Source organism: Euprymna scolopes, chromosome 11, assembly GCF_053919585.1.
Source record: "Euprymna scolopes isolate OS-2025 chromosome 11, ASM5391958v1, whole genome shotgun sequence".
Lineage (NCBI taxonomy): Eukaryota > Metazoa > Mollusca > Cephalopoda > Sepiida > Sepiolidae > Euprymna > Euprymna scolopes.
In genome coordinates, this window is record NC_136492.1 from 107,248,344 (window position 1) to 107,536,701 (window position 288,358).

The 288,358-nt window shown below is 32.1% G+C and overlaps 3 protein-coding genes across 17 annotated transcripts in view; 2 read left to right on the top strand and 1 right to left on the bottom strand.

Annotated features, from left to right (window-relative positions):
* The window catches only part of LOC145288049 (uncharacterized), a 21,096-nt gene extending 17,716 nt beyond the window's left edge, over positions 1-3,380 (top strand). Inside the window, exon 4 of the mRNA XM_080136080.1 lies at positions 3,094-3,380. Coding sequence (XP_079992206.1) covers positions 3,094-3,293 — 200 coding nt within the window. The 3' untranslated portion in view covers positions 3,294-3,380. The remainder of the gene's footprint in view (positions 1-3,093) is intronic.
* A 1,628-nt stretch (positions 3,381-5,008) lies between these two features.
* On the bottom strand, positions 5,009-25,550 carry LOC145288050 (proteasome assembly chaperone 3-like). Its single transcript, XM_080136081.1, has 4 exons — positions 25,413-25,550; positions 12,230-12,331; positions 7,242-7,322; positions 5,009-5,446 (listed from the first exon to the last, which is right to left on the bottom strand). Exons 1-4 carry the CDS (start codon positions 25,458-25,460, stop codon positions 5,300-5,302), a joined length of 378 nt encoding a protein of 125 aa, XP_079992207.1. The 5' UTR covers positions 25,461-25,550; the 3' UTR covers positions 5,009-5,299.
* On the top strand, positions 13,271-218,982 carry LOC145288046 (CAP-Gly domain-containing linker protein 4-like). Of its 15 annotated transcripts, none has more exons than XM_080136065.1 (16): positions 13,310-13,596; positions 103,478-103,504; positions 153,744-154,014; positions 161,446-161,701; positions 165,068-165,211; positions 166,036-166,235; positions 166,400-166,535; positions 169,056-169,187; positions 174,061-174,078; positions 190,381-190,407; positions 191,999-192,124; positions 194,684-194,807; positions 197,554-197,642; positions 202,762-202,798; positions 208,570-208,667; positions 217,427-218,982. In XM_080136065.1, the coding sequence occupies exons 1-16, from the start codon at positions 13,451-13,453 to the stop codon at positions 217,666-217,668; spliced, it is 2,073 nt and encodes a 690-aa protein (XP_079992191.1). In that variant the 5' UTR covers positions 13,310-13,450; the 3' UTR covers positions 217,669-218,982. The 15 variants fall into 15 exon arrangements, with proteins under 15 accessions (XP_079992194.1, XP_079992203.1, XP_079992191.1 ...); XM_080136069.1 differs by lacking the exon at positions 13,310-13,596 and adding an exon at positions 56,606-56,813; XM_080136077.1 differs by lacking the exons at positions 174,061-174,078; positions 190,381-190,407 and adding an exon at positions 56,606-56,813 and having other exon boundaries at positions 13,305-13,596.
* The last annotated feature ends 69,376 nt before the right edge of the window (positions 218,983-288,358 follow it).

The following is a 288,358-nucleotide window of genomic DNA, read 5'->3' on the forward strand; positions in this document are numbered from 1 at the left end:
AAAGTATTATGGTTCAACTGTACTTTAAAGAGAAACGTTCATTTCAAAACCCACCGTCTGTCTTATCAAGAACTTACTGTTGATTTTATATGCCAGGCCCTTCTGCTTGTGCAGTGATAAAACTTCTTAAATGCACTTGTGATGTTAGGTTGTATAAGGATGTTAATGTTGATCAAAGTTGGACTGTTCCTTCTTTAATTATCTATTTTTGATACTTATCTGAAGTACCCCAACACAAAACCTATCTAAGCATACTCCCAAATTTCAAAACAATCGTGCTAGCCGTTTCGAAGTTCATAGTGAACAAACACACACGCAGTGACTTTTATATATAAGTAGAGATAGATATTTGGAGAAAATCAAATTCTTGATTAAATCTTAGTAATTAATGGCAAAATGTGTTGCTGTTTCATATTTTAGTTCTTTTCAAATATAAATTGAACATTTTGAACATGTTTCTACCCTATGCGACGAAGGCCATCAACTCCCCATATTTCCACCTATAACAGACAATGCACTATGCAACATACAAATATCTGTGCGTCAGGTCGCCAAGCTAATCAAGAACCTTGATTCCAGTAAAGCAACTGGCCCAGGTGGCATTCCAATTATAGTGCTGAAAAAGAACTTGCCCCCATACTTACAAAAACAGTTTATGCGTTTCTTTAAGAAAAAGTGCTTCCCAACACCCTGGAAAACCTCATCAGTATGCCCTGTATTTAAGAATTCAGGTGATAGGTCATCTCCCTCTCAGTACAGACCAATAAGTCTCCTGTGTGTCATGAGTAAGCTGTTGGAATCCATATTAAATAAAGAAGTAGTCACCCACCTCAGCAGAAATAACCTTCTTAGTGACATGCAATACGGTTTCCATTCTGCTAGATCTACAGATATGCTAACGGTTATATCTCATAGGATTAGTGAATCTCTCGACAAAGGCTTCCTTTCTAGGGCAATTACTCTTGACATATCAAAGGCCTTTGATAAGTTATGGCATAAAGGCCTACGTCACAAGATTTCCAGCTACGGTATAACTGGAAATGTTTTCTCAATCATTAAATCATTTCTCTCTGATAGGCTCATAAGAGTAGTGGTTGATGGGCAGAAATCAGAAGCCCTCAGTATTAATGCTGGAGTCTCTCAGTGGTCCATTCTGGGCCCAACTCTCTTCCTGATCTACATCAATGATCTCCCAAAACACATACTTAAATCATTCGTTGACATCTATGCTGATGACACGACCATCTATGGCAACACATCAAAGGCCATAAATGACAAAGTTCACTTTGACTCTCTCTCTCCTCTGATCTTGAGCGTTTTGTAGTGGGGAAGAGGTGGCTGGTTATTTTTAATGCATCTAAAACCAAGCTCCTATCTTTACATCATCAACGCTCTGATCCCCCATTTGGCATCAATTGAAATCGATGGCTCTCGTCTTGGGGAGGCTCCATGCTTTGACAAGCTTCTGGGTTTGACTCCCCTGATCTGAAATGGAACACGTACATCAGGTCTGTTGCCCAGATCACTGGGAAAATGGTAGGATCCCTCTACCGCTTCAGAAGATATCTCACTACTGATGCAATTCTCTATCTATATAAAAGCCAAGTACGTCCAAGGATGGAGTACTGCTGCCACATCTGGGCTAGAGCTGCTAAAAACAGCCTACCCTGCCTTGACAGAGTACAAAATAGACTTCGTGGCTAAGGCCTTTTTCTCTTCCCTGCAACCTCTCTCCCACAGAAGAGATGTTGCGAGTCTGTCTTTGTTTTATCGTTATTTCCATGGCAAGTGCTCATCCAAGCTCCAGTCTCTGCTCCCCCCTCACCAATCTTTCACAAAAAACATGCGTCTAGCTGAAACCATTGTCAGTAATTTTCCCCACGTTTTATCTGTGCCTAAATCAAAACGTAGATTCCATGAACAAAGCTTCTGTCTTAGAAGTGCACGCCTGTGGAACTCTCTTCCGTTTGCCTGTTTCCCACCTGACTACAACTTGGATGTCTTCAAGTCCACCATAAACAAATTCCTGATGAATTGCCCCCTTAAGTAAGATACTTTATCAAATCTCCAATACTAACGATTACTACGATACTATCCCATTGATTACTGTACACGCAATAACCCTTATCCCGGGTGGCTTCGGGTCACGAAAAAAAAAAAAAAAATGTTTCAGTTTTATCACAGAATTAATTTTTAATGCAAATTTCTTTGCGATAAAAATGTTTCATGTTCAATTTTCAAATGAAGAAGAAAGAAACAAAAAAATTATTATGAAGATGGATATTAAAATAAAAGTGCATTATATAACTATTCTGTGCTTTCACCTAATAAGTTAATAAACAAAATATACTGTAAAAATTGAATTTTGCTTAACAATCGTATCTAAAGTACAACACGGTCTGCATAAGTATAAAATAAAGAATTAGAAACTTTTGTAGAAAAAGTGTAGGTACTTAGGCATTTTTACAGGCAACTATGAACAGCTTGAAAATTTAATATTGTCTTGAAGGAAGCCAGTTCAACCCACCTAGAGTGAATGCTGTACATCACACAAAACAAAAAACTTGTGCATTTTAATTTGAGGACTTTTTTTTTTTTTTTTTTTTTTTTTTTTTTAGTTTTTGGAAACTTCCACTTGGAGAAACAATTTAAGTTCATAATTTTGTATTTAAAAAAAAAAAAAAAAAATTTTTTTGTTATACATTTTCATATAATGAATTTTTTTTCCTTTAGAGAGACTGTTCATTAAAAAGTTTGTTTGGGAAAAAGAAGAAAAAAATAATTCATTTTCATATAATGACAACTTTCAGAAAAATACAAAAAAAAAAATGTCTGTTATTTAGTTTAAATTTTTTATTTTATAAAACCTAAAAACATTTTAATTCAATAAATGCACAGATAATTAATATTTTGTGTTACTTTAGTGTTTTGTTTTTACTAAATAGTGGTGCAAAACTTAAACATTTTCAGAGAAACTTATTGAATTGTCTCCCCCTGTTCCGAGTGGAAGTTGTCAAAAATGAAAAAATTGTAATGTATATTCAGAAATGTTTTTATAATACTGTTTTTTTTTTTGTTTTTTGTTTTCTACAGATCGAAAAACTTGGGTTGCTTATCTTGCTGCTTTCTCTTTTGGAGCCTTTTGTGCTGTCAATAAATATTTCCATATGAAAGGTTATAAGTTTTACCCAGATGAACTCCACAATCTTCCCAGTTACAGTAGCCAGTTTGCACATTATGAGAGAAGCTTTCTGGCAACGAGAGGCCCGATTCTTGGAAAGCAAAATGACTAAAGCTATAAACCTAGTTCTGAAAAGTTGGAATGTAGTCCTCTTCATGTGGCATATACAAAGAGAATAAAGTTGGCGTTTTTACATTCACGTTTGCGTATGTTTTCTTTGTTTTTGACAATTACTTTTCAATTCAACAAATTTTAAAGTTTGATATATAGATTTTCCCCTAATTATACCTATAAAACTGAAAATGTGTGTTAGTGAGAACACTTTTCAACCTATATACTCAATGAATTTTAAATCTACAGATTTGGAATTTGGTATATAGGCTATTCAGACAGGTGGAAAACTTTAATCTGTTATTACATAGAAAAAAAAAGGGCTGCTAAGGGTTAAAAATTGATACTGGGGAGGGGGGAGTCATAGGATTTTTATCTGTTCATTGTTTTACGACTGTGCATGCATGGTCATGAAACATGACAACTTCCTATGTTAAGAATAAGTAGGTCTGAAAACACTGTTTAAAGATCATGACAAGCTGGTCTAATTGTTATCAAACTCGACTCACTGTCTTCAGGTTTTAGTTTCGATCTCAGCTCTAGTATTCTTTTGTTTGTTTTTTTTACTTACAAGAAATGAACTGTTTAGAAAAAACATACTCGCATGCACATGTCTCAGTTTTTTTTTTGGTGTGGGTGTTTTTTTTTTTTTTTTTTTTTTTTTAAAGGAATTGAATGTTATGTTTATTACCTTTGGTATTTCTGTTTATGATAAATAAAAAATCTGCATTAATCAAAATATAATATTTATGTGTAGTTTATGACCGGACGGCCTGCTAGTTGAATATAAGCTTGCAAGCCATGTTAAAATAATTTAAGATACAACAAAGAAAAAAATCATAAGTGACTAGATGATCGTTGGTATTTGTTGGACGGTTTTTAGAAATTGACTTTCAAACTAACTTATCACTGGCCAGGTTTTTTTATTTATCCTATTTTCTCTTAAGTCCATTCTTATCATTTTCTCCGCTTTCTCTTGGCCTTCCCCCAGTGAACTGGACCCGTTACCTCGAGCTCTCAGCAATTCTTTCAACATGTCAATACCCTCAAAATTCATTGTTTTGCACACATCTTTCTATACTATCCAGGTTTAACCCTTCTTTAAGGTCAGATCTAAGTATGTTTTTAAACTGTTATTACACATCCATCATATCATTTTAATGTCATTTCTCTCCATGCAACGCATGTCCTCAACTCTCACTAGACAGTTTGCACTTCACACTTCCTTGGTCAACAATGGTAATGCTCTGCTGGTTACTAACTTCTTACACTAGCATCTCCCTTTGCTCCAATGGTACCAGCAAAGTAATAAAACTTGTTAACACCTTCCAATAGCCTCATCATCCAAATATACCCTTTTCACATCTGTTGTTATCGAGAGAACGTTGAGCAGGAAATAAGTCAGATAAGCATAGATGAAATGCAGTTTAGTTTTATGGATGCACAAAGTAGCACTAATGCTATATTTAGCTCGAGACAAATATCTTGGTAAGAAGAAACTGTATTTTGCCTTTGTGTATATGGACAAGATCTTTGACGGAGTGCACGATATGTTGTCTCGTGGGCTTTGTTTAAACTAGGGGTAAGCGAGTGATTGATGAGGTTTTCTGGTTTCACATTATCATTCAATGAAAATGATGAAACATTTGAGTCGTGTGTATTTTGGTTTTGTTAATTTTTAAAAAATTACTTTTACAAATAAAAAAAACAAAAAACTTTTCTCTTTTTTAAATAATGTAAATTTAAAATTCTTACATTTTTATTAACATCTGAAAAAGGTGATGGAATTTAAGACACAAAAAATGAGTGAAGAAATTGAAAAGGAAGTGCTGATGGTATTGATTTTTCCGTTCCCGGTATGGAGCAGAGATTATATCAATATTTTTTTGTAAGAACATTTATTAAATATTCTTTGGAAATTTTTGGAATATTTTATTTTAAAGATTTTTTTGGTTGAGTGTATCACCAGTCAGAGTTCTTGCCACAAACAATTTGATCAGAAATTCTCTATCGCCACACTTTACATTTCTGGACAAGTTTATTGATTTCAAAAATGGTTTCCTTTGATTTATCTTTCAAGGCAATCGACATCATCACAGGTTTTGTTGTCGACATGTCATGGTGAATCGTTTTTGCTAGCACATGTGTCATTGGCTGGAAAAAAAAAAAAAAAAAGTCTTTCAGAATATGGAAAAGGGTGATTTCAAAATACTTTTCTCATTCGTTAATTTTAAAACTATTCACGTATCAAGTTAGAGAGTGAGCAAAGTACTTGCATCACATTTAAACAAAATAATAGCACATTGAAATAGTTGAATCCTAGCGAATGTCATAGAGCCATGTGCAACCTTCTGGTAGTGTTCAGTAATTGCTAGACTCCACATTAAGGTCAATTTTGTGTCACATTCACCTCCTCCCCCTCCTCATGGTGCAAGTAAATAGAAAACAGTCCCATCAGTTATGGAGAAAAATAGGGCTTACATAATTTTCTGTGGACTATGGATAAAATAATAGAGCAAGACTAGAAGATCAAAAAATAAGAATCTACACTTATGCTAGACAATATTGATTGAATATAGAAAGGAGTACAATATGGAAACCAATAATTAAGAAAAGTACTGATCTATTTATCCATACACCTACCTCTTTAAGTATTCAGGATAGCTAAAAAAATAGCAAAGACAATGAATATTGTTGGAGAGAAATGTGTTGTACCATCATATATATACTACATATTCCCTCTGTTCTCTCTGGAGTATATGATCTGCTTGGATTAGATCTGCTGTCTACTCGCCGGAATGTAACAGTTGCTTCTGTTGTCTACAGGTTACTTCATGGTTCTTACCCCACCACAATGCTTAAATACTGCCCTACGTTGCAGCTGAATAGACTAAATCTGCGACGATATACATTCACAATAAACCCTCTGCATAACCCTAACACCCGTATTTGCTGAAGGATGTACTAGTGATCTCATTTCGCATTGTGTTCTGCAGTCCTGAACATGCTGCCTCGGAATTGTGTGAATGAACACGTTTAACTGTCACATTTTCAGAGTTCTGTATTGGCTATCATGATGTCCCTAAGTTTTATGCATTCTCTAATTAACTTAGTAGCCTCTGTATATTGCTCTTTTATACCATGCCTTAAGAAAATTTTTTTTTTTTTTTCAAAATAGTGGTATATTAGCAACAGATGAACAGGACAAGAGGGATGGTAAGGAATGGCACCATGAAAAATAGTTGAATACTGAGTTTTCATGGAACCATGAAAATCTAGAAGTTGTAGAAGCAATATCTTGTCCAACTATAAGAATCGACAAAGAAATAGCGAAAGTTATAAGTGTTGAGAAACGAGATTCTAAATCGTTCACATCATAATCTTCCAAAAGTGATAGAGATCCTAAACGCAATCATCTGAGATAATGACAAACAATACAATATACACACTAACATATATACAACACTCCTTGATAATTAGGGAGCAATGAAATTAGTGACTGCAAACTCTGCTATGCATGACGTCAGAAATACTGATGGGCAAACCTTTGAATCAAGCAACGAAATGTATGTTTGATGTCCTTAGGGAAGATTATACCATATCCTTACATAAAAACGCTACTTATTTATTTTGTTTTGTTAGAATCAGACGTTATTGAAATTCATGGCTTAAAAATTATTGCTCAACCGAGTTTGAAGCAACTGCACACAGAAAACTAATTCTAATATTTTGAAGGAGAAATTAATAGGATTCATAATTTGATGTTTCATTTTTTGATGAATCATGAAATTTATTTGAATACTGACGAGTCAAATATGAATGCCAGTTCAAAATTTTATCAGTTTTGTTTCGGTAAATGAAGACTACATTAGCAAATTTTTTTTTTTTTTTTTAAATATTCTTAATCAAAACTTCACATATTATTGCCAGTTTAATTACAAATATTTACTTCATCGTTTCCAAATATAACTCTGGTTGATACGAGAATGTTTTTCTGGTCTTCAACAGTGTTTTCAGGATAAACTTGTATCTGAAATTAAGAAAAGAAAATTAAAGTTATTACATTGAAACAGTTAATTTAAAAACAAAATACAGGAAAAGTAATTAGAAAAACAAAAAAGCATTAAATCTCAATTTTGTTGATTTTTGGTTTGAAAAATGTCCAATGAGTGAGAATTTTTTGTGTATTCTTTACAAATTATATTGGAAGAAACTCTGAAAAATAGCAGAGAAGTTATTTATCCACCCACCCAGGGTAGAATGATGTGACACGAGGGTTGGAAAGTGGGATTTGAAAAGTCAACGCCCTGGAAGAAGATCACTGATCTACAAAAAATAAAATAATAATGCCTGGTCAGTCCTGTCAGCATTCCCTGGGAGAAGCACTTCAAGCAATTAGCAATAACCCATTCTTAAAGGAAAGCAAAGCATGGGAGGCTGGACCTCCTAGAACTGCACAGAACTAAAGACATACCTCATCTAACAGGGAACAATAATGGCCTCGATTCTGTTGTTTTTTTGTGTCACGGGGAAAACTAACATTAAAATTTGGCAGTTCCAAAACTAAGTATTGCATGATTGAATGAATGGAGAGGCCAAGTGAGAAACTCTGCATTAAGGTTAAGATTCATACTGTATAAAGCTTATTCTAGAATGAACTGGAGAAATCAATGTGAACAACAGAATCAAGCCAGTCAAAAGTTGTACTATGCCGATTCATACAAATTTATGTTTTCAATCTTTATTCTGTTGATGTCATCAACTCATTTTCCAATGTTTTATTATACAAGCACCCATGTTTGCCCAGCTGGGCAAACTTGAGTCCTTGTACCAGAAAAATATCCAGTAAATAAAACGTTGTTTAGTAAATCGTTATTTTGTTGCATTTCCATACATTTTGTATAGGCTCATCTATAAATTCACTAATAATCACCACATGGTAAAAATTTGGAGGATATTTTTGACAGCATCAAAACTGATTTTAAGAGTACCAAATTTAGATCTACAAACTTTTATCACAATTCCTTTTACAAAGAAAGTGCCTGTTTTTCTCTTTGATCATCTATCTGACTACAGTTTGTTTTTATTTTACATTTTTCCCTAATGTACGGCTTGATGGATTTTAGATGTAATAAGTATAAAATACAAGTCATGTACATTTCTGATTGGATCGGTATGTCCAGAGTTATTTGCCCTTCAATTTGCAATTTACCTTGATCTTGCATTAATAGTTTCTTTTTTCTTCAAGTTTTTTGAAATTTTAAAAAACTTATTCACCCCAAACAAGGCACTGAGATGTAAGAGACTACTGAATAATAAGGGACCAGATTTATAAGGGGTATCCTACAAGGGGAGTTGTGCAGCAAGATGTTTGTTCACATTATATTTACTTTCTCTAGCTCAGTATCTTCTATGTGTTTGCTCCAAATCATGGTAGCCGTGAGTGTTAGGCTAAAACGTTTTGACTGTTGGATTCCCGAGAAGGGTGCTATCATCCATGGCAACCGATGAGTGGAAAGTTGTTTTTTATAATTGTTAAAAGAAAATAGCACTAGATGTAACCCTTTATTCCATTGCAAACTGGAAATCGTTTTCTGAAGATTCAGCTATTGTCTTCTGTATGTGCACATTTCTTTTATCCAATAGAGCTGAGTCATCAGTAAAAATATCCATCTCCGATGCAATTGCATCAAGAAGACTAAAGGCCCAAGAATTGTTACATGTTGTTTGCATGTATGGCCATTAAGAACAACTAACTTAGAATGGTCAGTACAAAGTAATTTTCTTGAAAATTCATGACAGAACTTGTCAAAATCTCTGGATATATCAAGCACTATTATCCTAGCCTCATTTTTCTTATCCAGTTCTCCCATATTTCATCATCATATTTGGTTTAATGTCCGTTTCATATGCGGGCATGTGTTGGACGGCTTTTAAGAAACTAAAGTAATCTATGGCTGGCCAGGTATTTATTTATCTCTTGGCAAATGTGTATTTCAGCAGCATAAATTATTTGACGGACAAAAGTTTATAAAATTATCTATTTTTATATAAAACATCATTAGATCCTAAGGCAGAAATAAAACCTGAAAAAAGTTCATTTTTATTATTTTTTCAACAGTTTTTTTATTAGACTAAATGTACAACAATCGAGGCCGCCATCTTGTTTTGAAAATTTGGCATTTCTAAAGATTGCAAGATTGACCTTTTTGAGGCCAAATTTGGCCTTTTAACGCTCTTGCATGGACCGTGGTTCCACACAAGAGTGTATAAAAATGCCACATTTGTACTCAAAAAGGCCAATCTGGCAAGCCAAATTTTCAAAACAAGATGGCGGCCTCGATTGTTGTACATTTAGTCTAATAAAAAATGTTGAAAAAATAATAAAAAATGTTTTCGGGTTTATTTCTGCCTTAGGATCTAATAATTTTTATAATTTTTTGTTTGTCAAATAATTTACGCCGCTGAAATACACATTTGCCTATTTCTTTTTCCCAAGGTTCATTTTATCACTTTCTCTCATGTTTTCTGTTATTAACTGAATCTGTGCGACCTCTGATCTCGTCCAAGTCACTTTCCTGGTCAACCATGACCAGATGTGACCTTTTTATACAGCAGGACCCCGTTAGTCGCACTGGTAAGTCTTCAATTGCAGCCGGGTGTTTGTCAGTTCTCCTTGCGTCAGGGTTGATATGCTGTCACCCCACCGGTCAGTCGTACGCTAGGAAAAAGAAACAGTAACTCACAATTCATCCTCCCAGCAGTAAGATAATTCAATTCACAAGGAAAAAGAACTCATTTTCTTTCTAGTCTACTGATTAAATTTAAAAAATATATATATATATATATATATATATGTACAAATGTTCTTTACAGTACAATGGTTAATGAGTCTGTACAAGTCACAACTTCAATAAATCGATAATTAAATCTTTATGCTTTCTTTCTTTTCAGCAGTGTGGTGTCGGCGAAACGGGGCATTGCGGAGAGGGGCAGGGTGATAATTCGGCTCGCAAGGTGTCTCAAGCTCAATCAATCTCAAATCTCAAAAAAATATCTGCCGTTTTTCGGCTGTGCACTCGTTTATATATTCCAGGGTGGGGTGAAGCAACCAATCATTCACAAAAGTGTCAACCTCCGGCAGGTTTCAATTGGTCCTCTCAGAAAGCGAGGATTCCCCCACGAGTTACACCTGCAAGTTTGCAAGCGGGTTCTCATGACTCTGGGGGCCCCATCCATGATCTCGGGTAGAGACGAGCTGTACCTAAGGTGTAAACATCTCTTCTCCAAAACCTGAGTCATCACCTATTTACACCGGCTCACAGAATATGTTTTTGTTCAAAATGACATTGTTGATGGATTTAAACAAAATCATATATTATATTCTTTTTTCTCAGCAGAGATTTTTGCTGTCGCCCAGGCACACCAATATTTAATAAAGAGTCATGTCTGCCCGTTTTCTCTTCAGTAAATTTAAAGCCCCCACCCCTTTTGGGGGAGCTCAGCCGCTACCTGGGACAGTAATGTCACACCTGCTACGTCAACTATTCAACATCTACTAACCCAAGAACTCTCATCCACTCTTTCAATATGACTATACCACCAAAGTCTCCTGTCCTGCACACATTTCACTATACTGTTCAGATTTAATCTTCCTCCGAGACCATCAGATCTAAGACTAAGATTACACATCCATCATATCATTCTCATGAAATGTCCTTAATCTTTATTAACTAGGTTTCACTTCCATACATCATCATACCATGCACACATACCCAACAGACTCTTCCCTTAGTTGACAGTGGTAACGCTACTGGTTAGTAATTGCAGAAACTCCCTGAACTAACACCACTATCTTCTAATTCTTATAACAATACCAGTACCTGCTCTACTTAACATGTGACTGCATGTTATTTAGAGTTAAACAGTTTGTCTCATCCCAATTTCTTTGGCATTTAATATCTTTGGCTCTTTATCATGGCAGTCAGTGTATCAACAACAATTTTCTCACTTACTCCTGTCAGCACTGGATCACAGCAATGAGAAATGCCATAATACTGGTTGGCATTTGCACATGAACACTTTATTATTATGCTAAGATTGTTTACGTCAATAATTGTGTGTGATCATGAAACAAACGCAGAAATCCAAAATGTTGGACAATTTAAAATTAATTTTTCAGTAAACAGGTTCATTAGTAGAAACATATTAACAAATGGATTTCCAAGGGTAATTTTTTTTTTAATTTTTTTATTACATTTTCACCCCAAACAATGCACAGTGCCACTTTGGTGTAGGGGGCTACTATCAGGGGCAACAACTACTGGGGCACTATGTAGGGATTTGGGCAGCAAGATGTCTGTTCACGTTGCACTTGAACTTCTGCACGTCAGTACAGTTGGGGAAGCAGGGACCTGGAATGGAATTCCAAAGTCTAGTGGTTCTGGGGAAGAAACTACTGGAGTAGAAAGATCTTTTACATCTAGGGATCTCTACAGTGTGGGAGTGGGATTTTGCAGCTTGTCGGGTCTGTCGAGGGTGTTCACGTCGTGGGGCACAAGTGCTTGCAGTTCGTTAGAGCATTCACCATTAAAATACTTGTAGAACAGGCAGAGGGATGCAACGTTTCATCGATGTGACAGAGGCTGAAGCTTAGATGCCAGTTCAGGGCCTATTAGATTTGCGACTCTCTTTTGAATCTTATCAAGGAGCGAGAGACTAGTAGCCGATACACCAGCCCAAATATGACAGCAATACTCCATACATGGGCGAATGGTTGCCTTGAAATAATATGATAGAAAATGACAAAACAATTAGAATTCAATCTCAAAAGAATTTACTGAGTAGAGACATGGTTAACATACAATCTGTAGAAAACAATCATGAATCAATGTGACAACTGCCGAAACGCAAATTGCAAATGTCATCATTACTCACCAAAGAGCCTATTTTCAGGTATTGCGTAACGATCAATAAAATGTAATCCTCAAAAGCACTGCAAACAACTTCCGTTTTGTTATTGTTGATGACGGCACAAAACTGAAATGAAAAGGGGGAAAATATGTTAAAGTCATAAAAAAATATTTGGATGTGTATTCAAATCAACAAATGTATCATACTTCCGTCACACAGTTTTCCTGTGAACGTTGCTGTTCAGCAAATCTCTAAAATTATCAAGAAGACCAAAGGCATGTTAAATCCTGGCAATCAGTTTGTCCTTAGTGTTCCACGCATTGAGAAGCCATGTTCCCTATCTTGACAACTGCCAACCCAACACTGTTTGCTGTGGTTTTCTATTAGTTTTCATGCTTTCTTCTAGTTCTTGATCTGTCATCATCTCTCACATTGGTGATTGTTGAGGGTGCAAACTCTGGTTTACAAGTATAAAAAAAGTAGAACAACAAACTCACAAGAGAAAACACATAATCTGCCAACTCGGGATATTTTATTTATTTGTTTGTCCATTTGCGATGTAACGGCTATATTACACCATGAATGATGACAAGGCATTTTATTACATTCGAATAATGATATACAAGAAAAATAAAAAACTAGAGTAATCTAACATCTAGTGTCACCTATTAATTCAATCCATTCATATTAAAAAAAAAAAAAAAAAAGGTGTATCACCCTTATACAAAACAGGAAAAGAAGAGGAAGTAAAAATCAGCCAAACCTTGATCTGAGAGGAGCCCTGCCATCGGATAATAGAAACATTAACAGATAGGTAGAAATAATAAATTTGATCAGTTAAGCTAAATACCGTATATATATATATATAACACTTGGTAACATGAATTCTATGTGTTTTAATCTTAAGATTCCCTACCAATATGAAATAAAGAATCTTAATTGCCATATATTTTCATAACTTACTGATGTGTATATGTACATTAGTTGTTTAAGTGTTTTAATTCACACCTAAAAACTAAACGTTGAAGGAAATCCTTCAACAGCTGAAAAGAAAGATAACAATTTAGAAACATCCTGAATGCACTTAATAAACTCAACCATTGAGGAGATATTTTTCAGCAGGAAATCACACACAATACAAAAAAAGATTTTAGTAGTTTTATTTCAAATGAATAATTAAACTTTTTTGTTTTCATTCTTCTTTAATTACTGAATCAAACAAAAAAAAAAATTTTTTTTAATTGAATGAACAAATCATGGATTAGCAGAAAAAAGAAAATTAAATCACAGAGGCACACATTTTATGTGGTCCCTTTTACAAGAAATTTTGCTAAAATGTTGACAACCATGTTAGCAATCAGACTCGAAAAGGAACGAGAAAAAATCTTAAGGTTTGAATTTTACTTTTTTTATCTAACTTTTTCATGAAACTTTCTTAATTATATAAGCAACATTTAATTCTTTTTATAATTTTTTCATCCTATCTTCAAACATTTCATGTTTAATTACAAAGTTAAATTATCCAAGTTGGGAATTAAACAACTTTTTTTTAATTTACTTTTTGGAAATGTTTGTTATATCAAATAAAATACAGCAGAAGACGATGTTTGGGTTTACTTTTGGCGGCCTCGTAACTCTTGCTTTCCTTATTTTGTCTTTTATTCCTCACATTCCAGGAGTGACGTGTTTTGATAAAGAGGAAGAATCGCTTTTTCTGAATAAGAATCTATTCATATAACATTTATTGTTGGTTAGATTTTAACCTTGAAATGTTATGTTTTCTTTTTCTATCATAATTAACTCTTTACATCAAGTGGCTCCATACCTTGTCTGGAGCGATTTCCATAAAAAAAAAAAAAAAAGAAAGTAAAATCAAAAGAGAGGTGGTCATGTTTCCGCATTGTATAAAGTTATTTACATTATCTGGCACAAGAGATCACTTTGGTGATCTGACGAGAACTGATGTATCAATGTGATTGTGTTATACACAGGGTGAGTGAAAAATCTTGTAATTCACTTTTGAATCATATTTTGTTTTTACAAAAAATAAATATGAGGACAATAGATATAAGGCGCGTGTTTATTTAAAATATAACCACCATGATTCGCCTTTATTTTCTCAATCTGCTTGGAAATCATATCAATCGATCTTTCTAGAAATTCTTGTGTTCATTCAGCCATTCACTTTCCTCAGAGATGGTTAAGTCAACGTTATCCACATGAATGACCGTCTCTTTTTAGTTGGTTAATGGAATAGCGACTTTAGAAGAACTTGAAGGATGGCTAGAAGATGTCATTTTTGCCATTCCACAAGAGTTTCCAAAATCAATCTTTCTAGAAAGACTAAGCATGGGTGCCCGGCGTTGCTTGGGTTTTTGAAGGTGTGTGTTACGCAAAAAAAAAAAAAAAAAGTGGTAGTAGGAAGGTACGCTCGAACCCGTACTGCAAAGGAGGAAAAGAACGGGAAAAAAACGTGATGTCTTTCCTGTTACGACCACCACCAAACCGGAAGTGATGTAGGTTTAAATTAAGGCTAGACAATCGAAAAAAAAGAGGAAGACTCAAAAATATCGGTGAAAAAAGCGACCCCTCCCTATAGAAAAGTGCCCAGTTGAAGGTGAAAAAATTAATGTTTTTAGCCAATTTTTCGGTATTTGTCGTCTGAAGGGTTGAGCTTCAAAATGATACTGATCTTGTAAAAATCAGTCACCTCTGTTGAAAGTTTTAGGCAGACATGCAAACATACATTTATATATTGATAGCTCAAATTTTTTACCCAAACCAATTAAAAAGCTTGTCCTATCTCTGAATACCCTTTATGTAAAATTTCAAATGTTTAGACCAGAAATTGTCTGAGTAATTTAGTAGAGACCGCAGAGGTCAAATCTTTTTACCATTATTATGACCCCTTAACATTTGTTTTGGGCTCAAATCAAGTTAGATCAATGTCCAAGGAACCTATATCTAAAATTTCAATTGTTTATACCCAAAATTGGCAGAGGAGTTTGGTAGAGTTCTCAAGGGTCAAATCGTTGAACTTTGACCCCTTACCAGCCAAATTTCTGGTTGAAAACGGATTACAAAGATTTTCCCAAATCTCAATACCCTGTATATCAAATTTCGAGTCTGTAGACTGAAAATTGACAGAGTTATTGTGTAGGGAAATGTACACAGACAGACACACACACTTTCACTTTTATAGATATATAGATTGGATAAAGAAACAAAACAAACAGTCTATTATTTTCTTGCAATAAACTTGGAGAAACTTGAACAGAAATTAGTTTTTTAAATTTTCAAACTCGAGTAAAAGTTTCCAAGAACATCAATTGATGTGATTCACAAACGACTTGAACAAAATAAAGGCGAATAGTGATGGACACATTGAAGTTTTAATAAAATCTTACATCATCCATGTTCTGATATTTATTTTATTTTTTGTTGCAAAAAATATGATTCATAAATTACAAGATATTTTAAATAAGCAACGACTTTTCAATCATGCTGTAGTTTTATGTATCAGGACTCAAATTCTCATCAAGCATGTGTTAGATAACTTTTTGAAATTCACTTCCAAAGTAACATATCTCTGGCCAGGCCTTTATTGCTGATCGCCTGAGGCAATTCTACCAGGGAATGCTGATGAGTCTGCCCAAGCACTTTTTGCAAGTCAGAGTGCCCCTCCTTAGGGGGCGCTGACTTCTTACTCCTACTTTACAACCCTGGTGTCACAGTTCTTGCAGTGGGAGAGGGCTAAATACCCTTTATTTATTTTCCTTTTTTTTTCAAAATCTATTTTTATCACTTTTGCCCATGTTTTCCATGGCGTCTCCTGCAAACTGAGCCTGCTACTGCAACTATTCTACAGTTTCATAAAAAATAAATAAAATCTTATCTTTAATTCGTTAGTTGTTTTTAAATAATCATTTAAATTCTAACATGTGCAGAATTATAATAGGTACGATGACAGACGCACACCATAGACTTTATCATGTATGTATGACGTGTAGTAAGCATTAAAAAAAATAACAAATTTCTATTTATTTGCCTCCTCATGAGAGCAGAGCGAGTCACGGTCAGTTTTAATGTGGAGAAGGATATGTTTTCCAATCCATACACATTCGAAACAATAGTCAAAAATTTAAATATATAACAAATAAATGTTATCAAAGACAAGTTACTCTTCTACCTAGCTGGGAAAGTTATTAGTGCTTTTACTCACTTTAAAACATTTATTCAGTTTGAAAAATATGTAGTGTTGGGCATTAGGTGAGAACATGAAAATGACTGTGAATTGGCACCTAAATATTTAAAGTTTTAATAAGGACTTAAAAATAAAAAAATTACAAAATATTGTTAGAAACACACTCAATAAATCCAGCTCATCAAAAAGAAGCACTCTGGATTGGAACAAAAAAAATTTAATTGCCTTAGTCTAGAAGGAAAAGAAATGAAATGAAAACACACAAAAAAATTTATTAACATAAAAGTGTTTTTTTTTTTATTTTGTAGAAAGAAATGTGAAACTAATTATTCAATATTCCACTAGTGACTTGTTGAATTCGACAAAACAAGGGGTTTAAAGAAATTTGTGTATCATTAAAAATAATATAATATTTATATATGATACATAAAAATAATTCTGAAATTATTCTCTATATAAAACTTAATGATATATGCTGGTACCTTAGCAATATCTAAAATATTCTTAATTAACTTTGATTTTAGTGGTCATAAAAATATAAATCATACACCAATAGAATTAGTCATCTGGGTTTAAATAGCCTGTGAAATTTCAAGAATATCCAATCAAATTTGATCTCATGCATTTTAATTGGAATTTACGACATGAAATAAATTTTTTTTAAATGTTTCTGTTTCTGGTTCGTCTGTTTTGAACGTTTTTTATTGTTTTTTTTTTTTAAGTATTATATCCATAATTACTATATGATTCCATACTTTTAATCTTAGCCTATGATTCTTGTATCAATTTAACCCCTTGATTATCCTAATTAAAACAATCATTAATCTATAATTTATATTCTTAAATGCTGTCTAATATTATTTTATAAACGTATATTTCACCTTTCACTGAATAAAATGACTTTAGCTATTTCTATAGATCAATATCGTTCTTTATTTTAACACTGGCCTTTTGCTTTATTTTATGTTATTTAATGTTCGAAACAACTTATCAAGAGTTATTTCCCTTGGATAAGTCCTTGCAAAATTTAAATCCTATAATTGCGTTAACAATTTGTCCACAAATAAGAGAAATATCACTTATTTAAGCATATTAGGTGTGAAATTTTGCTGATGTTTAAATGAAAAGATGTCATCAGCTTTTAACATTAGTTAATTTTAATAAAAATTAAAAATAAACAAAAAGAAAAAAATGGGCACTTCGTATTGAAACAAATATAAGAATTGGCATAGTCTAGAGGATTTCTTCTTCAATGACCAATGAGAAAAAAGACAAACTAATATCCACCGGGGCACAATTTTAAGATATTTTTCATGCAAAATATAATGAGCGAGAAATAACTTAGGGTGTCAAATTAAAGGTTAGATAGAATTAGTGCTGGGTAATCCATGGGATAAAGAATTCAGAGCTGTCCACTAATAGTATTGAAAGTAAATTTAATTGAGGCACAACAGGTAAGCTTAGTTTTAATCGTAAATTTACTCAAAATTAATTCTGTAGCTGATGTATTTATATATTTGACTAGCAGGGGTACCCGGAGTTGTCCGAATGTTTGTAGGTGTGTGTGGTGTTAAATAAAAAAAAACCCGGGGGGAGGGAGGGGTATGATCGAACCCGAAGCCCCGAGGCGAAGTTTGAAAATAAAATCAGCCATCAAGAATGAGTTAGTGAAAGATGTTTGAATTTATTTAAGTAAGAACAAAATTGACAGGTGCCCGCCCGGAAGTCGTCGAGCGTTACGACGACGACGTCAATGACCAGGTTTGTTTGTTATAAGCGAAGTAAAAAAAGAAAACAACGGTAACACTTAAGCGGGGGGGGGGGGTACAAAAAAAAAAAAATAAATAACGATGAAAACAGAAAAACGAACACGTGAATACGCCTGTTTCGATATTAAAATTTAAAAAATCGGTGGGTACCCGGGTGTTTTTGGGTGTGTGGTCGGGGGTGGATAAGCGAAGTAAAAAAAAAAAATAATAAAAAAAAAAACAGAAAAACGAACGTTACGTGAAAAATGGCTAAATGGCTGGTTTAATATTTAAATTTAAAAAAAAAAAAAGACATCTCGCACCACGATTCGAACCCAAAACGTTCACATAATGAACCAACGTGCTAATCAACTGACCTAAACACGACGTACATGAAATTTGTTCAGTTTTTAAACTATTTAAAGTAAATCAGGTTATGACGTCATCTGGCGCATACGTAGAACCAGTCGAGAGGGCCGTTTTTGTTGACCCCCCCCCCCGTTTGTCGAAAATTGTCGATTTCAGGGTGAAAAAATGAACATTTTTGGCCAATTTTTCGATATTTTTTGAGTGAAGGATGGAGCTTCAATACGATACCGAGTTTGTGAATTTTTGTTGTGTCTGTTGAAAGTTTTTAGCAGACACACAAACATACATACATACATTTTCGCTTTTATATATATACTAGCGGGGGGGGGGGGGGGGTACCCGGCGTTGCCCGGGTGTGTGTATGGAGGGGGGGGGAATTAATAATCCTGCTTAAATATTATAAAAAAGACGATGTAAAAAAAAAATCTAAAACCAAAACGGAAAAAAAATGGCATAAATAAATCTGTGTACGGGGTGGGGGGTGGACTAAAGAATAAGCGAAGTAATAAAAAAAAACGTTTGGTCGGGAGGAGGGATTGAACCTGGAACCTTTGACGCGGAAACCAATGCCAAGTACTTAACGGTCTCGACCACGAGTGAGAGTAATTGATTAGCGTGTTAAGTTAAAGCTTATAAAGCTAAAAGAGGTTTGATTGACAGGACGACGCTAAATGAGGTCATCGCACGATCGTTATTTTTAGTTTTCACTTCACCCCAGATGATGGTGGGAAGGGGGGAAAGCAGAGCAAATAACGAGAAGCCAACGTTTTTCACTGTATTTATACTATAATGCAGGACGAACCGGGCACAAAGCGAAATAGCACGAATCTCATAAAAATCGACGTAAATAAATCTATACGCTACACGCTTTTCTAATTCCTAGATATTATAATATAGGAACCATATACAGAGTTTTAAGCGATAGTAACGACCCTGGGAACGCGTGCGAAAGAAGCCTTTTGAAGACATACACGAAATGTTCACACACATTTTGCCTTTTATATATATAGATAGACTAGCGGGAGGTACCCGGCGATGCCCGAGTGTCTTGAGGTAAATCAAAACTCGGGGGGGGGGGGGGGTTAAATAATAAAAAAAAAAAATGTTTTGGTAGGTGAGTATGAGAATCGAACCTGTACCCTTGAGTTGGAAATTAATGTGTGAAAAAAAAAAAAAAAAGTGCTACGTTAACCATTGAGCCACGGCGACAGACAATGTTAAACAGGTTTGAAATTATTTATTTAGCTATAAAAACAGGCGTGCGCAATAAAAGTCAACTTTGCTGCTTCCATTTGACCTAATTAAGAAGGTCAAGTAGAGTCACAATGCCAAGAATGTCCGTTTGAGTTTAGTTTCAGTTTATTTATACTAAAAAGCCCAATCAACACGCGAGAAGCCAAAATAGCAATAATTTTGTAAAAGTCAACGTAAATAAATCCATAAGCTACATGCGTTCCAAAATCGTACATATTATTATCTAGGACCTATATACACAGTTGTAAGCGATAGTAACGACCCCAGGAGCGTGTGCGAGAAAAGCCTTTTGAAGACATACACGAAATGGTCACACACATTTTGCCTTTTATATATATAGATTAGTATGACACTTCTAGCACATGAAATGGTGAGCAAGTCAAATATTTAAAAAAAGAGGACTGCAGGTTTCCACTCACAGTCTTACGTTCATATAAAAACAAACTACAGAAAATTGCACGACAAAGGTTTGATTAGTAGCCAACTATCAAACGCGTGACTTCTGACAACCCCAAGTGCTGGTTGAAATGTATTGACTATACCAAAGTGGCACTCATTCTAGGCGGGTTAAACTGACAGAAAGTATTATTAATTACAAAAAGAAATTCTTATGTTGAACAATTCTGATTATATATGCGGCGATTGATGTTATTGTTTACAATTTGGTGTACAAAATAAAAATGCTTAAACTCGTTTCCACACAGTCAGATTCACGTAGGCAGTCACTTGAATTAATAAAAAGAAATAATTTGAAGTCAATTTGGAAATATCTCTTGTGCATATATGCATCTGAACTCATTTTGTTTATCGTATAACATGTCTCTCGTTTTCTCACATTTAATTATAAACCTAAAAACATTTCTCACTGAAAATATTTCTCTAAAATCGGCTCATCCTGAAAATATCTTGCTCAAATCAAAACCTTTAAATGTAACACACCAAAACTAGTGACTCTTCAAATAAGGAATCCCCAAATATATATATAACGACAATAATGCATATTAACTTATTCAAACCATTGCTCTGTCACACTTTACAAGTAGTAGACAGTGACAGACGATTTCGCATTCCTGCTGAAAAAAGTTCCACAAGTTGTTTGTTTCATTTCAATATTTACTTTAAATATAATAAATAAGAATATCCATAAATTATTTTTTTTTGTTATAAATATGTTTATTTACTTTTATGAATGTATCGTATGTATATTTTTTTCAAATAAATGTGTTAGATATTTGAAATGAATGAATGATAATTTAATTGTTCCAGTTTAAGTTTCAACAATATTAATATTTCACACATATTAAAATTAAATTTAAACTACAGAATAAATACAAAGGTGCTTGTTAAGATAAGAGTCGACAGATCGATTTTTTAAACCATGTCATTGTAAGCAAAAAAAATATTATGTACTTAATTATCATGTCGAAAATAGTAATATATCCAAAAATTATCAAAATTTATTGTTCATTCAAAGTTATTTATAGTTAAAAGTAATTTTTACAGAAAATTAGGTAAAATTGCAGTTTTCTGATATGTTATAAAGTAGATAGTGAAAGACTACACACAAAAAATTTGGGCTTAAAAGTTCAATAACTCAGAAACATTTTCAGAGGTTTTAAAACATGATTTTTGGATTCCTCATGTGGAAAACCTTGTCCATGCAAAGTTTCAAAGTTCTACCTAGTTTAGAAATTGATTTATGCCCAAAAACGTAATTTCATAATTTTGCGATTTTTTGCCTCGACACGATATACGTAAAATACCAAAATTGCGATATTTCTGGAACAACTTGGAGTTAAAAAGTTCAAATTTTCAAGATTCCCTAGTTTTTATGATACCAACATATGGTGAAAGTTTGGAAAAAATCTGAGAGGTAAGGGTGTCAAAGATGTGTTTTTCTGGATGATTTGAGATGGAATTACCCATCAGCATCTCCCTCTTGCCACACGAATAGAGACATCAAAGCTCTCCCCTTTAAATCGGGGGAATGCAAATGCAAAATTGACCCCCTGTCTGTTGGCACGGACCTCCCGTCCAGCAGAGAAGAAATTTGAAGCCGTTGCTGGACTACCGGCAGATTGAGGGGGGGGGGGCTAGGCAAAGACATTGAATCCTCCAACAACTTCCTAGATGCCACCATCATAACAACCTCCATCAAGTCACTCGCTGACTGCAAAACCCAAAACCCAAGTTTGGTTAATGGTGGCGGTTGCAAGGGAGGTAATTCCAGAAACGGAATTAGTTAACTACAACAACCCTTCCTTAGAGGAACTTTCGACCCAATGCAAGGAAAGGGTCACAATCCTGGTGCACCTGTCACTGTACCCGGCACTTAAACTAACCTACCCCCTGGACATCAGCAGCATTGCACACAGCAGACAATACAAGGGAGCTGATGACGACACTAAGCATGGTGCATTGCATCGGCATCCTCTCACCAGAGGACTTTGGAACCGTTGGCGACACTGAATAGGTGAGTAAACAACCATGGCTCCTAACTTGGCAAGTATGAGGTCCTCAGACCAGGCGGCTCGTGTCCGTAGAAACCTCCTGTCTCTGGGAGTGGATGTGGTCGCCCTACAGGAGACGCACTTTGTTTCATCTGTGGATTCTCAGATGCCATCAAGAGACTACGAGGTCTTTTCAGCATATGGAAACCCATGGGGGAAGGGTGTCTCCCTGCTGGTAAAATGCACCCTGTTTGTGACGGTAAACGTTGTCCATAGGAACAACGCGGACAGGCTGGTCGTTGCCGTCAAAAAGTGCGTGTTTCGGGTCATTGCGGTTCATGCACCTAGCACTGCTTAAGAGAGATTCTCCTTCCACAATCTCTACGCTTTTATCGCAGTTCCAGGAAAAGAATTTGATGGAAGTGAAGCCGAGAGCCGAAGCCACGATCGACTTGTGGGTTTGAAGGAAACTATCCTTGAAGAGTAGAGCGGAGGCATGTGCTACCTACGTTTTTCCGCTCATCTTTTAGCGACTGGCTGTACTTCCCCTGTCTGAGAACTATCTAAAATCTCTAGAGAGCAAGTTGTCCTCGTTTCTTTGGGACAAAGGGAAACATGGGTTCACAGACAGGTCTGTGTTCAACGTTCGTGTGAAAGAGGTTTGGGAATGCCAAACTTGAGGTGTCATCAACACGCTGAGAGGCTGGCCTTCCTGAGCTGAATCTTGACAGAAGTATCTGCGTGGAACCCTAGAGTCGAGGCCGCTATTCTTGACCACAAGGTCAAGGCGCGTCAAAAACTGAAGCAACACGCAGTTCTTGAGAGTGTAGGGCCACGCTAAGGAATCCCCAAGGTCCAGCGACCTTTCATGGCTGACTAGAAAGGAACTAGATAAGTAACTAGTGAGGAGGGCCGCCAACGACCTACTTGTCATGCATCTAGGGCTGTTGAAGGAAAAGATCTGTTCCCGATGGAATTCCAGGTTCGAGTCATCTTAACAACTCTGAGTTTTCCTTGACCTGGCGATTGGCCCGAAACGTGTTGCCCTTTAACGCCGTACTGAAAAGAGCCGGACTAGTGAGGTTGCGAAGGTGTCCCCATTGCAGGATCCCAGCCGAGGAAATGCCGGAACACGCGTCCTTCGATTGCAGCTGACTCAGATGGTACTGGGCATATGTCAACGAGATGACAGCTTGCATCGATCCCAAGCAGCCTTGCCCGCTGGACATGTCCTACGTCATCCACAGCGCCGAGCCACAATGGGACAGGGAGAGACAAATGGTGTTTCTTGTGATCTTGGCCGTGGCCAGAATGATGATATGGAGTTCAAGAGAAGCGTGAGTTGTTCAACTCCTGCTCATCAGGATTTGGTCCCCTTCTTCAAGCACCAGCTGAAGGTACTCCAAGGCTTTTGACTGAATACAGATAAAAATATTGGGTCTGTGCATGCGTAGAGGTGTCAAGTTGGAGTTCCTGTTCCCACTTAAGCATGGCGTACACAGTTCCAGATCCTGCTGGACTCCAGACCCCTAAAACAAGCGTTTAGACTAGGTTCCTAGCTAGCAGAGTGAATGGCCACCTCCATACTAGATAGGAAACCTCCAAGATACCCACACCTGATCCTTTCTTTTTCGTCCCCGGTCTTAGAGAAACTTCACATACTCCCACCAACCCTAGTTTCTTGGATTCTACCTAGAATTTCAGCCCCCTATAGAGAGTGACTTGCTTGTTTTCGGCAAACACCAAGACGGAAAACAGTGGGCATTCTACCACCTAGAGAGGGTTGGGAGGGTCTTACTAACATTTTGATTGTATTACTGTACACATAGATTCGAAAAAACAAATATATAACAAATAAATGTTATCAAAGGCAAGATAAGTTACTTTTCTACCAAACTGGATATATTTTTCGTGTTTTTATTCAATGTAACATATTTATTCAGCTCGAAAAACATACAGTGTTTACCGATGTATTGAAAATTCAAGATGGCGTCTGATTCTCTCTTTAACACGGTAAGTTTGGGAAAAGGTGTTATAAATAAAAACCCAGATAAAATACTGTTAAAAACTCGCTCAATATATGTTACCGTGACATAGGTTGACATATATTCGGCGGGTTTTTAATAATATTTTGTATAGTTTTTTATTTATAACACCTTTTCCCAAACTTACCGTGTTAAAGAGAAAATCAGACGCCATCTTGAATTTTCCAATCGGTAAACACTGTATGTTTTTCGAGCTGAATAAACATGTTACATTGAATAAACACGAAAAATATATCCAGTTTGGTAGAAAAGTAACTTATCTTGCCTTTGATAACATTTATTTGTTATATATTTGTTTTTTGACAACTTTTTCGAATCTATGTGTACAGTAATACAAACCCCAAATATTTTTTCGTAATCTCGTTAATTCGTGTCCAATCAATAATAATCCAGTGAAAAAATTAAAAAAAAAAACTATCAATATAGAAATTACACATGGGGGTGTGTAGAATCAATGTAGAACTCCGCCAAACTTGGAAATACGATTTAAAAAATAGCGCGGATCATCAGTAAGTGCACTAGTACCCTTTTTTTTTTTTATTAACTTTAATAATTTTTATTTTTATTTTAAAACTAATAATTCGTAATTTGGCGGTGTAAAATACTGATGTGACCCTTCGAGTTGTCGAACTTTGCCGGGACTTAACTGCAAGACTGCCTTCACTTTTTAAGTTTTTTTTTTTTAAAACTTGATAAACACAAGTATTTTCAATTAAAATAAAAAAAATGTTTAGTCGTCTAAGTTCTGAGAAACCTTTTTAGCCAGACGAAAACTTCTTAATTACTGTTTATTAAACAGTGTTTAAGAAATCACGGAACTGAAAAGCAAAATGAAGTTATAACAAACATAATAGCCGATAATTTAATAACAGTCGTCCAGACGTCTATATTTCTTTTTTTAAGTGTTGACTAAAATTTTTAATTTCAAACTCTAAAACGCAAAATAAAATTTAATTTACAGACAAACAAAATAATAAGAGACTTTAACAGCAATAGCAACAGTCAACACTCAATTTGATCGGAAATGATGCGCAAAAAGGAGGTCGAAACGAGCGTGATTATTCAACGGTGACCCTATTCTACAATTGAACCGAAATGCTAATATAATAAAGACAAAATAACTTTCTCTTCACAGACCTGTTTCGTTTTCACTGGGAATGTTGTCGAAACCTCTGTTCCCTCCATTCTCGACAATTGCTGCCGGTCTTACTCAACAGTAAATGAACCACTTCCGCTTAGAAAACTATGGAAGACCAACTTGGAAATATTTAGTTGAAAACAAGAGATTATTGCTATCCATTTCATTTACAAGCCCATGCACAAAAACAGTATTTCATTTTTAATGTAATCGCAATTGTTTACAATTAAAATGCATTTTGTGCTTTCTGTACAATATGCATTATAATTTTTTTTTTTTGTAAAAAAAATTAAAAAATCATATATATATAAAGGGGGTTAGAACAGTAGTCTAAAGAGCAGATTGTATTATAATGTGATAGTAAAATTACTAATTTAATTAAAATACAATAAGAAAAAATTGCTCGTTGTAATGCAGATATGTAATAAAATATCTTAGAGCTACTTAAATATTTAGTAATGTGATTGATAATTTAAAATTAAAATTAAAAATCTGTTTCATAAAAAGGAACACAACAAAGTCAATAATTTGTACGATCATTTCGGAAACAATGTTTTTATTGCGATAGACATAGTGGGAGCCTTTTCTAGTCTCACACAAACACGCATCCACATCTCAAGCTATATTACTTGTCATATACATACACGCACACAAACATACGTGCACATGTACACACACATAGATATATTCACGTTCACGTGTATACACACACACGCTAACGTACGCACATGTACGCACAGATGGACGACGTCATTCCCCTTTCAAAGGAAATGCGCAAAAGACCACTGGAAACAATTATAAAAGCAAGAGACAAGTTGTTTCCAGCCCTTTTTCGAACCAGCTCTTGAGCTGAGAGGTTCGACTAACCAGCCACCCCCCTTTCAGGAGGCTCACACTCGTGCGCATCACATCCCCTGCGACTATGTAGGGGTCACGAGCTAATAGACAGTATGTACACTTTATATGCTTTCTCTCTCCATAGCCTGGATTGACTTTTTCTCATTTTCTCTCTCTATATATACTACAACAGACTTTCCTCCTCACCAGTAAACAGCCAGAGACGAACGCGGACATGAACACGTGTTGTACCCTTTTCTTTCACTTGTTTCTTCACAAAATAAATCCTAGTTCGTTTAATTCAAGTAAACGCGTTGTTTGTTCCTTCCTCAAAGCAATTCATTTTTCCTTTCCCAATTCAAATCATTTCTCCTATTTTGTACGACTGGGGGATATGTGTAATATATCTACCAGTCCACTACAACATTAAGTCATGGACAATAATTTTGACATATAGTTTTTTTTGATACAAAGTCTCCTCATCAGCAAAAGTATTGGATGGGTTTTTTTATATATAAGACACTATAAATCAACCTAGCATATTTTTAAGTAAGGCAGATGTATCTTTTAATTGTCCGCCGAATATACACCGAATATATATATATATGTATATATATATATATATATATATATATATATATATATATATATATATATATATATATATATAAAGCAGTAGCGTTCGTGTGTCTGTGTGTACAACTCTTCTACAGCCCACACCACACCACTGGACGGATCATAAACAAACCTGGTGTGATGATGGTCCCCCCACTTAAGGATGGTGCACTCTATTTTCCAAGGTCAAGGTCATAGCCTATGTATATATAGTCTCCTACAACCCACAACACTTGATCGATCATGACTAAACCTGACATAATGATGGTCTCTGGCCTGGGGATAGAGCACACTATTTTTCAAGGTCAAGGTCAAAGGTTAAGGTCGGGACTTTGCTGTATGCTTGTGTACCCAAGCATACAGCAACCGCGCAACCCGTGCTAGTATAATATATTATGCTAGTATAATATATTATGCTAGTATAATATATTATGCCAGTATTAAATTAAGACTACCATTCGGTTCAGAGATAATTAAGTATGATGGAGTTATTTACTATTGTCGTCTGGTCCTTCCATTTTTTTTTTTTACATTTGGTTTCATTTGTGTTTTATGTATGCTTGAGAATAAAGTTCTCTCACACCTCCAAACGGTTTCGCATAATATATCTTTATTTACCAGGGTGGTGACAGCATTTTTTTTACCCTATTCATTATTCTGAAGGATTAAAATTATAATGTATATATATATATATATATATATATATATATATATATATATATATATATATATATATATATATATATATATATATATATATGTATATATATATATGTATATATATATATATATATATATATATATATATATATATATATATACATATAATTATTTTTTTTACTATAATAATTAATTTAAATCCTTATATATATATATTGAATAAGAATTATATTACCCGCCAACTAATTGAATGACTGCCTGGAGATATTATTGTAAAGGGACTAGACTATCAACACGTCTCTTATTCATATATACCAGTTGCTCAAGTATATCTTGCTATATCTGCACATACACCGAAGTAGTGGTAACTTGGAAAGAATCAGACTATCTCTTCCTTGAGAAGAGGTGAGGAGAAATAACGTTGTGTATTGTTTCTTGATAGCAAATATGGCTCATTCTTTGTGACGAACTGGGAGAAGAAGTCACGTGCACACTCACATCAGGGCTTTACAAATATGGAGGTACCTGACGTCAACAGACTCTCTGCTGTCCAAAAAATAATATTGTGGAGATGATGTTGGGACAGGTGGCAAATTACTGCCCCAACATATCACGGAGGGCCATTATTAAGATTTTAACATCATTAACAAGTGTTTGGTGGACCATAAGTGTTTGGTAAGACAGCATTATGGCTTCCAGACTAGTAACTCTCACTTTGTGGACTTTGATTCCATAAGGCTCAAACAAAACAAATATTGAGAAGGGTTATTTCAGAGACTAGTAGTCTTCATTGATGACTCCCTACTAAACACTGACACCAATATGAGACATCATGACAGTGTTCCCACAGAGGATTAAGAAGTTACCGCTGCACTAGAGAATCTAATAGTTTTCACATGATTGTACTTGCTTCATCCAGTCTTTCCTAAATTAGTCAAGTAACCTCATGCACCAGAATGGAGCATCAATCAAATTTGAGATCTTGGAATTGTATTCTCTACTTGAGAAGTCGGGATAGGAGGTGTCTGTGAGTTGGACATTTACTACCCCACTTCATCATGCTAAGAAACCTCAACTGAGGAAGACTTGCCCACTATGTAGTTAGGCAAAGAGATCCAATACAAACTATTTGTTGATTGAATTCACCTACCTTCCTGAATCAGACCAGCGATATATCAACAAGGCTTGCCAGATCCTTCACATCTTTATGTCCAAAACCTTGAATGAATTACACATAGAAGATGAAAATGGGATCTCATAGAGAGTGAAAAGTGAACAATCCCTCACATTGGAATGTTCACTATCTGGTGAGGATTCCATAGAGAAGGATTCAACATTCAACGGCCGAACACCTGGGTGTTAAAATCATGAAAACCTCCCAGTTTACCAGTTCACAGAAACGTTCTGGGGTTGGTTGAGAACTGGTCTCAGCAAAGCTTTACATAGATCTGAACACAGTGAGAACTGTGGGATGGTGTTTTGCCTGATTCAGGTCTAGGCCAAAATGCTTGATCGCTGCAGCAATAGCCAATGTCCCGATTTCACATGGTAGTCAGGTGGGTTGATGACCATTTTATCTTGCAGAAAAATTACCATGAAGCAGTAGCTTCCCTCCTCTGTCTGCATTCATCAGAGCGCCAATGCTATATTGTTTGTTAGAACCATGAGTCATTATCCACAACTGGTCAGCAGGATGTGATAAGTGAATATAAAGTACAGATCATCCCCACTCAATGTGGTTGGGAAAACCAGCCTCAGCCTGAAGAGAGAGGACACAATGTGCTATTTTGAGGGGCTGGTTATTGAAGATCTCAGTATCAAGATACTTAGTGGTGTTCTGTTCATGTGCAGAAATGACCTGTTAGTGAGACCTGCTCGGTCTGAGATATGGATTGATGACACCCAGTTCATGTATAGCTCAACTATATCACTACTCAACATGAGACAGGTCAGGCATGCTCATGTTTTTTTGTGCTGCAACCCAACAAAACACAGTTTAGCCTGACGATGAAGATGACGAATTTGCCCTTAAACCTTGTTGGGATTCAGGTTGCATAGTATCAGTCAACTCTTAGCCACTACCTATAATCACAAGGGGTGTAGGGAGTGGAGTGCAGCTTGCCAACACTATCAGTGAACCATAACAAATATGAAAATCACAACACATTTGTCAAGCTATATCCACATTCACTCCAACGTACGTCTTCTGGCATGCCAAGTACTTATCCAATCTGAAACAAACATCAAGACAACATCGCTTCCTGCATGGTTATTGACCTGGATGGCATGTTATCCTCTTCAGAAAAGTTTAAATTTCAACAGAACAATTCAGTGTTTTACGATGTGTTTGAAGAGGATCTACCTGGGTATAACGGCTCATTTGGTCACCTTTCCCATTACATGGGTCCTACACAACCACCCTAACATCGGGGCCAACTACAAACTTAAAAAACTACAACTTAAGTTTGATGAGTTGGAATACATTGGTCTATTTTCTTGTACCGAAGATATCAGAGTAGCAGTGGAGTATGTGAACCTCTCCTTCCTAGTTAACAAGGTAAATGGTGGACATTGCCTGTTTACTGCATTTTTCAGCATTGCTTGATATGGGAAGCCCCGTTCATTTATTATGGCAAACGTCGACTCTACTCCGAGGAAGATAAGCCAGTGGCGATGGATTATCAAAACTGACCTCATTAATGCCTTCTATCAAATCGCATTGAAATTTGTTGTATTGTGACCCCTTTCAGAGGCATGCATATTTGCATAAGGTGTGCAATGGGCATGTCAGGATCATAAACAGATCTGGAGGAACAGATGTGTTGAGTACTCGGCGGCCTACTGGTACTGGTGTATGTAGCAGAACTTGTTGATAATCTGTACTGTGGTAGGAGCAGCATTGAAAACTTATCCTCAGTTTGGTGCAGAGTCCTCATGACTCTGTCTCTGGGCAATTTAAGATGATCAACTTGCAAGACTATAACATGTCCTAAGCAAACAACCGTCCGTGGGTGAATATGGTCTGAGGAATCTTTGTCATCTGGATCCCACCATATTGTTACACTTAGCTCCTTTCAACCTCCCAAGACTGTGAGGAATCTACAGTCGTTCATTAGAGTCTATAAGGTCTTAAACAGTGTCATTTCTAACTGTTTCCATTTCCTTAGCCCTTTAGATCAAGCCACTGCAGGAAAAGAGTCACAGGATGCAATAAACTGGTCTGAAAACTTGCGAGAAATCTTCATTGCAGCTCAGAAGCATCTGACATCAATAAAAATTATTCACTTATACCGTCCCGCTAACCAGTTGTGGATCATGGCTGATGGTTCTAACAAACAATATAGCATTTATGCTCTGATGTATGCAGACAGAGGAGGGAAGCTACTGCTTCATGGTAATTTTTCTGCAAGATAAAATGGTCATTAACCCACCTGACTACCATGTGAAATCGGGACATTGGCTATTGCTGCAGCGATCAAGCATTATGGCCTAGACCTGATTCAGGCAAAATACCATCCCACAGTCCTTGCTGATAACAAGCCCGGTGTTCAGGTCTATGAAAAGCTCTGCTGAGGCTAGTCCTCAACCAGCTCCAGATCTTTCTTGTCAACTGTCTGCTGTTTCAGGCTTCTGTCCAACATCTTGCTGGCAGAACAAACATACCTGCTGATTTTGTCAGCCATACTCCTCCTGAATGCAGGCACTAGTTTGCTTCTTCTTGTGGGTGCAGGATCTGGCTGCTGTGTTTAAGACTTGATTTGAAGAGATAATCACTGCATCTTTAAATCTCCTTTATACCAGTTGTCCTGCATGGAAAGAAATCCAAAATGAGTGCTCAGGCCTCAGGCAGACAGGATGCAGTGACTCTCCCTTCAAAGCAGCTTAACAGCATTAAGGATGTGAAGAGATATCTTCAAACTGCCACATAAGCCTGGGATGACTTTGTAGTTGTTTGCAGAAAAGATTCTCTTCTCCCACACTGAGATGCAATTATTGTCCCATGACATGCCCGCCATACTTTAGTGATGACACTGCATATAAAGCTGGGACACCCTACCAAACACAAGATGCAGCAGACAGTGAGCTGTTACTTTTATGTCTTGGACCTGGCTGAAGCTTTGAACAAAATTGTATCTTCATGTCACCAATGTGCTTCCTTGAACAGTTTTTTTTATTTGTAGTTTTGCCTCAATCCTGTGAAAACCCTTTGAATACCCTCAGACTTTGGTTCGCTGCTGATATCATCAAGAGGAAGAGACAACTGATTTTTGTCTTATAGGAGTATGTCAGTTCATATACTGTTGCACTCCTTATACTGGATGAGCAAATGAACACATTGTTGGAAAACCAGTCTAAAGACCTGCTTGTCCATCAGACCCATCAATAATCCGGATCTAGATCATCAGTGTCCTGATTATTAGTGCTCTACGTCTTAAGTGTCCTAGGTTATAAGTGTCCTAGGTCTTTAGTGCATCTTTTTATTTGTGTACCAGTAACATAAAGAGAAAATATCCACAAGGATTCATGAAAATTCAAAGGTTCCTAGTGCTTTTGATTTATTCTCAATCGACCTTATTAGAGTGCATGGAATAAAAGTGGACAATGCAGCTTATTATGATTAAAATATAATTGATCATGCTAAAATTGATGGTCGTTGGTATGAACTTTTTATTTCCAGCTAGGGTGTCAATGTTCTATCCTAAGACATTACCAGTACACAAATGAAAAGGTACACTAAAGGTACACTAAAGACCTAGGATACTTATGACCTGGACACTAATAACCAGGACACTAATGACTGGTCACCCAATAATCCACCTACGGATTCTGTCCCACTTTCGTCCCTTGAAAACGATGGATTTCTGCTTACTCACCATATCTTAATAAAGACAGATAACCCTAAAAACTCCAACGGTAATCCTGTTGCTGAAAATACCGTCCAAGACATTTAACGAAAGCTCCTTAAGTTGGACCCAACGGGATTTCAGATCTCTACAACCTCGCTCTCTGTAGCATGTTGCATATTGAACAGTAGGATTGGATCACTCAGATTGTCCCCCAGAGAGATCTTGTATGATCAGAACCAATTTACCAATGAACGTATTCACTTCAATAACATCAATCTGATAGAGCATAGATTTTGGAGACATTGTGTACCTTGACAGTGATTTTTTTTTTACATAGGCATCACCACTTATCAAGGACAAGAGTCCACTCAAGGATAAGGGTTAAAGAGTGTACAGTAGAAATTGGACAATATAGTAATCGTTAATAATGGAAATTCGGTAAATTTGTTAACTTATATGGAACGGTTCATCAAAAACTTGTTTATGTTAGACTTGAAGACAACCATATTGTAGTCAGCTGGAAAGCAGGAAAACGGAAGATAATTCCACAGTAGGGCAGTTCTAAGAAAGAAGCTTTGTTCATGGAATCTATGTTTAGGTTTAGGCATAGATAAAGAGTGGGAGAAATTAGTGACAGTGTTTTCTGTTAGACAGGTGTTTCTTGTGAAAGTCTGGCGAGGGGGAACCATAGATTGGAGCTCAGTCGAGCACTTTCCATGAAAATAACGATAAAGCAGAGACAAACTCGCAACATCTCTTCTATGAGAAAGAGATTGCAGGGAAGAGAAAAGGAAATCCCCCTACGAGGCTACGAAGTCTATTTTGAACTCTATGAGGGCAGGATAAGTCCTTTCTAGCAGCTCCTGCCCAGATGTGGCAACAGTACTCCATCCTTGGACGTACCTGGCTCTTATATAGATAGAGAATTATATTAGCAGTGAGATATCTACTGGATCGATAGAAGGATCCCACCATTTTTTCAGAAGCCTTGGCAACGGATTTAATGTATGTGTTCGATTTAAGATTAGGAGTAAAGATCAAGCCCAGAAGCTTGTCAAAACATGAGGCCTCCCCAAGACGAGAGCCATTCATTTCAATTGATGCCAGATGGGGATCAGAGCGTTTATGATGTAAAGATAGAAGCTTGGTTTTAGATGCATTAAAAGTAACAAGCCACCTCTTTCCCCATTGTACCACTTGCTCAAGATCAGAAGAAAGAGAATCAGAGAGAACTTAGATGTGCTACCATAGATAGTAGTGTCATCAGCATAAATGTCTATGAATGATGTAAGGATGTGATTTGGAAGATCATTGATGTAGATCAGGAAGAGAGTTGGGCCTAGGATGGACTCCTGAGGGACTCCAGCATTAATACTGAGAGGTTTTGATTTCTGCCCATCAACTACTACTCTTATGAACCTATCAGAGAGAAATGATTTAATAATTGAGAAAATATTTCCAGTCATACCGTAGCTGGAGATCTTGTGAAATAAACCTTTATGCCATACTTCATCCAAGGCCTGTGATATGTCAAGAGCAATTGCCCTAGAAAGGTTGCCTCCGTCGAGAGATTCGCTAATCCTATGAGATATAACTGTAAAAACATCTGCTATAGATCTAGTAGAACGGAAACCATATTGCGTGTCACTAAGAAGGTTATTTTTGGTGAGATGGTTGATTACTTCTCTATTTAACACAGATTCCAGCAACTTACTCATGACGCACAGGAAACGTATTGGCCTGTACTGAGAGGGAGATGAGCGATCACCTGAATTCTTAAATATGGGGCATACTGATGAGATTTTCCAGGGTGACGGGAAACAATTCTCCTTAAGACAACGTTTAAATAGTTTTGTAAGTATGGGCGCTAGTTCAGGTTGAAGTTTTTTGAGTACTATAATTGGAATCAAGATTTGTGATTAGCTTGGCAACATCACGTACATTTGTATATCACATAGCATGTTGTCAATACAGAAGGAAATATTGGAGGTTGGTGGCCTTGGTCGCAAAGGGTAGAATTAGCTGCAAAGTTCTTGGCAAAGAGTTTGGCTTTGTCTGATGCCGACGAGATGACCTCAGGTCCATTTATGAGAGTTGGGATAGAGCACACGCTTCTGTTCAGGATTCTGTTTGCTATTTGCCAAAACTGGTGGGAACCAAGCCGCTGCTCAGCTACTTTTGACTTGACAGACTGAGCATACAACTCTCTTGAACGTATATACTGCTCACTGGACAAAACAGAGGAGGGTAGAATGGTAGCCCTTGATATATCTAAGGCTTTTGACAGGGTATTCTAAGGAAAATTAGATCATAGGGTATCGCTGGAAAAATACACAATCTTAAATGGAACACGTATATCAAATCTGTTGCCAAGGCCGCTGGAAAAATGGTGGGATCTTTCTATCGATCCAGTAGATATCTCACTGCTGATGCTATTCTCTATCTATATAAGAGCCAGGTACGTCCAAGGATGGTGTTATAAAATAACACGAGCGTATGGAAGCAAGGAGAACAAACGAAGTAATTTGGTTTCAACCTTTATTGAGGGTCAAAGCGAATAAGCATATATATCCCCAATCAAAGCCGGAACGGTCAGCTGGGCGTCAGGAAGGCCGGAATAAGGATTAGAGAGGTAGGGATCCTGGCCTGATCAGGTTCGGGCAGGTACAGGGGCCTAGATGCTGGTACGGTCTAGGGATGACGTCCGGGACTGGAACAAGCGGTGATATGGTGACTAGGCGCTTTGAATCAAACTGCTGTCGCTGAGGTGCCGCTGCTACTGCTGGATGGAGCTGAAGGGAACGGCTGTTGCTGCTGCCGCTGCTGCTGCTAGAAAGTTGAGGGGAACGGCTGTCGCTGAGCTGCTGCTGCTGGATGGAGCTGAAGGGGATGGCTACTGCTGCTGCTAGAAAGTTGAGGGGAACGGCTGTCGCTGAGCTGCTGCTGCTTGAAGGTTGAGGGGAACGGCTGTCGCTGAGCTGCTGCTGCTGCTGGATGGAGCTGAAGGAGATGGCTATTGCTGCTGCCGCTGCTGCTAGAAGTTGAGGGGGACGGCTGTCGCTGAGCTGCTGCTGCTGGATGGAGCTGAAGGGGATGGCTACTGCTGCTGCCGCTGCTGCTAGAAAGTTGAGGGGAACGGCTGTCGCTGAGCTGCTGCTGCTTGAAGGTTGAGGGGAACGGCTGTCGCTGAGCTGCTGTTGCTGCTGGATGGAGCTGAAGGAGATGGCTATTGCTGCTGCCGCTGCTGCTAGAAGTTGAGGGGGACGGCTGTCGCTGAGCTGCTGCTGCTGGATGGAGCTGAAGGAACGGCTGTCGCTGGTATGGTGCAAGGGGTTGAGGGGAACAGCTGTATCTGCTTCTAACTGGTAGCGAGGCGACCTGCTCTGGTCAGCGATCTGCTGGAAGACTGACCTTTTCTCTGACGGCCGGCTTATTTATACGGCACGTGCGGACGTAGTAAAAGGCACATCGGCTCCGGCGTCAAAATGGCCGTCGTATTTTTTATTTGTGTTTGTTTCTCGTGCTTTAATGGATTGTAGAGAATTATCTGTTTGGTGTGTGTATGCATGTGTTATATCGATTTAAAGCTGAGAAAGTTGTGAATGTAACCTAGTCGGTGTCGTATTGTTGGGGTGTTTTGTGGAATCATTATTTGCGTTTTTATGCTATCTGAGTTGCGTTTACGGTAGTGTCTGTGATTTTTTATTTAGGTTTTTTCTTTTGCTGTGCAACTTTCTCTGGAGGTTTTCTATGTTGAAGTAAGGTGCGAGTTATTTTAATGATGTGTGTATTTAAAGAGATGGGATTTGAAATTGTCCTGTGTATTTATTGTGTTTGACTACGTTGTAACGGCGAACAGATTTGTCTTAGGGTCGCCATTGTTGCTGCCGTCATTGCCTTGCTGATTTCCGGTTTATTCATGGAAATGTGGAGAGATATGCGAATATAACAATGCTCCCCCAGATCTCGATCATATTTACATGATAAAGTCTCTGAAGCGTGTAGGGAGTTGTCCTCTTGTTGTTCTGGCTGGTAATCTCCTGGGTTGGCCGGCTTGTGAGGATGGCGTCCGATTCTCGTCCGGATTGCATGTGGGGCCGTTCGTGGAATGCTGTTCGTCGGTGATGCTGGGTGGGGGTGGGAGGTTTGTGATAGACAGGTGCGGCGGACGTGGTGCTATTCGTCGGATGTGCGCCCGGTGCACCCAGGTTGTGATGCCGCTCTCATCTTGTACTTGGTACATCAAGCTGTTGGTTTTGGTGATAGTGAAGCTTCCTATCCATTGCATGTGTGTTGATTTGGCCGTGGCTGATTGAGGACGGTGAAGTAGGACCTTGTCTCCTACTTGTAGCGGGTTCTTGTGGGAGAAGTGCTTTTCGCGGTTCTCCATTTTATGATCTGCTTCATCATTGGCCAGGGCGACACGGTGATGAACCTGTCTTAGCAGGGCGTTGATTTGCATGCCATATGCACCTGGGTCATCGCTCCTGGCTTCCCTTCTGTGGGGTGTTGGCAAGCCGATGCTAGGGTGGCGGCCCGTGACTGTGAAATGCGGGGAGACACCGGTGGCGTTGTTGATTGTGGCGTTCATGGAAGACACAACAGATTCGAGAACATCTGTCCACTCGCAATTCCTGTCTTCACACAGCATGTAGATGGCGTTCTTCATTGTTCGATGTTGTCTCTCTATGTTCCCTGAGCTTTGTGGGCGCCACGGGCAATGCAGTTCCTGTGTGATGGCCATTTGTTCGCAGAACTGTCGATAGACTTCCCCTGTGAAGTGTGTACCTCGGTCGGAGGACACTATGCGTGGGATTTCTCTGTGTCGGAGGAAGAACTGGTATAAACCACGGGCGGCGTCGATGGCACGGTCTCTTGCACATGGTATAGCTGTGAGATGCCGGCTGAAGCTGTCCAGTATCGTAAGTATATATCTTTTCCCCTTTGAGTTGGACATTGTGACAAAGTCAACAAAGACGAGTTCGAATGGTCTCTTACCCCGCTTGCAGTGGCCCATGGGCCAGCGGGTGCGTCTGCCATAATTTCCCTTGCATTTCGCACATGTGATGCAGGAATCAGCATAAGCCTTGATGTCGTTGTTCTTGGACTCCCACCAGTAACCGGAGAGGAGTTCCTGCATCCGTGTTATGCCTGAGTGGTTGTTGGCGTCGTGTGCTTGATGCAGGTATTTGGGTCTGAGCTTGTATGGTACGACCAGCCTAGGGGTATGTTTGTGGTCTCTTATCATTAGGACCGTGGTTCCTGGTTCTAAGAAGAATTGATGTAGCTTTCTCTTGAATAACTTAGCTCGGTGGTCATCGGGGTCAATTTGTGGGCCGTCCGGGTATGATGTTTGGAGTGCGTGTATGATTCCGGCCAGGGTCTCATCCTTCTGTTGTTCGGTTGCAATATCCAGGTGTTCACAGATTTGTTCAGCAGGAATGGAGGAGTTGGTGTGGTATGCGAAAAACGCGTCGCTGATGCGTCTTTGCGTGTGGGCGTTCCGTGGTGTGTGCGTCTTGGGAATAAGTTTCAGACTGTCGATGTCATTGATGCACCATGATGGGACGTAGATGCGTAAGCTTGAGCCATCCAGTATGAATGTCCTTCCTGCTGGATTAGGGTCGCTGGGAGTCTTGATCTTCTTCTGTCCACAGCCTCTGCTGAGCATATCAGCCCAAACGTTAGATTCGCCCTCCACGTATTCTAATACGAATTTGTAGCATGATATCTCATCCTGCCATCTTCGTATTTTTGCATTGTTGAATTCCCGTTGGTCAAGATATGTCAGAGATCTGTGGTCAGTGAACACCACGAAGGGACGGTTACGTAGAAAGTAGTCAAATTTCAGTATCGCCCACTTCACTGCATATGCCTCGCGTTCCGTTGTAGACCAGTTTTGCTCTGTTGTATTGAAGGAGTGGGACGCGACTCCGACAATGTTCTTCTTCCCGTTGCTGGACTCTTGCATCAGGATTGCTCCGCATGCGACATCACTGGCATCAGTAGTGAGCGTGAAGGGCATGGAGAAGTCTGGAAACGAGATAACCGGCGGGGAGGATAATCGGTCCTTGATCTTCCTGAATGCTCTGTCTGCATTCTCGGTCCAGTGGAATGGCTTGTTGACCTTGTTGAGTTCGTGTATAGGGGCCATGAGTTTTGAGAACATGCTTGATCTGATCTGTTCATGAAGGCGCGTCTCAAGGAATTGTCTGATCCAGACCAAGCGGCCGATGAGACTTTGGAGTTCCTTTCTTGAGGTTGGGGGTTTCATTTCTCCTATGGCACGAACATATTCGGGGTCGGCCTTGAACCCTTCGCTGTTTATTATGCGGCCGAGAAATTTGGCCTCAGGTGCGAGGAAGGAGCATTTGTCTGGGTTCAGCTTAAGTCCAAACTTTTGGAGGGCCATGAACAGTTGTTCTAGCGCGATGATGTACTCCTTGAATGTCTTAGCATGCACCAGGTTGTCGTCGATGTAAGATGATATGTTGCTGCGAGATGTGACCGTGGCTAAGGCCTCTGCTACGCAACGGGAAAAGATTTGTCCGGCCGAAGTGAGACCAAAGGCCAGGCGTGTGTACTGGTAGCATTTGTCCTTCCATGTGAAGGCTGTTTTGTGCCGGTCCTGCTCATCTATTTCAATCTGCCAATATCCACTACGCAGATCCAGGGATGCAAAATACCTGTTGCCCTTGCCGATTTTGTTGAGCAGGTGATCCATCCTGGGTATTGGGTAGGGGTCCAGATAGACTAGCACTTTGTTTAGCGTTCTTTTAAAGTTTGCAACAACGCGAATTGACCCATTTTTCTTACGTACGGCGAATACTGGACTGTTGAAACCTTTGGGGTCGCTGCAGGCTTCAATGATGCCTTTGCTTGCCATGCGGCCAATCTCGGCATTGACCTCCTCTTCCAGGGCTTGAGCAATCGGATGTTGTTTTTGGCTGCGTGATTGGCCGTTGGTTGGTATCCGAATGGGACGGATGAATGTGCCCTTGTCGCCATTCTCAGTACCGATGATGTCGGCATAGCGGATTAGTAGGTTGGTGGTGGCCTCTAGTTCATCACGGTTGGGATGGTTTGGTAGTGTGAGTCCTGTGTTGTGTTTTAGCCATGTAAGCTTTTCATCCAAGGTGTGGAGTTCGGGATGGGGTCCGATAGCTAGGTAGTCCTGGATGACCTTGGTCTGGGAGTCGTCTGTGGGACTGTTTGGTGACGATGTCTGCCGTGCGATGTTAGCTGTGTGTGTGGAGCCCCCTTGGGCAAGTGTGCGTTTGAACTCCACTTTCGCTTTTTCGTTGTCGACCGTGTACGAGATGAGGGTATCATGGCATAGGATGTTTTGGCCGATCAGGATTGGTGTAGATTGTGCCGTTATTAGGGCGTTTATGCCACAGAATGCGGGTGTGTTCTGGTTGCCGATTACAATGTCGCATGTTAGTTGGCCAAGCGCGGTAATGCTGCCATTTATGCCCCTCACTTTGACGTCCGAGCGTTTTATGTGCTTCTTGGCTTCGTCTGGTAGTTGTGATGCTGGTATGATGCAGGTCGAGCATCCTGAGTCGAGCATCGCGATGTCTGAGAACTTTGTGTCGCCAATGTAAAAGGTGGAGTAGACAAGTGGTGAATAGTTAGATTGCTCTTGAAAGTTGAAGACGTGATGGCTGATATTGGAGCGGGTCGGGCGGGGCATCACATCTCGTCCTGACCGAAGTGAAAATCCTGGTCCTCTGTCTCCGGCATGTTGTTGCCTGTTGTTGCGACAAGGGCTTGTGTTTGGGTGCGGGGTGGGTGACGGTATCTGCAATTTTGCCTAAAGCAGGATAGGCCTCTGAGGTATCTCTGGCATACAGGGAAACTTACTGTTTGCCTGCGAGCTTCTTGCTGCTGATGTTGACGTTGATCAGTTTTCTTGTGTGCGTCTGTCAAGTTCGAGCGCTTGCGTCCACTAGAGTGGGTGTGCATGTTTGTTATATGGTAAGGTTTTCTTTGTCTCAAGTGGTGCTCTTGAGAGAGGAGTGCGGAGTCTTGGGAATTGGTGACATCGGATTTTATGCCGCGATCCAGGTATCGCTGTGCTTCAGCCGCTATACCAGTTGCCGTATAGTGGTTGTCCATTGTTCTGACGAGGTGCGGGTAGATATTTGTGTTCCATGCTTTCACCTTTTCACTCATAAGCATTGCACCTATTATTGCTATGAGTCCGTCAACGGATAGTTCATTGTTTCTGTCCTTTCTGTGTTTTGCCTTGATGTGGACGGCCGCTTCCCTGAGTGTGGTTTCGAGTCGACCGGCAAAATCGGTTAGTTTTTCGCCGTCATGTCGTTCTAAGTCCCAGGCCTTGCTTAGATGTTGGAAGGTGGTCATTTGGCTGCCGTGTGTTGTCAGTAGATACTCCTTCAGGTTGTTGAAGGTGGATGTATCTTGTGCAGAATCCAGCATTTGCTGAAATATACCCTGGTCCAGCATGTCTTTCGCGGCCTTGACAAATTCGCCCTCCAGGCTTGGGTATGTTGCTCCCTCCGGTAAGACGTGTATTGCGTATATTTTGGTGAGCGCTGATAAGAACTGGTTTACGTCCTGTCCAGGGCGGAAGGGCTTCTGTTGTCTCATGGCGTCCCGAATTGTTTGCTGGCGCATTAGCATACTGTAGTCGCTGCTTGTGTGGGGGTTGGTGGCTGTTGTTATTGCTGTTGATCTCAGGGCGGTTGTCATGGCATCTATGTCATTTCGGATCTCCTGAAGTGCCTCTTCCGATGGTTGTGTTGAGCTTGTCCTCAAGTTGAACAGCAGATGCTTCTGTTCTTTGATCAGTGTGAATAGTTCTGACCGCGTGAAACCCTCGTAGCTGTCTGTACTCATCTTGCTGAACGCTCTGACACCAGTTGTTATAAAATAACACGAGCGTATGGAAGCAAGGAGAACAAACGAAGTAATTTGGTTTCAACCTTTATTGAGGGTCAAAGTGAATAAGCATATATATCCCCAATCAAAGCCGGAACGGTCAGCTGGGCGTCAGGAAGGCCGGAATAAGGATTAGAGAGGTAGGGATCCTGGCCTGATCAGGTTCGGGCAGGTACAGGGGCCTAGATGCTGGTACGGTCTAGGGATGACGTCCGGGACTGGAACAAGCGGTGATATGGTGACTAGGCGCTTTGAATCAAACTGCTGTCGCTGAGGTGCCGCTGCTACTGCTGGATGGAGCTGAAGGGAACGGCTGTTGCTGCTGCCGCTGCTGCTGCTAGAAAGTTGAGGGGAACGGCTGTCGCTGAGCTGCTGCTGCTGGATGGAGCTGAAGGGGATGGCTACTGCTGCTGCTAGAAAGTTGAGGGGAACGGCTGTCGCTGAGCTGCTGCTGCTTGAAGGTTGAGGGGAACGGCTGTCGCTGAGCTGCTGCTGCTGCTGGATGGAGCTGAAGGAGATGGCTATTGCTGCTGCCGCTGCTGCTAGAAGTTGAGGGGGACGGCTGTCGCTGAGCTGCTGCTGCTGGATGGAGCTGAAGGGGATGGCTACTGCTGCTGCCGCTGCTGCTAGAAAGTTGAGGGGAACGGCTGTCGCTGAGCTGCTGCTGCTTGAAGGTTGAGGGGAACGGCTGTCGCTGAGCTGCTGTTGCTGCTGGATGGAGCTGAAGGAGATGGCTATTGCTGCTGCCGCTGCTGCTAGAAGTTGAGGGGGACGGCTGTCGCTGAGCTGCTGCTGCTGGATGGAGCTGAAGGAACGGCTGTCGCTGGTATGGTGCAAGGGGTTGAGGGGAACAGCTGTATCTGCTTCTAACTGGTAGCGAGGCGACCTGCTCTGGTCAGCGATCTGCTGGAAGACTGACCTTTTCTCTGACGGCCGGCTTATTTATACGGCACGTGCGGACGTAGTAAAAGGCACATCGGCTCCGGCGTCAAAATGGCCGTCGTATTTTTTATTTGTGTTTGTTTCTCGTGCTTTAATGGATTGTAGAGAATTATCTGTTTGGTGTGTGTATGCATGTGTTATATCGATTTAAAGCTGAGAAAGTTGTGAATGTAACCTAGTCGGTGTCGTATTGTTGGGGTGTTTTGTGGAATCATTATTTGCGTTTTTATGCTATCTGAGTTGCGTTTACGGTAGTGTCTGTGATTTTTTATTTAGGTTTTTTCTTTTGCTGTGCAACTTTCTCTGGAGGTTTTCTATGTTGAAGTAAGGTGCGAGTTATTTTAATGATGTGTGTATTTAAAGAGATGGGATTTGAAATTGTCCTGTGTATTTATTGTGTTTGACTACGTTGTAACGGCGAACAGATTTGTCTTAGGGTCGCCATTGTTGCTGCCGTCATTGCCTTGCTGATTTCCGGTTTATTCATGGAAATGTGGAGAGATATGCGAATATAACAATGCTCCCCCAGATCTCGATCATATTTACATGATAAAGTCTCTGAAGCGTGTAGGGAGTTGTCCTCTTGTTGTTCTGGCTGGTAATCTCCTGGGTTGGCCGGCTTGTGAGGATGGCGTCCGATTCTCGTCCGGATTGCATGTGGGGCCGTTCGTGGAATGCTGTTCGTCGGTGATGCTGGGTGGGGGTGGGAGGTTTGTGATAGACAGGTGCGGCGGACGTGGTGCTATTCGTCGGATGTGCGCCCGGTGCACCCAGGTTGTGATGCCGCTCTCATCTTGTACTTGGTACATCAAGCTGTTGGTTTTGGTGATAGTGAAGCTTCCTATCCATTGCATGTGTGTTGATTTGGCCGTGGCTGATTGAGGACGGTGAAGTAGGACCTTGTCTCCTACTTGTAGCGGGTTCTTGTGGGAGAAGTGCTTTTCGCGGTTCTCCATTTTATGATCTGCTTCATCATTGGCCAGGGCGACACGGTGATGAACCTGTCTTAGCAGGGCGTTGATTTGCATGCCATATGCACCTGGGTCATCGCTCCTGGCTTCCCTTCTGTGGGGTGTTGGCAAGCCGATGCTAGGGTGGCGGCCCGTGACTGTGAAATGCGGGGAGACACCGGTGGCGTTGTTGATTGTGGCGTTCATGGAAGACACAACAGATTCGAGAACATCTGTCCACTCGCAATTCCTGTCTTCACACAGCATGTAGATGGCGTTCTTCATTGTTCGATGTTGTCTCTCTATGTTCCCTGAGCTTTGTGGGCGCCACGGGCAATGCAGTTCCTGTGTGATGGCCATTTGTTCGCAGAACTGTCGATAGACTTCCCCTGTGAAGTGTGTACCTCGGTCGGAGGACACTATGCGTGGGATTTCTCTGTGTCGGAGGAAGAACTGGTATAAACCACGGGCGGCGTCGATGGCACGGTCTCTTGCACATGGTATAGCTGTGAGATGCCGGCTGAAGCTGTCCAGTATCGTAAGTATATATCTTTTCCCCTTTGAGTTGGACATTGTGACAAAGTCAACAAAGACGAGTTCGAATGGTCTCTTACCCCGCTTGCAGTGGCCCATGGGCCAGCGGGTGCGTCTGCCATAATTTCCCTTGCATTTCGCACATGTGATGCAGGAATCAGCATAAGCCTTGATGTCGTTGTTCTTGGACTCCCACCAGTAACCGGAGAGGAGTTCCTGCATCCGTGTTATGCCTGAGTGGTTGTTGGCGTCGTGTGCTTGATGCAGGTATTTGGGTCTGAGCTTGTATGGTACGACCAGCCTAGGGGTATGTTTGTGGTCTCTTATCATTAGGACCGTGGTTCCTGGTTCTAAGAAGAATTGATGTAGCTTTCTCTTGAATAACTTAGCTCGGTGGTCATCGGGGTCAATTTGTGGGCCGTCCGGGTATGATGTTTGGAGTGCGTGTATGATTCCGGCCAGGGTCTCATCCTTCTGTTGTTCGGTTGCAATATCCAGGTGTTCACAGATTTGTTCAGCAGGAATGGAGGAGTTGGTGTGGTATGCGAAAAACGCGTCGCTGATGCGTCTTTGCGTGTGGGCGTTCCGTGGTGTGTGCGTCTTGGGAATAAGTTTCAGACTGTCGATGTCATTGATGCACCATGATGGGACGTAGATGCGTAAGCTTGAGCCATCCAGTATGAATGTCCTTCCTGCTGGATTAGGGTCGCTGGGAGTCTTGATCTTCTTCTGTCCACAGCCTCTGCTGAGCATATCAGCCCAAACGTTAGATTCGCCCTCCACGTATTCTAATACGAATTTGTAGCATGATATCTCATCCTGCCATCTTCGTATTTTTGCATTGTTGAATTCCCGTTGGTCAAGATATGTCAGAGATCTGTGGTCAGTGAACACCACGAAGGGACGGTTACGTAGAAAGTAGTCAAATTTCAGTATCGCCCACTTCACTGCATATGCCTCGCGTTCCGTTGTAGACCAGTTTTGCTCTGTTGTATTGAAGGAGTGGGACGCGACTCCGACAATGTTCTTCTTCCCGTTGCTGGACTCTTGCATCAGGATTGCTCCGCATGCGACATCACTGGCATCAGTAGTGAGCGTGAAGGGCATGGAGAAGTCTGGAAACGAGATAACCGGCGGGGAGGATAATCGGTCCTTGATCTTCCTGAATGCTCTGTCTGCATTCTCGGTCCAGTGGAATGGCTTGTTGACCTTGTTGAGTTCGTGTATAGGGGCCATGAGTTTTGAGAACATGCTTGATCTGATCTGTTCATGAAGGCGCGTCTCAAGGAATTGTCTGATCCAGACCAAGCGGCCGATGAGACTTTGGAGTTCCTTTCTTGAGGTTGGGGGTTTCATTTCTCCTATGGCACGAACATATTCGGGGTCGGCCTTGAACCCTTCGCTGTTTATTATGCGGCCGAGAAATTTGGCCTCAGGTGCGAGGAAGGAGCATTTGTCTGGGTTCAGCTTAAGTCCAAACTTTTGGAGGGCCATGAACAGTTGTTCTAGCGCGATGATGTACTCCTTGAATGTCTTAGCATGCACCAGGTTGTCGTCGATGTAAGATGATATGTTGCTGCGAGATGTGACCGTGGCTAAGGCCTCTGCTACGCAACGGGAAAAGATTTGTCCGGCCGAAGTGAGACCAAAGGCCAGGCGTGTGTACTGGTAGCATTTGTCCTTCCATGTGAAGGCTGTTTTGTGCCGGTCCTGCTCATCTATTTCAATCTGCCAATATCCACTACGCAGATCCAGGGATGCAAAATACCTGTTGCCCTTGCCGATTTTGTTGAGCAGGTGATCCATCCTGGGTATTGGGTAGGGGTCCAGATAGACTAGCACTTTGTTTAGCGTTCTTTTAAAGTTTGCAACAACGCGAATTGACCCATTTTTCTTACGTACGGCGAATACTGGACTGTTGAAACCTTTGGGGTCGCTGCAGGCTTCAATGATGCCTTTGCTTGCCATGCGGCCAATCTCGGCATTGACCTCCTCTTCCAGGGCTTGAGCAATCGGATGTTGTTTTTGGCTGCGTGATTGGCCGTTGGTTGGTATCCGAATGGGACGGATGAATGTGCCCTTGTCGCCATTCTCAGTACCGATGATGTCGGCATAGCGGATTAGTAGGTTGGTGGTGGCCTCTAGTTCATCACGGTTGGGATGGTTTGGTAGTGTGAGTCCTGTGTTGTGTTTTAGCCATGTAAGCTTTTCATCCAAGGTGTGGAGTTCGGGATGGGGTCCGATAGCTAGGTAGTCCTGGATGACCTTGGTCTGGGAGTCGTCTGTGGGACTGTTTGGTGACGATGTCTGCCGTGCGATGTTAGCTGTGTGTGTGGAGCCCCCTTGGGCAAGTGTGCGTTTGAACTCCACTTTCGCTTTTTCGTTGTCGACCGTGTACGAGATGAGGGTATCATGGCATAGGATGTTTTGGCCGATCAGGATTGGTGTAGATTGTGCCGTTATTAGGGCGTTTATGCCACAGAATGCGGGTGTGTTCTGGTTGCCGATTACAATGTCGCATGTTAGTTGGCCAAGCGCGGTAATGCTGCCATTTATGCCCCTCACTTTGACGTCCGAGCGTTTTATGTGCTTCTTGGCTTCGTCTGGTAGTTGTGATGCTGGTATGATGCAGGTCGAGCATCCTGAGTCGAGCATCGCGATGTCTGAGAACTTTGTGTCGCCAATGTAAAAGGTGGAGTAGACAAGTGGTGAATAGTTAGATTGCTCTTGAAAGTTGAAGACGTGATGGCTGATATTGGAGCGGGTCGGGCGGGGCATCACATCTCGTCCTGACCGAAGTGAAAATCCTGGTCCTCTGTCTCCGGCATGTTGTTGCCTGTTGTTGCGACAAGGGCTTGTGTTTGGGTGCGGGGTGGGTGACGGTATCTGCAATTTTGCCTAAAGCAGGATAGGCCTCTGAGGTATCTCTGGCATACAGGGAAACTTACTGTTTGCCTGCGAGCTTCTTGCTGCTGATGTTGACGTTGATCAGTTTTCTTGTGTGCGTCTGTCAAGTTCGAGCGCTTGCGTCCACTAGAGTGGGTGTGCATGTTTGTTATATGGTAAGGTTTTCTTTGTCTCAAGTGGTGCTCTTGAGAGAGGAGTGCGGAGTCTTGGGAATTGGTGACATCGGATTTTATGCCGCGATCCAGGTATCGCTGTGCTTCAGCCGCTATACCAGTTGCCGTATAGTGGTTGTCCATTGTTCTGACGAGGTGCGGGTAGATATTTGTGTTCCATGCTTTCACCTTTTCACTCATAAGCATTGCACCTATTATTGCTATGAGTCCGTCAACGGATAGTTCATTGTTTCTGTCCTTTCTGTGTTTTGCCTTGATGTGGACGGCCGCTTCCCTGAGTGTGGTTTCGAGTCGACCGGCAAAATCGGTTAGTTTTTCGCCGTCATGTCGTTCTAAGTCCCAGGCCTTGCTTAGATGTTGGAAGGTGGTCATTTGGCTGCCGTGTGTTGTCAGTAGATACTCCTTCAGGTTGTTGAAGGTGGATGTATCTTGTGCAGAATCCAGCATTTGCTGAAATATACCCTGGTCCAGCATGTCTTTCGCGGCCTTGACAAATTCGCCCTCCAGGCTTGGGTATGTTGCTCCCTCCGGTAAGACGTGTATTGCGTATATTTTGGTGAGCGCTGATAAGAACTGGTTTACGTCCTGTCCAGGGCGGAAGGGCTTCTGTTGTCTCATGGCGTCCCGAATTGTTTGCTGGCGCATTAGCATACTGTAGTCGCTGCTTGTGTGGGGGTTGGTGGCTGTTGTTATTGCTGTTGATCTCAGGGCGGTTGTCATGGCATCTATGTCATTTCGGATCTCCTGAAGTGCCTCTTCCGATGGTTGTGTTGAGCTTGTCCTCAAGTTGAACAGCAGATGCTTCTGTTCTTTGATCAGTGTGAATAGTTCTGACCGCGTGAAACCCTCGTAGCTGTCTGTACTCATCTTGCTGAACGCTCTGACACCAGTTGTTATAAAATAACACGAGCGTATGGAAGCAAGGAGAACAAACGAAGTAATTTGGTTTCAACCTTTATTGAGGGTCAAAGTGAATAAGCATATATATCCCCAATCAAAGCCGGAACGGTCAGCTGGGCGTCAGGAAGGCCGGAATAAGGATTAGAGAGGTAGGGATCCTGGCCTGATCAGGTTCGGGCAGGTACAGGGGCCTAGATGCTGGTACGGTCTAGGGATGACGTCCGGGACTGGAACAAGCGGTGATATGGTGACTAGGCGCTTTGAATCAAACTGCTGTCGCTGAGGTGCCGCTGCTACTGCTGGATGGAGCTGAAGGGAACGGCTGTTGCTGCTGCCGCTGCTGCTGCTAGAAAGTTGAGGGGAACGGCTGTCGCTGAGCTGCTGCTGCTGGATGGAGCTGAAGGGGATGGCTACTGCTGCTGCTAGAAAGTTGAGGGGAACGGCTGTCGCTGAGCTGCTGCTGCTTGAAGGTTGAGGGGAACGGCTGTCGCTGAGCTGCTGCTGCTGCTGGATGGAGCTGAAGGAGATGGCTATTGCTGCTGCCGCTGCTGCTAGAAGTTGAGGGGGACGGCTGTCGCTGAGCTGCTGCTGCTGGATGGAGCTGAAGGGGATGGCTACTGCTGCTGCCGCTGCTGCTAGAAAGTTGAGGGGAACGGCTGTCGCTGAGCTGCTGCTGCTTGAAGGTTGAGGGGAACGGCTGTCGCTGAGCTGCTGTTGCTGCTGGATGGAGCTGAAGGAGATGGCTATTGCTGCTGCCGCTGCTGCTAGAAGTTGAGGGGGACGGCTGTCGCTGAGCTGCTGCTGCTGGATGGAGCTGAAGGAACGGCTGTCGCTGGTATGGTGCAAGGGGTTGAGGGGAACAGCTGTATCTGCTTCTAACTGGTAGCGAGGCGACCTGCTCTGGTCAGCGATCTGCTGGAAGACTGACCTTTTCTCTGACGGCCGGCTTATTTATACGGCACGTGCGGACGTAGTAAAAGGCACATCGGCTCCGGCGTCAAAATGGCCGTCGTATTTTTTATTTGTGTTTGTTTCTCGTGCTTTAATGGATTGTAGAGAATTATCTGTTTGGTGTGTGTATGCATGTGTTATATCGATTTAAAGCTGAGAAAGTTGTGAATGTAACCTAGTCGGTGTCGTATTGTTGGGGTGTTTTGTGGAATCATTATTTGCGTTTTTATGCTATCTGAGTTGCGTTTACGGTAGTGTCTGTGATTTTTTATTTAGGTTTTTTCTTTTGCTGTGCAACTTTCTCTGGAGGTTTTCTATGTTGAAGTAAGGTGCGAGTTATTTTAATGATGTGTGTATTTAAAGAGATGGGATTTGAAATTGTCCTGTGTATTTATTGTGTTTGACTACGTTGTAACGGCGAACAGATTTGTCTTAGGGTCGCCATTGTTGCTGCCGTCATTGCCTTGCTGATTTCCGGTTTATTCATGGAAATGTGGAGAGATATGCGAATATAACAATGGAATACTGTTGCCACATCTGGGCAGGAGCTGCTAGAAAGAACTTGTCCTGCCTTGATAGAGTTCAAAATAGACTTCGTAGCCTCGTAGGAGATGTCCTTTTCTCCTCCTTGCAACCTCTATCTCACAGAAGAGATGTTGCGAGTTTGTCTCTGATGTATCGTTATTTTCATGGAAAGTGTTCAACTGAGCTTCAATCTATGGTCCCCCCTCGCCAAACTTTCACAAGAAACACTCGTCTAGCTGTAAACACTATCAATAATTTCCCCCACTCTTTATCTGTGCCTAAACCTAAACGTAGATTCCATGAACAAAGCTTCTTTCTTAGAACTGCACGCCTGTGGAATTGTCTTCCGTTTTCCTGCTTTCCGGCTGACTACAATATGGTTTTGTTCAAGTCTAAAGTAAATAAGTTCTTGATGAGCCGTTCCATATAAGTTATTAAATTTACCAAATTTTCATTACTAATGATTACTATATTGACCAACTTCTACTGTACACTCTTTAACCCTTATCCTTGAGTGGCCTCTGGGCCTTGATAATGTGGTGATGCCTTTGTAAAAAAAAAAAAAAAAATTAAATCCTTCTTAAGTAAGAGAAAAATCCAAGTTGTTCTCGACAGTCGTACATCTAAACAATATGATATAAATGCGGGAGTATCCCAGGGGTCTATCCTTGGACCTTTATTGTTCCTGATATTCATAAATGACCTCCCTGATAAAATTGTTTTGGAGATGGGTATATTTGCCCATGACACCACTCTATAACAGGCATGAGGGGAAAACAAATTAACACATATCTAAGGAAATGGCAGAATCACTAGAGGATGACCTTCAATTTATAGTGGAATGGGTACAAAAATAGATGGTCACATTCAATGCTGCCAAGACTAAGCTTGTTTCCTTCAATAACTACAAGAAATCTTTTCTACCACCAATAGCAATGGCTAAGAATACACTGTCTGAAAGTACTTCCTTTAAACTCCTCGGCCTAACGTTTACAGGGAATATGAACTGGAATATATACATTGAGAGCATTGCCAAGGCTGCTGCAAAGAAGGTGGGCTCCCTCTACCGTACCAGAAAATTACTTATGCCTGAAAGTATCCTGTACCTCTATTAGGCCACCATTCGCCCATGTATGGAGTATTGATGTCACATTTGGGTTGGTGCATCTGCTGCTTGTCTCTCACTGCTGGACAGGGTTCAAAAGAGAGTCGCCAACCTGATAGGTCCTGAACTGTCATCTAAGCTACAACCTCTGTCCCATCAACGAAATGTTGCATCCCTTTGCTTGTTATACAAATACTTTAATGGTGGCTGCTCTGCCGAACTGCAAGGACTTGTACCTCCTCGACGTCACTACCCCCGACAAACCTGACAAGTCCCACCCCTTTACAGTAGAGATCCCTATGTGTAAGAAAGCCTTTTACTCCAATAGTTTCTTCCCCAGAACTGCAAGTCTTTGGAACTCCCTTCCGGGATACTGCTTTCCCAACTGTACTGATATGCAAAAGTTCAAGTGTATGTGAACAAACATCTTTCTACTCATCTCCCTTCATAATGCCCCCGCAAATTGTCCCCGGTAGTAGCCCCCTACTTCCAAGTGGCACTTGCTTTGTTTGGGGTGAAGATTGAATAAAAAAAATAAAAATAATGTGATTTATGTGTGCAATAGCAGCAGCACATTCTGGAGAGAACCATGGCTGGCTGTTAGGTTTTTGCTGGAATCTTTTCGAGGGTATGAAACGGTCTATACCTACAATTAATCATTCCATCAGGTCTGATACTATAGAGGACACATCCTTTTTAAACATGGAACGCAAAGGTAGATCTTATATAAATGTACGGAAGCTATCCCAGTCAGCCATAGAGTATCGATATACTGTATAATGGAGAGGTACATCTGAGGACTTATTACATTTCATTTTTATCTTAACTGATTCAACAGAGTGATTGGAAGATCCAAGTGGAGACAGAGCGGAAGCTGAACACAGTTCGGGGCAAGTTGTGAGAAAAAGGTCTAGGAGACTTGCATACTGGCCATCAGTATTGGGCACATGGGTGGGTTTGTGAACAATCTGAGTGAGGTCATAAGCAATGGAGAAATCATGACAGAACATCTCCTCATCATCGGTCTTGTTTGAGTGCATTAACCATTCCACATTGTGAATATTGAAGTCTCCACAGACATGAATATTAGCTGAAGGATAAGGACGTGGTCAATTTTCTCAGATATGCTTTTAAAGATAGTAACTGCGCTGTTGTGGGGGGGGGGGGCGATAGAGAGCAAATATAAATGCCTTAGTTTGAGCAAGTGCAATCCGGAAGCACATATAGGGTAAGTTAGGATCTTCTCTGGAGATGTCCCTACCACATGGAAAGCCATCTTTTATATAGGCACATGGCGATCTTGGGGTCAGATTTCAAAGTTAAATTAGAGTATCCTTTAATTACAAACTCATCTAGGGAAATGGTCTGTCCAATGCCAGTTTCGCTTAGAAATAATATGTCTGGTTTAGTCTCCTGTAATTGGGTTTCAACCTCTGGAAGGTTAGAACATAGACCCCTGATGTTCGAGAAGGAGACATGGTAGTGGAGGTCTATGTTAGAAGTTGGAGATCCGGGTTGAAAAATAAAGAAGGTCAGCAGTACTTGCTTTCATTCAAGCCAAATGATTGAATTTACATTAAAAAATTTACTGACTAAGGGTCAACACATATAATGTCCACAAAGATAATTGCTTCAGGGTCCTTGCTCATCCAAGTCACAGCCTAGAGATCAATCTTTGACATATAGATTGACAGTGACGAGAATGATAGTGACCTGGCCTTGCATACTAACCTGTCATTCCAGGGATGATTAGCAATGCCAACAGTCAACCAATCAGCAACCCTCTATTGTGACTGAGGAGAAGGTTCCAGTTGACTCCTCTCACAGAGTAGTGACAACATCCCCCTCGCCCTGTCTCATTGTTTGTCACTCCCGGCTTAGAGTAAAACCATCATATCTGAACGACTATTTTACTTTAGTAACAGTCTCTATTATACCTTATTTTAATAAAAAAAAAAAGAAAAAAAAGAAAAGGACGTCACGCCAATATTAAATTAAGACTACTTATCAGTCAAGGGAGTTAACTAAGTATGATGGAGTTATTTACTCTTGTTATCTAGTCCTTCCAGTTTTTTTTATGTTTGCTTTCGTTTGTGTTTTTGTATGCTTAAGAATAAAGTCTGTTCGTACCGTTTTGCATAATATATCTTTATTTACTGGCATTGCTTATATATATCTTTTCAGTATTTTCTTAAACAATGTTGAATACGTGAGTAAAGCTTAGTAATTGTGCAAAAAATATATTTATTGTTCATGGTCGTGTTTCATTCCCAAAGGAAATCATCAGGTTAAAAGTATGGCTGTATGGTTTGTAATTGCTTTTATATCTTTTTAGTCTAGTTTGTCATGCTGACCCTGTTTATGATTTGGCACTCCTAACAAAACTGGACGTGTAATCCTTGAACACTTTAGGCAGTGAGACAGAAACCGATGCAGGTTTTTTCTTTTTGCACATATCATCACTCAAGTCGACCAATCAAATCTCATCAAAGTATTGTATCAGCAGCAATTTGAAAGGCAGTATAAAAAGGTGTGTCTCTTTACTTAGCTACTGTGGTCTCAAAATATAATTTGCATACGAGAGGAGTGGCTGCAATAAGAATGAAAAGTGTGGAGAAGAAAGGGCAGTGAAGAAAATACATTGGTAGTGTAGGGAAAATTATGGAAAACACAAAAATGGCTTACCTTTAAAGTGTCTGCATGTCATGTGGAATCAAGTTGTCGGGGAGAAAAAAGAAAGAATCAAGATGAAGGGATAGTCTGGATAGCTACTGTAGGTGTCGTCTGGGGTGAGATTAACGATGGCTGGATGCTGCTGGTGCTGTAGGAGTGTCAGAATTCGCCATTAAAAAAGGAGTGATTATGTAGACTCGCTATTTTTCGAAGCTTATAACAATATGAATAATGTAATTTAAACCCTAATTTTTTTTTCAATAAAAGGAGCAAAGACCAAACTTTAAAATAATGAAAGGTTTTATAGAAAAATATACAATATTGTTTTAAAAATCGGTTTTCTTTAAAAAAGATTTCACAAAATTCAATGAATTTTAACTTTATCTAAATATAATAAATATATATAAATTAAAAAAAATCACTTACCTATATAAAATACTAATCAATAGATGCTTCCATTCTTCATTTATGAGAATTTGTCCAGATTTATATTTTATATTCCATGTATTTTTTAAATAAAATAATTTTTTTAAACAACTATTTGAAAAGACCGCCATTACGTAAACATTAGCCAGTGTTAGCAAGCTGGCATTTTCTTGTGTTTCTTCCTGTTTTGAAATACGGAGGGATAAAAGGGCTATAAAATGTAAAAACACAACATATACACGTGAGTGAAGAAATATGTGTCACCATAGGTAAAAAATAATCACATTTTACTTATCAGTTTTTGCCTTAAAAAAAAAACACTCAACGAAATTTTGATTTTTTTTCTTCTCTCAAAGAAATACATGAGTTTTTGATTTAATGTATTTTATTTCTTCTTTATGGAGTAAATTTTTTTTTAAATATCTAAAAAAAAAAACATTGAATGAAATAGAAAAATTGTTGTAATTCTATGAAATTTTCTGGAAAATATAACAAGATTATAAGGTTTCACTTAAAAAGGCAAAACAAAAACAAATCAACATGGTTTAAAAAAAAGGTTTTAAACTTTGGACTTTACAGATAAATTTGCAAATAACTGTTCTTTTTTTTGTTTTAAATTAGCTTATTTTATTTATTGATCTTTTACCTTCAATTTGTGATATATAAATTTGAGGTGAGAAATTATTTTCATTTGAATAGACATTTAAAAATGGGGGAGGGGGTGTAAATAAAAAAAAAGCTTGTCTAGAATATTATATTCAGTTTATTGGAAAGAGCATAAAATTTCACATTGAACCTGAAAATATCGTAAAAATTGAACCATTAGAATAATTTTGATAGATTTTTAAAGTTTAAAAATTGAAAAAATTTAACTTGTAAAATTCAATTGATTTCATTACGTAAAAAACATGGCTGCATGAGGTACTTTGTAAACACTGTATTTTAAAAAATAAAAAATAATATTTCTATTATTTTTTAAACAACTTTAATAGTTTATTTTAGAAGTATATGTCATAAAGAAAATAAACAACCCACTTTAAAAAGAGAAATTACGAGTTTTTTATATTTTATTCGCAGTTTTGTGTTAGGGGTGTCAAAAATTCCCCCCAAATTCTGACACACCTACTGATGCTGTGGCTAAGGCTGCTGCTGATGTTTTAGGTGAGGTTGACGATAGCTGGCTGCTGCTAATGCACTGGCTTGGGCTGCTGCTAGGATGGCACTATCGGTATTCTACTCGGTAAATGACAGTGCGCTACTTATGGAAAAATGGCTAATTAAACTGCAGAAGCACCTGTTAAATTACACAAGTTCTATAATTAAATATCCCCCCCAAAAAGAACGAAATTCACCACAAAATTCACCACAGAATATATATGTAACATGATGTAACTTTCAGTATAACTTTTGTACTATTTAAAAGAAAAGGGCAGAATAAACCAGTAATAATTTTTCAAATTTTTTTTCATCGAACAAAAATAATGAAATTGTGAGACAAAAATCGTGTTTACATAATTGGTGCTTTAAAATAACATTCCCATGTAGTAGACATTCCGAACGTGAAAACATACCCGTATTTAATAAATCTAGCAAAAATCAACTAATGGTCAGATTTTTGTGAAATTTTTTATACTTATCCATTTTAGAATAAAATTACATATAAAATGCAGTTTTCGTAAAATATACAAAGGGAAATATTTTTTTAGTGCATGTCTCCCCCCCCTATTTATTTTTTCAAAATTCAAACAAAATATATTTAAATCTATCGAAATTTCTATTTATTATCAAACATAAGAATTCAAATAAGTAAAATGTATATATATTTTTAAAAATTTAAATACACATATTGAACAAAAATTTACCTGGAAGTTGCAATTAAAAAATTGATATAAACTTAATATTATTATGTTTTTTGTTTTTTTAATAGCGTTTTTTCAAATTAATATATACTATAATTAGTTGAATTGCCAAGAAAAAGAAACTTCGTAAACATTAATTAGTTTTTAAAAGATTAAAACGATTAAAATTCCATTATTTCAAAATGTTCCGTTACAACATAGATTTTTAATTAATTGTGTTTAATTTTTTTTTAAATATTAAGTTTTAATATAAACATGACTCTTGTCAGCTATTTTATCGCCAGATTAAAACCAATTTGAAAATATTATTGCACAAATATTAAGCATTTTGTAGCCCTCCCTCATATTTTGTTTGTCTCTTTTTACCGAACAAAATATGGAACCCCGTAGGTAACCAAATGAACATTCAGTAAAACCATATTTTATATTTAATATACAAATGTTTATAATATTATTAATCTTTAAACTGTGTAAATCTTAAAACCTAACAAAATTATAACAAAGATTAATTATTAATTGCAGTTTGAAGAAGATAAACAAAGGTTTTAAAAAATCATGAAGTCACTTCTGCTTTTCCATAGTTCGTATAGTTAACACAAGTCTGATGTCACGGAAACATGCGGTCCATTTTTCACAATCGTTTGGCAGACCCTAAAGAACGAAAAACATAAAAATGTTTTTGTAAACCACTCGTGAAAATTTACTGACAGCATTATTTTTACTATTAAATGAAGTGAAAACTTTTTTATTTTATTTTATAAAAAGTATTCGTTGAGGTGAAAACTTTTTATTTTATGAAAAATATTTCTTGTCATTTAAAATGTCCGCCATGTATTCATGCGCCTTGTGAAACGTCAAGTGACTACAGGCGTGCGCGCACGAACGTACATTTCAGTAAGAAACCGATCGCGCTTAGCGTAAACGAATGCCATGAAATGGCGCAAAGTAGTCCCAGGGTCCAGGGGTTCATACCATGCAAAAGGTAAATTTGCAACGAGTTTGATTATCAGATTCGTTCTCAACAACCTCGAATACTCTTAGAAAACCAAATTAGAGTGCTCGGTGTTCTGTTGTAGCATACGGTAATATTTACCGAAAGAATTAAATGTGAAACTTTAATATATTAAATTTATTTAAAAAAAAATTTTTTAAGTCCGTTTTAAGTCTTTTGGTGTTCCCCAATTAAGTATATAACCACAATGTTTGAAATTATTTGATCGCCAAGGAAAAAAATGAAAACAAGTAAAGATTTACCGATAAATATAAACAAATAAATAAATAAAAACATTAACGTATCATTCGAAATCTGCTTTCAGAAAAATGAAATTTTTATTATACCAACGGGCCTTCGTAGTTCATCGATTTTTTTCTTTCTTTTTAGTTAGAGCATCATGTGGAAGGATTCTTGTTACAAAACCACTTTTCATTCCTTTTCTAACTGGGCCGTTTCGAAGTGTTAAGTCATCCAGTTATCTTTTGAATTCCTGTTCGAAACGAAATGTGAATTGTTTTACATTCCAAAAAATAAAATCCAAAACAAAAAGGAAGGATATTGTCATCATACGCTTAAATTAACTTTTAAAAAAATGGTAAGTTTTTTTTTTCTTTTTAAGTTTCAACTTCGAAGAATTTTTTTAAAAGTTAGATGTTAAAGTAATGAAAAATAATACCGAGACCAAAATGACAAAGTCGACGAAAAGTCAAAAGATAAAAATCAGGTTGTAAATTAAAATATTTATTACAATAAATAGACGGTGTTCGATGCAGAAGGACACTAGCATATCGAAAATTCCAAATGTCGTAATGTTTACAATTTTTACTCATTTCGAGTTTATACACAACTATTCATGGCGGGTATCAGATAATTTAAAATTCTATCTCCATTAAAAAAATAATCTTTTGGTAAAAGTCTATCCTTAGAATATTTGCTATCCTCCCTTCCCCGTTCACGAAATCCTACTTTTTAAGGCGATTACATGTGAACGGTGGGCGTCATAATGGCACAGATAAAATGGCACAAACCCAGGCATAGAAATGGACAAGTATAATAAATATGTGTCCTTTGTAGAAGATGAATTAGTTCAGCTGTTGGTGGTTTTGTTGTCAGTGATTCAATTATTAAACAGCACTCATCTAGAATTGGTTAGTTAGACATATTTGTCCTTTCTGGAAGACGATCGCCAACTTTTCGATCAGATAGCCTTTGAATGACATGTTGCCGTTTTAGTTAAATCTTAAACTGTATTTTTTAAAATTCTTTTTTTTTTTTTCAGGGAAGTAGACTTTTTTGTGTGTATTATATCTCCAACCCTAACAAGATTCGACTTTTTTTTAGGCGCGTATTGCACGAACACTCTAGAAAACTTGGCGGAATAAATAAATAAACAATGTAGGAATTAGAACGAGGGATCAATTTCACAGATGACTTTAATTGTAAAACGATCTCGCATTTTCAGGCCATTCTTCAACTGGATAGCGTTTTAGAGCAGTTCCTATTTATTTGCCTCATCACGATGGCAGTGTTAGACACAAAGTCGGTTTTTAATGTGGGGAAATCCCCCCCCCCCCCCAAAAAAAAGGGGCACTCTGGATAGGAACAAAAATAAAAATTGTCTCAGTCATGAAGGATTTCTCCTCCACTGAACGAGGACAGAAAAGGTGAAATGTAGCATCAGAACAAATACTACACTGTGATCTTGTCCCGGCAACTCGGATTTAGGGTAAGTGGTAGGATTAAGGGATTTTTTTTTGCACCCCCCCCCATATACATTTTATCTCTCCTAACAACAAAACGCTATCCAGTTGGACAATGTCCTGGTAAATGGGTTGGCGATCGTTTTGAGTTAAACTTACATTGCGAAACTGATCTCCCACTCTAAATTCTAAAATATTTTCACACGTTTTTCAAGGTGAAATCTTATTTTTCTCGTGGGGGCAGGATTAACTGAAGGAAGGGATCTCGTTTACAAATTGCCTTACTTTTAAATGTAGATATAATTTTAATTTTAATTTGAAAAACTTTTTAATGTTTTCTGTTTATGTCGTCTATCCTATAGTTTTGATAAAGCCATCGTGAGATTTTCATTTATATTTTTCTCATGTACTATTTTTTCCTCTTTAAATTTTGTGCCATTTGCATTAGTGTCATTATTATCTAAATTTCATGTAAAGAGCCTGAAAAACTTAGAGTGGAAGATTAGTCTTACAAATAAACTTAATAGTCGTTCATTTTCGGACAGCCCGGAGGCGATAATAATCCACATTTTTAAGAACATATAAGCAATTCTGGTGAACCCCTGTATTAACTTTCCTTAGCCTTTTCCTGTTTTGAAAGTCATTACACGTCATAGGAAGTAGACGGTGTTAGTTTTTTTTTTTTTTTTTTTCGACCCCACTCATCTATATTCCACGCTTTCTTGTTTGTATCATTTCATTTTCACACACACACACACACACACACACACACACACACACACACACACACACACACACACACATAAAATAAATTTTTTTTGCCCTATATTTTTCGCACCTTTTAACGTCATTTTGTCTGGGTCATTTTGACATTTGCTTTTCTATTTTATATTTAATTCTATCACCTTTTAATTTTTTTTCTCTTCTTCTTCACTGCTTATTTTCTCTCTTCTTCATTGATTTTTCTTAATTACATTTTGTCTCGGCAGCCGTGTTAAATGCATACCTTATTCTTCTTTTATTAATATTATTGGAATTTCCCCCCCTTTTCCTTGTACATATTTGTGAATTATTCCATGGATTTCGGCCTTTTATATTAAATTGGACCATCTTCCAATTGCGTGATTTCCTTGGATTTTACTTGTGCGAATGGAAATTCATTAACTTTCTTGGATTTATATTTTTGGATTTTACTGTCATTGGATAATTTACCTTTCACCAGACTATCCATTCACGTGTAATCACCTTTTTCTTCACCATATTCCCTCTGCTTCACTTTTTGTTATCAAGTAAGATCTTTAACTTACTTGTAGTTTCATCAAATACTTTTGTATGCAAAATCCGATCCCGCATTTTGCTAATTCCTACCCTCTGATGAGAAGGAAAGTATTTCTTCTTCGCAGATTAAGGACTATCCACTTATTAAGTGTTTCCTTTTCAGATTAAATATGTTTTTTTTTTAACTCTTTTTCAAAGTGTTTTTAACATGTTTTATTAACTATTTGCTCATATATATATATATATATATATATATATATATATATATATAATTGTTTTTAAATATAAGAATATTCGTAAACTGTTTGTTTTTCTTCAAATATATATTTAAAAATATGGGTACTTGTTGAGATAGTCGCCAGATCGGTTTTTAAATATGTCATTTTAAACAGAAACAATATTACGTACTTAATTGTCATGTCGAAAACAGTAACATATCCCCAAATTATGAGAATTCATCGAGAAGAACAACTGCTGTTGTGTTTTAGTAAAAAAAAAAAAAAAAAAAATCTATTGCTACAAATATTGGTGTAATTTAAATTTTGCGTTTCGAGTTATGTCCCCTGTATGTCAACTCTTCATTGTTCACTTAAGAATGGCGACGACCACTGAAATTCATTAATACATTGGAAAAAAAATGTCAGCAGCCAAGAAAAATGTAATTTTACCCAATTTTCTGTTAAAATTACTTTTAATTATTGTTAGAGAAATTATTCTCACACGTTTTAACCTCAAGACAGTGGCAAAATAAAACAAAATACAACAATGGTCTTCCTTGAAATTAAATACAAATTTTATTAGTTCCTCAGTTGCAAAAAAGGAATGCCCGTTTTGCCTCTGAAAAAGAGCTGTTAACAACCTCGAAAGGTGATAGTCTTTATTTTCAACAGGAACTGGATGCAGGTTCATCTGTCTTCGAAGATCTGTAAATACAGCCGTTTGAAGAGGGTTGGTATGATTCCTTTTGATAAAAGGATTTAATTCTCATCTCGATTTGATCTTACAGGAGTTCATATTTAATGTTCATCCTGAAGGAAATGTCCTTAATGACAGGTCGACAATTCAGCTTAAAATTTCTGAGAGAACACAATATGACTGAGCCTAATCATTTAGGCTTAAAATTGAAGTCTCAAGGAGACGAAGGTTTTAGCACCAAAAATACCACATGTGGTGGGTGAGTTCCATATATTATTCTCTCACGGCTGCTTAAGTGTGGACTGGAAAAGAACGCATGCAAAAAAAAAAAAAAATGCCAAGGCGAATTACCCCGCAGCAAATACAACTGACCAAATTTGATTGGTCTCAAACAAAGACAATGGGAGGTATGATGTAATTGTCAAATTTCTACCACTATAAATAACTTTCTACTCGATGAATTTTTGTAATTTTTGGATATATTACTATTTTCGACAAGACAATTAAGTACGTAATATTGTTTTTGCTTAAAACAATATTTAAAAAATTGATCTGTCGACTCTATCTTAAAAAGTACCAAAATGTTTATTCACAAACACATTGTTACATAAAATTTTTACATGTAATTAATAAAATAAAATATGGAAAAGATGAATGGTTAGATAGTTCCAAAAATATAAATATTTCACATGTAATATTTTTCCAAATAATTGTTTATTTACATTTTTTTTAAATATGTTTTTTACATGCACGTTTTCACAGAAGTAATGACTAGTAAAAAATCGGTTTATGAATATTCTTATTTATTATATTTAAAAACAATATTTAAAAAAAAAAATTGTATGAATATGAAATGAAAAAAAGAGGAGAGCGTGGAACATAATTGGGCGGGGTCGCTAAATTAACTAACACCGTCTACTTCATATGACGTGTAATGACTTTTAAAACAAGAAATTCCCAGGACAGTTAATATACAGGCGCAACCTTCATAATAATATATATTACGAAGCTATGATACAGTTCACGGCAATTCTTTTTTTTAAATAGAAATAACTTGTGGATTTCTAGAATGGGAGAGCAAATTATTCATCTATAATATAAATCTTACCTGTCTGTTTAAATGTATGTATGTTTGTATATCTGCCTAAAACTTTTGACAGAAGCAACGGATTTTCACGAGATCAGTATCGTTTTGAAGCTCGACCCTTCAGACGACAAATATAAAAAAAATTAGCTAAAAACTTTCATTCCTTCACCCTCAACTGAGCACTTTTTTACAGGGAGGGGTCGCTTTTTTCGCCGATATTTTCAAAAGTCATTCCCTCTTTTAGATTGACTAGTCTTAATTTAAATCTTCGCCACTTCTGCTTCTGTGATGGATGGAACGGAAAAGACATCATGTTTTTTTTTTTACGTTCTTTTCCTCCTTTGCAGTATGGGTTCAAGCCTGCCTGCCTACTACCACTTTTTTTTTTTCCTGTTTTGCTCAACACACACCTCCAAACACCTGGGCAATGCCGGGCACTCAGGCTTCCACAGCCAAACAACGCCGCAGCTCACAAGAGCCATGACAGTCAACAAACCGGAAGTTCAAGACTTGAGTTTCGCCCTAATTTGGGCTCATCAGAAATTCTTGTGTGCGGGGCGTTTGCTCAGTTGGTAGAGTGCTTGCCTCGCATGCAAGAGGCTCGGGTTTCGAATCCTGAGTTCGGATGTGTCTAACTGATGAGCCCAAATGAGGGCGAAACACGAGTCTTGGACTTCCGGTTCGTTGACTGTCATGGCTCTTGTGAGCTGCGGCGTTGTTTGGCTGTGGAATTTATTATATACAATCTCTCACATTCTGAAAATCCTATTATAAGTTGCTCGTTGGGTTAGCATTGCTGGACGGCGTCATCCCTTTGAGTTAAAATCCTACTTGTGAGACATCGGCAAGGGTTATTGACTGGTTGGATGGCCGTCTCCCTTGTCGAGACGAAGTAGGTTCATTTCACAGTCGGATTTCGACGCGGTTTGCTTGATCTGTGTTGGTTAATAGAAATTCTTGTGTGCAGGGCGTTTGCTCAGTTGGTAGAGTGCTTGCCTCGCATGCAAGAGGCTTGGGTTTCGAATCCTGAGTTCGGATGTGTCCTACTGATGAGCCCAAATGAGGGCGAAACTCGAGTCTTGGACTTCCGGTTCGTTGACTGTCATGGCTCTTGTGAGCTGCGGCGTTGTTTGACTGTGGAATTTATTATATACAATCTCTCACATTCTGAAAATCATATATATATATATATATATATATATATGTATTTCTTTGGAAATATGTTTTTCAGTTATATTTCATCTTTTATTTATACCAACCATAAATTTATGAAGCTCAGTGTAATTACAGAGCATATAACAAACAAATGACAAAAGTCTATATTCTAAATTTCAAGATGTTGACCATTTGACAGTTTATTACTTTTAGTACATTGACATTCACAATTCTTGACAGCACCCGTTTCATAGTGCAAAATCATTCATTTAATTATTAAACCTATTCTGCCCATAACTCAGAAGAAATAGCAACTATCACTATTAAAAGAAAAAATGCATATGGACATGATTACAAAATCCAAAAGTTGGGAAAAGAGTTGCAATTATCTTTTATTTTTTGTTTTATTACGCCATTTTTCGCAATTTTCAGATTTTGTAATCTTGCCTGTATGCATTTTATTGTCTTTTAATGAATACATAGTTGCTATTTCTTCTGAGGAGTTAAGGGCAGAATAGATTCATTGATTGATATAATAATTAAATGAACGATTTTGCACTAAGAAACAGGTGCTGTCAAAAATTTGGTATATATATATATATATATATATATATATATATATATATATATAGTTGTGTATTTTTTTTTTATTCATTATTAAAGCACGTCTGATTGAACACAACTGAGTTTTTCTTTTTTCCGATTTTGTTGGATAACTTTTCAATTCGACGAGTGGTCTTTTTTTATTTTGGCTGGGATGTTGTTACTAACAATAAATAAATAAACTAAATAAATAAAATATAAAATCAGAATTAAAAATTAATAATTCGTCCCTACCCATCCTGCACCCACCTTTATAACCAATAAAAACTAACCAAGCCTCAGTAAAGAAAATGAAACCAACAATCACTCCTGCCGATGATTGTATGTACCAATTGAAAGCGCTTGAGAAGAATATGGCCAAACAACAACAACTAGGACACCATAATATACAACATGCCAACCAAAATAAAAAGACCGCTTGGCAAATTGAAAAATTATCCAACAAAATCGGAAAAAAGAAGAACTCAGTCATGTTCAATCAGATGTGATTGAATATATAAAGAACAAGTAGCTAATAAAACCTGTTAAAAACACTTTGAAAAAGAGTTAAAAACATGTTTGATTTTAAAAAGGAAGCACAAACTAAGTAGATAGTCCTTAATCCGCAGAGTTTCGAAGAAATACTTTCCTTCTCATCAGAGGGTAGGGATTAGCAAAATGCGGGATCGGATTTTGCTTGCAAAAGTATTTAATGAAACTACAAGTAAGTCATAGATCTTACTTGGTAAAAAATAGTGAAGCAGAGGGAATAGTGGGAAGAAAAAGGCGATTTCATGTGAATGGATATTCTGGTCAAGGGTAAAATATCCAATAACGGTAAAATCCAAAAAATTTGGTTAAATTTCCATTTCCACAAGTAAAATCCAAAGGAATCGCGTTAATGGAAGATGGTTCAAAGTAATCCAAAAGGCAGAATTCCGTGGAATAATTCACAAATGGGTACAAGGAAAAAGGAATGAGTTCAAATAATATTATTAAAAGAAATCAGCCTTGACAGCCGTGTTTTAAAATCTTTCCATTTCTTCTTTCTATGCAAAATTTATTTTTCTTTGTTTCCTCACTCCCAGTTTCTCTTTCTCTCAAACTAAGCAAGCTAGGAACACTTACTTGCGACTTATGTTAAGGTGACTAGTCTGGGTTGCTCTTGTCCGACAAGTTGAGGGTACAGGTTTGACAGTTTATCTGGCTACTGTTTCTGACCGACTGTACAGGAACCCTAGCTCTTAGGTAGTGCTAAGAGCGGCTGCTCTATCATCAATTGTATAATATCGAGATGGCTGTAGTGTGATGTTATGCATAGAAAGGGACTCTGCACTTATCTCTGATGAGCTTTCCCAAAACTACAACCTTATTGATCAAGATGGCTAATAGTTCACGTATATGTGCATATTTGGGATCAAGCAAGCACACCTACTTAGCCCAACTCCTTCTACCTAAAACTGAAACAATTAAATAAAAGAAGATGCGAAACAAAAAGCACAATCAAACCATACATCCATTCAAAGACAACCAAACTCTCACTTCTTCCTTTGAGGCTCTCATTTACAAATAGCTGTGGGCTTAGAACTAATCTAAACACTATAGAATCATTTCTTTTAGTAAATTCCAATTGCTTTAACATAACTAGATACCTCTCACTCTTCCGCAAGGACACAGACAGATATATGCACACACTTGGAGTCTATATTCATAACATCCCCCCCCCCTTGACTAAGCACAATCTAGAATCAAATTATCAGATCTTCATGTGCTCTATTTTCTCAAGCATTCTTTCTAACTCAGGACTCTAGCCTGATTAACGATGTGCCTGACAGTATAGATGCACCACTTTCTTTAGATGCTAGTGCCCAAGTATATATTTGGTGACTTTAATGTCTACCACAGTAATTGGCTCAGTTCCAACACACAGTTTTTCTATATCTTATTCCTTTACACTGTCATGTTCCCAACCTGCTTCTCAGATCATGGGAATCAGCAAAACTCTTGATCTATTCCTGACTACAATACTCAGGCATTGTTTGGCAAATGCTTATAGCCTACTCGAGAACACCAACGACCTTGTGATATTGGTATTACCCTTGATTCTCGATCTTAAGCTGATACTTTGAAAAGGCTGATTGAAAAGCTATCAGAAATCACATCAAAGGTGTAGCATGGAGTAATATGTTTTCTCTTCCTGTTGGTCAGTGTGCGAATAAGACCACTGAATGGTGCAAAGCAGGCATGAAGCATATGTTCCCGCGTGGAAGTTCTATAGTAAATCACACTCTCCTTTATAGTTCACTTTAAGGGTGTAGCTACCATTGTACAAAGGCAGTATGCATTCCACTGATTCATTCAACATAAGTCAAGTACAAATAGGCAAAAATTTATAGATGCTAGAAATCATTGTATGAGTGAGATAGTCACAACTAAAATGAAGAAAATAGAAACTTGCGATTTCTGTAAAATTGTTAATAGTGCGTTAAATAATGGCCAATTAATCTTTTCTCCACTATCCATCAGCGATGAGGTTGCTTGCATGGTAATCAAGAAAGATGGCCTTCTTTAGACCCCACAAACTACTCCCTCCTAAATTTCTCTTTATGGATTGAAGCCACACTTGATGATCTGAAAATTACCCCTTTCTTATGTCCATGATATCATAAAAACTTTAAGGCATATTGGACTGATCTCATCCTTGCTATACCAATAAAGAAATGCTCTGCTGAGCTAGCTGCTATTCTTTTCAAACTCTACAACAAATGCATTGCCAAATCTTATTTCCCTGAAAGCTGGAAAATTTGGAAAATTACTCCTGTGGTACCAGTATTCAAGAATTCTGGTGAAAGATAAAACATGCCCAATTATCATCCAATCAGTCTTCTCTTTCCCTTTCTTTGTTAAAATATTTGAGTTATTAATCAACCAAGCACTAATCCACCATCATGTAAATGCTAAACTTGTTTCTGATTAACAGTATGGATTTACGTAAGTCCATTCTACTACAGATATTTTAACAGTAATCTCTGAACGCATGCATTGTACAAGACAAAGGAAGCTAAGGCAGTAACTCTTGATATATTCAAAGCCTTTGATAAAGTCTGGCATGAAGCATTACTGAATAAGCATTTAATATAATCGGATCCTTCTTAAGAGAAAAATTCAGGTTGTTCTTGATGGACATGCAAGATATTAATGCAGGTATGGCTCAGTGGTTGATCCTTGGATTTTTATTATTCCTGATATTCATAAATGATCTCGCTGATAAAATTGCGTCTGAGATGGGTATATTTGATGACACTATGATCTACAATAGGCATGAGGGGGGAAAAAACCCGAATACACACATATCCAAGGCAATGGCAAAAATCTTAGAAAATTACCTTCAGTCTATAATGAATAGGGCCATAAATGGATGATAACATTTAATGCTACTAAGACTAAGCTTCTTTCTTTTAACAGAATAAACCTCAATTCCAATTGTCCAATTGTAACCATTAGTATTTTTCTAGCACGATGCAGGGAGCCTACCTTATTTGCAGCAGACTTGGCAATATCCTCAATGTCTTTGTTCTGATTCAAGTTGGTTATTAATGTTAACCTGGGAGTTTGAATGATGAGCGCTCAGATGGTGTTATTAGTCATGTCAATCTTTGGGTGAGAATTGTTTTCAATTAAAAAAAAGAACTATGATTTTTATATTTAGATTTGACAAACCGGTTATGTTTTAAGTAAAATTTAAAACACTTTTTCGTTCAAATGAATGACCTACATTTTTGGTCCTTCTTTTTTTTTTTTTTACTTACGAATGAATCTTTATTTTAAATTGTGGACTTCTTCCACAATTCAGAAGTGAGTCACTACATATGACACTCAAATTGCAAGTTTTTGATAAAGAACAGTATGTTATAATCAGTTTTTCAGGCAGAGTCAAAAGTTTAGAAATCTGACGAGTCGGTCAAACCTTATACCATTCAGATTACAAAACTTTGATGCCAACTTGAGACTAACACAGTCAAATCAAAACGGTTAAGGTAATATTGGTATCTATCACGATAGCTTTGTCCACTTGAGAGAGTATTAAAAAAATAAGCAATCTATATTCTTCTTTGCAGTTTAATTGAAACAGATTTATTTTCTCCATTTTACCTGACATCACTTAATTTATATAACATTGACTTTTTGCCTGTTTGCATTAATAACCCAAACCTACTTATGCTAATCTATCTTGCCATCCAATTAGGCTAAGCCTTCGTGCATGTTTCCAGAATTTTTGCCTTTATTTTATCTTCTTTCTTTGTCCAGCTTATCAGAATCTTCCAAATAAATCTTCCAAAGAGAAGGTGACATCCAGTTTTATTTACTAATATTTATCTACTCTCACCACCATCAAATTCACTGTGTGCTAAATTTTCATAGAATAAAAAAAACAAACACCGATTATTCCTACTTAAAACTAGAGAGAGGGTATAAGCCCATCCATAGCAAGCCCCACTCTCCCCAATGATTTACTTCCACATGTGCAGCTGCCATCACGTAAAGGCAGCAGCAAGCGTACCACAACGTAAATCCAGTTCAAACAGACAGAAGTATATAGAAGCCAGAAGTAACTGTAAGAAAGAAATAGCGACAGCTAAGAGAGAATTTACTGAAACCACCCAAAAACGCATTGAAGTTCAGAAATTAGGAACCCGTTACTTCTGGAAAATCTACAACAGTGTAGTAAATAATGGGCAATCAACAATTCCCACACTATCCAACAATCATGAAGTTGTTTGCTCAGCAACCGAGAAGGCTAACATGCTTGCCAGTCGGTTTGCCTTCAACTCCACACTAGACCCTGCTAACCATCCTCTCCCAGACTTTCCTTTGCGGACAGATGCCACACTTGACAATCTGAAAATCACCCCTTCTCAGGTGCATGCTATTATAAAAAATCTTGGCACTGCAAAAGCATGTGGACCTGATCTCCTCCCAGCTGTGCTATTAAAAAAGTGCTCCGCCAAAGTAGCTCCAATCCTCTCCAAACTTTACAACAAATGCCTTAATAAATCTTGCTTTCCTGCCTGCTGGAAAACTGCTTCTGTGGTACCAGTTTTCAAGAATTCTAGTGAAAGAACTGACCCAGCAAATTACCGCCCCATTAGCCTCTTCCCACTTTTTGCCAAAATATTTGAGTCCATAATTAACCAAGCTCTAGTCCATCACCTTACAGATGATAAACTTCTTACCGACCAACAATATGGATTTAGGCAAGCCCGTTCCACAGCAGACATTCTAGCTGTAATCTCCGAGCGTATATACCATTCACTTTACAAAGCAGGGGAGGGTAGAGCGGTAGCTCTAGATATATCTAAGGCTTTTGACAGGGTATGGCACAAAGGTCTTCTCAGGAAAATCAGATCATACGGTATCACTGGAAGAATACTTAACATAATTAAATCCTTCCTAGATAAGAGAAAAATCCAGGGTGTCCTCGATGGCCGTACATCTAAACAATATGATATGTCCCTCAGTCCTCATTTCCAATGAGTGATGTTTCTGACAAAGGGTGAAGAAAAAGCTGCTTCCCAGGTCGGTAGTACTTTGTGAACAGTAGTCTGAGATGCCAGAAATTTTCTGTCTCTGTGTCTATTCTTGCGGCCATGTCACTAGTAAGGGTGCTGGAGGTAAATGTTTTCATCTGGGCTGACGTTAACCGCCTGATAGTCAGGGACCCGAACCTTGGATTAACCACTAAGGAGGCTGTCCTATCAGCAGGTGCAAAGTGCTGGGGCTGCTGTATTGCCATTTGGTGAATGGATTCTAGACCATGCAGTAGTCTCTGGTGGGGCCTATCGATACCATACTAGTGGGTAATTGTTACGGCTTTACCTTATCATGTGCTACAAAAAAAAAAAAAAAATTTCCCGTCTTTTCTCTCTTACTTTCCCTCTCTGTACTGCTCTAACTAAGTATGCTAACCTGTTCCACAAATCTCAAAATCGTCAACATGAAATATCCCCCCCAAAAAACACGAATAAACCTAGAACCCCATCCTCCAACATAGACCCCTACTACCATGTCTCCTTCTCCAACGTCAGGTGTCTACGTTCCAACCTTCCAGAGGTTGAAACCCAATTACAGGAGACGAAACCGGACATATTCTTTCTAAGTGAAACTGGAATAGGGCCGACCACCTCCCTACATGAGTTCATAATTAAAGGATATTCTAACTTAACATCTAAATCTGACCCCCAAGACCGCCATGGGCATGGAATATGTGCCTACATTAAAGATGGCTTCTCATGTGGCAGGGATATCTCCAGAGAATACCCTAATTTACCTTATATGTGCTTCCGGGTTGCACTTGCTTACACCACTGCATTTATATTTGCCCTCTATCGCCCCCACAACAGCGGAGTTACTATCTTTAAGAGTATATCGGAGAAAATTGACCACATCCTGTCTGCTCATCCCGTGGCTAACCTTCACATTTGCGGTGACTTCAATGTCCATAATGTGGAATGGCTTACCCACTCAAATAAGACTGATGATGAGGAGAGGTTCTGTCATGATTTTGCCATTGCCTATGACCTCACTCAGATTGTTCGCGAGCCCAACCATGTGCCCGATACTACCGGTCAGTATGCAAGCCTTCTAGACCTTTTTCTCTCCACTTCCCCTGAGCTATGCTCATGTGCCGTTCTATCTCCTCTGGGATCCTCCGACCACTCCGTTGTATCAGTTAAGATAAAAATGAAACATAATAAGTCTTCAGACGTACCTCTCCACCGTACTGTATACTGATACTCTATGGCTGACTGGGATAGCTTCTGTACGTTCATATCTGATCTACCTCTCCATTCCATGTTTAAAAAGGATGTGTCCTCTATAGTATCAGACCTGACCGAATGGTTACTTGTAGGCATAGACCAATTTATACCATCCAAAAAATTCCAACAAAAATCTAACAGCCAGCCATGGTTCTCCCCCAAATGTGCTGCTGTCATCGGGCACAGAAATCACTTTTTCCATAACTACCAACGTAATAGATGTACTGAGACTAAAGCTGCTTTCAGGACTGCCAGTAACCACTGTAAAAGAGTAATAAAAAATACAAGAGAGCTATATGCTCTATACGTTAAATCCAAAGTAGCTGAGCAGTGGCTTTGTTCCCACCAGTTCTGGCAAATAGCAAATAGGATCCTGAACAGAAGCGTACATTCTATCCCAAGCATTATCAATGGATCCAGAGGTCATCTCGTCAGCATCCGACAAGACCAAACTATTTGCCAAGAACTTTGCAGCAAATTCTACCCTATGCGACGAAGCCATCAACTCCCCGTATTTCCTCCTACAACACACAACACATTAGATAACATACAAATATCTGTGCGTGAGGTCGCCAAGCTAATCAAGAACCTTCATTCCAGTAAAGCAACTGGCCCTGACGGTATTCCAATTATAGTGTTAAAAAAGCTACGACCAGAACTTGCCCCCATACTTACCAAACTGTTTAATTGTTGCCATAAGGAGAAGTGCTTTCCAACACCCTGGAAAACCTCATCAGTATGCCCTGTATTTAAGAATTCAGGTGATAAGTCCCCTCCCTCTCAATACAGACCAATAAGTCTCCTGTGTGTCATGAGTAAGTTGCTGGAATCCATATTAAATAGAGAAGTAGTCCACCACCTCAGTAGAAATAACCTTCTTAGTGACATGCAATATGGTTTCCATTCTGCTAGATCTACAGCAGACGTGCTAATGGTTATATCTCATAGAATTAGCGAATCTCTTGATAAAGGTTTCATTTCTAGGGCAATTGCTCTTGACATATCAAAGGCCTTCGATAAGGTATGGCATAAAGGCCTACTTCAAAAGATTTCCAGCTACGGTATAACTAGAAATGTTTTCTCAATCATTCAATCATTTCTCTCTGATAGGCTCATAAGAGTAGTGGTTGATGAGCAGAAATCAGAGGCCCACAGTATTAATGCTGGAGTCCCTCAAGGGTCAATCCTGGGCCCAACTCTCTTCTTGATCTACATCAATGATCTCCAAAAACACATACTAAAATCATTCGTTGACATCTATGCTGATGACACGACTATCTATGGCAACACATCAAAGGCCGTTAATCTCCAATACTAACTATTACTACAATACTATCCCATTGATTACTGTACACACAATAATCCTTAATCCCCGAGTGGCTTCTGGGCCTTGAGAAGTGGTGACCACCATGTAAAAAAAAGAAAAAAAAAAAATGTGGGCGTGCCTCAGGGGACTATCCTTGGACCTCTATTATTCCTAATATTCATAAATGACCTCCCTGATAAAATTGTCTGTGAGATGGGTATATATGCTGATGACACCACACTCTATAACAGACACGATAGGAAAACAAATGAACACATCTAAAGAAATGGCAGAAACACTAGAGGATGACCTCCAATCTGTAGTGGAATGGGGACAAAAATGGATAATCACAGACAATGCTGCCAAGACTAAACTTGTTTCCTTCAATAACTACAAGAAACCTTCTCTACCACCAATAGCAATGACCAAAGACTCTTTATTTGAAAGCACATATTTTAACCTCCTCGGCCTAACGTTCACAGGAAACATGAGTTGGAACAATTACATTGAGAGCATTGCCAGAACCGCTGCGAAAAAGGTAGGTTCTCTCTACCGTGCTAGGCAACCATTTGCCCATGTATGGAGTATTGCTGTCATATTTGGGCTGGTGTATTGGCTACTAGTCTCTCGCTCTTTGACAAGGTTCAAAAGAGAGTCGCAAATCTGATAGGCTCTGAACTGGCATCTAAGCTTCAGCCTCTGTCCCATCGACGAAACATTGCATCCCTCTGCCTGTTCTACAAGTACTTTAACGGTGAATGTTCCAACGAGCTGCAAGCACTTGTACCCCCTCTACGTAAATACCCCCGACAAACCCAACAAGCAGTAAAATCCCACCCCTTCACAGTAGAAATCCCTAGATGTAAGAGAGCCTTCTGCTCCAGTAGTTTCTTCCCCAGAACCACTAGACTTTGGAACTTCCTGCCAGGTTCCTGTTTCCCCAACTGTACTGACATGCAGAAGTTCAAGTGTAACGTGAGCCGAAGCTTGCTGCCCAACTCCCCACCTAGTACCTCTGTAGCCTGTGTCCCTAATAGTAATATCAAAATGGCAATGTGCCTTGTTGGGGGTGAAAATGTAATAAAAAAAATTTAAAAAAATGTAGAGAAATCTATTTTACTTGATTTAAAACAATAAAAACATTTTGACAAATTCTATGTTAATCACCTGAATTACTTATAATGAAATGGGCTCTTTTCTGATTTTCTTTAATCAAAATTAGTATTCTAATCCTTATATATTTTAAATTTTACTGCTGCCATATATGGGCAGGAGCTGCTAAAAACAGCCTATCCTGCCTTGACAGTACAAAATAGACTTTGTGGCTTAGTGGGAGATGCTCTTTTCTCTTCCTTGCAACCTCTCTCTCACAGAAGAAACGTTGCAAGCCTGTCTTTGTTTTATCATTACTTCCATGGCAAGTGCTTGTCTGAGCTCCAATCTCTGCCCCCCCCCTTGCCAATCTTTTATGATAAACACCCGTCTAGCTGAAACCACTGTCAAAAATTTTCCCCACTCTTTATCTGTGCCAAAATCAGAATGTAGATTCCATGAACAAAGCTTCTTTCTTAGAAGTGCACACCTGTGGAACTCTGTTCCGTTTACCTGTTTCCCACCTGACTACAACTTAGATGTCTTCAAGTCCAACATAAACAAATTCCTGATGAATCGCCCCCTTAAGTTAGACACTTTATCAAATCTCCAATACTAATGATTACTATGATACGATCCCATTGATTACTGTACACGCAATAACCCTTATCCCCGGGTGGCTTCCGGGCCTTGATAAGTGGTGACTACCATGTAAAAAAAAAAAAAAAAAAAAAAAAAATTAAATTACTATTTTCCAGGACCCCAAGCAATGTCGGTTATCCCTGCTTGTAAATGATATTGATCAATAATTTTTCTTCTTGACTACTACTGTTATTTTACCCCAAACAAGGCACAGTGTCACTTTGACGTAAGGGCTACTATTTCGGACAAAACTGACAGATACTATGCCGAGAGTTGAGCAGCAAGATGTCTGTTCACATTACACTTCAACTTCTGCATGTCAATACAGTTAGGGAAGCAGGGGCCTGGGAGGAAATTCCAAAGTCTTATAATTCCAGGGAAGAAACTATTTAAGTAGAAAGTTTTTTTTTTTTTTTTTTTTTTTTTTTTTAGACAGTGATCACCACTTATCAAGGCCCGGAAGCCACTCAGGGATAAGGGTTATTGCAAGTACATTAAGTTAGTGTGGAAGTTTTCCAACATCTAGGGATTTCTACAATGTAAGGGTGGGATTTTGCTGCTTGTTGAGTTAGTCGGGAGTATTTATGCCGAAGTGCTTTGAGTTCTATAGAGCATATTCCATTAAAATACTTGTAAAACAGGTACAGATTTGCAACATTTCGTCAAGGAGTCAGAAGTTGGTGACTTTTTTTTAGCCTTGTAAGATTGAGAGACTAGTGACATATGCATCCATCCATATGTGGCAACAATATACTCCATGCATGGCTGAATAGTGATTTTGTACGGCAAATTTTAAATTTGTTTTTTAAAGTATAATTACATTATAAAAATGGAGACATGCATAAAAAATCCTTAGATTGTTTCTAACCAACATATTTACATAATAATCATGAGATTATTATTTCATGAAATAAATATAATATTATCATCTTATCCATTAAATTGACATTCTTTAATAATCTGTCTATATATGAAATATGTGCATATGTCTATAAGAGTTTGACAGTTTGGAACCTCATCTGTTGTTTTTTTTTTTTTTCCTCCTTCATACCTCAATTTTCGGTTCAATTATAGGAAAAAAAAAAATTAAACTCTTCCTGTGCACAACTTGAATGCTTACCACTTACAGCTACTACTAAAATGTATTCCTAGTCAACATACATTTCATCCTCATTTAATAATTATTACATTTAATCCTATTGGACTTACTCTCCCAAATACATAATCCCACATAGAGATTAGCAAACGTTTTCAACCTGATGTAATTAAGTCCTCTCATGAAACCCACAGGTTTACTTTTCCACATGGCACAAAAAATTAATAAGCTTCTTTAACAATAACATTTACTAGATACTATATTAGGCTAAAAATTAATAACCATTCCTTGCTTCTTAATCGCTTAATGGAATAGCAGTTCGCTATATATATTAACATTGCATACAATCACGCTTCAGGATAGGAGATTGCTTAAACAAACACCTCAACTCACACTCGTAACTTGACTTGAGATAATTATAACCTGACAAGAAGGTAACTTATTAATACTATTAAACTGTATTTGTTTACTTTACTTTCTCAAAAAAAAAAAAAATCTTCCTATGACTATTTACCATTAACAATATTTGTTGAAAAAGAACACAAACATCTTTTCACATTAGTGACCATTTTCCTTTCAACATTTCTCAGACTTCTCCTAGCATTACAGTGACATGTATGGATGCCCCAAACAGTCAAAACCATACTTATCATTACTATCCAATTGCTTTCTTACATAATTTAGTGTGTGGCACTTAGTGACATCCTTGCTAATTCCCCACTCGCTTGTGTATACATCCACATACTGAGCCATGAAAACCCTCAATATTTCTCTGTGATGCTATAAATCATGTTTTAAGGAATTCACCGTTGAAATCGAACTCCTGTGAGGCATTTTTAATAGTTTACTCCTTAAAACAGTAACCAGAAATTTAGAAAAGATTTCAGAAGAATAAAACTTCAAATATCCATTCTGTCGAATTCTTTAATTCATCAGAAGCTAAAATCCACCATAAGTCATGTTTTGCAGTGCAGTCTTGCTAAATATCCAACGGGGAGATAACTCTGTTGACTTCATGCCATGTCACTTAACATGGCAAATAAATAATTAATTTCATAAGTGAAAATGTTTTTCCCTATTTTCTTAAACTAATTTTTCTTCATTACTAGTCTGGGTGGCCGGCGTTGCCCGGGTGTTTGAACGCGAAGGCGGAAAAGAAAGTGGAGGTGCTGTAAGGGTGTTGGTTAAGCAAGAAAAAAAAAAAAGGAAAATTGCGAGCGCAAAAAAGAAAAAAATGTAGGAGTAGTAAGCAGACTGGAACTCATAACGCGCTAGAGGAAAAAGAGGCAAAAAAAAAAAAACAACGGTCTTACCAATGTGCCTACTGTAGTTGTCATGTCACGGGCAGTTGAAATAACGCCTTTTATGTGACAACGAGAGTTGAATAACTTGCAAAAAATGTCACTGAAAAAAAAACAACCCTCCCTGTAGAAAAGTTCCCAGTTGAGGGTGAAGAAATTTGTTTTTGGTCAATTTTTCGATATTTGTCGTCTGAAAGGTTGAGCTTCAAAATGATACAGATCTCATGAAAATCTGTCGTCTCTGTCAAAAGTTTTAGGCATATATACATACATACATACATACAGACATACATACATTTAAACAGACAGGTGAGATTTATATTATAGATAACTTTTCAGCATGAGTAAGTTTCAGCCTACATTATCAGTCACTGACGATAAGTCCCGTCTATCATTTCACTCACTTGAGATAGCTGGAATACTAAAATATTCCCGCGCTAAAATAGAAATATTCAAGAAGAGCATCCTATTTTATTTTTGTTGAATATTATAACACTTTTGGAAAACTGATAGAACTCCACTTCACCAACACCACAATTCACACCAACAAGTCTTTGCTCTCATGTTTTCTTTCTGCTGTCCAAACACTTAATTGCCTGTACTCCCTTGTCCTTCTTAAAAGATTTATTCTTCTCGTATGCAAATAAATACTACATATAAAAATCCAACTACAAACACAAATTCTTTACTTTTTTTTTCTGCACCTGACATGCTGTTTGGCCACTTTTGTGAGTAGTTTGTTTTATGACAACTATCACCTATGCTCCAAAAACAATCCAACTCGTACTTTATTTCATCAATACGAAAAGTATTAAGAAAAATATAATCATCAATGTTTTTGAATATTTGGGTGTGAAGATCATTTTTATTACATCTTCAGAATATTTGAGTACATAAACATATTCTATTGCCAGCTTCCAATCTTGACTGCAAAATTCCTCATTTAGTAATTTGTCTATGAGTACGTTTTCTGCAGTGGTTTTCATTTCCAGATCTGAAAACAATATTTACCGTATATACTTGTGTATAAGTCAAATTTCTGGGAAATGATTTTAAGGTTATTTTTTTTTTTGGGGGGGGGACTGACTTATGCATGGGTAATGTTTTTGGAAATGTTGTTAAAGAGTGACTTGGCGTTCGATCATAACATAGGAAATGTCATTTTGTTTGTGCACTCGGTATATACCAGTAATCCTAGTAATTAATCGCACTCCTTCCTAACCCTACTGCAGTGTGTTTGTCAGCATGTAAGCATATGCGCGGTTTTTCAGTGGGAGGATTAATAATAATTGGAATAGCTCTTGCAATATTCATTCTCTAGACATGGCTATAGGCCTAAGTTTGATATGATGTTTTCAGTGATAATATGACAATTTTTTTTAGTAGGTTAGGAAATATAGTGTTTACGATATGTTGTTTTTCCCTAAGTTCAACAAGTTTTAACAATTTCATGAAACCATTTTATGGCACAACACATGCATTCACATTATTATGGTATATTACGGCTCGTACAATGTATGCATTTATGTGACATAAATTATGTCTAAAAACAGTAATTGTGCCTGGAATCATTGATCAGAATATCTCATTAGCGACATTTGCGTTCGTTGCATGTAACTGTGAAGTGGGTTCGTTCTATATATGAAAATCGAATAGACTACACTTTCGTAAATGCATATATTATTGCTCGCAGATGCCAAGAAACAATTTATAATGTGTTACAAAAAAATACCAAAAAGGAAATTATCTGTGCAAGAAAGAGCCATGAGACAGACCATTTAATTTGTTTAGAATCTAAAGTCGACTTATACACAGGTAATACCTAAAATGATACAAATTTTGGTCTTAAAATGCACATCGACTTATACACGGTAAATTGGTAGTATGTTTTTAAAATAATAAAACTTTATAGACATGCACAAAGACCAATATTTGAAAACAACAGTAATATAAAGTCACTGGTCCGTCATTTAAATAATACATATGCATATTGACAATTCACATACTGAGTTAATGTTGCATCAGCATTTACGCGTGACATCAAGGAATAAATCAAGATTGAAGGAAGGAGGAGGAAAAAGAAAGGGGCAAGATGCGTTGTGATTCCAAAGGTAGACTCAACAAGCATATGATGTCTCCTCCTCTCACCCCTTTGGAAGCAAGCCAGTCGACCTTTTAGTCTGGGAGAAGAATCATGGCAACCCAATAGCGGATTGTAGCTAAATAAAACCCCCAAAGACATGAAATTTGGAAAAGCTAAAGAATGGCGAATTGCATGTGAAACCGAACAAAATACCCCCCCCCCCAAAAAAAAAAAAAAAATTGTGTCAAAGTTTTCTTTTCTTTGTGAGTCTCTATTACAATGTTTGGTTTATTTTAAAAGTATTAACGTTACACAGCAAATCCAGTTAAAAGAAGGTATTATTAAGAAAAGTATAGATTATTCATCTACATTCATTTTGTTTTTAGCATTACAATAATTTAGTCATAAAATTCATGACTCAGAGTTTAGTTTAGTTTTAAACATTCAGATAAATTGTCACCTATAAATACGATGTTAACAATTTAGTAAAATACCAAAGAAATCGTTGCATAAATATCCATATTTACTTTGTGTTGTATGTATTCTTCTTTAGTGTAGTTTTATGTGCATTGATTTGCATATCAATGAGGCTTCGTCCCCAAAAAGACATTATGAAAGATTAAAGTCGAGAGAGCAGGGCATTTAAGTTCTGGGAACCAAACTGAACAGGTCGGAATGTAGAAAGTCGTACAAACGCTGACAGCAATCCTTTTTTTTTTTTTTTTAATTACAAGTTATTCTGGCATGAAATATAAAGTCGATGCAACTAAGACGAAAGTTGAATTTGTGAAAAGTTGAAAGCTTTGAGAAATGGAAGATTGAAATGTTATTCGTTTAATGGAGGATTACGATTCAACTGACTTTTTCTGTTTTTAAGAAGCTAGTAGTGTCTAGCGGTGTTTGAGAAGCTAGTAGTGTCTAGCGGTGTTTGAGAGGTTAGTATTGTCTAGCAGTGTTTGAAGTTGATATGAGTGTCGAACTGGGCATGGGGTTATGTGAGATGATCTGTAAGGATTATGGAGGGGGTATGGTTTTATGTGCATTGATTGCATATCAATGAGGCTTTGTCCTTAAAAAGACGTTATAAAAGACTAAAGTTGAGAGAGCAGGGCAGTCGAGTTCTGGGAACTGAACTGAACAGGTCGGAATTTAGAATGTTGTACGAAGCTGTTAGCAATCGTTTTCTGCAAAATTACATTTAGATAATAACTTCAGAGTGATATATAGTTGAGAAATAACAGTTTATGAAGTTATAGAATTGACATGTACGAGGGGCGTGCAATAAGTAATGTCCCTGACCCACTTCCCATAGCAGTAGAGCAACGAAACTTGGCACAGTTATTAGTCTTTCTCTACATAGGAACCACCCAGAGTTATGCGTTTCTCCTATCGTTTGATGCAGCTCTGGAGACCGTTTTTGTAGAACACCCCAGGTTGGTCTTCCAACCACGACGTGACTTCAGAAATCAAGGCTGCATCATCTGGGAAACGCTTTCCTTTCAAAAACAACTTTATAGCTGGGAAGAGGTGAAAGTCAGAGGGTGCAAGGTCAGGAGAGTAGGGAGGATGGAGGAGGATTTCATAACCACACGCCCGTGCTTCTGATCTGGCGACATGCGAGTTGTGGACCGGAGTGTTGTCCTGCAGGAGGAGGGTACGTTTGATGATCTTGCCCCGCCTTTTGATAGCTTCCCTTACTTTCCTCAAAAGTGAAGCATAATAGGCTCCTGTAATTGTTGTACCCTTTTCCAGGAAATCTGTCATCACTACTCTGTCCTGGTCCCAGAAGACTGTGAGCATGACCTTGCTAGCGGAGGGCTGCACCCTTGCCTTCTTTGGAGGTGGTGAGTCCAAGTGCTTCCACTGCATTCACTGGGCTTTGGTTTCTGGATCATAGTGATGGACCCAGGTTTCATCCTGTGTAATCAGTCTTTTGAAAAACTTTGACTCATCTTCTTGGCACATCTCCAAATTCATCTTCGAGCACTCGACGTGTTCTCGCTTCTGGAATGGTGTGAGCAACCTGGGAATCCATCTGGCAGACACCTTATGCATATGCAAATGGTCATGAATGATATTTTCCACAAACCCTGTACTAATCTTGACATCTAGAGTTATTTGGCGAATAGTAATGCGCCAATCTTCCAAAATGGCAGCCTCAACTTGACAGACAGATGCCTCATCAATGGCAGAAGGGGGAGGGCGACCAAGTCTGAGAGCTGTTTCCACAGACTTCCGGCCATGTTTGAATTCACGATGCCAACGTTTTACAAGGTCATATGATGGGGCATTATCACCATAAGTTTCTTTCATTTCATCAAAAGTCTCCTGTGGTGTGCGTCCTTTCAAATACAAAAACCGGATCACTGCTCAACATTCAACAGGCTCCATTTCACACCTGACTCAGTTCAAACACCTGTAAAACAAACCACAATTAGTTCGGAGCTGTAATTTGCCACATAACCTGTAGAGATATAAATCATTGCACATGCAAAATTTCAGCTAGATCAGACAACTAGAAGTGGGCCAGGGGCATTACTTATTGCACACTCCTCGTACTCCAATCCAATCTTATACATATAAATTGTCCAACGGTGTGTGTGAAACACACCAGCAACACTCAATAATTAGATCTGAACATATGTATCATTACATTTTATGTATCGTTACATTTATCGTTACATATGTATCGTTACATTTATCGTTACATATGTATCGTTACATTTTTCATACAAAATCAGTTCATACAGAAATTCTTGAGTTGGACGCTTTCAGTTTCAGAAAAGTTCGAATGGTTAGTTGTTCTATACAAGTCCTGGAGATGACAAATTCTCAGTGGACAGCTGTTCTGTACAGGTTCCGGAGTTTATAATTTTGTAGCCAAAGAGCAACATTTTGGTCAGTGTAACCTCTGACCTTCTCAGATTTTTTTTTATTTTTTTTTTTTTTATTACATTTTCACCCCAAACAAGGCAAATTGCCACTTTGGTGTAGGGGGCTACTATCAGGGGCAACAACTACTGGGGTACTATGTAGGGATTTGGGCAGCAAGGTGTCGGTTCACGTTACACTTGAACTTCTGCACGTCAGTACTGTTGGGGAAGCAGGGACCTGGAATGGAATTCCAGAGTCTTGCGGTTCTGGGGAAGAAACTATTGGAGTAAAAAGATCTTTTACATCTAGGGACCTCTACAGTGTGGAGGTGGGATCTAGTAGCCTATCGGGTTTGTCGAGGGTGCTCGCGTCGTGGGGGCACAAGTGATTGCAGTTCATCAGAGCATTCACCACTAAAATACTTGTAGAACAGGCAGAGGGATGCAACATTTCGTCGATGGGACAGAGGCTGAAGCTTAGATGCCAGTTCAGGGCCTATCAGATTTGCGACTCTCTTTTGAACCTTGTCAAGGAGCGAGAGACTAGTAGCAGATGCACCAGCCCAGATGTGGCAGCAATACTCCATACATGGGCGAATGGTGGCCTTATAGAGGTACAGGATACTTTCGGGTGTTAGTAGTTTTCTAGCACGGTAGAGAGAGCCTACCTTTCTTGCAGCGGCCCTGGCAATGCCTTCAATGTAATGTCTTTAGTTGGAAGCCATGTTTAGTTTCAGAACAGTTTCCGATGGTTAATTGCTCTATTCAAGTTCTGAAGATGACGAGTTCTCAGAAGACAGCTGTTCTGTACAGGTTCCGGAGTTTATAATTTTGTAGCCAAAGAGCAAAAGATCTTTCTCTTGTTGATACGAGATAAATAAAGCTGCACTGGAGGGGTTACAATATGAGATAAATATGTGCAAGGTTGCTAAAAAAGGTTTAATTTTTATGGGGCAATTCTGGTTTCTGATTGGGTGATAGCAGAATGTAAATTAATTTGATTTGTCAGTTTCTAGCAGCAGTGTTTATAAATAGCATCTCCCAAGCCCAAGTGTGAGGGACCATACCCCCCATTATGAATCCAAAATATTGCAACAGAAATATTTTTACAAGAAAACAATGGTCATGTGATGCAACTTTCATCTATATTCACCATATATCAAAATCATTGTGTTCTCAAAATCACTTTTGAAGCAATTTTTTTTTTTTTTTTTTTTTTTTTTTTTTTTTTTTTTACATGGGTGTCACCACTTATCAAGGCCCAGAGGCCACTCAAAGATAAGGGTTAATAGGTATACATTAGTCATTGTGATTTTAGCATAGTAAACAGTGGGAATTTTGTAACTTGGATTACTTAGGGGGACGATTCAATTAGAACTTCTTCACATTGGACTTTTTCTTTTTTTTTTTTTTTTTTCATAGGCATCAACACACTATCAAGGCCAAGAGGCCACTCAAGGATAAGGGTTAAAGAGTGTACAGTAGAAATTGGACAATATAATAATCATTAGTAATGAAAATTTGTTAAATTTGATAACTTATATGGAACGGCTCATTAAGAACTTATTTACGTTAGACTTGAAGACAACCATGTTGTAATCAGCCGGAAAGCAGGAAAACGGAAGACAATTCCACAGGCGTGCAGTTCTAAGAAAAAAGCTTTGTTCATGGAATCTACGTTTAGGTTTAGGCACAGATAAAGATAAAGCAATTTGTAGATTATGATGAAGACACCCAAACTTTATTTGTGGCGAGCACGTCTGTTAGAACATCATGATGAAAATATGAACATTTATTTGCATGATGAACATGCGATTGGTAACGTCTTTGAGTGACATGCAACCAAGTGTTGTAATGTATTAAAGATTCATAGATGAAAAACTCAAGGATTGTGAAGAATTAATGCATAAATGCTTGTGGAAACATCATCAACGCAAGTTCGTCTGATATGGCAAAACCTCCAACCTACCCCCCCCACTACCATGTCTCCTTCAACATCAGGGGTATACGTTCTAACCTTCCAGAGGTTGAAACCCAATTACAGAAGACTAAACCAGACCTATTATTTATAAGTGAAACTGGCATTGGACAGACGATTTCCCTAAAGGAGTTTGTAATTAAAGGATACTCTAACTTAACTTCCAAATCTGACCCCCAAGATCACCATGGGCATGGAATATGTGCCTATAGTAAAGATGGCTTTCTATGTGGTAGGGACATCTCCAGAGAAGGTCCTAACATACCCTATATGTGCTTCCGGGTTGCACTTGCTCACACTAGTACATTTATATTTACTCTCTATCGCCCCCACAACAGCAGAGTTACTATCTTTAAAAGCATATCTGAGAAAATTGACCACGTCCTATCTGCTTATCCTTCAGCTAACATTCACGTTTGTGGAGACTTCAATGTTCACAATGTGGAATGGTTAACCCACTCAAACAAAACCGATGATAAGGGGAGGTTCTGTCATGATTTCTCCATTGCTTATGACCTCACTCAGATTGTTCACGAACCCACCTGTGTGCCCGACACTGACGGCCAATATAGATCGTTTTCTCACAACTTGCCCTGAACTATGTTCAGTTTCCGTTCTGTTTCTTGGATCTTCTGACCACTCTGTTGTATCAATTAAGATAAAAATGAAATATAATAAGTCCTCAAACGTACCTCTCCATCGTACAATATACCGATAAACTATGGCTAACTACGATAGCTTCCATACATTTATATCAGATCTACCTCTAAGTTCCATGTTTAAAAAGGATGTGTCATCTATAGTATCAGACCTGATGGAATGGTTAATTCTAGGTATAGACCGTTTCATACCCTCGAAAAAGTTCCAGCAAAAACCTAACAGTCAGTCATGGTTCTCTCCAGAATGTGCTGTTGCCATTGCGCAGAGAAATCGCTTTTTCCATTGCTTCCAACGTAATAGATGTATTGAGACTAAATCTGCTTTCAGGACTGCCAACAACCATTGTAAAAAGGTAATAAAGAACGCAAGAGAGTTGTATGCTCAGTCCGTCAAGTCCAAAGTAGCTGAGCAGTAGCTTGTTTCCCACCAGTTTTGGCAAATTGCAAACAGAATCCTGAACAGAAGTGTGTGCTCTATCCCAACTATCATCAGTGGACCTGAGGTAATCTCGTCAGCTTCAGACAAAACCAAACTCTTTGCCAAGAACTTTACAGCTAATTCTACCCTTTGCGACCAAGGCCGCCCACCCCCCATATTTCCTCCTGTATCAGAAAACACGCTATGTGATATACAAATATATGTACGTGATGTTGCCAAGCTAATCAAAAGCCTTGATTCCAGTAAAGCAACCGGCCCTGACGGCATTCCAATTATAGTACTCAAAAGACTTCAACCAGAACTAGCACCCATACTTACAATACTGTTTAAACGTTGTCTTAAGGAGAATTGCTTCCCATCACCTTGGAAAATGTCATCATTATGCCCTGTATTTAAGAATTCAGGTGATTGCTCATCTCTCTCTCAGTACAGCAATAAGTCTCCTGTGCATCATGAGTAAGTTGCTGGAATCTGTTAAATAGAAAAGTAATCAACCATCTCAGCAAAAATAACCTTCTTAGTGACACACAATATGATTTCCATTCTGCTAGATCTACAGCAGATGTGCTTACAGTTATATCTCATAGGATTAGTGAATCTCGATGGAGGTAACCTTTCTAGGACAATTGCTCTTGACATATCAAAGGCCTTTGATATGGCATGGCATAAAGGTTTACTTCAAAAGATCTCCAGCTATGGTATAGCTGTAAATGTCTTCTCAATTATTAAATCATTTCTCTCTGATAGGTTCATAAGAGTAATAGTTGATGGGTAGAAATTAGATGCTCACAGTATTAATGCTGGAGTCCCTCAGGAGTCCATCCTGGGCCCAACTCTCTTTCTGATCTACATTAATGATCTTCCAAATCACATCCTTACATCATTCGTAGACATTTATGCTGATGACACTACCATCTATGGTAGCACATCTAAGACCGTAAACGACTAAGTTCTCTCCGATTCTCTCTCCTCTGATCATGAGCACGTGGTACAATGGGGAAAGAAGTGGCTGGTTACTTTTAATGCATCTAAAACCAAGCTTCTATTTTTACATCATCAATGTTCTGATCCCCATCTGACATCAATTGAAATGAATGGCTCATGTCTTGGGGAGGCGTCATGTTTTGACAAGCTTCTGGGCTTGACAATTACTCCTGATCTGAAATGGAACACCTACATCAAATCTGTTGCCGAGGCCGCTGAGAAAATGATGAGATCCTTCTATTGATCTAGTAGATATCTCACTGATGATGCAATTCTCTATCTATATAAGAGCCAGGTACGTCCAAGGATGGAATACTGTTGCCACATCTGGGCAGGAGCTGCTAGAAAGGACTTGTCTTGCTTTGATAGAGTTCAAAATAGACTTTGTAGCCTCGTAGGAGATGTCCTTTTCTCTTCCTTGCAACCTCTATCTCACAGAAGAGATGTTGCGAGTTTGTCTCTGCTTTATCGTTATTTTCATGGCAAGTGCTCGACTGAGCTTCAATCTATGGTCCCCCTCGCCAAACCTTCACAAGAAACACTCGTCTAGTTGAAAACACTATCAATAATTCCCCCCACTCTTTATCTGTGCCTAAACCTAAACGTAGATTCCATGAACAAAGCTTCTTTCTCAGAACTGCACACCTGTGGCACTGTCTTCCGTTTCCTGCTTTCCAGCTGACTACAATCTGATTGTTTTTAAGTCCAACGTAAACAAGTTCTTGATGAGCCATTCCACTTAAGTTAACAAATTGATCGAATTTCCATTACTAACAATTACTATATTGTCCAATTGACTACTGTACACTCTTAACCCTTATACTTGAGTGACCTCTGAGTCTTGATAAGTGGTGATTCTTATGTAAAAAAACCCCCAAAAACTTTGATAGACGATATTGATTAGGATGCTTTGGATCGTGTAACACAAAGATAACGTCCCAATTTTTGTTAGGAGATGGTTGACGTGTGTCTTCAGTGAATCTACATGATGTACCAAAAAACACAGTTATGCTACAAATGCCGAGCTGAAATTGGACAAAGTTATTGACATTTATATAAAAGTATACCATTTTGTTAAGTTTTTAAATAGAGATTGCATCACTTATTGGCTCCTTTAAAATGAAAAACCAAAACACGGATCATTGTCTATTATGTTTTGTTTCATTTAGAGCAGAGTTATAGAAAAGAAGATTGATGTGATAATTTAATTTGTGGAATTAGTAAATATTGGAATTTATTTGACGTTGATAAGGATGAAAACCTCCCACGTTAAACCAGTTTGGAATGGTGAGCGATAATTGAAGTTGAGACCTTAAATTCAGTTTCAACTTATATTAGAAAGGTGGTGGTTGAGATCCTATGCCTAATGGAATGTCTGTTAAAACCAGGAAATCAAAAATGTCAAAGTAGACTGTTGACGCATTGAACCGTCACAATTTAAGTTTAGTATCGTCTACCGTCCTGACGTGGAGAATACTGTTGTTGATACGTTTTTGAAATATCTTTTATTCTTTACAAGATCATTACATGACTATTTCATTTTTCATTTTAGCATTTTCTTACTCTGCCAAATATAAGGCATAACTAATTTGTGCTCGTCTTGCCAGTATCCCAAACCCAAATTTATTACTGGTAACAAGAAAACCCCCATAAAAACAATATAACCCTTCCAATGACTAAACATAGATTTTGAAGAGACCACTACCTACATTTATACATAACAAATATCTACTTACAATAATCAAAGAATAATCAATAATCAAAAAATATGACAAGCAAAACAGTTGCTCAGTATCTGAATCATTTTTTTGCGATATTTGGCATGGCCAATATGATATACACACATAGAGTATCTGACTTTCTTTCAGAGAAAACTACTAATAACCTATGCGAAAAAAGGTATTGCAACTACAAAAACAAGTAGATACCATCATGAAGGCAATGAACAAATTGTGAAATAAAATAACATGCTATGGAAGGCCAAACAAATAACATTGCATTTTTACAATACGGGGGCTACCCTGTTAGGAGAAAATTCTACCTTATGCCCTATATTCTGTTCGATCTTTGCACTGCATCATTATGACTGTAACCGCACATGATGGACTATTTAAGTACAGCCGTAAATCCACTTTTGATACTTCAATTCCTCTATGGACAAAACCAGGCTAAGTATGCATCAGATCATATCAGGTCAAGTAAGTATTACCCTCCGATTACACCTGCTACTTTACTTTAAATCAATCCTCGCTATGCACATGTAATCTTTTGGCAGTGAAACTACGGTGAAAATATAAGATTTGGCTTTCAAATCAATTAATGGAGATTATATTATAAGTAGGTATCCAAAGCGGATATATTTTTTTTAAATATGCATTAAAAAAAAACAAAAAAACATTTTAGGTATGCATATACGGTGCTGCAAAATATTTTTAAAAAGTGCAAAATTTATCTTGGTATTTCAATTAGCATATGAGTTATGGTCGTTCAAAGTTAGTTGGACATCACGTTTTGTGTGATACTAAATACAAGGCCAACTTACCATGTATCGCTGATGATAAAACTTTCAAATAATTTCAATCTACAAGGTGTCCACAAAGTCTGGCTACATTAAGTAGCCAGACTTTTTGGACACCCAATATATATAAATGGAATTGATATATGCACTTGAGTTATGGTAACATTTATGTGCAAGACCAGCAATAATTCTCAGTGTAATATTTTCCTTTTCTGATTTGGAATGACATTAACTGTTGGCATTTATTGCAAATATGATTTAGGATTAAACCATACCATATCAATTATGAAATGTTAGTGGAAGTTTGGATGGCTAAATCTCATATAGAAAGATTTAGAAAACAAGGTTCTAGTGTGGTACGGCTTCTTCAGAAATATAATGTATGATTAATTAGCACATCTACATCAAGTGAAAGTAAAAATCTACTCAAATATAACTGGTAAAAAATGAGAGGGAACATCGTTTTTGTTATTACACAAGGTATGCCAAACTGAATACTCTGCCCTCTCCCCCCAATATGCGTAAAAAAATCTTTGTAGGTATATATATATATATATATATATATATATAAGTGCTGCAAAATATTTTTAATAAGTGCAAAATTTATCTTGGTATCTTTTTTTTTTTTTTTTTTTAATTACATTTTCACCCCAAACAAGGCACATTGCCACTTTGGTGTAGGGGGCTACTATCAGGGAGGGCAACTACTGGGGCACTATGCTGGGATTTGGGCAGCAAGATGTCAGTTCACGTTACACTTGAACTTCTGCATGTCAGTACAGTTAGGGAAGCCGGGACCTGGAATGGAATTCCAGAGTCTAGCGGTTCTGGGGAAGAAACTAATGGAGTAGAAAGATCTTTTACATCTAGGGATCTCTACTGTGTGGGGGTGGGATTTAGCTGCCTGTCGGGTTTGTCGAGGGTGTCTACGTCGTGGGGGCACAAGTTTCTGCAATTCGTCAGAGCATTCACCATTAAAATACTTGTAGAACAGGCAGAGGGATGCAACGTTTCGTCGATGGGACAGAGGCTGAAGCTTAGATGCCAGTTCAGGGCCTATCAGATTGTTGACTCTCTTTTGAACCTTGTCTAGGAGCGAGAGACTAGTAGCAGATGCACCAGCCCAAATGTGACAACAATACTCCATACATGGGCAAATAGTGGCCTTATAGAGGTACAGGATACTTTCAGGTGTCAGCAGTTTTCTAGCACGGTAGAGAGAGCCTACCTTTTTTGCAGCGGCCCTGGCAATGTTTTCAATATAATTGTTCCAACTCGTGTTTCCTGTGAACGTTAGGCCAAGCAGTAATTAGAATGTGAGTTATGGTCATTCAAAATCAGTTGGACATCACGTTTTGTATGATACTGAATACAAGACCAACTTGCGATGATAAAACTTTCAAATAAGTGAAAAATCTTTATAAATATAATGGCATAGTTTATAAAAAAAAAAAGGTAAGTTAGATGAAATTAATAATTCTTAGAAATATCCAGTCTTAAACATTGGTGAAAATATATATGTTGCAAAAAAAAATATGTGGAAGCAATGCAGAAGAACAATTTTAGCAGCTAATATGTTGAAACTTATGATTCATAATATCAGAAGCGGTTGCATTAACCGCAACACTATGTGAAACAATAACCTTCTGTTCACCAAATGAAACAATGGGTGAAACAGAACTAAATGATTTAATTCAACAACTACCAAAGCCTTTCATACTAATGGGAGATTTTAAGTCATAATGAGCTACGGAGCTGTAAAAAAAACAAAAAAAAACAAACAAAAGACAGAATTATCATAAAACTACTTAACAAAAACACTAGTTTGAATCACGAGTTCCTATTCATAATGCCTCCCCATGGGACAGAGTTAGACACCAGGGTTGTTTTTAATGAGGAGAAAAGGAACAAAAATTAAAAATTGTCTCAGTCGTGAAGGATTTCTTTTCCACTGAGAGAGAACAAGAAATTGAAGTGTAGTATCTGAAGAACAGATGCTACACTTTGATCTTGGCCAGAAGTTTTATCTAGGGGAGATAACTACAAACTCAATTTTCGCTAATTGTCTTTGAAAACTGTTTTTGCTAATAATTAATTTTCTACCTTATCGTTTTTCGTAATGTTTGAATATTTTAATTACTGTGACATGACAATTAAGTAGATGCCATTGATTTTACTTGACATTCAATATTTCAATGTTAATTATGAAAACGGTTTTTGAAGACAATTAGCGAAAATTGAGTTTTTAGTAATCTCCCCTAGATAAAACTGGTAGTTCAAACTGTATTCAGTATCGAACAAAACATGATGTTCAACTAACTTTGAATGACTATAACTCACACACTAATTGAGATACAAATTAATTTATTACAAGGACAACGTACCATGTATAGCTGATGAAAAAAGAAAAACTGCAAATCAAAAAAAATGAAGAAAAGTACAATCAACTATTCACTAGAATAGAATTAAAAGAAACAATACATAAATTTCATAGCAGTTGGCTATGATGAATGAAAACCATTACTAATTTCTTAAAAAAATACCAAAATAATCCCTTAACTATCCACTACAAATATATATGGATGAATAACAGCATTTCAAAAAAGAAAAAAATGGAAACAAGCTATAGTGAACCCAGTAAGAAAAAACCCATAGATTCAATGAATTATCAGCTCATTACCCTCACTAGTTGCCTGTGTAAAGCCTTTGAAATAGTTAATTAGAGGCTCACATGATATCGTGATATTTCTAAATTTTTTGAGATGAGGATTGGTTATTCATATTATTTGTATTCTTTGGATTACTGTTCTCATCTTGAGTGTGATTTTCACAACAATTCAGTCAATATAATCTCCAATACAATTGTGAATCACTTAGGACCTCTATCCAGTCATGGTTGACAGAACAAGAGCATGCTACCCCTGTGAAGTAAATAAAAGATTTTGTTCAAAATTCCGCCCAAATTCCCAAATTCGACAGGAACATTCCAGAGTTTGACAAGATTCTTGTGAAGAAGATCGGAGGTTATATTAACCAAAATGTTATGAAAATGAGACTCGGGATGAGAACAGTAGTCTGAAGAATCCAAATAAGACTAACATGATATCTGGAAACCAAAAACATTATTATTACAGAATATCAGTTATGTTTCAGGAAAAGAAGCACTATTGAACAATTAATTACAAGGGATGCTCCAAAAGTAATGCCTCCCATTTTTTATTCCATCCAAACAGATCAGAGGGGATTGCAAATTGCATTGTTATGATGACTAAACTAAGGTATGCATGACCTGAAAATTTTATCTCTCTGTTGCAGATGTTGACAGTGTGAAATTAAGAAAGCGATCTCTGTCACTGGCACTTGTTGAACGTTTACGAATCTGATGCAGTTGATGTAAACTCAGTTAGGAGATGGGTTTATCAATTTCAGAGTGGCTAACCCATCAAAAGAGGCTGGCAAAAGTGAGAATGGTGATGACTATGTAGAAAAATAAATTCTGGAGCGCAAAAGTTTGCTTGTTTTAATGGTACTACTCCTGACTTTGTAGCTCTTCAACGTTTTAGTTTTTGAGTTGAAAAATAGGAGGCCTTACTTTTGGAATGACCCTCATAGATTTGAAACATAAAGAAGCATTTGTCAAAAAGGAACATCTAATATAAATATTATTTCGACATTGAAAAAGCATAGTGGAAATATTGTATTAAAAGAGACCTATATAAACTTGGACTTAAAGACAAAATAGCAGAGTTCATCAGCGACTTCTTAAATGGTAGACACTTTTCAGTCCAGATGAGCAACAAAATTTCAGACTAAAAAGAACAAGAAATTGGGTGGACCTCAAGAAAGCATCTTGTCACCCTTTTCAATATAAAAATAAACAATATTATTGAAAACATAAATACATAGATCAACTACGCTGTAAATGTAGATGATTTACTTCTTTGCTATCGATCAAAATCCATACACACAGTCAAAAGCAAACTTCAACTCTATCTAAATAAAATAAGCAAAACTCCATAGAAAATGGATTTAAATTCTCAAAGGATAAAAGAAAATGTATAAATTTCTCTAAACTTTGAAGAATCTATTGTGATCCATTTTGAAATTGAACAAAAATAATATTCCAGTTGTTGATCAGTACTTGGGCATCATATATAATATGAAACTGAAATTTATGTTCCACATTAAGTATCTACAAGGAAAATGCCTTGTACAAGGCAAATGAAAAACTAATACAATATTACGCTCAGCTAATCACCATTAGGGTATGTCGATTTGCAACTTTTTTCAGAAAATCAACATGGCACTGATGATGACAGTTGGGATTTGATGTGATAAAAAAATTAGATTCCCATCTTGAACAGAAAATTGAGCATTTAATTTTAAAAATCGTGTAGAAAAATTTTGAAAAGTCCTTCATTTTCATAGCATTTTTCACAACACTGACTTTGAAATTTCACTATTTTTATAAAATATTCAATTAAAATTGATATATTTATATGAAATACATTGAAAGAAAAATAAATACATGAATTTTAATCATGAATCACACCTAGCAAAATATCTCAACTTTTACTGGATTGATTAAACAAAAATTGTAAAAAAAAGCTAATTAGCAACTAAGTCTTTTAAATTTCACAATTCAAAAAGATATGTGGAGATGTATTACACAATATAACAACTTGATACAAGTTACAGAACCATGTATTTTAATTTTTTATTAGAGGCAATAATATAAACTTATAATAGAACTAAATTGTTCTGTATAATTTTCTTTTGAGGAAAATGAAAGTCTAATTTGCTGGCACGATGACTTTGTAATAATGTGTCTATGTCTTGCTTCCTGCCCATATACAACTTTTTGAGAAAAATCAATTAAACTTGACCAGTGTGTGGCTGCAAAATTGATAGCAGTAATCTTTTTCATTTTTTTTTTTTGATTTGTTCATTATTTCTCGAAAAACAACACAAAAAAAAACAAAACAATTATTTGAAAACACTTTTTTAAAAAAATATTTTTGCAATGTAATATGAATAAAACTAACTATTGTTTGGGTAAATTAAGAAAACTAATAAAATTTAATGGATAAATATTTATCTACCTAATGGACAAAATCGTTTGAATGCCCTCTTCTCTCACATCCAATTCATCTGAGTTTATCATCGATATTATATTTTCCAGAAGTAGTGCAAAAGCACTATATTTTGAACAGTTTAAAACAGTAATTTGGATTTCAGTTAACTGTTTTGTTCTCTGAATCATATTAAAATATACCGTTGTTGGTTAAAAAAAATATTGTCGGTTTTGATCTCAATCCAACTAACTGCATACACTTGGATGATAAATTTGACCAAAATGTTTAATTTATCATAGTGTTTGAGGATAGACAACTCTAGTCCATAAACGCATTAACCTTGTGGCTTATGTTAGCCATCTTCCTTGATTCAAGAGCCCAATTTTCTAAGTTAACTTCTCCACAAGAAATGCCAACAGCATACTCAAAAAGTAGCCTCTGGTCTTCACACTTAAATTATTTGTTTCTTCTGCTGTCAGATAATGATGATCGGGAGGGGCACTAATTTTTTAGAATTCTACTTGAGGCAAATCTTGATAATTATTGATACAAAGTTTCCCCAAAGGACCAGTAAATGTTGTTAGGCTTTTTGTTGTTCCATCAATTAATTTAAAAATTGCTGTAAATGGCAGTTCTTCTAGTGGAACCTGAAAATTGGAAAATTTGCATGTTTAATAATAGAGCCAGATTACATAATAAATACCAATATATTATTTTATTTTTCACAAAAAAGAACATAATTGCAGGTGAATCTATGGAATTAAGGACAAGTGCAGACTATGTGCCTTGTTTGACAATTTTCTGTCTTGAACTTGACTGCAAAGTCATCACATCTCAAGGCAGAAAGTTTACAGCTACAAGAAGATATATCAAACAGTCTGTGTAGCTGTGCCTTCATTCTTTTCACTTTGATTGCTGCAAGAGATTTCCTGTCAATCTGTTTGCCCCTCTTATAGCAAAATATATTGACCTTCTGTCCTATATAATGTTACCTTAACAAGGGTATTTGTGGATTAACTGCTTGCCAAATACTAATTATTTCCTTGGCAATTAGAAAGCTCACTATTTTTTAAGTAGGATAACTGTTTTCGAGGAAATAAATAAACTGGATGACTTGTAAAGTTGGGGGTGCTGTTTCATCCAAATAACAAGGTGGACCAGCAAATTTTGTGAATCACGGGTTAAAACTGAATGTTGTGCTTTTACTGACATTCTAATCTGAAAAGGAAAATAAATAAATGGATTATAACTGAAGGAAACTATATTAGGCAATCTTCCAGTTTCATACGTAAAAAAAATAAGTGCTAGTTATAAGAAATAATGAAAAACTTTGTAGAGTTGAATTAGATGTATTGAAGAGAGAGGACCAAACCAAATCAGAGGCATAGTAGTGTTTACTTTAGACATTTTTAGCAGATTTTAGCTCCTTCGATAACATGAATTTGTCCATAAAGAGATTCATTCTTGCTGTAGCTGTGCCATTTGAAATGAGTGTTTAGTGTTCAGAGTTTAAAAAATCAGTGCTTGTGCATCTATGTTACTATAATATTTTTAATAGTATTTTCAAGTTAAATTTAATTTTTATGAAATTTTTGTTTATGAAATTTTTAGGTGAAAGTACAGAATAGTTACAATAATAACATAGATGCAGAAATAATGAAAAACCTTTAAAGGAGTTTCATTATTTACTCGTATTAATCTTTGTGGGCTATCTTATTTTAAAACTATAATTTTAGAAGAAAAACACTGCTTAAAAACAATTACTCCCTAAAAATAAAAGAAATTAAAATTTTACACTAATTTTCTGCAAAGTATTTTTTATTAAGTAGAAAAACTTGAAAATTTACGTGGTTATGTTTCGTAAAGAATGTGTAGAATAAAATTGTATGGACTATTTATTTTTTGTTTTGATATAAAACTGGAGTATGACCATATTTTAATAAAAATTTCAAATAGAATTTGATGTGAAATATTAGGTTGGTGAAAAAATAACGTTTTTGACGTTCATTTGAACATCAAAAAATGCCATTCTTTTTGCACCAACCTAATAGAAAAACACATTAAAAAGATAAAACGAATATGCTTTAATTCACCGCAGACGCTTGAAATATAATAATATATATTTTAAACAAGTCTTTTTCGTTTTTCCTTTCGAAATAATTAAGCCTAAATCATAACATTTTCAAATTAAATAATAAACAAATGTTAATTTTCAATATCAATAACGAGCGTGTTTTGCGACGGTGAAATCTAAAATGTTTCCACCCCCAAAATGTTTCTGAAATGAAAAAGCGAACTTTGATCGCTATTATTTAAAAAACATAATTTTGCCTTTATAGTTAATGTTTATTTTATTACTTCATTATCCTCGCTCATTTTATTTTAGAATGTAGTTTAAAACATATTCTAAATAATGACTCCATTTTCTTAACGGTACGGATTGTTTTGATGACGGGACGTTCTTAACAATTCACCAAAAAACTTTTAATCGCTTCAATTTTTCAACTTTTAAAGTCATTTCCTCAAGCAAAGATAACAATTTTGAAAAAAATATTTCATGTAGGTATTCTATGTCAAACCCCAACTATCATCACCATTGCCTCACCGGGGTTCCAAAATCGACCTGCCCTAATCACCATCACCAAGTCATGTACACTCCTACACACACTGACAAAAGCGACATGAAGACAATGACTAATTCTCTCACACTATCGCTCATTCATGCACATAAACAGAAAACAAAAGTATAAACACAGTTGAATTAACTCGGCGGATTTTATGGGTTTGCGAGAGGTTCGGTTGTGAAATCTAGATTTTCAGTTACGCTTTCCTAAATTACCCTATCATATTGCTGTTAGGTCGATCGAAGGTTTCATAGTTTGCATGCTTAACGTTTTTTTTTTGTTTGTTTCAACTGAAATATATTAATGTTTGTAGCAATTGGGCTCTAATAACAAATAAGGAAAATAGTTATGTTATTTTGAGCCTACCAGTTAGAAAGAAATAGTATATATAGTAATAGAATATGGAAGCGGTTTACAAACGGGAGACTTTTACTTCTCTCAGCCTTATTCGGATCTTCAAGCATTATATGAAGGTTTACATAAGGGCTGAGAACGCGAAACTCTTCCATGACCTTTAATTGAAAACTGCACAATCTTATCAAATGAGAGGGGCTAGTCTTCAGTGTTATTTGGGTGTGCATTATATATGAAAGTGACAGGAAAGCTGCTGCAGAGAAACACAGGCAGGACCGGAAGAACAATGTTTTGAAGCCCTCGGTATTTGCTACCATTGTAATATAGCACGTGTGTATGCAAGTGCATGCAAAATGATGGCAACAATAGGGAAAAAGAAAGACTTTAAAAAGGAGATCATGTTAGAGACTGAAATAACGTTAAAGATCACATTAGAGGCGTGGATGATGTTCGCGAGCATGTTCGAGAAAATGATCACATGGGTAATGTCATGGCTGTAAGAGGAAATAAATGGTGCTATTACAAAGACAAAGCGAGTTGAAGTTCTTTTCAATTCTTTGTCTACTTTGCGACTGAGGCTGTAACGTGTTGGTTCTCAAACAACGTTACACCATTTCCTGTTCTCAGCGGAACTTTTCAAGCAAATCTTGACCTTATCAGCCCCCACCCCACCCTCCAGATGGTCCTCATCATCCGACAGACAGACAGACAACAAGAAGCAAAATAACATTGAGTTGCGAAAGTGAACATGGATCATAACCAGATTAAGTCCGTAGTATGAAAAACAATGTTTATCATTTTTAATTCATAACTTAATGTGTGTATGGTTCCATTAGCCCCTGCTCTCTTTTCTTTATCCCCCACTTTTGTTTTCTTTTTTTTTATCACCTAGCAATTGCCCTAGAAAGGTTGCCTCCGTCAAGAGATTCGCTAATCCTATAAAATATAACTGTAAGCACATCTGCTGTAGATCTAGCAGAATGGAAACCATATTGCATGTCACTAAGAAGGTTATTTTTGTTGAGATGGTTGATTACTTCTCTGTTTAACACAGATTCCAGCAACTTACTCATGACGCACAGGAGACTTCTTGGTCTGTACTGAGAGGGAGATGAGCGATCACCTGAATTCTTAAATACAGGGCATACTAATGAGATTTTCCAGGGTGACGGGAAGCAATTCTCCTTAAGACAACATTTAAACAGTTTTGTAAGGATGGGCGCTCTTGATGACGATTCCATTTCATGAAAATCGATATTCTTTTTTTGTTGCAGACCATCTACTAGTTGGTCAGTTGTGTACAAATCCCAAGAGTGATAGGAGCCTTCTCTTATTCTCTATTCTATTATTGTCACTTTCAGACGAAAGTGACACAATATTCAACGAGTGAGATCAAAGATGCACTGCTGTACAACTCATGCTCTCTACTGATCCAAGTTATGACAACAGGACCATTGCCAGCACCCTCAAATTGCAAATCCGGATAGTTCAATGCTTGAGGGCACAGCTCAACGAAGTTTCTGGACACGATTATGATCTTTGGTGTGGTTTCAAGTGAGGGCCACATCATGCCACCGCACATCTTCAAAACCGACTTGAAAGTCAGCACCAAAGTATATTTGGATATTACTGAAGAGTGTGGTGATCCCCTGGTGCAATCAGGTGGCCACTGGCAACAGGACTCGGTGCCAGCCCACAAGTTTGGAGATACCCAGGCTTGGCTTCAGAAGGAGTGCTATGACTTTGTACCTTTCTCTCACTGCCGCTCTTCCCCCCCCCAACCTGAATCTGTTAGACTACTATATTTGGTCATACGTCGAGAACATCATGAACCTCCCACAACATCAAAGCCAGTATTTGCCAAGCTCCTGCCAGTGCTTGTGGAAAAGGCATGTTCCCAGTTTTAGACCCATATCGATTGAGGCTGAAGGTGGCTACATTGAATAGATGTCAGCTCTTCTACATAATTAAGTTACCTTTGATTTTTTTCAATAAAAGTTTTAAAATAAAGCTGTAACGTTGTTTTCTTTAGGGTGACAAATTTATCATTCCACTCTGTATATGAATTGTTTTAGTGAATGGAGTATGAATGACAGTTATACATGAAACTGTCTAAGTTTGATTAGTATCGACCAGTCTTTCTCCACTCCTGGTTTTTGGTCATTTTACGAGGAGCATTTCAAAAGTAATGCCTCCTATTTTTATTCCATCCAAATGCATTAGAGGGGATTACAAATTGCATCATGATGACTGAACTTATATATTCATGACCTGAAAGTTTTATCTCTCTGATGTAGATATCAACAGTTTGATACTCTAAGAAAAGAAAAAAAAAACCCTGTCATGAAGTGTGTCAGAAGCAGAGATGCATCATTGAATTCCTAGCAAAAAAGCATTGAGAATGGTGGTGACTATGTAGAAAAATAAATTCTGGAACACAACAGGTCACTCGTTTTAATGGTATCACTCCTGTCTTCGTAGATCTTTAGAGTTGAAAAACATAGAAGGCTTTACTTTTGGAATGCCCCTCATATTTTGATTTTGTAATATATTTTTAAAATAAATATTTGCAGTATTCATTTGTAATTAAAGCCTTCCCCCATTGGTCTCTTCTTATTATCCGTCTCAATTCATGTATCAACTAGTTGAGCCAAAAGTCAGGACAGTGCTAGTACAATTTTACACTCGGCTAATCACTATTCTTGAGTTACGTACACACACTGTCACACTCATACACACACTGACAAAAGCAACACAAACATTATGTCTAATTCTCTCACACTGTTGCTCATTCATACACACAAACCGGAAACAAAAGAATACACACAGTCATCTCTAACATAACTTTTTTCACTTTGAACTTTCTACAATATGACTACTTTTCAACTGGACATTTACGAACATAAAGTAACTTTGGTACTTATCTAGAATCCTTCCCCAGAAATGAAAAACGAAAATAAAGAAAAATCTGTATGATGACGGAAAGAAAATATTGAACACCAAAATCTTTTGTGATAAATAATCCCCCCAAATAAATTTCTTTGGATTATTGTAAAGCATTTTTAGGAGCCATGATTTTAAAAGTAAAATATTTCAGATTTAAATTTAATTTGATCCATTAATTAAAATTCTCTGAATTTTAATTCCTTCTTAAAACCTCTTTAATCTTTAAACTGTAGATATTTTCTAGGATTATAATGATGCAATGGATTTTATGATGGAAAGAAAATAGTGTACACTGAAATCACATATATTGATCAAGTAGTTTTTATTTTTTATAAAGAAAATCCTTTTTAAGCAAATTTGAATTTTTCCAATGCCTTCCTTCACAGCTTAAGAATGGCTTTCTAAAATATTGATTTGGAGTTATCTCCCTTGTATCTTCAGGGTGTTTTAAAGATGATATGAGGTTCTTGCTTGTAGTTTAGTCGTAACATTTGATTTTCTTATTAAAAAATAAAACTACTTGTGTTTAAAAATAATCATTTTAAAAATCCAACTTCATAATATTTAACATTAAAGTAGAACTACTTTTTTAATGTTTATTCTCTAGCATTTCGTTTTTGTTGATTTTATTTATTTGCTGCAAGTATTTTTGAAATATGTCATTGTAATAATTGAGTTTTTAAAAATAAATCTGAAATAAAAAGCTTAGAAAATTATTTTCTAAATTTTAATTGACACAAATTTCTGACATCATATTGTATTTGCTTTTTTCTTTTGAAAATATTTTCTTAAAAAAATATGATGCCAGATTTCTCTTTTCTTTTTAATTTGAAAATCTCCAATGTGAAAATGCAAACAAATAGATTTCTTCCTGCAAATTCATTTGAATAGGTGTTATATTTCTATTCAATCTTTAATCAATAATTGGTTGAATTTAATTATTATTTTTTTTTCTCAATGCAAGCTTTGTTTAAATTTGAATTTGTAAGTTTAAGAAGCCAATACAGTAGAACCCCGAGATACGGTGGCCCTAGGATACAGTTTTGTTCAGGTTACGATGTGGAATACAATGTTTTTCCGGACCCTGGTTATGGTATTTGCCCTGCCTTACAGTGTTATTTATAATGTTATTTGATTATATACTGTACTGTATTTTGTTACTAATTTTTAATGTCATATTCTGGGGTTCTACTGTACAACATACATTTTTGAAAATAAATATTTATTTCATTTGAAATGAACTTAGTTTTGATGACATACATCTTCATCAGGCATAGAAAACAGTTTGTTTTTTCTTTTTCCTTCCTTCTGGTATGGTGTCAGTAGAAAAATAAAGTTCAAATGATTTTTAATGGCGATTTTTTTTTCTTTTTTTTTTTTTTCACAAATGTTCTAATCAGAAGAGCTGTGTGGTTCACGTGAAATGAATTAGAGATTTTTTTGTCATTTATGTAAGTATTATGTTCAAATTAAATTGAATTAACAAAAAGTCACTGTTAAAGATCAAACAGAGATTTTACTTTTTCAGTGAAACCATGCCACAAGGAAGGGAGAAAAAAGCACAAACTGTTTTTATTCTTGTTGAAGACATATAGAAACTAAGTTGATTAGTAAAAATTTTATTTTATTCAAATGATTACATGGGTGTAGTGGCTTAGTTGTAATAGGACAACATTATATGGTATTTGGTACATAGATGAAAGTGAAAACTATTGTTTTTTTCAGTAAAACTACCCATCTCTAATGTCTATATCTCTATTTATGTAAAGGTATGCATATAGGTTTATATATTTCTATAAATAGGATCCACTCTTAAACTAATTAATAATAAATAAATGAACACAACTGCTAGATATAAGAGTGGGTAATGTGGGATATATTTAGTTTAATTTAGTTTACGCAAAAGGAATTGAAAAATACAAAAATTAAGATACTGACAATTTTTAAAAACTTTAACAATAGGTATTAGATATTGATTAACAATCCTCCAAATAAGTTTCTATGGCATGTTATAAATGGTTTTTAGTGGTCTGTGATTTGAAAACTGAAATATTTCAAATTTGCATTGAATTTGATCCATAGCCAGTAAACACCAATTAAGCAAGATTCCCTGAATTTCAATTTTTTTTTTTAACCTCTTTAATCCTTAAATTTTAGACTTTTTTTTTTTTTTTTTTTTAGGATTTTGATGATGTAACAGACTTTGATCAAAATTGGTTTACTAGCATTATATCTTGATTTTAATTTTCATAATCAGACATAAAAGTGATGCAAAAACTGTTCTGTTCAGTTAATCAATTTTACTCATCTTGGGGCGAATATTGTGTACATGGGACTGATATATTTATATATTATATATAGGATTCACTCCTAAAATGAACTAATTACTATGAAATTGCACTTATTTTTTTTGTCATGTGTTTTATTTCTTTTGCAGTGTCATGGCATAAGATGTATTATCAATTGACATTCCTCTTCCTGATATTTAATGATAATGCTGAAATTATGCATGTTAATTTGTGATAACTCTTTGTTTTTATTATTTTTAACCCAATAGAAATGTGAATGAGGATAAACACAGTATCGTTCTTCAGATCAAAAGTCAAGCCCAAATAGCATTTAACCTTACAAATCAAACTTCTGAGTAGCCATTTTTGTGTGCTATATATTGTCAATATAATAATTTTCTTAGATACAATTTATTTAGATAACAAAACAAAAAAAAAAAACAGTTGTTCTTTACCAGGATATTGATAATATGAACACATTTCTAAATAAACATCCAAAAAGAAAAAGCCAGCTTAAGTTATTAATTTATAAAGATAAACATTTCACCATATAAAAATCTATTTTGGCTATCAGATAAGCAAAATAAAATAGCATATTGTTTTCTTAAAAATACATTTTAATTTGTATGATCTGTTTACATTGGTGCTTTTACTATAATGTTGCATGTGGTAGAGAATATAAATGACATTGCATTACTTTTAAGGCTTTAAAATGAACAGTCGAAAGTATTTTTTTGTCTTTATGCACGCACAAAAAATTATTTTGAAAAAATAACCAACTTAAATTATTTTTCAAACATTTCATTTTTAAAATAATAAAAATATATACAGCAGCAATAGCAGCAAGAACTTAACTGGCTTTAAAGCATGCCAATGTTGTATAGTGATGTTGAAAGTACATTTCTAATAGTCAGGTTTGGTTTGGTTTGGTTGTTTTGTTTTATGTCATATCAACCCTTTTTCAGGTTATTTAGTGCCGAATACAGTTATTTTGGAAATAGTATTCATGTTGCATCCAGTTATTTTGTAGAAGGTTTTTATTCTTCAAGCTCTTTGTATCGTCAATCGCTAGTTTGTAGTGTTTGGTTTGATTGTTTTATAGTGGATTTTATCATTTTTGTTCCCTTCTCTGTAGAACATGAATGAGTTTTGCAATGGGAGAGGGAAAAGGTTATAGTATTAATGTTTAAGTTAGGAAACCAGTCAGGAAGTTGAGAAGATAGAAAGAGAAAGGGTAAATGGGAAGAAGGAAAACGGGGGGGGGGAGGTGCAGAACATAATTAAGTTTTGCAAAAGGAAGTAGAAAAACAAAAAACATCAATGTTAGGTACATTTCGTTTCATGAAGCCAATATCTTCAGACAGCCTGATCTGGTAGCACCAGAATAGCCAGAAGAATTATGTCTACGTCACAAAAATGTAAAAATGAAAAGACAGTCTTGTTCTAACATTTAAAACAACTTTATTGAATCATCTTCATTAACATAAATGAAAGAAGAATGAAAGAGAACCATATTCATAAAGGAATACATCAACAAGTGTAGATGAAAAAAAATGGTTAAACGTCCACATGTTGTTAAATAAATGTCCTATGCGTAAGGAACGGAAAAGAGTTCATATATGAAGAATGTTTGTAATGTATCAATCAGACCGTGTTTAAGTATGTATGTGTGTGTGTGTTATATTAAGTTCACACATATCTGGTGGCAGCCATGATGGATTTTTGTGTTTTCTTGTCAAGTCAAACCCAAGGCCAGAGGACTGGGATGAGTCTTGGTTTTGCCTCAAGAGATGTTTTCTTTTGTGATGGTCCCTGCAACGTGATGAATTATTGCCACTCCTGTGTCATATAAAACAGGAAGAGTCTAGCTTGCACTCCCTTTTATCATCTCTTGTTGAGTACTCAGTTTGCCTGAGAAATGGTATCTGATTGGGTAAACCAGAAAGGAAGTTAAATGCTTGCTCCAATCGGTACTGAGTTAAGAAATTGAGTAAAGATTCAAAATTGTAATGGTGGCTCATTGTAACCATGTTGCTTCTGCTGTTGCTGCTGTCATTTGTAGTTTTGCTACTTAAGATGTTTTGAAAACTCATGCTCATAATTGTGGGGTTTGTACAGATTGCAGTTGACTTTAAAAAGATATGATGAATACAGATGAACAGAGAGATTTTGGCAACAGAGAGAAAAAAAATGTATTTTTTGCTACCAAAGCAAAGCTCCTTTCCTTTTACAACTATAAGCAATCTGTCCTACCACTGATTGTCATGATCTATAGCACATTTTACGAGAGGCCATCGTTCAACTCTGTAGTCTGACATTCACAGGCAACACGAAATGAAATAAGTACATGTTACTGAGAACTTTTCTGTTCCTTTACTAGCCTGGGTGCCTGGCATTGCCTCAGTGTTTGGAGGTATGTGTTGAGGAAAAAAAAAGAAAGTGGTAGTAGGCAGCCAGGCTCAAACCCATGATGTGAAGGCGGAACAGAAAGTGTAGAAAAACCTGACGTCTTACCACTACTCTATCATGCGACCGGAAGTTTGAAATGTTGAAATGAAGTAAAGTTATTCCAACCGATACAAAACTTTAAAACAATGGTGGCGCAAAAAAAAAAAAAAACATCCTCCCTGTAGAAAACTGCCCAATTGAGGCTGAAGGAATGAAAGTTTTTAGCCAATGTTTCGATATTTGTTGCCAGAAGGGTCAAGCTTCAAAACGATACCGATCTTGTGAAAATCCGTTGCGTCTGTCAAAAGTTTTAGGCAGACATGATGTGATGATTGCAACGTCTTGTCAGACGAGTGCCACTCCCTCAGACATTTAAAATCCATGAGCCCAAATACCTAAGGGAGTATCTATACAAAGATGATTTTACAGAGTCTTAGCTTTGTACGACAGCTAAGTCTCTCTCTCGGTTCAAAATGTTGAGATCCAGCAACAAGCAAGAGCAAGATAGCCAGCAACAAATTAAACTGCAGACCAGCTTAATGCGGGTACTGGTCTTCCGCTTTATGGTTTTTTAAATCAGAGATTTGCTTCTCCTAGAGAGGTTGCCTTCACCACGGCTTACGGAAGCCCTCTCCACCCCAATACACATATACATACACACAAATATACACGGTGCTAGTTGGCCGTTGACCCAGAAAAAGAATTCATTCGCCCTTTGGCAGACATACAAACATACATACATACATACAAACAGACAGGTGATATTTATATTATAGATGAACATGCTTCTCTTTCATTCCTCCTTTTATTCATATGTTAACGAAGATGGCTCAATAAAGTTGTTTTAAGTGTTAGAACAAGACTGTCTTCCTATTTTTGAACTGAAATTTACTATTTATTCTAAATAAAAATCAAAGATTAAATTCATTTTGTTTAGTAAAGTAGAACCATCATATTTATTTTTTGTTTATATGCATATATTTTTTTTTAATATTCATTTTCTTTTGTTTTTTTTTAGGCTTCATAGAGATGAAAGTTATCTGTGGTAAGTTACATTCCTAATAAGAATTTTATTACATTACTTTTTTCAACAATTATCTTGGTATGCACACATAGTTAATTTTTGGATACTAATTCTGAAACTACCAGTGAATCAAAACAGTATTTGATGCAAGTATATCAATTGTGTATCTGCATCGCAACAGAGGAAGTTGGGAATATGCAAAGTTGGGAATAAGAAGTTTGGAATATATTTCCACTGAATAATTTTACTTCTTTTATAAAAAAATAAAATAAAACCAAAACCAAATATTAGGTAAAGCGTTCTTTAGTCTTGGTATACAATAACCTAATGATAGTGTCTCAATAAAAGTGCTGGCCCCCATCACTTTATTGTATAGGCATCAGGAAGGACATTTAACCTATATAAAAAGCTTTCCTTGAATAAGAAAATGAATTCCAAAGAAAATTGGTCACATTTCAGGCTATGTAGTTTACATGTTGGAAGCTTGCATGAAAGGTCTGAGTGAAAATGTATTGAGCTGCGTTGTGTCTAAGAAACTCATTGGAGAAATAAATCTGCTGGAATGATTATAAGAAAGAATGCAAGATATAAGTTGTACTGAATTGGAAATGAAAAGAAAATAGATGATGTTGGTATTTTATTGCCGAGAGATTGATAAAGTCATTTCTGGCTTTAAAATTCTTTTTAAATCTTGGAAGCTATTTACATATATTTGAATATTTTTGTTGGAAAATCATCTTGTGATTTTGGAGGTATGCATGGGGGAAATAGATATAGTGAAAGGAATACAGAATGATAAAGAATTTTAGAATTTGGTCTTGCAGTGCACGTGTTGGTTGTGAACACCCTTTATAGGAAAAAAAGAAAAACCCTGTTGTTACATATAAATCTAGTACAGCAGATAATCAAGTAGATTGTCTGCTGAGAAGGAAAAAGGATGAAAAACTGTGAAAGTAATTGACCTGGCAAAGAGATCACAAACTGGGTATTTGCAATTCCATGCTGAAAAAAGCTTATGAGGAAAAGATAAAGTTTATACTTGGGAGAAAGGTTTAGCGGTTGAATCAAGAATATGTAAAACGCGAGTTTAGAGATGAAGTGATCAAGTGTTCGATTAGCAGATCAACTTCAAGAAATGTAAAAGAACATGATAGACTGTTAGCAGTAACAAACTATGCCAATAAAAGCAAGAGAACTTTTGACTCTGACCAGAATGTTTACTGACAACTGCAATGCTTACGACCCAATACAAACTTAAATAGTAACGTCAATCGGACCAACACAGATTCAAACAATAACGTTGATAATTACGAATGACGACATGATCCAAGAGAAACCTGCAAAGTTACTCTCGAATGTCTCTGGCGTCATCACTGATAGAACAATCTTCCCTGCATGCTGTACGCACGTCTTTTATGCAGCACGGTATTCCATTAAGAGACTGAGTGTGGGCCATTTATCTTTGTCACCGTATCCTTTCTGAACTGCATTGTCCATTGTCCATACATCTCCTTCCATGTATGGACTAGAAACTGTAGTATTAGGCACCAATGCTATATCTATACTTTTAATGCAGATTTTTTACATGTAGGTTACATTAGCCAGTGACGTTGTAGGTGTTTGAACAGGACAAGACAGATGCTTGGAAATGTGAATATGAAAAATTGTTGAAAGCTAAGTTTCAATGGAACTATAAAAATACAAAGTTGCAGAAGCAGTATCCAGTCCAGCTATAAGAATTAAGAAAGAAAATGGCGTAGAAAGTTGTGAGTAAGATGAAGAAAGCTAAAGATGGAGTACCCTCAGGCATTGTTGCTGAAATGTTGAAGGTTGCAAGTTCAGCATCTCTAATATAAATCTCACCTGTCTGTTTAAATGTATGTATGTATGTATGATTGTATGTCTGTCTAAAACTTTCGATAAAGATGACGGTTTTTTACGAAATTGGTATCGTTTTGAAGCTTGACCTTCCAGACGACAAATATTGAAAAATTGGCTAAAAACATTAATTCCTTCACCTTCAACTGGGCAGTTTTCTACAGGAAGGGGTTGCTTTTTTTTGTCGATATTTTTAAAAGTCATCCCCTCTTTTCAATTGACTAATTTAAACCTATGTCACTTCCGGTTTGGCGATGGGCGCAAAGATGTCATGTTTTTTTCACATTCTTTTCCTCCTTCGTGGTACGGATTCGAACCTGCCTGCCTGCATACTATCACTTTTTGCTCAACACACACCTCCAAACACCTGGGCAACGCCGGGCACTCAGAAGTAATGAATCCCTAAAGACTGTGAACTTAGTATAACTGAATTGTTTCAAGGGTAAATGGGAAGTATATAATACAGGTAATTACAGAGGGTAAATGTTGATGGATCATGTCCTGAAAGTGATTGAGAGAATAACTGAGCAACAAATAAGGAGTCAGATAAGCATAGATGAAATGCTGTTTGGTTTTATGCCTGGGTGCTATATTTATTCTGAGACAAATCCAATTGAAGTACCTTAGTATGAAGAAAACCCTATATTTTGCTTTTGTAAATATTGAGAAAGTTTTTGATAGAGGGCCAAGAGAAGTTATCTGGTGGGCTTTGTGTAAACCAGAGGCAAATGAGTGATTGGTGAAGGTTGTTCAAGCAATGTACTGAAATGTTCAGTCATGTTTGAATTAACTGCAAATTTAGTGACAACTTTAATATTTAAGTCAAAATATGTTACGGTTGTTTTGAGTCGATTGGTTTTTATTTGTGTCGTAAAAGCATTGTTTAAAGAGTTTTGTATATGTTGTTCAGAAGAAATACTGTATGTTGATGATTTAGTATTTTCCTTTAAAAAAAACTAGCAGGGGTATCCTGCGTTACCCGGGTGTGTGTATGTGGTGCAGTAAGGAACCCCGAAAAAAAAAGTGGTAGCAGCAGGGAGGGGGATCAAAACAACAGTAGGCAGAGGTGTTAAAAACTAAAAGGTGGTAGTAAGCAGGAAGACTCAAACCCGTAACGCAAAGGAGAAAAAAAATGTAAAAAAAGAGCGTGATGACTTAGCTGATGTCTCCATGGTCTGACCGGAAGTCAAGAGCGATTAAATTAAGTGAAGTCAATCCAATGGTGACGATGACTTGCTAAAATATCGGCGAAAAAACTCGACCCCTCCTTGTACAAAACAGCCGACTTTAGGTCGAAGGAAGTAATGTTTTTGGTCAATTTTTCGATATTTGTTGTCCGAGGCGTTGAGCTTCAAAATCATACCGATCTTGTTAGGATCCGTTGCGTCTGTCGAAAGTTTTAGCGGACATACATACATACAAACAGGTGAGATTTATATAATAGATGGGAGACCTACTGATTAAGTTAAAGACTTGGAAGAATGCTATGGAAAGTAAAAGTTTGATAGTGAATGCTATGGAAAGATCAAAATTGTTAAAATGTTTTTGGTTTTTAATGAGGGTATGACCTTAATGATTTCAACGATCGTACTTATAACTTACGGTTAGGACAATCAACCAATCAGAAGCCTTCAACTTTATAATAAAATAATCGAATTTTGGATTCAATTCCATTTACTGTCAACCTCTGTCTTGAAACGACTGAATCGTGGCTGCATTGATTCTTCGCCGCCATCTTTGTTATTAAGAATTACTCAACACTTGAGATCGTGACTGCATCGATTCTTCGCCAATTTGATTTACTACCGCCATTTTTGTTCAGCATAATGTCTCAACACTTAACAGGTTATGGGCCCAGTCTTTGACAGTCTCAAACAGTATCCCATTATACTTTTTTGATCCTCAGAATTATCTCAATCTGAGTCTGAAAATTCTTTTAAATTTAGGGGATATGTCGACTTTTTAAATACTAAAGATTGTTCCTTGGTTCCTTTTAGATAATGAAGGACTTGTTTTGCACGAGTTAAGTCCTTAATTGTCGGTTTTGATAAGTTTTGAGATAGCTTTGTTACAGTGTGGCATATATCAGACCTAGTGGCAGTCATCAAATAGATTAGACTTCCAATAATTTCTCTGTATAATCGATCGTCTATCAATTTAGTTTTGCTCTCTTTATTCTTATTTATATCAATCTCAACGGGAGTTATACGTGGTTTGCAATCTTGCATTCCAAATTTCAGCAGGATTTTTTCAATCTACCGTGATTGGTTCATTATTATAGTTTCATTCTCACAAGTAAACTTTATACCGAGGAACCATGACAATTGTCCAAGATCGGCCATTTAAAATTTTTTATTTAATTTAATCTTAACATCTTTTAAAGTGTTGTCACAATTTGAGACAAGTAATATATTGTCAACCCAAAAAACTAAAATCAACAATTTATTACCTATATTTTTGGTATACATGCATGCGCCTACGGGACACTGCCTGAATTCTTGTTCTATTAAATAACTATGGAGTGTTAAATTCCAATTGTGAGCACTTTGTTTTAGATTGTAAAGTGACTTATTCAGTTTCCATACAAAATCTTTATTTTTCATTTTAAATCCCACGGGGAGGGGAGGGGGTAAATATAAATCTCAGTCAATCGGAGCATTTAAATAAGCATTTTTTTACATCCATTTGATGTATTTTTAAATTGTATTGAGCGGCAAGTTGCAATAAAATTGTAATTGTTGTTAAATTTGTCGTTGGTGAGAATGTGAGACAGATGCCACGCTAGATGATCTAAAAATCACCCCTTCTCAGGTGCATGCTATCATAAAAAACTTTGACCCTTCAAAAGCATGTGGACCCGATCTCCTCCCAGCGGTGCTATTAAAAAAGTGCTCAGCCGAAGTAGCTCCAGTTCTCTCCAAACTCTACAACAAATGCCTTAATGAATCTTGCTTTCCGGTCTGTTGGAAAACTGCTTCTGTGGTACCAGTATTCAAGAATTCTGGCGAAAGAACTGACCCATCAAATTATTGCCCCATTAGCCTCCTCCCACTTTTTGCCAAAATATTTGAGACCGTAATTAACCATGCCCTAGTCCATCAACTTACAGATGCTAAGCTTCTGACTGACAAACAATATGGATTTAGACAAACCCGTTCCACAGTAGACATCCTCACTGTAATCTCTGAACGCATATACCATTCACTGGACAAAGCGGGGGAGGGCAGAGCGGTAGCTCTAGATATATCTAAGGCTTTTGACAGGGTATGGCATGAGGATCTCCTCAGGAAAATTAGATCATACGATATCACTGGTAGAATACTTGACATAATTAAATCCTTCTTAGATAAGAGAAAAATCCAGGTTGTCCTCGACGGTCATACATCTAAACAATATGATATAAATGCGGGAGTGCCTCAGGGGCCTATCCTTGGACCTCTATTGTTCCTAATATTCATAAATGACCTCCCCGATAAAATTGTCTCTGAGATGGGTATATATGCTGATGACACCACACTCTATAACAGGCATGACAGGAAAACAAATGAACACATATCTAAAGAAATGGCAAAAACACTAGAGGATGACCTCCAACCTGTAGTGGAATGGGGACAAAAATGGATGGTCACATTCAATGCTGCCAAGATTAAACTGGTTTCCTTCAATAATTACAAGAAACCTTCTCTGCCACCAATAGCAATGGCCAGTGACTCTTTATCTGAGAGTACATCTTTCAAACTGCTTGGCTTAACATTCACAGGAAACATGAGTTGGAACAATTTGAAAGCATTGCCAGGGCCGCTGCAAAGAAGGTAAGCTCTCTCAACCGTGCTAGAAAACTACTAACACCCGAAAGTATCCTGTACCTCTATAAGGCCACCATTCTCCCATGTATGGAGTATTGCTGTCACATTTGGGCTGGTGCATCTGCTACTAGTCTCTCGCTCCTAGACAAGGTTCAAAAGAGAGTCGCCAATCTGATAGGCCCTGAACTGGCATCTAAGCTTCAGCCTCTGTCCCATCGATGAAATGTTGCATCCCTCTACCTGTTCTACAAGTATTTTAATGGTGAATGCTCTGGCGAACTGCAGACACTTGTGCCCCCACGATGTAGACACCTTTGACAAACCCGACAAGCAGCTAAATCCCATCCCCACACAGTAGAGATCCTTAAATGTAAAAGATCTTTCTACTCCAGTAGTTTCTTCCCCAGAACCGCTAGACTCTGGAATTCCATTCCAGGTCCCTGTTTCCCCAACTGTACTGACATGCAGAAGTTCAAGTGTAACGTGAACTGACATCTTGCTGCCCAAATCCCAACATAGTACCCCAGTAGTTGTTGCCTCTGATAATAGCCCCCTACACCAAAATGGCAATGTGCCTTGTTTGGGGTGAAAATGTAATTAAAAAAAGAATTAGACTCCAGAAATTTGGGAAAAACCTTTTCCAACAAATCTTGCTTTAAAAGTTTCACTGCCAGAAGCTGTGATTTTTTTTGGAGAAAACCCAGCAAGAAGAAATTATATTCTTATCCTTTGGTTTTGCTACCATTTCACGTATTATTTTCAGATAAAGCTTTCAATTTGTGTTTTCATAGCTTTTTTCTATTCTTGGTGATTTTCTGAATTAATCGCATTGTAACTTTTTGGTGCACTTTTCAACGAGTAACAGTAATCCATTGTGTAGTCTTGTATCTTTTCAATTTTTAAGAAGTCTGGTCTTCTTCACTCCCTTATTGGGTATCGATGTGTCTTTTTAATATTTACATCAGTAGTTTTACTACAATTGTCGTCAGTATTAATATTTTTGTTGTGATCGATGAAAATACTAGGTAATATTTCCTTACATTTTTCGTTCATTGGTTCATCACTTTTTAAATTCAATGTATCATTGAATTTTACACATCTTACTTTTTTATGGCATTTTGGATAAGTAAGAAAAGCATCTATTAGACATGTCTGCACAGTGTGATGATGTATGAAGATGAAAGCTAACCAATCTGAGTTGAGGATATGTGTGGCATGGAAAGTAATGATATGAAAATGATATGATGGATGTGTAATGTTATTAAAAAAGACAACCTTAGTCTTAAAAACTTCAGAGAAAGATTAAATCTGGACAATATAGGGAAATGTGTGCAGAACAGGAGACTTTGATGGTATGGCCACATTGAAAAAATGAGAGTTCTTGGGTCAGTTGATGTAAAACAGCCAACAAGTATAGTTCACAGGGGAACAGTAAGGAAAACATAACAAATGGACTTGAGAGATAAAGACTTTGCAAGAGATAGGTTACTTTGGAAGTCAATTTGTAGTTATCTAATGCATACGTTTTATAACCATCCAGCACATGCAATCATGTTAACCCAAATATCATGATAAGGATGATCATTATTAAATTCATTATAAAATCATACAATTATTGCAGCAGCAGCAGCAGCTGTTTTTTGAATGAAGATCTTATATTAACTGATATCAAGCATGTTTCTAAGACCAAATTATCATCAACACTCAGAAGTAATACCACTAAGTAAGTTTGAATTGGCACCAAATCAAATCAAATGGTAAAAATAGCAAAGCACAACAAGCCATGCAAAAAAACAGATGTGTACATTTACATACCATCTAAATGTTTGTCCAAGGTGACTTTAAACCTGGATATGGTAAGCATTGTCACAACCTCCTCTGGAAACCTGTTCCAAGGAACTGACGGATGAACAGAATTCTGTCTCTCTTCTGTTAAGATGAAAACGATGATTGGTGAGTCCTTTTCTAGGACCCATATGAATCACAACTTGGTGCTGGGAAGAAAAACTCTTCAAAATGTAATTTAAATTCTGGTTGATGATTTTATGTCAAAATCATATTCATACACCATTCTTCTCTGCTGATCAAGTAAGAGATAATTATGCTTTTTTATTTTTTTTTATACAAGCGCGTCTTAACTCGGCAAGTGTGTGAGAGATGCAGCTGTTAAACTTGTGAACGTCACATGAGACTACGCTATTGATCAAGGCAGGAAATGCTGAAATCATTAAATGTCCAGTTTGGAGTTTATTACACAGTTCAGTTAAATGTAATTCAGATGATGGGGTCGCACATGTGATGATCCAGTCACCATATCCGTAGGCATGAACTGCAAGAATATGATGATGTTAATTACATAACTTTCTATGTAGGTGTTTTGCATAGAGAATTGTCTTCCGTTTTCCTGCTTTCCGGCTGACTACAATATGGTTGTGTTCAAGTCTAACATAAATAAGTTCTTGATGAGCCGTTCCATATAAGTTATCAAATTTACCGAATTTTCATTACTAATGATTACTATATTGTCCAATTTCTACTGTACACTCTTTAACCCTTATCCTTGAGTGGCCTCTTGGCCTTGATAATGTGAATCACTGAAAGACAAAAAACCTTGCTGACCAAATATTTGTCATCTTGTTTTTATTTTAAAATTTAGAAAATCACATTCTAGTTTATGTCATTCAGAAAGAACAATCCTATGAGGATATAATTTTTCGAATCCCATAAGGAAATTTAATGTAACTTCTCTTTACCACCACCACCAACAACAACAACAACAACAACAACAACAACACAATTTGCTCTCTCAGCTGTCAACTGCCAGTCTTCCTCAATTTGTCATTCTTAAAGTAGTTCTCCTCATATGCAAATGAATGACAAAAAAAAAAAAAGTCACTACAGGTTGCAGTTGGCCATCTGGCACATTCTCAATAATACTACACACTTTTTTTTCTTAAAATTAGCTCTAGCACATCTACTACTGGACAATGTTTCGTAAATTTTGGAATTTATACTAATTTTGACGTGACATTTAAGTATGTAATAATGTTTTTTCCCTGAAATGCCTTTGAAAATACATAATTGGATTGGATAACACACTATAATAATATAGTTTCACTGGCTGAAGCTTGGTGAACAGTGTGGGACCTCTTTTTTGAACTCTAAGAGGGAGCGACTAGCGAATGGTGTACTAACTCTGGTGTGGCAACAGTACTCCATGGATGGGTGAATGTAGAGATATAGAATACTGGCAGGTGTGAGTGGTTTTCTAGCATGGTAAAGGGGGCTGCTTTTCTATTGAACATGCAGACAGAACAAAGCCAAGATGTTCTGAAAGCTCTTAATTAATTAAACAAAAAACTAGGGCAAATCACTCAACAACCAGTAACCTTTCATGGTTCAGTGTGACCTGTTAAATCTAACTATTTCTACCATCCACAACCAAGGTGGACATTCATGTCCAATCATTAGAAGGAAGCAAATTAAAATATTATTTAGTAGGGAAGGTGACGACAGCAATTATTGAGTCGGTTCTCAAGTGGAATTATTATTTTACAATGTCACTTCACTCTAATTATGAGTTGCCTTCATGTTTAACAAAAAAAGGCATTATAACACTTGAAAATGTCAAAATTCAGGAGTGGCGGTTAACAGAGTATGTCACTCTCAATACATTTAACTAAGCTTATGCTCGTTTGGCCATTATAACTTCAGACTTCACTTACATTCACAATGGACTATTTCCAGGGTTTCCCAAAACCCTTTCTTAAAGAGGACCAAATGCTTTATATGGAAAAAGTAAATGGCAGCAGACATTTAATTATTCATCTTTTTTTACTGGAAAAAGGTATGATACATAACTGCATGTGTAAAGAGTTCCAGGATGGTTCATGAAAAATAAAATAAATTAACAAAAAATGCAACAATTTTTGATAAATCAAAGACAAAAAAAATGTTTGTATTATTTGGATTCATCGGACTACTTTTCTCATCTTGAATGTGATTTTCACAACGTTTTGGTCGATATAACCTCCAACCTTCTTTAGGTGTATCTTGTCGAACTTGGGAATGTTTCTGTCAAACTCGGGAATTTGGACGGAATTTGTCTGCAAGGATCTGTGGCGCAGTGGTTAGAGTACTTGGAAAAATCAATTGTAAAAAGTGATATTTTCATGAAGGTTGAAGGTCCAATCCTCAGTGTGGGCGACCGAAAAATGCAATTGCAAATTACTTAAAACCTCTATCCAGCCATGGCTGATGGAACAAGAGCACGCTACCCCCGTGAAGTAAAAGGGTTCTACTCGAAATTCCGTTCAAATTCCTGAATTCGACACAACTTTATTCACTTGTATTCTTTAAAAACATTCTCCATCAAACCTTGAAGAATGCTGCTGTCATGTTTTGCTTGTTACATCTTTCCATCACTAGTACGGTATCTTACATTTATTGCAAAGTAATTGACTCTGTACCTTGTTGTTGCATCCATTTTCAAAAACAGATACCTGCCTGAAAGAATGTTCTGTAGTCCTTCTTTTATGATAATTTTCCTAATGTTATGTCTCTCTAAGGAAATATTGAACTTTCAAGCCATTTTGCCAATAAGCTGCTGGAATGCTGGTTGAGAGAACAGAGCAAGAGACATGCTGTTTTGAACAACCAAGTCAATTATGCTCTTCTGAAACTACAAATTTCCTCAGGTCAGTTTGACTTTTACCAGGTCTTTGACAAGATTTTGAAGTTGAAGTTTTTGAGGGTGATACAGTTTGATCATTTTCTCTAACCTTTTCAAAAATATTTGGATGGTGACATTCCAAATGTCTCTTCAAATTATGAGCTCTTGTTGGAGCACTTTTACCAACACCGCAAAATGTACTTCTTACTTTCACACAGCTTTCTAGTTCGACTTTCAACATCATTCTCATCTTCATTTGCTGTTCAGTTACAAACATAAAACTTACCTTCAGATAGCAGAAAGTGCTCAAATACACTTGATTTAGCTGGTGTCTTTCTTGATATTCATCACGTTAAAACAATTTATATTTGATATGGAACTGTTATAATTGCATATGCATCATTGCTGTATGTTACGTGGGGTGGGTGGAAGAGAGGGAAATAGTCTTGAAGATTCGCTTTTCTATAAAATCAAAGGAAATTATAAACCAATGTTGCATTATCATTTTAAGAAAGATAAGAAAAAATGTATCTGATTTGATCTCATTAATACTTTAAAATTGTTTGATCGGCTTCCATTTCTATACTACTGGTCTGCTTTATTCAAATGGTTTTCCTTGAATTTGCTGGCTCTCTATATAAACTAATAATGAAAGCTGGAATTAACTCTGGCTACTGTGGTAGCCAGTGGTCATTTATCATGCATATACAGCATATGAGTGGTACAGTATGTTGACTACTCTTCTATATAAAGCAAGCTGACTCTGATGTGCTTCAATTGGCACATAAAGTCCATTTGTAATATACCCCTTCTCTTTTTTTGTTCTCATAAATATATAGGAAAAAATAAACATAATTTATTATTGCTACAAATAATTATGACTGCTACCATAATCAATGTTTTTATATACTATTATGATTCTAAATATTTTTTTATTAAACTTTTTTTTTTCATCTTTTTTTTTGTTTTATTTACTTTTTTACCTGTAAACATCAGCTGAGATTTTCAATTCCTCTGCGTTCAGAGATCCAAGTCATTGAATATAAGTTTGTGGTATAAAGTGGACCCAGCAATAGAATGACAATTAGTACATTTAATTTTCTTTGTGGCTGAAATGTAAATCATAGTCTGCAATTCTTTTCTGATGGACACTTTTTCAGCCCTTGTTTGAAAAGTGTGCTGTGTGTATTATGATTTACAATTTTTGGGAACAGGAACAATCATGAAGCCTTTAAAGTTCTTCAACACTTTATAAGCTTTGATGTGAACAATTACAAATTGAGTAGAATTGAAAATATATGATAGGGATGTATGTTTATATTTAAATTATTTTTAGTAATTGGTATATAATTCAAATCTGAAAGTACCACAAAAAAGAAAAGACTTAATTTCTAACAAATACATGAAAAAAAAAAAATCTAAGTTTAGAGAAAGCAAATTAGGTTAGGCAATCGGTTTAGAAATAATTTTTTGGATTCCAAATAACATACATACATATGTTTACATATAAATAATGGCTGAATTCTAGGATTATTCATATACACGATGCATAAAACAATGAATCAATAACAACTGAAAGCGGCTAACGCCCCCCCCCCCGCCCAACTTCATCTTGTAAATTCTTGTCTGTCTTAAAATCTTCGTTTCAAAGCGGCTTTCATAGCTTTGCTTCTTTTTCTTCTACTATAAAATACTGGCTTATGAGACATTGTTCAAACAGATCTCTTGTGAATGCACTGTTATGCATGATCAACTACGAAAAACGCTGGCTAGCCACGTTCTACCACCATCATGGAGAGGAAAAATGTCGTAGAATAGCAAAAGACTTGGATTTTTTCATTTTTTTCAGTGAGGGTGAGTTTTATCGTTTTAAAAGGATTTTTCATAAAATATGAAAGAATAGATTATCTATACAAGTTATAGATCCTACTTATTTATGATGAAAATCATTAAAATTGTTTTCCTGGTGTACAATCTTGGCAGTTGGTGCATGAGAACATCGAGAAGTGATATATGTGGCGAGGGGTGTTGGGTAGGGTGTGTGTGTGGGGGGGATATCAACACTGATGCATTTCAGAATACTTTCTGCATACTCGTAAAATTTTTAAAAGATATTATAGAAGCTTTTTAGACACTATAATAAAAATGTATTTTTAGACTCTATCCTTAAATTAGACTTATGTAAGGAGAGAACAGCTGATCGCATGTATAATGTTATTGTTTTGGTTTGGCTTATGGACGAGGGATGACAGGAGCCATGCATTTCCCAGTGATTACCTTTATTCAAGAGGGTGAGAAAGAAAACGGCGGGTAACATTAAACGTTGACCTATCTTGAAAAAATGTGACTTAGGATATTAAGATGCAATAGGAGAATATTTTCCTAATTTTCTCCACTGCAAAAATGCTATTTTTGAAGATTCGGGTAAATTTGACCAACTCTGACTCCTCTGGTCCATAAATTGGCCTCGACTTCGACTCCTCAACTCCGACTCCGACTCCCAAGCACTGAATAGAACACATACATCAAATCCGTTGCCAATGTTGCTGGAAAAATGGTTGGATCATTCTTCTGCTCCAGTAGATATCTCACTGCTGATACAATCCTCTACCTGTATAATAGCCAAGTATGTCTCAGGATGGAGTACTGTTGTCACATCTGGGTAGAAGCTGCTAGGAGAACCCTATCCTACCTTGACAGAATTCGAAACCGACTGTAATCTAATAGGTGATGCCCTTTTCTCTTCTCTGCAACCTCTTTCCCACAGAAGAGATGTTGTGAGCTTGTCTCTGCTCTATCGTTATTTTCATGGCAAATGTATGGAGTATTGTTGTCACATTTGGGCTGGTGCATCTGCGACTAGTCTCTCACTCCTGGACAGGGTTCAAAAGAGTCGTCAACCTGATAGGTCCTGAACTGTTATCCAAGCTTCAACCTCTTACCCATCGACGAAATGTTGCATCCCTCTGCCTGTTCTACAAGTATTTTAATGGCGAATGCTCTGATGAAATTCAAGCACTTGTACCCTATCGACATAAATACCCCAGACAAACCTGACAAGCAGCTAAATCCCCACCCTACAGAGTAGAGATCCCTAGGTGTAAGAAAGCCTTCTACTCCAATAGTTTCTTCCCCAGAACTGCTAGACTTTTAAACCTCCATTCCGGAATTTTGCTTTCCCAACAGTACTGACATGCAGAAGTTCAAGTGTAATGTGAACAGACATCTTGCTGCTCATTTCCCTTCATAATATTCCTGCAACTTATGTCTCCGATAGTAGCCTTCTACTTCAAAATGATACTGTGCCTTGTTTGGGGTGAAAATTAAATCAAAAAAAAAAAAAGTTCAACTAAGCTCCAATCTATAGTCCCCTCCCCCCTCACCAATCTTTCACAAAAACATACCCATCTAGCCAAAATCATTATTTCCGCCACTCTCTATCGATGCCTAAACTTTAAACATGGATTCCATGAACAAAGCTTCTTTCCTAGAACTGCCTGCCAGTGGAACTTTCCAGCTGACTACAATATTGTCGTCTTCAAGTCCGATGTAAACAAATTCTTATTGAACCGTCCTTGTAAATAATATACCAAATTTCCACGACTAATGATTACGACGCTATTATTCCAATGACTACCATACACATATTAATCCTTATCGTTGAGTGGCCTCCGGGCCTTGATATGTAGTGACCCATTTGTAAAAAAAAAAAAAAAAAAAAAAAAAAAAAAATTAAGCACAAGACCATTAAAAAGTGTGGGAAAATGGGTTTCGATGGTCATCCTTTATCAAAGCTAAAAAAAAATGTCTATTACTCTTAGCTAGAATAATCAAATTCACTGCATAAAGTTTAGTATGTTTACTATTGTTCAGTTTTTTTTTTTTTGTTTTTCACAAAATGTTCACATTTAGTCAATCAGAAAAACATAATGTTTGAATATTAAACTTTATTATATTTTCTTCAAATGTGCCAAACGTTATTTGTATGCATTAATGTATCTACAAGAGAAAAAAAGATAAAAGAAAATCTTTATAAACAAATAACATTTTTGTTTTTTAAAGTTACCAATCTTTTGTTAGTAATGCTGACTAGACATAAAAAGAAACATGTTAGAGATATTGTCAAGGGTGTGAGTTCATGTAGAAACGTTGATTTAATATGAATAAAATAAAATATGCATTAAGTGCGCTTGAAAGCCAAATCACAACGTAATATGAAGAAAATAAACAAATATTTTACTCGTTTGAAATTTATCACAAATATATTTCAGAGACATACTCCATCTTCAGTATGTTGTTTTGTTTCTTTTTTTTCTTTTCTTTTTCCTTGCCATGTTGTAAAGTTGGAGAAAGAAAAGTCTGTCTGTAAAGAGCCGCGTGTTGTATCCAGCGGTTGTATTTTGACATGTTTTAACTGTGCGTAGGCAACGCGAGAATAACGTCAAGGGTGGGAGTTCATATAGAAACGTTGTTTTTATTTGAATAAAATATGCATTAAGTGCGCTTGAAAGCCAAATCAGAGGTATAGATGTTAGAGATATGTATATACATAGACATGTGAACCACAAAATTGATAGCAATATGAATTCTAAATAAGAGATTATTTAATTTAAAAATTAAAAAAGAAAACCTGCATTGCACAGTGTAAAAGCTTACGTGTTTCCACATGAATATCTTCCATATGTAGAATGAGCATAATACATCCTACTTGGCAAAAACTGAATGCCAGAAAAAGGGGAAAGCCATGTTTTAATTTTCAAACAGTGGGGACCTTATACAGAAGCTCACAATTTCACTTGGTGTCAGAACCAGTTATTTGTAAAATAAATAACTCTGAAAAAAGTCAAAACATAAAATTCATGAAAGTCTGGAATTCAGGAAGTTTAAATGGCCATAACCTGGAAAATATTTTGATTTAGAAGATGAATGAGACCATTTTTGAGCACCTTGAAAAATGATCCTTTTTGAATTTAATACTTTTCCCCGGCTAAGAATGAGTAATTTCTTCATATTTGGCAAATAGGAAATTTCTGCACGAAAAACTGGATATTTTTAATTTCATGAAAGACTCATTTTTTGCCTTGATGTACAACTTAATCAGCATGAAAAGTCATTAAATATAGGTTTGTGGTATAAAGTGGACCCAGCAATAGAATGACAATTAGTACATTTAATTTTCTTTGTGGCTGAAATGTAAATCATAGTCTGCAATTCTTTTCTGATGGACACTTTTTCAGCCCTTGTTTGAAAAGTGTGCTGTGTGTATTATGATTTACAATTTTTGGGAACAGGAACAATCATGAAGCCTTTAAAGTTCTTCAACACTTCATAACCTTTGATGTGAACAATTACAGATTGAGTAGAATTGAAAATATATGATAGGGATGTATGTTTATATTTAAATTATTTTTAGTAATTGGTATATAATTCAAATCTGAAAGTACCACAAAAAAGAAAAGACTTAATTTCTAACAAATACATGAAAAAAAAAAAATCTAAGTTTAGAGAAAGCAAATTAGGTTAGGCAATCGGTTTAGAAATAATTTTTTGAATTCCAAATAACATACATATGTTTACATATAAATAATGGCTGAATGCTAGGATTATTCATATACACGATGCATAAAACAATGAATCAATAACAACTAAAAGCGGCTAACGCCCCCCCCCCCGCCCAACTTTATCTTGTAAATTCTTGTCTGTCTTAAAATCTTCGTTTCAAAGCGGCTTTCATAGCTTTGCTTCTTTTTCTTCTACTACAAAATACTGGCTTATGAGACATTGTTCAAACAGATCTCTTGTGAATGCACTGTTATGCATGATCAACTACGAAAAACGCTGGCTAGCCACGTTCTACCACCACCATGGAGAGGAAAAATGTCGTAGAATAGCAAAAGACTTGGATTTTTTAATTTTTTTCAGTGAGGGTGAGTTTTATCTTTTTAAAAGGATTTTTCATAAAATATGAAAGAATAGATTATCTATACAAGTTATAGATCCTACTTATTTATGATGAAAATCATTAAAATTATTTGTTTTCCTGGTGTACAATCTTGGCACTTGGTGCATGAGAACATCGAGAAGTGATATATGTGGCGAGGGGTGTTGGGTAGGGTGTGTGTGGGGGGGATATCAACACTGATGCATTTCAGAATACTTTCTGCATACTCGTAAAATGTTTGAAAGATATTATAGAAGCTTTTTAGACACTATAATAAAAATGTATTTTTAGACTCTATCCTTAAATTAGACTTATGTAAGGAGAGAACAGCTGATCGCATGTATAATGTTATTGTTTTGGTTTGGCTTATGGACGAGGGATGACAGGAGCCATGCATTTCCCAGTGATTGCCTTTATTCGAGAGGGTGAGAAAGAAAACGGCGGGTAACATTAAACGTTGACCTATCTTAAAAAATGTGACTTGGGATATTAAGATGCAATAGGAGAATATTTTCCTAATTTTCTCCACTGCAAAAATGCTATTTTTGAAGATTTGGGTAAATTTTACCAACACTGACTCCTCTGGTCCATAAATTGGCCTCGACTTCGACTCCTCAACTCCGACTCCGACTCTCAAGCACTGAATGGAACACATACATCAAATTCGTTGCCAATGTCGCTGGAAAAATGGTTGGATCATTCTTCTGCTCCAGTAGATATCTCACTGCCGATACAATCCTCTACCTGTATAAGAGCCAAGTATGTCTCAGGATGGAGTACTGTTGTCACATCTGAGTAGGAGCTGCTAGGAGAACCCTATCCTGCCTTGACAGAATTCGAAACCGACTGTAATCTAATAGATGATGCCTTTTTCTCTTCTCTGCAACCTCTTTCCCACAGAAGAGATGTTGTGAGCTTGTCTCTGCTCTATCGTTATTTTCATGGCAAATGTATGGAGTATTGTTGTCACATTTGGGCTGGTGCATCTGCGACTAGTCTCTCACTCCTGGACAGGGTTCAAAAGAGTCGTCAACCTGATAGGTCCTGAACTGTTATCCAAGCTTCAACCTCTTACCCATCGACGAAATGTTGCATCCCTCTGCCTGTTCTACAAGTATTTTAATGGCGAATGCTCTGATGAAATTCAAGCACTTGTACCCTATCGACATAAATACCCCAGACAAACCTGACAAGCAACTAAATCCCCACCCTACAGAGTAGAGATCCCTAGGTGTAAGAAAGCCTTCTACTCCAATAGTTTCTTCCCCAGAACTGCTAGACTTTTAAACCTCCATTCCGGAATTTTGCTTTCCCAACTGTACTGACATGCAGAAGTTCAAGTGTAATGTGAACAGACATCTTGCTGCTCATTTCCCTTCATAATACCCCTGCAACTTATGTCTCCGATAGTAGCCCTCTACTTCAAAATGACACTGTGCCTTGTTTGGGGTGAAAATTAAATCAAAAAAAAAAAAAAAAGAAGTTCAACTAAGCTCCAATTTATAGTCCCCTCCCCCCTCACCAATCTTTCACAAAAAAATACCCATCTAGCCAAAATCATTATTTCCGCCACTCTCTATCGATGCCTAAACTTTAAACATGGATTCCATGAACAAAGCTTCTTTCCTAGAACTGCCTGCCAGTGGAACTTTCCAGCTGACTACAATATTGTCGTCTTCAAGTCCAATGTAAACAAATTCTTATTGAACCGTCCTTGTAAATAATATACCAAATTTCCACGACTAATGATTACGACGCTATTATTCCAATGACTACCATACACATATTAATCCTTATCGTTGAGTGGCCTCCGGGCCTTGATATGTAGTGACCCATTTGTAAAAAAAAAAAAAATTAAGCACAAGACCATTAAAAAGTGTGGGAAAATGGGTTTCGATGGTCATCCTTTATCAAAGCTAAAAAAAAAATGTCTTTTACTCTTAGCTAGAATAATCAAATTCACTGCATAAAGTTTAGTACGTTTACTATTGTTCAGTTTTTTTTTTGTTTTTCACAAAATGTTCACATTTAGTCAATCAGAAAAACATAATGTTTGAATATTAAATATTAAACTTTATTATATTTTCTTCAAATGTGCCAAACGTTATTTGTATGCATTAATGTATCTACAAGAGAAAAAAAGATAAAAGAAAATCTTTATAAACAAATAACATTTTTGTTTTTTAAAGTTACCAATCTTTTGTTAGTAATGCTGACTAGATATAAAAAAAAAAACATGTTAGAGATATTGTCAAGGGTGTGAGTTCATGTAGAAACGTTGATTTAATATGAATAAAATAAAATATGCATTAAGTGCGCTTGAAAGCAAAATCACAACATAATATGAAGAAAATAAACAAATATTTTACTCGTTTGAAATTTATCAAAAATATATTTCAGAGACATACTCCATCTTCAGTATGTTGTTTTGTTTCTTTTTTTTTCTTTTCTTTTTCCTTGCCATGTTGTAAAGTTGGAGAAAGAAAAGTCTGTCTGTAAAGAGCCACGTGTTGTATCCAGCGGTTGTATTTTGGCATGTTTTAACTGTGCGTAGGCAACACGAGAATAACGTCAAGGGTGGGAGTTCATATAGAAACATTGTTTTTATTTGAATAAAATAAAATACGCATTAAGTGCGCTTGAAAGCCAAATCAGAGGTATAGATGTTAGAGATATGTATATACATAGACATGTGAACCACAAAATTGATAGCAATATGAATTCTAAATAAGAGATTATTTAATTTAAAAATTAAAAAAGAAAACCTGCATTGCACAGTGTAAAAGCTTACGTGTTTCCACATGAATATCTTCCATATGTAGAATGAGCATAATACATCCTACTCGGCAAAAACTGAATGCCAGAAAAAGGGGAAAGCCATGTTTTAATTTTCAAACAGTGGGGACCTTATACAGAAGCTCACAATTTCACTTGGTGTCAGAACCAGTTATTTGTAAAATAAATAACTCTGAAAAAAGTCAAAACATAAAATTCATGAAAGTCTGGAATTCAGGAAGTTTAAATGGCCATAACCTGGAAAATATTTTGATTTTGAAGATGAATGAGACCATTTTTGAGCACCTTGAAAAATGATCCTTTTTGAATTTAATACTTTTCCCCGGCTAAGAATGAGTAATTTCTTCATATTTGGCGAATAGGGAATTTCTGCACGAAAAACTGGATATTTTTAATTTCATGAAAGACTCATTTTTTGCCTTGATGTACAACTTAATCAGCATGAAATTGTTCTATCGAATGTTAAGAAGAATTGTTAAGTTTTCTTGATGTTAACATACATACACCCATCTTGTAAAATAATTTTTTCAGCTAATTTTCAAACACATGGGAACCTTATAAAAGATCTCACAATTTCACTCGGTGTCAGAGCCAGTTATGTATGAGAAATGACTTTGTTTTATAATACTCCTGTCCTAAACAGTTTCTAAATTCCAAACAAGTCATGAATATAATTAGTTACGCCTGATAACGTCTATGAAATGAGGATATAGGGCAAATGTAGTTCTTCATATTTTATTGATTGTTTCTAAAGATGATGGAAGCAGTCTTTCCAAGAAAACAAGACAAAGAGAATGACTCATTCATTTTAACATACATTTATATGGATACGGCATAATCACGTTTGACACACCGGTTCCCATCAGATCACTGAAGTTAAGCAACAATGAGCCTGGCCAGTATCAGATGAATGACTATTTGAGACTTTCAGATGCTGTATATGCTCTCCGCTTATCTCGGCATTGTTTCCAGTCATCCTGGACTTCTCCTTGCCACTGGACTCAGGCAGTTCCGATTCAGGAGAGGTGTGGTTGGGGATTGTGTAACACTTGCCACACAATTATACGCGCAGCTGTCCCTACAGGGGATATCCTTTATCTTTCAAGACTGAACGGAGGCATTGACATTTATATGGGTATACGAAGAATGTTTCAAAAGTAATGCCTCCTAGTTTTTATTCTGCCCAGATGGATAAGAAGAGATAGCAAATTGCATTGTTATGATGACTAAACTTACGCATTCATGACCTGAAAGTTTCATATTTCTGTTGCAGATATCGACGGTGTGAGACTCTACGAAAGCAATCCGTCATGGACGTGCATCAGAAGCAGAGATACGTTGTTGAATTCCTCCATTTAGAAAAAATGGAACTGATCAACATTCACCGGCCCCTGTTGAATTTTTGCAAAACCGATACAGTTGATGTTAGCACAGTTAAGAGATGAGTTTGTTTATTTTAGAGTGTCGACAGATGTGAGTGACAAAGTGTTTTCCAGACTTTTATGACTGAGGCATCAAAAGAAGCTGGCAAAAGTGCATTGAGAATGTTGGTGACTGTAGAAAAATAAATTCTGAAGCACAAAAGGTTGCTTGGTTTAATGGTACCACTCCTGTCTTAATAGCTCTTCAACGTTTTAATTTTTGAGTTAAAAAAATAAGAGGCTTTACTTTTCAAACGACCCTTGTATTACAATAGACAACAACGATTATCTTGTACATTAATATATAAATGCTTATCTAATTACAAACTTTACAAAATCGCAAATCAAAATTTTGATTCCAGCTTACTTTGAAAAAGGTCAAAAGATAAAATTCATTAAAGTTTAGAATTCCGGAAGTTTAAATGACTATATCTTTGGAAGTATTTTGGTTTAGAAGACAATGAAACCATTTTTGGATGCCTCAAAGAATGATTCTTTTTGAATTTTTAGATCTTAAATAAAAAAAGAAGTAAAATAAAAATATCTTTGTGTCCATTTGATAGCCAACTGCAGTATATATATATATATATATATATATATATATATATATATATATATATATATATATATATATATTATATAATAAATCTATGTAAGCTTTTGTTGTAATTTTATGTGTTTCCATGGCTAAAAATGAATTTCTTCATATTTGGCAAATAGAAAATGTCCTTATGAAAAACTGGATATTTTTAATTTTATTAAAGACTCATTTTTTGTCTAGGTGAACAAGTTAATCTGCATGAAATTGTTCTATATCGAATGTCAAGGAGAGTCATTAAGTTTTTCGTGATGTTAACGTACATACATCCGTCTTGTAAAATAATTCCTTCAGCTAAGGAAATTTAATTTTAAAACACAATATAAACTAAAAAAAACGAAGTTTGAAACCTCATTTGTGTTTCGTTTTAAAATTCATTTTGTTTCTTTTTATTTGCATGTGTGGATGTGAATTTGGTGTTTATTTATTTTTATTTTTTTTTTGATTTTCTTCCTTTTGAAGATTGTAACGCTGGGTATGGGCCAGCCAAACCAATTGCCAACATTGCCCTATTTTTTTTATTGAAACCAACCGAGAGCTCTTTTTAGTATCCTCGTTGTTCCTTTAAGTGCAATTGTCTGGATCTGTTTTACACTTGGTTCACCAGGAATATTAGTTAGGTAGGACTTCAAGTTCTTCTTCATAAGCCCTGTGCCACCTATAATAACTGGTATGATTGATATCTCCCTCAGATTCCAGTTTCTTTTCATATCATACATGAGACTGAAAATGTCTAGTGTATGGCCTGTTTGGTTGAACTGTTTGAGAGTAGGGCGTGTTTTATCCGATATCACCATCCTATTTGTTTTAACATTGTTTTACATGTTGGCATGTGATGTAATTAAGTTTAAAAGGTAATTTTGTCTTGCCTATATATCCACTATTTGGACATTTTGTACAAAAGATGTAATATATCTTGGAGTTACCACAGATTCGGGGGAAAAAAGATCTAATTTATAAGATTAGAGTTATTACAGGTAAGGTACGACAATTCTGTTTGGAAATGGAGGAGGAATTTATCACAAAATGTTGACACTGAACATTTCAGCTAATTGCAGGTATAGTTTGGTGTTGAATTATCTTTAATATGGTGAATGTTGTTAATAAAAGCTTGTTTTGTCCTTTAACATTGATGGCTGGTTTCTTAAAATGTCTAATTAATAAAGTAGTTGGAATTTGTAGCCAAATGAAACTTTTTGATACCTCAGAAAATAAACTTAAAAAATAATTGGGTCTATTCTCAGATAGTTATAAATATAATGAAGAGATAATTTATCACTAAATATGGAAAAAAATAAACATCTCAGTTTATTGCAGGTGTAGTTGCTACTTTGTGTGATATTGTTAATGTGTTTTTAATGTGATGAGCATCGTTAATAAAAGTGGTTGTTCATCTAATGAACCGGTCAGATCTCATTATAGTCTGCCTTTCTAAACTGGACGTTATTGTTGCCACATCTAGTCTGGTGCATTTGCCGCTAGTCTCTTACTCTTAGACAGGGTCCAAAAAAAGTTTCCAACCTAATAGGTCCCACACTATCAACCAAACTCCAACCCCTGTCCCATCGCCATAATGTTGCAGCTTTGTGCCTGTTTTGCAAGTTTTTTAATGAAATGTGCTCCGTCGAACTCTAAGCTTTTGTGCTCCCTCAACATGAATACCTCCAACTAACCCGACAAGCAGCAAAATCCCACTCCCACATTGTATAGATCTGTAAATGCCAGAAAGCCTTCTACTCTAACAGTTTCTTCCCTTGAACTGCTTTGGAATTCCCTCTCGGGTCCCTGTTTCCCTAAGTGTATTGATGCGCAGAAGTTCAAGTGTAATGTGAACAGTCATCTTACTGCTAAATTCCCTACATAGTGTCCTTGTAGATAAAGTCCCAAATAGTAGCCACTTATGTTCAAGTGACACTGTGCCTTGTTTGGGGTGAAAAGACAGTAAATAAAAAAAATGAATAACAAAATGAATTTGAGGGAGTTGGAGTGTCCGCATTTAGCCACGGAGCATCCCAAAAGGCAGGCATCAACTTGTTCAAAGCAATATTTCTATTAGCATTTTTAATACAGTAAAAAATCTAAATATCTTTTGAGAATTGTGAAAAATTTTCTAAAGGGCGGTTGGGTTTTCACAGGATCATGCACAAACACGTGTGCGCATTTGTATTATTTTATTTATAGTCTTTTTTATTGGTTATAAAGGTGGGTGCAGGATGGTTAGGGGCGAATTATAAATACATCAAGCCTCAAAGGGAAAGAAAAGAAAAAGATAACAACAATCGTTCCTGATGATAATCGAATGCACCGATAGAAAGCACTTGAGTAGAATATGGCTGAACAACAACTTTTGCGCGCCATTTTATACAACATGCCAACTGAAATAAAAAGACCACTCGATGAATGGAAAAGATATCCAGAAAAATCGGAAAAAAAGAATAACTCTGTTGTGTTCAATCAGACGTGCTTGAATATATATATATATATATATATATATATATATATATATATATATATATATATATATGCAAAATCCGATCCTGCATTTTGCTAATTCCTGCCCTCTGATGAGAAGGAGAGTATTTCTTCGAAACTCCGCGGATTAAGGACTATCCACTTATCTTGTGCTTCCTTTTTTAAAATTAAATATGTCTTTAACTCTTTTTCAAGATGTCTTTTAACATATTTTATTAATCATTTGTTCATATTGTAAGCTCTATTTCCTTTTCGGTTTCATTGAGCTTTTTATATCTGGCTGAGTTTATTTTACTTGTAAATATTAACTCTTTAATATTTATAATATATTTTAAGTTTACCATTTTGATTACCTTAGTAAACTTATTGTAACTTTTATATATATATATATATATATATATATATATATATATATATAGTAATTTATAAATTACTAACTAGCTCTACCTACGTATTGAGCACTTTTGAAGTAAATACTTAAAGTTTATGCATAAATCTATACTTTCGTATATTAATTTTATGTGAGTAAATCAAGTAGTTATATATATATATATATATATATATATATATATATATATATATATATATATATATATATATATATATATATATATATGGTAATTGAAAAGTAACTCCTTATTTTAAAATACATACAATTTAATTTTGAAATATAATTTATACAATTAATAAATATGAAAAAAAAAAGTATAATGGCTAGAATTTTATTTAAAATTCAATATTCGCGCCTTCATTCATCACCAACTTTTCAAATCGACCAGGAATCGCATCAACTGATTTCACAATAAACTTTTGCGGAATGGTAGTCATAACTTCACGTATCCACCCTTCAAGTCCTTGTAAATTTCTTGGTTAGATTGAGCAGACTTGCTATTTTAGTCAATCCCCGAGAAAAAAAGTCGCAAGCCGTTGTCAGGACTTCTGGTCGGCCATTCATGTGAACTGAACCGCGACAACTTATCCATCTTTCAAGGAATTGCGCATTCAGCCATACACGAACAACAATAACAAAGTGTAGATTTTGGAAGGAGAAATTTGGCTAATTCTTAGTGCTTGGGACAATATTGAAGATTTGATTTTTATGCAAGATGGAGCTCTTCCACACTTTGTTATTGTCATTCATGAATGACTGAATGCCATGTGAAAATGAAATATATATGAATGAATGTAAACTCAATTGATGTGATTCCTGGTTGACTTGAAAAGCTAGTGGCGAATGAAGGCGCCTATACTGAATTTAAAATAAAAAGTTCAGTTATTATAATTTTTCATATTGATTAATTGTATAAATTATATTTCAAATTCTACTTTGACAATCACCCTATATATTTATATATATATATATATATATATATGCACGCATATAGAACATTCATGCATATAAAATGTAAAATAAATGAAACCTTAAGAGAACAGAAAGGTCACCAGTTAGCACCTTAAACATAAACAGTTTTATAAATGCAAAATTAAAACGAAATTTTATAACAAAACATTTTTATACAAGATATAAGGGTACTCATGCACTTATTGATCCGTGCTGAAATAATAACCTTATTATTTAAAAAGCCATTCTTAACATGGGGAGGGGAGGGTGTTTTGTACCTATTCTGTACTTTAACCGTACAATTGAATAAAAAAAAAACACATATCATAAAACTTTAAACGTGGAGATACGATTTAAAAAATAGCGCGGATTAGTAAGTGCATTAGCACCGATATAAGAATATAAGTTATTCTCATGTTAACAAATGTTTATAATACAAACGTATTTGGGGAAGAAAAGCTTAGAATTGTGTAGGTTAATATGTTCATAATGTGCAGATGTAAGTTTGGTGTTGTCACATTGTGGATGTGTGTTTGTTTACCTTGCTTTTGTTAGTGCGTGCATAGCTGTGAGTAGCAGTTTCTGTTCTGTGTGCAAGCATGTATGCGCGAGATGAAAAATGCTGATATGTGAGTTATTGAGTTATTTTCACCTTCTCTTGCCTTTCGTTAACAGTGTTATTAAGCAGACGTTCGGGAGCTGGCTTGAGAGTTCTCTGTCTCAGTTTTTGATAGTTTGTTTCCTCGCTTTATATGAGTTTCTAACTTCACACGGGCTTGTCATCTCCATGCAGACGTGTTACTTTTGGAGCTTGAAACGATTTCTATTGGTTAGAAAATATTTTGAGTTCACATGTTCCTGTGAAAACTGTAAAACTGCTTTGGGGAGGAAAGGGTTTAAGCAATTAGTGCTGTTTGCGTTTTCGCGTTCGCTGGAATCGCTTCTTCTCGGCCTTATTACAATGTTTAACAAAACATGTTAAAATGTTGTATGGGGACGGTCTTTCATATTCAATTTTTTTTTCTTTTGCAATTTACGAGCCGTGCTCACGTGCTGAAATAACGTTTGAAAAATGCATTCTTAACATGGGGAAAGAGAGCTTTGTTAATTATTCTGTACTTTCACCTAACAATTTAATAAACAAAAAATATTGTAAAATTTGAATTTAAACAACTTTAAATCCTGCTTAAAAACAATTTGTCTCTCCGGCAAGAACTTGATAATTAATGGCATTTATTTTTCTTATTTTTTTTTATTTTTTATTTTTTTTCTTAAGGGTGTGGGATCACATTGTTGAAAAATAATAACATTGCCAATTGGATATTTTGTCCAATGTGTATTATATATTTTTATTGCTTTATTTGCCGAATTGTCTTGGGACAAATAAAGACCCCCCCCTCCCACATACGCACTTTTTAATTTTTGTTGCAACAAAGACTTCATTTGCCTGAATAAAAATAAATAAATAAATAATAATAATTTTTAAATTAAAACGATTTTGATTTGATACAACACATATTTTAATTTCCTAGTTGTGGTAATTATGGTCAATGCTGGTGCCCCCCCCCCCTGCCTGCATCAACTTAAGTTTCAGTGAGTGAGGGAAGGTTAAGGGGGGGGTGTATTGTTGTGAGAATTTGCTAAAAGAAATATAACAAAACCTGGCACAAAAATAAAATTATTCACGAAAAAGTATATTAGTATTTTTACTGTTTACAATCTGGCAAAGATTTTTGGTACTTATGCAGAATACGGACCGTGCTGAAATAAAGTTATTCTTAAGAAATAAGAAACCCATTCTAACAAGAGGAGAGGGAGGGAGACTTTTTTTGTAACTATTCTATACTTTTACCTAACAATTTAATAAACAAAAGACACTTTAAAAATTGAATACAACTTGAAAATCCCATCGCGGTGCTAAATGCAGCCGCGCTATTTTTTTTTTTTAACTCGTATTTCCATGTTTAATTAAAGTTTTATGTTTTTTATTCAGTTGTAAGGTTAAAGTACAGAATAGGTACAAAATATTCTCCCCTCCCCGTGTTAAGAATGGCTTTTTAAATAATAAGTTTATTATTTCAGCAGCACGGATCACTCTCTGCATGAGTACGATCCCATCTAAAAAAAAAAAAAAAAAAAAAAAGGCACGGTTCGTATTCTGCATATATATATATATATATATATATATATATATATATATATATATATATATATATATATATATATATTTAAATAAAAAGCGAATAAAAAGTTATTTGTAATTTGCTTGCTTAACTTATTTGAGTTCAGGTTGAACAGTTCGAATTTACGTTGTCGGTGAGTAAATTAGGAAAGAAAACTAAAATAAAAATAAAGTAAGTCTCACTTTTTTTAATTGATTATTGTTTGTTTTTGTTTCCTATTGGAAAAACATAATCCTTAAAAAATCAGTGTAATTTGTTTAAGAAAAATATGACTCTTCATGGCCAGTGTGTGTGTGTATATATATATATATATATATATATATATATATATATATATATATATATATATATATATATATATATATATATTATATATATAACCTTTAATGGCATTAATTTCGAAACAAGTTTTCTTTAAGTAGCTGGAGTTGACATTGACATTGGCTCATCGTGGTCTACTACTACTACTACTACTACTACTAATACTACAGATTTATCGTCAGCTGTGATTACGATGATGATGATGATATAACCACCCCTCCTCCTCCGCTGATTACTAACGGCTTTGTTTAAGGAGCGTAATCATCATCACCAGGAGGAGGAAGAGGAGAAGAGGCTGCCTTCACCCACGGGACAGCACGTTTTAAGTACATAAGCAATTTCTAGAAAATTAATTTTCACAAATCATGGAAAGAAAAGCATAAGCCGCTTTTCGATTCTATCTCCTTCGCTATTTCATTTTTATTGGATGTTGTTGTTGTTATTAGAGCAAATAATCTCACCATCTTGATGAAAGTAAGTTTTTTTTTGTTTGTTTTGTTATTGTTCATCGCACATAAATGTCCATTGTTTCAAAAAAAAAAAAAAATCTACTGACAAAATAGCTGACAACATGAAATCAGCAAATGAAGTTTGTGTGTCTGAGTGGCGATGACAGTCGTTAACAGACACGCGTAGCATTTTTTAAAAAGATTTAAATTCCCCCCCCCCCACACACTTTTTTTTTTTTTTAATGTTTCGTGTTTACTGCTTTTGACCCCGAAACAAATGTTTGGCGGTTTATTATTATTGTTGTCATTCTTTTTTATTTATTTATTTTTTTGCATGACTTGAACAATGTATTGTATTCTACTAAAAAGGGAATCGTTGTTACATCTTTTAACTTTAGTAATGATCCAACAACAACAACACAAAATATAGAAAATAGACAACGAAACATCGTTTGATGGTTCTTAAACGAATACACGTGAATGCGACAAACGAAGTGTCAAATCCGTTTAAACAAATTATTTGGTTTATATTTTTATTGTAGCAACAACAACAACAACAAAAATGTATGGTCTTGTTAAAACGCCGCTATTATTTCGTGATCATTGTTGATATTTATCACAATTAGTAAGACACATTTTTTGTTGTTGTTTTGTTGTAAACTCCTCCAGAAGTCCGATCTTTATGACAAAATTTTGGGGTGCTTATGCAGAATAATACGGAGCACGTAGGTGAACGTACAGAATAGTTACAAAACACCCCCCCCCATCCCCCTATATTAAAAATGTGTTTGTAAAAAATAACGGGATTATTTCAGCATGGTCCGTATTCTACATAAGTACCAAATTTGCCCGGAGATTTGAACTTTTTCATTTTTCCACGTAAAAAGACTCGCTGTCCTCTTTTTATTCATATTTAATTTAGAAAATTTAATTATACTTATGCAGAATACGGACCATACTGCCATCATAACGTTATTATTTAGAAACCAATTATTAGCATGGGAAGAGAGGATTTTTTTGGTAACTACTTAATAAACAAAAGATACCGTAAAAATAAAATTTAACTTGTCCGTATTCTGCACAAGTACCAACTTTATATATAGTTAACGCTTTCAATGCATTTTATTAATGAATGCGTTGTTTAAACTAATAAACATGAACGTAGTGTTTAAAACACTGTATCCGTTTTTTTTTTTTATACAAGCATTCATGTCTAACTCCTTGTTGGTTACTTTTTAACCTTTTTTGTGTATGATCGAAATCGATATTCAAAGTAACCTAACCCTGAATAAAGTTAGTGTTGTTCGTGGTTGAAGTACTTCGTCAATATTTACTCAACTTTAGTAATTTGATGTTCATGTTTATGAATATGTTTTAGTTATCTCCCCTGAACCACACTCTTTTGATAAGGAGACTGGGAAGAGAGAACTGTCATGGCATCGTCCTAATCTAGGCACGTGTCTCACTATTTGCTTCGTTTCTCTTCTCACAGTCACACCCTGTGTTCAGGAATATTCTCTCCACAAATCGATTACCTCTTTCGGAATTACACGTACATGGTGACACAAGTGGGATGCAATCTTCATTATAGATAGCGTGTTGATTTCTTTTGGTCAAGATCAAAAGTTTGCGGTGCTGTGCTGCTGGGTCCTACGGAACCCATCCCGCCTAGGTTAGCATTATAAGTTCAGTAAAGTAACTCTTGACTGGTGGTACAAATGAGATCCTGTTCCTGATTTTATTTTTTGGTATTAGAGAACCTTTGAGTCTGCCCAACCCCCCTGCTCCTCATCTTTATTTTCTGATGCCCCCGGTCATCCCCCTACTCAGAGGTCACCTTCCTACCCCCTCCATCCGTTGCTTTATTTTCTCCCACCTCCATTAAGGCGACTTCCCCAAACCCCATTAGGGATGCTCTGCTTGTTTTCGGTTCCCCGGAAAACAGTGGGGGATCTAGCCACATAGAATAGTACAGGGGGGTCTTACTAACAACACATTAGTAGATTTTCCTTATTTTTGAAATGAACATTTTCATTAGTTTTTTCCCACTCCACGAACATTTTATGCCAATTAATTCAAGAACTCTTTCTAATGAAATCGAACTTTATTTTCTCACACATACACACACACACACACACACACACACACACAAAAAAAAATGCACACACAACATACAGAAATGAATATACAAATTGTACATAGTTAAATTTTACATTCAACGCTGGGGTTATTAGTTAGATTAGGATCCACAGAGTGATTGAGGTATTTTGGTAAATGTTGCCAGTCAAGAGTAAGACTTCAAAGTCTCATCTGTTACATAGTCAAAAAGACCCTGTACCCTCACCCTCCCAATTTCTTGTAGGGCCTTGTGCCTAATTTTGTTGAATTGAATTTTTTGTACGTTTTTTATGTTCAATTTTTTCCTTCTCAATAAAATATATAAACAAGATCAAAGTGTAGTATCTGTTCCGGCAGATGCTGCAAGCTATGACTAGCAAAGACCAGATGTGGGGGCAACCCCACATGCCTGACCTTTAACCAGCTCCCATTTCCCATCTCTCGGGAGCTGGTCCCCTTTTTCCCTTCCCCCTCCCTTCATTCCTCACATTAAAAATTGGCCTTGTGCCTAATTTGCTCGGTGGGGGAGCAAATAAATACCATCTGTTCTTCAGATGCTGCAGTGCACTTCTATTTCTTGTTCTCTTTCGGTGGAGGGGAGCAGTCCTTCGCGACTGAGACAATTTTTATTTTTGTACCTTTTCTCCACGTTAAAAAACGCCCCTGGTGTCTAACTCTGTCCCGTGGGGAGGCATAGTAAATAGGAACACCATAAGATCGTCACGGTTACTAGTTCTACTAAATATGTTCATGATTTTTCATATTAAATTCTTAGGATTTCTGAATTTCTATTTAGTAAAGATAAAATAAAATTGAAGACCTTCAGACAAAAACCAAGATTATGTTTGATGCCAAATGAAAAACACACAAACAAACAAAAAAACAAATGAATAAAGCCCAAACCAAAATATTAGTACATAAAAATTCTCAAGTTCAACTGGACTCACCTGAAGAAAGTCGGACGTTATATCAGCCAAAACATTGACAATAACATCCAAGATTAAAGCAGTAATCTGAACAATTCAAATAATACAAATCATCAATTCTCATTTAAAAAATTTCCAAAACATAATATCAAATTGGTACAAACTCTAAATAATACAGAAATGAAAAGAAATTCTTAAAACTAATAATCAGCTAGAAAACGACTCCCACCAGAAAACATTCTATATCTTGACAAAATCACAATGTGTTCATGCATAAAGTATTGTTGGCACACCTCGGCAGGTGCATCTATCACCACTCTCTCTCTCTCTTAAAAAGGGTTCAAACAGAGACTCAAATCTAATAGATCTTGCACTATCAGCTAAGCTCCAACCTCTGTCCCATCACCACAATATCACATCTCTGTGCGTGTAAAATCTCCTGTTGTATATGTCCTTTCAAATACAAAACTAGATCACTGTACAACACTCAACAGATCTCATTCACACCTCAGTTCAAACACTTGTAAATCAAAAACCACAATTATTTCAGAGCTGTAATTTTCCACATAACCCATCAAGATATAAATCATTGTACACACAAAATTTCAGCTAAATCAGACAACTGAAAGTGGGTTGCGAGCATTACTTATTGAACGCCACTTGTAAGTTAACATCAGATCCTTCACTTGCGAGAAACACTTGTCTCCCAAAAAATGATCTGATGGCGATGCTGACATTCTATGTAGCAACAACTTACCTTGGGATGGGATCTGACATTGGCTAGAAATAGATTTGGCAATGAGATCACCATTGTTCTCAGTATTGGCCAGTGTATGCATGATGCATGGAATACTTTGAAGGAATAGCATTAGATACCACATCACTAAAGTCATCAATGTGGTTGATATATAAGACATTTGCTTTTTAGGTACTTCTGCAATTTAAAACCCGTTTTTCCGTGAGTCTCGCTCGGCAATACCCAGCGAGTAAGGGAAACCACCGGATCATACCTAGTGACCAAAAAGAGATGCGATCGAGCAGACGGTAAAAATTGGAAGAAAAAAAGGAAACAAAGGAAAAAAGTTTAAAAAGAAAGGGCAAAGTATCATTGCGTTTCTTCAAGCAACAAGTCTTGTGACAAGAAAGGAAAATAACGGTATTTTTTTACAACCTGCCAAGTATAAATACCCCCAACCTCCCTATGTAAAGAACGGCTTTCGGAATAAACACCTGCAACCTCAAAAGTCATTCTTACATGGGAGGTTGGTGTTGTTTATACTATGCTGGGTTAGGTTGTAAAAATATACCAACTACAGAATACTGGTTAAGATTATGTGTGTGTGTGTGTGGGGGTGATTCTCGTTCAGGTCCACTCTTTTATTATCCCTCCCTAAAAAAAACAAAAAAAAACACAGTTACCATAAAAAAACTAAAAAAAACACAGTTACCCTAAAAAAACAAAAAAAAAACACAGTTACCATAAAAAAAAACAAAAAAAACACAGTTACCATAAAAATAAAAAAAAACACAGTTACCATAAAAAACTAAAAAAAAACACAGTTACCCTAAAAAAACAAAAAAAAAAACAGTTACCATAAAAAAACAAAAAAAACACAGTTACCATAAAAATAAAAAAAACACAGTTACCATAAAAAATAAAAAAAACACAGTTACCATAAAAAATAAAAAAAACACAGTTACCATAAAAAAAAACAAAAAAACACAGTTACCATAAAAAAAACAAAAAAAACAGTTACCATAAAAAAATTGAAAAAACACAGTTACCATAAAAAAAACAAACAGTTACCTTAAAAAAATTTAAAAAAAACACAGTTACCATAAAAAAAACAAAAAAACACAGTTACCATAAAAAAAACACAGTTACCATAAAAAATAAAAAAAAACACAGTTACCATAAAAAACTAAAAAAAAACACAGTTACCCTAAAAAAACAAAAAAAAACACAGTTACCATAAAAAAAACAAAAAAAAACACAGTTACCATAAAAAAAACAAAAAAAAACACAGTTACCCTAAAAAAACAAAAAAAAACACAGTTACCATAAAAAAAACAAAAAAACACAGTTACTATAAAAAATAAAAAAAAACACAGTTACCATAAAAATAAAAAAAACACAGTTACCATAAAAATAAAAAAAACACAGTTACCATAAAAAATAAAAAAAACACAGTGACCATAAAAAAAAACAAAAAACACAGTTACCATAAAAAAATTGAAAAAACACAGTTACCATAAAAAAATTTAAAAAAAACACAGTTACCTTAAAAAAATTTAAAAAAAACACAGTTACCTTAAAAAAAAAAAAAAAAACACAGTTACCATAAAAAAAAAAAAAAAACACAGTTACCATAAAAAAAATAAAACAGTAAAATCTATGAAATTATTACTGTAGGTTTTTTGCTTTCTTTCATTTTTGTTTGTTTTTGCTTTTTTTATTGACTTCTGTTCACTCAGTATAATCTGGCAGTTTCCGTCGTCTGCTGGGCCTTGCCGAACGAGATTCACGGAAAAACAGGCTTTACCATTAAATTGTACTTTCAAGTCGCCTTTCAAAAAATAATATTTCTTACTCTTATGGCATGTCAGCTCAACTGGTCTTCAAAGTATAGATCTATGCATGGTTCAACAAGTGAATGAGGGGTTTATATTCGTGTATCAATTGCATGCTAACTTCCATCACGTGTGGGTTTCATGATTAACAAAAATTATTTATTGCATAAAAAAAATTCTGGCGGTAAAGGGTTAAGAATTCTAAACAAAGGACCTTGCCACTGAGACGCAAGGGGCTACTGTGCATTAAGGACCAAATCTATAGAGGCATCCTAAGTGAGATATTGTTTAGTGAGATGCTTGCTCTCAAGAATTAACACCAATTGAACAGGACAAGATGGATGCTTAGAAATGCAACTGTGAAAGATTGTTGAATATTGAGTTTTCATGAAACCGAGAAAATATCAAAGTTGCAGAAGACGTATCTGGTCCAGTTATAGAAATTGAGAAACAAATATGATTGGAAACTGTGGAAAGATAAAGAAAAGTAAGACTAAGGTAACCTCAGATGTTGTAACAGAAATGTTGTAGTCTGCAGGTGAAACGGCCGTTGAGATGATCACAAACTTGAAAAATCAGATTATAAAAGAAGAGGTTATCTCGAATGACTGGGAACTTGGTATAATTGTGAATTGTTACAAAGTAAATCGGAAACGCCAGATAGAGATAATTATTGAGGCTTAAAGTACATAGATCAGACTCTGAAAGTGATTGAGAAGCTAACTGGACAGTAAATAAGAGATCAGATAATTATAGATGAAATGCAGTTTGGTTTTAGGTCTGTCCAAGGTACCAGTGATACTATATTTATTCTGAGACAAATAAAACAAAAGTACTTTGGTAAGAATAAGAACCTGTATTTTGTTTTTGTGAATCAAAAAAAAGCTTTTGACAGAGTATCAAGAGATGTTGTCTGGGTTTTGCATAAACTAGTGGCATTTAGGCAATGTCGTTCTACTGCAGATATTTTAACAGTCATTTCTGAATGCATGTACCATGCACTAGGTAAGGCGGGCAAAGCCAGGGCAGTAGCCCTCGATATATCCAAGGCCTTTGACAAAGTTTGGCATGAAGGGCTGCTAATGAAAATTAAATCAGACAGTATAACTGAACAAATACTAAATATTAGATCGTTCTTAGACAATAGTACCATCCAGGTTGTCATTGATGAATGTTCATCCAAGCAGCATAACATTAATTCGGGAGTGCCTTGGGTTGATCCTTGGATGACTATTATTCTTAATATTCATCAATGACCTCCCTGACAATATTGTGTTCGAGATGGATATATTTGCTGATGATACTTATAACATGCACGAGGGAAGAACGAATGTACACAAATCTAAAACAATGGCTGAATCCTTAGAAAATGACCTAGATTGTAGTGGAATGGGGTCATAAATGGATGGTAACATTTAATGCTAGTAAGACTAAGCTGCTCTCCTTTAACAATTACAAGACACCTCTCCAACCACCGATATCCATGACGAATAACACCCTACTTGAGAATTTTTTCTTCAAACTCCTTGGCTTAACATTCACATGAAATATGAACTGGAACAAATACATTGAGGATATTGCAAAGGCTGCTGAAAGGAAGGAGGGTTTCTTCTATTGTGCTAAAAAACTACTTACACGTGATAGTATCCTGTACCTCTAAAAGGTCACCATTCGCCCATGCATCGAATATTGTTGCCACATCTGGGCTGATGCATATACCACTAGTCTCTCCCTCTTGGATAGAGTCCAAAAAAAGGTCTGCAATCTAATAGGTCCCACTTTGTCAACTAAGCTCCAACCTCTATCCCATCGCAGCAATGCTGCATCCTTGTGCCTGTTTTACAAGTATTTTAATGGAATGTGCTCTGATGAACTCATTGCATTTGTGCTCCCTTGACATACATATCCCCGACAAACATGCTTAGCAGCAAAATCACACCCCTTCACTGTTGAGATCCCTAAATGCCAGAAAGCTTTCTACTCTAATAGTTTCTTCCCTAGAAAACTAGACTTTGGAATTATCTTCCTGCTACCTGCTTCCCTGACTGTATTGATATGCAGAAGTTAAATGTAATGTAAACCAACATCTTAATCTTTCTTAGGCATGGCCCCAATTAGTACTCCTTACATCCAAGTGGCAATATGCCTTGATTGGGGTATGTATGGTAACATTTCATGCTATTAAAACAAAGCTTCTTTTCTTTAACAATTATCAAGAAACCTTTCCAACCAACCACCAATTATCATGGTTAATAACATCCTACCTGAGAATCCATCATTCAGACTCCTCGGCCTAACAAATAACATGAATTAAAACCAATACATAGAAAACATTGCCAAGGCTGCTGTAAAGAAGTGGACTGTCTCTTCCATGCTAGATAATTTCTCACACCATTTGTATCCTGTATCTCAACAAAGCCACCATTCGTCTATGCATGGAATATTATTGTCACATCTGGGCTGGCGCACTATCCACTAGACTTGCCCTCTTAGACAGGGTTAAAAAAACGGCCTTTAAGTTAATAAATTCCACACTGTTTACCAACCTCAAATTCCTGTACCATCATCGCAATGTTGCATTCTTATGCTTGTTTTACAAGTATTTTAATGGAATGTGCTCTGATAAACTTGCTTCACGTGTACCTCTTCTATGTAAATACACCCAACCAACTCTGTAGTCAGCAAAATCCCATTCCTCCCTTCACTATGGAGGTTTCCAGATGGTGGCTGATTTTCTACTTTAATAGCATATTTCCTTGAACTGCTAGCCTTTGGAATTCACTCCCTGTTTCCTGTTTCCCTGACTGTACCAGCATGCAAAAATTTAAATGTAATATGAACATCTTGTTGCACAACTCCCCACTTAGGATGTTCTTGGAGGTATGACTCCTAATACACAGTAGCCCTTATATCTCAGTAGCAATGTGCCTTGTTTGGAGTAAATAAAAGTAAAAATATTTCTACAAGACTGCATTGTCATTGCCTTCAAACACAACTCTTTCACACTAATCACAATGCTTTAAGCAAATTACATCCTCCTCATATATATATATATATATATATATATATATATATATATATACAGGCAGGCTGCCTGGCGTTGCTCAGTCATAAAATACACTTTGATATATTTTAATTTATGCATATTTCATATTATTAAAGAACCAAATCTCTATTGATTATTATATTGTACCAATATGTAATATTGATTTCAAAAGGTTAAAACAATATATAACTTAGGTATCATCAGCCAGAATCAAAGTCAAAGCAAATAGCTCTCCAGCTTTATCTGTTACTGTCTGATCTAAATCCATACACATATAAAAACTTTAAAAAAAATATTGTTAAAGATATAAATGTATATTTGCGCATGTATAAAAATAGCACATTTAGTCGGCTTACCCCTGCCAAATTCCAATTTTTTTCAATTTCGACCAGTTATCAGCTAGTTTTACATGTTAAAAACCAAATTGAATTTGTTTAACAGCTCAAAATCCCCTATACATCAATTTTCAAGTTTGTAGACCAAAAAAAAGAAAGTAGTTTAGTAGAGATCATTCAGCACACACAGACAGGCAAGGTCACTTATGTATATCTGTCTACTGTTACTGCAAATTTAAATTTTTCATGTGATTTCATTCATTTTTCATCCATTTATTTATTAAATTAAGTGAAATTTAAGATTTAAAAAAATATTCAATTAAGATGAAATCTATCAAAGTTACGTATAGGCAAGAAACACAGATACCACATCTTGTTTGATAGTTTTACAAATTGTTTACTGTTTGATAAAGCATAGTTTTAATTTCCACTAGCTATGGGCAAATAACTCCACTGCCTTGTGAATGCCTTAGGAAAAGCAAAGACTAAAACCCTAACAAAAATCTAGTCTAAATAAATGGATGGTGAAGCACTGCAACACCTTTCTGGCAACTTCTGCAGCTGCACTGGTTCTATGGCTTGCCTTTCCATCATACTTTGTCTGCAACTTAAGAGGAGGACCTTGGTAACTGGGCAAACCTAGGTCTCTTTATCACCTGCTTAGGCCTGCATCTGGAGAGACACCAAATGCAGAAAGTCATTGTCTCAGAAGACAGAAGGTTGTCATCATTATCATCATCCTTCTTTTTAATTTAATTTGGTTAGCAGATTTTTCAATAAAGACATGTAGGAATATTTACTCTCAGCTTATTTAGAATATTTAAAAGCATTTTATGTTCTGGCCTTTTTTTGGGGGGGGCAAGGGATTGTATAATTTATTTATTTACTCAGCGTGGCTTAAAAAAAATTATTTGCTTACTAGAAAAGGATTTTTTTTTTTTTTTTAAATCGTAAGTAGATGAGTAGCATTTCCAGCAAGTTCATCTTTTTGCTGACACTATTATTACGTAACATTTCAATAAACAATGAGACATTCAGTGAAGGGAGGACACATGGTCTTTTCAGACAAACAGTTACTTGTGCACATGTGAGTTATCGCTGGTGAGCAATCAAGAAACCCAAATCAATTAATGAAAGTCTTTTAGATGTTGCGTATTCATTGCTGGTCTTCTCTCTTTTGTTGCTTTTCCCTGTTTGCCGCTACTTGTATTGTTGCATTGTCTAGTCGCTGTGTATCAACTGTTCCAAATCGGACGAATAAAACTCCTGCATGTAATAATGGAGACTTGTTGGCGTTTTTAAGGGTTTTATTGGGAAGAGAAGTTTGTTCACATAGGGAGAGACCAAAAATTAATTCCCTGTATAAAAAAAAAAAAAGGCTAAAATTAATTTCTTATTTAAATTTCTGGTACTTATGCACTTTTGTTACCGTGCTGAAATAATGTTATTATTTAGGAAGCCATTCTTAACATGGGGAGGGGAGGATGTTTTCCAACTAATGTCTACTTTCGCTTAACTTGCAATGTCTCTTCTGTGGGAAAGAAAGTGCATCATTTACTAAGTTTCAAAGTTGGTTTTGAACTCTATAAAGGCAGGATAGGGTGTGCTGAGTAGCTCCTGGCCAGATGTGGCAACAGTACTCCATTTTAGGACATACTTGGTTCTTATACAGATAAAGGATTGCATCAGCGGTGAAATACCTACTGGAGTAGTAGAATGATACAACCATTTCCCAGCGATCTTGGTAACTGATTTGATGTATGTGTTTCATTTCAGATCAAGAGTGAAGGTCACATAATGATGTTAGTTATGACTTATTATGAAGGATTTCTTCAGATATCCAGATGATTAAATAAATATCATTAAATATAGTAACCAATCATTAATAATTTTAACTAGACTTATTGATAATATTTTACTGTTAGTGATACCATATATCCCCTCTTGCTCGACCACAAACCTTAATCTCAACACTGTTTCCATGGTCTTCTCTTTCATCTTCTCTTCTGGCCATGACGCCATCTCTCACATTGGTGGCTGCCAAGAATTTGCACAGATTCACAAGTATTAAAAAATGAAACAATTTGAAAGAAAACACATAAAACACATTCTGTGGATATTAGTTGGACTGCATGTGTGACACCATTGTGGGAAACGACCTTCTAAGGACTAAAATCCATCTTAATTGCTCGCCGAGACTATGTCCATCAGTCGGTTGATAAATTCATTTCCTCATCTGCTCCGAGCCACAACCTGCCTTCAACCGTGTCAGATTGGAAAACTGTCCTCAGCTCCAAGTGTCTTCAACCATCGCAAACTCAAGACTGTCTGTAAATTGTAGTAAAACTAAACCTAAACTGCCGGTAAACTAACTCTAAACATATTGACCTCTATTGTTCCTGTTCTCTGCTACATTTTAATTAATAATCCTATTTTAGTTCCCTTTGTGTACCCTAGTGAACAACTTCCTATACCTTTGTTCTGCTGATAAACTTATTTCCTTTTTTTTTGTTTTGTTATATTTATTCCCCTTTTTAAAAAAATTCCTTACACTTTGGGGTGAGGGATGTCAATAATATCATACTGTTAGTGAGTGTAATTCTTAACCATATTAGGTCAAAGAGGTATGACTGTCAATATCGATTAATATTGTAATTATTAATTTTATACTAGCAGGCTGCCCGGCATTGCCTGGTTATAATATAAGCATAAATATTATCTTTTAATTAATGCAACATTCTTATTTATTATAAACAGATATACCATAAGTATTAAACGTAAAATTCCTTAAAAGAAAATGAAGCAAAATAAAGAAAAGCAGAAAGAAACTGAGACATGTTCATGCAAGTTTTTTTTCTAAACAGTTCACTTCTTGTAAGTAAAAAATAAATTAACAAAAATACTCAAACTGAAATCGAAACCAAAACCTAAAGACAGTGAGTCAATTACAGTTGCTATTAGGCCAGTTTGACACTTTTTAAAAAGTGTTTTCAAACCTACTTATTTTGAACATAAGCAATCGGTCATGTGAACGATTCACACATGCGCATTCGTGAAAGTTGACAAACAGTGATGGTCAGTATGCAAGTCTTCTAGACCTCTTTCTCACAACCTGCCCTGAGCTGTGCTCATCTTCCGTTCACTCTCCACTGGGATCTTCCGACCACTCTGTTGTATCAGTTAAGATAAAAACAAAATGTAATAGGTTTTCAGACATACCTCTCCACCGTACAGTGTATCGATACTCTATGGCTGACTGGGATAGCTTCCGTACATTTATAGCAAACCTACCTCTATGTACCATATTTAAAAAGGGTGTGTCCTCTATAGTATCAGACCTGTAGGTATAGACAGTTTCATACCCTCAAAAAACTTCCAGGAAAAACCTAATGGCCAGCCGTGGTTCTCCCCAGAATGTGCCGCTGCCATTGCACACAGAAATCACTTTTTTCATTGCTTCCAATGTAATAGATGTACTGAGACTAAAGCCGCTTTCAGGACTGCCAGCAACCACTGTAAAAAAGTAATAAAGAAGGCAAGAGAGTTGTATGCTCAGTCCGTCAAGTCCAAGGTAGCTAAGCAGCGGCTTGGTTCCCATCAATTCTGGCAAATAGCAAACAGAATCCTCAAAAGAAGTGTGAGCTCTATCCCAACTATCATCAATGGACCTGAGTTAATCTCGTCAGCATCAGACAAAGCCAATCTCTTTGCCAAGAACTTTGCAGCTAAATCTACCCTTTGCGACGAAGGCCGCCAACCCCCATATTTCCTTGTATATCAGAAAACATGCTATGTGACATACAAATATCTGTGCGTGAGGTTACTAAACTAATCAAGAACCTTGATTCCAGTAAAGTAACTGGCCCTGACGGCATTCCAATTATAGTGCTCAAAAGGCTTCAACTGGAACTAGCGCCCATATTTACAAAGTTATTTAAGCGTTGTCTTAAGGAGAAATGCTTCCCAACACCTTGGAAAATCTCATCAGTATGTCCTGTATTTAAGAACTCAGGTGATCGCTCATCTCCCTCTCAGTACAGACCAATAAGTCTCCTATGCATCATGAGTAAGCTGCTGGAATCTGTGCTAAATAAGAAAGTAGTCAACCATCTCAGCAAAAATAACCTTCTTAGTGACATGCAATATGGTTTCCGTTCTGCTAGATCTACAGCAGATGTGCTTACAGTTATATCTTATAGGATTGGCGAATCCCTCGACGGAGGCTCCATCTCTACGGCAATTGCTCTTGACATATCAAAGGCCTTTGATAAGGTATGGCATAAAGGTCTACTTCACAAGATCTCCAGTCATGGTATAGCTGGAAATGTCTTCTCAACTATTAAATCATTTCTCTCTGATAGGTTCTTAAGAGTAGTGGTTGATGGGCAGAAATCAGAGGCTCTCAGTATTAATGCTGGAGTCTCTCAGAGATCTATCTGGGTCCAACTCTTTTCCTGATCTACATCAATGATCTTCCAAATCACATCCCTAGATCATTCATAGACATTTATGCTGATGACAGTGATGACACTACCATCTATGGTAACACTTCGAAGACCGTAGACGACCAAGTTCTCTCTGACTCTCTCTCCTCTGATCTTGAGCATGTGGTACAATGGGGAAAAAAGCGGCTGGTTACTTTTAATGAATCTAAAACCAAACTTCTATGTTTACATCCTCAATGCTCTGTTACCCAGCTGCCATCAATCGAAATGAATGGCTCTCGTCTTGGGGAGGCTTCATGTTTTGACAAGCTTCTGGGCTTGACATTTAATCCCGATCTGAAATAGAACACTTGTATCAAATCCATTGCCAAAGTCGCTGAAAAAATAGTGGGATCCTTCTACCGCTCCAGTAGATATCTCACTCCTGATGCAATTTTCTACCCATATAAAAGCCAGGTTTGGCTAACGATGGAGTACTGTTGCCATAACTGGCCAGGAGCTGCTAAAAGCAGCTTATCCTGTCTTGACAGAGTTCAAAATAGACTTTGTAGCTTAGTGGGGGATGCCCTTTTCTCTTCCCTGCAGAAGAGACATAATGAGCCTGTCATTGCTTTATCGTTATTTTCATGGCAGGTGCTCAATCTATGGTCCCCCCTCGCCAGACTTTCACGATAAACACTCATCTAGCCAGACCCACTATCAACAATTTCCCACACTCTTTATCTGTGCCTATACCTAAACATAGATTCCATGAGAACAGGGCTTCTTTCTTAGAACTGCTCGCCTGTGGAACTCTATTCCATTTGCTTGCTTTCCAGACAATCTGCTTGTCTTCAAGTTCAACGTAAACAAGTTCTTATTGAACTGTCCCCCTAAGTAATCCAAGTTACAAAATTCCCACTAATGTTTACTATGCTAAAATCACAATGACTAATGTATACCCATTAACCCTTATCCTAGAGTGGCCTCTGCGCCTTGATAAGTGGTGACCCCATGTAAAAAAAAAAAAAAAAGATTAAAATCCGATGACCCCCCACCCCCAAGTTCCAATTTTTCAAGTTTGACCCATTAGCAGCCCTTTTTCCTAGATGAAAACGTCAAAGAAAAAGGAGATCATACAACCTGGGCAGTCCAATATAAGAATGAGTTTAATAGTTTCCAGGATGTTACTGCCAGGTCGGATGAGTAGTGATCCAAGGAGAAAATCAGATGTGATCGAGTAAGCCGATATATCCAGAATATTTGGTTGTCCCATACTGTGGTTTTGAAGGGCATATGAGATGGCCGTCCTCTTCAGCGATATAAAGATCCTTTTTCTATGACTTTTAAGCACCGTGTTGATAGATTCATCTAACACTAAAGTTAAAAACCTACATGTACCACTCGCAAAGACTTAAATGCATTCTATCAATAATATTATTCTATGATTTGCGTAATAGACTTAGGAAAATAGAAAGTGGTCCTTTGGTTTACTTTCAGTAGCTTTGTAACTCTCGCTTCTCTTATTTTATCTTTTAGTTCTTGCATTCCATCAGTGATGTTTCTGACAAAAGGGAAAAAATTGTTGTTTTTCTTTCTTTTTTTTTTCTGGGGAGGTTGTTGAAATCTATCCATTTAACAGTTTTTTTTCGCTTCATCTTCAATGAAGTGGCTTCATGCCCATTTAGAGCGATTTCCATAAAAACAAAATAAAAACTGATGTTGAAACGTTGCACGTTCAATAATGCTGCATACTTTAGATTATTGCAATTATTATTATTAGTTCCCATATGAGTTAATACCATCAATATGACAACAGCAGGTGGTGTTCCTTAGCAAATCTGAGTTATAGTAAATCTCTCCAAATTCAAATCTTTCGATAATCATTGCAAATCATTTTGTATTTTGATAACAGGTGCTCATCATTGATTTTGTGCTCATAACAGCTGTTGAGTTTTCTTCTGAAATTTGAATGGCAATAAGCCTCTGAGAAGGCTTATCTTGGTGATCTTCCCGTGAAGGTTTGAATAGTGCTCTCTCTTTCTAGCATCTTTGACCCTTCATGACTATAGCAGTCACCATACAGGTACACAAGGAAAAAGAATGGGGTTTTTACAGTGTTTTGTTCGTTAGAGATTGAACCCAGTGTTCTGCTTACAAATGTTATTTTTTGTGCAATGACAAAAGTTCACTTATGCAAATGAGTATTCTTTTGCATGAGCAAATTCTCATTGAGATCAAGTGAGGAGCAACTTTTCTCTTGGGGCAGAGTAAAGTTGACGTCATTTCTGCCAGGTTACTCAATTAATGAAGTTCATGTTTTGGAAAATTGTTAATTACAATTCGAGGGGTTTTACTAAATATGTACGACTAAAAATGATGTACGATCATTGTACAACTAAATTGCCACTGCTGCTGATTAAAGCAACTTCGACACAGGCGATCGACTGGGTCCATCAGCGTAAAATATTATAAAACAATCTTGTAATAAACAATAAAACGAATTTACTCAGAAGTTTCGAGACGTTATTTTTTAGCAAATATTTTTTCAAGTCCATACGAGTGATATACTAAGTCCGTCAGCGCAAAAAAAATGTTATTAAAATAAACAATAAAACGACTTGATCACAGTCGTGATTATTTTTGACAAATTCTTAAAGATTAAGACATTTTTTTCAACCTAATGGACCACTTTTTTTAATCTTTGTAAAATAAATATATAAATAAACAAGTTTATTTCTTTATTATTGAAATAAAACAAAACAAATTTATTCAGTCACAACTTTTAGCCGAGATTTTTTTTTTTTACAAATTAATTGTTACAAGTGACCTTTTTAATTTGAATTTTGTAACACAATAGCCATGTAACACTAGAAAATCTTTTTAAAAAGTAGGATAAATCCCTGGAGACTGAAGCAATGTTTCTGATCCCGTGTGCCTTTTTTAGGGGAACTAGTTTTCCCCACATTTAAGACATTAGTATCTAACTGCTCTTGTGGAGAGGAAAGTAAATAACCATTATTTTTAAAAAAATTCAGTTTTTTTTTTCTTTTCTTTTTTTAATAATATTGCATAAAGTTCCATTTTATAACTCAACTCTGATTCATTTCGCCAAAAAAAAAACAAACAAACAAACAAACAAAAAAACTGGTCCAGGTGTGCTGCTTGTTTATTCCAAAAGTCGTGGGGAAGTTAAAAATAAGAAAATGCCTTTCAGAATAAACCCCCCCCCCCAACCTCCCTATGTTAAGAACGGCTTTCAGAATAAACACTCCTTGCACGTTGGACAAACAGCGCACATTGACCAAAAAAGAGCAAAGGGAGTCATTTTTTAAAGTTTTCTCAAACATTTTTTTAATTTATATTATCGACTACTGCTATTTATTTATTTTTTTATTAATTAAACTGGAGTAAAAAGGTTCAAACTAAATCTTAAAGAAACCAAAGTGACAAAGTTGATTTTTTTTTTTTGTTTTTGTTTTTACACAAACTATATTCTAAAACTTTGAAACTAAAATTTATAACAAAATTTGAAATATCTTGCAACACATAAATAATTGTATTTCTATTTTGTTTACTTTCTGACAAAACAAAAAACAGAATAAAAACAGTACACAGAATTGGAAAAAATAATATTTAAAAAAATACATTTTTGTGAATACTTTTTATATGAATCTAAAAATATATTTGCCAAAAATAACCTCTCAATTGAAATTTGTGAGTAAATTCATTTTATGGTTTATTTTAATAATACAAGAAATTTTTACGATATTTTGCGCTGACAAAACCCAGTAGCATGTTCGTGTAAAAGTTGCTTTAATAGTAAAACAGTAGCAGGAGCAAATAATCGTACATAATTGTACAATTTTAGTAAACCCCCTTATGTACGATCAAAACGTGGCACGACTAAATGTCCGATTCGGCTGCTGCTGATTCAAGCAACTTTACACATTGTTTCTCTATGACAAACAGCAGGAGCAGTCAGTCGTACAATGATCAGAAAGAATTTTATTGTATATATTTAGTAAAACTGCAATTCGAGAATTGGATTTTTTTTAAAATTGGCGCCATTGTTTTGGATAAATATAATACAATTCTAGAGTCGGACTTTATATGTCTTTTTTTTTTTTTTTTGGTATGCATTTTCAACTTTCACTATTACAATGACTGGTGTTGGTGTCACTATTTTATGGGTTTGGTGGATCAAATTATGAGATTTTTTTCTTATTTCTCACTATGTATTTCCACATGAGTCATTGCTACTCATCTATTACTGGCACACAGGTAGTGTTACCTGGAATCTGACTGACAAGTCTTCTAAGATTTTATGATTGGATGAAAGGGTGTCTTCTAAATATGTTTATTGAAGAAAAGAAAAATTCTCTAAATTTATAATTATTTCTCAGGAATGAATGAAGACCTATGTGCAATTCTTCTCCTAACTCTGAACCCCATATTACCATTTTTATTTTCTCATTTCTATAATTTTAAAGTTATAAATCAAATACAATTTAATTAAAAATCCTCTTCTCTTTTTTTTATGAACGCAGACCCCAAAATATTATTGTACACTCTTTGTTCAAAATAAAACATAATTATCCAAGTGACAAGTAGAAAGTTGACCTTGGCAGTCTTGTAACTTCTGCTGCCTTTATTTCTCACATTCCATGAACAATGTTTCCGACAAAAGGGGAAGAATTAGTACTTGCTGGGTGGGAATCTATTGACATAAACTTTATCATTGGCTAATTTTTAACCTTGAAATAATATATTTTATTTAAGTTGTTTTGTGTGTTGTTTAGAGTAATTTCCGTAAAAAAATACTCTGATCTCTATATTAATAGGATAGTGTGTGTTATTTATTTTATGTCATGCTTACATCTTTTTTTCTTCCGAGTGAATGTTGTTTAATTGTTATGAACTTCCATTTCTTGTAATAAATAATTTAACTAAAAATTCTTCATAAGTTTTGATTTTGGTTTCAATTCAAGTCATATGGATATATTTTTTCATTTTTTAAATCACAACTTTGTAATATATAAGAATCAATAGAGTATTGACTATATAATAATATATACAAAATCTGCATAAATAAAAATATCATATTTAAGTGTATTGTATGACCGGGCTATGCCGGGCATCCTTATTAGATTAGATAAATACTTTTACAGTTTTAACAAAATAATATTAAATAATACGAGGTTGGAGCTGAAATTAGGGCATCTCCATTTATGCTGAACATCTACAGAATGCCAACATCAATATATTACATATAAAAGAGTCCGCTGTGGAATTTCCACAAGTCCCGCTAGTTAATATAATTACAGTATATGATTATAGTAAAAAAAATTTATCACTAGAAGTGTAGAAAGAATTTGTGACATATTTCCTGTTCATGGATAGTTGTTATGAACATAGATCCAATAATATTATTGTATCCAGGATTGGGCATTACCTTCTTTCTTAGCATTTCTTGAGGCATTGCTAAGGTATTGTCAATAGAATTATACAGATATGATGACCTCCCCGACAAAATTGCCTCTGAGATGGGTATATATGCTGATGACACCACACTCTATAACAGGCATGACAGGAAAACAAATGAACACATATCTAAAGAAATGGCAGTAATACTAAGGATGACCTCCAATCTGTAGTGGAATAGGGACAAAAATTGATGGTCACATTCAATGTTGCCAAGACTAAACTGGTTTCCTTCAATAATTACAATAAACCTTCTCTGCCACCAATAGCAATGGCCAGTGACTCTTTATCTGAGAGTACATCTTTCAAACTGCTTGGCCTAACATTCACAGGAAACATGAGTTGGAACAATTACATTGAAAGCATTGCCAGGGCCACTGCGAAGAAGGTAAGCTCTCTCTACCGTGCTAGAAAACTACTAACACCCGAAAGTATCCTGTACCTCTATAAGGCCACCATTCGCCCATGTATGGAGTATTGCTGTCACATTTGGGCTGGTGCATCTGCTACTAGTCTCTCGCTCCTAGACAAGGTTCAAAAGAGAGTCGCCAATCTGATGGGCCATGAACTGGCATCTAAGCTTCAGCCTCTGTCCCATTGACGAAATGTTGCATCTCTCTGCCTGTTCTACAAGTATTTTAATGGTGAATGCTCTGACGAACTGCAGACACTTGTGCCCCCATGACGTAGGCACCCTCGACAAACCCGACAGGCAACTAAATCCTACCCCCACACAGTAGAGATCCCTAGATGTAAAAGATCTTTCTACTCCAGTAGTTTCTTCCCCAGAACCGCTAGACTCTGGAATTCCATTCCAGGTCCCTGTTTCCCCAACTGTACTGACATGCAGAAGTTCAAGTATAACGTGAACCGACATCTTGCTGCCCAAATCACAACATAGTACCCCAGTAGTTGTTGCCCTTGATAGTACCCCCCTACACCAAAGTGGCAATGTGCCTTGTTTGGAGTGAAAATGTAATAAATAAATAAAAAAAAATAAATAAAAAAAAATTCTTGTTTCTATACAGTATCCAGTTTTGGGGAGCTAGAGGTTCTCCATTTAAAACCAATCTTCTAAATAAATAAGACAATAGATATATATTTGTGTGTGTGTGTGTGTTAAAATTTAACCAGGTCACATAACACTGAAATTAACAAGAAATAGTATTAGTACACCAATGATGGTTTCTAACAAGTAAAATCTTTCTTTGGATGAATAAATAACATGTACAGAAATATGTTGGCAAGCTTAAATGCAAAATGTTAATTTCAACTTGCCAACATATTTCTATTACTTTTGGCATACACAAATTCATTCATAGCTTGAAGTAGTTTAATGTTAAATCTTTCTTATCTGTCTGGTGACAGCTCAAAACAGTAGAGGATGTGGCTGGAACGTTAAATATTTTGGTTTCAATTTTAGCTCATGGCATCAAAGATTTTTTTTTTAAACTTTGAAATCATTCTTATATATTAGGTACAATATAATATTCAATTGAGAATCAGTTCTGTAATAATAAATATGAAATCTACATGAATTTAAATATACTTAAGCATATTTTATAATCGGACAACAATTTTCTCTTTCCTTCTTATATTCATGCACAAACTTGCAAAAACTTAAAAAAAATTTGAATTAAAGCATACAACAATTCAGGTTGTTTACAATTTGTAAATTATGTAAAAATTGTACTAAGTTCCATAATATATATAGCAACGTCACTCACACACACACCTGGGTATTCAATAACAATACACTTACATAAATCAGTTCAGTTAGTGATTTCTGACATAAGTGTAAGCCATTTTGAGTTTCAGAACAGTTTCAGATGGTTCGCTGTTACACACAAGTCCTGGGAAGTGACTTATTTGTAGTAGACAGTTCCACAGAACAAAATATTCTTACCGTGTCGAAACCCGGGAAAGAACATGTGAAATTGCTCCAGAAAAGGTTTAATATTTATGAAGCAATTCTGGTTCCTGATTGGTTGGTAGCAGAACGTGAATTAATTTGATTCGCTAGTTCTTAGCAGCATCGTTTATAAATAGAATCTTCCGACTGTGTGGGATCATACCCCATTAGAAAACAAAATATTGCAACATATTGAGATGTGTTTTGTTTTACTTTTGCTTGCTTTCTCCAATTTTAATATTTAGTCCTGATCAATTTTTTTTTTGTAAGCTTTAGAGATGCTTGAAAGAAAACTTGCTATCTCATAAGTCTCCTACATTTAATATGGTTCGTCTTAGTTTCATTATTATTTTCTACTTTTTATAGAACAATTTATATTGAATTTATTTCAGTTCTCACTAAAAAAGGGGATACTTTTTAGGACAATTTCAGTATTTATATCAAGTTTGAGTTTCACTAAAGACGCCCAAGACTGGTGAATGTTAACAAACTTCACTGAAAAAAAAAACAAAAAAAAAAAAAACGGAATCTGTTATTAGCCTATTTTCTTTTCTTTTACTTTTTTTTTTTTTTTTTTTTTTTGCTAAGAAGTTATGAAACTGCTATATTTTGTATTTGTGTGTAAACTGTCAACAATTTAAGCTTCTATCTGTACATCATCAACGCTCTGATCCCCATCTGGCATCAATTGAAATGGATGGCTCTTGTCTTGGGGAGGCTCCATGTTTTGACAAGCTTTTGGGTTTGACTTTTACTCCTGATCTGAAATGGAACACGTACATCAGATCTGTTGTCAAGGACGCTGGGAAAATGGTGAGATCCTTCTACTGCTCCAGAAGATATCTCACTACTGATGCAATTTGCTATCTGTATAAAAGCCAAGTACATCCAAGGATGGAGTACTGCTGCCACATCTGGACAGGAGCTGCTAAAAATAGCCTATCCTGCCTTGACAGAGTACAAAATAGACTTCGGAGCTTAGTGGGGGATGCCCTTTTCTCTTCCCTGCAGCCTCTGTCCCACAGAAGAGATGTTGCGAGCCTCTCTTTGTTTTATCGTTATTTCCATGACAAGTGCTCGTCTGAGCTCCAATCTCTCGTTCCCCCTCGCCAATCTTTCACAAGAAACACCCATTTGGCTGAAACTACTGTCAATAATTTTCCCCACTCTTTATCTGTGCCTAAATCCAAGCGTAGATTCGATGAGCAGAGCTTCTTTCTCAGAAGTGCATGACTGTGGAACTCTCTTCCGTTTGCCTGTTTCCCACCTGACTAAAACTTGGATGTCTTCAAGTCCAACATAAACAAATTCCTGACAAACCGCCCTCTTAAGACACTCTATCAAATCTCCAATAATAATGATTACTACAATACTATCTCATTGCTTACTGTACATGCAATAACTCTTATCCCTGAGTGACCTCCGGGTCTTGATAAGTGGTGGTCTAGATAGTTCTTTTTGTGGGTTGTAAAGATTTTTGTAAAATTCTATCTTAAAGTATAATATGATCAATTTTCATGTTAAGAAAAAAATCCAACTGATTTTTTATTTTTTTTTATTTGTAGGATGAGAAAAGAAGAAGAGGACGACGAGATCTTCCCGGCCGAAACTTCAGTGACTTGTCCACCTCATCCAAATTGCCCCATGATACATCCTTGTGTTGATCCTCCACTTTGTAGCAACTGCCAAAAATCCGAACTTTCTTTCTTTGATCCCAACTGCCCCGGATGTCAGGAAATTTTGCTCCGTCCCACCACTGCCATTCCAGAGATCTTTGCCATACTCCGGCAATGGACACCACAGACGCAACAGAATATCGAAGTGCTCATTAATCAGGTTAGTTTCAAAGAAAATAAAAATAAAAAAGATTGTAGCCAAAAAGTGAAACCTGAGAATTTATCATTGCAAACTTGTTAATGTTTGTATGTATGTATGTTTGTATGTCTGCCTAAAACTTTTGACAGAGGTGACGGATTTTCACAAGATTGGTATCATTTTAAAGCTTGACGTCTTGGACAACCAATATCGAAAAATTGGCCAAAAACATTAATTCCTTCACCCTTAACTGGGCAGTTTTCTATAAGGAGAGGTCGATTTTTTGTGAGCCATTTTTGCAAGTCATTGGATTGACTTTGCCTAATTTTAACGTTCCGAACTCCTTCTGTCGCATCATGGAGTAGTGGTAAGACGTCAGGTTTTCTTTCATTTTCTTTTCCGCCTTTGCGTCACGGGTTCGAGCCTGCCTGCCTACTACCATATTTTTTTTTTTTTGCTCACCACACACCTCCAAACACCCGGGCAACACCGGGCACTCAGGCTAGTAATGAATAAAAACGAAAGAATTTTGTCATCTTAATCAAATGACACAATAATGCTAACTACATCATTTGTGATTATTTTCACTTCTTTCCTTGATTTTGTAGTAAAACGAAGGATATTTTATTGCTATTATATTAGTATTATAAGTTGATGTTTTTTTTCTCTTTTTAATTAACTGTTATTTTATCAGCATTGTCGAAAACAGTTGCAATAAAAAAAGCCCCAAATTGTTTGGGTTATGCAAATATCATCAGTTGTTGAAATTTGTGTTTTTCATTGGACATTTTTCTTTGATAATCTTCGTTCCATGAAATTTGTTTATTTATTTCTCCGCTATTTATTTATTTTTGAAAAGTAAAATGCTCGTTTGAGCTCTAATCTATGGTCCTCCCCCTTGCCAGACTTTCACAACAAACACTTGTCTAGTTACAACCACTATCAACAATTTCCTCCATTCTCTATATTTGCCTAAATCTAAACGCAGATTCCATGAACAAACCTTATTTCCTAGAACTGTCTACCTGTGAAACACTATTCCGCTGGCCTGCTTCCTGGCCTTCAAGTCTAATGTAAACAAGTTCTTTTTGAGTTATCCCCTTAAATAATCAAATTTTACCCAATTTACACCATTAACGATTACTACACTACTACCTTATATTCATTAACCCTTATCCTCGAGTGGCCTTTGGGCCTTGATAAGTGGTGACTTCCTTGTAAAATAAAATATAACAAAATGGTGCACTCCTATTGTAACAGTGTCGACGAACGAAATCCGCAGTGGCCGTAGGATAGTTGACAAGCGAAAATATTAGCAGCCGTTTTAGCAATATGCAAATTAAGCGAGTGTGCACATGTTGACATCACAGGAAGGAGAACATATAACATGGCAAAGGTTGTAAAATATGTGTCCGCAAAAAGACTTTTGAAAGATAATAAAATGCATTATTGCTGGAAGAACCACAAATACATGTTTTGGTCCCTCGATTTATTGGAGAGGGACCTATGTTTTCAGTGGCGTCTGTGCGTCTGTTAGTTGGGACTATTGCCAGATAACCATCCATTAGTTTTTCCTGAAATTTTGCCACAAATTGTATTTCATTAAATAGATGTGCACAGTAAAAAAAAATTTTTACAAAAATTACCGTTGCACCCCCAGGGGCTCAAAAGAGGTCAAAATGGCCCAAAATGACACATTTTGACCCATAACTTTTAATCCATTCATTATATTTTTTTTAAACTTGGCAAAAATGTGGAGCCCATTGTTCTTAATATAAATCCAGTATGGGTGACCCTGGGAAAATTCTGGTTTGCATCCCTCTGGGACTTTTAGGGCTAAAAAAAGATGACTTTATGGAGCTCTTTTTTTCATATTATTCAAAAACTTGATATGTATGTCTATATAGTGGTTTTCCATGGTGCTGAATTCAAATATACACGTCTTAAGGAGTTAAACTGCATCGTTTGTCCATTTTCACTGGGATTCGGCATTCTGAGGAGCTCAAAAGGGATCACAAATACCCGAAAATTGCAAAAAATGACACTTTTTACCCTATAACTTTTGCCCTATCCATTAGATTTTTCTGAAACTTGGTAAAAATGTGAAGGCAATGTTGGCCCTTCACACTTCTCACATTCATCATTTCTTCACTATTGTTTGTGACGTCATCTCACATGCAGCACAAGAGGGGGACCATGCACACGCCGCTTGTTTCATTTACCCTCTAAAAAAAGAATGCTTAGTCACATCTTTTTGTTCTTCGTTTGTTCCTGTGACAGTACCAGACAATGTGTGGGTCCGAGTGGTTGAAATGTAACCGTATGATTAAAGTGTAACAGCCACTTCATAAAAATAAATAGTTTAGAAATTAGCTATTCTTATGTAAAATTAACTGCTCTTTCTAATTATGCTGTTAGATTTTATGTATCTTTAGTCATAAATCATAAATTAAAATATGTAAATTTAAAAGTTTTTAGAACTGACACATTGTACCATGCTGATTGTAAGTCTATTCACTATCGTATTAATTATTCACTTGGTTGAAGACAGTGGGAAGATAATTTATGTCATCGTAAGGAATTATGTCATCCATTAAAATAAATCACTAACGACCCGTGACCTAAAGGTTCTTATTTCAAACAACTAGTAATATATAACACACAATTCTAGCTGTGAGTTTTGTTTTATAATTAGATTACAAAATTACGTTTATAACTTTTTTCAATTTCACATCTTAATAACTTTATGTTGCTTCTCATGTCTATTTCAAAAAATAAAACAAATTCTATTTGCTTTTAGAGTCAGTATTTTTCTATCCTAACACATCACTCAATAAATCCTGGGCCTAACTAATGAGATAACTTTTAGGTAAAAATAGACTTTATTCGTCACCATAGTCTCCTAGGATGAAAGGCTGATTGCAACACTTCTCTAATAATTTGATGCCATTTTTGTAGAATGATTTGCCTTTAGCATCAAAATCACATTAGTTTATATCACTTTTTCATTAGAACCAAATCTCTTTTCCGGTAGCATTCTTTTAAGATCTGCAAACAGCCAGTAGTCACAGATCTAGAGAATAGGATAGGTGTGGAAGCAATTCAAAGTGCAATTCATAGAGTTTCGTTATTTTTGCAATCAACTTATGACATGGTGCACTGTCTTGGTGAAAGAGCAATTTTTTCTTCTTTCAAATACACCAATAATGCTATATATTATTCACTGGTAATGGTTCTTAACCGATGAACAAAATACAGAGGTCAAAACCTTGCCTGCTGATGTTTGCATGTTTAGTTTCTTTGGACAGCTTTTATCTGTTGCTGTTCACTTAGCCGCCTGCTAATTTGACTCCGAAGTAAAGTGTTAAATCGATACATCATCCACTGTCACATATTGCTGCAAGAACTATTTTTTGTAGTGTTAAATCGATACATCATCCACTGTCACATATTGCTGCAAGAACTATTTTTTGTAGTGTTAAATCGATACATAATCCACTGTCACATATTGCTGCAAGAACTATTTTTTGTAGTGTTAAATCGATACATCATCCACTGTCACATATTGCTGCAAGAACTATTTTTTGTTGTCTTAAAATAGTTGCAAACTGATCTGAATTGTTGATGTATTGTTGTTTTTTATTGACTGAGCAATCGCATAACTTTGAACACAATTTTCTTATTTACGAATGTTTAGACCAAATGGCGAATTCACTGCTTTTTGATCTCTCCGATTCTTTTGTGTTAATGCAACTTCAATTTATGATCTGCCAAAATGACTATGTGGATTTCTTTTATATTCTTTTGGACAAATGCCAAATTTGTGCAATCATTCAGCATCATTTATGACTCTATGACTGCATTTAAAGTCAACATTGTTTCCAATGGAGCAGAGTTCAAATAACGTGTATCAAATCATTACTTTACTTGAACAGTATTTTTTCATATCAGAAAGTAATGCTTTTATCAGCACAGGGAATTCAGATATTTCCATTGTTTTGAAAACTTGTAACAGTAATTTGTAAACTAATAATCTGATTGGAATCAAATTTTAACATGTCATTTGAAGGTTAGTATTTTATAAAAATCATAAGATGGAATTTTTTTTATTCGTGTTTCCATTTGTATGTCAAACACAAAACTTATTGAGTGGTATGTTATATTTCTGCAAAAAAACAAACATTTTGTCACTAAAAAAATATCCCTTCCTTCCAATTCACCTGCTAAATAAATGAGTCTTATTATTTACTAGCGGGCATGCCCGGCGTTGCCCAGGTGTTTGGAGGTGTGTGTGTCTTGGGTGGGGTGGGGTTAGATCAAAACAAAACAAAAAAAAATGATGTTACACTTTAAAAATTGGAAAAACAAACAAAAAAAAAAGCAACATGGGGGTGCGCGGTGTTGCCCGTGTGGTAAAAGAAAAAAAAGTTTTGGTAGGTAGGATCAAGCCCAGAACCTTGAGGTGAAGGTGGAAAAAAATCCTGACATGTTACCCACTGGCCCATGATGGTAGAGTAACAGAAAAGTGTTTTAATTTAATAAAAAGTTAATTGACAGGTGCGCAAATTTAATGACTACGAGATCAAACATATCCCGTGGTTAAGTTTTGCTGCAAGGCAGTTTTTTTTGTTTTCTTTTCCCAACTTTGGCTGTTTGTTCCCCCCCCCCCCAAAAAAAAGGGGGTGCCATTTAAAAAGTAATTGTCTGATATGATGGTCTTCACCGCATTGATCAAAGCTGATTTGCTTTCTGGACGTCCCTGTCACGAGTGCCAGGGAGGAAACTGATGCTACAGATTCAGTTTCACTTTTATACTGGAAAACAAAACAAAGATGCTGCGAGTGAAAAAAAATCTCGAAAATAGCGTGTAAAGTCGTCCAAATTAAAGATACATGCAACCTCCCTTTGTAACTTGTAGATATTATAATTTAGACAGTATATAAAAAGTTTTAAGAATGAGTGACCCCACCGAGCCCCCCCCCCCAAAAAAAAAAAGCCTTTGCCGAACATACACAAAAAGTACACACACAAACACACATTTTGCCTTATATATATATATATATATATATATATATATATATATAAGATGTATGACAAATTAAGGCACGACAACTGGCTTCTGCTGATTTTCTATTCATGCAATTTAGGCATGTCATTCGAGCAACCAGTGACATCAGACATAAACATTTGTTGTTGCTGATTTTATATTCAAGCAATCTTGGCATGTAAACAGCAAAACAGATTTAGTCGTAATATCCAGCCATAAAGATTATATAAGATCAAGATTTTATTTTTTGGCAAAACTTCAAAAGATATTTGCCAAAAATAAACTCTCAATTTTTTTTTTTTTTTTTTTTTTTTAAGCCTGAAAAAAAAAGTAATTTTTTTTTTTTTTTAAGATAAGTAAGCAACTGATTTTAATTTAGACAGACTGGGATGATGTTTTGTTTTTTGAACTTGTAAAAAATAGAGAAGTTTTTTTAAACTTGGGGGAAATATTTAAAAAAAAATATGAGTCTAATATTAAATTAAAAAAAAAAAGTTTGCTTAAATTAAAACCTTTGTTTGCTTAATGTTTTTTTAAATAGTGTTTGTTTTCTTTTTTTTGGGGTGGGGGGGGAGCTTTTATTAATAGTAAATGACAATGAAAAGTAAATATATCAACAAATTATTTAATTTCCCTTAAATCTGAGCCTGTCAATCTGAAGTATTATTTCAAGTAAAAAATAAAATGTCACAACTTTTATTTGTAAAGACTATATCAAATCTGATACGTTTATTTACCTCCACTGCAGGAGGTCAGGCAGATGGTGTTTTGAAAAGCCAGTACTAGGTGCAGTGCACTCTGGCTTACTATAATGCCAAGGGGGAACTTCGTCTGTATTTCCCAGTAGGGATGCCTCAGGCGACTAGCAATTAATTAATTCCTTCTCAGAAAGAAGGTAAATCTTTGGAGAATAGACTTCATAAAATTGAAAAGAATTCTTTAAGATTTTAAGTATTTCAGGCTGACGGACCCAGATTTTGGGGAAATTAAATAATTTGTTGTCATTTTATTTTGTAAACATTTACTACAACCCCCCCCCCCCCAAAAAAAAACCCAAATTACAAAACCAGCAATAAACATTTTTTCTTTTTATGTTTGACTCATATTTTTTATTTTTTAGTATATCCCCTAAGCCTGACCCATCCCCCCCAAAAAAAACATATCAGTCCGTCTAAATTAAAATCTGTTGTCTTCTTGTTATTCTTGGCATAAAAATCCTATATAACTACTTTAAATACAGTTCTAATTTCACTTTTGTAGATTTGTTATTGCAGGAATGGAGAATCAGCAAGAGCAAGTTGGCATGCCTTAATTTGTTGTATATAAATAGTAAGACCGCTGAATAAAAAGCTTTTTTTTAACGCTACAGATCAATGGACCTGGCAGTAAATGTTGGCAGGGCTTTACGTTGCGAGTAAAGCAGTCACATTTGCAATTGATTTTTTTCAAGTGACAACTAGAAATAATAAAACGCTTATCTTTTGGCGACTTTTTTTTTTCCCCTACCTACAATCTTCCAAAATCTATTGCTGAGTGAAAAATGTTTTTTCAACCTTACTTTTTTGTTTAAATAAAATAAGCAAAGTCAAACTATTTAAACAATGGAAGTTTAATACAACAATATACTCTTTTTCTAACAAAGGCTGTTTAAAAACATCTGAAGAAATTCAAATGTTTTTACTTTCAAATCTCAGTATAAAATTTAGTGCATATTCAAAATTACATTTATATTATCTGCATCAGATTAATTGTTGGACATAATGGGAACAAGTTTGAGAATCATTAATTTAAACTGGGAAATAGAACCAAGATGACAGTTACTGACCCTGAGTTTGTACAAATGACTTCTATATATATATAAAAGGCAAAATGGACGTGAGCGTTTTTGTATGTCCGGGACTTCTCGACAGCCTTACTATTTTAAAGAACATTCCTTATATTATCTAGATTGTAATACAGTTTGTACAAATTCCTTTAATAAATAAATTGAAAACATTTTTTTTTTTTTTAACTGATTAATTCTTCCTTTGTTCTTATTTGCTTGTTTCCCTCATGAGGAAATTAGACACGAGGTCTATTTTTAATGTGGAAAAAATCCAGCTACCTCAAAAAGGGGCACACTGGATTGGAACAAAAATAAAAATTGTCTCAATCTAAAAGTATGTCTCCTTCACTAACCGAAGGCAGTATAGACTTAGGATAGCATCAGAGCAGATACTACACTTTGTTCCTAGTCAAAAGGATTAATTTATTATGGTACATTATTTCAGTGCATGATATATAATGGTGGGAGGTCACCTTTAGTAAAACTGTGGTGACATTGGGCCAAAAATTTGGACTCAAGGTAGATTATAATTTTTATGAAGTGAATGTTTTCTTTATGGTTATTTTACTTTTCTTTGCAGATTTTAGAAAAAGGTGCCAATATCAACGACCGTGATGGCTTGACAGACATGACACTATTACACTATGCCAGCAAAGCTGGGGCGAGTGGAGTGGGTGATGCAGAAATGGCCAGCAGGGTAGTAACGATGCTTATTGATAAGGGTGCTGATCCTTTCATTCGGTGTCGGTGGACCAACATGACAGCTCTCCATTACGCTGCCTATTTTGATGTTGCGCCTGTCATCAAAATTCTTCTCAAAACAACGAAAGCAATCGGTGAGTTCATTTCAAGCACACTTTATTCATGCCATCCACTAGATATTTGTCGTTTATTGAACAGTTTTTAGGCACGTCAAGATTTCTTTCAAGAAAATGCAACGTGTGTGTGTGTGTGTGTGTTTCTTTTTTATATGGAAATTGCTCCAGACAAAGTATGAAGCCATTTGATGTAAAGAGTTAACAAGAATAAAGTATGATTATTGCAAAGAAATACTTATTGGCCTTAGTCTTAAAAGGACCAAGGCTATAGGAGGTAGGAGAAAAACAGTCAGCAGGAAGATTATTCCTAATAAGCCTACAGATCTCGGAAACAATCTACTGGAATAGAAAGCTGTATTACAATGAGGTATCAAAACAGCAAATTAATGAAAACCACTAGACCAATGAATCAAACGAGCTGTAACAAAGGAAGCAGGGAATAGAACAGTCAATTCTGAAAAACACATAGTAACTAAGAAGAAAGGGTGGAGATAATCAAATTACAGATACGTTTCTGCACCTTATTAAGAACCCCAAATGGGATAGGGATTCACCAGTCCAAAGATGACAACAATACTTCATACATGATTTAATAAGATTTGTGGAGATAGAGTATAGCTTCCGGTTAAAGAAAATGTTTTGAACAATTGAGATCTGACTTCTGTTATTTTGAAAAAAATTATGTTTATAATGTAACGAAAGTGAAAGGCAGGAATGCTGAATGTTTTCAATGACCGTTTTTGCCGTTCAAAGAGATGCCTGATATGCTGCATATGTAAGAAAGGAAGGTCTACATGAATATGGGAATGCTTGATATGAAAATTCCATGAGCAAAGTTTCTTTCCTAGAACTGGCCATTTGTAGAATACCATACTCCCAAGCTGCTTCCCAGCTGCTTATAACATGGTCATTTTCAAATCTAATGTATGAGGTCGTAAGGTCATAAATAAGTTCTTGTTGAGTTGTCCGCTTAAATAATCAAACCTCACTCAATTTCCATTATTGATCATCACAATGTTGTCTCACAATCTACCCAACAGTCATTAACCCATATCTTAGAGTAGCCCTTCGGCTGTGATAAGCCGTGACCTCATAGTAACATTTTTTAAAAATTACAGTTGACCTTAATAGGTAATAGAAAAAAGTAGGTTTCATTATATTTTTGTACATTTTATGTTTGGGAGGTAAAGTGAAATACAGTTGGAATTAATAATCTTAAACTAATAGAGAAGAGTAGGTTTCATTGAGTTTTTGTTCATTTTATGTTTGATAAAGAGATGAAACGCTGTTGGAGTTAATATTGATAAGATAAGATGAAAATGTATGAAATCACCAGGTAAAAAAAAAAAAAAGCTGAAAATGTGAACTCTTTGATGATTACTGTCACAAACGCTGTTGCTAATTGGTATACTTTTGAATATTGCAGGATTGGTCTCTTTGCTGCTTCGGCTGCTTGGAGACCTGGGTAGAAAGTACCAATCAAGAATCCATTCTTGATGACAATCAACCCGACAGCTCATGGGTTCGGAACTGGCCCACTACCTGTTGCACTAATGTATGCCACCTGGGTATTACCTAGAAGGTCCACCCTTCCAGGCCTTGCCCCCTGGCTTTTGGGTGGGGCAAGTTTATTGCTTGTTGCCTGAGGCGGCACTACTGGGGGATGCTCAGGCAATTTCTGCTAGGTCAGAGTGCCTTTTCTTTAAGGGCACTGGCTTGACATTCCCACTTTCTGACCTTGTGTCACATCTTGCTGAAGTAGACAGCAGGTCAATATCTACTTATTTGAAGTCTGATTCAGAAACTTTCTGATATTTTAAAGGAATCAAATATGTTTTGCTAAAAAAAGTTGCTGCTTGTTTACGTTGGTAATATTTTAAACCAACGCATTTCAGGTGAAAACATTACTACATATTTATGCATCATGGCAAAATTAGTATAAATTTTAAAACTTACAAAAAATGATCCAGGAGAAAAATAATTACAAATAAAAATAGAATTTATTGATTTATCGAGTTTCATCATATGTTTTTATGTGGAAAAGTTGTGCAACTAATTCAGTATGACAAACAAGGGGCATAACCATTAACATAAATTGATTTAACTTAAGAGTCTGTCATTATTAAACACACTATCTGGGAATATAATTGTGGCTAATTTTTTAATTTAAATACTTCTAGCACATCATTTACAGGATCATTTTTTGTAATTTATACTAATTTCACCATGATGTGTAAGTACTTAATAATGTTTTCACTTGAAATGTGTTGGTTTGAAAGATCACCAATGTAAAGAAGCACCAAAAGGTTTTTATTTTTTGTAATAAAACTGATAGATAAAATGAATTGGCCACTGCCTTGAGTGAGACAACTATCTTAGTCAGAGACAAAACATCACCTTCTTTGTTTTGTCTGCAGTGGTAAATGATTTGGTAATTTTCCAAAAATGAGTGAAGTCTGCATGAACCACAAACAAATGATTTGTATCACAAAGTTATCGAATGCCATAAAATAACCATGAAAGCAGATATGACTTATTGTGGTGACATTGTGGAGAGACAGATGGATAAAAGGCCACAGTTAGCATGTCCCCACTGTAAGGAAACTGGCATGTGTATCTAGAACTGTTTGATCATGAGGCAGTTATTAGGAATTCAAATGGCTTAATAAAGGAAGACAGAATTTTTGCTTGGGAGTCAGTTTTGTTTTGGATGCCACATTGTTTGCGTGTATTTTTCACAGGTGTTGTTTACTTCTTGTGTTGTCGGAAGAAAAGAGACAATAACTACTGATTGATTCATTCTTATCACCCCTGGTTATAAATATAATCGTTCAAGTCTTTGTGATCATACCCTAACATTGTGCAAAAAATATTGCAATGCAGGAAGAATAAGAGAATGAAATTCTTCAGAAACGGGCAGGAATGAGAAACGGGAACAACGAAAACAGCAATATCATAGGTAGCAGAGAACCAGGAGTTTACACGACAATACATCCAAGGTATCACTGCCAACTAGCTAAATTTCTCTCATTATTATATCATGCTCAGAACATTAAAATTTTGTTAGTGATTGGCTAACCAAACTACTCATTTGCATATCTAGACAAGTTCCTTGATTATCTCAACTATTTAATTGTTTCCAGGTTTGTGCTAACATTACTTGCTTTTGTTTTAACACTGCAGACACAAAACACAAGGCGATGCCATCTTGCCCAACGAGTAAGGTCATATTGACAAGAGGCGGTGGGCAGCTTTACTACATTTGTAAATGTAACAATTCATTCTTTGATCTGTTTATTTATTTATTTTTTTTTTTTTAGATATTTATTTTTTTATTTATTTATTTTTTTATTTATTTTTTTATTTATTTATTTATTTTTTTAGATATTGACAATACATGTTCAGAATTTGACCATGGTTCTAGTCTGCATATTGCAGCCAGTAATGTAGCTTATAATGCTGTCAAGGTTTTACTGCAGAATGGTGCAAATCCATACATGAAAGATGATCTTGGCAGACAACCAATTGGTAAGTTGATATTTCCAGATTAAATATTGAAATTGGGTTACTCATTTCGAAATATCAGTATTTTATTCATGCATAAAATAAAACATTTAAAAAAAGTGTAAGAAAATTATTGAAATTTCTGATGAAGTAAAATATCAAGTTGATGCAAAAGTTTTTATTCATTTATAGAAAAGGCATTTTAAACGATTGTAATTTATTTTATGCATATTGTTATTACTTAAACATATCACCATGATTAATTAATAACTTTTTCTTCATATTATTAAAGCATCATTCATATTTTTCTGCAATATCCTCACCTTTATTTTGCTCGAAAACTAGTTTCTTTGGTCAACAGAAAGGAAATCATCTTCCATCATGATAATGCTTGTCCTCACACAGCACCACTGACCAAAGATCTAGAAGAATTTGGTTGGGAAATCTTGCTTAATTTTGCATCTTCTCCTAACCTAATTTTCTCGGATTATCACTTGTTTCTGTTGTTATTCGCTGTAATTCTGTTGTAGTTTTATCTGGTATTTAACCAATTCAGCCTTCTTTTCTTCTTTTTTGCTGTTGCTCCATCTGAAGTTTCCATATTTGTGTAAAAACAGACTTAAGTTCTTCCATCGTTCCTTATTATCTTTTAAGAAAACGGAAGACAATGAAAAATAATGGCTTTAAAAGTGTGAAAAAAAAATGCAATTCACCAAGTAACCATTTTTCCCAGTTAACATAATGGAAATCTTGAGGCTAACAAAAAAAGGTGAACCTCTCTAACTCAATAAGAGTTCACCATTTTTTTCTTGGCAAAAAAAAGTTAAATCTTTTTGTCTTTGTTGCAGATTGTGTTCCTGATCCTAAAAATTTTGATGAAGAATCCGAAATGGCCAAACTTGCAACCAAAATCCGAAAGATGATGCCTGAAGCTGGCCCTGTTAGTCCAAACCCTTGTTCTCCAATTTTTGACCCAGCACAGAGTCGCGTAACACTCCAGGCCATGGGTTTGCGACTGGGGGATAAAGTGGTTATTAATGGTACAAAGGTGAATATGCTCTGATTGTTTTAATCTAGAAAAACAAACTCTACATGTTTTCAAAAGAAGTTTTGTTAAGCTTCTATTTTGAAATCCACCTTTTTTATTTATTTATTTTTTTTTTTTACAATTTTTTTTTTATTATTTATTTATTTATTTTTTTAACTTTTCAGAGTGGAGCTCTTCGATATTGCGGTCCTACAGAATTTGCTGCCGGGATTTGGGCAGGAATAGAATTGGATGAAAAAATTGGTAAAAATGATGGTAGTGTTGGTGGGATCTCATACTTCCGTTGTGCTCCAAATCATGGTAAGGTTAATAATTTTTCTGTTATTTTTCTATGGATAGAAATGCCTTTCAGTAGTTTTTCTATCAGCAAATATTTAGTTCTAGTCTGAGGTCAGGAATAATCCACTTGAAATTCGGGAATCTTTTAAAAGTAATCTCAAATAATATAAAAAGGAAACTAAAATGATAAGGAAGAACCAGTATGAAAAAGATGATAAACTGACATATGTTGACTTCTCACAAAGAGAGGTTGACTGATGAAGTTCAGATAAAGGTGTAGGATCAGATCATGATAGACAGACATATGAGACTGATGAAGAAGGAGTTTAAGAGATGTATCTAAAGTGATTTGAAAATGTTTCATTTAATTTAGTCAACTGACTTAATCTCAAGCTTGAACCAGCACTAGGTATCATTTTGGGTCAGCATAACTTTTTCTCTCAAAGTGATCACTGAACCTGGTTTTACCCTACCTGTGGATTAACACATATGTGTGCAAAGATAGCCATATACAATGTGAATTTGCCTTTTATCAAGGAAAATTGTCAAATCAACTCGGACACACTTCTTGAACACCATCATCATTAGTCTTGTGATTATTGCTAACAACTTCAATAAAGTATGCATTTTTACTTTCCAAACTCAAAGTTTCAAATTCTTCCTTCTCCAAATCAGTTCATTATTGTTTTGTGTATGTTTTTCATGACATTGCAATAAAATATTTAACTTCAGAAAAATTTTTTTACAATAGGAAAGAGAAATTAAATAAACATGTCTGAAAAGAAATTAAAGTTAAGATGTTAATAGAAGTATAAAGCTTACCAATCAAATGTTTTTATTTATCACACCCTACATCTTTAGCTCAATCCCATCAGTTGAAGTAATCCCTCTTTATGTAAAAGAAATCAGCATATGTTTAGTTTTTTTTAATTTTTTATATGACCTAAATTTTTTCCTATCTTCTTCCAGAACTAGCTCATGTCTCTTGATAATAGCTGCCTTTAGAACTTTATAATCAGCTCATGTTTCCTAGGCTTTTCTTTTTAACACTGTAATAACATAGGTCAGATTTTTTCAGCTCACTTCAGATTTAAGATGATTTTTTTTCAACCCCTTATCCACATCTAAAAGGGTGGAATGAGTCAAACCTGAACGCAACTCAAAATTGAACTTAACTTCCTCGTAATATTTTGGATTATTTGTCTCTTATCTTACTCTCTTTTACAAATCGCCTGTTTGATTCTTGTTTACTCTAGCTCTGCTTTGATCTTAGCTTTCTCAAGTTTGAGTTTGGTATGGAAAAATCAGGATGAATTTTCTATTAAGTCATAACATGGCCTCTTTGAAGATATCGTTATTAATGATGTGTTTCGATACAATTCTTGTAGCAAAATTTAGAACAAATATGATCCTATACAGATGTGATTTTTAATTTGATCATCTTAAAATCTTTTAACAAAGCTTACCCCCCTCCCCCCAAAAAACTATTAAGCAAATGAAATTATTCTATAAGCATTTTAGAGAATCAAATCTCTATTATATAAAAGTCACTGTGTGTGTGTGTGTGTGTCTGTGTTCCTTTCTCATAGTTTCTGAAACAGCTGAACCTATCTTTTGAAAATTTCACACGAAGGTAATGTATATGTCTGGCAGTGTTCTTAGATATATTTTATACAGAAATTCATCCAATAAATATTGAAAATCAAAATAATCTGATAGTATAAATAGTTTTTCTTTCTTATAGATAATAAAAAATTTTTACAGAGTAATATTACACTGGCCAAGTTTGTTTTTTTTAAAGTTTTTTTTATTACATTTTCACCATAAACAAGGCAAATTGCCACTTTGGTGTAGGGGGCTACTATCAGGGGCAACAACTACTGGGGTACTGAGATAATTCTTAGCAAATCAAGGGAGATTCAATTCTCAGCAAATCATTTTTTCTTAAAAAAGAAAATAAGAGAACTATTTTTATCTGAAGATATAGCTCAGTGGTAGAGTATTCGACTACAGATAGGGTGGGCCCCCTGCTCAAGCCAGGGTGTACCTAACCATTTTATTTTAGTTTTTCTTATTAATTAGTTGAGTTTACGATAAAAGAAGAGGTACCATTTAAAATTGCCGCAAAGCATTTATTCGTTTGCATATTTTAAAGCTAATATTAATCAGAAGTGACTTTTCCAAGGCATTCATTGTCAAGCTCAAAAATCAGCTGACATGATAATGTAAACAAACACAGAGGGAATTTGATGAACATTATCATTATTTTTTTTTGATTAAAAAAATTTTTTGCTAATTACTCCACCAGGCAAATTATTCCTCGTAATATATATATATGTATATTCAATAGAGGATTAATTCTATAATAATACCTGTATTATAGAATAATAGCAACCTATATAAATCAAAATATGGTTAAGCAATGCTGAGTGTCTAGCTAGTATATATATCTATAGAAAATGTCAGATTTTTCACGTAATTCTTTTGACATGATGCATAAATCTATGGACAGACTCGTAATATTATTTCTTTCTTTTTCAGGGGTTTTTGCTCCAGTTAGTAAAATAGCCAAACTGGGTTCCTCTCCAGTTCGGATCTCTACAAGTAGTCCCCTCAGGACTCCTCGGCCTCTCTCAGTTGACATTTCACACATTTCAGCTAAAATTGACACTGGTAAGTATTGCTAGTAACTTCAATAAAGTATGCACCTTTTCTCTCCAAACTCAAAGTTTCAAGTTCTTCCTCCTCCAAATCAATTCACTGTTTTCTTGTGTACATTTTTCATGATATTGCAACAAAATATTTTACTTCAGAAATATTTTTTTGCAATTAGAAAAGGAGATTTAATAAACATGTCCAAAAAGAAATTAAAATTAAGATGATATAAATGCTGCCTATCTTAAATTGAGCATTTTGGAGAGTGGAATAACAAGCTGCCATTAATGTATTAAGCACTGCTCTTTGTGTAAACAAATGGAGCTTAGGAGTTTGGACAATGTTTGATCATTGTAATTTCATATACCCACCTTAGCAGCAGCCAAATAGTGTGACAGTTAGAAGCACTGACTGTTGCCTAGGCGGTCAAGTTTCAATCCTGGCTTAAGGTAGTTGCTAGTCTACTCACACTGAAGAACTGTGATACAGCAAAATAGTCTGTGGATGATTATATATATAATAGAAGTATAGGGCTTACCAATCAAATGTTTTGATTTTATCTTAAGTATAGTAAAAACTATTCTTTCTATAGCATTTATTTATTTCTAATTTGTGTAATGATTAATTCATTTAGTAATTTAAATAATCTGCATTAAGTAAACTTTACAAGGATAGAACTGATAGTTTTTAGTGAAAGTTATTTCGAATCAATTTCTATTGGTTTATAGAATTAAGCTTTCTACTTTCATCTTTGGAGTCTTTACAATTTTACTCTTTGACTCACACTGAAGAACTGTGATACAGCAAAATAGTCTGTGGATGATTATATATATAATAGAAGTATAGGGCTTACCAATCAAATGTTTTGATTTTATCTTAAGTATAGTAAAAACTATTCTTTCTATAGCATTTATTTATTTCTAATTTGTGTAATGATTAATTCATTTAGTAATTTAAATAATCTGCATAAAGTAAACTTTACAAGGATAGAACTGATAGTTTTTAGTGAAAGTTATTTCGAATCAATTTCTATTGGTTTATAGAATTAAGCTTTCTACTTTCATCTTTGGAGTCTTTACAATTTTACTCTTTGACTCACACTGAAGAACTGTGATACAGCAAAATAGTCTGTGGATGATTATATATATAATAGAAGTATAGGGCTTACCAATCAAATGTTTTGATTTTATCTTAAGTATAGTAAAAACTATTCTTTCTATAGCATTTATTTATTTCTAATTTGTGTAATGATTAATTCATTTAGTAATTTAAATAATCTGCATAAAGTAAACTTTACAAGGATAGAACTGATAGTTTTTAGTGAAAGTTATTTCGAATCAATTTCTATTGGTTTATAGAATTAAGCTTTCTACTTTCATCTTTGGAGTCTTTACAATTTTACTCTTTGACTTTATTTGTTTCAGCTGGTTTAATATATTTCTATTCTATAAAGACTTAAAAACTTCTTAAAAACAATTTTCAGTTGTTTTAATGTAATTGGTATTGATTATTTAAAAATTCACAGATGTTGCTAAGAATCTTTTGGGGGGTAAAAAAAAAAAAGATTGATAATTGTGTTGGGAGAAAACTGCAGAATCATACCTGAATATCATATGAAAGTAATGATAAGATTATTAAGACATTTTTTTTTTTTTTAATTTGAATAAAATTAAATTTTGAAAAAAATGATTAAGTAAATAAATGTAAATGTTACTTCTTTACATCAAGTGGCCTCAATTCTTTGTCTAAAGCGATTTCCATAACAAAATAAAAAAAAATAACTGCATCATAGTTTATTAAAAAAATGGTTTGAATGACTGCTTTATTTTATTTTATTTTATTTTTTTAAACTTTTGTTTATCCCAAACATGGCATATTGCCACTGAAATGTAAAGGACTAATGTGATTAGGTGCCATACTTATATAGAACATGAAGTGGGGAGTTGTGCAGCGAGGTGTTCACATTACATTTAAATTTCTGATATTGTTACAAATGTGGGAACTAGGAAGCAGGGAAGCAATTCCTAAGGCAATAGTTATAATGTATTTCCTCATCTAAATGGGTGTTTCACATAGTTATGCTCGTCTGTATGAAAAATATAAAAAAACATATGTATACAAGTGTTTTAAAATCTTTATGCATCAGTTTCTAAACCAATTTGAATCATTTTTTCCCCAAAATGGTTCTTATCTGATGAACAATTGGAATATAATTTGAAAATTATGGGTTGTCATTTAAACTTTTGTTTTTTAAGCCATGGTCATAAAAACTGTTAAGCAATAGGGAGAGGCTACTTAGCTAATTAGGGAATGCATAAAACTTGGTAACATCATGATAGCCAATACAGAACTCTGAAAATATGACAGTGATATATGTTTATTCACACAATTCTGAGGCAGCATGTTCAGTCGCATGTTTGAACCATTCAACTAATTAATAATATTTTATTATTTACCTTGGAAAGAAAATTATGAGTGAAATTATTTATAAAAATTTTGTTATCTTATGCCTAGATTTAATCTCTTCATTTGATCAGAAGAATTTTCTATCTGATTTGATCTTCTCATTTGATCGGAAGAATTTTCTATCTGATTTGATCTTCTCATTTGACCAGAAGAATTTTCTATCTGATTTGATCTTCTCATTTGACCAGAAGAATTTTCTATCTGATTTGATCTTCTCATTTGATCGGAAGAATTTTCTATCTGATTTGATCTTCTCATTTGATCGGAAGAATTTTCTATCTGATTTGATCTTCTCATTTGATCGGAAGAATTTTCTATCTGATTTGATCTTCTCATTTGACCAGAAGAATTTTCTATCTGATTTGATCTTCTCATTTGATCGGAAGAATTTTCTATCTGATTTGATCTTCTCATTTGACCAGAAGAATTTTCTATCTGATTTGATCTTCTCATTTGATCGGAAGAATTTTCTATCTGATTTGATCTTCTCATTTGACCAGAAGAATTTTCTATCTGATTTGATCTTCTCATTTGATCGGAAGAATTTTCTATCTGATTTGATCTTCTCATTTGACCAGAAGAATTTTCTATCTGATTTGATCTTCTCATTTGACCAGAAGAATTTTCTATCTGATTTGATCTTCTCATTTGATCGGAAGAATTTTCTATCTAATTTGATCTTCTCATTTTACCAGGAGAATTTCCTGTCTGATTCCCAGTTTCATGAGAGGTGACAAAAAGTCATTGTCATGAAGAAATCCATTTCCACTGAAGATAGTTCTTTATGAAAAAATTCTTAAACGTCGGTCAAATCATTGGGACGTGCAAAACTTTTCAGTGTTATAAAAGCAACACATTATGTAAACCTACACCTAAATTAGACATCTTGAATTTAAATATTCTAATAAAATTAAAATTATAAATTATGTCTTGTTCAGTTAAAGAAAAGAATTGAATTTGATATTTTAAAAAAAATTCATTATATTATTTTGAATAGTAAAAAATATTTATAACTATTTTTCAACCCATATTTATATTTTTCATTTATGTTTAATTGTACAATTGTAAATAACTAGCAGTTCAGCCTGGCTTTGCTCTGGCCCTATGTACTGTTTATAACTTGCCCTACGTGAATACACTTTATGTAAGATTTCAAATGTTTAGACCAAAATTTGTCTGAGTAATTTTGTAAAGACCGCAAAGGTCATTTTTTAAAACTTTGACTCCAATTTTGACCCCTTAACATTTATTATTTTGGTCTCAGGTCAAACTTTGTATTTTGATTTATGTCGAAGTTACCTACATCTAAAATTTCAAGTCTTTAGACCTAAAATTGGTGGGAAAATTTGGTAGAATCTGCAATGGTCAACTCTTTTAACTTTGACCTTTTGGCAGCCAAATTTTTGCCCCAAAACTGATTAAAATGCATGTCTGAATACCCGTTATGTATAAATTTAAAGTGTTTAGACCCAAAATTTGCTGAGTAGTTTGCTAGACACCGCAAAGGTAAAATCTTATGAACTTTTACCCCTTGACAGCTCAAATTTTCGACCCAAACCGATTAAAAAAAACTTGCCCTATCTCTGAATATACTTTATGTAAAATTTTAAATGTTTAGACCAAAAATTAGCTGAGTAGTTTGGTAGAGACTGCAGAGGTCAATTTTTTTAAAACTTTGACCCCAATTTTGACCTCCTTAACATTTATTTTTTAGGCTCAAATCAAATTATAAAGTTTGATCCATGTCTGAGTTACCTACATTTAAAATTTCCAATATTTAGCCCCAAAATTGACAAGAGTTTGGTAGAGTTTTCAAAGGTCAAATCATTAAACTTTGACCCCTTGACAGCCAAATTTCTGGCCGAAAACCGATCAAAAATATTTTCCCAAATCTCAATACTCCTTATGTTCAATCTCGAGCCTCTTGACCGAAAATTGACAGTTATTTGGTAGGGAAATGTACACACACACACACACACACATATTTTCACTGTTATAGATATATTGATTAGCCTTTAAGTTAAATATAAATATTGAACGAGATAAGAAAAATAAGATGAAATCTGCCTACATTTAGTATTTATGAAATTCCAGTTTCGTAGTACTTTTTAAATAAAAATTACTGTTTTCAAGTTTTTTTTTTTCATTGTTTAAACTTTAAAAAAAGCCTATTTATATGTGTGTGTTTATCAAATTACAGTTATTTTTCTAAATTAAATTTTGCTTTTGTATTCTTTTTGCTGATCCAATTTTTTTCTTGTTGTGGTCCAGTAAATAAGTAAAATGACTTCTTTTGTAGTGAAGTGCCTTTCTTGACTCCCCATTGTATTTCTGTCTTTATGTTGAATGATAACGAGTTAAACTATTCTGCTTTTATGTTGCTTAGTCTTTGTTCTCCCACCAATCCTTCCTTATTTCTCTGCAGATTCCTTACAGGTTCCAGGTATGTAGTTTGTTATGTAGCTGTCCACTTAGATGTTTTTGCTACTACCTTTTTTGTTTTTTACATTTTTGCTTTTCTTTTATTAATATTTTAAGACTTTTTTTTTTTTAAAGAATGCTTTCATTTGAAAATACCTCATCTTTTTTAGCTTTTTTTTTTATTTTAGAAATGTATTTTTCAATTTTGTCTTCATTTTTATTTAGTCTCAGTTTTTATTATTGCACACATTTTCCCATTTTTATAAAATTTTAATAAAGATCACCTTTTTGTTAATTTTATTTTCAAATTTATTTTATTTAACTTATCTTACATTTCTATCAAAATTTAAGCTGTTCAAAAAATTTCTGTTGTAGCTACCTTATTTTGTCTGTAACTTTTGATTTCCAATATTTATTTATTCAAGTTCATTTGATTTGTTTAATATTGTTGCATTCATTTTGTAGTTTTATTTTTATTTACATATTCAGTTTAAAATAATTGAATGCTTTATTTTTGATTACAGACGATAAGTTTCATAAAAGGAAAACTATATCTACATGATAAATCTAAAACTTAACTGTCAACATTGTCTCAGTGTTATATTTTCAATTTAAAGATGACATTAAAAAATATTTTCTTGATCAGAAAAGAGAGACAAAATTGAATGAAAACACATTACAGTTCATCCAAGTCTTAGAAATGTTTAGATTTGCTGAAAGCCATACAACAAATAGTTTATAATTTTAAACTTTAATATTTATGTTTATATGTGTTGTATAAGAAGAACTTTACGAATTAATTAAACTTTATTTCTTTCGATATCTGTTACTGTCATCTAGTGAAGACTTGTGAATCATATAGGGATTGAAATTTTCAAATGAACCATTTTACTGAATAAACCTATCAAAATTATTCTCCAATGACAAGGTAATTTTATTTACTTTTTTTTAAGTCATGTTTATGAGTCATCATCATCTTAATAATAATATCGTTTTTACATGCTGGCATCATCATCATCATAATACCCTTTTTACATGCTGGCATGTGTTAGACTTTCATAAATATCTATTCTACTTATATGCATGTTGTGAAAAAAAAAATCAATTAAAAAATTCTATTTAAATTTGACTTTTCATCAAAATTGATCTTTTTTCTATACTTGAGGGAAGTTAAAATTATGCAAATCATGATTTACGAAATTTATTGTTCATAAAACAAAGAATACAAGATAAAATGAATTATTTGCTTATTCCATTGAGTTTTAAAAATTTGGCTTTTTTCTTCAGAAAAAAAAAAACGGTTAGCAAAGGCGTTTTGTATATAATTGCTATAATATTGCTAGTTAGCGCAAAAATTGAAAGTTTCAAAATTTGAAAGAAAGCAATATTTGAAAGATTATATAGAAATATATACAGGTGGCAAAAAAGGATGTTCAAATTGATGTCCAAGTATGAAGATGTAATTAAACAATAACAAGATCCAACTAATAAAGTTAGTTGGAAAATCATAAAATTTGTAACTCCATTGCTGATATGTGAATCTGTAAATTTGGAATAGGAATGTTCAGATCGTAGAGGTGTATAGTTTTTTGGAGGATTAGATTGTGTATACATGTTTCGATTGAGAGTTCTTTAGATATGTATGCACATATGTAGTCAATAATGTTTGTATAAATAAATAAAAATTATTCTATAATAATGCTCTGGTCATCGTTGAGCACTTTTTTATAAACACCAAAGTTTCATTTGAATTTATTTCTCAGAAACTACAACACTACAATCATTTATATATATATATATATATATATATATATATATATATATATATATATATATATATATATAATGTATGTATATACATGCACAACTTTTTTATTTGATTTTCTTTGCATTGTTTGCGTTAAGCTTGCAGGTATTTTTTCAACTTTGTGCATTCATAATTTTTCCTATCTTTTATCTTTTTGTTTATGATGAACCTTTTCCAGCTTATTTTATTTCAAACTTCTTTGGGTTTTCTGTTTTCTTCATTTTTTTTTTCTGCATCTGAAATTTTCTTTATTTAATGATTTTATCTTTCATTTGATTTAAATCATATTCCCAATTTCAAAGTAAATTATTTTTATGCTTATTTTGCATCCCTTTTTTTAACATTACATATATACATTTTTTTTTGTTTTGTTTTTAACAAAATCAGTCTCTGTTTAAGACTGTATTGTCCTTTAAATTTTATATGAACTTAAATTTTTATTAGGGAAGAAACCGCTTCAAAAACCTATTTGGGCTAATTCAGGCGTACATACACACACATCACAAAAATGCATATGTCTAGCTATAAAACAGGAAACCCATTCTTTTTTTTTATGGAATGACATCATATAAAAAATGGTAGCAAAAATTATAAAATGATTCTTTAATTTAAAATGAAAAAAAGATGCAATAAATTGTACCCACCTAGAGAAGGAGATGGAACAAAAAATTGTAATTACTTAGTAACGGTTGAAAAAAAAAAACTCTTTATAATTAAAAAAAGAAAAGATTATTGAATAAATCTTTGATTGAGTTGAAAAGACTTAAATTTGAAACAAAATATTTTGTTTTTTATAAAATTATTTTTATAAAATTTGTGTTATGATTTTTTTAAAGTTTAAATGTATTGATGTTAAAGTTTGTTAAATAATAAACTTTTTAATAGGGATTTAAAAAATATTTTTACTTTTCATGGCTTTGCGAATCTTTGTAGTAATCACCATGCATTAGCTATACTGGATTTCATTTTTGCCGTTGACGCAAAAAGTTTACATACTCTTAAAGGTTTCTAAGCTGTACAAGGAACTATCCTACCTTCCTGAACTATACATATGAAAAATTGCACAAAGTCCTACTGTCTTTATATGATAACACCTGTTACTTACTTAGTGTAATGTAAACCTCTTTGTTTGTAAATGAACAAATAGAGCACTTTAAAAGTGGCAATCAATGTTTATATAAAAACATTTGAGATATCATTTACAAGTGCCAATTCTATAGCTCAATGAATAGAATTGCTGACTATAAACTAGATGGTTGTACCTACTTACTATGCCTCCCCACGGGACAGAGTTAGACACTAGAGTCGTTTTTTAACGTGGAGAAAAGGTACAAAAATAAAAGATTGTCTCAGTCGTGAAGGACTGATCCTCCACCGAAAGAGAACAAGAAATGGAAGTGCAGCATCTGAAGAACAGATACTACACTTTGATCTTAACCAGGTATTTATTTGCTCCACCACCGAGCAAATTAGGCACAAGGCCGATTTTTAATGTGAGGAGTGAAGGGGAAATGGGGACCAACTCCCCGGGGAGTAGGGGAGTTGGATAGTAACAATTGGTATGAAGGGTTGCCCCTACATTGACCAAGGTCTTATATGTGAGTTTGCCCACACATATGGTCTTTGCTTGCAGTATCTGCCGGAACAGATGGTATTTATTTGCTCCCCCACCGAGCAAATTAGGCACAAGGCCGATTTTTAATGTGAGGAGTGAAGGGGAAATGGGGACCAGCTCCCCGGGGAGTAGGGGAGCTGGATAGTGACAATTGGTATGAAGGGTTGCCCCTACATTGACCAAGGTCTTATATGTGGGGTCGCCCCCACATATGGTCTTTGCTTGCAGTATCTGCCGGAACAGATGGTATTTATTTGCTCCCCCACTGAGCAAATTAGGCACAAGGCCGTTTTTAATGTGAGGTAAAAACCAGCTCCCCTAAAAGGGGTCACTCTGGTTACCAAAAATAATAATTGTCCCAGTATAGAGGGTTTCCCCTCCATTGACTGGTACAAATTATCTTAAGTGCAGTATCTGCCGGAACAGATGGTGTTTATTTGCTCCCCCACTGAGCAAATTAGGCACAAGGCCGTTTTTAATGTGAGGTAAAAATCAGCTCCCCTAAAAGTAGGCAAAAAGGGGGCACTCTGGTTACCAAAAATAATAATTGTCCCAGTATAGAGGGTTTCCCCTCCATTGACTGGTACAAATTATCTTAAGTGCAGCATCTGCCGGAACAGATGGTATTTATTTGCTCCCCCACTGAGCAAATTAGGCACAAGGCCGTTTTTAATGTGAGGTAAAAACCAGCTCCCCTAAAAGGGGTCACTCTGGTTACCAAAAATAATAATTGTCCCAGTATAGAAGGTTTCCCCTCCATTGACTGGTACAAATTATCTTAAGTGCAGTATCTGCCGGAACAGATGGTGTTTATTTGTTCCCCCACTGAGCAAATTAGGCACAAGGCCGTTTTTAATGTGAGGTAAAAACCAGCTCCCCTAAAAGGGGTCACTCTGGTTACCAAAAATAATAATTGTCCCAGTATAGAGGGTTTCCCCTCCATTGACTGGTACAAACCATCCCAAGTGCAGCATCTGCCGGAACAGATGGTATTTATTTGCTCCCCCACTGAGCAAATTAGGCACAAGGCCGTTTTTAATGTGAGGTAAAAACCAGCTCCCCTAAAAGGGGTCACTCTGGTTACCAAAAATAATAATTGTCCCAGTATAGAAGGTTTCCCCTCCATTGACTGGTACAAATTATCTTAAGTGCAGTATCTGCCGGAACAGATGGTGTTTATTTGCTCCCCCACTGAGCAAATTAGGCACAAGGCCGTTTTTAATGTGAGGTAAAAACCAGCTCCCCTAAAAGGGGTCACTCTGGTTACCAAAAATAATAATTGTCCCAGTATAGAGGGTTTCCCCTCCATTGACTGGCACAAATTATCTTAAGTGCAGCATCTGCCGGAACAGATACTACACTTTGATCCCGGCCCGAAGGCCAAGTTGAGATGGTTGTAGCTCCAATTCCTAGCTTGGGATGGGTGCTAATCTAACCACACTGAAGAGCTGTGAAACAGTCTGTATATATATATATATATATATATGAGATTAATGTAATTTGCTTGACATATTGTCTTGTGTGTATATAAAAGAAATTTATAGAAAGCAATACAATATAGAGGTGTAATGGATAGACACAAAGTGAAACAAATTAAGACATAACGATGGAATAAGCTACACAGATTCACCTTTTATTAATAATATATGTGTATTTTTTAATTTTTTAATGCTTATATTATACTTGCATTGTGATCTTACTTGTGTCAGTATGGAAGAGTATGGTTAGATGGAAGTTCTGTATTATATGATATTTCGGGAAAATTGCCCTTCCTCATAAATGCGTTTCAAATGTATATATGAAACTATGGTGAGCATGAGCAATTTCACAGAAATTGAAAATGTCCTGAAATTTTATTTTGTTAAAAAAATCAATTTCAGCCAGGATATCGGATGGGTTGATGATCAGATCATCTACTGTGATTTCTGTCCATAGTAGAAAATTAGGGAGGGATTGGTTTGCAAAGAAGGTGGAGTTTAGATCAAACTGCTGGGCAAGCAATTGAGTTATTGTCTATTGCTGTGGAAGTGACTTCATGGTGATCCGATAGTGGAGGAATTTTGATTGTCATTGTTCACTACACTGTTATAGATTTTCCAGAAATTATGATTTCTTAATTTCTGCAATTTATTGTCATCTTAGTATATCTACTCTTAGTTGCAGCTGTTACTCTTATATGTTACATATTTTTGCTGATTTTCAGTTTCTTTTTTTTTTTCTTCTTTACTTTGATTTATCCCAAACAAGATACATTGCAACTGAGGCGGGAGAGACAACTGAGAATTAAGTGAAAAGTTATACAACAAGATATTAACATTACATTTAAATTTCTGCGTGTTGGTACAGTCGGAAACAGGGTGCATGGAAGGAATTCCAAAGGCGAGTAGTTCAAAGGAAGAAGCTATTAGAGTAGAAGTCCTTCGGCATCTGGGGACTTTTACAGTTAAGGGTTGGGATTTTACTGCCTGTCCGATGAGTTGGAGATATTTACATTGAGGGGGCACTTATAGTGATTGAAACGATGAAATGCATTGTGCATTTGTGAAAAACAGCTTCACAGATAAAAGTGAACCATTAAAACTTTCTTGCAGTTTCACAGTAAATTCAATTGTGAAAACTGTTTTTCTATCACATAATGCTACCAAGCCAAAACTCCAACTATAAAAAATGAAGAGTTATTCTTATTTTGATTTTATTTTAATGATTAAGTTGCATGGATTTCAATTGAATCTTTCTTTTTAGCATGCATTTTGCCTTCGTTTGGATCATTTTTTTTTTTTTTTCAACCTTATCTGCTGCTGCCTATTAACAAGATTATTTTGAGACAATTATCTTGAATCTTTCATTAATTTGTGTTTTATTTTATTCAATAAAAATTTACAAAAATACAATTTGACCACATTTGAGTTCAACTCAGTTTCTAGTTCAAATATGAATAGATGCAAATAAATTGGTATGAGCAACATTTGAGCTTTGATTCAACTCCACATATGATTTTAATGGATTCAATTAAACCAAGTATTTAGAGAGTTAGAATGAATTTAATAAAATCCTAATTTTATTGTTGCTGTTTAATTGATTATTAATATTTTTTTAAAATCAAAAACTTCATGATTATTTTCATTTCTTATATACAACTAATTTTATTTTTTAAATAAATTTTGTTCTGATGAAGTTTAAAAGTTTAAAAGCCTTTATTCAATGAAATATAATCTATTTTGTTTTTAAGTATTCACACCACACTATTATAAATTTTCCACGAATTGTGAGTTCCTGATTTCTGTGACACTATGCAATTTCTAGTCAGCAGATTAAGCAACATTTAACTTGATCTGTACTAAATGGGTGACCATTTGAGAATACCAGATGCTGTATGTGTTCTCCACTTATATTGCCATTGTTGCCAGTCATCCGGGTTTTTTCCTTGCGACTGGAATTAAGCAGTGTTCATTCAGGAGAGTTGTAGTTAGGGATTGCGCAACTTTTGCTTCACGATTACATGTGCAGCCACCCTTACACAGAGTATTCATTGTCTCTCAAAACTGAATGGAGACCATGATATGAATGGATATACATAAGGACAATGTTTTATGATAATTGCAAAAAAATAAAAATTAATAAAAAATAACTTCTTGCTGGTTAAGAAAATTAGCAATATGTGTGGTCCAGTTGAATTTGGTTAAAGAAACAAACAATTGAGAGTTTTAACTTTTTCATCATCTCATTATTCAGTATTTAAACAAGTCCATTGTATAACATTTTAATGTTAACCTAGGTAAACGAACAGTTCGCATGTGTCATTTCCAACAAACGCACAGAGTGCACATATGCGTTATCACTAGTGAATGATCAAGAAACTATCAATAAAACAAAGTCTTTTTACATGCCTGTGCAATTGTTGAGCTTCTATTTTCTTTTTGTATTGTCGCTTTTCCATGTGTGGGCTGTGACCTCTTGTAGTCATTAATCTTCTGTTTAACGCAAGATGAATCTACCCCTCATGGAACACAATGGAGACTTGTTGACTTTCAAAGGTTTTATTTAGAGAATGGTTTTTGATGGGAGGAAAGACCAATCTTATTTTTTTTTTTAAACTTAGTCTTAAGATGGTCGACTTATGGGCAATATTCACTTAAATTCTCTTTACGTTTTCAAACATATATCTCTTCCTGACTTCGACTGTGGAGAAACTTTGTTTTGTTTCCCAAACACATGGCATTCTGTCATCTCATTTGACACCTGTATTTCTATCATGTTTTGTCTAGGGAGGTAGCCTTTGAACTTCTGCCTCTATCACACTATTAGTGTGTGGATCTATTTCCATTTGCCACCAAGTTATCCTGACATGTACTAAGTAACCCTTGTCGAACTAGTTAATATAGTCTTGTTGGGCTGTTGCATAATTAAATTAAGTAACCTGAAATAGAAAACACTTCACAAGCATAAATTATGTATAATAACTAACTAAATGGAACCCAAATAAAAATATAAACATTTATTAACACAACTTAACAGAGCAATACAAATGTTCATAACTCACCCACTGGGTGGAGACCTCTATCATTGATAGGATGGATATGTTCTGCCAATTTAAGGCTTGTATCTAACATGGAGGATAAGTGTGTTTTACTCTGTGAGGTTGCATGCTTCCTCACACATGGGTTTTGACCCACCATATGGGAGAACGTGCTTTTTTGAAACCCTCGTCTGCTTTTAAGCCAAGGGAAACCACTCACTGGTGTATCTACAACCGGTGTTATTTCCCTAGTTTCCCTACAGTCTCTACTTACTGGCATAGAATCCCAGTGCATAATTGAACAAATCAGAATCGGTTATTAATTGTTTAGAGTAGTTGATAAATTTTATCTTTAAATCTGAAGGTCTTATTTGTGATTTTATAATTTTTAAAAAGAACATTCACCGATATTTATGTAAGACGTAAAAGGAAAGTTTATGTTTTGGTTTCAGTCAAATTCATTGATAACATTGTAAATTAGCAAAAAATTAAAAGTACTTAAGTGTATCACATTTCAACCAGTGCCTTTCGCATCAGGCAGTAAAAACTTGTGTTTCAAAATTTTTGAGCCAAGTGTTTGTTTTTTGTATTATATGGAATACTCTTCTCACAATGATTTGGCCGATCTAACCTCCAAATAATAAAAAAAATAAAAAACAGTAGTTTGAATTTATTAAGTACTTTGGTTTATGTACATATTTTATTGAAACTTGATGAGAAATTAAATATTCTATTTTATTTTTTATAATCTATATATCTGTAAAAGTGAGAATGTGTGTGTCTGTGTTTGAGGACAACTCTCAACCTATATACTCAACAAATTTTTGATCTACAGACTTGAAATTTGGTATATAGAGTATTCAGACATGTGGAAAACTTTTTAATTGTTTTTCATTCAGAAAAAAGGGCTACTAATGGGGTAAAAATTGATATTGGGGGGGGGCATCGGATTTTATTTTGTTTGTCAACTTTTTCATGACTGCACATGTTCAAATCATTCCCATGACAGCTTCTTTATGTTAAGAATAAGTGGGTTTGAAAACACTTTTTAAAGATTATGTAAAGCTGGTTTGATGGTTATTGTATTTGAGTCACTGTTTTTAGATTTTGCTTTTGATCTCAGCTCGAGTATTTTTTTTTTACTTACAAGAAATGAACTGTTTAGAAAACCATAATACTCGCATGCACGTGTCTCAGTTCCTTTCCATTTTTTTTTTTTTTACTTCATTTTTTTTTTTAAAGGAATTTAACATTGTTTAATACTGGGTAACGCCGAGTTAGTAATAATTAATAATAAAGCACATACTAAATTGTGATCCCCAAATCTAATTATTTTGTTTCCCATGCGACTCATTTGTGGACTTCATGGTGGCTCATAGTCAACAGGCATTTCTGACATTGACTCATCTGAGATTGTCTTGTTTCGAATTCCTCTTGTCTCTTCGACTTGAAAATAGTATAAATCTTTGTATAAACTTAATGTGTTTCCATATATTTTTGATGTGTAAGATGTCTGCATTTTCTGTTGTCTCTATCAGACTTGATAATTCCTCATCGTGTTGGTCTGTTTGTTCTGCTAAGGATTTCTCTTTGTGAATGTGAATTTCGGACAAGAATATGTTGACAGAGAATTATAAATGTTGATTGATTCTCATGAGCAAATATCAATTTCTGCAAGTGACTTTTGGTGTTAGTCTATAAAATTTGTGTTCAGTGCAGCTTCCGTCAGCAAGATGTGATAATCCTCTTTATCTTCTCAACAGATTAACACAAATTTCAGCTTCATACAGCCTGTGTCATTCTGATTGCATAAGCTTTTGAGATCGTCAGAATTTGACTTATATCTATGTATGTGTATATGTGTGTATATATTTGTGTGTGTGGGTGAGAAAAATGTAAAAAGGAAAAACCAAAATTATTTATATATTCATCACCATTTTGTCATTATTGCAAGGCTTCCTTGATTGATTTGAAAAGAAGAAAACTGATGACGATCGGCCACATTAGTGGTACTATCAAGTCTAGCATAGCAGTTTCTCTACCATTGCCATCTTTGAAAATACTTGCAAAAACATTAGCAAAGATGATTTATCATTTCTTCAAATCCATTATCCCAAGAGAGGCTTGCAATAAAGACAACATTGATGAATATATGAATAATTCTGTCATTTCTTTTTTTTATTTTTCCATCATATTGGAATATTATTTCCATAATTGTCATCATATTTCATTATGTGTATGTGTGTGTGCACATGTATGAATATATTCTCTTTTTTTTTCATTTTATTTCAGTCGAAGTTCTCAAAAATAAAAAGGCCCCTTTCCTGGGGCTAACACTTGATCTCTATACAAGACACATAGATATTTGAATCTATCATTTACCTCTCAAAAATTGAGTTCGTAAAGAAATTGAGAACATAATTTTCTTCTCCATAATTGACCATTTAAATATGTTATAGCATATCTTTCTTGTAATCTCTTGGTCTTTCTTACCAGATTCCCTAACAAGAATTCATCTGGTCTGGTTGAGTATCCAGTTTAATGCTGTTACTTGAATTAATATTGTTTGGATAAGGTGCACCATTCCTTGTAAAAAAAACTAGTGTTTGGTAGTTATACTGAGGAAAGCTTATTTAGGCCGTGAATATTATGTCATTTTGAATATTTAGTCAAGCTTATTTGCAGGAAAAAGTATCCCCATCCCAAGTTGTTCTGACAAATCCCTGTACAAAGAAACCTTAGACACTCTAGGATAGTGTCTAGTAGGCATTCAAGTTCTCTCTATATTTGTACATGTGTATGTGCACATTTCTATGTATTTTGATATAGTGTTAACTTATATGAGTATCATCATTATCGTATTTGGTTTAACTTCAGTTCTACTGATATGTGTTGGACATATTTTAGAAATTGATTTTCAAAGTAATCTATCTTAGCCAGGTCTTTATTTATCCTCCTTTCTCTCAAGTCCATTTTTATCACTTCCTCCTATATTTTCCTTGACCTTCCCCTGTCAACAGACCCTGCTACCTCAACTGTTCTACATCTACTAACCCAAGAATTCTCATCCACTCTTTCAACGTGACCATATTATCAAAGTCTCCTGCATACGTTTCCCTATATTGTTCAAAGTGAATCTTTCTCTAAGGTCATCAAACCTAAGCATGCCCTTAAGACTCACATTACATATCCATTGCATCATTCTCATATTTCCCTCCATCTAATGCATATCTTCAGCCGTCACTTTAACACATCATCACACTGCATACACTTGTCTGATAAACTCTTCTCTTGGTTGACAGTGGTAACGCTCTGCTGGTTAGTAATGGCATATAAGTTCCCTGAACTTATTCCACATATTCTATTTCTTGATATCACAGCAGCACCATGAAATGTTTTCTGAAGTTTATATATATATATATATATATATATATATATATATATATATATATATATATATATATATCTGTGAAAATATTCTTTATTCACTTATATTTCCTTTTTATATATACAAATCCTTATTTAAGAAGCTCAATGTAATTACAGAGTATATAATGAATGAATGAATGACAAAAGTCTATATTCCAAATTTCATGATGTTGACCATCTTACAATTTATTCTTTTAATCCAGTTGACATTTAAAATTCTTGAAAGTATTTATTTCGTAGCACAAACTCAATTATTATATCAATCAGTGAATCTATTTTGCCCTTAACTCATCAAAAGAAATAGCAAAATCAATCCACCAAAAGGAGATGAAATGCGTTTGGACATGATTAAAAAAAAATCCAAAAATTTATATAGGAGTGAGATATCTACTGGAGCCATAGAAGGATCTCACTATTTTTCCAGCAATCTTAGCAACAAATTTGATGTACATGTTCCATTTCAGAACAGGATTAAAGATCAAGCCCAGAAGCTTGTTGAAACATGGAGCCTCCCCAAGACGAGACCCATTCATTTTAATTGATGCCAGATGGGGATCAGAGCGTTGATGATGTAAAGATAGAAGCTTTGTTTTAGATGCATTAAAAGTAACCAGCCTCCTCTTTCTCTATTGTACTATGTGCTCAAGATCAGAAGAGAGAGAATCAGAGAGAATTTGGTCATTTATTGCCTTTGATGTGTTGCCATAGATTGTAGTGTAGTTAGCATAAATGTCTATGAATGATCTAAGGATGTGTTTTGGGAGATCATTGATGTAGATCAAGAAGAGAGTTGGGCCTAGAATGGACCCCTAAGGGACTCCAGCATAAATACTAAGACTTTCTGATTTCTGCCCATCAACCACTACTCTTAGGAACCTATCAGAGACAAATGATTTAATAATTGAGAAGACATTTCCAGCTATACCGTAGCTTTAAATCTTATGAAGTAGGCCTTTATGCAATAGGCCTTTGATATGTCAAGAGTAATTGCCCTAGAGAGGAAGCCTTTGTCGAGAGATTCGCTAATCTTATGAGATATAACTGGAAGCACATCTGCTGTAGATCTAGCAGAATGGAAACCATATTGCATGTCACTAAGAAGGTTATTTTTGCTGAGGTGGTTGACTAATTCTTTATTTAACAGATTCAAGCAACTTACTCATGACGCACAGGAGACTTATTGGTCTGTATTGAGAGGTAGATGACCGATCACCTGAATTCTTAAATACAGGGCATACTGATGAGGTTTTCTAGGGTGTTGGGAAGCACTTCTCCTTAAGACAACGCTTAAACAGCTTTCTAAATATGGGAGCTAGTTCTGGTTGAAGCTTTTTCAACACTATAATTGGAATGCTGTCAGGGCCAGTTGCTTTACTGGAATCAAGGTTCTTGATTAGCTTGGCAACATCTCGCACAGACATTTGTATGTTGCATAGTGTGTTTTCTGTTTACAGGAGGAAATACGGGGGGGGGGTTGATGGCCTTGGTCGTATAGGGTAGAATTACTTGCAAAGTCCTTGGCAAAGAGTTCGGCTTTGTCTAATGCTGACGAGATTACCTCAGGTCCATTGATGATGGTTGGGATAGAACAGACACTTGTGTTTAGGACCCAGTTTGCTATTTGCCAAAACTGACTTTTTTAAAAAAATTTTATTTTTGTAAAGGATAAATGTCATTAAACTAACTATAACTTGCATTAATGTAATCGGTAATTTTTGTTATTCAAACACAGATAACTGGTTCTTCCATTGTAATTTTTACTAAATTTATTCTCCACATTTTGCATCTTTAAGCTTTATCAACAAAATCACATAAATTGTATAGTGTATTTTTAAATGAAATAGATTGAGACAACATAAAAAATGTAATAGACATGATTTCTTACAGCTGATTAACAATTTAAAAATATTTTAAAATATAAATTTATGCAGGAATGTTTTCTGGATATATATATATATATATATATATATATAGTAAAGTTGTAATTGTAGTTGTAACTTATTTTAATATATATATATATATATATATATATATATATATATATATAATCGATTACTGATAGTGTGACATGAAACAAAGAAGATACAAACGTATTAAAACATAGATATATTCATATTAATGCATGCACAGAAATTATAATTCTATTGTAAATAAATAAATATCAATTTACTGTACTCCAAGGATTTACAAAATAGTGTTTGACTTTTGAATTCAGTTAAAAAATAGTCACAAAAAAAGAAAAGAAATAGGGTTAGCCGTGTTAATTTGTGGTTTGTTTATTAAAAACAGTGCATAAGCATGGCACTTTTTTGTGTAATTAAAAAAAAAAATCTTAATGACTGAAGATGATGTGCAAATTTACATAGAGTTTACAGATGAACTGGGAGAAGCTGAAGATTTCTTTGGTAAAACAAGTTAAAACCATCTAATGCCTCTTTTCAACTCCCATCCCATTTTTAAGAAAATAGTGAAATATATTTTATTGGTCAATTAAATTAATTAAAAAAAAAAAAACAGAAAAAGGCTATTTTTGCCACTGATGGCTTCTTTTTTTTAATTTCTTATTTTATTTTAACTGGGAATGAGGCATCTTACCAGATGCCAGATATTCAACGGAGAAACCTTTTAAAAATTCTAACCGTCCTTTTAAGTGTAATTGTTTGGACCTCTCTTTTTGCACCTGGTTCATCAGGTATATTTGCCAAGTAATTTATTTATGAGTTTGGTGCTCATATAATTATTGGAATGATAGAGATCTTCCTAAGATTCCAGTTCATTTTTATGTCATTGCATTTTGATGTATTGTTTTTTTTTTGTTGTCTATGGAGAAAATTTTACTATATCTTTTTTAGATTTTTCTGTTATAGGACATGTAGCTATCAACATGTCTTTGTGTGTATGTATTCTGTTTGATATATAAAATGAAGTCATTCTGTTTCTCAAAGTTTGTTATTGGTAGAAGTAAATCTGACAAATTAATATTTGATTCTACCTAGCCATTTTTTCTTTTTTTTTCTTCCACCATGTTCATTACAACAAATTTCAGTTCAATTTCTTAAAAAAATATTCAGAAAAATTGTAAGACATTTTTCAATAACTTAAGCAGCAGTGTCAGCTTAGAATGTTAAAAACATTTAGGTTTATCTATTTCAGCTATCAGTTAAACAATTATGTGTTTAAAATAAATATTGACCATCTGTCCATGTAAATAATTCTAGTATTAATTTTGAAAGCCTTAAACCAAATCTTGTGTAAATGTATTGCTGCTTATTACTAAAGATTATTATTTTTTTTTACCATTACTCATATTGCAATTTTCTTATGTTGTCATATTTATAATTATTGGTTCTTTCCCATATTGTATTTAATTATATGCTAGGTCATTGTCGCTCAGCATATGCACTGCTTGCTATCCACTGTTCTTCTCTATAATTTTTACTTTGTCCTTTTTCTCTACATATGTAGTCAAGTTATATCTTTTAAAAAAATTTCTTCACGTCTTACAGATTTTTTAAATGTTTTTCTAGCCTTTTGATATTTTTTTATATTCTTATATGCCTCCGTTCAATCTTGAAAGATAATGAGTACTCCCTGTAAGGGTGGTTACACATGTAATTGTAAGGGTTACACAATCCCCAACCACATCTCTCCTGAATCGGCACTGCTTGGGTCCAGTAGCAAGGAGCAGTCCAGGATGACTGAAAACAATGTCGAGATAAGCAGCACCTGGAATTTCCAAATGGTCACCCATTTTAGTACTGATCAAGCTCAACATTGCTTAACTTTGGTGATGTAACGGGAATTGCTGTGTCAACATGATTATGGTGTATGCAATATATATATACGGCATAATTACGGTGACACCTCGGAGTTAAGCAACGTTCAGCTTGGTCAGTACTAGAATGGGTGACTATTTGGGAATTACAAATGCTGTATGTGCTCTCTGCTTATCTTGGCATTGTTCCCAATCAGTCTTGGGCCTCTCCTTGCTACTGGACCTAAGCAATGCTGATTTAGGAGAGAGGTATGGTTGGGAAATGCACAACTTTTACCTCACAATTACACGTGCAGCTACTGTTATAGAGCCATCCATTGTCTCTTGAGACTAAATGGAGGCATCATATTCATGTTTACATCGTTGTCCATTTCCTCTTGATGCCTCTTGCTGTTAGTAAATATTAACTTTCTTCGATGTTGTAGGAATTGGATGATTTAATTTCTTTACATTGTCTGGTCGGAGTTGGAGTTATGGTATTTTCCAGTAAAAGTTGGTTTTCGCAGTATGGAAGCCCTGACGTTTTTATCAGTATGAGTTATTAACAAATTTAGGGCAGACAATTTTGTTTTGCTATTGATATATTCCGGAAAAGGATATATTTGTTTTAAGTAACTGAGTGGTTTTGGCTACGATAATTTAGTAATACAATCTAGTAAGTCACTTTAATGAATGTTTGTATACAGTTGTATCTGGTAATATGTTTAAGTTTTAGACTTTTGGTGTATCTTTAAACGTCTCTCCCAGGCTGCTATACCCATTTGTATTCATGGCTTACCTCAGCTAATCATAAGGAACCCAAGTTATGCGTCTCAATGATAAATTGTATAAATGCATGAATGGGGTTCACATGCATGGCCCAGTAATGCCTAAACATCCTCCTGATGAGGCGACAGTATGAATGTGTGATCTTCATATCAAAACAACATTGATGGTTTTAGTAATGTGGGACCTAATTCTATTTCTTCAAAGTAATCCATGCATACATTGGACAGTACTTGGATAATGATGATCCCATTACCAGGCTTTTTTCTTGTTAGATTTCATCATAAAGTAATTTGTTTCCACACAGAACTGATCAATTTATATGCTTGGAACTGTTTTTTGGTCGAATATATTCTTTCTTTCGTGTAGATAATGCTTATATTTGCTGTTTTTTTTTTTTTCTTTTCAATTTCAAAGAAACCAAAAACCTATTTTCTGATAATTGTAAGTCATATCCTGCCATACTTTTATGATTTCTTTATTAATTTGCTTATCATGCTTATTAATAGAAAAAATAAAACAATTAAGCTAGATTTCTTAAATATTAAAAAAAAAAACAGAATTCCTCCCGAATAATGCATAACTTGCTTTAGCTTAGTCAACTCATCATGATATAAATTAAGCTTCTAACTATTTTGCAATACACTTCATAGTAATAAATTGCATCAGCATCATTTTAATCTATTTTACTAGTGTTTGCAGGGCATCAAATCTTGCATTTTCTAATTTTATTAATACTTTTTTTCTGATATATGACTTTTGTTCATTCCATTATTTTTATATGCAAATTCAATGTTTAACAGGCAATTTGTTGAATGAGGTTATTTAAAATTTTAAATACAACAGTTATTTCAGATGTTAAATATGATTCCTAAAATATATAGTACTTTTGAATACCGTACAATATTTTTTAATAAAGTAGAATATTTAAAATAAAATACAATATTGTTTTAAAAAATCTTTGAATAAAGTACAATATTTTTTAATAAAATCATTTTCATATTATTACACATTGTTTATAAAATGTAAACGATTTGTCTTTCGATTTTTAAATGTAAAACTAAACACTTAAAACTAATCCTTAAATAAAAACTAATCTTTTAGCTTTTTTTTTTTGTTGTTTATTTCTTTCTTACTTCAACTAAATGAGTTCTCAACCAGTCAATATTTGCAGGTGAATAGTTTTTGTAACTCTTAAGACTTCTCGGCTGTACATTAGAAAATGAAGTGAAAACTGATTATCGATTTTAAAACTAGTTTCAATTAAAAAAACAAAAAAAAGTTATGCTTTCATTATCTTTTTAAATTGTGATTTAAAGTTTGGTGCATGTATACAAAAGGGGCCCCAAATTTTTAGCCTCTTTCTGATATCGGAAAAATTAGGTCACGTGGTAATAGCTAACTAATGTGATGTCATATAAAATGACATAGTTTCCTATTTTTTGATCTGTGCAGTTTTTTAATCACCCCTGATGGTAAATATCGAACAAAAATAAACTACAAAAAGTAAAAAAAATAAATAAATTAATAAAATAAACAATCTCCTCCATTTTTTTTTTTTTTTTTAAACAAATTAAAAGTTCTTTTTCTATTTTTTAATTAGTTACTTTTACTCGAACAGAAATAAACTAAAAAAAAGTAAAAAAAACATTTTAAGAATCTTTTAGCATTTATTACTATAGACAAACTGAAAAGCGGTAATCAAAGGCAATATAAGTTTCAAATAATAAGGGGGGGGGCGGAACAGTTCAAAGAATTTTTGAGAATTTATTACTATTGACTGAATAAATGCTATGTTAATTCAATACTATATTATTTGATGTGACACTGGTCAGTAAATATCATGTGACCTAACTTTTTCCATGATTAGAAAGAGGCTAGAAATTTGGGACCCATTTTTGTATACACGCATCAAAAGTTTATAATTGTTTAATGCCTCAAATATGTGAAATATTGTCGTGTCGATTTGGTGTTCTATTCATCTGATGAGAATGTCATTGTATTTATTTAAATGTTTGTTCTTATTCAATTTTAGGTCGGAGCAAGTCTACTGCTTCCTCTTCATCCGATGGCGGTGATATTGAAACTGGCGATAGAGTTATTGTTGCAGGACAAAGAAAAGGGACTGTACGATTCTCTGGAGAAGCTCAGTTTGCATTAGGTAATTTAAAAACAAAAATACAGAAAAATCTTTATGATGTAATTACTTCTTATGGAACAAAAAGATATTTCAAAAAATCACATAAATTGATAAAGTAGTTTTTTTTATGTAGAAATTAATTTTTTTTAAAGATTTTAAATGATTAACGGTAAATTGTAGCCTAAAAAAAAAAAAAAAAAAACCCTAAAAATTCTTGGAAGTTTGAATTATCTCCCTTTGCTCATTCAAGATTGTGGAATAAGACATTCCAGCATTGCTTCTTCATAAATTTTGATTTTTTTTTTTTTATAGTTAAATAAAAAATACCTGATTATTAGATTGGTGCGAAAATAATGTCGTTTTTTTTACTTGAAGTTGAACGTCAAAAAACGACATTATTTTTGCACCAACCCAATAATTTGCATGATTTTTGGAATATGATATTTTCGTTCCATCCACATCATACAGGTTTTTTCTTTATTTTGTGTTTGAATGTAGAAGGAATCCTACACAAGAACCAAAGAAACTGCTATATTCAATTCACATACCGTGTTTCTGTAAGATAAAGCAGACATTAAGATGTAAAAAATAAATGCAAATAAGAGACAATGTCCAATACACTCAAGGTCTTGTTTAGTGAAATTAAAAAGAATGAATGATATAGTCAATGCATTATTTTAATATAGAATTTCAAATTTGCTTAAACAAGAAATTTTACACAAATTTTATTTAATGATATAACTTTTTCAAATGATCATTGCAGAATAATAAAATATAATGTCAAGATTCTTGATTGCAACCTTATCAAATATATATGTATATAGATATATAAATACCCATTCACATACACTTTTCACGATAAAGCTAGAACCCAGAATTAGATAGAATCGAGCAATTGCATCGACAACCGACAACGCCAGACCCATAGCCAATGGATTGCGCTGTGGTCCATATGGTTAAGTCGTCAGTATTGCACACTTCATGCGTACGATGACCTGGGTTCACGCCTATGTCGGAGCACATCACTGGTGAGATGCAGTATATCAAAACCCACTTTGGGTCTGGCGTTGTCCATTGTCGATGCAATTGCTTGATTCTATCTAATTCTGGGTTCTAGCTTTATCGTGAAAAGTGTATGTGAACGGGTATTTATATATATCTATCTATAATCTCCTCTTAATATCTAATATATATATATAATAATATCGATAGTGACATGTATAGGCCTCACTACATTGGTATGACAATGTTACGATCTGTAAGGATTAATGATTAAGATCTTGTTAGGCAAAAAAAAAGTCTGTCTTTTCCTTTCAGTGTTTATATACTAGACAGGAGAGAACTTGAATGCCTACTAGAAAATTTTCTCGAATTTCTAAGGTTTCTCTGTACAGGGGTTTATTAGGAAAATCTGGCATGATTATACTTTTCCCTACAAATAAACCCTGACCAAATATTCAAAATAGTATAATATTTGTGGTTCAAATATAATTTCCTCGGTATGACTAACCAACACAGGCTTTTACAGGGAATGGTGCATCTTCTCCAAGTGATATTACTTTGAGTAACAGCACAAAGCTGGATACACTATCAGACGCAAGAAATTCTGGTCCTGGAATCTAGTAAAACCATATAATTTTGAATATTTGGTCAGGGTTTATTTGTAGGGAAAAGTATAATCATGCCAGATTTTCCTAATAAACCCCTGTACAGAGAAACCTTAGAAATTCGAGAAAATTTTCTAGTAGGCATTCAAGTTCTCTCCTGTCTAGTATATAAACACTGAAAGGAAAAGACAGACTTTTTTTTTGCCTAACAGGATCGAGAAAGATGTATATATTTGATTTTTACTTATATGACCACAATCAAGGCATAATCCTCTGTGACATAAGTGACTACTGTGAATTAAAAGCCAGATTTATAGGGGCATTTCAAGTGGCGAGTGGTGCAGTAAGATGTTTGTTCACATAACATTTACACTTTTGCATGTTGACATAGTTAGAGAAACAGGGAGCAAAGATGGAATTCCAAAGGCATGTGGTTCAAGGAAAGAAACTTAATGTAGAAAGTTTTCCAGCATCTGGCGGCATCTACAGTGAAGAGGTGGGATTTTGCTGTTAGTCTGATTGGTCAGAGATATTTTTGTTGAGGAAGTGGCTGGGGAGTACAATTACAGTAAGTTGGCGCATGTTTCATTGAAATACTTGTAAAACAACTTATTAGATCAGAGCCTTTTTTGCATCTTATCCAAAAAGGAGAGACGAGTGATTTTGTACACCAGCCTAGATGTGACAACGATACTCCATGCATGGGCAAATGGTGCTTTATAGAGGTTTAGATTTATGGCAGGTGTGAGAAGTTTTCTAGTCTGGTCGAGGGAGCCTACATTTTCTTTTTTTCTGATGGACATTTGTTTGTATCTTTACTGCTTTTAAAAACTTATTCCTGTAACTTGTAAATAGAACCGAACATGAACTATTAAAATTTTATTTTAACTTCCAATTTTAATTTATTTGCAGCAATCATGTTTTAATTTTTTTTTTTTTTTTTTTTAATGTTTTCATTGTGCTTCTTTCATAGGATGGTGGTATGGAGTAGAACTTGACCGTCCTGTAGGAAAGAATGATGGGTCTGTCAATGGTATCCGTTATTTCACTTGTAAGTCTAAATATGGAGTGTTTGCACCACCGTCAAGAGTTCAGAAGTAAGTGATTTTTGTTTGTTTAACTGTTATCTTGAATCATGGAATCGGATATTAATATGTGATTAGTGAATATAACTTGTGCAAAAGTAATATTATATTATGCCAAAGTTATTTAAAAATTATTCCAAAGAATCTTGGTTATAGCTACACTATAATAGCAAAATTCGAAGTTTTTATAATGAATTTCAAGGCAAATCAAATGGTCTCTACTTAATTGTCATGTTACAGTAATGAATATGTCCAAAAATTATGAAAAACGATAAGGTAAAAAAAATATTAAAGAAAACATTTTTTGATGAAAATTAGTGAAAATTTGGGTAAAAAATACAGAAGAGTTCCAAGGGGAGATACATAGTGTATAACTATTGCTAATTTGTTAAATAAATTATTCGTTAACAATCTTAAATATGAGCATAATTGAGTTACTTCCCTTGTTATGTCAATATGGCGAGGTTTTTTTTATAAAGATCAAAATGTTTTTTTTTAACTAATGCGGTAATATTTAAGTACTTCTGACATGTCAGTTAAGTAGATATCATTGTTTTTAGTTGAAATTAACACAAAAGGTCAGTAGATACCATTGTTTTTTTTTTTTTTTTTTAATCAAATTTTTCCGTTTTCCAAATTTCATTATTATCATGAAGTTGCATCGAATCTTGAGCTATATAGTTTTTACAAAAGACATACATATACTATTTTAAACATTTATTCTTTAAGTTTCAGTTGATGGTGTTCTTTCTATTTTTTTTTTTTTTTATTTCTGTTGCAATTTCTCTGTGGTTGATTAGCATTCATAGTTTATGTAGGTTGGTTTCCATATTTGGGGATTTTCCTTAAGATCTCAACTGTTTTCATTATTGCCATCTGTTGTATTGTCTCAAACTTCTCTTTCCATTGATTTTTCACTGACAAAGGCTATTGGCATTCCCGGGGATTGGGATGTCAAAATGCCTTCTCATGGTCTCAGTGTTCTCCACACTCATCCTGTTGAGGTCTGGTTAGCTTACCCTACTCGATCCTTCCATCCTCCTTGACCCTTCATGTCTATTTTATGTGGTATCAACCTATACTGATGCTATTTCTGGTGGGGAGCAGGTAAGACAGTTTATAAAATTTCTTTCAGTTTCAGTTCTCTTGGTTTCATGTAGTGTTCCTTTCCTGTTTTTGTTTTACTTCTGTTGCAGTTTGCATGCAATCGGTTAGTGTTTGTAGTTTATGTGGATTAGTTTTCATATTCAAGGGTTTTTCTTAAGATTTCAATTATTTTAAGCATATTATTATTATTATTTTGTTCAATTTTTATTTCAAATGACAGCATCACCTGATTATGTGGGTTCATTTAAGGATTTTCTGTAATATTTCAGTTTTTATCATTAGTGATATATATTGTACAGTAACAATCCTCCTCTTGATTCCAATTTCTCTCAGCCTTTTCTTTCAGTTTTTTTTCAGAACTGTCCCTAGTGTTTTCATAATTATTGGTATTATAATAACTTTTTTCTATGTTTCATATTTTTTTCAGCTCTCTATCAAGTTTCATGTGTTTGCATAGTTTTTTTGCCTCCTTGATCTTTGACCTGTAATCTGCTGTAACAGTGAAATTAATAATTTCACAGGTTTTTCCTTTCTTGTTGATTATCATCATGCTCAGTCTCCTTGTTTTGGTACAATTGTCCATTTTTACTTTCATGCCCGAGATGATTTTATGATTTCATTTTCCATCATCCCATTTTGTATGTGTACCATTGGTCTGCATGTTCAAAGTGCAGACGTTTGCATTGTTCCCAGTGGATTGCCTTCCCTACATAGTTGTATTCATTTTTGTATTCCTTTAATTTGATATTTACTTGTGTGCTTTTTGATGTGATTTACTGTTTCATCTCTTTGATCACAGAGTCTGCATTTATTGTTTTCTTGGATTTTATCTATTTTGATCTTTATATAGTTTGTTCTGATTGCATTATTTTGTGTGACTATTTTTCTGAAGTGCCTGAATAATCCAATATTATATTAGTTATTTTCTATTTTAAATTATAAAAACCAAATTGAACTATTTTTAAAGTCAAGGATTCCTTTTCTATCAGCAAACCAAGCCTTCAAAAATAAGTAAAACATTTTTTCTTTCCTTGTAAATGATTTTTCTTTTTATCATTAGTATGAGAATTTTTTCATTTTATGGAAGAAAATCCAATAATTCTGATAAAATCTTCTTTAAAAGTGGTTTTAAAAGATTTTGAAAACTTTTAAAATGGCTATATATGCATGAACAGATATTTCTTCCTCCGGATGCAACCTGGATCCTGGATGGATTGGGCCGACTTGCCCAAAAGGAGGAAGTTTCTTTGGAATATCAAATTCACAAGCAGTTCCCAATTGCATATGTATTCCACTCGGGCGAAATGATTTTATTGACGTTAGTTTTTGCAATTTTTTTTTTTTTTTGCATGGAGTTATTGCTAGTCTCCACATACAGCACAAATATTTCTAAATAATCCTCCATCTGGTATTGACCAGGCTCAACATTGCTTAACTTCAGTGATCTAAAAAGTACTGGTGTGACAATGTGATTTTGTTGTATATAAATTTTGTTGAATTATAATCAGATGTTTTGTTTATTTGTTGTTTTATTCATATTGATTTGATTGTTGAACTTTTAAAAACATAATTATTATAAATACGTTCCTTGGTTATTGCATTTAAATTGTGCAAAGCCTGATGTTATTGAATCGTTCTGTTTTTTTCTTAGACTTGGAGAGAAAAAATTCAGTTCATCGGAATCATTAGATACAATTAGTTGGGGAGCCGTTTCCGAAAAGAATGAGAAGCGACTATCAAGTAAGTACTTTTTTTTACAATTTTTACCCTTTATTTACTTCAACATACTAAGCGTAATTGCCACTTGGATGTAAAGGGCTACTGTATGGGGCCATGTCTACGGGGGCACTATGTTAGGGAGTTCAGCAACATTTAAATTTATGCATGTTGGTACAGTGAGGAAAGCAGGAGACAATAAGGGAATTCCAAAGTTAACAGTTTGAAGTAAGAAACTATTGGAGTAGAAGGCGTTCCGACATCTAACGACCGCTACAGTTAATGCGATGAGATTTTGCTGCTTGCCGTGTTTGTCGAGGGCACAATTGCTGTGAGTTCATCAGAGCACATTCCATTAAAGTACTTGTAAAACAGGCAGAGGACGGTAATATTGCAGTTATAGGACAGAGATTGGAGTTTGGTTGATCGTCTTTGGTATGCATTTTGAACCTTGAAGAGACTAGTTGATGTGCCAGCAATACTTATTGCATGGTGGATGGTGGTTTTGTAGAGATACAGGATACTATCAAGTATGAGTAGTTTTCTAGCATGGTAAAGGGAGCCCACATTCTTTGCAATGGCCTTATCTTTTCAATAAACCTTTCTTTTCATATACATTGAACTTTTTTTTTATTCTTTCTTAAATTATATTAGTGAAATACTTTCATTCGTGACCGACCCTGTTTGGCAAAAATGGTAGTCATATTCAGATTGTTATGGTTGATGAGCGCAATCATAACCTTCAATGAGAACATTGTTCTCTCCTCTTCCTTTAGCTTATTTTCTTCTTTTTCATTGAGTATATAATGGTCAACCCTGAGCATTGTAATTTCTGTGATAGTGATCTACTTTCACGATGGCTTGAGCTTGGTTGTTGCATTTTTCAGGTTGGCTTTCAGATCTTAAGATCTCTTCTAGCCTTCTTGACTGCATTTTTATTTTCTAAACTGAGCATAAAAGAATTGCATTTAGTAGAGAGTCCAGCATCCTGAAAACATAACTGTTCATCTGAACATATTTCTTAATAACGATGGCTTCAATGCTGCTGGTTTGGCCTGTTGAAAGATGTTGAGTTTTGTATGGTATTCATTCTAGAAGATACTCCTTAAGATGCATTAATAGTTATATTTTCCAATGCTTTGAGGTGATTGCTGTAATATGTCATCTAGGTGCTTGAGACATAGAGAAATATGAGGAGTACAACAGGTTTATAAATGGCCATTTTTGTAGTATCCGGCTGGATGTTTCTACCTTGAAAGCATCGATTTGAAAGCAATTGTAGGTGACTCAAGCACATTTCAGTCAATATTTAATTTCATTTTGGATGTTTGTTTTTTTTTTTTTTTACAAAGGAGTCACCACTTATCCAGGCCACAGACCACTCGAGGATAAGAGTTAATGAGTGTACAGTGGTCAAAGGGAACATGTTGTAATAATTGTTAGTAGTGCAAACTTGGTAAATTGGATTACTTAAGGGGATGGCTCATCAAGAACTTGTTCAGGTTGGACTTGAAGATGACCATATTGTAGTCAATTGGAAAGCAGGAAAATGGAACAGAGTTCCATAGGCATGCAGTTCTAATGTTAAATAAGAAATCACTTCCAAGATATGGAAAATGCTCAACATTCTCTAGGACATTGTTTTCAATGATGAGAGATTTAAAGCCCATGTGTATGTCCTGTAGAAAATCTCCACTCTTGGAGTGAGGTCTTTCTTGATCATATAGGTGATGACTACGACATACATTATGAATGATCAAGATAATGACAGAATCTTGTTTGACACCTGATTTAACTAGGAGGGGTTTACTTTCTTGTTGGAAGAGCAAACTGTGGCATTCATACCCTTATGAAAGAGTTTGAGGATCTTGATGAACTCATCTGAACATTGAAAATAGCAATGTTTTTTTTTTAAAGCAGTTCTTTTAGGACCAAATTGAAAGCCTTGGTAAGGTTGATTAAGGCCATGCACAGGAATGGAGGTGAAAGACGGCAAAAAAAAGGGCGTATGTAAAAATGGGGAAGTGAAAAATAGACAGAAAGAAAGAGATAGAGAGGTAGAAGTGTTAATATATATATGTTGTACACACTTTTTAACCTCTTCTAAATATGGAGGAATATAAGAAGGCTATAGCAATGCAGGGAACCGGCTGTTGTTGTATTGGCGTGACATATGAACAAAATTGGACAAACGAAAGAAGGTCTTATTTATTTTATTTTATTTAATTTTGTATATCTATTTATTTTTCAAGATCATCACAATACAAATCAGTAAATATGAACTTATTGTTTGATATAACCGCGATGGTGGAGGGCTTAATATTTCGAGAATATTATTTCTTTTTCAAAAAGAAAGGGACTAAAGAATGTCCTTAAAAAAAGAAAAACATTGAATATCGTAAAGCGGAACTGAAGATGGGAATAGGTCAGTTGTAAATCAGAAATAGGATTTATGCATAAGGTTTTTTTTATTTCTTATCTTACCTCTTCTATTTTTTAATGGCCTTGGACAAATGCATTTTTCTAGAAGTTAATGTAATGGAAAAGATCATATCTAAGGACAGTGTTAGTGAGTTGGGAGAGCAATAAAGTTGCTGTCATAATTTGCGAATCTTAAAATAGCTTGCAATGTTGATACTCTTGTAGGAGGAGATATTTTTATTGCTATATATATATATATATATATATATTCCGTGTTATATTTTTATATTATATATATATATATATATATATATATATATATATATATATATATATAATATAAAAGTATAACACGGAAATTACATAATTGTCGATGCAATAATTTATTTCAACCTTATGGTATTTTCAAGCATCTAAACTAGACAATTACATTTTTGATACTGAGATAAATAAAGAAAAAGAATCGGGCCCCGACTGTCAAAAACCAGAGGGGGTGGTAGTAGCAATCCACTTAATAGAAAAATAATAATAATAATAATAATAAAGTGGATTGCTACTACCACCCCCTCTGGTTTTTGATGGTCGGGGCCCGATTCTTTTTCTTTCTTTATTTCAATATCAAAAATGTAATTGTCTAGTTTAGATGCTTGAAAATACCATAAGGTTGAAATAAATTATTGCATCGACAATTATATAATTTCCGTGTTATATTTTTATTGCTCTGTTTACCACATTGAGCTCTCATACCCGGATTTCCTCCTGGAATTATTTCATTATAACACTATATATATATATATATATATATATATATATATATATATATATATATATATATATATATAATGTGTGTGTAAACAAAAAAAAAAAAAAGGATCAAAATCAAACCAAGTCACACAGACATTTATTCCAAAAAGTTCTCATTGCTTTTTGGAATAAATATGGTTGTGTGACTTGGTTTGTTTCTTTTTTTTTATCTCTCTATCTTGTCTGAATACTATTTCCATTATTCTCATCATTCATATATATATATATATATCTGTGTGTTGTTTGTCAGAAAGAACCCCAGCAAAGTGCTTGATTATAGAGGAAAAAATGTTCAATATAAGAACATATTTATTTTAAAAATTTTACAGAAGGTCAGAAAAACATTGGTTCTGCAAATTTTAAATCAAATATAGGGTGACTAGTTTATGTTAGAGAAATATTGGATTCTCTGCAGTCTCTGTTTTATCTTTTCTTTCAGGAATGTGAATGAAATGTGTATATATATTTATTTTATTGGCAAGGACTCATGGCAAAACAGATATAATCAGCAACAATCAGTTCTGTCACAGTCTCCAGGAGGTTTAAGGATCAATCCTCAGTACAGGCGATATAAGAATGCAACATAACTAAAGAAATGGCAAGAACACTAGAGGATGACCTCCAATCTGTAGTGGAATGGGGACAAAAATGGATGGTCACATTCAATGCTGCCAAGATTAAACTGGTTTCCTTCAATAATTACAATAAACTTTCTCTGCCACCAATAGCAATGGCCAGTGACTCCCTATCTGAGAGTACATCTTTCAAACTGCTTGGCCTAAAGTTCACAGGAAACATGAGTTGGAACAATTACATTGAAAACATTGCCAGGGCCGCTGCAAAGAAGGTAGGCTCTCTCTACTGTGCTAGAAAACGACTGACACCTGAAAGTATCCTGTACCTCTATAAGGCAACCATTCGCCCATGTATGGAGTATTGCTGCCACATTTGGGCTGGTGCGTCTGCTACTAGTCTCTCGCTCCTAGACAAGGTTCAAAAGAGAGTCAACAATCTGATAGGCCCTGAACTGGCATCTAAGCTTCAGCCTCTGTCCCATCGACGAAATGTTGCATCCCTTGCCTGTTCTACAAGTATTTTAATGGTGAATGCTCTGACGAACTGCAGACACTTGTGCCCCCACAACGTAGACACCCTTCGACCAACCCGACAGGCAGCTAAATTCCACCCCCACGCAGTAGAGATCCCTAGATGTAAAATATCTTTCTACTCTGGTAGTTTCTTCCCCAGAACCACTAGACTCTGGAATTCCATTCCAAGTCCCTGCTTCCCCAACAGTACTGACATGCAGAAGTTCAAGTGTAACGTGAACCGACATCTTGCTGCCCAAATCCCAACATAGTATCCCAGTAGTTGCTGCCCCTGGTAGTACCCCCTACACCAAAGTGGCAATGTGCCTTGTTTGAGGTGAAAATGTAATTTAAAAAAAAAAAAAAAAAAAATTATAAATTACTTAACATTTCTACCTATTCATGGATGACTGAATTAAAATAAATTAACCTCATAGATTAAATGCATGGTTCTATTTAGAATTTAGTACAGATTCCAGAGTTTTAGAAATCACACTTGAAAAAGGTCAGAGACTACATTAAAAGGTTTTGAGAATAATATCAACAATGAGAATGGTAATTGAAATAATCTGAATAATGAACTCTCGGCTCCAAAATTTCCAAACATAATTATATATTTATAATTTATTTATTATATAATTATCTACTATTCCTTTCAAATGCATTCAGATTCTAAATTTTGTTTCATTGATTTGAAATTATTTTAAGATATCTGATATAAAATGTTGCTTCCATTATTGAAGAGGTTACAGTTTCTTAGAACCATTGAATTATTGCTAACCATTAAGCAGAGCTTGTTATTGTGTTAACCAAGTTGATCCTTCTTCTAGGTTTTGGTGGCGGTAGAACACGGACTCCCACAAAACAGTGAGTATACACTTCCTTTTTTGGATCATTTTTGTTGCTCGAAATTCAAAGAAAATCTAAATATCATTTTTTTTTTTAGTATAATAATAATAATAATAATAATAATATATAGAAAAGTGACATTACCTGTCTGTTTGTGTCTACAAAACTCCTATGTCAATTTTTGGTCTACAGATTTGAAACTTGATACATAGGGGATTTGGTCCTATGGGACAATTTCGATTTGGTCTTTAACCAATAAAAACAGCTGATGGGAGGGTTAAAAGATTTAAAAAATTGGACTTGGCAGGTGTAAGTCAACTTAACATGCTTCTGTATGAATGCGCAAATATGTATTAATAGGTTAAACAATCTAATTTAAAAAAAAAATTTATATGCATATAGATGTAGGTCAGACGGTAACAACTAAGGCTGAGAGCGCTAAATGTTTTGGTTTTGATAGCACCCAAGTCATATCTTTTTTTACTCTTGTAAATCACTACTATGTATTGGGTACAGGTGTGTGTGTGTATAGAAACACAGGGCACTGTGATGCGTCTAGTGCAGCAGCGTTAGTGCTAAGTTCTTGCTTGCATGCTTTTCACTTCCAGCTCCTGCTGCTGGCTAGCCTTTCGGTGAATAAGAAGCAGAATGCGTAAGCCTTCTCTGCCAGTATAATTAGCCTCTCCAGTGTTAAGACCTCTGACATGCCTCCTTGTGGCCACACATGGATACTGGTACCTTGCAGCAACAGGCTAAATGTCAGGGGATCTCGGAGCAGCAGGGGGCCCCCAGAGGTGCTATGCCACCAACGTATGGACACGCCCTGACACACCACCAACCCCTGCTCTGCTGTCTTGGCTGGGATAAGGCTCTGACTTTTATATCCCAATAGCCAGACAAACTGGTTATGAGGCGGTTAACAAACAAACAAACTTTTCTTTTCTGGCTGTCTGTTGTTTTTCTCTGATATCGCACGTCACCCCCACAAGTTCCGCGAAGGAATGTTTGGAAGCCAGTGTATGGGTTTCTTCCTGGCAAGTTGATGCCCACCCTAAGCAAATTCATGTGCCAATGGCTTTTCCTTCTTTCCTCTGGTTTGATTTTATCTCTCTTCTGCTTAATAATCTCTTTCTTCTATAACAAGACCAGCGGCGACGGGACAGGGCGAAGGGAACAGGTTTTGGTGAAACTCGGCGCTCCTAGTCTGGACCTGTATGCTCGCAGTGGACGTGTGATGGTCACCCTCTCTTGGAACTGTGGCTATCCGGAGGTTTGGTCCTGCGTCTATGACTGGGCGGGCCTATTGAGGACAACCACTGCCCAGCCAGAATAGTGAAGGCCGTAGAAAATGTAGGCTAAAAATCGGCGGTCACAACTGTGCCTGACTAGAAAGGTGCATCCAGTGGGACATCCTATTTTGCGGTCAAAATCAGAAAAATTCAAGAAACAAATCCGCATATCTAATCTTTGGTGCATGGAACATGAGAACTCTGCTAGACCTCAATGACACGGACAGACCAGCATGATGAACTGCCCTGGTTTCAAAGGAACTTGCGGCTCTTAATGTGGACATTGGTGCACTTAGCGAGACCCAACTCTCAGAGGAGGGTAAGCTGGAAGAAAAGTGCTCAGGATACACTTTCTTTTGGAAGGGAAGGGATAAAGATGAAAAATTAATACACGGAGTTGGCTTTGCTATAAAGTCACATATCGTGCATGATTATCAGCTCACACCAACAGCTTTAAATGAGAGACCTATGTCTCTTGGAGTCCCACTGCCTTCTGATAACTTCATTATTGTCATCTTGGCATATGCACCAACCCTAGAGGCTGACAGTGAAGTGAAACGAGAATTCTACCAGCAGTTTAGCAAGCTTATAACCAGAGCCCCCCCACGCGACAAATTAATGCTGTTGGGCGACTTTAACGCAAGAGTGGGATAGACCATAGACTCTGGAACTCTGTCATTAGGAAGCATGGACTTGGTAAATGCAACTCAAACGGCCGCCTGCTGTTAGGACTTTACTCAGAGTTTGAGTTATTCATTACCAACACTCAGTTCCAGCTCCCAAATAGATTTAAGACCACGTGGAAACATCCTTGATTTCAGCATTGGCACTTTCATCATCCGTCAGAAAGATAAAAAGAATATCCACATTACTAAATCAACACTCAGTGTAGATGACTGTTGGACTGACCACCGTCTGGTCATCACATGTGCTAAATATACCACCAAAAAGAAGCTCAAATTTTATTTAAAACAACAACTTCGGAAAATAAAATATAACCTAAAACTTCACCTAACATTGGTAAAACAAAATACTAACACATCATCGAACAACAACTTTGTATAAACCCAACCAATTCTTGCGACCTGGAAAAAGAATGGTTGTCAATCAGTAAGATCATTAATGAATCATCCAAAGTCACAGTCGGTTTAAAGAAAAAGAAAAATCAAGACTGGTTTGATGAAAACTGTGCTGAAATTAATCTACTCATTCAAAAAAAAAGATAAATGCTCTTTATGCTCATGAACAAGACCCTCGAAACCAGCATAAGACCAATATCTACAGAAACTGCAAAAAACAGTGTCAATCAAGATTATGGGAACTAGAAAACAAATGGTAGCAGTTTAAAGCTTTAGAATTGGAGGGTTTTCCATGCTGGTGTAAAACAAATTTTTGGCCCTATCAGATTCTCAACTGGAACACTCCTTACAGCAGACTATGCCACCATCCTCAATGATCCACTATCAATTTTGGATTGTTGGAAGGAGCATTTTGCCACTCTACTCTATAAAGAATCTGCTGCAGATAAGAACTTTCTCAAAATGGTCCCAGCACAATTATGGATGAATGCACCACCATCCTTTCCAGAATTTCAGATTGCGATGGAGCAAATGAAAATAAATAAAGCCCCCAGGCCTGATAATATCCCTTTCGAACTTATCCACCATGGTGAACAACATCTGAAAACAAGACTATTCACTCCCATTCTTAAGACGTGGGAAGAACGTCAAGTACTAAAGGATCCGAAAGACGCAGTAATAGTAACCATCTTAAAAAAAGGTGACCAAAAATCATGTGGTAATTACCGTAGGATTGCCGTTTTGGCAACAGCATTCCATTTTAGAGCATACCTAGCTCTTATACAGATAGAGGATTACATCAGCAGTGAGATACCGTCTGGATCAGTAGAGTGATCCAACAATTTTTTCAGCAATCTTGGTAACAGATTTGATATATGCATTCCTTTTAGGATGGTTCATATATGCAAGTGGGTTGATTATAGGAATTACTTATCAAGATTGTTTTGTATTCATCATCATAGCATTTCACGTCATCTTGAAGTCCATTGTTGGGCAGTTTTTGAGGCTTCACTAAGAGGACAGTCTGTTATGATGTGTGTAATAGTTATTTAATATAGAGAAGCAAGCGTTAGTTATTAAATGGAGGATGACTATAGCTCAACAATTTTTGTTTGGGGAAAATTTTTTTTTGACAAGTATTAATAGACCATCAGAATTTATATTCACTCTAAGAAAAACTTACCAGTCATGACATTGATAATACTAAACAGCATTTAACTTTGACAGAATATGTTTACGGAAATCCAATCTCACATGTGAATGTATTATAAAAATTGCAATTTTACGAGGAGTCAAAAGATAAAACAGAATACAGTAGAACCCCGGGATATGGTGGCCCCGGATATGTTTTTTTTTTTTTTTTTTTTCAGGTTACAATGTGGAATACAATGTTTTTCCACACCCTGGTTATGGTATTTGCCCCGCCATACAGTGTTATTTATAATGTTATTTGATTATATACATGTGTATTATATACTGTACTGTATTTTGTAACTAATTTTTAATATGTATGAGGGGTGGGCAATAAGTAAGGCCCTTGACCCACTTCCCATAGCAGTAGAGCAACGAAACTTGGCACAGTTATTAGTCTTTCTCTAGATAGGAACCACCCAGAGTTATGTATTTCTCCCATCATTTGATGCAGCTCTGGAGACCGTTTTTGTAGAACACCCCAGGTTGGTCCTCCAACCACGACGTGACTTCAGAAATCAAGGCTGCATCATCTGGGAAACGCTTTCCTTTCAAAAACAACTTCATGGCTGGAAAGAGGTGAAAGTCAGAGAGTACAAGGTCAGTAGAGTAGGGAGGATGGGGAAGGATTTCATAACCACACGCCTGTGCTTCTGATCTGGCGAAATACAAGTTGTGGACCGGAGCGTTGTCCTGCAGGAGGAGGGTACCTTTGCTGATCTTGCCCCGCCTCTTGATTTTGATAGCTTCCCTTAATTTCCTTAAAAGTGAAGCATAATAGGCTCCTGTAATTGTGGTACCCTTTTCCAGGAAATCTGTCATCACTACTCCGTCCTGGTCCCAGAAGACTGAGCATGACCTTGCCAGCGGAGGGTTGTACCCTTGCCTTCTTTGGAGGTGGTGAGTCCAAGTGCTTCCACTGCATTGACTGGGCTTTGGTCTTTGGATCATAGTGATGGACCCAGGTTTCATCTTGTGTAATCAGTGTTTTGAAAACCTTTGACTCATCTTCTTGGCACATCTCCAAATTCATCCTCGAGCACTTGCCGCATTCTCACTCCTGGAATGGTGTGAGCAACCTTGGAATCCATATGGCAGACACCTTATGCATATGCAAATGGTCATGAATGATAGTTTCCACAGACCCTGTACTAATCTTGACATCTTGGGCTATTTGGCGAATAGTAATGTGCCAATCTTCCAATTTGGCAGCCTCAACTTGATGGACAGATGCCTCATCAATGGCAGAAGGGAGCGACCAAGTCTGGGAGCTGTTTCCACAGACTTCTGGCCATGTTTGAATTCACGATGCCAGCGTTTTACAAGGTCATATGATGGGGCATTATCACCATAAGTTTCTTTCATTTCATCAAGTCTTCTGTGGTGTGCGTCCTTTCAAATACAAAAACCGGCTCACTGCTCGACATTCAACAGGCTCCATTTCACACCTGACTCAGTTCAAACACCTGTAAAACAGAAACCACAATCAGTTCAGTGCTTTAATTTGCCACATAACCCGTAGAGATATAAATCATTGCACATGCAAAATTTCAGCTAGATCAGACAACTGGAAGTGGATCAGGAGCATTACTTATTGCACGCCCCTCATACTGTATAAAATTTTGCTTAGGCCCTTCCATATGGTGATTACACCTTAAGATTCCAACCCCGAAACGGATTAATGCTGTATCTTGAGGTTTTACTGTACTGAGTTAGAGAAGGAGTTGGTAATCCTAAAAATGATACAATCAGAAGTACAAGAGCTTTAGTGTAACAGAGCGTGTATGAAAATATCAGCAGCAACCAAATGATAGATGGCTTGCGAAAATATTGGCTGCAGCAGCTGTTAAAGCATGTATGCAAATTAGCAGGTGTGAGCGAGCTTGCAGCATAGGAAAAGGAGAGAAAAAATACTCCACATAGTCGAAAAGGAAAAACATCAAAATGTATTGTTTTGAAAGAACCACGAATAAATGCATTTTATTTACACTTTGAAGAAATGCTGAGTCGGAATTTTGTTTCCATAATACTCTTCCTCTCAAAGAAGATGAAGATTGCGAAAAGAAACTTGACGCTAATTTTACATTTCACAACATCGTTTTTTTTATATAAAAAAATTATGTTGCAACATTTAGCATATTTTGAGAAAAATCATTTTTGATAAATGAATACTATAGTAAAATAATCTGAGCATTTAAAACAATTATTGTTTATTTTTTTTGTTTCTTAGGATGAAAACTGCAAGCCCCAAGATTGCTCGGGTTCCTGGTGCAAGTTCTGATCTTAAACTAGAAGTAGGAATGGGAGTCTTTTGCAATAATGAGTTAGGTAAGTATTTCATTAATTCTGTTTTTTTTTTCTTGGCATAGATCCGAAATATATTTGGTTATATGCTGACCTACTCTTAGAATGAATTTTGATCCTAACAGAACACTTAAAGATGGTGCTGTCTTGTATGAGTTTGTGTAAGAACCAAAAGAAAGCAGAAAATGATTATGAATGTTTTGTTGTAGAAATAGCTGTTTGTCTGGAAATCTAAAAGATGTATTATGGAATAAAAATTCTTAATACATTATTGAATATAAGTAAAACAAACAAAAAGAATACTGACATTTGATTCCTTTTAGGTAGGAACAAAGTGTAGTATCTGTTCTGATACTTCATCTTTTCTGTCCTTGTTGAGTGAAGGAAAATTTCCGCTAGACTGAGATAATTTCACTTTTATTCTTTTAGACTGCCTCTTTTTAGCATGCTAGATTTTCTATACATTAAAAACCTACTTTATAGTTTACTCTGCTCTCGTGAGGATTTGACACATGCCTTCCAATCAGAGACCAGTTCACATTTGGGCACTTCTCAGTAGTTCTGGGCTGATAACTGGCATTGATTCATTGGCTGTTTTTAGGGATGCTAAGTTGATGAGATGCACTTTCTGAAGGAGAATCTGCAGTATGGAGTTGAAATGTCTTTGTCGACCAGAAAGTACCGTCTTTCACATGTTTTGTCTAATCAAGAATCATAGACTTGACGTGTTGCTTGAACAGATCACTAACAGAAGAAAAGACACATGAAGAAACATGGGATAGTGCTCAGCTCCTAATCTTAGTCTTTTTGATTGTTTCGATCTAACCGATCTCAACTCGACTTTTAAATTCATTTTACTTAATGCTCTAAACAGTCAAGCAAGATCACTTAGCATCGCCTAGACAAAATCTTCTTACACTCAATCCCATTAGTTGCTGACTACCTTAGCCTATCTCATAATGAGAGACTCACCGTGTAAATCACTCAGCCTAGTTTTTGTGCGGCATGAAATCTCTTGTGCATTCATTCAGACGATTTATTGTCACTTATGACAGTGAACATTAATTGCAATTTTTTCTATACAGTTTCCCATATATATATATATATATATATACTAATTGCCCTAAATCTTTTGAAAAGTCTCAGCAATTTGTCATAGGAAGACAAGAAAATAAGGACTTTTGATTAAAAAAATGCAATATTTTGATTTTAACAATAAAATCAAAATTCATTTTAATCAAGTTCTTTTAATATCATTTATTGAGTCAGAATGTGAATGTTTTCAGTTTCTTCCACAATCTATTTCGATAATGTAAGACAGCTTATCTATAAAAATAAAACAGTACGTGTGTATGTGTCTGTGTGTGTATAAATATTTAACTGATAAACTCTTCTACTACTGGTCACATAACACTGAAAACAAGAAATAGTAATATAATATAGTAATACACCAAGGATTGTTTATAACGAGTAACATTTTTGTATGGATGGATGAATAACGCATGCAGAAATATGTCAGCAAATTGAAATGTAAAATGTTCATTTCAACTTGCCGGCATATTTCAATTACTTTTGCACATGCGCAAATTGAATCATGACTAAAAGTGGTTTAATTTTAAATCTTTTTTATCTATTTGTTGATAGCTCAAATAGTAGGGAAAGTAATTTGAACGCTAAATGTTTTGGTTTCAATTCTAGCTCTATTCTATGGCACCGAAGTCATTTTGTTATTTGTTTTTGTTTTTAACTTTTGAAATCGGTACTAAAAATATAATATTCAATAAAGAATTGACTCTGTAATAATAAATACAAAATCTGCATGAATTAAAATGTATTTACGTGTATTTTACGATTCTGCAAGCTTGGGCACCTCCCCGCTAGTTGACAATAAATAATTACAGTACTGAACAAATGTTTATTTTTAATGCTCACTTGCACTCTTTCTCTCTCAGGTTGCCTACAACCTTGTTTGTGAGGATACCTGATCAATTTTCTTGGATATTTTTCTTGGCTTGTTTGGCATTATGAGTTTGCATTAGAGTAAATATTTAGGTGTTTTTTGAATGTGACACTTTTCTAAACCATAGAGAGAGGGGGTGCGGTAAAGTTTAATAATTACCAAACCTTTTATTGTACCAAAGGTGTGACAAAGATATTATTTGTTTAAATGTGAACTTAATCTTACTTTCTGTTTGCAAGGGAGATAGGAATTCAAAGAAACCACACAAAGGGAGAAAGAAAAAACAAGAGATAAATAAAACGAAATTGTTGGTAATTTACTGTTTTAATTGTCATATTTGGTTGAACATCTGTTTTACATGCTGGCATCTATTCCTCATGTATTACAGCAGTACCAGCTCCTCACTGTGATCCAATGATATTACAAAGTAACAAAAATTCTGGACAACATCAATAGACTTACGATCTGAACATACTTTCTTGACATCTTACACTTCTTTCGAAGAAATTAGTTTTCATCTTTCGACCTAAACTATAATTCTGCTGCTGTACTTCTTGTGTGCTTATAATTATTACAAAAAATTTGCTCCCAATTCCTTTTCCACCAATTAAGAAGAGAAACTTTCCTCTTTTTGGGAAGTTCCTAAGATTTCTGCAACTGATTGTCACGCCATGTTATATAGCTGCCTGTATAACCAGTGTGTATATATATATATATATATATATTTTAGTCATCGACATACAGTGCTGTTTCGTTGTTTCACAACTCATCAGTGCCGCTAGACTAACACCTATCCCAAGCCGAGGATCGAACCTAGAACCGTCGTGATGACAGTCGGCAGTTCTACCCCCTGACTACGGAAGCGGTGGCCGCAACTAATCTGTCCGAATGTCTATTTAAATAAACATCCGTCCGCCACTCGTAAAGTGCTCAAACGTTTGTTTTTAAACAAACCGCGAGCTTCGTATTTTTTCAGCTAAATTAAGTAGCGAGTGAGATTATTTACGATAGTGCTCAACCCAAGAGGGGAGGCTTTATAAAATATATTTTAGTTATCGACATACAGTCCTGTTTCGTTGTTTCACAACTCATCAGTGCCGCTAGACTAACACCTATCCCAAGCCGAGGATCGAACCTAGAACCGTCGTGATGACAGTCGGCAGTTCTACCCCCTGACTACGGAAGCGGTGGCCGCAACTAATCTGTCCGAATGTCTATTTCAATAAACATCTGTCCGCCACTCGTAAAGTGCTCAAACGTCTGTTTGTAAACAAACCGCGAGCTTCGCATTTTTTCAGCTAAATTAAGTAGCGAGTGAGATTATTTACGATAGTGCTCAACCCAAGAGGGGGGCTTTATAAAATATATTTTAGTCATTGACATACAGTCCTGTTTCATTGTTTCACAACTCATCAGTGCCGCTAGACTAACACCTATCCCAAGCCGAGGATCGAACCTAGAACCGTCGTGATGACAGTCGGCAGTTCTACCCCCTGACTATGGAAGCGGTGGCCGCAACTAATCTGTCCGAATGTCTATTTAAATAAACATCCGTCCGCCACTTGTAAAGTGCTCAAACGTTTGTTTGTAAACAAACCGCGAGCTTCGCATTATATATATATATATATATATATATATATATATGCATCAGAAGGTGTTAGCAAAGGAATAACACTAAACTGCATTTCATTTTGGCTTTTTATTTGCTTCTCAATTATTTTCTCAATCACTTTCAAGACTTGATTCATTTAAGCATCTGTAATTTAACAATATACAATTGTATTAAATCTTTTGAACACTTATTTTTATGATTTAATGTGTCATGTCTGTGATCATCTTAATGCTGATTTCATCTTCACCTTTCAAAATTTCTGCATCAACACCTGAGGACCCTGCAGCCTCACTCTTTTTTATCTTACAGCTTCCCATACCAATTTTTTCTTAGTTTTGCTGGCTCATCCAGATACTGCCTCTGCAACTTGGAGATTTTTTTTGATTCTATGAAAACTCAAAAATTTCTCATGGTGACATTTCCAAGCATCTCTGTTGTCCTGTTCATTTATTGTCATTTTGAATGCACCTTTCTTCAACAGTATCCGTATTTCGTACTATTTTGATTATTCAGATTAATGTTCTTGTATTGAGTGTTATATTCACAACGTTTTGGTCGATGTAATTTCTGACCTTCTACAAGTGTTTATTATAGAACTCTGGAATCTTTCTGTTGAACTCAAGAATCTTTCTGAAACTGCACATAATTTCAAATGGAGAACTTTATTTAATCCACAGGTGTAGCATGCTATCATTCTGTCAGCCATGACTGAGTGACGGAGTAGAAGTTCGATGTAATGCATAAAATACTTGGTAACATTCAGTTGTAAAATATTCTCTTTTAGAGGATGAAGGTTCAATCCTTTGTGCAGGCAACACTCAAAACACAATTGTGAATTATTTTGGACTTCTACCCAATCATAACTAATGGAACGAGAGCATGCTATCCCCATGGATTAAATAAAGGGTTTTGTTTGAAATTCTGTGTGAATTCCTAAGATACAAAAAGATCTCAGAGTTCAACAAGATACACCTAAAGAAGATCAAAGGTTACATTCACTGAAACGTTGTGAAAATAACACTCAAGATGAGAACAGTAGTCCGAATAATCCAAATAATCAATCCTCATCTCAAAAGTTCAGATACATTATATTGTCCTTACCATCTGTTTAGCTATCCTGAATACTTCATTATTTTGGTCATCTTTTTAGCGTATATCTTGAACTTCCACCTTGGCTTTGTATATTGTTTGTCTTCTTGGCTGTCAAATATATGGTTATTCTTCAAACTGTTTTTCCATTTGCGCCATTGTTTCTGCTTTTCTTTGATATATTTCTCAACTTCCTTATTCAACACCATATAATCCTATGTCTTCATCTATTTATAAATCTAGTCCATTACCTTCAACAATGTATCGTTCAACTTTTTCAATTGTTCCTCCACTTTTTCTGTTAATAATCTGGTAACAGGACACTCATTTGCATTCCACTTGTTCTTTATTCAACATCCACACTTTTCTCCTCGAGATAAACTTTCTTTACATTATAAACTTTTTTTTACATTATAAACTTTCTTTACATTATAAACTTTCTTTACATTATAAACTTTCTTTACATTATAAACTTTCTTTACATTATAAACTTTCTTTACATTATAGACTTTCTTTACATTATAGACTTTCTTTACATTATAGACTTTCTTTACATTATAGACTTTCTTTACATTATAGACTTTCTTTACATTATAGACTTTCTTTACATTATAGACTTTCTTTACATTATAGACTTTCTTTACATTATAGACTTTCTTTACATTATAGACTTTCTTTACATTATAGACTTTCTTTACATTATAGACTTTCTTTACATTATAGACTTTCTTTACATTATAGACTTTCTTTACATTATAGACTTTCTTTACATTATAGACTTTCTTTACATTATAGACTTTCTTTACATTATAGACTTTCTTTACATTATAGACTTTCTTTACATTATAGACTTTCTTTACATTATAGACTTTCTTTACATTATAAACTTTCTTTAATTGAAGGTTTCAAATGACTGTTTTATGTTGTGTCATTGTTTCTTCCTCAGAAAATTGCTTTAACTTTTACTTCTTTTATCCGTACCAGCAGATAATTTATTTGAGTTTTGGTGTTCCAAATTCATATGAAAATTTCTTCTTTTTTTTAAAAACGAATATTTCAGTCAACATGTCCATTGCAAGACCAAGTTCTAACATTCTTTCTCCTTATGTGTTATCACTAGGGCTAGGATAACAGCAACTTCTTTTCATTGTTTTGACTCTCGAGTGTGTATCCATTGATATCTTTCCAATATTACCATTCAAAGCAAGTATTTCTTTCTTATTAATTTTACTTGTTACTGTAATAAGCCTGTAATAAAACTCATCTTTTGCATCTTCATTCAAAGCACATTGTTGTCCAAAAAAAAAAAAATCTACCATCAACTTCGGGTCCTGGATATGACCTTAAACTATATCCAGTGGTGAGGCCCCAGCTTGCGGGCTTTGGGGAGTGTGGAGCCACCCTTTAATTACCATTGCTCCCAGGTCCATTCTGACCCTGAGTGGTAGTACCTGTTAGGATCCCAACTATGGGTTAAATAGAAACCGACTTGAAAACAACAAATATATTCTATTAAAAAAAATTTTCTTCAAAATCTTTGGATTCGGCATCAAATAACCCGAAAAGGGTTGATATGCCATAAAACAAAAACAACCAACCAACCATCAACTTTGGCAGTACAAGTCCATCACTTACTTCAATTCCTTGATCTACCAACACCCTCTGTTTTTTTAAATTTCTAATTCAAAACAACTTATATCTTGCATTCTTTCCTCGCAATCATTTTGACAGATTTACCTATTCATCAGGTTTCTTGGACACAACATTAATCAATACGTTGTCTCTTAAACTCAACAATCTCTCTTGACCTTCCTTGGAAGCTTCCAACCTTTAAACTGCACAGCCTGAAATTTGACAAATTACTTTCAAAGCCATTTCATAAATTAGTGAGGTAAAAAATTTATAAGCTGAATGATGTTCCTTATGCTGATCTAGTGAGATGATGGTGACCAATATTTTTGTAAAATTTACTTACATTTAACAAACATTCATTAAATGAACCGTTTACACATTTTTGTTCTTTTTACTGTTATTTTACCTCAAACAAGGCACAGTGCCACTTGGATATGAAGGGAATGTGCTATTTGGGACCAAATTTATATATCAAATATACTCATTTCTGAGACAATTTTATCAAAGAGGTCATTTATGAATATCAAGAATAATACAGGCCCAGGGATTGACCCCCCCCCCCTCCCCATGATACATCCATATTTATATAATATTGTTTTGATGTATGACCATTGAAGACAATCTAGATTTTTCTCTTGCCTAAGAAGGATTTGATTATATTAAGTATTTATCCGATAATACCATATGACCTAATTTTTATGAGAAGACCTTTGTGCCAAACTCTGTCAAAAGTCTTAGATATATCTAGGGCCCTTACCTCCTTTGCCTTATCTGGTGAATGGTATGCACATTCAGAAATTACTGATAAGATATCTGCAGTAGAACGAGTTTGCCTAAATCCATATTGTTAGTAGAAAATAAGTTTAGTATCTATGAGGTGGTAGACTAGTGCTTGAGTGATTAAGGAGCGAAGAGAGGACAGGTTCTAATGGGTCAATCGAGTGGTTTAGTTCTTTTGCCTGAATTCTTGAAAACTGGTACCACAAAAGCAATTTTCCAGCAGTCAGGAAAACAAAATTCGGTAAGACATTTGAAGAATTTGGAAAGAATTGGGTAACCTCAGCAGGGCATTATTTTTTTTAAATAGTATAGCAGGGACGAGATTAGATCCACACATCTTCAAGGTATCTAGTTGTGTTATGATATCACAAATATGAGAATGGGTGATTTTCAAGTCATAGACGTGTACTTGTGGAGTTTAGCCTGTGAGCTGTGAGAAACAAATCAAATCAAATTTTTCTTTTATAGATGTGTGTGTGTGTGGTTGCTGGTCTTCATTCTTTTTATTGTCACTTTTCCATTTGTGGATCGTGATCTTCTGTTTAAAACAAATCTGCTCATGCATGGAAACACATGCAAGGGCTTCAAAGGTTTTATTCAAAGAGTTTTCTTTTTGAAGGAGAAACCACATTTTTTTTTTTCATTTTTTTTACATAGGAGTCACCACTTATCAAGGCCTGGAGGCCTATCAAGGATAAGGGTTGCTGAGTGTACATTAGTCAATGGGACAATATCCTAGTAATTGTTGGTAGTGGAAATTTGGTAAATTGGATTACTTGAGGGGATGGCTCATCAAGAACTTGTTTATGTTGGACTTGAAGATGACCATATTGTAGCCAGCTGGAAAGCAGGCAAAGGGAAGAGAGTTCGACAGGTGTGAAGTTCTAAGAAAGAAGATTTGTTCATGGAATCTATGTTTAGGTTTAGGCATAGATAAAGAGTGGAGGAAATTATTGATAATGGTTTTAGCTAGACGAGTGTTTTTGGTGAAAATCTGGCGAGGGGGAGACCATAGATTGGAGCTCAGATAAATTACTTATTTAATCTTAAAATTGTTGAAATATGCTAGCAGAGCCTATTAGATTGTCGCATTGTCAGACTTGTTTCTCTGCTTCTTGATTCAAACCTCTGTTCTGTCTCCCGAACACATGATCATTTCTTATCTAATCGTTTGACACCTGCATTTCTAGGGTGTGTTGTCTAGGAAACTAACCTTTGAACTCTCACCTTAACCATGCAAGGTGTAGGTAGGTCTGTTTCTGTTTGCGTCAGGTTATCCTGACATGTACTACATGTAACCCTCAACGGAATTCATACTAGTTAACATAATCTCAACTTACTAGCATAGGGTCATAATATGTAAGTTTTAATTAAGGAGCAATTCACCTGTATATTTTATTTTTATTATTTTTATTTTTTCCTGTATGCAAGAAAATTGTGTTTATTAATACTAAATGCAGATGCAGGTGGGTCTGTTTATCTTGACATGTACTCTATGTAACCCTCACTGAAATTTATACTAGTTAACATACTCTCTACTTACTGACATAAGGTATCAATACATAACATTTTAACATCTTTATATTTATGTGCCACCAAAGCTAAGAAGTTCACTTGTTCACTTGTACATATAAAAAATTTTGTTGTTCCGGTATGCAAGAAAATTATGTTTATTGATACTAAATGCAGATGATTTTAATACTTTTGCAGGTGTTGTCCGATATATTGGACCAACAGATTTTGCTGATGGAATTTGGATTGGAGTTGAACTTCGAACACCAAGAGGAAAAAATGATGGCAGCGTGATGAACAAGCGTTACTTTGTATGCAAACCAAATCATGGCTTGTTGGTGCGACCAAGTAAAATCACAGTCCGAGGAATTAACGGGGCCAAACTTATGGGTGATAATCTCGCGGAGAAAGAAAACAGCATTAATGGTGATTTAAAATAAAAAACAAATTTTGATCTTCCATTAGAACTGAAACCCGGGAATTTATTCTATTTAATATCTTTTGTTGTTTTGAGCTTTAAACATTTCTTGACTAATTTTGAATGATATTTTTTAGAAAAAATCTAGGGTTATAACTTACGGAGATCTTGGGGGATCCAATAAAATGTTGCAAACTTCAAGTCTTTTTAAATTTGTTACAAAACATTTAAGTCTAAACAAATGCTGAAAAAAAAAAAAAAAATGGTAGAAAGAGCCATAGACAAAACTTATCTTCATATGGGAAATCTTTTTGATTTTCTTATTGAAATTTTTTGTTATCAAACATAAATTGAATCTATTAATAAAATACAAATTTGGACAATTTATTTTCTCTACCAGTAAATGTTAATGACTCCAAGAAAAAAAAAAGCATTCATTTATTTCTATTTATAATAAAATAAGATAAAAATGCATGTGCCTGTGCAGTATAATAGGATTTTATTTTTAGGTAAAAACATTGCATAATTATGTGTCATGTCGAAATTAGTGAAAGTTTAAAAAATTGTGAAAAATGAATGAGTAGAAAAACAATTACAAGTAAAGATAAAATTTATCGAATTATAGTTTTTTTTTTTATATTTGTTAATGTTAAAAACTTCTAAAAATCCAGGGGAGGTAACTGCACTTTATGATTTTAACAAAATAATTGTAACCCACCATTTCCAAATTAAAAATGGCAGACTGCTAATATTTGTTTTTTGTAAAAAAAAAAAAAATAATAATAATAATTTTAGCAGATCTTTTACTTGATCATTTTTGTAATTTATCTGGAATTTTTACTAATTTCGACATGACATGTAAGCGTGTAAGTGTGTTTTTTTTTTTTAATCTAAAACACACTTTTCAAAATCACACTCTGCTACACAAACACTTAAAATGCAATATGCTAAGTTTTATAAGAATGCTGTGACTTTATTTATTTTCATAATGATCTAAACCTTTGATCTGGTTGAAAAGTATATCATTCTGAATTCATTGATTGTTACTGGATTAAAGGATTGCAACAACAACAAAAACAATGTTTGAGATATTTGTTGTTTGAATAAATAATTGGATAGGAGTGACGTCAAGCGATTTCAAGCACACAAATATTTAATGTCCTTTTTGTAAAGCAGCCACAGCACAAAAAGCAAATAAAGAAAAAGAAAAGTTTAAAAAAAAAAAAAAAAAAGCAAATATCAACCACGGAACATGAAGACATTAACAGACCATTTTAACTTTAAATCTTTTCATGTCAGAAAACGAATTAAATTGTTTTTTTTTTGTTTAATTCGATTCACTTGTCTTTTGCATTTGTCTTTTGAACAAAGTTATTTTTAAATTTGTTACTTGTGTTTTTGAAGAATTTAGAAAGTGCAAATGAGTTGATCCCAGAAAACTGATCTAATATTTCTTTTGTATTACTTGGATTAATCGGGCTAATGTTCTCATCTTCAGTGTTATTTGCACAACATTTCGGTGGATGCCAACTCTAACCAAGGGCGTAGCCAGCTGTGCTTTCCATGCATTTTGGACCGCTCCTCCAAGAAATCGACCAAAATTTTTTTCCTTAATTTAAAGCACCAATAGGACAGCCAGAGATAGGCAGGCAAACATTTGCCTTGTCATAAATAATTTGCCTGATAATAGGGGAATTATTTACTGCTTGCAAATCGATTTTTGCCTGCCATTTCACAATAGCGCCCGAAAGTTTACCTACTTACAAGGGAATTTTGCAGGGTTGGATTCGTTTCATTTCATTCTGTTTCGTTCAAAATATTTAATTTATTTTCAATTTTTTTGTACGAAAATGAAATACAACTTTTTGTATCGTTTCATTCATTTTTCGTTCATTTTGCTTCGTACATCTGTAAGTATTTAATTACAACCAGAATGTGGCAAAAGGTACCAACGCTTAACAAAAGCTATAAAACATAAAAAGTTATAATTAGGGCAACTTGAAAATTGCATTTATTAATCAGGTTGAGTAATTTGACAAAGAAATTATATAAAAAAATTTCATAAATCAAAATATTTAAATTTCATGTTATAAAAACATTCAATGAGCACTAATTGCAATTTTTAGGTTGCCCTAATTATATTTTTAAAAAATGAATGAAATGACTTTACTAAAACAAAATAAAAAAAAACAAAACACTATATTTTATAAAATTTTTGCTACCTCTCTGATGCAGTGAAACTCCAAGAAAGCGACTCATGTCATGAACGTTTCAAAAGCAGAGATGCTGCATTGAATTTCACCATGCAGAAAAAATTGAACTAATCAACATTCACTGGCATCCGTTGAATATTTATGAAGTCAATGCAGTTGATGCCAGCACAATTCGGAGATGAGTTTGTTGATTTCAGAGTTTGTGACAGAGATGTGAGTGACAATGCGAGCTCCAGACTTTTATGACCGAAGCATCAAAAAAGCTGGTAGAAGTGAATTGAGAATGGTTGTGGCTATGTAGATAAAATTCTCGAACACAGTCGCTTGTTTTAATGGTACCACTCCCATCTTCGTAGCCCTTCAATGTTTTGATTTTTAAGTTAAAAAAAATAGGAGGCCTTACTTTTGGAATGATCCTTGTAGGTAAATGGGCAAAAAAATTGATAAAATAGGCATTTAAATATAAAATGTAAATTTATTAAAAAAACAACAAAAAAAAAAAACGGAATCTTAGTAATACTGAAAATCTTAGTGAGATTTTAGCATACATTATATTAGCTGTATATACCCGGTGTTGCCCAGTCAAAACATATTGATGGGCAGAAGGATTAATTACATACTACATATACCAAATTAAGTTGTTACAAAAAGTGACCACATGTTAGATTTAGGGAAGCATAAAACACCGCCATCTTGGTCTATGAAAATCAAACACAAAGTAAGTTTCATAGCTTGAAGGGGAAATAACTCTTATAGCTTAAATAAATAAGCATATTTCTGGTTTTAAACTCAACTGTTGTCAGCTATTAATAAATGAAAATAAGTTAAATTAAGTATAAAGTAAATTAAATAAATTAACTCTGAATAATATTTCTAAATAGAACAAAAAGATTCTATTACAACAAAGAATTAATAACATCAAACTAATTACTAAAATAGATCTTCTTTAATTTAATATGCAAATGAGGTTACTCATTGGATGTATATTTCTTTTGAATAAATAGTATATATAGAAATCATGTTGGAATAAAAGTGTGTAAAAGTCCGTTTTAATTATGAAAATTAATTTGTGAAACAGTGTACCTTTTGTACATATTAATTAAATCGTTAACAAACAAACAAGAATACTAATTTATTATAATAGATTATGGGCTTACATTTAGCATCTCATCCTCACCAACATTGATGAGATCGTTTTCACGCCCATACCTATATTTTGACCACTTATTGGGGAAACAATGCTTATTAAAGAGGGTGTGCAGCAAAAGAGCTGCTCCTTTTTAAAAGATGCTGGAGTGATTCTATTTCTTTTTAAATGAGGGGTGAGAATGTGTAATGATAGTCAGCTCCAATTTTGGGCATATGAGTAGAAGCTGAAGCAGCTCAAAAACTAGAGGAGTCTGTTCAGCAGCTCAATTCTATTTCCTATCTGGAAATCATGCTGTGCTAGGATGCATCACTATTTTCTGCAAAAGAGATCCACCTAATTGGAGAAATGTTCACAAAGTTATCATATGTCTTGGAAGTCTAAATGAGGTTGCAGTATTCCTATGTGTCATTGGGAAACAGGATTGTGAAAAAAAAATGTAATTGTCTTATCGTGCATTGTTGCAAGCACACAATTTGTCATCAGGGAGACAAAATACTGTCATAGACAACTACACAACACTTTCTCTACCTCTTTAGTATTGCAGCTGAGGTATTCGAGTTCTTTAAAGCACTATTAATTGAATCAAAAGAATGTACTGTCTAGTATTTATATGAAAAATATATATTAGGATTAAGGGGAGACAATCATATAATAAAACAATGACAAGTTTATATTGGAAATAAACACTACTGTAAAGCAGTTTGAAGAAAAAGGCATGTGCATACGCTTACTGAACACCTGCAATGAAGTAAAACCACCAAAATCGACATTAAAAAGAAACCTTTCAAAATCGACATTAAAAAGAAACCTTTCAAAAAAAAAACGTAAAGTTTAAAAATTAACTAAAAACTCTGAACTACAAATAAAACAAAACTAATAATGGTCTTTTTTTGGCAGGTTCATAAATTGTGCTTCCCTTATTTTGTCCTTTAGTCCTCACACTCCATGAACAATTATATGGAGGGAAAACTTGACGTTTTGTCAACCAATCAGATGACAGCAGCAGAAGTTATGCAGCTGCTGTAAAAGGCCTATCTTTTGATGTGGCAACCCATGACAACACACACCCACACACACACACCCACAGATGTCAGTAACGATAGCAGTACAACCACACAAGGCTAAACCATTGCTATATTCCAAAAATAGCACTTTTGCTTCTTTTATTTTCTTGTTTAGTACTTACATACCATGACAAAAGAGGAAGGATTGTTGTTTTCTTGGTTTAAATCTATCCAGATCAAAATGTGGATTCCATGAACAAAGCTTCTTTCTTAGAACTGCACGCCTGTGGAACTCTGTTCCGTCTGTCTGCTTCCCACATGACTACAACTTGGATGTCTTCAAGTCCAACGTTAACAAATTCCTAATGAACCGCCCCCTTAAGTAAACACTTCATCAAATCTCCACACTAACGTACTGTACTTGCAATAACCCTTATCCCTGAGTGGCTTCCGGGCCTTGATAAGTGGTGACCACCATGTAAAAAAAAAAAAAAAAAAAAAAAAAAAGCTAACACTTAATATTGGCTAGTTTTTGATCTTAAAGTATTTTTTAGTTTTTAGCTCTTTATATCAAATGGCTTCATATCTTGTTTGGAGTGATTTTTGTAAAAAGCCATCATTCACTTCGACAAGATTTAAACATGCTTCCTATTGTCCTAAAAAAAATGTCAGAGATAAAAAATAAAAAAGCTCTTAGTTGCAGTTTCCTGCAATTGTTTTCATTTTTATTTTTCAAAGGCCAATACTTGTTTATACAATCACACATGTAATACAACACTATGTAAAGTTTTTTTGCAATCATGCACAAACTGCTTCACAAAAAAACAAAAATGGTTGAGATATATATATATAATTTAGTAGTTTAAATTTTATGATGTGAAATGGTTAAATTTCAAATCAAGAATTTTTATTATATGTAAGATAAAGAATACATTTCAATAAGTATATCTCCTTAACCTATAGGTTTTCGATGTCTACACATCTCATCAGAGATTTCCATACCAGTAGATCTATTGCATTACATTATTCTGAAGTATATATGATTACTTAATTAAATCACATAAAATTAATATATGAAAGTATAAATTTATGCGTAAACTTGAAGTATTTACTTCAATAGGGCTAATACGTAGGTAGAACTATGTAGTAAGTTATAAAATATATATGGCATTTAAGCTACACAGAATATTCTGCGTTTCATCCATGCTAGGATTCATGCCTGATGAATCTTAGCATGGATGAAATGCGAATATTCTGTGTAGCTTAATTGCCATATATATTTTATAACTTACTGTCTGTCTGTCTGTCCCCCCTCCTCTCTCTCTCTCTCTCTCTCTCTCTCTCTCTATATCTATATATATATATATATATATATATATATATTACTAGCAGACCTCCCAGCATTACCCAGTCATAAAATGTGCATAAATATTATATTTTAATTAATGCAGATTTCTTATGTATTATAAACACAAATACTGTAGGTATTAAATGTAACGTTAAATTCCTTAAAAAAAAATAAAGTAAAAAAAAAAAACAAAAAACGGAAAGAAACGGAAACATGTTCACACGAGTATTATGTTTTTGATCCCCCAACAAAGGAGGGATTTGACCCAGTAATTCACTCCCATTCGTTTATTCACACATTTCTCAACCACGCCATGGAAATTTTGCACAAACATTAGTCATGGTGAAAGTAAATTTTTGCCAGAATGGATTTTCTGGGATAACTCTGGTTGCTCCCTTAGGCCCATCATAGGGATAAAATTGCTCTAAAATCGTTCATTTGTTTGCACTTTTCTCAATAACCATGCCTTGGATTTTTTTTGAAATTTTGCACAAACATTAATCATGGTAAAAGTAAATTTTTCACTCATGGAGGGAGACCTCGCATGCTTGGCTTGTTTCTAAATAGTTCACTTCTTGTAAATAAAAAAACAAAAATACTCAAACTGAGATTGAAATTGAAACCTAAAGACAGTGAATCAAGTACGATAACCATTAAGCCAGCTTGACACAAACTACAAAGTCTTTTCAAAGCTACGTATTCGTAACATAATGCTAACGATTCGCACATGCGCAGTTGTGAAATAGTTCACAAACATAAAAATCCAATGACTCTCATGTACCAATTGTTTGAATTTTGACCCCCTTAGCAGCCCGTTTTTCCGGATGAAAACCAATTAAAAAAGTTTTCTACATGTCTGAATACTCTATATACAAAATTTCAGGTCTGTAGAGTTGAGTATATAGGTTGAAAAGTGTCCTCACACACACACACACACACACACATTCTCACACACACACACACACATATATATATACTAGTAGAAGTACCCGTCATTGTCTGGGTTCAAAAAGAGCTTTAAAAAATGGACAGATTTATATAACAACATAAATAACTTTCAAATTCTTTAAAAATGATATTATTTTCTACATACTTTTTGTATCTTATATTTCCTTTCATCTTATAGATGTGCAGGAAGACAGACACACTGATGTTGAGCTTTATTACATTGTCCTATAGATGTACAGGCACACAACCAGACCAGGCATTGCTCAGATCATCTTGTGGGGTGTGGAGGGGGGAATTGCTCAAACGCACATGAGGGGGCAGTAGTGGGAATCTTTATTGTTCTCCATTATAAGTGACCCCACCTAAGTTTGTGGGAGTGAGCAATGTAACCAGTAACCCCTTCTCTGTTCCCATGGTGAGTTATCATGGCAAGTTCAGTAGCTCTACGTCAAACGGTGTGAGTGTGCATAGGGTTCCAATTATAATTGGCACCTGTCGGTGAGAGTGAGCGGTGCAACCCGTCAAGACTTCCCCCACCTCATGATGGGTTATCCTGCCATATTTGGTAACTTTACGAGTGTGTATATAAAACGATGTGAGCATGCACAGGGTTTCCAGCTATAAGTGACCCCGCTGGGGCCCCTCCCCTGTTGGTGGGAGTGAGTGGTCTAACCTATCAAAACTACCCCTTTTCCATCCTGACAAATTTGCTAGCTCTGTGTGAAACTGTGTGAGCATGCATAGGATTCCCCCCTTATAAATGTCTTCCACCCACCTTGATATTATCATTATATGTGATCAGTTTAATATAATAGTGACCCATATAGGAGCCTATTCATTTACAGACAGACCTTGAGGTTTATTATATAGATGTACGAGGGGCGGTCCAAAATTAATGCATTTTACTTTTATTCCACCTGAATGGATCAGAGGGGATGGCAAATTCGATAGGAAATTTTTTTATTTTTTGCAATAAATGAAAATGATATAAATAAAAAATTTTGACAATACTCCTTTTTTTTCTTCATTGTTGAACTATAACGCCAATTGCTGATTTTCATTTTTTTTGAAAAAGAAGACAAAATCTTTTGACATTGGATTTAGTTTTAAGAATGATTTCTTGTATTTTAATTCTGTAGTGCTTCTTGATGTAGAAATATTGGATCTATTATCTACACGCTCACAATGAGCATTTCTCTAAACAAATTCAAGACTTTAAAAGCTTTCTGTTTGACATCAGGAGAGATCAGCTGTCTTTGGCGTTCATCATTATAGCTCAGTAATAAAGAAAAAAGAAGCAGTGTCTCTATCTCACTGATGTTGTGTCTGAATCTATGAAAATACCTCGTCACCATTGTTGTGGCCTTGAAGGGCTGATAATAAAAAAAAACAAAAAAAACAACATGCCACTATATTTACAAAATGTGTAATCACCGAAGAATAATATGTTATAAAAAGATTGTTTGCCCTTCGTCATAAGCTACTTCATAAATAATGTGTAAAAGAGTCCATAAGAGCTTAATCACCACCACACTATAACATTATTTGGATCGGTTGTGATATGTTGTATGTGGAGATCCATTATCAGCAGATAGTTTTCCAGGTTCAATTGGTAATAAGATTTTTTTTAAAGCGTTTATCCATTTTCAAACTCCATTTTGGATCTCAAAGAAGATATCTATACAAACCCAACATAAAATGGATAAGATTTTAGTTTGGAAGGAACAAAATCTTTATGAAAGAAAAAAAATATTCAGAAAGAGATGGGTACCAGTTAATGAGAAATTAATATTTCTTCTAGGAAACGTCAGGAAAAAGGTGAAATATTCAATTCTGTGGCTGAGATGATCATTGCCAGAGTTAGAAGAGTAATATCTTTGCTATATATATCTGCATATTTTGTAAGGTTTCAAGGCGAAAGATCAAATGTTTTCTATCGATTAAAATTGAACATTTTGATAGTCCAAAATGCAATGCCTGACATTGTTTTCAAAGTCTTATGTAATCTCTAGGTTTTAGCGACATTATTCATATTTTGACCAGTTTTAGAGAAATGAGGACTTCATACGTCTCTGATAAAAACATCAAGTCTCCAGTCAATCCAGTATCTTTGGATTTCCCAAACAAAGGGATGTTGATGGGAGGGAAGATATTTTTAATGTTTAATGAAACGGGCTGGAAAAGATTTTACCTATAAATAAAGATAAAATATGTTTTGGGGTAGGTTGAATGCTTAATTAAAACTAACAAAATGTTAAAGTCTGCTATTTTGTCAACTATAAGATAAATGCCTCACCATTGCTTACCAAGCTACAATATATTCCAAGGAAATATGTGGGGATGACCTCCCCATATTTTAAAACCAGATATTACAAACATAAATTCAATAGAAAAAAAAGCATTTAATCGCTGACTCAAAACAGCATTAGCAACCCATTACTTGATTGGAAAATATTATTAAAGGCCAGTACATGTAAATATTTAAACGACCCGTGTAGATTATGTTTGAATAAGAAGTTTGAAATTCTACATTTTAAGGATCCCCGAAATCTGTTAAACTGTAGAAGTGAAATAACAGACAACTATATACACCAAATAAACGTTACTTCTAAGATAACAATATAAAAATGAATAAGTAAAAACCTAAACTAAACCTACAGGTAAAATTGCAATGAATAACAAAACAAATAGAAATGAAAATTGTCGCAATTCTGTATGTGTTAAAATAAGGGCACTTTTTTGATTCGACACATTCACAAAAGAGGTGTTTCACACTCATACAAAACAAAAGAAAAAAGGTCAAGTTAGAGTCAGTTGAGCTTGTATTTGAGAGAAGTTAATGAAAATATTAATCAGTGAAAAAGAAGAACAGTGAATGTGAGGTAGCTAGACTAAACACTATGTGGATACATGAAAACGATCAGTAACACGAATTCCACGAATTTAGCGAGACGATTCTATAAGAGGATTAAACACAGACGGCTCTGTGTATATTGATTGTCATAGATTTTTTTTGATAATTTACTACTTAGCTCTATTCACATATTGAGCACTGTTTAAGTAAATACTGAAAATCTATACACACTTTACATATCTTTTTATAATATTTTTGTGTGTATAAATGAATTAATAATAATAATTATATATATATATATATATATATATATATATATATATATATATATATATGTGTTAGATGTTTACCATAAAGAATGAGAGTTCATATGGAAACGTTGTTTATTCAAATTAAAACAACGTGACGTTATTCTCGCGTTGCCTACGCACGGTTCAAACATTTCAAAATACAACTGCTAGATACAACGCGCCGCTCTTTACAAACATACTTCTTTCTCCAATTTTACAACATGGCAACGAAGAAGAAAAGGAAAAAAAGAAACAAAACAATACACTGAAGATGGAGTATACCTCCGAAATATAGTTGTGATAAATTTACAATAAGTAAAATGTTTGTTTATTTTCCTGATATTACGTTGTGATTTGGTTTCAAGCGCAGTTGATGCGTATTTTATTTTATTCAAATTAAAACGTTTCTATTGAACTCTCATTCTTGACGTTATATATATATATATATATATATATATATATATATATATATATATATATATATATATATACGATTAGTAAGTTACTGCACAGGCTGTGTTTGTTCACTCGTTGTGCCGATTCAAAGTCGTTGTTAGATTCCGACACTGATTTATTTCATCTCAGTCAGTGCTACAACACTTCCAAATAAAATCGCAACTACCGTTCAAAATAATTAACAAAGTCTTATTCTTTTAAAGTTTACAATGATGCTAAGCATCATTGATGCTTCTTTTCTTCTACCGAATATCAGACTTGCAAATAAAAAAAATCTTAGCCCAAACTAAATCAAAACACAATCCATTAGTCCAAAGAACACAATCCATTTGTTAAGTCCAAGGGCCCATTAAATTAATGCAATTATATTTTTGCGAAATAAATACGTTTCTTTTACGATTGTCCATGTGCGTTTGTCGTCTTTTCTTTGCAATTTGTCGTATTTTTTTGTGTCTACTTCCTTAGATGTACAGCCGATCAGCATCCAACGATTGGCCCTCTGTAACACTATATAAATTAATTAATCTGGATGAATTTTGACTTTTCCCCACCTTAACACACACCTATAAAATGACAACTGATAAGGTTTTCGGGTATGCTGAAAATGAATATCACATTTAAATTTAAATGCGCAGACAAGTAGTTTTCCGAATATTAATACCTTTATTATGCAATTTAATCTCTTATCTTTTCATTCGCGGCCATGTATGTACGCATAAGCGTGCATACATTTTTGACGCCACCAGAAAACTACTTGTCTGCACAAAATTTAAATGTGATATTCGTTTTCAGCATACCCGAAACCCTACATAAGATGGCATCTTTAAGGTGAGTATTAGGGTGGAAAGAGAAGAAAAAATTACCCAAATCTGAAACGTCAGCTTATTAGCATTAACAAATAAATAGTTAAGAGAAAGTCGGTGGATAAGGATTATAAACAGAATATATAAATTAAAAAAAAAAAAAAAAATGGATGAACGACAAATGACGAAAATAAATGTGATAATGGAAAAAAAAATGCAGAAAAATTTAAAACAAAAACAAAACAAACAAGGAAGAAAAGAGAAAGATAAAAAAAAATCAAAGAATAAATTTAAAAAAAAAATGAGAAAACAAAATTAGAGAAAAACGCAAAATGTGAAAAAAAAAAATGGAGAAAGTGATAACGTTCGAATAACAAAAAGTAACAAATCTATAAAATAAATGAATAAAATAAATGAATAAAATAAATATAAAAAAATAAGACTCCTAAAGAAATGTCAAGATGACTTTTTTTAGAGGTTCGTTTTCTTATTTGATTACCTTGGCAACGATATTCGAAGCTCAAAAAAAGCGAAGAGAGAAAAAAAATTTCCTCGGCCATGTCATGTGTCTGCATTGTTCGTGTTAATGAGTGCAAAGCTAATTTCAACCGAAAACTAAATGCGATAAATCTGTCACGTGTGAATGCTATAAATAAATATGATCGTATCGTATAAACGTTTACTTTTTGGAACATTCCACTTATTTAATATGACGAACGATAATACCGTGAAACTGCAGTAAATGTTTTAAGCGAAGTAAAATTCATTTATTTGAAGGATCGATTATACCATGAAACTGCAGTAAATGTTTTCAACCATACGCGAACCAGACCCAACAAGCATGCAATTGGTATTTATTTGCTTCCCCACGAAAGCAAAATGTGACACAAGGTTTTTTAATGTGGGGAGAAAACCAGCTCCCCAAAAAGGGACACTCTGGAAGTAGACAAAAATAAAAATTGCCTTAGTGTAGAAGAGTTTCCTTTACATTGACTAAGGACAAATTAACTTATGTGTAGCATCAGAACAGATATTACACTGTGATCTTGGCCCGGAAACTAAAAAAACAAAACAAAAAAACTTTAAGTGAAACGATGGACGATTTCTCTAAAAGACATGGAGACGGGTTTATCAAAAATATATTATGGTCATTTGTCACCGTTCAATACAGTTTTCCCCTTGGAGTTCACAAGTAATTTTAAAACATTTAGAGCGGCCGAAATAATTTAATAAAAACTAAATAGGATCTAATGAAAACTGGATGAAAAACTGTTTTCTCATTGATTACGTACTAAACTGTCGTCATTAAAATAAATTATCTTGAATCAGATTTAATTATTTAATCCGGATCAATATTTCAGTTTTTTAATCTTAGCAAGAACATTTTTCACTATCTTTTAAAAATCTACTACGACTGGCACCAATTACACCGAGGTAATTTATTTAGTAAAATACATATTCTAGTTTCATTGGTTCATAAGCCTACTGATATGCATATTTCAACTTATCACGTTGGGTGAAGGCTTAAATATAGAGGTTCTTGGTTCGAAACTCTATCGGCCGTATTTAATTATTTATCCAATTTGTTTAAAATTGAACCTAATAATTTCAAATTATATTATTGTGATCTTTTTACTATTAATATCCATTTTTTTTTCTGTGTTCTATGTGCTGTGCGGTACTGAAAATTCCGGCTCGTAACCTGTTAGGAATTATAAATATGAAAGTTAAAGTGAACAACGTTGAACTCATTTATGCAATTTAAATTCCACTATTTTGTAAAACGCCAAAAGTTGTAAAATCAATAATAATTTTGGATTCTTCATTTTTCCCCCAGGCAAAATATAGAATAGACTAACCGAGCAGCTGTCGTTGCCCGGTCGTAAAATTTATTTAAATATTACATTTTAATTCATGCAGACTTCATGATTATTATTATAGAGTCAATTCTCTATCGATTATTATATTGTACCCAATATGTAGTAGTAATTTCAATAATATAATAATAATAGTAATAATAATAATAATAATAATAATAATAATAATAGTAGTAGTAGTAGTAGTAGTAGTAGTAGTAGTAATAATAATGCCAACAACTCGAACTGTAAGAAAGTCAAGGTGATTTACATTATAATTGAAACGCTTGGGACCATAACAAAAAGCCACCATAAATGGCTTAATCAGATTGACAAGACAATTTCTTTTCTAATTTTGCAAAAGGCTTGCTTGTTAGGAACGGCGATAGTGTGCCTGAATGTCTAAAGTCAAAGGAATTGACCTGATGTTTAAGAAAAAAATCCAACTAAAAACATCCAAAGGTTGAGACCACTATGGAATAATAATAATAATAATAATAATAATTAAAAAAAAAAAAAAATATGACTTTGGTACTATAAGCTAGAATCGAAACCAAAACATATAGCTCTCCAGTTTTAATAGTTACCGTTAGAACTATCGTCATAGGTCAATCGAGGATAAAGGTTAACGAGTGTCAGGTTGCCGGTGAGATAACACCGTGATGGTCATTAATGGTAGAAATTGGTAGGATTCGATTAATAGGGCGGTTCAATAAGAACTTGTTTACATTCGACTGGAAAACGACCATGTTACAGTCAGTTGGGAAACAGTTCCACTATATTGCGTTTCACAGACGGGCAATATTCAGAAAGAGACTTTGCTCATGGAATATTCGTTCTAGTTTTAGGCACAGATAGAGAATAAGATAAAAGTGGTTGCGGCTAGATGAATATTTTTAAAATGTTTTTTAATAGGGGTGGGGGTGGGGGCAAAGATTGGAATCTAGCCGAGCACCTGCCATAAAAATAACGACAGAACAGCTCCTCCCCAAATGTGGCAACAATACTCCATCTTAGAAACCTAATTCTATACAGGACAAATATAATTAATCAAAACTCTCCTGTCTTTTACATCCGCATAAACTTATGTTTTGAAAAACAGAAATAATGGGTCTTTTTTCACTTAAACACACATTAATTACAATTAAACATTTACATTTAACGGTTTCCATTTATATAACAACAAATACACGTTTTCTTCTTTATACTTTTACTACGATCTTATTCGGTGTTGATATACAACAAACATGCATGCGACACAGATTTCGCAATTTCCATTTAAACCAAATAACTAATATTTCGAGAAATAACAAAATGTGGTTTTACTTTCACGAACATAAATTTAAATTCTTATCAAATAAAAGATTTAATTATTACGCAAAATATACAACTCCGACTATTCAATACAAAATTGAAACATCATTTTTTTTTCATCTCAACAAAAATTCGCCCGTGCAAACGAATGCTGATGAAAAGAAGTAAATTATCGCAAAAAACACAAAAATAACAAAATTCTATCTTGTAAGCGGAACGTTCTAGGTTCAATCCCCGATGGACAACACACGGCGTGAGTCTTACTATTTTTTCTTGCATGGTGGCTGCTACATAAATGTCTGAGTTGTATCTCACAGAAGATATTCAGAGCTCTCCATTTACTGGACAAAAACGGACTTAGGCACCTTGACGAAAGAACTAGCAGACTAATGATCATGCATAATATATTGCATTTGAAAGGTAATATTGATGGACCCTATGTAAAAAAAAGAGACAACGAGAAACTTGCTTATAAGTATAAAAGATATACAAGAAAAGAACTAGAAAATCCATAAACTAAAATGAACAATACAAATGAACCAAAAAAAAAAAAAAAATAGAAGGCAAAACCAATAAATGGAAAATGAAGCAGCTGCATAGACGATTTATTGTGACTGCGGAATCGCCATCGAAAGCCGCACAAAACAATGCAGATGGAAAGAACTGTTTAAATGCAAAGTTAGACAAAACGAAGCAAACATGTGAGCAAAAAGACAATAAATTGCATAATATGTGAATGCGGTAAACTAGATCCAAAAGGAACATAAAAAACAATGTACAAGGAAAGCAGTATATTATTTTAATTGGAATTTATTATTTTAATTGGAATTTATTATTTTTAATTGGAATTTATTATTTTAATTGGAATTTATTATTTTAATTGGAATTTATTATTTTAATTGGAATTTATTATTTTTAATTGGAATTTATTATTTTAATTGGAATTTATTATTTTTAATTGGAATTTATTATTTTAATTGGAATTTATTATTTTAATTGGAATTTATTATTTTTAATTGGAATTTATTATTTTAATTGGAATTTATTATTTTTAATTGGAATTTATTATTTTAATTGGAATTTATTATTTTAATTGGAATTTATTATTTTTAATTGGAATTTATTATTTTTAATTGGAATTTATTATTTTAATTGGAATTTATTATTTTTAATTGGAATTTATTATTTTAATTGGAATTTATTATTTTAATTGGAATTATTGAGATGAGTATTATTTATTAATTTTTATTTATTGCAGACTATTATCCTCATCTTTTCTTAGTTGTTTCACGACGTTTCGGCCAACTATTCCTCCGGCCTTCGTCAGGTGGTAACCATGACGGGATAGGAACTCTGAATCTCCTGACTGCATTCATTGCAATTACTGCCTTCTGTAGTTGTTGTCGTCTCACCACGTTTTTGGCCAAGTAAGCCTCTGGCCAGCTTTAGGTAGGATTGAAACCGCTATCTTCAGACAATTTTCACTTGGAACCGTAGAGATTCAATGTCTCTATCAACTGCGCCACGGGTCCCAAAGGGAAATCAACGTGGTGAGACGACAACAACTACAGAAGGCAGTAATTGCAGTGGATGCAGTCAGGAGATTCAGAGTTCCTGTCGCGGTTACCACCTGACGAAGGCCGGAGGAATAGTTGGCCGAAACGTCGTGAAACAACTAAGAAAAGATGAGGATAATAGTCCGCAAAAAATAAAAGTTAAGGAAAGCAGTTGTCAGCGGACTATAACAAATGTTTGCACTTTGAGCATGTATGTAAGTGATACATATAAGGGTACAAGTAATATCCAATAAATATAAAATCCTTTCGACGTGGAAGTACAAACAAACAAACAAACAAACAAACAAACAAACAAACAAACGTCATCCAAACAAAAATAACGAACATAATAATAATCAACAATGAGCAATTTCTATGAACTACCTAACTAAATAAATTAAGTTTTGTCCGTCGGAACGACGATGATCATTTGGTAATCCTGGAGGAATGATGGAGGAGTGATGGATGACACACACTGAATTGTGAAGCAAGGGTTGCACAGTCCCTATCAACTCCTCTCCTAAGTCGGCACTGCTTGATTCCAATGAAAGGTAAAACCTAGAATGACTGGAAACAATTCGAGATAAGCGAAGTGCATATACGGTATTTGGTATTCCCAAATTGTCACCAATTTTAGTACTGATCAAGTTCAACGATGCTTAACTGGGTCACATTATGCCTTATAACTAAATAAATATTATTACAGCAACAGCAGCAGTAGCAGCAGCAGCAATAGCAACAACAACGACGACGACGACGACGATGATGCAATGGACGGTAATACTGAAAACAGCTGCAATCTTAAGGAAGACCTTCGAATGCGGAAACTAATCAGCATGAGCGGCAAACGCAAACAAGCCATAGTGAAGAGGTTACCCCCCCCCCACTGCCACAAAAAAATCATAGTGTCGGCATCAATTGGCACCACACTAAATGGCTGAGAAAGGTTACGGTGGATAGAAGGACTGAGGAGAGAAAGCACTAACCAGACCTCCATTGGACGAATGCAGTGGGGACTGGAGCTTTAGAAAGGCTTATTGCATAAACTATTCGTTTGAAAATGAAAATTTAAATTAAATTAAATAAATAAATTAATGTTTCAGTTTGTTATGTTAATGTATTTCTGTGTTATGTTAATGTATTTGTTGCAGACTAGAATGCAGAAATTGTTCAAATTATTAAGATAATGAATTTAAATCAAATGTACCCACTGTTTTCGTTAAAAAGCATTAATTTCCCCCAATTAAAATGAACGATTTGCTAAATCTTGTTATCGTTGAATTTGCAAACAGACCAGATATTCATGGGTGACTGGCTATAAATACGATAAGTCGATATATCATTTGTAACGTTTTATAGACGAATAGGTTAGTTCATTGTTTGAGTAAAATTAATAATTATGTATTGTGTGTTTACTGTATATGCACACAGATATGTATGCTGCACACAGAGGTGTTGGGATCGCAGGCAGCTGCAGCATCGAGTTCATCATGATCCAATGCCAACTCACTCAGGGGGCTGGGACACATCACTCGAATGTGCAGCCACAGACTACCGAGCATAATCCTCTATGGTCAATTACTCCAAGACTGACGCAGTGTCGGTGGGCAAAGGAGCATTTCAAATACCACATCCAGAGATCTCTGAAGTATCGAATAGACCTCTTTTCACTAAAGGAACTTGCTTCCTGACAGGATCTCTGGGGCTCTATCTGCGAATACAAAACCATACAGCGAAGCGTGCAAATAGGCATGCTCATCAGGCCATTCCAGCTCCACCCGACACCCCCTTCACATGCCCAATCTGTGACCGTATGTGGGTTCAGGATTAGGCTGTTTAAACATCAGTAGACTCACAAGAAGATCGTCATTATTGGATAACTATGCACAACCAGGAAGAATAAGTGTATATGCAATAATGGTAGTGTAATGTTTGAATGAAAAGCAAAGGTTTTGATACGTAAGTCAATTGCTGGTTTTCTGTATATCCGAAATGACCAGATTAAGATTCATGATGTGAAAGATGGCGTTGATTGCAGAAATGCTTCGGTATATTATTTATAAGTTTGATAGATGAATGGTTTTGCAATAGTCTAAACAAATATAATAATTATGAACAACCTGTTTACTGCAATAATTTTATATTTAACGATATTGATGTGTTTTGAAATGTAAAGGTTTTGATACATCTGATTGTGTCATTATTGACATCCGTAAGCGATGCTGTACAAATAGTGACGGAAATTTCCATGAACAAAATTTTTTTCCTAAAACTGCCCGCATATGAAACTCGGTTCTGCTGGCCTGCTTTGTAGCTGACTACAATATGGTCGTCTTCAAGTCTAATGTAAACAAATTCTTGTTGAGCCGCACCCCCTAAATAATCCATTTATACCCAATTTCCATCACTAACTATTAATACGCTGTTCTCTCAGCGACTACTGTGCACTTATTAACCCTTATCCTCAAATGGCTTTCAGGCTTTGATAAGTGATGACTCATATGTAAAAAATACTTAATGGGTAGGGGGTGAAAGTATTTGGGAATACGTATTTGAGAGAGGCATTTTGTTCGGAATAAATGTAATCATTTTCAAACGGGAATGAAATGTACGCATAGTTTCGCGAGACATATTTTAGGAAGTGCTGTAAGTGGTGAAAAGGAAAAACGTGCTTTGGAAGTGTTTGATAATTTCCCTATTAAACCTGTAATGGCAATGGAAAAATCGAAAATATTTTATATTTAACAAAAATATAAACAAATAAATAAATATAAAAAATATAAAAACACAAAATATAAGGAAGAATAAGAAGAAGAAGAAGAAGAAGAAGAAGAAGAATATACACGTTTTTCTTTTTGCCAGACACTCTCTTCAATAATGGCTTCTGCCAGAGAATGTGCACTATGCAAACTTTTCATTGTCTTTGGAATGAATCGCCCGTGCACTAAATTTTTTCTATAACGGGCTACAAATAGCTTCGATTTGTTTAGTAATGGCTTCCCTCGCTTCTGCTATTTGCAACGCTCTTACGTTATATCCTCTCTCTCTCCCTTAATTAAGTTTTTCTGGATTGATTTTAAATTATAACGAATATAAAAAGATCGACTATCAGAGTTTCTTCAATGATAGCATTGTTTGAGTATTTGACAAAGTCGCTTCAAGAATGTGTATGACGATCCGTTTGATGTTTGTCGACGCTGTAAACAGTTCGTGTCTGGCTCGACGAAAATTCGACAGTGAGCTTACGTATTGTTTACAATATTTGATGTCAGTATTGACCATTCTCGCTTCATCCTGCCGAAAAGTAAACGTGTCGCTTATTTCCTGTCCCTCGACACCGACCCATAGAAGGAAATAGTTCAGTTTGACATTATCGTCGATTTCGCGTGACGGTCCTTCAAAATGAAACTTGACTTAGAGTAAAAAATTTTTTTTTTTATCTCTCTTGCAAGGTTCGAACTAAACCAGTCTATTTTCGGAAGCGGTATTTGATAAAACGCCATAGCGTAATTTCTATGAACAAAAGTACGAGTAAATTCATTGAGTAGCAATGCGCAGGTGGCGATCCTATTTGTTTTTAAGTTATCCAAGCGTGGTAAAAATATGATGTCTGCCGTGATTTCAATTTTTTTAAAGGTCCATATTTTCAGTTCTATGATTCTGATACACTATTACAATATTCCGTTCGAATCCGTGATTGATTGAGAAGTCGTTAATCATCTCAGCAAAACTAACCCAAGACAAGCAATATGGCTATTGTCCAGCGAGATCTACAGCTGTTGTGTTGACTGTAATATCACTCAGGATCACTTAATTTATTGACGGAGGCTTCCTTTCTAAAGCAATAGCTTTTAACATAGCAAAGTTCTTGGATAAGCTTTATCATAAAATTTTGCTTCGTAAGATTTCTAATTATGGAATATCTGAAAATGTCCTATTAATCATAAAATCCTTATTCTTTGATAAGTTTATAAAAGTAGTTATGGATGGGTAGAAGTCCGAAGCCCATAGTATCAACGCTGGCGTGCCTCAAATATCCATTATGAGCACAATTGTATTTTTGATCTTAATGATCTCATAAATCATATTCTAAGACCATTTGTTGACATTTATGCAGGCGTCACAGCCATCTGTTGTGTAAACATATGCCGTGCAACATGTTTTGCTGGTGCATGTATCATTGGCGACACGCGTTTAAAATGCCTCTTAAATGTAAAATAAATACTTCTATATTCTTATAAAAAATGTCTTTGTTCGCTGCTTTGTACAAGTGTTCAATTTCATCAAGCGGTCCCTTCCATCAACGACGATAAAATACTGCCCGTTATGACCGCCGACCAAAATAACCGGAGACGAGACCTACCAGCAAATATAGTCGACGTCAAGTCAATCCTAATCATTCTAATGATTCATTTTTGATGTTTCTATCGTCCTTATGCTTATCGTTTAACCGTGTCTAACACTCGAGGAGCTGATTGCCGTTCCCAGGACGTAACAACTTTTCCAGATATATCCTTACGGCACGGATAAACGAAGTAACTCTCCTTGGCAAACGACGTGTCATATTATAAGTGTCCTCGTATCGTTTTAAATACGAAATAAACGTAATCTCATTTTAGGATCATAATTAGGATTTTTCAAAAAATGTTTTGTGAAAATGAACTTTCATCTTTACCATTTTAACCCTAATTCGATAATTTGTAAATTTTTTTTTCTGTTCCTGTTGAGATTGAAGAAACATTTCCTCTTTTATTAATTAAATTTATTTATTGCGGACTATTATCCCCATCTTTCTTGGTTTTTGTTTCACGACGTTTCGGCCAACTATTCCTCTGGCGTTCGTCAGATAGTAACCGCGATGGGATAGGAACTCCGAATCTCCTAACTCAGAAATTACTGCCATCCATAGATGTTGTCATCTCGCCACGTGTTTGGCCAATAAATAAATAATACTCATCTCAACAATGAATTCAAATTCATAACTAATACTCATCTCAATAATGAATTCCAATTAATAAATAATACTCATCTCAATAATGAATTCAAATTAATAAATAATACTCATCTCAATAATGAATTCCAATTAATAAATAATACTCATCTCAATAATGAATTCAAATTAATAAATAATACTCATTTCAATAATGAATTCCAATTAATAAATAATACTCATCTCAATAATGAATTCATATTAACAAATAATACTCATCTCAATAATGAATTCCAATTAATAAATAATACTCATCTCAATAATGAATTCCAATTAATAAATAATACTCATCTCAATAATGAATTCCAATTAATAAATAATACTCATCTCAATAATGAATTCCAATTAATAAATAATACTCATCTCAATAATGAATTCCAATTAATAAATAATACTCATTTCAATAATGAATTCCAATTAATAAATAATACTCATCTCAATAATGAATTCCAATTAATAAATAATACTCATTTCAATAATGAATTCAAATTAATAAATAATACTCATCTCAATAATGAATTCCAATTAATAAATAATACTCATCTCAATAATGAATTCCAATTAATAAATAATACTCATTTCAATAATGAATTCAAATTAATAAATAATACTCATCTCAATAATGAATTCAAATTAATAAATAATACTCATCTCAATAATGAATTCCAATTAATAAATAATACTCATCTCAATAATGAATTCCAATTAATAAATAATACTCATCTCAATAATGAATTCCAATTAATGAATAATACTCATTTCAATAATGAATTCCAATTAATAAATAATACTCATTTCAATAATGAATTCAAATTAATAAATAATACTCATCTCAATAATGAATTCTAATTAATAAATATTACTCATCTCAATAATGAATTCAAATTAATAAATAATACTCATCTCAATAATGAATTCCAATTAATAAATAATACTCATTTCAATAATGAATTCCAATTAATAAATAATACTCATTTCAATAATGAATTCAAATTAATAAATAATACTCATCTCAATAATGAATTCAAATTAATAAATAATACTCATCTCAATAATGAATTCCAATTAATAAATAATACTCATCTCAATAATGAATTCCAATTAATAAATAATACTCATTTCAATAATGAATTCCAATTAATAAATAATACTCATCTCAATAATGAATTCAAATTAATACATAATACTCATTTCAATAATGAATTCCAATTAATAAATAATACTAATCTCAATAATGAATTCCAATTAATAAATAATACTCATCTCAATAATGAATTCCAATTAATAAATAATACTCATCTCAATAATGAATTCAAATTAATATATAATACTCATCTCAATAATGAATTCCAATTAATAAATAATACTCATTTCAATAATGAATTCCATTTAATAAATAATACTCATCTCAATAATGAATTCCAATTAATAAATAATACTCATCTCAATAATGAATTCAAATTAATAAATAATACTCATCTCAATAATGAATTCCAATTAATAAATAATACTCATCTTAATAATGAATTCTAATTAATAAATAATACTCATCTTAATAATGAATTCTAATTAATAAATAATACTCATCTCAACAATGAATTCCAATTAATAAATAATACTCATCTCAATAATTAATTCAAATTAATAAATAATACTCATCTCAATAATGAATTCAAATTAATAAATAATACTCATTTCAATAATGAATTCAAATTAATAAATAATACTCATCTCAATAATGAATTCCAATTAATAAATAATACTCATCTCAATAATGAATTCAAATTAATAAATAATACTCATCTCAATAATGAATTCCAATTAATGAATAATACTCACTTCAATAATGAATTCCAATTAATAAATAATACTCATTTAAATAATGACTTCAAATTAATAAATAATACTCATCTCAATAATGAATTCTAATTAATAAATAATACTCATCTCAATAATGAATTCAAATTAATAAATAATACTCATCTCAATAATGAATTCAAATTAATAAATAATACTCATTTCAATAATGAATTCCAATTAATAAATAATACTCATTTCAATAATGAATTCCAATTAATAAATAATACTCATTTCAATAATGAATTCAAATTAATAAATAATACTCATCTTAATAATGAATTCAAATTAATAAATAATACTCATCTCAATAATGAATTCCAATTAATATATAATACTCATATCAATAATGAATTCCAATTAATAAATAATACTCATCTCAATAATGAATTCAAATTAATAAATAATACTCATCTCAATAATGAATTCCAATTAATAAATAATACTCATCTCAATAATGAATTCAAATTAATACATAATACTCATTTCAATAATGAATTCCAATTAATAAATAATACTCATCTCAATAATGAATTCCAATTAATAAATAATACTCATCTCAATAATGAATTCCAATTAATAAATAATACTCATCTCAATAATGAATTCAAATTAATATATAATACTCATCTCAATAATGAATTCCAATTAATAAATAATACTCATTTCAATAATGAATTCCAATTAATAAATAATACTCATCTCAATAATGAATTCCAATTAATAAATAATACTCATCTCAATAATGAATTCAAATTAATAAATAATACTCATCTCAATAATGAATTCCAATTAATAAATAATACTCATCTTAATAATGAATTCTTATAAATAAATAATACTCATCTCAATAATGAATTCCAATTAATAAATAATACTCATCTCAATAATTATTTCAAATTAATAAATAATACTCATCTCAATAATGAATTCTAATTAATAAATAATACTCATCTTCATAATGAATTCTAATTAATAAATAATACTCATCTTATTAATGAATTCTAATACTTAAATAATACTCATCTTAATAATGAATTCTAATTAATAAATAATACTCATCTTAATAATGAATTCCAATTAATAAATAATACTCATCTCAATAATAAATTCCAATTAATAAAAAATACTCATCTCAATAATGAATTCAAATTAATAAATAATACTCATTTCAATAATGAATTCCAATTAATAAATAATACTCATCTCAATAATGAATTCATATTAATAAATAATACTCATCTCAATAATGAATTCTAATTAATAAATAATACTCATCTCAATAATAAATTCCAATTAATAAATAATACTCATCTCAATAATGAATTCCAATTAATAAATAATACTCATCTCAATAATGAATTCCAATTAATAAATAATACTCATCTCAATAATGAATTCCAATTAATAAATAATACTCATTTCAATAATGAATTCCAATTAATAAATAATACTCATCTCAATAATGAATTCCAATTAATAAATAATACTCATTTCAATAATGAATTCAAATTAATAAATAATACTCATCTCAATAATGAATTCCAATTAATAAATAATACTCATCTCAATAATGAATTCCAATTAATAAATAATACTCATTTCAATAATGAATTCAAATTAATAAATAATACTCATTTCAATAATGAATTCAAATTAATAAATAATACTCATCTCAATAATGAATTCCAATTAATAAATAATACTCATCTCAATAATGATTTCCAATTAATAAATAATACTCATCTCAATAATGAATTCCAATTAATGAATAATACTCATTTCAATAATGAATTCCAATTAATAAATAATACTCATTTCAATAATGAATTCAAATTAATAAATAATACTCATCTCAATAATGAATTCTAATTAATAAATATTACTCATCTCAATAATGAATTCAAATTAATAAATAATACTCATCTCAATAATGAATTCCAATTAATAAATAATACTCATTTCAATAATGAATTCCAATTAATAAATAATACTCATTTCAATAATGAATTCAAATTAATAAATAATACTCATCTCAATAATGAATTCAAATTAATAAATAATACTCATCTCAATAATGAATTCCAATTAATAAATAATACTCATCTCAATAATGAATTCCAATTAATAAATAATACTCATTTCAATAATGAATTCCAATTAATCAATAATACTCATCTCAATAATGAATTCAAATTAATACATAATACTCATTTCAATAATGAATTCCAATTAATAAATAATACTCATCTCAATAATGAATTCCAATTAATAAATAATACTCATTTCAATAATGAATTCCAATTAATAAATAATACTCATCTCAATAATGAATTCAAATTAATATATAATACTCATCTCAATAATGAATTCCAATTAATAAATAATACTCATTTCAATAATGAATTCCATTTAATAAATAATACTCATCTCAATAATGAATTCCAATTAATAAATAATACTCATCTCAATAATGAATTCAAATTAATAAATAATACTCATCTCAATAATGAATTCCAATTAATAAATAATACTCATCTTAATAATGAATTCTAATTAATAAATAATACTCATCTTAATAATGAATTCTAATTAATAAATAATACTCATCTCAACAATGAATTCCAATTAATAAATAATACTCATCTCAATAATTAATTCAAATTAATAAATAATACTCATCTCAATAATGAATTCAAATTAATAAATAATACTCATTTCAATAATGAATTCAAATTAATAAATAATACTCATCTCAATAATGAATTCCAATTAATAAATAATACTCATCTCAATAATGAATTCAAATTAATAAATAATACTCATCTCAATAATGAATTCCAATTAATGAATAATACTCACTTCAATAATGAATTCCAATTAATAAATAATACTCATTTCAATAATGACTTCAAATTAATAAATAATACTCATCTCAATAATGAATTCTAATTAATAAATAATACTCATCTCAATAATGAATTCAAATTAATAAATAATACTCATCTCAATAATGAATTCAAATTAATAAATAATACTCATTTCAATAATGAATTCCAATTAATAAATAATACTCATTTCAATAATGAATTCCAATTAATAAATAATACTCATTTCAATAATGAATTCAAATTAATAAATAATACTCATCTTAATAATGAATTCAAATTAATAAATAATACTCATCTCAATAATGAATTCCAATTAATATATAATACTCATATCAATAATGAATTCCAATTAATAAATAATACTCATCTCAATAATGAATTCACATTAATAAATAATACTCATCTCAATAATGAATTCCAATTAATAAATAATACTCATCTCAATAATGAATTCAAATTAATACATAATACTCATTTCAATAATGAATTCCAATTAATAAATAATACTCATCTCAATAATGAATTCCAATTAATAAATAATACTCATCTCAATAATGAATTCCAATTAATAAATAATACTCATCTCAATAATGAATTCAAATTAATATATAATACTCATCTCAATAATGAATTCCAATTAATAAATAATACTCATTTCAATAATGAATTCCAATTAATAAATAATACTCATCTCAATAATGAATTCAAATTAATAAATAATACTCATCTCAATAATGAATTCAAATTAATAAATAATACTCATCTCAATAATGAATTCCAATTAATAAATAATACTCATCTTAATAATGAATTCTTATAAATAAATAATACTCATCTCAATAATGAATTCCAATTAATAAATAATACTCATCTCAATAATTATTTCAAATTAATAAATAATACTCATCTCAATAATGAATTCTAATTAATAAATAATACTCATCTTCATAATGAATTCTAATTAATAAATAATACTCATCTTATTAATGAATTCTAATACTTAAATAATACTCATCTTAATAATGAATTCTAATTAATAAATAATACTCATCTTAATAATGAATTCCAATTAATAAATAATACTCATCTCAATAATGAATTCCAATTAATAAAAAATACTCATCTCAATAATGAATTCAAATTAATAAATAATACTCATCTTAATAATGAATTCTAATTAATAAATAATACTCATCTCAATAATGAATTCCAATTAATAAATAATACTCATCTCAATAATGAATTCAAATTAATAAATAATACTCATCTCAATAATGAATTAAAATTAATAAATAATACTCATCTCAATAATGAATTCTAATTAATAAATCATACTCATCACAATAATGAATTAAAATTAATAAATAATACTCATCTCAATAATGAATTCTAATTAATAAATAATACTCATCTCAATAATGAATTCAAATTAATAAATAATACTCATTTCAATAATGAATTCAAATTAATAAATAATACTCATCTCAATAATGAATTCCAATTAATAAATAATACTCATCTCAATAATGAATTCAAATTAATAAATAATACTCATCTCAATAATGAATTCCAATTAATGAATAATACTCACTTCAATAATGAATTCCAATTAATAAATAATACTCATTTCAATAATGACTTCAAATTAATAAATAATACTCATCTCAATAATGAATTCTAATTAATAAATAATACTCATCTCAATAATGAATTCAAATTAATAAATAATACTCATCTCAATAATGAATTCCAATTAATAAATAATACTCATTTCAATAATGAATTCACATTAATAAATAATACTCATCTCAATAATGAATTCCAATTAATAAATAATACTCATCTCAATAATGAATTCAAATTAATACATAATACTCATTTCAATAATGAATTCCAATTAATAAATAATACTCATCTCAATAATGAATTCCAATTAATAAATAATACTCATCTCAATAATGAATTCCAATTAATAAATAATACTCATCTCAATAATGAATTCAAATTAATATATAATACTCATCTCAATAATGAATTCCAATTAATAAATAATACTCATTTCAATAATGAATTCCAATTAATAAATAATACTCATCTCAATAATGAATTCCAATTAATAAATAATACTCATCTCAATAATGAATTCAAATTAATAAATAATACTCATCTCAATAATGAATTCCAATTAATAAATAATACTCATCTTAATAATGAATTCTTATAAATAAATAATACTCATCTCAATAATGAATTCCAATTAATAAATAATACTCATCTCAATAATTATTTCAAATTAATAAATAATACTCATCTCAATAATGAATTCTAATTAATAAATAATACTCATCTTCATAATGAATTCTAATTAATAAATAATACTCATCTTATTAATGAATTCTAATACTTAAATAATACTCATCTTAATAATGAATTCTAATTAATAAATAATACTCATCTTAATAATGAATTCCAATTAATAAATAATACTCATCTCAATAATAAATTCCAATTAATAAAAAATACTCATCTCAATAATGAATTCAAATTAATAAATAATACTCATTTCAATAATGAATTCCAATTAATAAATAATACTCATCTCAATAATGAATTCATATTAATAAATAATACTCATCTCAATAATGAATTCCAATTAATAAATAATACTCATCTCAATAATAAATTCCAATTAATAAATAATACTCATCTCAATAATGAATTCCAATTAATAAATAATACTCATCTCAATAATGAATTCCAATTAATAAATAATACTCATCTCAATAATGAATTCCAATTAATAAATAATACTCATTTCAATAATGAATTCCAATTAATAAATAATACTCATCTCAATAATGAATTCCAATTAATAAATAATACTCATTTCAATAATGAATTCAAATTAATAAATAATACTCATCTCAATAATGAATTCCAATTAATAAATAATACTCATCTCAATAATGAATTCCAATTAATAAATAATACTCATTTCAATAATGAATTCAAATTAATAAATAATACTCATTTCAATAATGAATTCAAATTAATAAATAATACTCATCTCAATAATGAATTCCAATTAATAAATAATACTCATCTCAATAATGATTTCAAATTAATAAATAATACTCATCTCAATAATGAATTCCAATTAATGAATAATACTAATTTCAATAATGAATTCCAATTAATAAATAATACTCATTTCAATAATGAATTCAAATTAATAAATAATACTCATCTCAATAATGAATTCTAATTAATAAATATTACTCATCTCAATAATGAATTCAAATTAATAAATAATACTCATCTCAATAATGAATTCCAATTAATAAATAATACTCATTTCAATAATGAATTCCAATTAATAAATAATACTCATTTCAATAATGAATTCAAATTAATAAATAATACTCATCTCAATAATGAATTCAAATTAATAAATAATACTCATCTCAATAATGAATTCCAATTAATAAATAATACTCATCTCAATAATGAATTCCAATTAATAAATAATACTCATTTCAATAATGAATTCCAATTAATAAATAATACTCATCTCAATAATGAATTCAAATTAATACATAATACTCATTTCAATAATGAATTCCAATTAATAAATAATACTCATCTCAATAATGAATTCCAATTAATAAATAATACTCATCTCAATAATGAATTCCAATTAATAAATAATACTCATCTCAATAATGAATTCAAATTAATATATAATACTCATCTCAATAATGAATTCCAATTAATAAATAATACTCATTTCAATAATGAATTCCATTTAATAAATAATACTCATCTCAATAATGAATTCCAATTAATAAATAATACTCATCTCAATAATGAATTCAAATTAATAAATAATACTCATCTCAATAATGAATTCCAATTAATAAATATTACTCATCTTAATAATGAATTCTAATTAATAAATAATACTCATCTTAATAATGAATTCTAATTAATAAATAATACTCATCTCAACAATGAATTCCAATTAATAAATAATACTCATCTCAATAATTAATTCAAATTAATAAATAATACTCATCTCAATAATGAATTCAAATTAATAAATAATACTCATTTCAATAATGAATTCAAATTAATAAATAATACTCATCTCAATAATGAATTCCAATTAATAAATAATACTCATCTCAATAATGAATTCAAATTAATAAATAATACTCATCTCAATAATGAATTCCAATTAATGAATAATACTCACTTCAATAATGAATTCCAATTAATAAATAATACTCATTTCAATAATGACTTCAAATTAATAAATAATACTCATTTCAATAATGAATTCCAATTAATAAATAATACTCATTTCAATAATGAATTCCAATTAATAAATAATACTCATTTCAATAATGAATTCAAATTAATAATTAATACTCATCTTAATAATGAATTCAAATTAATAAATAATACTCATCTCAATAATGAATTCCAATTAATATATAATACTCATATCAATAATGAATTCCAATTAATAAATAATACTCATCTCAATAATGAATTCACATTAATAAATAATACTCATCTCAATAATGAATTCCAATTAATAAATAATACTCATCTCAATAATGAATTCAAATTAATACATAATACTCATTTCAATAATGAATTCCAATTAATAAATAATACTCATCTCAATAATGAATTCCAATTAATAAATAATACTCATCTCAATAATGAATTCCAATTAATAAATAATACTCATCTCAATAATGAATTCAAATTAATATATAATACTCATCTCAATAATGAATTCCAATTAATAAATAATACTCATTTCAATAATGAATTCCAATTAATAAATAATACTCATCTCAATAATGAATTCCAATTAATAAATAATACTCATCTCAATAATGAATTCAAATTAATAAATAATACTCATCTCAATAATGAATTCCAATTAATAAATAATACTCATCTTAATAATGAATTCTTATAAATAAATAATACTCATCTCAATAATGAATTCCAATTAATAAATAATACTCATCTCAATAATTATTTCAAATTAATAAATAATACTCATCTCAATAATGAATTCTAATTCATAAATAATACTCATCTTCATAATGAATTCTAATTAATAAATAATACTCATCTTATTAATGAATTCTAATACTTAAATAATACTCATCTTAATAATGAATTCTAATTAATAAATAATACTCATCTTAATAATGAATTCCAATTAATAAATAATACTCATCTCAATAATGAATTCCAATTAATAAAAAATACTCATCTCAATAATGAATTCAAATTAATAAATAATACTCATCTTAATAATGAATTCTAATTAATAAATAATACTCATCTCAATAATGAATTCCAATTAATAAATAATACTCATCTCAATAATGAATTCAAATTAATAAATAATACTCATCTCAATAATGAATTAAAATTAATAAATAATACTCATCTCAATAATGAATTCAAATTAATAAATAATACTCATCACAATAATGAATTAAAATTAATAAATAATACTCATCTCAATAATGAATTCTAATTAATAAATAATACTCATCTCAATAATGAATTCAAATTAATAAATAATACTCATTTCAATAATGAATTCAAATTAATAAATAATACTCATCTCAATAATGAATTCCAATTAATAAATAATACTCATCTCAATAATGAATTCAAATTAATAAATAATACTCATCTCAATAATGAATTCCAATTAATGAATAATACTCACTTCAATAATGAATTCCAATTAATAAATAATACTCATTTCAATAATGACTTCAAATTAATAAATAATACTCATCTCAATAATGAATTCTAATTAATAAATAATACTCATCTCAATAATGAATTCAAATTAATAAATAATACTCATCTCAATAATGAATTCCAATTAATAAATAATACTCATTTCAATAATGAATTCCAATTAATAAATAATACTCATTTCAATAATGAATTCAAATTAATAAATAATACTCATCTTAATAATGAATTCAAATTAATAAATAATACTCATCTCAATAATGAATTCCAATTAATATATAATACTCATCTCAATAATTAATTCTAATTAATAAATAATACTCATCTCAATAATGAATTCACATTAATAAATAATACTCATCTCAATAATGAATTCCAATTAATATATAATACTCATCTCAATAATGAATTCCAATTAATAAATAATACTCATCTCAATAATGAATTCAAATTAATAAATAATACTCATCTCAATAATGAATTCCAATTAATAAATAATACTCATCTCAATAATGAATTCAAATTAATAAATAATACTCATCTCAATAATGAATTCCAATTAATAAATAATACTCATCTTAATAATGAATTCTAATTAATAAATAATACTCATCTTAATAATGAATTCTAATTAATAAATAATACTCATCTCAATAATGAATTCAAATAAATAAATAATACTCCTCTTAATAATGAATTCTAATTAATAAATAATACTCATCTCAACAATGAATTATTAATAAATAATACTCATCTCAATAATGAATTCAAATTATTAAATAATACTCATCTCAATAATGAATTCCAATTAATAAATAATACTCATCTCAATAATTAATTCAAATAAGTAAATAATACTCATCTCAATAATGAATTCTAATTAATAAATAATACTCATCTTAATAATGAATTCTAATTAATAAATAATACTCATCTCAATAATGAATTCAAATAAATAAATAATACTCCTCTTAATAATGAATTCTAATTAATAAATAATACTCATCTCAACAATGAATTATTAATAAATAATACTCATCTCAATAATGAATTCAAATTATTAAATAATACTCATCTCAATAATGAATTCCAATTAATAAATAATACTCATCTCAATAATGAATTCCAATTAATAAATAATACTCATCTCAATAATGAATTCTAATTAATAAATAATACTCATCTTAATAATGAATTCTAATTAATAAATAATACTCATCTTAATAATGAATTCTAATACTTAAATAATACTCATCTTAATAATGAATTCTAATTAATAAATAATACTCATCTCAATAATGAATTCCAATTAATAAATAATACTCATCTCAATAATGAATTCAAATTAATAAATAATACTCATCTCAATAATGAATTCCAATTAATAAATAATACTCATCTCAATAATGAATTCAAATTAATAAATAATACTCATTTCAATAATGAATTCCAATTAATAAATAATACTTATCTCAATAATGAATTCATATTAACAAATAATACTCATCTCAATAATGAATTCCAATTAATAAATAATACTCATCTCAATAATGAATTCCAATTAATAAATAATACTCATCTCAATAATGAATTCAAATTAATAAATAATACTCATCTCAATAATGAATTCCAATTAATGAATAATACTCATTTTAATAATGAATTCCAATTAATAAATAATACTCATTTCAATAATGAATTCAAATTAATAAATAATACTCATCTCAATAATGAATTCTAATTAATAAATAATACTCATCTCAATAATGAATTCAAATTAATAAATAATACTCATCTCAATAATGAATTCCAATTAATAAATAATACTCATTTCAATAATGAATTCCAATTAATAAATAATACTCATTTCAATAATGAATTCAAATTAATAAATAATACTCATCTCAATAATGAATTCTAATTAATAAATAATACTCATCTCAATAATGAATTCCAATTAATAAATAATACTCATCTCAATAATGAATTCCAATTAATAAATAATACTCATCTCAATAATGAATTCCAATTAATAAATAATACTCATCTCAATAATGAATTCCAATAAATAAATAATACTCATCTCAATAATGAATTCAAATTAATACATAATACTCATTTCAATAATGAATTCCAATTAATAAATAATACTCATCTCAATAATGAATTCCAATTAATAAATAATACTCATCTCAATAATGAATTCCATTTAATAAATAATAATAATCTCAATAATGAATTCAAATTAATATATAATACTCATCTCAATAATGAATTCAAATTAATAAATAATACTCATCTCAATAATGAATTCCAATTAATAAATAATACTCATTTCAATAATGAATTCACATTAATAAATAATACTCATCTCAATAATGAATTCCAATTAATAAATAATACTCATCTCAATAATGAATTCAAATTAATACATAATACTCATTTCAATAATGAATTCCAATTAATAAATAATACTCATCTCAATAATGAATTCCAATTAATAAATAATACTCATCTCAATAATGAATTCCAATTAATAAATAATACTCATCTCAATAATGAATTCAAATTAATATATAATACTCATCTCAATAATGAATTCCAATTAATAAATAATACTCATTTCAATAATGAATTCCAATTAATAAATAATACTCATCTCAATAATGAATTCCAATTAATAAATAATACTCATCTCAATAATGAATTCAAATTAATAAATAATACTCATCTCAATAATGAATTCCAATTAATAAATAATACTCATCTTAATAATGAATTCTTATAAATAAATAATACTCATCTCAATAATGAATTCCAATTAATAAATAATACTCATCTCAATAATTATTTCAAATTAATAAATAATACTCATCTCAATAATGAATTCTAATTAATAAATAATACTCATCTTCATAATGAATTCTAATTAATAAATAATACTCATCTTATTAATGAATTCTAATACTTAAATAATACTCATCTTAATAATGAATTCTAATTAATAAATAATACTCATCTTAATAATGAATTCCAATTAATAAATAATACTCATCTCAATAATAAATTCCAATTAATAAAAAATACTCATCTCAATAATGAATTCAAATTAATAAATAATACTCATTTCAATAATGAATTCCAATTAATAAATAATACTCATCTCAATAATGAATTCATATTAATAAATAATACTCATCTCAATAATGAATTCCAATTAATAAATAATACTCATCTCAATAATAAATTCCAATTAATAAATAATACTCATCTCAATAATGAATTCCAATTAATAAATAATACTCATCTCAATAATGAATTCCAATTAATAAATAATACTCATCTCAATAATGAATTCCAATTAATAAATAATACTCATTTCAATAATGAATTCCAATTAATAAATAATACTCATCTCAATAATGAATTCCAATTAATAAATAATACTCATTTCAATAATGAATTCAAATTAATAAATAATACTCATCTCAATAATGAATTCCAATTAATAAATAATACTCATCTCAATAATGAATTCCAATTAATAAATAATACTCATTTCAATAATGAATTCAAATTAATAAATAATACTCATTTCAATAATGAATTCAAATTAATAAATAATACTCATCTCAATAATGAATTCCAATTAATAAATAATACTCATCTCAATAATGATTTCAAATTAATAAATAATACTCATCTCAATAATGAATTCCAATTAATGAATAATACTAATTTCAATAATGAATTCCAATTAATAAATAATACTCATTTCAATAATGAATTCAAATTAATAAATAATACTCATCTCAATAATGAATTCTAATTAATAAATATTACTCATCTCAATAATGAATTCAAATTAATAAATAATACTCATCTCAATAATGAATTCCAATTAATAAATAATACTCATTTCAATAATGAATTCCAATTAATAAATAATACTCATTTCAATAATGAATTCAAATTAATAAATAATACTCATCTCAATAATGAATTCAAATTAATAAATAATACTCATCTCAATAATGAATTCCAATTAATAAATAATACTCATCTCAATAATGAATTCCAATTAATAAATAATACTCATTTCAATAATGAATTCCAATTAATAAATAATACTCATCTCAATAATGAATTCAAATTAATACATAATACTCATTTCAATAATGAATTCCAATTAATAAATAATACTCATCTCAATAATGAATTCCAATTAATAAATAATACTCATCTCAATAATGAATTCCAATTAATAAATAATACTCATCTCAATAATGAATTCAAATTAATATATAATACTCATCTCAATAATGAATTCCAATTAATAAATAATACTCATTTCAATAATGAATTCCATTTAATAAATAATACTCATCTCAATAATGAATTCCAATTAATAAATAATACTCATCTCAATAATGAATTCAAATTAATAAATAATACTCATCTCAATAATGAATTCCAATTAATAAATATTACTCATCTTAATAATGAATTCTAATTAATAAATAATACTCATCTTAATAATGAATTCTAATTAATAAATAATACTCATCTCAACAATGAATTCCAATTAATAAATAATACTCATCTCAATAATTAATTCAAATTAATAAATAATACTCATCTCAATAATGAATTCAAATTAATAAATAATACTCATTTCAATAATGAATTCAAATTAATAAATAATACTCATCTCAATAATGAATTCCAATTAATAAATAATACTCATCTCAATAATGAATTCAAATTAATAAATAATACTCATCTCAATAATGAATTCCAATTAATGAATAATACTCACTTCAATAATGAATTCCAATTAATAAATAATACTCATTTCAATAATGACTTCAAATTAATAAATAATACTCATTTCAATAATGAATTCCAATTAATAAATAATACTCATTTCAATAATGAATTCCAATTAATAAATAATACTCATTTCAATAATGAATTCAAATTAATAATTAATACTCATCTTAATAATGAATTCAAATTAATAAATAATACTCATCTCAATAATGAATTCCAATTAATATATAATACTCATATCAATAATGAATTCCAATTAATAAATAATACTCATCTCAATAATGAATTCACATTAATAAATAATACTCATCTCAATAATGAATTCCAATTAATAAATAATACTCATCTCAATAATGAATTCAAATTAATACATAATACTCATTTCAATAATGAATTCCAATTAATAAATAATACTCATCTCAATAATGAATTCCAATTAATAAATAATACTCATCTCAATAATGAATTCCAATTAATAAATAATACTCATCTCAATAATGAATTCAAATTAATATATAATACTCATCTCAATAATGAATTCCAATTAATAAATAATACTCATTTCAATAATGAATTCCAATTAATAAATAATACTCATCTCAATAATGAATTCCAATTAATAAATAATACTCATCTCAATAATGAATTCAAATTAATAAATAATACTCATCTCAATAATGAATTCCAATTAATAAATAATACTCATCTTAATAATGAATTCTTATAAATAAATAATACTCATCTCAATAATGAATTCCAATTAATAAATAATACTCATCTCAATAATTATTTCAAATTAATAAATAATACTCATCTCAATAATGAATTCTAATTCATAAATAATACTCATCTTCATAATGAATTCTAATTAATAAATAATACTCATCTTATTAATGAATTCTAATACTTAAATAATACTCATCTTAATAATGAATTCTAATTAATAAATAATACTCATCTTAATAATGAATTCCAATTAATAAATAATACTCATCTCAATAATGAATTCCAATTAATAAAAAATACTCATCTCAATAATGAATTCAAATTAATAAATAATACTCATCTTAATAATGAATTCTAATTAATAAATAATACTCATCTCAATAATGAATTCCAATTAATAAATAATACTCATCTCAATAATGAATTCAAATTAATAAATAATACTCATCTCAATAATGAATTAAAATTAATAAATAATACTCATCTCAATAATGAATTCTAATTAATAAATCATACTCATCACAATAATGAATTAAAATTAATAAATAATACTCATCTCAATAATGAATTCTAATTAATAAATAATACTCATCTCAATAATGAATTCAAATTAATAAATAATACTCATTTCAATAATGAATTCAAATTAATAAATAATACTCATCTCAATAATGAATTCCAATTAATAAATAATACTCATCTCAATAATGAATTCAAATTAATAAATAATACTCATCTCAATAATGAATTCCAATTAATGAATAATACTCACTTCAATAATGAATTCCAATTAATAAATAATACTCATTTCAATAATGACTTCAAATTAATAAATAATACTCATCTCAATAATGAATTCTAATTAATAAATAATACTCATCTCAATAATGAATTCAAATTAATAAATAATACTCATCTCAATAATGAATTCCAATTAATAAATAATACTCATTTCAATAATGAATTCCAATTAATAAATAATACTCATTTCAATAATGAATTCAAATTAATAAATAATACTCATCTTAATAATGAATTCAAATTAATAAATAATACTCATCTCAATAATGAATTCCAATTAATATATAATACTCATCTCAATAATTAATTCTAATTAATAAATAATACTCATCTCAATAATGAATTCACATTAATAAATAATACTCATCTCAATAATGAATTCCAATTAATATATAATACTCATCTCAATAATGAATTCCAATTAATAAATAATACTCATTTCAATAATGAATTCCAATTAATAAATAATACTCATCTCAATAATGAATTCCAATTAATAAATAATACTCATCTCAATAATGAATTCAAATTAATAAATAATACTCATCTCAATAATGAATTCCAATTAATAAATAATACTCATCTTAATAATGAATTCTAATTAATAAATAATACTCATCTTAATAATGAATTCTAATTAATAAATAATACTCATCTCAATAATGAATTCAAATAAATAAATAATACTCCTCTTAATAATGAATTCTAATTAATAAATAATACTCATCTCAACAATGAATTATTAATAAATAATACTCATCTCAATAATGAATTCAAATTATTAAATAATACTCATCTCAATAATGAATTCCAATTAATAAATAATACTCATCTCAATAATTAATTCAAATAATTAAATAATACTCATCTCAATAATGAATTCTAATTAATAAATAATACTCATCTTAATAATGAATTCTAATTAATAAATAATACTCATCTCAATAATGAATTCAAATAAATAAATAATACTCCTCTTAATAATGAATTCTAATAAATAAATAATACTCATCTCAACAATGAATTATTAATAAATAATACTCATCTCAATAATGAATTCAAATTATTAAATAATACTCATCTCAATAATGAATTCCAATTAATAAATAATACTCATCTCAATAATGAATTCAAATTAATAAATAATACTCATCTCAATAATGAATTCTAATTAATAAATAATACTCATCTTAATAATGAATTCTAATTAATAAATAATACTCATCTTAATAATGAATTCTAATACTTAAATAATACTCATCTTAATAATGAATTCTAATTAATAAATAATACTCATCTCAATAATGAATTCCAATTAATAAATAATACTCATCTCAATAATGAATTCAAATTAATAAATAATACTCATCTCAATAATGAATTCCAATTAATAAATAATACTCATCTCAATAATGAATTCAAATTAATAAATAATACTCATTTCAATAATGAATTCCAATTAATAAATAATACTCATCTCAATAATGAATTCATATTAACAAATAATACTCATCTCAATAATGAATTCCAATTAATAAATAATACTCATCTCAATAATGAATTCCAATTAATAAATAATACTCATCTCAATAATGAATTCAAATTAATAAATAATACTCATCTCAATAATGAATTCCAATTAATGAATAATACTCATTTTAATAATGAATTCCAATTAATAAATAATACTCATTTCAATAATGAATTCAAATTAATAAATAATACTCATCTCAATAATGAATTCTAATTAATAAATAATACTCATCTCAATAATGAATTCAAATTAATAAATAATACTCATCTCAATAATGAATTCCAATTAATAAATAATACTCATTTCAATAATGAATTCCAATTAATAAATAATACTCATTTCAATAATGAATTCAAATTAATAAATAATACTCATCTCAATAATGAATTCTAATTAATAAATAATACTCATCTCAATAATGAATTCCAATTAATAAATAATACTCATCTCAATAATGAATTCCAATTAATAAATAATACTCATCTCAATAATGAATTCCAATTAATAAATAATACTCATCTCAATAATGAATTCCAATAAATAAATAATACTCATCTCAATAATGAATTCAAATTAATACATAATACTCATTTCAATAATGAATTCCAATTAATAAATAATACTCATCTCAATAATGAATTCCAATTAATAAATAATACTCATCTCAATAATGAATTCCATTTAATAAATAATAATAATCTCAATAATGAATTCAAATTAATATATAATACTCATCTCAATAATGAATTCCAATTAATAAATAATACTCATTTCAATAATGAATTCCAATTAATAAATAATACTCATCTCAATAATGAATTCCAATTAATAAATAATACTCATCTCAATAATGAATTCAAATTAATAAATAATACTCATCTCAATAATGAATTCCAATTAATAAATAATACTCATCTTAATAATGAATTCTAATTAATAAATAATACTCATCTTAATAATGAATTCAAATTAATAAATAATACTCATCTCAATAATGAATTACAATTAATAAATAATACTCATCTTAATAATGAATTCAAATTAATAAATAATACTCATCTCAATAATGAATTCAAATTAATAAATAATACTCATCTCAATAATGACTTCAAATTAATAAATAATACTCATCTCAATAATGAATTCTAATTAATAAATAATACTCATCTCAATAATGAATTCAAATAATTAAATAATACTCATCTCAATAATGAATTCCAATAATTAAATAATACTCATTTCAATAATGAATTCCAATTAATAAATAATACTCATCTTAATAATGAATTCTAATACTTAAATAATACTCATCTTAATAATGAATTCTAATTAATAAATAATACTCATCTCAATAATGAATTAAAATTAATAAATAATACTCATCTCAATAATGAATTCTAATTAATAAATCATACTCATCACAATAATGAATTAAAATTAATAAATAATACTCATCTCAATAATGAATTCTAATTAATAAATAATACTCATCTCAATAATGAATTCCAATTAATAAATAATACTCATCTCAATAATTAATTACAATTAATAAATAATAATAATCTCAATAATGAATTCAAATTAATAAATAATACTCATCTTAATAATGAATTCTAATTAATAAATAATACTCATCTCAATAATGAATTAAAATTAATAAATAATACTCATCTCAATAATGAATTAAAATTAATAAATAATACTTATCTCAATAATGAATTCCAATTAATAAATAATACTCATCTCAATAATAAATTCAAATTAATAAATAATACTCATCTTAATAATGAATTCTAATTAATAAATAATACTCATCTCAATAATGAATTCTAATTAATAAATAATACTCATCTCAATAATGAATTCCAATTAATAAATAATACTCATTTCAATAATGAATTTCAATTAATAAATAATACTCATTTCAATAATGAATTCAAATTAATAAATAATACTCATCTTAATAATGAATTCCAATTAATAAATAATACTCATCTCAATAATGAATTCAAATTAATAAATAATACTCATCTTAATAATGAATTCTAATTAATAAATAATACTCATCTCAATAATGAATTCTTATTAATAAATAATACTCATCTCAATAATGAATTCAAATTAATAAATAATACTCATCTCAATAATGAATTCAAATTAATAAATAATACTCATCTTAATAATGAATTCCAATTAATGAATAATACTCATCTCAATAATGAATTCTAATTAATAAATAATACTCATCTCAATAATTAATTCTAATTAATAAATAATATTCATCTCAATAATGAATTCCAATTAATAAATAATACTTATCTCAATAATGAATTCCAATTAATAAATAATACTCATCTCAATAATGAATTCCAATTAATAATTAATACTCATCTCAATAATGAATTCCAATTAATAAATAATACTCATCTCAATAATGAATTCATATTAACAAATAATACTCATCTCAATAATGAATTCCAATTAATAAATAATACTCATCTCAATAATGAATTCCAATTAATAATTAATACTCATCTCAATAATGAATTCATATTAATAAATAATACTAATCTCAATAATGAATTAAAATTAATAAATAATACTCATCTCAATAATGAATTCAAATTACTAAAAAATACTCATCTCAATAATGAATTCTAATTAATAAATAATACTCATCTCAACAATGAATTATTAATAAATAATACTCATCTCAATAATGAATTCAAATTATTAAATAATACTCATCTCAATAATGAATTCCAATTAATAAATAATACTCATCTCAATAATTAATTCAAATTAATAAATAATACTCATCTCAATAATGAATTCTAATTAATAAATAATACTCATCTTAATAATGAATTCTAATTAATAAATAATACTCATCTTAATAATGAATTCTAATACTTAAATAATACTCATCTTAATAATGAATTCTAATTAATAAATAATACTCATCTCAATAATGAATTCCAATTAATAAATAATACTCATCTCAATAATGAATTCAAATTAATAAATAATACTCATCTCAATAATGAATTCCAATTAATAAATAATACTCATCTCAATAATGAATTCAAATTAATAAATAATACTCATTTCAATAATGAATTCCAATTAATAAATAATACTCATCTCAATAATGAATTCATATTAACAAATAATACTCATCTCAATAATGAATTCCAATTAATAAATAATACTCATCTCAATAATGAATTCCAATTAATAAATAATACTCATCTCAATAATGAATTCCAATTAATAAATAATACTCATCTCAATAATGAATTCCAATTAATAAATAATACTCATCTCAATAATGAATTCCAATTAATAAATAATACTCATTTCAATAATGAATTCCAATTAATAAATAATACTCATCTCAATAATGAATTCCAATTAATAAATAATACTCATTTCAATAATAAATTCAAATTAATAAATAATACTCATCTCAATAATGAATTCCAATTAATAAATAATACTCATCTCAATAATGAATTCCAATTAATAAATAATACTCATCTCAATAATGAATTCACATTAATAAATAATACTCATTTCAATAATGAATTCAAATTAATAAATAATACTCATCTCAATAATGAATTCCAATTAATAAATAATACTCATCTCAATAATGAATTCAAATTAATAAATAATACTCATCTCAATAATGAATTCCAATTAATGAATAATACTCATTTTAATAATGAATTCCAATTAATAAATAATACTCATTTCAATAATGAATTCAAATTAATAAATAATACTCATCTCAATAATGAATTCTAATTAATAAATAATACTCATCTCAATAATGAATTCAAATTAATAAATAATACTCATCTCAATAATGAATTCCTATTAATAAATAATACTCATTTCAATAATGAATTCCAATTAATAAATAATACTCATTTCAATAATGAATTCAAATTAATAAATAATACTCATCTCAATAATGAATTACAATTAATAAATAATACTCATCTTAATAATGAATTCTAATTAATAAATAATACTCATCTCAACAATGAATTAAAATTGATAAATAATACTCATCTCAATAATGAATTCAAATTAATAAATAATACTCATCTCAATAATGACTTCCAATTAATAAATAATACTCATCTCAATAATGAATTCTAATTAATAAATAATACTCATCTCAATAATGAATTCAAATAATTAAATAATACTCATCTCAATAATGAATTCCAATTAATAAATAATACTCATTTCAATAATGAATTCCAATTAATAAATAATACTCATCTTAATAATGAATTCTAATACTTAAATAATACTCATCTTAATAATGAATTCTAATTAATAAATAATACTCATCTCAATAATGAATTAAAATTAATAAATAATACTCATCTCAATAATGAATTCTAATTAATAAATCATACTCATCACAATAATGAATTAAAATTAATAAATAATACTCATCTCAATAATGAATTCTAATTAATAAATAATACTCATCTCAATAATGAATTCCAATTAATAAATAATACTCATCTCAATAATTAATTCCAATTAATAAATAATACTAATCTCAATAATGAATTCAAATTAATAAATAATACTCATCTTAATAATGAATTCTAATTAATAAATAATACTCATCTCAATAATGAATTAAAATTAATAAATAATACTCATCTCAATAATGAATTAAAATTAATAAATAATACTCATCTCAATAATGAATTCCAATTAATAAATAATACTCATCTCAATAATGAATTCAAATTAATAAATAATACTCATCTTAATAATGAATTCTAATTAATAAATAATACTCATCTCAATAATGAATTCTAATTAATAAATAATACTCATCTCAATAATGAATTCCAATTAATAAATAATACTCATTTCAATAATGAATTCCAATTAATAAATAATACTCATTTCAATAATGAATTCAAATTAATAAATAATACTCATCTTAATAATGAATGCCAATTAATAAATAATACTCATCTCAATAATGAATTCAAATTAATAAATAATACTCATCTTAATAATGAATTCTAATTAATAAATAATACTCATCTCAATAATGAATTCTGATTAATAAATAATACTCATCTCAATAATGAATTCCAATTAAAAATTCATACTCATCTCAATAATGAATTCTAATTAACAAATAATACTCATCTCAATAATGAATTCCAATTAATAAATAATACTCATCTCAATAATGAATTCCAATATTTAATTAATACTCATCTCAATAATGAATACAAATTAATAAATAATACTCATCTCAATAATGAATTCTAATTAATAGATAATACTCATCTCAATAATGAATTCCAATTAATAAATAATACTCATCTCAATAATGAATTCCAATTAATAAATAATACTCATCTCAATAATGAATTCCAATTAATAAAACATACTCATCTCAATAATGAATTCCAATTAATAATTAATACTCATCTCAATAATGAATTCCAATTAATAAAGAATGCTCATCTCAATAATGAATTCCAATTAATAAATAATAATCATCTCAATAATGAATTCATATAAACAAATAATACTCATCTCAATAATGAATTCAAATTAATAAATAATACTCATCTCCATAATGAATTCCAATTAATAAATAATACTCATCTCAATAATGAATTCAAATTAATAAATAATACTCATCTCAATAATGAATTCCAATTAATAAATAATACTCATCTCAATAATGAATTCCAATTAATAATTCATACTCATCTCAATAATGAATTCTAATTAATAAATAATACTCATCTCAATAATGAATTCCAACTAATAAATAATACTCATCTCAAAAATGAATTCCAATTAATAATTAATACTCATCTCAATAATGAATTCCAATTAATAAATAATACTCATCTTAATGATGAATTCCAATTAATAAATAATTCTCATCTCAATAATGAATTCTAATTAATAAATAATACTCATCTCAATAATGAATTCCAATGAATAAATAATACTCATCTCAATAATGAATTAAAATTAATAAATAATACTCATCTCAATAATGAATTAAAATTAATAAATTATACCCTCTCAATAATGAATTCAAATTAGTAAATAATACTCATCTCAATAATGAATTCAAATTAATAAATAATACTCATCTCAATAATGAATTCTAATTAATAAATAATACTCATCTTAATAATGACTTCTAATTAATAAATAATACTCATCTTAATAATGAATTCTAATTAAAAAATAATACTCATTTCAATAATGAATTCCAATTAATAAATAATACTCATCTCAATAATGAATTCCAATTAATAAATAATACTCATCTCAATAATGAATTCAAATTAATAAATAATACTCATCTCAATAATGAATTCCAATTAATAAATAATACTCATTTCAATAATGAATTCTTATAAATAAATAATACTCATCTCAATAATGAATTCCAATTAATAAATAATACTCATCTCAATAATTATTTCAAATTAATAAATAATACTCATCTCAATAATGAATTCTAATTAATAAATAATACTCATCTTCATAATGAATTCTAATTAATAAATAATACTCATCTTATTAATGAATTCTAATACTTAAATAATACTCATCTTAATAATGAATTCTAATTAATAAATAATACTCATCTTAATAATGAATTCCAATTAATAAATAATACTCATCTCAATAATGAATTCCAATTAATAAAAAATACTCATCTCAATAATGAATTCAAATTAATAAATAATACTCATCTTAATAATGAATTCTAATTAATAAATAATACTCATCTCAATAATGAATTCCAATTAATAAATAATACTCATCTCAATAATGAATTCAAATTAATAAATAATACTCATCTCAATAATGAATTAAAATTAATAAATAATACTCATCTCAATAATGAATTCTAATTAATAAATCATACTCATCACAATAATGAATTAAAATTAATAAATAATACTCATCTCAATAATGAATTCTAATTAATAAATAATACTCATCTCAATAATGAATTCAAATTAATAAATAATACTCATTTCAATAATGAATTCAAATTAATAAATAATACTCATCTCAATAATGAATTCCAATTAATAAATAATACTCATCTCAATAATGAATTCAAATTAATAAATAATACTCATCTCAATAATGAATTCCAATTAATGAATAATACTCACTTCAATAATGAATTCCAATTAATAAATAATACTCATTTCAATAATGACTTCAAATTAATAAATAATACTCATCTCAATAATGAATTCTAATTAATAAATAATACTCATCTCAATAATGAATTCAAATTAATAAATAATACTCATCTCAATAATGAATTCCAATTAATAAATAATACTCATTTCAATAATGAATTCCAATTAATAAATAATACTCATTTCAATAATGAATTCAAATTAATAAATAATACTCATCTTAATAATGAATTCAAATTAATAAATAATACTCATCTCAATAATGAATTCCAATTAATATATAATACTCATCTCAATAATGAATTCTAATTAATAAATAATACTCATCTCAATAATGAATTCACATTAATAAATAATACTCATCTCAATAATGAATTCCAATTAATAAATAATACTCATCTCAATAATGAATTCAAATTACTACATAATACTCATTTCAATAATGAATTCCAATTAATAAATAATACTCATCTCAATAATGAATCTCAATTAATAAATAATACTCATCTCAATAATGAATTCCAATTAATAAATAATACTCATCTCAATAATGAATTCAAATTAATATATAATACTCATCTCAAAAATGAATTCCAATTAATAAATAATACTCATTTCAATAATGAATTCCAATTAATAAATAATACTCATCTCAATAATGAATTCCAATTAATAAATAATACTCATCTCAATAATGAATTCAAATTAATAAATAATACTCATCACAATAATGAATTCCAATTAATAAATAATACTCATCTTAATAATGAATTCTAATTAATAAATAATACTCATCTTAATAATGAATTCTAATTAATAAAAAATACTCATCTCAATAATGAATTCAAATAAATAAATAATACTCCTCTTAATAATGAATTCTAATTAATAAATAATACTCATCTCAACAATGAATTATTAATAAATAATACTCATCTCAATAATGAATTCAAATTATTAAATAATACTCATCTCAATAATGAATTCCAATTAATAAATAATACTCATCTCAATAATTAATTCAAATAATTAAATAATACTCATCTCAATAATGAATTCTAATTAATAAATAATACTCATCTTAATAATGAATTCTAATTAATAAATAATACTCATCTCAATAATGAATTCAAATAAATAAATAATACTCCTCTTAATAATGAATTCTAATTAATAAATAATACTCATCTCAACAATGAATTATTAATAAATAATACTCATCTCAATAATGAATTCAAATTATTAAATAATACTCATCTCAATAATGAATTCCAATTAATAAATAATACTCATCTCAATAATTAATTCAAATTAATAAATAATACTCATCTCAATAATGAATTCTAATTAATAAATAATACTCATCTTAATAATGAATTCTAATTAATAAATAATACTCATCTTAATAATGAATTCTAATACTTAAATAATACACATCTTAATAATGAATTCTAATTAATAAATAATACTCATCTCAATAATGAATTCCAATTAATAAATAATACTCATCTCAATAATGAATTCAAATTAATAAATAATACTCATCTCAATAATGAATTCCAATTAATAAATAATACTCATCTCAATAATGAATTCAAATTAATAAATAATACTCATTTCAATAATGAATTCCAATTAATAAATAATACTCATCTCAATAATGAATTCATATTAACAAATAATACTCATCTCAATAATGAATTCCAATTAATAAATAATACTCATCTCAATAATGAATTCCAATTAATAAATAATACTCATCTCAATAATGAATTCCAATTAATAAATAATACTCATCTCAATAATGAATTCCAATTAATAAATAATACTCATCTCAATAATGAATTCCAATTAATAAATAATACTCATTTCAATAATGAATTCCAATTAATAAATAATACTCATCTCAATAATGAATTCCAATTAATAAATAATACTCATTTCAATAATGAATTCAAATTAATAAATAATACTCATCTCAATAATGAATTCCAATTAATAAATAATACTCATCTCAATAATGAATTCCAATTAATAAATTATACTCATCTCAATAATGAATTCACATTAATAAATAATACTCATTTCAATAATGAATTCAAATTAATAAATAATACTCATCTCAATAATGAATTAAAATTAATAAATAATACTCATCTCAATAATGAATTCAAATTAATAAATAATACTCATCTCAATAATGAATTCCAATTAATGAATAATACTCATTTTAATAATGAATTCCAATTAATAAATAATACTCATTTCAATAATGAATTCAAATTAATAAATAATACTCATCTCAATAATGAATTCTAATTAATAAATAATACTCATCTCAATAATGAATTCAAATTAATAAATAATACTCATCTCAATAATGAATTCCAATTAATAAATAATACTCATTTCAATAATGAATTCCAATTAATAAATAATACTCATTTCAATAATGAATTCAAATTAATAAATAATACTCATCTCAATAATGAATTCTAATTAATAAATAATACTCATCTCAATAATGAATTCCAATTAATAAATAATACTCATCTCAATAATGAATTCCAATTAATAAATAATACTCATCTCAATAATGAATTCCAATTAATAAATAATACTCATCTCAATAATGAATTCCAATAAATAAATAATACTCATCTCAATAATGAATTCAAATTAATACATAATACTCATTTCAATAATGAATTCCAATTAATAAATAATACTCATCTCAATAATGAATTCCAATTAATAAATAATACTCATCTCAATAATGAATTCCAATTAATAAATAATAATAATCTCAATTATGAATTCAAATTAATATATAATACTCATCTCAATAATGAATTCCAATTAATAAATAATACTCATTTCAATAATGAATTCCAATTAATAAATAATACTCATCTCAATAATGAATTCCAATTAATAAATAATACTCATCTCAATAATGAATTCAAATTAATAAATAATACTCATCTCAATAATGAATTCCAATTAATAAATAATACTCATCTTAATAATGAATTCTAATTAATAAATAATACTCATCTTAATAATGAATTCTAATTAATAAATAATATTCATCTCAATAATGAATTACAATTAATAAATAATACTCATCTTAATAATGAATTCTAATTAATAAATAATACTCATCTAAACAATGAATTAAAATTAATAAATAATACTCATCTCAATAATGAATTCAAATTAATAAATAATACTCATCTCAATAATGACTTCAAATTAATAAATAATACTCATCTCAATAATGAATTCTAATTAATAAATAATACTCATCTCAATAATGAATTCAAATAATTAAATAATACTCATCTCAATAATGAATTCCAATTAATAAATAATACTCATTTCAATAATGAATTCCAATTAATAAATAATACTCATCTTAATAATGAATTCTAATACTTAAATAATACTCATCTTAATAATGAATTCTAATTAATAAATAATACTCATCTCAATAATGAATTAAAATTAATAAATAATACTCATCTCAATAATGAATTCTAATTAATAAATCATACTCATCACAATAATGAATTAAAATTAATAAATAATACTCATCTCAATAATGAATTCTAATTAATAAATAATACTCATCTCAATAATGAATTCCAATTAATAAATAATACTCATCTCAATAATTAATTCCAATTAATAAATAATAATAATCTCAATAATGAATTCAAATTAATAAATAATACTCATCTTAATAATGAATTCTAATTAATAAATAATACTCATCTCAATAATGAATTAAAATTAATAAATAATACTCATCTCAATAATGAATTAAAATTAATAAATAATACTTATCTCAATAATGAATTCCAATTAATAAATAATACTCATCTCAATAATGAATTCAAATTAATAAATAATACTCATCTTAATAATGAATTCTAATTAATAAATAATACTCATCTCAATAATGAATTCTAATTAATAAATAATACTCATCTCAATAATGAATTCCAATTAATAAATAATACTCATTTCAATAATGAATTTCAATTAATAAATAATACTCATTTCAATAATGAATTCAAATTAATAAATAATACTCATCTTAATAATGAATTCCAATTAATAAATAATACTCATCTCAATAATGAATTCAAATTAATAAATAATACTCATCTTAATAATGAATTCTAATTAATAAATAATACTCATCTCAATAATGAATTCTTATTAATAAATAATACTCATCTCAATAATGAATTCAAATTAATAAATAATACTCATCTCAATAATGAATTCAAATTAATAAATAATACTCATCTTAATAATGAATTCCAATTAATGAATAATACTCATCTCAATAATGAATTCTAATTAATAAATAATACTCATCTCAATAATTAATTCTAATTAATAAATAATATTCATCTCAATAATGAATTCCAATTAATAAATAATACTTATCTCAATAATGAATTCCAATTAATAAATAATACTCATCTCAATAATGAATTCCAATTAATAATTAATACTCATCTCAATAATGAATTCCAATTAATAAATAATACTCATCTCAATAATGAATTCATATTAACAAATAATACTCATCTCAATAATGAATTCCAATTAATAAATAATACTCATCTCAATAATGAATTCCAATTAATAATTAATACTCATCTCAATAATGAATTCATATTAATAAATAATACTAATCTCAATAATGAATTAAAATTAATAAATAATACTCATCTCAATAATGAATTCAAATTACTAAAAAATACTCATCTCAATAATGAATTCTAATTAATAAATAATACTCATCTCAACAATGAATTATTAATAAATAATACTCATCTCAATAATGAATTCAAATTATTAAATAATACTCATCTCAATAATGAATTCCAATTAATAAATAATACTCATCTCAATAATTAATTCAAATTAATAAATAATACTCATCTCAATAATGAATTCTAATTAATAAATAATACTCATCTTAATAATGAATTCTAATTAATAAATAATACTCATCTTAATAATGAATTCTAATACTTAAATAATACTCATCTTAATAATGAATTCTAATTAATAAATAATACTCATCTCAATAATGAATTCCAATTAATAAATAATACTCATCTCAATAATGAATTCAAATTAATAAATAATACTCATCTCAATAATGAATTCCAATTAATAAATAATACTCATCTCAATAATGAATTCAAATTAATAAATAATACTCATTTCAATAATGAATTCCAATTAATAAATAATACTCATCTCAATAATGAATTCATATTAACAAATAATACTCATCTCAATAATGAATTCCAATTAATAAATAATACTCATCTCAATAATGAATTCCAATTAATAAATAATACTCATCTCAATAATGAATTCCAATTAATAAATAATACTCATCTCAATAATGAATTCCAATTAATAAATAATACTCATCTCAATAATGAATTCCAATTAATAAATAATACTCATTTCAATAATGAATTCCAATTAATAAATAATACTCATCTCAATAATGAATTCCAATTAATAAATAATACTCATTTCAATAATGAATTCAAATTAATAAATAATACTCATCTCAATAATGAATTCCAATTAATAAATAATACTCATCTTAATAATGAATTCTAATTAATAAATAGTACTCATCTCAATAATGAATTCACATTAATAAATAATACTCATTTCAATAATGAATTCAAATTAATAAATAATACTCATCTCAATAATGAATTCCAATTAATAAATAATACTCATCTCAATAATGAATTCAAATTAATAAATAATACTCATCTCAATAATGAATTCCAATTAATGAATAATACTCATTTTAATAATGAATTCCAATTAATAAATAATACTCATTTCAATAATGAATTCAAATTAATAAATAATACTCATCTCAATAATGAATTCTAATTAATAAATAATACTCATCTCAATAATGAATTCAAATTAATAAATAATACTCATCTCAATAATGAATTCCTATTAATAAATAATACTCATTTCAATAATGAATTCCAATTAATAAATAATACTCATTTCAATAATGAATTCAAATTAATAAATAATACTCATCTCAATAATGAATTACAATTAATAAATAATACTCATCTTAATAATGAATTCTAATTAATAAATAATACTCATCTCAACAATGAATTAAAATTAACAAATAATACTCATCTCAATAATGAATTCAAATTAATAAATAATACTCATCTCAATAATGACTTCAAATTAATAAATAATACTCATCTCAATAATGAATTCTAATTAATAAATAATACTCATCTCAATAATGAATTCAAATAATTAAATAATACTCATCTCAATAATGAATTCCAATTAATAAATAATACTCATTTCAATAATGAATTCCAATTAATAAATAATACTCATCTTAATAATGAATTCTAATACTTAAATAATACTCATCTTAATAATGAATTCTAATTAATAAATAATACTCATCTCAATAATGAATTAAAATTAATAAATAATACTCATCTCAATAATGAATTCTAATTAATAAATCATACTCATCACAATAATGAATTAAAATTAATAAATAATACTCATCTCAATAATGAATTCTAATTAATAAATAATACTCATCTCAATAATGAATTCCAATTAATAAATAATACTCATCTCAATAATTAATTCCAATTAATAAATAATATAATCTCAATAATGAATTCAAATTAATAAATAATACTCATCTTAATAATGAATTCTAATTAATAAATAATACTCATCTCAATAATGAATTAAAATTAATAAATAATACTCATCTCAATAATGAATTAAAATTAATAAATAATACTCATCTCAATAATGAATTCCAATTAATAAATAATACTCATCTCAATAATGAATTCAAATTAATAAATAATACTTATCTTAATAATGAATTCTAATTAATAAATAATACTCATCTCAATAATGAATTCTAATTAATAAATAATACTCATCTCAATAATGAATTCCAATTAATAAATAATACTCATTTCAATAATGAATTCAAATTAATAAATAATACTCATCTTAATAATGAATGCCAATTAATAAATAATACTCATCTCAATAATGAATTCAAATTAATAAATAATACTCATCTTAATAATGAATTCTAATTAATAAAAAATACTCATCTCAATAATGAATTCTGATTAATAAATAATACTAATCTCAATAATGAATTCCAATTAAAAATTCATACTCATCTCAATAATGAATTCTAATTAACAAATAATACTCATCTCAATAATGAATTCCAATTAATAAATAATACTCATCTCAATAATGAATTCCAATTAATAATTAATACTCATCTCAATAATGAATACAAATTAATAAATAATACTCATCTCAATAATGAATTCTAATTAATAGATAATACTCATCTCAATAATGAATTCCAATTAATAAATAATACTCATCTCAATAATGAATTCCAATTAATAAATAATACTCATCTCAATAATAAATTCATATTAATAAATAATACTCATCTCAATAATGAATTCCAATTAATAATTAATACTCATCTCAATAATGAATTCCAATTAATAAATAATGCTCATCTCAATAATGAATTCCAATTAATAAATAATAATCATCTCAATAATGAATTCATATAAACAAATAATACTCATCTCAATAATGAATTCAAATTAATAAATAATACTCATCTCCATAATGAATTCCAATTAATAAATAATACTCATCTCAATAATGAATTCAAATTAATAAATAATACTCATCTCAATAATGAATTCCAATTAATAAATAATACTCATCTCAATAATGAATTCCAATTAATAATTCATACTCATCTCAATAATGAATTCTAATTAATAAATAATACTCATCTCAATAATGAATTCCAACTAATAAATAATACTCATCTCAAAAATGAATTCCAATTAATAATTAATACTCATCTCAATAATGAATTCCAATTAATAAATAATACTCATCTTAATGATGAATTCCAATTAATAAATAATTCTCATCTCAATAATGAATTCTAATTAATAAATAATACTCATCTCAATAATGAATTCCAATGAATAAATAATACTCATCTCAATAATGAATTAAAATTAATAAATAATACTCATCTCAATAATGAATTAAAATTAATAAATTATACCCTCTCAATAATGAATTCAAATTAGTAAATAATACTCATCTCAATAATGAATTCAAATTAATAAATAATACTCATCTCAATAATGAATTCTAATTAATAAATAATACTCATCTTAATAATGACTTCTAATTAATAAATAATACTCATCTTAATAATGAATTCTAATTAAAAAATAATACTCATCTCAATAATGAATTAATATTAATAAATAATACTCATCTAATTAATGATTTCTAATTAATAAATAATACTCATCTCAATAATGAATTCAAATTAATAAATAATACTCATCTCAATAATGAATTCCAATTAATAAATACTACTCATCTCAATAATGAATTCCAATTAATAATTAATACTCATCTCAATAATGAATTCCAATTAATAAATAATACTCATCTCAATAATGAATTCCAATTAATAAATAATACTCATCTCAATAATGAATTCATATTAACAAATAATACTCATCTCAATAATGAATTCCAATTAATAAATAATACTCATCTCAATAATAAATTCATATTAATATATAATACTCATCTCAATAATGAATTCCACTTAATAAATAATACTCATCTCAATAATGAATTCCAATTAATAAATAATACTCATCTCAATAATTAATTCAAATTAATAAATAATACTCATCTCAATAATACATTCTGATTAATAAATAATACTCATCTCAATAATGAATTCATATTCATAAATAATACTCATCTCAATAATGAATTCCAATTAATAAATAATACTCATCTCAATAATGAATTCAAATTAATAAATAATACTCATCTCAATAATGAATTCCAATTAATAAATAATACTCATCTCAATAATGAATTCTAATTAATAAATAATACTCATCTCAATAATGAATTCCAATTAATAAATAATACTCATCTCAATAATGAATTCTAATTAATAAATAATACTCATCTTAATAATGAATTCTAATTAATAAATAATACTCATCTCAATAATGAATTCTAATTTATAAATAATACTCATCTCAATAATGAATTCAAATTAATAAATAATACTCATCTCAATAATGAATTCTAATTAATAAATAATACTCATCTTTATAATGAATTCCAATTAATAAATAATACTCATCTCAATAATGAATTCTAATTAATAAATAATACTCATCTCAATAATGAATTCAAATTAATAAATAATACTCATCTCAATAATGAATTCCAATTAATAAATAATACTCATCTCAATAATGAATTCCAATTAATAAATAATACTCATCTCAATAATGAATTCAAATTAATAAATAATACTCATCTACATAATGAATTTCAATTAACAAATAATACTCATCTCAATAATGAATTCCAATTAATAAATAATACTCATCTCAATAATGACTTCCAATTAATAAATAATACTCATCTCAATAATGAATTCCAATTAATAAATAATACTCATCTCAATAATGAATTCAAATTAATAAATAATACTCATCTCAATAATGAATTCATATTAACAAATAATACTCATCTCAATAATGAATTCCAATTAATAAATAATACTCATCTCAATAATGAATTCCAATTAATAATTAATACTCATCTCAATAATGAATTCATATAAATAAATAATACTAATCTCAATAATGAATTCCAATTAATAAATAATACTCATCTCAATAATGAATTCCAATTAATAAATAATACTCATCTCAATAATGAATTAAAATTAATAAATAATACTCATCTCAATAATGAATTCCAATTAATAATTAATACTCATCTCAATAATGAATTCCAATTAATAAATAATACTCATCTCAATAATGAATTCAAATTAATAAATAATACTAATCTCAATAATGAATTCCAATTAATAAATTATAGTAATCTCAATAATGAATTCCAATTAATAAATAATACTCATCTCAATAATGAATTCCAATTAATAAATAATACTCATCTCAATAATGAATTCAAATTAATAAATAATACTCATCTCAATAATGAATTCCAATTAATAAATAATACTCATCTCAATAATGAATTCCAATTAATAAATAATACTCATCTAAATAATGAATTCCAATTAATAAATAATACTCATCTCAATAATGAATTCAAATTAATAAATAATACTCATCTCAATAATGAATTCTAATTAATAAATAATACTCATCTTAATAATAACTTCTAATTAATAAATAATACTCATCTTAATAATGAATTCCAATTAATAAATAATACTCATCTCAATAATGAATTCTAATAAATAAATAATACTCATCTCAATAATGAATTCAAATTAATAAATAATACTCATCTCAATAATGAATTCCAATTAATAAATAATACTCATCTCAATAATGAATTCCAATTAATAAATAATACTCATCTCAATAATGAATTCAAATTAATAAATAATACTCATCTACATAATGAATTTAAATTAACAAATAATACTCATCTCAATAATGAATTCCAATTAATAAATAATACTCATCTCAATAATGACTTCCAATTAATAATTAATACTCATCTCAATAATGAATTCCAATTAATAAATAATACTCATCTCAATAATGAATTCAAATTAATAAATAATACTCATCTCAATAATGAATTCATATTAACAAATAATACTCATCTCAATAATGAATTCCAATTAATAAATAATACTCATCTCAATAATGAATTCCAATTAATAATTAATACTCATCTCAATAATGAATTCATATAAATAAATAATACTAATCTCAATAATGAATTCCAATTAATAAATAATACTCATCTCAATAATGAATTCCAATTAATAAATAATACTCATCTCAATAATGAATTCAAATTAATAAATAATACTCATCTCAATAATGAATTCCAATTAATAATTAATACTCATCTCAATAATGAATTCATATTAATAAATAATACTCATCTCAATAATGAATTAAAATTAATAAATAATACTCATCTCAATAATGAATTCAAATTAATAAATAATACTCATCTCAATAATGAATTCCAATTAATAAATAATACTCATCTCAATAATGAATTCAAATTAATAAATAATACTCATCTCAATAATGAATTCCAAGTAATAAATAATACTCATCTCAATAATGAATTCCAATTAATAATTAATACTCATCTCAATAATGAATTCAAATAATTAAATAATACTCATCTCAAACATGAATTCAAATTAATAAATAATACTCATCTCAATAATGAATTCCAATTAATAAATAATACTCATCTCAATAATGAATTCAAATTAATAAATAATACTCATCTCAATAATAAATTCATATTAACAAATAATACTCATCTCAAAATGAATTCCAATTAATAAATAATACTCATCTCAATAATGAATTCCAATTAATAATTAATATTCATCTCAATAATGATTTCATATTAATAAATAATACTCATCTCAATAATTAATTCAAATTAATAAATAATACTCATCTCAATAATGAATTCCAATTAATAAATAATACTCATCTCAATAATGAATTCCAATTAATAAATAATACTCATCTCAATAATGAATTCAAATTAATAAATAATACTCATCTCAATAATGAATTCCAATTAATAAATAATACTCATCTCAATAATGAATTCCAATTAATAATTAATACTCATCTCAATAATGAATTCTAATTAATAAATAATACTCATCTCAATAATGAATTCCAACTAATAAATAATACTCATCTCAAAAATGAATTCCAATTAATAATAAATACTCATCTCAATAATGAATTCAAATTAATAAATAACACTCATCTTAATAATGAATTCCAATTAATAAATAATACTCATCTCAATAATGAATTACAATTAATAAATAATACTCATCTCAATAATGAATTCCAATTAATAAATAATACTCATCTTCATAATGAGTTCTAATTAATAAATAATACTCATCTCAATAATGAATTAAAATTAATAAATAATACTCATCTCAATAATGAATTCAAATTAATAAATAATACTCATCTCAATAATGAATTCAAATTAATAAATAATACTCATCTTAATAATGAATTCTAATTAATAAATAATACTCATCTCAATAATGAATTCCAATTAATAAATAATACTCATCTCAATAATGAATTCTAATTAATAAATAATACTCCTCTCAATAATGAATTCAAATTAATAAATAATACTCATCTTAATAATGAATTCCAATTAATAAATAATACTCATCTCAATAATGAATTAAAATTAATAAATAATACTAATCTTAATAATGAATTCTAATTAATAAATAATACTCATCTCAATAATGAATTAAAATTAATAAATAATACTCATCTCAATAATGAATTCTAATTAATAAATAATACTCATCTCAATAATGAATTCCAATTAATAAATAATACTCATCTTAATAATGAATTCCAATTAATAAATAATACTCATCTCAATAATGAATTCAAATTAATAAATAATACTCATCTTAATAATGAATTCTAATTAATAAATAATATTCATCTCAATAATTAATTCAAATTAATAAATAATACTCATCTCAATAATGAATTCCAATTAATAAATAATACTCATCTTAATAATGAATTCTAATTAATAAATAATACTCATCTCAATAATGAATTCAAATTAATAAATAATACTCATCTTCATAATGAATTCCAATTAATAAATAATACTCATCTTAATAATGAATTCCAATTAATAAATAATACTCATCTCAATAATGAATTCAAATTAATAAATAATACTCATCTTCATAATGAATTCCAATTAATAAATAATACTCATCTCAATAATGAATTCCAATTAATAAATAATACTCCTCTCAATAATGAATTCAAATTAATAAATAATACTCATCTTAATAATGAATTCCAATTAATAAATAATACTCATCTCAATAATGAATTCTAATTAATAAATAATACTCCTCTCAATAATGAATTCAAATTACTAAATAATACTCATCTTCATAATGAATTCCAATTAATAAATAATACTCATCTCAATAATGAATTCAAATTAATAAATAATACTCATCTTCATAATGAATTCCAATTAATAAATAATACTCATCTTAATAATGAATTCCAATTAATAAATAATAATAATCTCAAAAATGAATTCCAATTAATAAATAATACTCCTCTCAATAATGAATTCAAATTAATAAATAATACTCATCTTAATAATGAATTCCAATTAATAAATAATACTCATCTCAATAATGAATTCAAATTAATAAATAATACTCATCTTAATAATGAATTCTAATTAATAAATAATACTCATCTCAATAATGAATTCCAATTAATAAATAATACTCATCTCAATAATGAATTCTAATTAATAAATAATACTCCTCTCAATAATGAATTCAAATTAATAAATAATACTCATCTCAATAATGAATTCCGATTAATAAATAATACTCATCTCAATAATGAATTCCAATTAATAAATAATACTCATCTTAATAATGAATTCCAATTAATAAATAATACTCATCTCAATAATGAATTCAAATTAATAAATAATAATCATCTTCATAATGAATTCCAATTAATAAATAATACTCATCTCAATAATGAATTCTAATTAATAAATAATACTCATCTCAATAATGAATTCCAATTAATAAATAATACTCATCTCAATAATGAATTCTAATTCATAAATAATACTCCTCTCAATAATGAATTCAAATTAATAAATAATACTCATCTTAATAATGAATTCAAATTAATAAATAATACTCATCTCAATAATGAATTCTAATTAATAAATAATACTCCTCTCAATAATGAATTCAAATTAATAAATAATACTCATCTTAATAATGAATTCCAATTAATAAATAATACTCATCTCAATAATGAATTCAAATTAATAAATAATACTCATCTTAATAATGAATTCTAATTAATAAATAATACTCATCTCAATAATGAATTCAAATTAATAAATAATACTCATCTCAATAATGAATTCCAATTAATAAATAATACTCATCTTAATAATGAATTCTAATTAATAAATAATACTCATCTCAATAATGAATTCAAATTAATAAATAATACTCATCTCAATAATGAATTCCAATTAATAAATATTACTCATCTTAATAATGAATTCCAATTAATAAATAATACTCATCTCAATAATGAATTCAAATTAATAAATAATACTCATCTCAATAATTAATTCTAAATAATAAATAATACTCATCTCAATAATGAATTCAAATTAATAAATAATACTCATCTCAATAATGAATTCAAATTAATAAATAATACTTATCTTAATAATGAATTCCAATTAATAAATAATACTCATCTCAATAATGAATTCAAATTAATAAATGATACTCATCTTAATAATGAATTCTAATTAATAAATAATACTCATCTCAATAATGAATTAAAATTAATAAATAATACTCATCTCAATAATGAATTCCAATTAATAAATAATACTCATCTCAATAATGAATTCCAATTAAAAAATAATACTCATCTTAATAATGAATTCCAATTAATAAATAATACTCATCTCAATAATGAATTCAAATTAATAAATAATACTCATCTCAATAATGAATTCTAATTAATAAATAATACTCATCTCAATAATGAATTCAAATTAATAAATAATACTCATCTCAATAATGAATTCCAATTAATAAATAATACTTATCTCAATAATGAATTCCAATTAATAAATAATACTCATCTCAATAATGAATTCCAATTAATAATTAATACTCATCTCAATAATGAATTCCAATTAATAAATAATACTCATCTCAATAATGAATTAAAATTAATAAATGATACTCATCTCAATAATGAATTCATATTAACAAACAATACTCATCTCAATAATGAATTCCAATTAATAAATAATACTCATCTCAATAATGAATTCCAATTAATAGTTAATACTCATCTCAATAATGAATTCATATTAATAAATAATACTCATCTCAATAATGAATTCAAATTAATAAATAATACTCATCTCAATAATGAATTCAAATTAATAAATAATACTCATCTCAATAATGAATTCTAATTAATAAATAATACTCATCTCAATAATGAATTCAAATTAATAAATAATACTCATCTCAATAATGAATTCCAAGTAATAAATAATACTCATCTCAATAATGAATTCCAATTAATAAATAATACTCATCTCAATAATGAATTCCAATTAATAATTAATACTCATCTCAATAATGAATTCAAATAATTAAATAATACTCATCTCAAACATGAATTCAAATTAATAAATAATACTCATCTCAATAATGAATTCCAATTAATAAATAATACTCATCTCAATAATGAATTCCAATTAATAAATAATACTCATCTCAATAATGAATTCCAATTAATAATTAATACTCATCTCAATAATGAATTCTAATTAATAAATAATACTCATCTCAATAATGAATTCCAACTAATAAATAATACTCATCTCAAAAATGAATTCCAATTAATAATAAATACTCATCTCAATAATGAATTCAAATTAATAAATAACACTCATCTTAATAATGAATTCCAATTAATAAATAATACTCATCTCAATAATGAATTACAATTAATAAATAATACTCATCTCAATAATTAATTCCAATTAATGAATAATACTCATCTTAATAATTAATTCTAATTAATAAATAATACTCATCTCAATAATGAATTCAAATTAATAAATAATACTCATCTTAATAATGAATTCTAATTAATAAATAATACTCATCTCAATAATAAATTCTAATTAATAATTAATACTCATCTCAATAATGAATTCTAATTAATAAATAATACTCATCTCAATAATGAATTCCAACTAATAAATAATACTCATCTCAATAATGAATTCTAATTAATAAATAATACTCATCTCAATAATGAATTCCAACTAATAAATAATACTTATCTCAAATATGAATTCTAATTAATAATAAATACTCATCTCAATAATGAATTCAAATAAATAAATAACACTCATCTTAATAATGAATTCCAATTAATAAATAATACTCATCTCAATAATGAATTACAATTAATAAATAATACTCATCTCAATAATGAATTCCAATTAATGAATAATACTCATCTTAATAATGAATTCTAATTAATAAATAATACTCATCTCAATAATGAATTAAAATTAATAAATAATACTTATCTCAATAATGAATTCAAATTAATAAATAATACTCATCTCAATAATGAATTCCAATTAATAAATAATACTCATCTCAATAATGAATTCAAATTAATAAATAATACTCATCTCAATAATAAATTCTAATTAATAAATAATACTCATCTTAATAATGAATTCAAATTAATAAATAATACTCATCTCAATAATGAATTGTTATTAAATAAATAATACTCATCTCAATAATGAATTCAAATTAATAAATAATACTCATCTCAATAATGAATTCCAATTAATAAATAATACTCATCTCAATAATGAATTAAAATTAATAAATAATACTCATCTCAATAATGAATTCAAATTAATAAATAATACTCATCTTAATAATGAATTCTAATTAATAAATAATACTCATCTCAATAATGAATTCAAATTAATAAATAATACTCATCTTCATAATGAATTCTAATTAATAAATAATACTCATCTCAATAATGAATTAAAATTAATAAATAATACTCATCTCAATAATGAATTCCAATTAATAAATAATACTCATCTCAATAATGAATTCCAATTAATAAATAATACTCATCTAAATAATGAATTCAAATTAATAAATAATACTCATCTTAATAATGAATTCTAATTAATAAATAATACTCATCTCAATAATGAATTCTAATTAATAAATAATACTCATCTCAATAATGAATTCCAATTAATAAATAATACTCATCTCAATAATGAATTCTAATTAATAAATAATACTCATCTTAATAATGAATTCTAATTAATAAATAATACTCATCTCAATAATGAATTCAAATTAATAAATAATACTCATCTCAATAATGAATTCAAATTAATAAATAATACTCATCTCAATAATGAATTCTAATTAATAAATAATACTCATCTCAATAATTAATTCCAATTAATGAATAATACTCATCTTAATAATTAATTCTAATTAATAAATAATACTCATCTCAATAATGAATTCAAATTAATAAATAATACTCATCTTAATAATGAATTCTAATTAATAAATAATACTCATCTCAATAATGAATTCTAATTAATAATTAATACTCATCTCAATAATGAATTCTAATTAATAAATAATACTCATCTCAATAATGAATTCCAACTAATAAATAATACTCATCTCAATAATGAATTCTAATTAATAAATAATACTCATCTCAATAATGAATTCCAACTAATAAATAATACTTATCTCAAATATGAATTCTAATTAATAATAAATACTCATCTCAATAATGAATTCAAATAAATAAATAACACTCATCTTAATAATGAATTCCAATTAATAAATAATACTCATCTCAATAATGAATTACAATTAATAAATAATACTCATCTCAATAATGAATTCCAATTAATGAATAATACTCATCTTAATAATGAATTCTAATTAATAAATAATACTCATCTCAATAATGAATTAAAATTAATAAATAATACTTATCTCAATAATGAATTCCAATTAATAAATAATACTCATCTCAATAATGAATTCAAATTAATAAATAATACTCATCTCAATAATAAATTCTAATTAATAAATAATACTCATCTTAATAATGAATTCAAATTAATAAATAATACTCATCTGAATAATGAATTGTTATTAAATAAATAATACTCATCTCAATAATGAATTCAAATTAATAAATAATACTCATCTCAATAATGAATTCCAATTAATAAATAATACTCATCTCACAAATGAATTAAAATTAATAAATAATACTCATCTCAATAATGAATTCAAATTAATAAATAATACTCATCTTAATAATGAATTCTAATTAATAAATAATACTCATCTCAATAATGAATTCAAATTAATAAATAATACTCATCTTCATAATGAATTCTAATTAATAAATAATACACATCTCAATAATGAATTAAAATTAATAAATAATACTCATCTCAATAATGAATTCCAATTAATAAATAATACTCATCTCAATAATGAATTCCAATAAATAAATAATACTCATCTAAATAATGAATTCAAATTAATAAATAATACTCATCTTAATAATGAATTCTAATTAATAAATAATACTCATCTCAATAATGAATTCTAATTAATAAATAATACTCATCTCAATAATGAATTCCAATTAATAAATAATACTCATCTCAATAATGAATTCTAATTAATAAATAATACTCATCTTAATAATGAATTCTAATTAATAAATAATACTCATCTCAATAATGAATTCAAATTAATAAATAATACTCATCTCAATAATGAATTCAAATTAATAAATAATACTCATCTCAATAATGAATTCTAATTAATAAATAATACTCATCTTAATAATGAATTCCAATTAATAAATAATACTCATCTCAATAATGAATTCTAATTAATAAATAATACTCATCTCAATAATGAATTCAAATTAATAAATAATACTCATCTCAATAATGAATTCCAATTAATAAATAATACTCATCTCAATAATGAATTCCAATTAATAAATAATACTTATCTCAATAATGAATTCAAATTAATAAATAATACTCATCTCAATAATGAATTCATATTAACAAATAATACTCATCTCAATAATGAATTCCAATTAATAAATAATACTCATCTCAATAATGAATTCAAATTAATAAATAATACTCATCTCAATAATGAATTAAAATTATTAAATAATACTCATCTCAATAATGAATTCAAATTAATAAATAATACTCATCTCAATAATAAATTAATATTAACAAATAATACTCATCTCAATAATGAATTCCAATTAATAAATAATACTCATCTCAATAATGAATTCCAATTAATAATTAATATTCATCTCAATAATTAATTCATATTAATAAATAATACTCATCTCAATAATGAATTAAAATTAATAAATAATACTCATCTCAATAATGAATTCCAATTAATAAATAATACTCATCTCAATAATGAATTCCAATTAATAAATAATACTCATCTCAATAATGAATTCAAATTAATAAATAATACTCATCTCAATAATGAATTCCAATTAATGAATAATACTCATCTTAATAATGAATTCTAATTAATAAATAATACTCATCTTAATAATGAATTCTAATTAATAAATAATACTCATCTCAATAATGAATTCAAATTAATAAATAATACTCATCTTAATAATAAATTCAAATTAATAAATAATACTCATCTAAATAATAAATTCAAATTAATAAATAATACTCATCTAAATAATGAATTATAATTAATAATTAATACTCATCTAAATAATGAATTCAAATTAATAAATAATACTCATCTAAATAATAAATTCAAATTAATAAATAATACTCATCTAAATAATAAATTCTAATTAATAAATAATACTCATCTAAATAATGAATTCAAATTAATAAATAATACTCATCTAAATAATGAATTATAATTAATAAATAATACTCATCTAAATAATGAATTCAAATTAATAAATAATACTCATCTAAATAATAAATTCAAATTAATAAATAATACTCATCTAAATAATAAATTCAAATTAATAAATAATACTCATCTAAATAATGAATTATAATTAATAAATAATACTCATCTAAATAATTAATTCTAATTAATAAATAATACTCATCTAAATAATAAATTCAAATTAATAAATAATACTCATCTAAATAATGAATTATAATTAATAAATAATACTCATCTAAATAATAAATTCAAATTAATAAATAATACTCATCTAAATAATAAATTCAAATTAATAAATAATACTCATCTAAATAATGAATTATAATTAATAAATAATACTCATCTAAATAATGAATTCAAATTAATAAATAACACTCATCTAAATAATGAATTATAATTAATAAATAATACTCATCTAAATAATGAATTCTAATTAATAAATAATACTCATCTAAATAATGAATTCAAATTAATAAATAACACTCATCTAAAAAATGAATTATAATTAATAAATAATACTCATCTAAATAATGAATTCTAATTAATAAATAATACTCATCTAAATAATGAATTCTAATTAATAAATAATACTCATCTAAATAATGAATTCAGATTAATAAATAATACTCATCTCAATAATGAATTCCAATTAATAAATAATACTCATCTAAATAATGAATTCAGATTAATAAATAATACTCATCTCAATAATGAATTCAGATTAATAAATAATACTCATCTCAATAATGAATTCCAATTAATAAATAATACTCATCTTAATAATGAATTCCAATTAATAAATAATACTCATCTCAATAATGAATTCCAATTAATAAATAATACTCATCTTAATAATGAATTCAGATTAATAAATAATACTCATCTCAATAATGAATTCAAATTAATAAATAATACTCATCTCAATAATGAATTCCAATTAATAAATAATACTCATCTCAATAATGAATTCCAATTAATAAATAATACTCATCTAAATAATGAATTCCAATTAATAAATGATACTCATCTTAATAATGAATTCCAATTAATAAATAATACTCATCTTAATAATGAATTCAGATTAATAAACAATACTCATCTCAATAATGAATTCAAATTAATAAATAATACTCATCTCAATAATGAATTCTAATTAATAAATAATACTTATCTAAATAATGAATTCCAATTAATAAATAATACATATCTCAATAATGAATTCAAATTAATAAATAATACTCATCTCAATAATGAATTCCAATTAATAAATAATACTCATCTCAATAATGAATTCCAATTATAAATAATACTCATCTAAATAATTAATTCCAATTAATAAATAATACTCATCTTAATAATGAATTCCAATTAATAAATAATACTCATCTTAATAATGAATTCAGATTAATAAATAATACTCATCTCAATAATGAATTCAAATTAATAAATAATACTCATCTCAATAATGAATTCAAATTAATAAATAATACTCATCTCAATAATGAATTCCAATTAATAAATAATACTCATCTAAATAATGAATTCTAATTAATAAATAATACTTATCTCAATAATGAATTCCAATTAATAAATAATACTCATCTCAATAATGAATTCCAATTAATAAATAATACTCATCTCAATAATGAATTCCAATTAATAAATAATACTCATCTCAATAATGAATTCCAATTAATAAATAATACTCATCTAAATAATCAATTCCAATTAATAAATAATACTCATCTTAATAATGAATTCAAATTAATAAATAATACTCATCTTAATAATGAATTCAGATTAATAAATAATACTCATCTCAATAATGAATTCAAATTAATAAATAATACTCATCTCAATAATGAATTCAAATTAATAAATAATACTCATCTCAATAATGAATTCCAATTAATAAATAATACTCATCTAAATAATGAATTCCAATTAATAAATAATACTCATCTAAATAATGAATTCCAATTAATAAATAATACTCATCTCAATAATGAATTCAAATTAATAAATAATACTCATCTCAATAATGAATTCAAATTAATAAATAATACTCATCTCAATAAATGAATTCAAATTAATAAATAATACTCATCTCAATAATGAATTCCAATTAATAAATAATACTCATCTAAATAATGAATTCCAAATAATAAATAATACTCATCTAAATAATGAATTCCAATTAATAAATAATACTCATCTCAATAATGAATTCAAATTAATAAATAATACTCATCTCAATAATGAATTAAAATTAATAAATGATACTCATCTCAATAATGAATTCATATTAACAAACAATACTCATCTCAATAATGAATTCCAATTAATAAATAATACTCATCTCAATAATGAATTCCAATTAATAGTTAATACTCATCTCAATAATGAATTCATATTAATAAATAATACTCATCTCAATAATGAATTCAAATTAATAAATAATACTCATCTCAATAATGAATTCAAATTAATAAATAATACTCATCTCAATAATGAATTCTAATTAATAAATAATACTCATCTCAATAATGAATTCAAATTAATAAATAATACTCATCTCAATAATGAATTCCAAGTAATAAATAATACTCATCTCAATAATGAATTCCAATTAATAATTAATACTCATCTCAATAATGAATTCAAATAATTAAATAATACTCATCTCAAACATGAATTCAAATTAATAAATAATACTCATCTCAATAATGAATTCCAATTAATAAATAATACTCATCTCAATAATGAATTCAAATTAATAAATAATACTCATCTCAATAATAAATTTATATTAACAAATAATACTCATCTCAATAATGAATTCCAATTAATAAATAATACTCATCTCAATAATGAATTCCAATTAATAATTAATATTCATCTCAATAATGATTTCATATTAATAAATAATACTCATCTCAATAATGAATTCAAATTAATAAATAATACTCATCTCAATAATGAATTCCAATTAATAAATAATACTCATCTCAATAATGAATTCCAATTAATAAATAATACTCATCTCAATAATGAATTCAAATTAATAAATAATACTCATCTCAATAATGAATTCCAATTAATAAATAATACTCATCTCAATAATGAATTCCAATTAATAATTAATACTCATCTCAATAATGAATTCTAATTAATAAATAATACTCATCTCAATAATGAATTCCAACTAATAAATAATACTCATCTCAAAAATGAATTCCAATTAATAATAAATACTAATCTCAATAATGAATTCAAATTAATAAATAACACTCATCTTAATAATGAATTCCAATTAATAAATAATACTCATCTCAATAATGAATTACAATTAATAAATAATACTCATCTCAATAATTAATTCCAATTAATGAATAATACTCATCTTAATAATTAATTCTAATTAATAAATAATACTCATCTCAATAATGAATTCAAATTAATAAATAATACTCATCTTAATAATGAATTCTAATTAATAAATAATACTCATCTCAATAATGAATTCTAATTAATAATTAATACTCATCTCAATAATGAATTCTAATTAATAAATAATACTCATCTCAATAATGAATTCCAACTAATAAATAATACTCATCTCAATAATGAATTCTAATTAATAAATAATACTCATCTCAATAATGAATTCCAACTAATAAATAATACTTATCTCAAATATGAATTCTAATTAATAATAAATACTCATCTCAATAATGAATTCAAATAAATAAATAACACTCATCTTAATAATGAATTCCAATTAATAAATAATACTCATCTCAATAATGAATTACAATTAATAAATAATACTCATCTCAATAATGAATTCCAATTAATGAATAATACTCATCTTAATAATGAATTCTAATTAATAAATAATACTCATCTCAATAATGAATTAAAATTAATAAATAATACTTATCTCAATAATGAATTCAAATTAATAAATAATACTCATCTCAATAATGAATTCCAATTAATAAATAATACTCATCTCAATAATGAATTCAAATTAATAAATAATACTCATCTCAATAATAAATTCTAATTAATAAATAATACTCATCTTAATAATGAATTCAAATTAATAAATAATACTCATCTCAATAATGAATTGTTATTAAATAAATAATACTCATCTCAATAATGAATTCAAATTAATAAATAATACTCATCTCAATAATGAATTCCAATTAATAAATAATACTCATCTCAATAATGAATTAAAATTAATAAATAATACTCATCTCAATAATGAATTCAAATTAATAAATAATACTCATCTTAATAATGAATTCTAATTAATAATAAATACTCATCTCAATAATGAATTCAAATA

Bases quoted from the DNA above. Each gene is read 5' to 3' on its own strand.
- LOC145288046 (XM_080136065.1), top strand. From the start codon at position 13,451: ATGAACAAATCATGGATTAGCAGAAAAAAGAAAATTAAATCACAGAGG. The intron at 103,505-153,743 runs GTAAGTTACATT...TTTTATTTGTAG, and splicing joins AGAGATGAAAGTTATCTGTG to GATGAGAAAAGAAGAAGAGG. The intron at 208,668-217,426 runs GTAAGTATTTCA...ATACTTTTGCAG, and splicing joins CTTTTGCAATAATGAGTTAG to GTGTTGTCCGATATATTGGA.
- LOC145288050 (XM_080136081.1), bottom strand. From the start codon at position 25,460: ATGGAGGGAACAGAGGTTTCGACAACATTCCCAGTGAAAACGAAACAG. The intron at 7,323-12,229 runs GTGAGTAATGAT...TCTTAATTTCAG, and splicing joins ACCTGAAAATAGGCTCTTTG to ATACAAGTTTATCCTGAAAA. The intron at 5,447-7,241 runs GTAAATATTTGT...TTTTTTTTCCAG, and splicing joins TTATATTTGGAAACGATGAA to CCAATGACACATGTGCTAGC.